Genomic DNA, 259,463 nt, shown 5'->3' on the forward strand with positions numbered 1-259,463 from the left:
CTCTCTCTCTCTCTTTTAAAGAGAAGGATTATTTTATTTATTTATTTATTTTTATTTATTTATTTTTTAAAGATTCTTATTGGGGAAGGGGAACAGGACTTTATTGGGGAACAGTGTGTACTTCCAGGCCTTTTTTTCCAAGTCAATTTGTTGTCCTTCAATCTTAGTTGTGGAAGGTGCTGTTCAGCTTCAAGTTGTTGTCCTTTCAGTCTTAGTTGTGGAGAGCACAGCTCAGCTCCAGGTCCAGATGCCGTTGTTAGTTGCAGGGGGCGCTGCCCACCATCCCTTGTGGGACTTGAGGAATTGAACTGGCAACCTTGTGGTTGAGAGCCCACTGGCCCATGTGGGAATCGAACTGGCAGCCTTCGGAGTTAGGAGCATGGAGCTCTAACCGCCTGAGCCACCAGGCTGGCCGAAAACCTCTCTGTTTTTGCTTAGGATTTTCTAAGGAAGGAGTCAGAGAGGGTAAGTGGAAATGTTTTCTTTCTTCCTTTTCTTTCCTTATTTCCCTCCTTCCCTTCCTCCCTTTCTCCTCCTCTCTTTCTTTGTTTCCCTTTCTCCCTTTCTTTCTTATCACATAGTTGAGATTAACTATTACTATTAACTATCCTTGGTTCTAAAATCAGATACATTTCTCTCTGGGATCCTAAAAAATGATTATTGTGAGATAGAAATGAACAATGTTCTCATACATCCTTAAAATAGATGCAACAAAAGTTGCTGTTTCTCACAACACTCAATATACATTGTTGACATCACACAAAAGTACAATTTAGTAAAAACTACACTTTGGGAAACTCTGGCACTGCCTAGCAAGGTACCAGCCATCCATTGATCTGGTTTAATCCACAGATATGTTTTAGACTAGACTGAAAAAGTGCATAAACTGATGTATATGCTTCAAATAATCCTCCCTGAAATTTGCTTCTCCTTACAGAGTTTTTGTTGTTGTTGTTTGTTTGTTTGTTTTTAAATAAATATTGGATGTCAGGATGACATTATACTCCCAGCTAAATCCTGGAATGCATTGTCTGAATTCAGACCCATATGCCTTAATAGACAATTCAATGGTAGAGTTTGAACCTCTTATGAAAGTAGAGGTACCTAAGGACAGCTGGCTGCATAAAAGGCTTTTGTCCCTCCAAGGGAAAACCAAAGTTAGGTGTAAGCTTTACCTGAGAAAATTTTTTGAATCTGTGTAGCATACACATGAGACCCTAAAAGGTCACATCCACAGAACATTGCCAGACTAGTTTTTCCAACTTTATATATATATATATATATATAAATTTATTGGGGTGACAGTTGTTAGCAAAATTACATAGATTTCAGGCGTATAATTCTGTATTACATCATCTATAAATCCCATTGTGTGTTCACCACTCAGAGTCAGTTCTCCTTCCATCACCATATATTTGATCCCCCTTACCCTCATCTCCCACCCTCCTCCCCCCTTACCCTCTGGTAACCACTAAACTATTGTCTGTGTCTATGAGTTTTTGTTTCTCATTTGTTTGTCTTGTTCTTTTGTTGTTTTTGGTTTATATACCACATATCAGTGAAATCATATGGTTCTCTGCTTTTTCTGTCTGACTTACTTCGCTGAGCGTTATACTCTAAAGATCCATCCATGTTGTCACAAATGTTCCTATATCATCTTTTCTTACCGCCGAATAGTATTCCATTGTGTATATATACCACAACTTCTTTATCCATTCATCTATCAAAAGACATTTTGGTTGTTTCCGTGTCTTGGCCCCAACTTTATATTTTTAATACAGAAAAGTTTAAAGGATAGTACAATTAATATTTAAATAATTTCAACTAGATTCAACATCAACCTAAACGTAACATAAAACATTTTAATATTAAGACCAAAATAAAATCTTAATGAAGCACCCCCAGAAGTCATAACTTTGAGTAGTGCCACTTCCTGTCATAATCTACATGATAAACAGAGGTAATTAAACAGTTACTTGTATAACATTGTTATAACATTACAAACCAATTGAAAGGTGAGAAATACCTACAAAATACTTACCAAATGTAAATTTGTTTTGCAAATACCAACCTTTCTGGCAGTTATTAGCCAAGAGGTTGGATATTTGCAAAATAAATTATCTCAGCTTGAAATAGTAAGAATCACGTTATATGCATATAGGACAGTGCTTGCCTTTCTGTTTCTTACAACACGAAGGAGTTATCTCACATCTACGAAAACTGTTTTACCGTTAGGTTCTTTAAGATTGAATATAAGCATTAATACGGGGCAGCAGGGTAGCAACACAAATATTTGTGTTGAACTTGTGTGGTTGGGCCATAACCAGTTCCTGCCGACAGACCTTAAGGTTGAGGAAGTTCAAAGCAATAAAAAGTATAATGTTGGCATATAATAGACAAGTCATGTCTTAAGTCTGCCTATCTCCTATGTACAATATTAGCTGAAAAACTCAGGCTTAAAATTTGTCAATCAAGCTAATAACTAATTGTTATTGGTTGTTGACAATGAGATTTGCCATGTTCTTTTCCCATATTATCTCATTGAGTACAATAATCCTATGAGATATGCAGTATTATTCTTATTAGTAGTAGTATTAGTATTTTATGGATGAGAAAACTGAGGCTTAGAGAGGTAACTTTGCCCAAAGTCACACAGTTTTTTAATGGGATTCAAACCTAAGTGAATTTGACATTAAAGCCCAGACTCCTAGTTCCTTGGTTATGCTGCCCCCCTGTAATAAGAAAACAAACTAGATGGTCCTTTATTCAGGCTGGCGTTTTAAAAGATGAGATAAATGCTGTTCTTTTGCTGGTCATGATCAGGACTGCAGAGAGAACATGTCAGCAATGCCTCTTGTTTATAAGAATCAGAGCTTGTAATTCATAGCAGTTCTTAAACAGCTCCAGAAATAAAGTGTTGGGTGCTTTTTTCTCTTTTATAAACTTTTATTGATGTATAATTTATATACACATAGTAAAAGTGCATAAATCTTAAGGCGTATAGCTTGATTATTTTTTTTTTCCATAGATACACACCCAAGTCAAGATCTAGAATATTTCCAAAACTCCAGGCACTTGATTGAATTTGTATTTTTCACTCAGTGCTTACCATGGGAGAAATTACTGAGCTCCGGTTAGAAACTGGCTTGGAAGCCACAAAAATCTAGGCCATAGACCATGATTTGTAGAGTTAAGAAAAGTGAGCCTCCCATGAGCCAACTTGTATCTGGGATGCCACCCCATCATCTTGCCTTGGAGACTGTTTAAATTGTCAGATCTAATGATCTGATTCAATTTCTCAGACAAGTTCACAGCAAAAGAAGTTTTACTATTTTTATTTTGTTTTGTTTTCCTGGAAAATGTCAAAACATATAGATAAAATATGGAACTGTACCCCTTGTATTGAAGGCCAGTTTCAACATTAAATGAATGGGTAAACTTGTTTCATTTACCTCTCTACTCATTGCTCTCCTCCTCCCCCTGACTATTTTGAAGTAAATCCCAAATATCATTTCTTTTGTAAATATTTTAGGATGTCCCTATAAAGATTAAGGACTCTTTTTAGCAACAGCTTTTAGGCAAAGAAAATGGATAGAAGATTTTTAATTTTATAAGCATTAGGTGGTCATTCCAAATTTTGGTATTTCATCATTAACCCTACTAAGGTTTTCTTGGCTACCCAGCAGTCCTTGACAAATCATGTATAGGAAGGCGATATCTTCATTTTCAGTGAAAACTAGTTATGAGTTTTCTATATCCAAAGCAGTTTGTTTTAGATTCAGCTAATGATAAATCACCAGGCGATTGAAAGCTTTCAGCACCTTAAATCTTCGCAGTGCCCTGACCACCCTACTCTAATTCCTAGGTATTACGCATATGACTCTAGGACAGGGATGCTCTTAGTTAAGCCAGAGAAAAGATAACTCTACATGTTATCCAGAGTGTTCATTCTACGGATGGTTAGAAGCATAATAGCAATATTATATGAATAATGTATATGCACATGATATTTGAGGCTATCTCTCAGATTGGAGAGGAAAATTTCCCCCAAATGTATTTAACACAACTTTCCATTTATAATGAATATACGTCCTCAGTTTAAATTAGCTTATCTGTTTCCAAAAGGATATTCTATAGGAAAATGAAAATTCATTTATATTACTAATGGGAATGTTGATTTGTGGAGGGTAAACTGGCAATATATATCAGAAAAAAGTATTCAAAATATACATATACTGTGATCTATGAATTCCACTTTCAGTAATATGTCATAAGGAAATAAAATGGTGTGTCACAACTTACTTTAAGTTGTTCATGGCAACAATAAGGAACACAGTAGAATACTGGTTGAATATATTAAAGAATGTTCACATGACAGCCATTAAAATATGCAGAGAAAGGTAAGTTTAAAAAAAAAATCAGGTCACATAACAACATGTACATATATTCCCAATTTTGATAAACTATATAAATAAACAAATAGTAAAAACAGGAGAGAAAGACAAAAAATTAGAGTAGCAATTTAGGGAATAATAAAATGAGAAAGGAAATTATTGTAGACATACAAAAAAATATTTCTAAATCTAAAGGACATAAGTCTCCCTGTTGAAAGGATCCAGTGAGGGCCCAAAACAATGAGTGAAAAAAGCCTCCATATCAAGGGATATTATTGTGAAATCTCAGAACCCAAAGATATTGGGGGACAACAAGCAGCCTCTGCCATACTGTCCAAACTATCAATAAAATAGAGTAGCAACATCTATTTTCAGACTAGCAACAGCTCACATTTAACTCCCATGTATCTTCCTTAGGAGGCAACTGGAGGATATAGTGTAATTTACCTAGAATTTGGGACTGATGATGAAGATGAGAAAAATTCCATCACTCAATAGTTATATGACCTTGGGCAAGTTACTTAAGATCTCCAGTGCCTTAATTTCCTAATCTGTAAAGATATTTATATTATTGTAAGGATTAAATGATTTAATACATAAAAAGTACTTAGCTAAATGCAATGTGGTATCCTGGATTAGATCTTGGACATTAGTGGAAAAACTGGTGGGATCTGAATAAAGTCTGTAGTTTAGTTAAAACTATAGTACCATTAATAATTTCTTATTTTGACAAGTGTACCACAGTTATGTTAGACATTAGGAAAGCTAGGTAAAGCGTATATGGAAACTCTCTGTACCATTTTTGCAACTTTTCTGTAAATCTAAAATTATTCCGAAATAAAAGATTTATTTAGGAAGTACTTAGTCCCTATCTCACACCATATGCAAAATGAATCATTAACCTAAATGTAAGACTTAAAACTATAAATCTCCTAGAAGGAAACATAGTGACCTTGAATTAGGCAATGATTTCTTAGGTGTAATATCAAATGCACAAGCAACCAAAGAAAAAAATAGATGAAGTGGACTTCATCAAAATTAAACACTTTTGTGCTTCAAAGGACACCATGAAGTGAAAAGATAACTCATGGAATAAGAAAAAATATTTGCAAATCATATATCTGATAAAGGATTTATAAGTATAAAGAATGTATGAAGAATTTTTATAATTCAGCAATAAAAAACAACCCAATTGATAAATGGGCAAGGATTTAAATAGACATTTCCAAAGAAGAATACAAAGGGTCAATAGGAATATTAAAAGATGCTCAGTATCATTAGTCATTATGGAAAGGCAATTCAAAACCACAATGAGATACCATTTCACACCCACTAGGGTGCCTAAAATTAAAAGGACAGATAACAGTAAGTGTTGATGAGGATGTGGCAAAATCTGAACCCTCATACATTGTTGGTGGGATGGTAAAATACAGCAGACACTTTAAACAATTTTGTAGCTCCTCAAAATGGTGCACAGAATTACCGTATGATCCAGAAGTTCTGCTTCTATATACCGTGTTTCCCTGAAAATAAGACATAGCCGGACAATCAGCTCTAATGCATCTTTTGGAGCAAAAATTAATATAAGATGTGGTCTTATTTTACTATAATATAGGACCGGGTATAATATAATATAGTATAATATAATATAATATAATATAATATAATATAATATAATATAATATGTATAATAAATATAATATAAAATATAATGTAATACTGGATCTTATATTAATTTTTGCTCCAAAAGACACATTACAGCTGATTGTCCAAGCTAGGTCTTATTTTTGGGGAAACAGGGTATATACCCAAGAGAAATGAAAACCTTTGTCCACATAGAAATGTGTACACATATGTTCATAACAATATCATTCATGATAGCAACGAACTAGTAACAACTCAAATGTTTATAAATTGATGAATGAACAAAATGTGGTATACCCATACATTGGGGTATAATTCAGAAAAGAAAAAAAAGAATAGAGTCCTAAAACATACCACAAGATGAATGCATCTCAAAAACATTATATTAAATGAAACACCCACAAAGGGTAACATATTATATAATTCTATTTATACAAGACATCCTGAATGGGCAAATCCACAGAAACAAGGTAGATTAGTAGTTGCCTACTAATAGTTAGGACTGACGGGAGGAGAGAATAGAGAGTGGCCACTAATGGATATAGGATTTCTTTTCTGGGGTGATGAAAATATTCTGATGTTGATGTATTCTGAAATTGGTGTGAACCATTACCACTAGTGGTGATAGTTGCACAATTCTGTACATATACTAAAAATGATGTCATTGTATACTTTAAAAGGCTGAGTTTTATGGTGTGTGAATTATACCACAATAAAGCTGTTATTTAAAAAATGTCCTTAGTATAGTTATTGGCACAGAGTACGATGTTTCCAAGTATTTGCTGCCTCTTCCTGGGGGAATCTTAGTCATATGACATACCTTAGTCAATGAAATGTGCCTGGAAGTATTGTATGTTAGTTCCTGGCAACAGCTTTGGGAGACAGCATGTCGTTCACCGTATCACTTTTCCATCTGCTGTAACAGTCAGCTATGCTCAGCAGTCTGGTTCCTAGAGTAAAAACAATGTAGAGCAGAGCGGCAGCCAGCTTTTGATGGACATGTAGCGTGAGTGAGAAATGATGTAATAGGCCACTGAGATTTTAGACTACGATGATAATAACAACAACTAGTATAATTGTTACCACTGGCAGAAACTAGGAAATAGATTCTGTCACGCCATCACAGCAAACAATCCATTTCTGTGGAAATGCCATGTAGACAGTGGAAAAAAGGAATTAGAGTGCAGATGAGAAGTCAAGGCGGAAGAAGGAACATTCAAATCAGTAAGTATTTACTGAGGGGCTTGTACTGGTTCCGGGGAGTCAGAGGTGCAGTGCACGATCTCTCTCTTAGCTAACACTGATGGAGCACTCGCTACGTGCCAAACCCTTTTGGGTTCTGGTACATGCATTGTCTCCAGTCTCGCCAAAGAGCGATTTGGTAATGGACACGAAGCCTCTCCAGTTTTGACCCACAAATAAACAATTCTATTTTAGAGAAATTAGTGAAGCAAATGAAAGGCTGTGGGATACATTTAAAATAGCTACAGTGTGTCAAGGGCTGTGAGCCAGACCAAACAACACACCTTCCCACACACCCCACTTGGGCCTGTGATTACTCAAATCCCAGCATTGGCTAGGGGAGCTGCCTGCCAGGAACGTCCCTCCAAAGAGCACAAATGCAAGGCAGTTTGCCAGAAAGGGGCAGAGCTGGATCTGGCCTTAGTCTTTGAATTGACTAAGACTTAAGTGGGGGAAATGCATGACATTTTCTTGTATATTTATAAATGTATGCTTCACACCACAAGTCCCCGTTGTTTGGTTTTCCACTTTCTCACCTGGCAGTTTGCTTTTGCAGTTCTGGTAGTGGCTTGGGCTGGCTCAGGAGGGTGGGGAGAGGGATATGGCTCAGAGACTTTCAAGTTGAGCCGCCTAAGCCTGACCAGACTCTTATCTGGTAGTTACGAGGCTGCAGAGATGAGCATTTATTCATGCACCAAAGGTTTTACAACTTCTTGTAAATGGAGCACAGTGGGCCCCGTCCTGAGCTCCAGTGAAGGGTCCAAGGACAGAGGCTGGACCCTGAGACACATAAAACAGAGGAGACGATGCAGGGCAGTGGGGAATAGAGGTCGTCTCTTTGACCCACGGGGAAGAGGCAGCTCGGTGGGGTGAGGCAGGTCCACACACAAGTGTGCCATCAAGGTAGAAGTACAGCAAACTCCAAGGAGGGACGCCTAGTCCAGTCCTGGGGTGGGAAGGCCAGAGGTGACAGCAGAGAGCAGGAAAAATCTCTGCCTGGAGAGGAAGAGGAGCCCGTGGTCGGGAGGGGAAGAGGTTGGAGGCACAGGGACCTGACTGGCGATGCTTGGCTGGCTCAGGTTGGCTGTGAAGGGCTGTGTGCAGTGGCTGCCGGTCCCGCCCCCTGAGCAGAGGCCGGGAACAGTTAGGAGCCCCCAGGTGCACCTCAACGGCCACAGCATCTCTCAGCCTTGGAGGCTCTCATGTGTACAGTATGCATTTCCTTTTTTCAAAAACAATCAGAGAAACAACACTTTAAAGTCAACTCGTTTTTTCCCACCGGGCCTGTCGCTGAGCGCAGCCGCAGAGAAGACCCTTTCCAAGTCTCTGATAAGGTGACCCGTCCTGGGTGACAAGGGCATGAGGACACAGCAGCTGCCCATCTGGCTGTGGACACAGTGGCAGCTACCTTCTAAGGGTCAGTTCAGGAGGACATAAGAACAAGGTTCTCTGGGCTTGAAAGCGTACACGCTGGTTTAAGGGGCTTCATTTCTAGAAGTCTTTGATAAAATCTGGAGGGAGAGATGTCGCCATACACCCAAGTCAGGAGCATTAGCATCTATGTAAGAGCAGGTCATTGGACAGGAGACCATGGAGCATTCAGAACAGTTGTGACGGGTCATGGGCCCTGCCCTGGTGCAGGGTGAAACTTTAGGATGGGCAGGGAGAGGGGAAAGGGGACGTTCCCCCAAGCTGGACGTACTCTGTGAATTCCCATGGGATTTGTGTATCTGTACTCTTGTATCGCTCGTTCCGTGTGTGAGGACAGGAGTTGGTCTGGTTCATCCTTGCCGCCTCAGCGGTGCACAGCTGACGCCTGGTGCTAAAGCAGTATTCAGGCAGCAGAGGACTCTGGAGCTAGACTGGCTGCATTGAGAGCCTGGGTTTTCCACTGACATTTGTATTTCACAGATGTTGTTTATCCCATTTTAATAGTGAACAAACTGAGGCACAGTGACTTATTTAACTATTCATTCACTCATGCAACAAATATTGTGAGTTGAGCACTGTTCTGAATACTGGGGATAGAGACAAAAGTAAAGCTGACATTCTGGTGTGGGTAGACAAACAAAAACAAACGAAGATGTAAAATGCATAGGATGTCAGTCGAGGATGCTATACAGAAGAATAAAGCTGGGAAGGGGCTTCTTATTTTATTTTTTTCAATCATAGTTGACCTTCAATATTAGTTTCAAGTGTACAACACAGTGGTGACCCCGATAAATCTAGTACCCACCTGACACCATACAGTTATTACAATGTATTGACTATATTCCCTATGCTGTACTTTACATCCCCATGACTATTTTGTAACTACCAATTTGTATTGCTTAATCCCTTCACCATTTTCACCCAGCCCCCCAACCCCTCTCCCATCTGGCAACCATCAGCTTGTTCTCTGTATCTATGAGTGTTTCTATTCTGTTTGTTCGTTTATTTTTGTTTAGATTCCACATATACGTGAAATCATATGGTAGTTGTCTTTCTTATTTCACTTAGCATAATACTCTCTAAGTCCATCCATGTTGTCCCAAATGATATCGTTCTTTTTTATGGCCAAGTAATATTAAATTGTATATATGTACCACATCTTCTTTATCCAGTCGTCTCTTGATAGGCACTTATGTTGCTTTCATATCTTGGCTGTTGTAAAGAATGCTGTACTTCAGTTTGGTGGAACATATCACCTACCTTTTTTGGAAAAAAACAAACAAAAAACAACAACATTCACGGGAGATAAACTGTGAAAAGATTTTATCTGATTTCAGTTCTTGTGACTGACCCAAAAGAGGGCTTTTTTGTTTTAATTCCTTGCAGCTTTTAACTCATATTTTAGCCTCACACTTAATTGACAGTTTGAGTATAGGTGTGCATGTATCTTCTCGAATTAGTGTTTGGATTTCTTCGGATAAATACCCACAAATAGAATTGCTGGGTCATAAGGTAGTTCTATTTTTGATTTTTAGAGGAACTGCCATACTGTTTTCAATAGTGGCTATCCCATTTTTAAAAGAAGGGTCAGAAAAGGCCTCCTATGCAGGAGATACTTGAGCAGAGACCAGGAGGGAATGAGGCAGAAGGCCATTCCAGGAAGGGCGAGGCCCTGGGTGGGAGTCTGGTAAACAAGGAGCAGCAAGGAGGCCATTAGGTTCTGTGATTTGTCCAGGTTTCATCAATATAGATCATTCCTCTGTGGATGATCATGTATTGTTTCCACCTTTTGGCCAGAGTAATTCTGTTATGAATATTGGTGTACAAATACCCGTTTGAGTCCCCGCTTTCTCTTGAGTATATATCTAGAAGTGGAATTGCTGGATCATATGGTAATTGTTTAGGTATTTTTAGGAACTGCCAAAACTTTTACATAATCGCTGCACCATTTTACATTCCCAGCACAAGTTTCCAATTTTTCTATATCCTTACTAACACTTGTTATTTTCTGTTTTTTTTTTGTTTTGTTTTGAAATAGCCATCCTAATAAGGATGAAGTAGCACCTCATTGTGGTTCAGGTTTTGACTACAAATTTGTGATTCATCTTTAGTAGGTATATATAGTTTTAGTTTTGGTCCTAGTGACTCTTTGTTTTTTGACCCACTTCTAAATTTATACCAGAGTCTCTACCAGCGGCGATTTTCATTCTCAGTCCCTCTTTACCAAGAACATTTGGTAATGACTGGAGGGAGACGTTTTGGGTTGTGCTCCTGGCATCGAGTGGCTAGAGGCCAGGGATGCTACGAACATCCTACAGTGCTCAGGACAGCCACCTGCAATACTTTGGCCCCAAATGTCAATAGTGCCACAGTAGAGAAACCTTGTCACATTTCATGTACCTTTATAAAGTGCCTTCGATCCTTTTGGGAATAAAGCAGAACATGTAGCGAACTACTCTGAACTAAATAATATGAACATTGTGACAAAGATGCAGAAGGCATAATTTTCTTTTTATAATAGCCTCTATATGTATATCCAGATTATATATATTCAAATATATTTATTGAATTAGTTACTAGTTAATTTAATAACCTAAAATACAATGTGAGATGAAAATATTGTCATTAGTATTTTCAAAAAATTAGCATATTCCTAAAGGGAATAACAAATCTAGATGTGTGGCTTTTCATTAAGTTGAAAAATATCACGTACCAGGCTCTCTGTCTGGCACTTATTATATGTGGGGGTGGATATGGTCTCTGTACCCACTAAACCTCACTAATGAATATCTGATGTTAGGCCAAGCAGTTTTTACAGTGTTTTGATACATCTCCCCTTTAAAGTTGAATATTTTAAGGAAACAAAAATTCTTATAAAATGGAAAATTTTAATTGTTTAAAGCAAAGGCACAAGTAAACATTTCAGATTATCATACAATGTTACAATAAGAAATTCCAACAGTAAAATGAAATACATTATAATTTCGCATCTCTATAGCATGTCTAATGTATTATTAGTCTATCATCTCTTCTTTGGAGTGAAAGGAAGGGATAGGTAGCTCAATGGATGTGATGTAAAAAACTTGGATTATAAATAGCATCCACTCCACTTTTAATCAGAAATTTTAATTTCAGTAAATGAATTAAAATTAACTAAAAAAACCTTACTGTTTTGTGAATGATAGAGCAGCAGTAACTTTCTCGCTAAAGTTCATTATTTTAATAAAGTAAACCATTGATTTCTGAAAGGTTAGCTGTCGACGTGTGGTACTACAATTAAGCTGGCCATGAAAGGGCTTTACCAAAACACAACTCCTATACTTAATTTTAAATCTGAAAATTATAGTGCATTATGTAAAAGATAAAAGAGAATGAGGGGCCAAATAATTTCTTATGATATCAGAAATAAAATACTTAAAAAGGTCTAGACTTTGTTTTCAATCAAAGGCACTATCTGGAGGGTATGTTCAGAGCCAAGAAAGAGTTGGATTTTTTTCTTCCAAAATAGCCAGCTAGTTAGTTGGGACTTGATGTTCAATTAGTCATCAAACATTGAGTGCCTAATATTTATCAATAAAAAGGGTAGAAATTATGTAAATTACATATTTGACTTCTTTTTTCAGGCAGATAAAAATTACCACTAACTTTTTAAAAGGCTGTGGAAATATTTTCTTGATTTAAAGGGCTCTGTTTCGTCACTACAACGCAATTTCCATTTTATTCAGGTCACTTGTAAGGCTCGACTCTTAGCATTTCAACCCATGATGGCAATAATGCCAGGAAGGTAACTATCCCAAGGGAGTAAGTTCTTTTATTTTTATTGTGAATTTTAAAAAATTATTTTATTCACTTCTGTCCCACTCCTCAGTATTCCTCAATTCTGTTTATTCCTCAACTTTGTATTTTGTGAATGACACAAAATACCAGAGACTAATTAAAATCTATCAAGAAAATATTGTCCAATGCCTAAGTCTTAATTTGAAGGTAATGGAGTCAAATCAGACCATAGTATCCAGGAAGGTTTTAAACCCTTCTAAGGAGTATTTGAATTAAAGATCTTGAATGAGAAGATTGTTTTTTGTTTTTCATTGTCCAAACAAATTACAAGAGTATCAACGAATTAAGTTTTACTTACCATGATTCTTTTAACACCTAAGTCCTAACCAGAAATAGTACTTAGGAAATTCTCTAAGAATACCTTTCCAAGTTTAGAATTCAAACACGATTTAGACAGATGTTCTGACTTGTAAAATCAAATTGTAACAATGACTCGACAAAGCATGCCCTAACAGTCAGCGATACATAAAGAACCTGCTAGGATTCTGGAATTCTTTCTCCATTTCCGAAGATACACCTATCCTTCCAAATTTGTCCATGGTGTGTCAAAGAATTCATGATATAAAGTAGCTTGCACACTTCCCATTTTAAATAGTTCTAAGATCCATTAGAAAATTTTAGGTTTATAAACCATTAGCTCAACAGCAAAAGCAAATAGTTCAATCTTCTATTGAGGCCAATTGAAATAAACCTAGTTTTTAGAGTATCTAAATCAAGGGTCAGCAAACTTTTGCCTTAAAGAGCCAGATAGTAGATATTTTAGGCTACTCAACTCTGCCACTGTAGCACAAAAGCAGCCACAGACACTATGTAAACGGATAAACCTGTATCCAATAAAATTTTACTTATCAACACTGACATTTGAATTTTATATGATTTTCATGGGACACCAAATATTATTATTTTGATTCTTTTCCCTCAAGTATCTGAAAACGTAAAAACCACTCTTATCTTGTGGGTCACATGAAGACGGCCAGCTGGCTGGAATTGGCTGACCCGTTGTCTAGATCACTCAGATTTCTTGATGCGGAGGTCGAAGCAATCACGTGGCCCTGCATGAATCATCTCATTTCACTTGGGCATCAACAGCCTCTAGGCTGACAGTAGAGGACCCCGGGGAAAAAAAGAGTGTCCGAAAAGCAGCAGTCAGACAATTCTAGGAGTATCTAATTCATAAACTGTGTAGAGTTTATGAGTGTTGATAGTTATATATCTATACACAGATATCTATATATATTCAGGAGACTCATTTAAATCAAATTTATTAAATCACATTCATTGTTCGCAAAGCAGGGAATTGAGAAATTCATCAGCTGAACCTTTTCAAATGCTTTGGTGTCAGAGAGATCTGAATTAAAATCTTGTTTCTGCTACTTACTAACTTGTGACCACAGGCTACTTAACCAGTAGAATTTAGCCTGGTGCTATGGACACAGCAGGCATGTTTTCAATTTTGTTTCTCAAGCAAATAACTACAAAGGGCTTTCTGGAAAAGCCTAGTCCATGGTTTAACTCCTGGTTTTAGACGGTAAACTGTTTTTATCTCTTACACTCCATTCATTCATATCATTTTTTTTCTGCATGCTATATATTGTGCAAAATTGTATCTCCATATATACTGAATTCTACTTTCCCCTCTTGTCCTTGAAGGCTATTTTTTTCCATATGCTGCTGATGAAAACGAGAGTGGGAAGCATCCAGTCAACGCATTCTTGCTGTTTTCCCATAGTGCAAGTGTAATTTGAGTGTTTCCTCCAATTCATCAATGATAGGCTTTCAGTTTTCTAGGAAAAATAGTCTAGATGATAAAAAAGGAAGAACTGGTAGGATAGAATTTTTATGGCTTTATCTATAGATTAGTTAATAGAGAATCTGAAGATAATGTTCATAGATTATTTGCAGATACAACTGTTGTATATCTTGGACTTCAGTCCACTGCTTAAATTATACTAAGTAGAATATTAGCACTAAGTAATGTGTGCTATAACCTCTTTAATTATGGAAAATTTATTAGTTACATACACACAAAGTAAAAGATTTCACCAATAGTGTTTCTGAACAAGTATCATTTAAGTTATGAACTCGCTAGTGTTGAATGCTAATCAAAATACTAAAGCTATTAAAATATTAGTGTTTGTTTTTATTTTCAATTTTAACCTATATTTACAGAAGTCCTGTTAGAACTGCCAAAGGCAGCCATTTTGCAACATGTACAGTCTCCATATAAAATGATGTTCAATGTCGGGTGATGAGGATTTATAAATTATGTACAAAAAGACAATATATTTGCAGTTAATCTACTGTTCTGACTGGTAAGCAATATATTGGAAGTGTCATATGCACATAAAAATTAGAAATTCAAACAAAACTTAAAACTCTCAAGCTAGATAACCATTAATTTGTATTTATAAAAGTAAATGGAAAAAAGATACTGTGTTTTGGAACTTTCAGTGGCCCACTAATAAAGCAGTTATTTTAATTGAAAAAAAAAAAAATCCCTAGTTCAAAAACACAACATAAATCAGATGTTGGACTTGGTCAAATGTCTGTAGACAGCTGCCCTGAAAACAAACTGATAAACATAAATATACAATTTGTTTACTGAGCATAAAATATTGCACAAGAGCAGTTTTGTCTGAAGACAATTCAATTTTCCATAGTTCCGAACTTCAAAATGGTTCCCATATATAGATATAATTGCATTTTCTAAACAAGAAACACTAATATTCAGTAATACTGTTAGAACCTTATTTTTCCCATTAACCATATTCCAGTATACTTTATGGCCATGGAAAGTCAGTGGTGAAGATTTGGCAAAGATAAAAAGGCAGATAAGATTGAAAAAAATATATATATGTACATATGAAACAGATATGTTCCAAAAACCCTTAATAATCATATGATAACTGATCCCTTAAAAAAATCCACAGTCTATTTCACAGTGATGGTCAGACAGTGGTTGAGTATGACTCTTTCCTCCTTGGGCGCCGCTCCTTTTGAGCCACTCGATCGGTCTCTCTGGTCTCCAGCACACTGTCTTCTGTTTCGCTTTCACTACCATCTGCCACAGTGGGGTCCAAAGACATCGGGCCGGATTTTCTGTGCAAAGGAAAACCAACGCCACTCTCCTGTAGGGAATTATCTAGAAAATCTTCATCAGAGGAATGGAATGATTCATCATCTCCTATTAAATGGTTGACGATGTGGATTCCATCAAAAGGGGGTTGGCCTGAGAAGCCCCTCTGGCCTTTTAGGCACCTGAGCTGTCAAAACAAAATCCAAGTTAATATACTCAACTGGGGAAACAATATTCCTCCTCGGTGCAAGAAAGCAAACATTTCATGTTTAAGGAAGACAACACCCTAATGTTTTTCCATTTATAGATATAATAGTAACTATCAGTTTTTGAGTGACTCCTGTGTATTATGTAATGGGCATATAACTTGTTATTTTAATTGAATCATCACAACAGTTTTATATGGTAGATTTTCTTATCTTCATTTCAGAGATTAGGAAATAGAAACTCAGGCAGAGCAACGTTGCTGAGGACACATAACTAATAGTAAAGTTTAGATTCAAATTGAACCTTCATTTTACTAGAGATAATATAATTAACCCCAGGTATACCCACCACCTAATTTCAACAACTAACACAGCAGGGATAATAATGTTACATTATATCTCTCCAGCTCCTGCATTATTTTGAGGTAAATCTCAGACATCCTGTCAGTTCACCGATAAATACGAGGTGTGATCAAACAATATGGTGAATGTTTAAATTAAAAAAAAAAAAAACTATTACAGTAAAAGATACATTGCTAATAATCCCCCTCAAAATACTCGCCCTTGCTTTGAACACACTTATCCCATCATTCTTGCCACTTTCTGAAGCAGTTCTGAAAGTCCTCTTTTGTGAGTGTCTTTAGTTACACTGTCGTGGCTGCCTTGGTGTCGTGAATTGATTCAAAACATTTACCTTTCATGGTCATTTTGACTTTGGGGAAGAGCTAAAAGTCTCACGGTGCCAGATCCGGTGAATAAGGTTGATGAGGACACACTGCGATGTTTTTATTTGACAGCAATTGCTGCACCAGAAGCGATATGTGACATGGAATGTTGTCATGATGTTAGATGAAATTGTTTGCCCATTTCATGTTAATGCATTGTTCGTGATCCATGATTTACAGCACATTTTAAAACACACCTTCTCTCAATTGTAGCTCACACCCAACTGAATGCACTGAAAAAGTTGAAACTTGTCACACACTGTTACTAAGGTTTGATGTGTCTCTTCCCATATTGAAGATCCCTGCCTTTCTGTTGGATGGCATTCAGTAGCAGAATTCACCGTATTTGTTGATCATTACAAAAAGGTTCTGTGTCACACATCGCTTCTGGTATGGCAATTTCTGTCAAATAAAAACATTACAGTGTGTCCTCATCCACCTTACTCACCACATCTGACACCAAGAGACCTCTGGCTCTTCCCCAAAGTCAAAATGACCAAGAAAGGTCAACATTTTGAATCGATTCAGGACACTGAGGCAGCCATGACAGCACAACTAAATTCACAAAAGAGGACTTCCAGAACCGCTTCAGAAAGTGGTGAGAATGATGGGATAAGTGTGTTTGAAGTGAGAGGAAGTATTTTGAGGAACATTAATGGTAATGTGTCTTTTACTATAATACATTTTTAAAATTTAAACATTCACCGTATTTTTTGATCACACCTCATATTTCAGTGTACATCTCTAGAAGATACAGACTTAAAGATGATGCTCTGAACTACCACACACACTGTCTTGAGAGCATGTCTCCATAATTCAGTGAATGATGAAAATGATTTACAAATCATTAAAATGTGCCGAGTCTGCATCCTTTTATAATACCCTAAAACCCACCACACCACTATAACTCAGGGAGGAATGCTTCCCACTAATGGTATTTCCTTCTGCGTGGGGGAATGCCAGTACTGTGTAACACTTTTGCCTTCTCTCTCCCCTATTGCTCCCCAGGGAGAAGGAGCGCCTTCTCTCACGATGGAGTAGGGGAGAGGAATGGCATGTATTGCTCAGCTCTTTCCCTTTCCCTTTAGGAACCAGGCTCTGTTTCTCTCTCCCAGGAGTTTTACAGGCCAGATCCTCATGTGGGAAGGGCTGTGGAGAGCAAATGCTCCTATTACTGGGTGGGCAAGTCTGACTAATTCTAGACTCCAATACTGAGAAACCCAGTGTTGTCACATATCTAAACCACATTCTCCAAAACCATTTTGATCAGAATTTAAGGTGATTTCTTTATTATCTGTCACTTCTTCACCTAAGTTCCTTCAAAATCCACCTGCACGGAGACAACTACTCCCACTACCATGTAATTAAAACACCAGCCGTCCTCAAGAGTTTATGTTTTAAATACAAAAATTGATTTTGATATTGTCACTTGTTTAATTTCTCCAATACACGATGACTTTTATCTTAGAATAAAGCAGGAGAGTTTTTTAAAAAATCCAAAACCACAATAAAAAACAATTAACTACGCAAATCTACCTTGACTATCAAGAATTTTGCTGAAATGTACTCCATATCTCCGAGTCTTATCGTTATTATCAACCTTCAATGTTGTGTCTTGGACAAATTCCTGGTCACTGACTATCTTTCAAATCTTGATAAAGGCAATGTGAAATATTCAGGAAATATTACATGCGCTTTCAAAACTAACGGTTCTGAGAGTAAAGACATTACAGCTTTGCCATATACCTCCTAGCTTTCCCTACAGACTTCCAGGAAGATGTGAAGAAACCTTAGGACTTCCCTGCTGGTATGTGACAACAGGAAATAAGAGGGATGCTGGGACCCAGGACAGCGATGTCTGCCTCAGGCAAACTTTCAACCATAAAGAAATTCCTGTGCCCCACGCCAAGAGAAGCAGATTATAGGGAGGTACAATGATTGAAATAACACCTTTCTCTTCAGCAGAGCAGAAGGGATATCAACTTGGAGTTGAACCTTTAGGGAAAGGGTGCCGAGCACCATACAGACCTCCCATGGTTGTGATACCCACTGCATTACAACTGCCACGTTCTGATGCAACATCCTAGCACCGCATTGCAACACATGATTTACAGCTCCGAGTGTTAAATTATGTCAGTTAATCTCTTCCTTTCTCTCTTTTCCCCAGACCCTTTTGAAGAAATAACATGGAACACGTGTCTTCCTCCTTCCTGGCTGTTATAAAGGAGGAGTACGGCAGAGGAACCACAACTTCCCAGTTTGGAAAGCTGTAGCTTTCCTCTGCTCTAACAACATTTATCGCAGTTAAAACATATCAGATGTTAATGAGTGACCTCAAATATTATATAAAACTAACTATATTTCCCCAATGTCAAAGGAGAAACAATTAACGCTTCTTTATTTGAGAACTGCTAATACATAAGAAACAGTGAAGGTAAGGGGCTGTTTGGTAAAACTGAAGCTATCCCTTAGTTCTCCCCTGGACCTAGGGGTGTGCACACTGGTCCTGAGAGGGAGGAGGCCTGTCCAGGCCCCAAAAGTGGACACCGGGCAAGGAATCCAGGGTACTGAGTACCCAGAGTGTGGTCCAAGAGGGGAGGGACTTCAGGTAGGGATGTCCTCTGGGCCTCCAAGTCCTGAGAAGAGGGGTTTGGCTGGAAGACCAGAGCTGGGCTCTCTAACGTGCAAAGTCTTGGTTGCCTGGATCTAAGAGCTATACTGCCTATCCCTGTGACTACACTTTTAGGAGCTAATATACTTAAAAAGTAACAAAAAGCAGAAAATCAACCTTCTCAACCCAACCCCCTCACAAAAACTTGCAAGGATATTATCAGTAGCAAACTTAGATTAGGGTATCTCAAAATATGGACCACTGATCACCTACAGCAGGATAACAGAAGATGCCTATTAAAAAGTATAGACTTGTTCCCCAGATCTAAGGAGTCAAAAAGAGTGAAACCCCAGAATCTACTTTTTTTTTTTTACAAGGATTTCAGGAAATTTTGACATACTCAGTTTGATAATCACTGTGGTATATCCTGTGTTCCAACCAAATGGGGCTGAGTCAGAAAGGAGTTGATTTGCCTGAAATGGAACTCTTTAATTATTCAGGACAAAAGTGCTCCTGAGCTATGAACATCTGCCTGTGTGTGTCTGGTACATACAAATGGACGCCATCTGTCAGCAGTACAGCCAAGCTGTCTGCGCCAACTCCACCATCCTGTAAGGAGCAGTCGGTTTCAGTATCTTCTCCTGAAATTTTCTCCAGCAGGGTCTAGGAATGTCTCTGTGTAACAAAGCTGAATCATTTTGATACACACCCCTGGGAAAGGACCACTGCTCTGGGAAATGTTTTGTTTGTTTTTGACATCTCTTTTGGGTCAAGCGCAGGATCAGGAATTTGACAAAAGCTCCTAACTCTCTGTCTTGCAAGTATACACACATACCTTAGCATACATACCCTTCTGAGGCCCACTGTCTTTTCTAATTTTTGGCTAAAGACTATAGGAATAATAGCGTCATGACACAACAAAAACTACTTGGTGAAATGACAGTTATACATGCAGATCATGGAAAAGGAAAAAAAATAAAGTACTGTTTTTCCAGGTGCAATCAGACATAGGTTTTAAAGTCACTGAATATGCCCGGAAGTATTTTTGAGATTCACCAAGGAAAAAAGAGGCACCAGGACTCTCTGGAATTGTAAGTAGAGGCATTCTTCTTTGGTGAATCTTGATGCCCCACAGAACGGTCTCAGTGAGGTCACCCTACAACGATGTCAGAGCAAACCTACCCAGCCAGTCAGAACAGTCAGCTTTTTAAGCTCTCCAGTCTTAAAGTCTGAGTAGAGTCAAATATTACCAGACATTTGAGGAAAGTTCTAAGAGAAGCCAGAAAAAGGGCAACTAGGAAGAACCAGACTATTTGGGGAGAAGAAAAAAAATTTATTCTCTCTGAAGATACTGCATCCATGTAAAAAGAACAGGATACTCTAAAGAAAGATTTTAGATATAAAATTTTTTGATCTGAAAGACATGAGGTTTGAGACTGAAAAAGCCTATGAAGTATCCAGGACAATGCATTAAAAGCAGACCTATACCATGGTATATCACAATGAAATTTTAGGACCCTGGGAACAAAGAAAAGAATAAAGCATCCAGCTCGAAACAAAAATGTGCTTTATATAAAACATCACGAATCAGAATGGTATCAGACTTCTCAACTTATAGAGCAGTGCCATCACAATTCTGAGAAAAAATAATTTCTAACCTACATTTTTAAAATTTGTAATTATCTTAAACTGTTTTTATACTCAAACAATCAATTCATTGTGAGGCTAAAATATGAGTTAAAAGCTTCAAAGACAAAACAAAACAAAAAAACCCTCTTTTGGGTCAATCACAAGAACTAAAATCAGATAAAACCTTATCACAGTTTATCTCCCCTGAATCATTTTTTCTTTTTCTTTTTTCTTTCAGAAAGGTAAGTGGTATGTTCCACAAAACTAAAGTACTTCAAGAAAGAAAAAGACATCTTTGTGTTTTGGATACAGGAAAAAGGAAGTCCAATGCAAAAGTGAGGCAAAGGAATCCCTGAAATGATAAAAACAGTTCCTGAGATAACAGCTGAGCTACAGACTTAGAGGCATCCAGTCCTCAATGAAGAAGTGGAGCAGGTCATAGGAAAGGTTTCTTCAAGAAGGTGAAATTAATAGGTGAATAAATTGTCTGAATAGAAGAGATTAACATGTAACAAGGGATTTACACGGAACTAGAGGAAAGTTACACAGAAGAAAACACACCTAAGAGAAAATGAAAAAACTAAGAAAATCATTTGAATAAGTGTATCAGGTAAAATAATCCTATTAAGACATTGTTTCCTTACAACTGAATGCTATTTGGCAACAGAAAGGAATGAAGTACTGACTGACACATGGACGAACCTCAGAAACATTAAGGTCAGTCACAGAGGCCAGATACAAAAGATGACAATGTTGCATGATTCCATTTACAGGAAATGTCCAGAACAGACCAGTCTATAGAGACAGAAAGTAGATTAGTGGCTGTATAGGACTGGGGGAGAAGGGGGGAAAAAAGGAGTGATTAAAAATGTACATGAGGTTTCTTGTTGGGGTGACAGAAATTAGAAATCTATTCCAAAAATTAGATTGTGGTTATGGTTGCACAACTCTGTAAATATACTAAAAGCCACGGAATTTTACACTTAAAATGGAAAAACTTTATGATATGTAAATTGTATCTCAATAAAGGTGTTTAAAATAAATGACTCAGGAAAATAAATTACCCTTCCCCCCAAAAAAAACCACTTCCCTGATGAGACCATCTTGGAAAGTTGTGAAAAACAAGACCTCGCAGGCCTGTCTTCGGTTTGCACTCCAGAGGAGAGGCCTGAGAAGTTGCATACTTAAGGACCTGTATGCGTGATGCTGCACTGTGAATTTATAGTGACCTCATGATGGAAATGTAAACTAAGGATGAGGATCCCCAATACTAATATACCCAAAATCATTACAAAGGCCTAACTCGTTTTATTGTGCTTTGCTTTGTTGCACTCCACAAATACTGCATGTTCTACAAATGGAAGCTTTGTGGCAACTGCACTGAGCAAGTCTATTGGCACCATTTTTCCAACAGCATTTGCTCACTTGTGTCTGTTTCACATTTTGGTAATTCTTGCAATATTTCAAACTTTTTCATTACAGTCCTGTACTGCAACGATAGACTGCATATGTTCCCGTAAGAGAATGGAGCTGAAAAATTCCTATCATCTAGTGATATTATAGCCATTGTAACATAGTAGCGCAATGCATTACTCATGTATTTGTGGTAATGCTGGTGTACAGTGTTTGTAAAGTCTACAACAGTGCAGTCATGTGCTAGCCTCCATATTCACTCACACCCACTCACTGACTCACTCAGAGCAACCTCCTGTCCTGTAAGCTCCATGCATGGTAAGTGCCCTATACAGGTGTACCAATTTTTAACTTTTATGTTGTATCTTTACTGTAACTTTTGTTTAGATATGTTTAGATACACAGATACTTACCATTGTGTTATAATTGCCTACAGTATTCAGTACAGTAACACACTGTACAGCTGTGTATACCCTAGGAGCAATACGTTACACAATATCGCCTAGGTGTGCAGTAGGCTGTACCATCTAGGTTTGTGTAAGCACGCTCTATGATGTTCTCACAACGACGAAACTGCCTAACGACACATTTCTCAGAAGGTTGTTAAGCAATGCATGACTATATTATTATATTCACTATGTGTGATCAGTGATCTTTGATGTTACTATTGTAATTGTTTTGGGGCGCCATGAATCATGCCCATATAAGTCAGTGAACTTAACTGATAAGTGTGTGTGTTCTGACGGCTCCACCGACTGGTTGTCACCCGCCCCCCTCCTCGGGCCTCCCTATTCTGAGATACAACAATATTGAACTCAGGCCAATTAATAACCCTATAATGGCCTCTAAGTATTCAAGTGAAAGGAAGAGCTGCACGGCTCTCACTTTAAATCAAAAGTTAGAAATGATTAAGCTTAGTGAGGAAGGTGTGTTGAAAGCTGACACAGGCCTAAAGCTAGGCCTCTTGCGCCAAAGAGTTAGCCAAGCTGGGAATGTAAAGCAAATGTTCTTGAAGGAAATTAAAAGTGCTATACTCCAGTGAACACATGGATAAGAGAGCGAAACAGCCTTATTCCTGATATAGAGAAAGTTTTAGTGGTCTGGATAGAAGATCAAACCAGCCACAACATTTCCTTAAGCCAAAGCCTAATCTAGAGCAAGGCCCTAACTCTCTTCAATTCTATGAAGGCTGAACGAGCTTAGGAAGCTACAGAAGAAAAGTTTGAAGCTATCAGAGGTTGGTTCCATCTCTATAACATAAAAGTGCAAGGTAAAGCTGCAAGTGCTGAAGCAGAAGCTGCAAGTTATCCAGAAGATCTAGCTAAGGTAATTAATGAAGGTGGCTACACTAAACAACGATTTTCCATGTAGACAATACAGCCTTATATTGGAAGAAGATGCCATGTAGGAAGGACTTTTATAGCCAGCGAGAGATGCCAAAGTCTGGATTCAAAGCTTCAAAGGACAGGCTGACTCTCTTGTTAGGGGCTAATGCAGCTGGGACTTTAAGTTGAAGCCATTGCTCATGTACCATTCTGAAAATCCTAGGGCATTTAAGTATTATGCTAAATCTACTCTGCCTGTGCTCAGGAAAAAAAATTCCTTTCAAAATATTACTGCTCATTGACAGTACACCTAGTCACCCAAGAGCTCTGATGGAGATGTAAATGAGGTTGCTGTTGTTTTCATGCCTGCTAACACAACATCCACCTGCAGCCCATGGATCAGGAAGGAATTTTGACTTTCAAGTCTTATTGAAGAAATACATTTCATAAGGCTATGGCTGCCACAAATAGTGATTCCTCTGATGGATCTGGGCAAAGTAAATTGAAAACCTTCTGGAAAGGATTCACCACTCTAGATGCCATTAAGAACATTCATGATTCATGGGAAGAGGTCAAAATATCAACATTAACAGGAGTTTGGAAGAAGTTGATTCCAAACCTCATGGATGACTTTGAGAGGTCTAAGACTTCAGTGGAGGAAGTAAATACAGATGTGGTGGAAACAGCAAGAGAACTAGAATTGAAAGTGGAGCCTGAAGATGTGCCTGAATTACTGCAATTTATGATAGAACTTCAGTGAACAAGGAGTTGCTTCTTATGGATGAGCAAAGAAAGTGGTTTGTTGAGCTAGAATCTACTCCTGAAGATGCTGTGAAGATTAATGAAATGACAACAAAGGATTTAGAATATTACATAAACTTACCGTGTTTCCCTGAAAATAAGATTTAGCTGGACAATCAGCTTTAATGTGTCTTTTGGAGCAAAAATTAATATAAGACCCGGTCTTATTTTACTATAAGACTGAGTATAATATAATATAAAATACTGGGTCTTATATTAATTTTTGCTCCAAAAGATGCATTAGAGCTGATTGTCTGGCTACTACGCCTTATTTTCGGGGAAACACAGCAGTTGATAAAGCAGTGGCAGGGTGAGAGGACTGACTCCAATTCTGCAAGAAGTTCTTATGTGGGTAAAATGCTATCAGTATCGCATGCTACAGAAAGATCATTCATGAAAGGAAGAGTTAATTGATGTGGCAAACTTGTTGTCTCATTTTAAGAAATTGTCACAGCCACTCCAACCTTTAGCAACCACCACCCTACCCTGCTCAGTCAGCAGCCATGAACATCAAGGGAAGACCCTCCACCAGCAAAGGATTATGACTTGCTGAAGGCTCAGATGATGGTTAGCAAGTTTTAGCAATCAAGCATTTTTAAATTAAGGTATGCACATTTTTTCAGACATAATGTTACTGCACACTCAGTAGACTACAGTATAGTGTAAACATAACTTTTATATACAGCGGGAAACAAAAAAGTCATGTGACACGCTATATTGTGGTGGCCTGGAATCGAAGCAGCAATATGTCCAAGGTATGCCTATATTATATTAGTAGGAAGGAGGGACAGAAAGTTTGTGTGTTCATGGTGAAGATGAGCAGAATGAAAAAGAGATAAATCATTCCCCATGTAAAAATGCCAATAGATTATGCCTAGAATGGAAAAATCAAGAATTAATAGTTAAAAGTTGAAAACAGATGCCTCCAAGAAACTGCAAAAGTCACGTCTAAGATAGGCTTTTTGCAAAACCCTTTTAACTACTCTTTGACTCTTCAAATTATGTGCATAACTAAAAACTTTTTAAAATTAAAAACACTTCAAAACAATGTTTCAACTAAAATTTAGTAATAAAAAAGGTATGAAGTTAAAAATGGGAAGTCCTTCCTTGCTTCCTCAGTTCCATTCCTTATAGGTAGCCAATACTAAGAATTTGGTATTACCAGCTCTAATTTTTAACTTAACTGAGTTAAGTCAAAGTTGTACGAACAAGCCAGTCTCCCAATTTTCTTTTTGTTTTAGAAGCAGCCTCTCCAACTATGGAACAATATCAAAGACTGATGCAAAATCATAAACAAATACTGTCACAAAATTGTCAATGATTTCTTGTACTTCTTTTTGTATGGGTATTTTCACAGAGAACTTAAAGGCATAAAAAGCTACTGTATGTCAAAAAATTCTCTTTAGTACAATTCTAGTTTTGTCATGTACTTGTTATATATGCACCATGTGAAATAAGGCAATCTTGAAAATAAATTCCACAATCCTGAGATAATCCAATTAATTTTAATATATCTTTCAAGATGATTTTTCTAATCTTTTATACTTTTCAAAAATGGGTTGGCCACTACACATATTGTTTTATATGCTGCTTTTTCACTTAACAACATCATACAGTCTGTGTTTCCCCGAAAATAACATCTAGCCGGACAATCAGCTCTAATGCACCTTTCGGAGCAAAAATTAATATAAGACCCGGTATTACATTATACTATACTATACTATACTATACTATATATAAGACCGGGTATAGTATAATATAATATATATAATATAAGACCGGGTCTTATATTAATCTTTGCTCTAAAAGGTGCATTAGAGCTGATTGTCCGGCTAGGTCTTATTTTCGGGGAAACACGGTTATTCTCGGTGTAATAATTCTTTAATGGCTACATGGTATCTCATTTAGAAATGTACTATAATCTGTTTAACCAATCCTCTTGTTGGGAAGTTTAGGTTTCCTTTGCCTCACTGTTAGAAATAGCACTGCCATGAACATTTTTGAACACACAGTTCTGCAGAGTGGCCTGATTATTTCTTATAGCTGGGAGTACAAAATATAGTGCAAAGTTTCAACATTCTTAAGAGCCTTGATGTCTATATTTAAGCTGTCCTCCAGAAAGGTGGTAGGAATTTACATCCTCAAAACACTGCCTGAAAAGTTTGGGTTTCTCTACACATTTTCCCCCCATTTTTGTTAATTGAAACTTTTTATTATGGAATACTTTTTAAAATACAGAGAATAGTTCAGTAGACGCCTATGTTGTCATCACTCAGCTGTAATAAAAATCAAATTATGGCCACTTTTGTTTCAACATAGCACCCTGTCCCTCCAACCCTGGAACATTTGGAAGCAAATTAAAAAAGGATTATATTAGGCTGGTGCAAAAGTAACTGCAGTTTTTGCAGTTATTTTGAACCTTTTAAACCACAATTACTTTTGCACCAACCTAATAAAATAACTTTGGCCTGTTGAACTAGAAGATCTTTTAGAAAAATATAATACATAATCTAATATTGTCCTTCAAATTATTTTATTCTCTGACAGGAATATGTAATGAAGTAACAAACCTGTTGTGTTATAAAATGTTTCATTCCAATGAATGTCTTCTAGTTTCTATAACATTTAAAAGTAACTTATTTTAAGTATTAATTAGATTTGGCACTTTCCAAACATCAGCTATAAGAGCTACAACTACCAGAGAGATGATCTCCCTGGCTATTCTACTAAGTAATTGCTCTGAAGTCTGTACTTCTTTGAGAATGTTGGTGAGGTTAAGAGCACCCTTCTGATTTCCTAATTCTCTAGATTAATAACTAATAAATATTGTTATGTGTTACAACCATGCTGGGGTTACTATTTTCAAAAAATATATATTCCTGAACTCTACTCTTAGACATTTGGATTCAGAAGGTGGGGCTCAGGAATCTGTATTTTAAACAAGCATCTTACGTGATTCTGAAGAGGGTAATCAACAGATATCATTTTGAGAAACACTCTCTAAATAGATCATATTTAGGATTCACTCCTTTAGGATCATGTTAAGAAAATCTGGCAAGGGTAAATAAATTTGGACTTAAGGATTTCTTGTTAATTAATCACTGCCATCATCACACTGGCCATTGTCACACTTTAAAAATACAATGGCCTAAATATGGACACACAAACCAACTAGGGAAAAAAAGAAAATCAAAGTATAAAGAACCACATGAGGTTAGTAAACATTTTTAAATATGACCTTTTCTTTGGGGTTTACAGACACCTTCACCATCTAGTTTAATGTCCAGGTGCCGTGCGGTAAGTGTTTTCAAGGGCTTCATCACTGAGGAATACCATCCAATTTTAGACATCTCAACATCTCAGTCTATATCCAAGTGAAAGAACGTGTGTGTATAAAACGGAGCCAGAACCCTCTTTCGTCTTCCTCCTATCAAATGTCAACCTTGAAGTTCAAACTTTATTCCAAGGATTAGCTTTATATCCAGGTGATAGACTAATAATCTTTTAAGAAATAACATGTCTACCCTTAGGGCTATAGTTCTGGCTTACCGGCCTTGATAGAAAAACTACTTAATACAACAACTCAACGTCATAAGAGAGAAACACACATGGATGAGTGTGTGTGTTTGTGGGGGAGCGTGAGGAGGTATTCTGTTACAGTAAGACATGATTCAATTTAGAATCAGTGCTGATGACAATGAGATGCTGATAAAATGCCTCTAATATGCCTTGATGTTTCTTGTCTAGATTAGTAATTTTAGGCTGAATATTTGCTATATAAAATAAAATAAAAACATTTAATATTAAATTTAAAAATTTTATGTTTGGAATTTCAAGTATTAAAAATGATTAGATACCACTGCTAATATTTCAAAAGACACTCTGCATAATTAGCTCATCAGACAGTGGTACTATTACAATCAGTCTACTGCCTCTGTCAGATTTAGGCTCTCTCAGTAGAAAAGTTTAAAACAGCAAAGTTTTACTGTAATTGTGCTCCAGTTTCAGACAGGGCTCAAAGACCATCTCTAGGGAATCTTAGGAGCTCTAAAACACACACACACACACACACACACACACACACACACACACACACACACACACACCCTAATATACCTTTACTATACCTTTCCTAAGAGTGGAGCCCTTTCCAGGTCTTTGAATAGGGTCCTGGTTTCTCTCCAAATGACTGAGTCTGTATCAATTATTCTTTCTGGTTAGAAAGTATCTCATGGTGTCACACATTTGAAAAGCCCCATTAGAGACGAAGTGTGTGCTCAAAGAGAGCATAGGAGGTATGGGGAATTGTTAAGCAGTTTAATATTAAGTTGCTAAGGGGATTGGGGGTGGGAGTGGGAATGATATGGAAGAATCTTAAATGCACATCACTAAGTCAAAGTAGTCAACCTGAAAAGGCTACATACTGCATGATTCCAACTACATGACATTTGGAAAAGGCAAAATTATGGAGACAATAAATATACCAGTGGTTGCCAGAGGTTCAAAAGGAGAGGAGGAATGAATAGATGGAACATGGGATTGTTAGGCAGTACAACTATTTTGTATGACACTGTAATGGTAGATACATGTCGCTATACATTTGTAAAAACCTACAGAATGTACAACACAAAGAGTGAAACCTAATGTCAATATGGGCTTGTTAATATCAATATTGGCTCACTAGTTGTAACTTATGTACGACACTAACAGAAGATGCTAGTAATGGGGAACTGGGGGAAGGCACTGAGAATACGTATGTATCTCTGCACTTTCTGTTCTATTTTTCTGTAAACCTAAGGCTATTCCTCAAAATGAAGTCTATCAGTTAAGAAAAATGAGATGTTCTATGGTTTTTTTCTATGACCATAATGATATAGTTAGTGTCAAAACTGCTTCAGACAATTTTGAGAGTATATCTGTTACAAGACAATGTACAGGCTCATGTTTTTTAAAAAGACAAAACAAAGTAAACCTCACAGATTAACAGGCTGATAAATGTTTACTAATGTGTCCTATTTTCATTCTCAAAAGTGTCCTGGTATGAACAATAAATTATAATAGTCACCCAGCAATGCACTAAAAGCATTTATAACAGGGTATATAGCAATTTCATTCATAATAACCTCAAATGGAAATAACCCAAATGTTTATGAACAGTAGAATGAATAAATAAATTAGTATATTTATGCAATGAGATATTATACAGTGACAAAAGTGAATGTCTAGAATACTGCTACATGGAACAACATGGACAAATCTCTCAGTGTTGAGCAAAAAAAGCCAAACAAAATAATTCATTCTGTATGATTTCATTAGTATAAAGTTAAAAACCAGGCAGATCTAATTTGTGATGTTAGAACTCAGGACAGTGATGAGATGAGAGGAGGTAGTAAGTGGGAGGAATGATGAAGAGACTTCTGAAAAGCTGGCAATTCTCTAGTTCTTGACCTGGGTGGTAGTTAAACACACATGTTCATTTTTGTGATAATTAATCAAGCTGGACACTCACGATTTGTCTATTAAATAAATAGCCTAAGAAATAATATCTACGGAAGTTGGCTGAAAAGACATGCAATTGCCATTCATTATTCCACTAGTATTTCTAAATTTTACTTTTGGATCTAACCAGACAATCACTAAGTTATATATTTGGACTCCACTGTTTTAGTCCATTATACAATTGCTCTTACAATTGCTATACAATGTTAGTCCATTAGCCTAACACTTTCCTGTTCAATATATTTTCCTGTTCCATATGTAGACCAATAAAATTAATTTATTTCAAAGTTAAGAAACAGGAAAAGAATAACTGGTTTGGTTTTGTCTTATTAGACATCATGAATCTTCAATATATTATGCTACCTGCTTTGCGCTAGCTGCCAAATATGTGGCCCACTTTGATACTATATACGTTTTTGTGATAAAACTAACTTTGATTTTACTAGATTTTGCCTTAGAACTAATTTTTTTAACTGTTAGATTGAATTGTATGATAGTGCCATTTTTGTAAGTCAAAGTCAAGGATTAGCAATTTCATTTGGTGTAATTAACCTAATATTAAGTTATTTTTGCACTATATGCATTCATGCAAAGTCCCTCGAAATATATGGGGAACAAGGCAGGGTATAAATGTAAAAATAAGCATTTTCCACTGTGCATATTCAGTTTCATAGTTTCAGTTATTTGTTTAGCTGAATTCCAAGAATAAAGTCATCAATGAAATCTCTCAAATGTGCTTCCAAATTTATTTGTAGCTTGGCCATTTTGATAATAAAGTAGTTATCACCAGAACAAAATCCTCAAATAATCCAGTAACAACATAAAAAAAACCTAAAACTGCTTCCTTTACTTTTAAAAGCATTTTTTATTTTCTAGTATTATTTTGATATTTATAGTTTAAAATATTAGCATTTTAATAAACCTTTTAAATAATTTTTATAATATTTCAATAAATCAACAGCCATATTTTCATAAATACTTTAATATATATATTTTATTGACTGACACACACATATTTATATTTGAGTGTCTTATTTATAGATACGTAAGTTTTTTCCAAATTATATGATTTAACACTGTAATTAAATATTTAAAATCAACCCTTTCTGGAAAAACATTGACTGACTGGTTGCTGTACATATATCCTACCTCTTCTGTTAGCCCCTGATGGGGGGGGACTGGTCCTTAATCATTTTTGTATCCTAGAACTTAGCATTCTGACTTGACAAGAGTTGGAACATAAGAAATGTTGATAAACTACACTGAAAAGATGGCAGGATTCTTGAAAAAAGCCCTTAGGTACTGATTATTCCATTCTTGTAAATACTGAATGAGAATATTAATAAGTAGACAGACGGGAGCACTAATAAATAAATAAATAAATAAATAAATATATATATATATATACACACACACACACACACACACACACACACACACACACACACACATACATACATATACACACACACACAAGATCCAAATAATGTACTGTTTCTTACCTGATGTGGACTGCTTCATCATGTTATGCATTAAGAGACAGAGTGAAAAAAGTAAAAACATGTAGAATGTATTTAAATAATACTTAAGACATTCTTACATACTCATTACAACTTAAAAAGTTAACAAAATCATAACCTCTCACTATCAACAGAGATGAGATTTTAGGATTTCTCTGCACATATTAAACAATGCTGACTTAAGAAAGCATTAAGTAATTAGAAAAGGAAAGTGATAAGCCAAGATATTATACAACTTTAAAGAATAAAGCACAAAATGCAGTATAGTTAATAAGAAAACAGGAAACTGTCATGTTCATAGTCTGATGAACGTAGGTTTTGACAGGAAACAGCAGAGTTTCTAACTGCATTATAGTAAAAATTCAAACACTAAGAGAGAGAATTAAAAACTATTACAGCTATTTCACATAAAATTATCATTAAAATTTTAAAGTAGGGAGAGCCTGCAGGGATGAATATTCTAAAGCTCCGAAAGACTTCATAATCATTAAGGATACGTAAGTATTTAAAATTTTTTTGTTAGTTTAGCCAAACCAGTAAAGGTTAAGATAGAATTTTCTTTTGTAAAACAAAGAAGTGTCATAGTTTTAGAGATTTATAGACTTTAAAATATGACTTCTTAATAAATGATAGAGAAATCTGTGCTAAGAAAAGTTGGTCACCTGAGCAGTGTTCATGTGGACAGAGCCCCTGTGTTTGCTTCCTTTCATCACATGAGAGAACAGTGCTGAAAAAGTTAGTGTGCTTGAAAAAGGGTTGATTTTTACAGCTGGTTTTAAAGAGACACAAGCTATTCTTCCCCACTTTTAACATGATGGGGTAACAGAATTAATAACAAACCCTTATATTTACGTGATGCTTTACAGTTAAAAGTACTTCCATGCATATTATATTAAGTGAAAAATTTTTACCCCGTGTGTGATTGAAGGTTGAATTGTGCAGGCAACTACCAGTTTCTGAGATTCAAAAGAGTAAGAAGACTGCATTGAGTATTTTGAAAGACAATCAATCCACAACAAAGTGGAAAAAAATCATCCACATACCAAAAAAACCCCCTAACCAAATGAACTTTGATCACTACTAGACAGGGTTTAAACCATTGAAGTGAGTCATGTGATACCAAGTGAAGTGCAAAACAGTTGCAGTAAGTTTCCAAGACTGAGTCATATCAGATTATAAAAGCTCCTATTTGTACATGGGGGTTTGTATAATCAATCTGTAAAATATAGAGCTATATAGCCTTTAAAGCTAAATGTAACATTTCTGTAAGTGATGTACAACATATAAAATTTTAAATAACTATACATTATACTTTATATGGGAAGATGGACATCAAGTCCAATAATCACACAGATTTGTATTTCTAAGTTCTAGAGGCTTTATTTCCGCCCCCTCCCTCGCCAAAGTTTAATCAGTAATATTATTGGCTTCCTTACGAACAGTTTTCTCAGTTTTCAAATTTTAAAATAAATGTAAATAGGAAATGCTATGGTAAATTTATTCTCACTCACAAGCTTCTTTAAAAACTGAATTGTGCACATGACAAAGATTAAAACTAACCCAACCCAAAAGATTTCCAGTGAATCAGAACAGGAAACCAATAAAAGTGATCAATTGGAGGTCATGACTTTTTGATCATTGCATTACATATACAAGGGCCAACATTTAGACCTACAGTACTTAAAAGACTATTTAAAAGTTTAAGAATTTTATTGAAAGACTATAAAATAGACAATGCTGAAAATGTTTCTAGCTTTAAGCTAAGTAAATCATTTTTTAAAAAAACCAGATAAAACACTTGAAATTTAAAAAAATATAGATTCTATGTTAAATTAAAACACATTTTTACAAGCAAAGAAAAAATATGTACCCATATTGAAAAGTGAAGAAGGGGAAAGGAAAGTTATACTATGAAGAAACTTATAGTATGCATTTGTTACCAGTGAAGGAGAGAGGGGGAAGAAATGAAAGTAATTTACAAAGAACTCTTAGTGTTTCTATAGTGAATACTTAGATTTATCCAGTATACTGGGTCAAACAAAATGAAACTGCCATTGTCTTCTTCCTGGCAGCTGACACATATCGATAACACTGAAACCATTAACATTATTTAGAAGGTACTGTAATGTCAATGGTGATGAGGTTAGGAATACAGGAGGTTCTATGTAAATTTCTGACCAATTACAGGAAATAAATCACTTCATACTTGTTTCACTCTGAACTTTTAAAGCTACATCAAAGTACCACATACATTTCATTTGATTTAACCTTTAGCTGAAGCCATGAAAAAATTCAAACTTTCAGCAAAATATCCTCATGAAAATGAAATACTTCTTTTCTATCTGGATTGAATTCTGTTAAGAGGAATTATTCCTCTCTAAAGCTAAAACATAGGTTTTATCAGTCCATCTAATCACTTAACCAAATTTTAAATCATTTACCTGATAAGGGACTTGTGTCTAAAATACATAAAGAACACTTACAACTCAATTATAAAAAGACAAATAACCCGATATGAAATGGGTAAAAGATTTGAATAGATATTTCTCTAAAGACCTAAGTAGCCAAAAAGCATGTGAAAAGATGCCCTATATCATTAGCCATCAGGAGAATACAAATCAAAAACCAAAATGAGATGACATTCACACTTCCTAGGATAGCTACAATCAAAATGAGAGATAACAACAAGTATTGGTTAGGATGTGGAGAAATTGGAACCCTCATTCACTGCTGGTAGGAATGTACAATGATACAGCTGCTTTGGAAAACAATCTGGCAGTTCCTCAAATGGTTAAACACAGAGTTACCATACGACACAGCAATTCCACTACTAAGTATATATTCAAAGACAAATGAAAACGTGCGCTCACAAAGAAACCTGTACACCAATGCTTCCAGCAGCATTATTTATAACAGCCAAAACACAGAAACAACTCAAAAGTCCATCAACTGATGCATGGATAAATAAAATGTAGTATATCCATTTGATGGGACATTATTAGGCAATAAAAAGGAATGAAGTACTGATGCCCTGGTACATACTACAGCATGGATGGGCTTTGAAAACATTATGCCAAGAAAGAAACCAATCACAGATGATGACATATCATATAATTCCATTTAAATGAAATGTCCAAACTAGGGAAATCTATAGAGAGAGAAAGTAGATTAGTTGCCTAGGGCTGGGGGAAAATGAGGAATGACTGCTAATGGAAACGGGATTAATTTTTATAGTGATAAAAACGTTCAAAAATTGATTGTAATGACGGTTGCACAACTCTGAATATACTAAAAACCACTGAATTGTACACTTTAAATGGGTGAACTGTGTCTGTCTATCTATCTATCTATCTATCTATCTATCTATCTATCTATCTATCTATCTATCTATCTATATCACATCGCTATTTTTGTGGGTATGTTTCCAACGGAGATCTTGTCAAATTGAAAATAAATAATTTTCTATTTAGGAAATGTAGAAAATTTAATTGAATTAAAAAAAAACCAAAAGCCACCAACAAAGTGCATTTTCAACATCTAGTTTTTTCCTCAACAGAAAAAGAAATGATGGCTACTGTCGACAGTTTCATTTTAAACAGGCAGAAAATACTTGCAATAAAAATTTTACTGCTTTAGATTGAAGTATTAACTAAAAGGAGATGAATACATTTGTAGTATTCACTTTTTTCAGACACTAACACTAACTCCTGATGAAAAAAATCATTTAAAAAATACATAATATGCACATATAACCACACACCCACACCCACACAAAATAAGCTTTCAAACAGACAGGGTTAGGATCCCTCTCTTCCTCATTCCGAATGTTCACAGGCTGCTACGTTAAGATCGGGCACTTGCAAACCACATGATCCAATGAATACTATCTTATCATATCACAGGTTCCTCAGACTGACCACAACAACTTAAATCAGACAGGCAGCAAAGTAGCACTAAGTCTTTGACACGCATTACTGGTATGACATTTCAGCTGTCTAGCTTGTGGGGAGTAAAAATCTGATTATCTTACGTCCAACTGCATTTGTGAGATATGGTCCATGAAAAGCACATGATTTACTGCACTCCAGACTTCCAACCAACTATGTAAAATTTTAGTATTTGTAAATCTGAGAGAGCTAGCTATTCGTCTTTTATCAATTCTCCTTTAATTCACACTTAGTAAATTTGTGGAGCACATTTTCAAATGTTCCTAGTTTGAATACTATGTTATTGTTTCTTAAAAAAAAAAACTGGCATTTAAAATTGAATTACTTGATAAAAAAATAAGTTTTTTTCAAATGATTGAGTATATTTCAAAGACCTGGCATAGTTGAAGAAACTGGATATCTATATTTAAGAATATATAGCACTGGGGCCAGCCCGGTGGCTCAGGCGGTTAGAGCTCCGTGCTCCTAACTCTGAAGGCTGCTGGTTGGATTCCTACATGGGCCAGTGGGCTCTCAACCAGGTTGCCAGTTCAATTCCTCGAGTCCCGCAAGGGATGGTGGGCGCTGCCCCCTGCAACTAAGATTGAACACGGCACCTTGAGCTGAGCTGCCTCCCGGATGGCTCAGTTGTTGGTTGGAGCGTGGGCTCTCAACCACAAGGTTGCCAGTTCAATTCCTCGACTCCCGCAAGGGATGGTGGGCAGCGCCCCCTGCAACTAAAATTGAACACGGCACCTTGAGCTGAGCTGCCGCTGAGCTCCCAGATGGCTCAGTTGGTTGGAGCCTGTCCTCTCAACCACAAGGTTGCTGGTTCAACTCCCGCAAGGGATGGTGGGCTGTGCCCCCTGCAACTAGCAACGGCAACTGGACCTGGAGCTGAGCTGCGCCCTCCACAACTAAGACTGAAAGAACAACAACTTGAAGCTGAACAGAACCCCCCCCCCCCCAACTAAGATTGAAAGGACAACAATTTGACCATTGTTCCCCAATAAAGTCCTGTTAAAAAAAAAAAAAAAAAGAATATATAGCACTAAAAAGTAAATGTGAAATATTGGATAGCTTGGTGGATAATAGCAAAAGAATACCTAAAATGAACTGAAAAGATTCAAATTGTCTCTGAGATGCATCATTTAGACCGAAGGCTTAAAAGGAATATAATTCAAAATATAATCAAGGAAGAAGATTGTATTTTATGTATTTCCTCTTGTTTAAGAAAGCTTTATTTTCAGCCATCAGATCAATCTCTATGAATGCTATTTTCAGTACCACACACCAAAAACAAACTGATCAGAGAAAGTCTCTCTCTCTGGTTTCTGAAATGCTCCTCTCTCCTGATTTCTCTCTTACTTTTATAGCTGCTCCTTCTCAGTCTCCTTTGTGAGCTCTATACTTGCCGCCAAACTTTTGCATATCATGGTCTCTCTGCCCAAAATACCCTTCTAATCTCCTTTTCCTGGAGTAGAATATCTTTTCTACTCTTCTGAAACACACTAAAAGACTTTTTGACACGTGTCTAGGCCATGGCACAATGTGGTTCTACCACAGCACTGCTCACACCGACTGACTATCCCTACCAGGCGGAATTCCTTAACAGCTGGGACTATGGATTTTATACACCTAGCATAGGACTGGGATGGAAAGGACTTGAAAGATCATTTAGCGTAACTGTTTTAAGACACAGAAACTGAGGCAAAGCCTGAGGACGCCTGGGAGCTAAAAGATGCTCAAATGTTCACTGACTGAATGAATATATGAAGTAAACTGGCATCCTAAGGTCACACAGTTAATCAGTGGCAGAATTAGACCTCGAATCCAGGTCTCCTGACTCTAAGTCTTACTGTTCTAAAGATGGTAGTTTCTCAATCACCTGTAGAAAGATGGAGAACAAAGACACAAAATCCAGAAGCAAAACTAATCAAATAAAAAATAATCATAACTGCTATTAAGAACCTGATAAGTTACATGGGTATCTATCTATTTTTTCCCCTCTTCTCCATTTTATGAATGTGTTTAGAAGTTCATACTGGCATGATAATGAAAGGAAAAAGTAAGAGTTAGATGCAGTAAGGGATAATCAGCTTTTGAGTAAATAAAATACATTTAAAAAATAAATACCCAAGTCTTGAAACCCGAGTATATGAGTAAGTTCAATGAATTTTAAAACTGTAGCTTATTTTGGTTGCCCATGTAAGGTTGAATGAAATCCTCAAGCACATGTTAGTACCATTCTAAATGTTGGCAAATATACCTATTTAGTACTGCAGTCAAGCTTATTGGTATTGTACATATTATTAAATGGTTTGAAGCACTGATAGCTTATTTTCCTCATATCTAAGATCTAAGACTATGCTATTGGATGGTTTATTCGCAGGAATGCTGAAAAGAAGAAAAAGCCTTTTCTACGCTTACTGAATTAAATCTGCTTAAGAACTTCTGTAAGTAACTATAAAACCTGTCGCTATAGGCTTCATGGTTAGCTCCATTGCCTTTTTAAAATGTTTATTATCATCTGCCTTTATTTCTCATAATCCAAGCGGTATATGACACCCAGTTTCCCTCGAAGTGGTTTCTTACGACTTACGTTTCCAATCCAACTGTCATAGAGTAATTACTGGGACAATTTATTTTTTATTTTTTAATTATATTAGTTTCAGGTATACGAAACAACATAATGATTAGACATTTACACCCCTCACAAAGTGATAACTCTCCCCTGCCAAGTCAATGGCATTGTAACAACTATATATGATGCCAGAGGGGTAGCAGTAAACTTGGGGGCGCCGTTTATTAGGTTGGTGCAAAAGTAACTGCGGTTTAAAAAAGGTTAAAAATAATAGCAAAAACTGCAATGACTTTTGCACCAACCTAATATTAAGCAATTTACAGATCAGTACTAAAATTGTTTCACTACTATACATGTAAAAATCTAGCTGTACTTATTTGATGTAAAGTACTATTTAAAAACTTGCCACCTATGTCAGAAAACACAAAAGTGCACAGACTAATGGCGTTATAGGAAAAAAGGTACTGGAGCTAGCTTGAAAGAGTTCCCACTGGTCAAATTCCGGACAATTTGAACATCAAGAGAACTGACTGACTCTGCGAGTTCACAGTACTGCATCAGGGCTTTCGAAAGACTCTAAGGAACATAAGACTGAATAAGAGACAAGTTAGCTTGTTTGTGAGCATCAAGGAGAGCATAACAACCATTAATCAAAATAAATGAAATTAAGTGCTATGTTATATCCCATTTCTGAATTATTAAGGATTCACTATCAGTACCAACTACATACTCTTTATCAAACTAACTGTACACTTTCCCCCATCAGATTGTAAATTTCTTCTCCAGATAGTAAGACTGTACTGTACTTCCAATAGTGTCTGGCACAATATTAGAAAAAAATTCCATCTGGTCCAGCTTACTATCCAAGTCTGACTTACAATTCTGATTAGTTCTGTTCCTTGGCCAGTGTGAAGATATTATCTCTTGATATTTATTTGTTCCTTTAATTCTGAGTACCAGATCCAAATCCCTAGTCTCAGATTGATTCTGTTTTTTCTAAGTTGGCTGCTCACTCAGATTTATCCTAGACATCCCTTAACAAACCTTCTCCTACCTCAGTCAATATTCCTAAGGGGCTTCTTTCCTTGGTATCTCATCTTTTCTAGGTTGTAATTCCTTTCCTCACTTTTTCTTTATTTTTAATTTTTCTTTTCTAAGTGACTTCATTATCTCACCTTAACCTTTCCTACCAGACCTATCTTTTTTTGTCACACTCTCATCATGGTTTAACTCCAGTTCTATAATAAAACTACCATCATTAATTAGAAACACATATTGTCATCAACAAATTTAAAAATCTTTTTTTTTTTAACCTATAGAATGAATAGGATACACAGATGCATATAATGGGTAGAACACCCTCTTTTTATGAATATAACATAAAACAGAAAAGTGGTGTAAAAGTCTTGAATAAAAATAATGTTATCCTGTGTGGGATTATTATGGTTTTTCTCTGAATGTGGTCTATTATATATGCCTTCTGAAGGGAAAGAATGAATAGAAAGATATACAGCCCTGGAGATTAAAAAAATTGATCTAGAAACAATTGCTGGAAGTTTGGTTACCAGTTAAATAACAAACTCTTGAAACAGAATGTATTGAATAGTTGAGCTTACTTATGTCATTGGGTAAAGTTGTATTTCTTAAATAACAGGTATATATGAAGCTGGGTTGACTATTTTTATCTAGTTTTATGTTTCTGGACATGTCAAATTTAGCTAGAAAATCTCAGTTGCTTCTCTTTTCTGAAAATCATCTAATATTTAAAAGCTAAGATTTTAGTAGCACCCACCGAAAACTGAAGCAGAATTTGAGGGACAAGTTAGAACAAATCCCCAGCCTCCAAGGGAACAGAAGTCTAGAACCTGCTGCTGAAAGAAAAGTAAAGAACACTAGGTGAGAGCAGATGTCTACTAACTAGATATTGGGTTCTCATCTGAGAGAAGTAATCAATCAATTTTAGTTCAATTAAACCCTTAATGGAACTCCTACTATATTTAATATGTGACATTTAACTGGGTTGGCAGGATTGTGGTAGGGCAGTGGGATGTAGCAGATCAGAAGTTAGAATGCCTGGGCGGTAGTTCCGTCTGCCACTAACTAGCTGCGTAACGCTGGCTAAGTTCCTTAACTCTTGGGCCCTCAGCTTCCTCATTTATTGAATGAAAAACTAGACAAACTTTAAGAACAGATCTGGCTTCAAAAACATATATGAATCTGAAATCTCAGCTTTAAGTCTTTTACATAGTGATACTATTCCAGACATAAAATATTATCCATTGTGTAAATGTTATCTTGCGACTTCAAATAAGATAACTGCTTATCCAAGATAAAATTAACATATAAGAGGAAGAGGAATAATAAAACTCATTTAAAAAAGTCATTAAGAATGAATTTTTTATCCATAAATGGAGGTTGTAAGATTAAAACATAGTGCTAAACATTTAATTCAGGGCCATAAAGCAATTTTCATAGTTGTACAAATCTGATTCTCATTATCTCCATGAGACCTTTTGGGCAGGAAAGCAAAACACTATTTTTGTACTGAGGCTTGTGTGAACTCCTGCAGAGTACTTCACATTTCTCTAACTAGAGAAAGAACAAATTTAAGGGATTAATTTCTTTTATTAAATAGAAACTGCCACACTGGGAAACCTAGTACTTTTTACTGTTGTAAAAACATACATGAAAATATAATTTTACATATTGAAATTTTTCTTAAATAATGATTCTAAAATTAAAATTCAATTAGCAGCCATCAATACAATTAGAAAACACTGTTTTTGATTCTTATTTCAACCTCCAGATATAGACTATAGACTGTTGCTATCAATTCAGTTTGTGTGTAAAAATGTCAATTCTATTCTAGGTTACCACTCTGTAAACTAGGTAACATACTTGGAGTGTTGCAAGATGTAAAGGGAAATAAAGATGAGCGTAAAAGGGATAAAATACATGGTGATGCAAATAGAACTGACTTTGGGTGGTGAACACACAATGTGATATACAGATGATGTATTATAGAATTGTACACCTGAAATCTATGTAACTTTACTAACAATTGTCACCCCAATAAACTTTAAAAAACAAAAGAAAAACAAGACTGGTAAAAACAGTCAGTATAGAATAAACATCCAGTTAAAAAACAAAAACAAAAGCAGTATCACTCAGTTTGGAAATAGAAAAAATTAGCTGTCAATAACTACAGAGCTTTCTTTTCTATCTTTAATATCCTGGTTTTAATGCCTAGATGAAGAACAGTGTTGAATGAGTCTTTAAAAAGTTTCCTTAAAAAAAAATTTCAAGTTCAAATAATTTTATTATTACTTTTACACTGAAGAATATAAGGGCAAGCAGTACAACAGGGTAGTCTGTCATTTGATAAAGTTCCTTGTTTCAAAAATTTTCGTTTAATAACAAAATGAGAAAAAGAGTATACATATTAAACATAATAATGTTTAGGACATTAAAAATACTTTTTTGGTAGATATTTAAATTCATAGCTCAGGTATAAACAGAGTTATCAGAATTTTAAAACTCAGAGTACATGTATAAACATTTTCTAAGCCAAAATTCAATATGGGCTTTGTTTAGATTTCCTTTTCTTTACTCAAACTCCTAATTTCATACTTGGCTGGTAGAAATAAAAGAAGATTCTTGTAACATATGATGACTTAACTTAAAAAAAAAAGTGCCTCCCCAACAAAGGAGAAAAGGATACAGAAGACCATCTGAGTACTGGAAACCAGACAACGGCTATCCTTAGAAAGAAAGTGGGTTTCACCGACCTGGGTTGTATGTTGTATACAGCATCTTATAAAAGGGTTTTTCGGTGTGTGTGTGTGTGTGTGTGTGTGTGTGTGTGTGTGTGTGTGTGTGTGTGTGTGTGTGTGTGTGTGTTTGCCAGCCTTGTCCTGAACTAGCTTACATTTCTGTAATTTCTTCAGGAAGGGGGTCTCAGTAATTGTTCAGCAACAGACCATACCTCCTCTCAAGTTCTTTCACAAATCAGCCATCATTCTATGATAAATGGTGAAAATGCTGAAGAAGTCTTTTTTAATAAATTCATTCTTCAGAAGGATCAGGGAAGTTTAAAGCCTAATTAAAATAACTATGTTGAACACTGTGACCAAAGAGTGAAGTTCTCCATAGGATGTAACAGTCATTCACTAGTGCTATGTTCTCCTGAGGAGATACATAAGATCAATGAATGGTGATATGGGAAAGTAAATAAATGTCTCCCAAGTTTAAAACAATAAAAAATAAAAATGACTGTGTTGAAATGTTCCCTTCTTGCAAGTCTCCCTTCTGGGTGCTCCTGTGTCTCTACACTCACCAGTTTCCCTCCTATCCCACTGATGGGTTTAATCTCCTTTGCTGGCTCTCTTGATCTTTAAGGTCAGAAGTGCCACAAATTTGTCCTGGACCCCCCTTCTCTTTATCTATGAATGCCATCTGTATGCCAAAGACGACTAAACTTGTTCTCAGCCCTGACCTCTTTTCAGGACCTTATACTCACATATCCATTGCCTGCCTGACTTTTTCATTTTACTGTTTAACTGGAATCTCAGCCTTAACATCAACAAAACACAGCTCTTGATCTTCTGCCCTTCCCCAACCTCAGTAAATGGCACCACCATTCACTCAATTGTCAAAGGCCCGAGTCTCTGGAGTCACCGAGTGCTTTGTCTTATGTCCCTCAGACAATCCATCAGCAAGTTCTCTACCTAATACAGACCTTTAATACATCCATGTTGCTTACATTTTCACTTCTCTGATCCTTCTAAGCCACCTTGGCTCTTACCTGGACTATTTTAACAGCCTCCTAATGAATTTGTTTCCATTCTTGCTCTCCTACAATCAATTCACCATACAGGAGTCAGGGCAAATCAGATCACATCACTCTTTGCTTAAAACCATCCAAAGGCTTCCTACTCAAGCAAGAGTAAAACCCAAACGATCTACCCTGGCTTAACAAAGCACTACAGAGAATTTGACCCCATCTTCCTCTCTGTTACCTCAGGCCATTTTTTCCCCACCCTGTACTATGCTCCAGCCACATTAGTACAGTTTCTTCACAAGTCCACTTCATTTTCTTTGAGGTCTTTGTGCTAGTTGTTTCTTCTGCCCGAAATGTTCTTTCCACAGATTTTCATACACCAGGAAGCTTCTCAGCATTTCTATCACAGCTTATATGCTACCTTATCAGGAAAGCCTTTCACAATTATTTACTCATTAAAAACACTTCCACGGAGTACCTACTACATGCCAACATTGTTCTAGATGCTGGGGGAAGGTACTCAATCCTGTTAGTAATTCAGGAAATATACATTAAGACCATAATGAAAAACTGCATCACAGCCAAGGAACGACCAAAATTAGATAAGGAATGCCATTCCCACATGTCGGTGAGTATGGAGTACGATAAGACCTGTCTACAGTGCTCACGGGAGTGTAAACTGGCATAATTACTGGCAGCAATGTTCTTAACAGACCAAACTGGAAATAATCCAAATATTCATCAACAGAATAAATAATAAATTGTGGTATATTTATACAAAGGAAAATTATACAGCAATGAGAATGAATAACCTACAGCTACATTTAAAAATAACATGGTTAAATCTCACAAAAAAATTTGAGCAAAAGCAGCAAGCCACAAAAGAATAGATACAACATAAAAAAGAACATATACTATAAGAAGCCATTTATATAAAATTCAAAAACTTAAATTACTGTATTAGAAGTCAAGACCACAGTTATCTTTGAGGAGGAAGGAGTGAGTAGAGGTTGGGAGAGAGGCTGAATGGGGTTCTGGGACCTATTTCATGGCTGTGATGATTTTGTGATAATTTACTGAGTTGTAAACTTATCACCTGGGCACTTTCCTGTATGTTATACTTCTATAGAAAAGTTTTTAAAAGCATTTCTGTTCTTTGGCTCCATATTATATTCCTATACTTTCCTTTTTCTCACAAAATAGTAGTTTGCTATTTTTATATCATTTGTAAACTTCCTTCATCCTATTTGGAACAAGGCAGGGTATTAAAGAATAAAAATGTTTTAAAAGTTTTTTTCTCTTTTTTTCTTTTTTAAAATATATGGTTTGCTTCTGTTTTACTTCATTCTAGTTTAATACATTGTAGTGTCACTGAAAGTCCTGATCCTGAATTCCAGCTTCTGCCACTTACGAGTTGTGTGACTTTGGACAAATTACTTAGCCTCTCTGAGCCTAAACTGAAAATAATATTTTTCACAGCATTAATTGTGAATATTAAAATAATTATCCAAAAGCTCTATACCTGGTTTACCACCTGCTGCATAAAAAGCTTAATAAAAGCTTAATAAAAACACACTGAGATATCACCTCACACCTGTTAGAATGGCTAGCATCAAAAAGACAAGAGACAACAGGTGCTGTGAGGCTATGTAGAAAAGAGAGCACTGTTGGTGGGAATGTAAATTGGTGCAGCCACTATAGAAAACAGTATGAAAGTTACTAAAAAAGTTAAAAATAGAACTTCCATATGATCCAGCAATTTCACTTCTGGGTATATACCTGAAGGAAATTAAATCATTATCTTGAAGAGATCTGCCCCCTCATATTCATTGCAGCATTATTTACAATGACCAATACAGGGCAAGAAACTAAGTGTCCATCGATGGATGAATGAATAAAGAAATAGTTGTTTCTTCATTTGTTTGTCTTGTTCTTTTGCTACGTACCAAGATGGCGCAGTAGGTAAATGCTGTGCTTACCTTTTCTCATAACCACTTCAAAATTACAACTAATTTACAAAAGAACCATTATGGAGAATCGCCTAAAATCAAGCTGAACTGAAGCCTTTCAAATAAGGACATGCAGAAGAAGCCACCTCCAGACTGGTAGGAAGGTCAGAGATGTGGTAAGGGCTGGGCCCACATCCGCATGTGACCATTAAAGATCGGGAGGGCTATTTTGGTGTGGAGCATCCCTCCACATCCCCTAGAAGGGTGAGAAATCCCAGCCCCACTCCAGCCCAGGGTTCAAGTGCGGGGCAGAGAAGTCCCCATAATTTCTGGTTGTGAAAACCAGCAGAGATTGTGACTGCATGAGATAGTGCAGCTGCACTCACAGGTGCTCCTCTTAAAGGGATGGCTTGCGGACTTACCCACCAGTGGAATCACTCGCTCTGAGCTCCAGCGCTGGGGCAGCAGCTGGAAAGGCGGCAGGGACATATGGTGGGGAACTGAGTTATCTGGCTTGGGATGGGGACTGGAGAGGTGGCTTCCTCCTGGACCGGGGGAGCTAGCTGAGGTCACTGTTTCTTTGTTGAGCCCTCCCCTTCCCAACGTCTGAACACAGGCAGCCGCTGTTTCTGAGTCTTCACTGTTCAGTCTCCCGGCCCTGGCGATTTGAAATCTGGCCCCGCCCTACTTTCAAGCATACCCAGGCTGCTTTCAGTGTTTTTTTTTTTTTTTTGTCTGTGTAGACTGCCTGCCTTGGCTCAAGGTGCAGACTTTCCTAGACTTTCAAAGATTCGTGGAAACCAGACAAGCAGTATCTGGCTTGAGCTTGTCCTGTGCCTCTGGCTGAGCAGCCGTAAGCCGGCACTAGCGACAGCCAGCCTTGGTTTGCAGCTTGGCCTCTCAAAGGTGCTTCCAAGCACAGCACGGGCAGCAGCCACTTGCAGATTTCTTTCTGGCTCCGGTTGGGTGGCCCCACGTGGGTAGCTGAACTTGACCTACAGGGGATCCCTATAAGGTGGAATCGGGGCTGGCACCCCTAGTGGCCAGGTTCTAAATGAGCTGGAGCATCACCTAGCCGTCTCCAAGTACAACACACCCAAGGGGAGGATTGGGCAGACACCAGAATCCTGCTGAGGTAGATCCTACTCTGTAGGGTCAGCCCCTACATAACAACTCTTCCACTGTAGTCAAGGCCAGTCCTCACAGCCAGTGAGCCCAAGGGTCAGTCTCTCCCATTGATGTGTAATTATCAACCAAGGCTCAACTACAAGAGGAGGGCACACACAACCCACACAAGGGACACACCTGGATTGCATGGCTCAGGTGACCAGGCAGACTGTGCCACTGAACCCCACAGCACACTTACTACATAAGGCCACTCTACTAAGACCAGAAGACATAGCAGCACTACCCAATACATAGAAACAAACACAGGGAAGCAGTCAAATTGGGGAGACAAAGACACATGTCCCAAATAACAGAACAGAACAAAGCTCCAAAAAAAGAACTAAGCAAAATGGGAGATAAACAATCTATCAGGCGCAGAATTTCAAACACTGATTATAAGAATGCTCAACGATCTCAGGGTGAACTTCAATAGAGATAGGAAGCATAAAAATGGAGACGAAAACCATAAAAAAGAACAAGTCAGAAATAAAGGCTACAATAACAGAAATGAAGACTATATTACAGGGAATCAACAGTAGATTAGATGAAGCAAAGGATCCAACCAGCGATGTAGAAGATAAGATAGTAGAAAATGCCCAACCAGAACAGCAAAATGAAAAAAGAATCCAAAAGTTTGAGGAGAGTTTAAGGGGACTCCAGGACAATATCAAGCATACCAACATTCGCATCATAGGGGTACCAGGAGGAGAAGAGACAGAGCAAGGAACTGAAAACCTATTTGAAGAAATAATGACAGAAAACTTCCCTAACCTGGTGAAGGAAATAGACATTCAAGCCCAGGAAGCACATAAGAGTCCCAAACAAGATGAACCCAAAGAGACCCACAACAAGGCACATCATAACTAAAATGCCAAAGGTTAAATACAAAGAGAGGATCTTAAAAGCAGCACGAGAAAAGCAGTTAGTTACCTACAAGGGAGCCCCCATAAGACTGTCAGCTGATTTCTCAACAGAAACTTTGCAGACAACAGGGAGTGGCAGGAAATATTCCAAGTGATGAAAAGCAATGACATACAACCAAGATTGCTCTACCCAGCAAGTCTGTCATTTAAAATTGAAGCATAGGTAAGGAGCTTCCCAGACAAGAAATAGCTGAATGAGTTCATCACCACCAAATCAGTATTACAAGGAATATTAGAGGGACCTCTTTAAGATAGGAGGGGGTTAAGGGTGGGTGAAAGGGAAAGAGATTAAGAAGAGGGGGTGGGTTATCACTTTATGAGGGGTTTAAATGTCTATTACATTGCTTTGTACACCTGAAACCAATTAAAAAAAAATCTTCATGGAAATAAAAAAAGCTGGAAAAAAATGTTCTATATAGAAAAGCTACTAAGCAAATAGAACTAGAATTACTTTTGTAAGATTTTAAGAACATAAAGCACATTAAACCTATTTTATTAAGACATCATAAAAATTCACCAAAGCTGCTCAATGGGAAAATATTTAATTTTTAATATACGTGAACTATCTTTTATCTGGAATAAATTTACCGATTCTTAGAATATCTAACAGAACATATCACCATCAAGCACAAGTGCAAACATATAATCTGTATTCCCCAAACATTTCCAAATCAGCTGATTAGTATGCATTTTCCCATGAAATAATACTGTAAGTGGTAGCAAGGCTTCAAAGGACCCAGAGAAGCCTAATCAACTGGTAATTTGGCTGAACTGTAGGATTATACTTCTCAATGTGCCTACACCTAACTGAATCCTGAGTACATTTCCTTTAGCTTATAAATGAAAACAGCCTCTTTCTGTCTCCCTTTCCTGGCATTTAGAAAATAGCTTTTGTCTTTAGTGGTCAGCAGCTGTAAGGAGACAGACCTGTGTTGCAAAAGTAGATGGCATATTCATTCCTGGTAACTATAATTTTGTTTTTTGTCTGTGACTTAAATGGTCCTGATGCCTAATCTGACTGAAAATTTTCTTTTCATTTTTCAAAACCCAGCCCCGATGCTGTTACCATCTTATCCCTGTATGTTTCAAAGGAGGCTATATAGCATATGGTGCTTAAGTGAATGGATGGGTTTGGAGTCACATAGTCTGAACTAGCATTCTACCTCTGTCACTGACTGGTGTATGACCATGGGGAGTTATTTAATACCCAAGAGCCTTAGTTTTATTATATGTAAAACATGAATAACAATGATGCTAACCCACTTCATAGGACTGTTGTGAAGATTAAAAGAAATAATGGAAGTATACCACTTAGTATAGTGTCTGATACAGAGTGACTGTTAAATGAATGGTAGCTACTATAACGCTGTATTTTTCATTATGTATTACAGTTTGTTTACTTGTATGCCTATCACCATTGTTAGACTGTGAGCCCCTTGAGGCTAAGGATTGTGCTTCAATCTTCTTTATCTTCAGTTCTAAACTCTGTGACTAGTATACAGTGGGTGCTGTGGTAACAGATGGGTGGGAGGGTAGGATGTGGAAGATAGCATAAGGAAAGCCCTTGAATTGCGATCCAGGTTCTTTTCTATGTGTTGCATGAGAACAGGAAGTAGGGACGGGGGAGGATTGAACCACAGCTCTTGCCCGGCCTGGGGCAGCAGGGGTTTCCACAGTGGCTTCTCTGAAGGTCTTGGCAAGATGTAAGAGGCTCCAAATTAAAAAATTTCTATGGAAAGTAAAATTAGGAGCAAAATTAGTTAGGTGGTGAGGATCGGAACTTCAGGGGTGGGGAGGCAGAGAAGGCACTTGGATGAATCATAGGAAACTGCAACAAGTGAAGATAAATCTCCACTTGCAATGCTAACAGGGAGAGATAGGGGCTTTTGTGGCTACTTCAACTGCAGAATTCACTTACTGGGTGTATGCAGATTGATGTGCCAGGGAGGAACAGCATGGTTGAAATATTGTCATTAATTGCCATTCTTAAGATTTTAAATATTGATGACATTTCCTAATCTAATGTCTCTGTAAGCAGCACAGAAAAGAATAGGCCAAATTGAATGCCATCCTGGTTCAGCCATTTACTACTTGTATAACCCTGGGCATGTTACGTGATCATTGTGAGTCTGTTTCCATATCCATTCAAATGAAAATACCACTATCATGTGGGATTATTATGAGGATTAGTAAAAATAAAAATCAAGTGTTTGACATAAGTTTGGCCGATAAGGGTACTCAATAATTAAACAGTAATTATTATTTTACAGATCAACATTATTGTCAGTCATAAAAAATAAGAAATAACCTGCTTAATCCTCTTTACTGTTTCATACAGCTGACTATGCTAAGTGGTCATAGTTATTGTAACATGTCCAACATTTCTGTATCTTCAGGAAGATGAATCTGTAAAGTTTGTCTCAACATTTCCTTCAAAATTTAGAGAAGAACAAAAATCAGCTAACAAAGTGACTATTAAGTCACATGCTCATTTTATTAATATTTGAAAGTTACATTTTATGTTGAAAGCCGAAGATTTCGGTAAATGGTAGCATACAGGCAAAATTAAGTTGGACATTTTAGGCTGATTTCGGTTATCTTTTTTTTCACTGTGAAGTTCTATTTCACAAGAATGGGGTGATCACTTTGTAAGTTATATAAATGTCTAATCACTATATTGTACACCTGAAACTAATATAATATTGCATGCCAACTGTAATTGAAAAGAGAATAAATGAAAAATCACTAGAGTAAAAAGTGACCTTATTTAATTAACCCTCTTAGGAAGCTGGTCCAACAAATAGTAATTTTCAAGTCTACTTCAACCAGTACCTTGGTTTAAACCATCACTTGTTTTCATCTATCCTTTTTTTGTTCTAAAACTTTAAAACAGGTAAATGTATTAAAATCTACTTGGAAAACAAAGAAAAGGAATCTCCAACTGAAAACCTATAATGGTTTCATATTATTTAATAAATTGAATCTCTTCTAACTTTGAAGATTCACAATAAACTGGTTCTACTCAATCTACCCTTATTTCCCACAACTTAGTCACTTAATTTCTTTTTGCATTCTAATCCTGTTTATTCAACACAATTCTTTTCCTCTACACAACAAAGTACAAACACAAATTATCTAAAATGCTACTAAGTTACAAAAAAACTCAAAACAGGAAATGTATAGTACTGACTGTACACTAAAAGCCAAAAAGCAATGTACACATTGTCACGGTAACCTGAAAGACCACCATGGATAACAGCCACAGGGCCGCCACATCATGATCCTGGAGAGCTGGAGGCACGTTAATTCTTAATCAAATCTGGCCTCCTCTAAACTCCAATCCTCTGCACTCTTGTGGTCTCCAACTATACTCTAATCACTCTCCTCTCTGCCATGTTTTCTGACTGGGACAAGTGTAAGCCCAGGACTCTGGCCTGCTCTGATCGCACTTAGTACAATGCTCTGATTGCACAATTAGCATCTCATCACAAACTGTTTTAACTTTTAATTTGCACAATCTAGCTCTTCATTTTAACAGTAGAAAATTCTACCTTGTTGATTAATTTTCTTTGCATAGATAAAAGATTGCTTTCACAAGCCATACATAAAAAATTGACATTAGTGTTGAACCTCATCTTAACTATTTTTTGCCAGTCTTGATGAGGAGAATATCATTATTTTTAGTTAAGGTATATAACAGGTAAAATTAATATTTGATGACTGATTTTTAGACTAGTCTTAGAAATAAAGTCAATCTACAAATGATTTTTTAAAATTCAGTAGCATTAAAGCTTCCTTATTACTAGACGTCAAAATTATAAATGGGAGACTGTTTTAATTTAGTCATAATTTTCTTGAGAAAAACCTTTTGAACGCGGGGAATAATTCCTAGGGTTCTCAAAACAATAAGAAATTCTAGGACATGCTTATTTGCAAGTTGTTCTTTCGTATACGGCTATTAGATCAGAAGAGATTACAATGCACACAAATAAGTAAAGATTATGTTATCATGGCTGAAAATCAGTATTTATAGGAATGACCCCCAAAATTTCAGGACAAATTAAATTAAATCACATCTAAGACTTATCATTTTCATTAATGTTTTGTTTCTTCATTCAGAATTTACTTACATTGATTATCTCCAGGAGGTATTACCCAAAACACTCAGGCTTTAACTGAAGAGTGTAATACCAGGAAAATGTAATGTCCAAACTTTTTCCTTTGAGGTTTAAATTAATTTAGTTGCCAGTTTTTTCCTTAACAAATGATGTTTATATTACCCATTCAAATCCTATCACTGTTAATAAACATTATTGTACAAATAATTCAAGATAAGAAACATGCTTTTCCATTCATGTCCAGCAAGATTAAGAAAATAATAAAGGACAAGGAAATTTACCTAGAGCCACATTAACAAAAAGTATCTCTCTAACAAAAACACATTAGTTTAAATAATTTAAATTACCTAATATAGTACCCTAGCAGTTATGAGTTGAATTTCACAGATTCAAGGCAGTATCAGTTTAAAAAGTGTTCAGATACTAAGAAATCTGTTAACTGATATTAGACAAATATCCTTTTTTTGCAATCTCAGTAATACCACCATGAAGGGAAAATGAAGACAAGAGTAAAAACACTTCCCTCTATCTACAACGGTAAATACCACAAATCTATTCTATAGGTATAAAGAAAATTTTAGTTTAACTGAAATAGCTTTGACACCTAAACCAACTAGCAAGGGGTTTTTACTGATCATTTTAGATCATGATTAAAGAGGTTTAAGGGAAACAAATCCTCAATATTGGAACAGAACAATTCTTATTAAAAAGAAGACAATCTTCTAAAATATAATTATAATCAAGGATTCACAGAAAACATTTATCAAGAAAGAGTCAGTCATAACGGGTAATAAAGTGTTGCTACAATACAGAGGAAGGAAAAAAGAAATATGTGAAGATCAAAATTTATCACTTACCTCATGATTCAGCTCTGCTATCTGATCTTTCAGTTCCCTAATATACTGGTTAGAATCAGACTTGTTAAGCTGTCCTTGAAGCTTTCCTTCTTCTTTCTGTTTTGTGACAATACAATAAAACAAAAACAAAAGAATTTTTATAGCATGTACTCAAATATTTGAAACTATAGGACAGCATAAGGACATATCCTTTAATTGGCTAAATTCTGAACAAATCTGTTCTCAAACTATCTCTGAAAAGTAATTCATAGTAGACTGTAGAGAATATTTCTAAATAATGCTTAATTGAACTTGTTTATAATAAATACAACTTACAAAATGTACCTTTTGAGAGTCTCTTAGAAATCAACAGTTAAATGGATCTACTAGTGAAAAAAATTAGAATTTCAAAGCCATTATCTAGTTATTTTAAGGGCAAATGATTTTTCTCTCCATAAGAGAGAGATGCAACGCTTAGATAAGAAGGTGGTGAACCTCCTACAGCTTCACTGTGAATCTATTTTTGCTTGGGTAACAGAGACAAGGAGATAAAGAAGGTTCTCCAAGTCACTCTAAAGAGGGGAGGACAGCTCTTAATCTCTTCTGTTTAATTAGCTCAGGAATGTGTATTGAGAGTCCTAGATGTAGCTGATTAAATGTGTTCCACTCCTAAGAGATAGATCCAGAACCATATAGGGACCATTTTCCAGGGATATAGATTGGAATAGGGGAGGAGCTGTCTATTTCTTATACCACCTGAAAACAAATGGGAACTTTTAAGATAAAGGGCTTACTAGAACGAGAAAACAGAATTGTTTTTGATATCTGCAGATTACATGTAATTAGGAAGCCACAGTGTGATGCTTAAAATGTTAAGAAGTCTTGATCCAGAGATATCTACTGAAACTACTAACTCCTGATACCAGAAAAGTACTGGGTTAATGTAATAGTCACCAGCCACTCAGTTTCCTTCCATAGAGAAAACCACTGTTAACAGTTTGTTAGTGTAGTCTTCCCATGAGATTTTGTACATATGTAATCAAACACAGATGTATACACACTTATTTTTACTTGTAATATAGATACTATACACACGCTTCTATATTTGCTATTATCTCTCAAGAATACAACTGGAAGATCATTCAGTATCAGTACCTGTAGAGCAGAAAGATAAACCTTTTGATCTGTGAGAGCTTTGAAGGTCCTATAAAAGTTATCTTACTGCTAGTTGAATAGTTATAGGTTTTTTAAAAGTAGGTTTTAAAATGTGCCTTAGGGGTGGCCAGTTAGTTCAGTTGGTTAGAGCATGGTGCTGGTAGCACCAAGGTTGCCGGTTCGATCCACACATGGGCCACTGTGAGCTGGGCCCTTCTTAAAAAAAAAAAAAAAGAAAAAATTGTGCCTTAGGCCCTATAAGAGCAATAGATTACAGCAAAGAACATTTTCCAGTGAGGAGAACCCTACTGCTATCTTTCCACTCACGGTAAGAATGGACTTAGGACATCACCTGGTTTTTTGGTCCTTTGACTGCAGCTAAGATAACCGTCTTCTTTCCTTCTCCACACTCTCCCCTAACATCCTTGGCAGAAAGAGGAACTAACTGGAACTGCCCCAGTCACAGAATGGGAGCTACTCTGCAGAGCCAGGGCACCGCTCCAATTAAATCACCTCTGAAGCCTTCACTACCTGTTTTTTAAATTTATATGAACCAATACATTCCCTTTATTATTTGAACCAGTTTGCATATGGGTTTCTGTCACTTGCAACCATAATAGCTAGAACACTTTGGGCATTTATCAGACCTTCTCCATGGAGGTTCCCCAAAGGAATTAAGCCCTAATTCCTACAGATCATTTTATGTAATGACTTAACTTACCTCCTAGGCATCTAAAATGGTACTATGTACCATCCTTAGGAGAAATGAGAAAAGAGTTACTCATCTTATTTTCTGTAGGACTTAATTCTCTTGTGGAGCCCTGGTGGAGAAAGACTGGGGCTTACAATGTACTAGGAATTGTTCTAAGCCCTTTAAATATCATCATCACAACAACCCTTTGTAATAGATAACTTTTATTTCTACCTCACAGAGAAGGAAAAACTTAAATGAAAGATTGAGTGACCTGGTTGCCTAAGAGTCACAGAAAGGTTGATACGGTTTTCTCCTTATAGCATTCTGAACATGAGAAACAATGAAGCAGACAAAAATATATGAAGATTTATGCAAAGGACCATGCAAATTAGCTTTCTTGGATTTGTTACAAAAATCTTATGTCTTTACTTGAATATTTATTTTAGTACTCTCTGATTTAAATGTGAATTGAAATATAAAAAGAATTAAAGATGAAATGCTACAGCTACTTGCATTTATGGCCCTAAACGAATAATCCATATTATCAATTTACAGTTGTCCAATACCACTTACATGTACTTATGCCTGCATCTTATTTTTAATCACTCCAGCTTTTTAAATATTTCAAAGGCACAGAACAAGAACAAAAGAGTAATACAATAAAGACTAATGAACCCACTACCCAATTCAGTCTGTTTCATGACTATCTGATCCTAAGATTTTCCTTGGTTATAGACTTACTTCATTTCAGTCCTGTAGATCCCAAAGTGGGAAAGGATGATGTCAAGTTGAAGGGAATAAGTAGTGAGAGTGAGTGAAGTGAGAAGAAGGTAGGAAAGAAAAAAATATATGGAGGGAGAATATTCATTGATGTAAAATAAAAGAAGCCATTATTCTTATAGAATATATTTTCCAAGTACTATATGTGATATGAGAAATTGCAGCAGCAACTGAGTAAGTAGATAATACTTGTATTTCCAAAGGGGACTAATTTGATGAGAATTATTCACTTGGCTAGATGTGTTCAGCTGTCCTTTTTGATGGCTTTTAATTTTAGTGTCACATTATATTGATTCCCTTGAAGTGGTTGATTAAATAGAAAGTGCAATACACTAGTAGGAAGAAATCCTTCAGGATGAGATGTAAAACCTAGATATTAATAGTTTGTAATCAGATGTGAAGAAAGGTACCTTTAAATCTGGTCCTCAGTGAAGGCAAAGTTCTTGAGGATTTTGGACATCCCATAGCAATAATATAGTGTGGGATACAATAAAAATTTCAGGGCAAATGACAAAGCCCAAGGTAAGATCTAACGTTGTTAAGAAAGTGCAAGAATGCAGAAATACTTTATTTGCGGGCTGCAGAATGACCAGTAACAATAATTAATACCAATTCTTTCCTATAGGGATATGTGCATGAAAAAAAAGTTTGTCAAGATAGGAATCACTAAATCTATTTTACAAAAAGTGACCAAGTATACTCCAAAGAGATGTTTCCTCCAAAGGTGGATCTTGGTAGAGTTTAGCTAAAAACTTTGTTATAGCACCTTTATTTCTTTGGAGGAAAGGCAGTATTTAATATTTAATAAACAATGGGGCAGTTAAGAAATTTTACAATAAAAAATGAAATGTTTTAACTTAAAAAAAAAATGACTCCTGAACGATACTTGTGGATTTCAAAGGAGCCCTCTTAGATTTTATGACTAAAAAAACCCCAGAAGTTCCTTGAATTTCCATTAATCGTAGAGAAAAGGCAGAATTTCAGAGAAAAACTTTATATATTTGATGAAATCCAACTGCATATAGAATTCTTTTCAGATTTAAATATAACTTTATAAAGCTTAATATTAGGTTACTTCTGCAAAAGTTTTACATACAAAAAGTCAGACAGACTATAATGCCCATTAAACCACTGTTTCCTTGGATACACACACACACACTAACAACTTGTAAGGCACACTGGCTAAACTGAGGCAAGAGGAAGAGCCCCAGGCTCTCTAGCAGTGATCCGATCCCAGGACAAGACAGTCGCCATCCCAGCACACTTGTCACACATTAGCAGCACACCCTTATGACAGACAGACACACCAGTTGAAAAGCTCTGCATGGGGTATTCGGATTCAACCGTCTGCTTTAAGGGAATACAGCTGATATTTCAAAAATAGAAGTGAAAAGTGTGAGATGTCCTAAATGCTATTTAATAAATTAAAATGTATAAATGATCTTTTATATAAAAGTCTGGCATTTTGTTTGACAAATGGGCTCTCATTTAAATATATTAATTCAAAGTTTTCAAAGGATCCTCTTTAAATGTAAAAACTGAATAACTATATATTTACAATACCCCCCAAAATCCAATTACCTATTATAGTCTAAGAAGTGGATATCAATTTAATTTCACTTGTGAGACAGTTCATTCAATTATCTAATATTTAAAATTGTTTTGAAAGGCTTTTTAAGCTTTCTATTTTCAACCAATGTCCACATGGTTCTTTCTGATAAGCAGGTGGGAAAATGTCAGCTACACTAATAAATTTAGCAGGAACCTGCATTTTCTTGAGGTTTTCTTTTGGTGTAGCTGATAACAACAGATTGCCAGCTAACTGGTTTCCTAAGCAAAACTAATTAGGTAAGCAGTAAACTTAAAGAGATCCAGCACATCAATAATTTTGGTATTCTATAATTTCACTGAACAAACCTTAGATACATACCCTTTTGTCACATAATAAAATAAACTGTATATTAAGAGGGCATAAAGTAACATTTGTAAAAGGTTTAAAAACTTTTGCTGGAAACTATGGGGTACATTTCACTCTTGGAACAATCTTTGAATAATTATTTTAGTAATTACCATTATATCTATAATAATCTAATTCATAGTTAAGGCCTTAAACCATAAAGCTTTGCATACGAGCCTCTTAATCAAAAGGTTATCAGTAACTCTAGTTATGCATGTTAAATGACATGCACGTTTAACAATCTGAGAACGGGGCTTAAAAATCAGTGTATTTTGAAAGCTACACAAGTGGTGATTCTGATATAGCCAGTGTGTAAAGTATAACAACTTTAACTTTGAAATACATCGAAAAATAAGGTAGCTAGAATGGTGGATAGGTGAGTACCTCATAAAGCAATAGAACAAATATATCAAAATATTAATTTTATAATGGAGGTGGTGGGTTTATAGTATTTACTGTACAATTATTTCAACTTCTGTTATGTTTGAAATTTTTCATAGTAAAATACTGGGAGGAAGAAGTCTTCAATAAAAACAATTCATTGTCTCTTCCTCTGTCTGTTAAAAAGTAAGCACTTGGTCCACACTATACTTCATTCACATATGTGAAAAGAGAGGTATCTTCCAAAGGTTACTTTAGTGATTCTTCGTTTAAAATCTACCTTTTGTTCTAGCAATGGATACTACTTTCTTCATATTTTACTGGAAACTTAAGAAACTAAAAAGTAGTATGATTAAATCATAAATTAGTACTTCATTGAAATAGAATACAATTTTAGAGAGGGTTGAGTTATAGTTCATCTCTGTAACATTTTGTAGTAGATTTTATGGTTCTTACATCAAGATCCATTCTCTCCCCCTCACTATGTAGAGGTGGGATTGGAATTATCCCCTTCTTTAACCTCACTTTAGGCCCTGATTAGTAGAGTTTAAACCAAATAGGATAATCACATCTGTGACACACGCAGTGATTGATTCAGGTTGTTCAAATAGTGAGATTCTCAAAAACTTTTGCTGGAAATTAAGGGTATAATTTCTTATTATGAACATTATAATGTGGGTATAAAGTTCACCTGTTAACCATTTTAACAATATGGAAAACCTGAAAATAAAAATGATAAGGGCAGAGCCTTGAGAATCATGGTTAAATGTAACAAGTCGGAGCCCAAATGAAACTTTTCCTGAAGCATGTCCTACTTCTGAACTTTTCAGGTAAGTGACCCAACAAATCCCCTTTATTTTCAGCCATGTTATTTAAGCCATAAATAAATTCAGAATTGGGTTTTCTGTTATCTGCGATAAAAACATCCTACCTAATAAATATTTTGAAAATATGGCTAAGTAAATAAATACAAAAGTATAAACAACATAATCTAGGAAATGCTTAAAACAGTGATTCCCAAAGATGATTATGAAGAAAAATCACGTTGGGAGTTTTGTAAACGTATAGATTAAGAGAACACATTTCTGACCTACTGAATCCTAAATATCTGAGAATGGGGCTTGAAAATCAGTATATTTTGAAAGCTACACAAGTGGTGATTCTGATATAGCCAGTGTGTAGACAAATTTACACTTCAAACGCCCTGGTTTGAACCACCTCTGAAAGGTACTATTTCTTAACACAAATTCAAAATTCTATTTATGTGCCAATTATAAAATACTTTTAATTCTACTTCCTAAGGATCTCAAATATTTTATGAGTTTACATTCATTATAGAATTTACTTAGTATAATTTTACATATATAAGTGAGAAATATTTCTTTCAACTACCACCACAATGGTAAATGTGGTAAATGACTAGGACTCATAAACATATTTACAAATAGGCTCTACATTCCAGAGAGAATATATTTAAAACAAAAATAGAGGAAAACTGTCAAGGGTTCTTTAATTAATTTCTTTCAATTCCGCTATCAGTTTCACTTCACATTATTTCTATGTGAGTTTCAGCTGGTCAGTTCCCTGTCTACAGAGGTTGGTTCAATTTTGAACTCAAATCCCTTTCTTGGTTAACCTAGCTCTCAAGCAGAAAATATTACTTTAAAGTTTAGTAATGTATGATGAGGAACTAAATAAAATGTTTAGGATCTGAGAAAATTCCACAAATATGACCCCTATGACTGAAAACTAAGATAACGGTTCTAAATAATAAAGAAAAACCAAATATTTGGAGACCAGCAAAATAATTCTTTAAAAACTAAAAAGCATTAGTATCTATGAGGAGATATGGCAATGAATAAAGGATAATTCAGGAAATTCTCTAAACTTTTCATTAGGTAACAGGTTGATATAGTCAAAAGTTATGTTCTTTAATACAACACATAAATGTATGGAGAGGAATATTTTCCTAAGAACTATGATTCTGGTGTTCAACTATCTAGACTGTTTATTGATGACTTCAAGCATACATGTTCACCTGTTCTATCCCTGCAACCATGGGAGCTGTAATCAGAGAAAGATGAGGTAGAGATGAAATGAGCCCAGTGTGTGCCACATATTGTCACGGTTGACTGAAAAATCAATAAATGCTATAGTCATCAGGAAAAAGAACTGAATAGGTATTTGTGCAGTGTATATATGGTCACAGCAGAAAGTGAACATTTTAATCTGAGCTGTCTTCAACTACATCTACTGTACTCCAACATACTATTTAAAAAAATGGAACAATTACATGTGGTGGTGTCCCAAGCTAGAAAATTAAAGAGAAAATGTGAAATGTTTCTCTATAGCTCTAAGCGGCATGTTTCTGCATGTTACATCGTAGCAACACTGAGAGGAATACCTACTAAGTTGCTTTGAACAAGTGTTTGGGAGAAAAGTGGGATGTAGTAGTGTATAATCTTAAAAAACATTGTGGAGGTGAGAGAAGAGGCAGAGGCCCAAGTTTGTCTACACTCACAAATTTAAGTCAGCCTCATTTTTTAAAAGAGAAATTGTAATAGGCATGCCCAAGAATCCATTCTTGTTTGTTTCTGTATCTATGTTTTTAATGGTGGTTATAACTTACCCCATCTTGTCACAGGAAGGACACTTCCTTAGACAGGAAAATAGCAGATTTTAAAAGCTGCATTACAAGCCATCATCTTTTTAATACTTTCCATGACCAGATAATTTGCTTAGAAGTTTTGGGTTCATTTTCAGAGAATTTAACCAGTTAACCCTTAGTCAATATAATAAGATTTGAGAATACAAAGCTCCCTAGATCATCAGGCAAATATCAAAGCATCTTGTCTATTATTTACGTCTTGCATAATTTTTCTCTAGCTTTTTACTTTTCAAAAATTTCAAACCTACAGAAGAGCTAAAATAATATAACAATACCCATATACCTGTCAGCTATACTCACCAATTACTATTTGCCACATTTGCTTTTGTTCTATTTATGTACATCTTCTGAACGATTTGAATGTAAATTAGATACGACATTTCACTACTCTATTATTTCAGCATATATCTCCTAAGAATAAGGAACTGTCTTACATAACCAAATGCCATTATAACACCTAAATGAATAATAAAGCCATAGTAACATTCATTGAACACATGGTTCCTATTCAAATGTCCTTAAAAGGGCCCAAAATGTTTATTACTGTCCAGAATCAACAGTTCATGGTTATATTTGGTTACATCTCTTTAGCCTCTTGTAATCTACAATAATATCTCTGCCTTGTTTTTCATGACATTGTTAATATTTTTGAAGAGTCGAAGTCTGTAATTGTGTATTATCCAAGTTGAAATAGAAAAATTTCCTATTCCAGCAAAACTCCAGGTAAAGCGTTATTTTTATTCCTTTTTTTCGAACTAAATAGGCAGTGGAGTAAAACTAATATAATATGTATTTAATGGTTGGTTGGATTAAGGGAGTAAGTATAGAACACAACGGCACAGAAATTTAAATATCTGAAGCCAAGACTCAGATAATTTATAGGAATAGCCTTAGAAGACAGCATTTTAAATATTATACTAGTAAATATTTATTTTGTTATTTAGATATTGTTGGTAAAAGATAAGCATCATAAACATCAGTTGTGTTTAACTTTTCAATCCTATGAGCTCCAAAGAACTCTCCCATGTTTGATATCACTTTAAACACACACAAGAAAGAGCCTTACAGCCTGTCATCTGTCTCTTTGCAAAAATATTCTATAAAGTAGGCACATGACTCTAAATTCTGGGAAAAGCACAGGGTTAGTCACAAAGAAATCTCTAAGAAAGAGAGGACGTGTCATAAAAGAAGGCATGAAACAGCCACGCATTAAGCTTCATCTTGCTCACTGAGGCAGTGCTCACAGAGGGAAACTGTAGCTGATAAAAATGTGATTCATCTTCTGGATAACTGGACTTGTGCTACTTTAATATCCTCATATTCCATGTTATGGGGGTTATCATCTCAGTGAAAGAGTCATCTGCACTTTCGCTTCTTGGCTTTGTTTTTTGTTTTTGATACCACAAAGTTAAAACTCCAAATAGGTGCCCTTGTGGAGCACCTATTTTTGCCTCACTTTTTCCCTACAAGGAAAGAATATATGGCAATATATCACGTTTACTAATAATAAACACTGTCATGCTAGGCTGAGTTAAGACCTTTCTGGAGTGGTGCCTTGGGATATGTAGATTTTTGAAGAATTAGTTTCTAAAAGCCCTTCTAGGTTTACATAAACATAGCTTCATCTTTTTGTCATTTTACTACCCATCACTGTTATTTACCGTGTTTCCCCGAAAATAAGACCTAACCGGACCCTCAGCTCTGATGTGTCTTTTGGAGCAAAAATTAATATAAGACCCGGTCTTATTTTAATATAAGACTTGGTAATAATATAATATAATAATATAATATAATATAATATAATATAATATAATATAATATAATATAATACCAGGTCTTATATAAGACTGGGTATAATATAATATAATACCAGGTATAATATAGTATAATACCAGGTATAATATAATATAATATAATATAATATAATATAATATAATATAATATAATTCCCAGTCTTATATAAGTCCAGGTCTTATATTAATTTTTGCTCCAAAAGACAAATTATAGATGATGGTCCAGCCAGGTCTTATTTTCGGGGAAACACGGTATCTAGATCTTCTCCCAGCTTGATGACAATTATGGTCTAGACCTATTATTCCCATACTCTGGATTCTTATCACTTCTTTCTCTTAGCAAGATTTTCTCTAGATTGATAAACTAATAATAAATCCTCTTTTTTGGCATGGCCTCTTTATCTGTGTATTGTCCTCATAGGTGGCTTGACCTAAGCACAGCCTGGCTCCAATAGCATTAGAAGATAAACAGACTCAGACGCTGGCTAACTTATCAGAGATCATCACATGGGCTAGCCAGGAAAAAGCCAGGGGTAGAAATCAGGTTTCACTCCTAGTCCCATATTTGTGAGATAAATCACAGCAGGATAATGTGCTAGCATTGTTTTTCTAAACACTGGTTGCTTATTTTATTTATGTATGTTTTTAACCACATATTTTCTTTAAATTTTTATTGGGGAATATTGGGGAACAGTGTGTTTTTCCAGGACCCATCAGCTCCAAGTCAAGTAGTTGTTTCAATCTAGTTGTGTGTGGAGGGCACAGCTCACAGTGGCCTATGTGGGGACTGAATCGACAACCTTGCTGTTAAGAGAACCCCGCTCTAACCAACTGAGCTAACCAGCCAGCCCTGGTTGGGATCTGTTTGAATGGTATTTCTTTCTCTTACTCTGCTCTAATAATATAAACCAAGCTGCTGTGCTATTTTTTCTGATCATCAGGCTTATGGTTAGGTGACTGTCCAGGTATTCCAAATGCTTTAATGATATGGGTTACTTATTATATTAACTCTCTTTCTACCATATTGAAAACTATTTTCTTTACCCTCCAAACTTAAGTTTGTTTTCACTTTTCTACAACCTGAGGAATAGTACAAGGAAAGGAAGAACCTATCTAAACCAGGGCTCCACTTATTCTTCTGCGATTTTGTTAAATATCTTGTATAACAATATTAGTGGGATGTATGTCAAAACCTAGGTTTTAGGATTTAGATCATTTCCCAAATTCAGTGTGTTGTCCTAGCACCGTCACTTTAGTTAAGATTCAGATGTTCATTTTCTAATCTCTTTCTCTGGGTTGTTCCTTCCAGAAGTTTCTACAGCTCCTCAGTCAGGAAATTAACATACTCATTTTCCTTTCCTCATATTTAGGATATGAATGAATCCTTGGGGGATTTTGCTGACTTACCTATACAGCCTTGTGAGTGGGACAGGAGAGGGAAGACAGTTGAGATTAGCAGCCAACCCCTGCTACGCCTCTCTACTGTAGAATAGTCTATTTCTTCCCTTAGCAGTCTCTTTTAAATTTTATTGCATTAGTTTATGATTTCTTTTCCTTCAGGCTGCTTTTAGTGGGAAAGCACTGCCTTAAAAAAACTATTATTTACTATTTTGTTAGATGGTCATGGTAGAAAATTAAGGGATCAGAGTCAGTCTATCTCTAGGGCAACATTTATCTAAATAAATGAATCTTTACATATAAAGTACTTAGAACCTGCTACCTGCTCTTATGGCAGAGAATAGCAAGCTCTCTTATACATGGCTGTTTTCTGCCCCCTAAAATTCATTCAGCAATTATTTTTTGAGCACCTGTTATATGCCAAGGTAAAAGGCATAATACAGCAGTAAATAAGACAAAGTTCTAATATAGTATATGTAGGCATGAATTAATTTTTAAAGTGAAGATAATTTCAGACACTGATCAGAGCCATTAATAATAAAAACATGATGATGAAATAGAGTGACAGTGTGAGGGGACTACTTTACAAAAGGGGTCAGGAAATAATATCTCTATGAGTTGGTGACTTTTAAGTTGAGATATAAATGATGAGAAGGAACCAGCCATAGGAAGACCAGAGAGCACAGTAGCCTAAATGCAGAAAAGAGCAAGAGCAAAAGCCTTAAGGTAGGAATGATCCTGATTCCAGAAACAAAAGGAGGCTGGTGTTGTAAAAGCATTCGCACGTCAGGGGGGTGTGGTCTATAACGCAGGCAGAGAAGGGGGCCGGAGCCAGACAACGGCGGGGGGGTGGGTGGGTAGGCGCCTCTAAGATCAGAGGAACGTGTGGCGTTTTTGCTGGGTTGACCACGTTTTCTTCGTTGCTATTTCTATATTTATTTGGAAGTTCTAGTTCTTATTTCCATTCCAGCAATAGTTACTTTAAAAAAATTAGAAAGGTAATCATGTAAAATCACATAGGATCAAAAGTGAAGTCCTACCCCTTAGTCTTTAGCACCAAACCCTTTACTCTTCCCAGAAGGTATACTGTAAACAGTCTTGACGGGAATCACAACAGACATTCCAATGTATTTAAATACATACATACATATATATATATATATATATATATATATATATATATATATATATATATGTATATGTATATGTATATGTATATGTATATATGTATATATATACACACATCTATATACACACACACACATCTGTAGACACATAATCCATACACATGCATACTTTTTAAACACACACAAATGGAGTTATGATATACATCCTGTCTATAATTTGTTTTTCTTATTTAATATGTCCTACAGATCTTTCCTTATTCTTTCTGAAAGATACAGACTATTCCTAGTATGGATTTACTATGATTTAAGCATTTTCCTACTGATGAGTAGTTACCAATGCTTTTAAATAATAAAAACAATGTGGGATTTATGCATCTATCTTCAGAAGTTACATAAAGAACACAAAATAAATCTAAAATAGAAAGAAGGAAATAATAAAAACAAGAACGGAAATAAAACAGAAAAAAATCTGTTCTGTTATTGTTTAAATTTGCATTGCTTACTAGCATTGTACTGGCCAGTAGTATTAGAAGTATGGGCTACTGGAAGTACCGTTACTTTCTTTCTTGAATGCTCTACAGATATCTAACATATCACCCAATTCTCAACTGAAACTTATAATTAGTTATTAAATTTTTATATAATAAGTTTAGAATAGGAAATCAGTACTGAATATACTTTGACATTTTTTAAGCCTGACAAATTAACTTAAAACATGGTTTACAAATAGACATCACACCCTTAAAGGAAATAACAGAAACAATTAGTAATCTCTCTGTGCTCTCTTCATAGAGATTTCAAAATAAATCTAAGGTTATACATAGGATGTGGGTTTTTCACTGGGAGTAGTATTACAGAAGGTTTGTGGTATTAGAAGGGTCATGACACAATGCAGGTTGCTTAGTCTCAAATGCAAGTGTAAAGCTTACTTTTAAAAACTATTTTAAATTATACCCAGAGATAAAAAATGTAACAAAAAGAGAGGTCATGCTACATAAAGAGACATCCAAGCTCTCTCTCCTTTAAAAGTTAAACTATTTGAGAGACCATAAAAAGGCAATACCTTGACTATTTTAAAGGTTGAAAAATAATACTTTTTTCAAGGCTATATTATGAAACTATGTTCAACGGTCACAGAGGCAACCATATTAACTTGCAGCAGGGGCCCAATTTCTAAATCCTAATTTGATATTTTCAATTCATATATTAATGCAAAATGTATTAGGAAAATTATAACTGCATATGAAATTATTTTAGAAGAAAACCCAATTATCTGAGTAAATCCGTGAAGTTTATAAGTAATCACTGTGATTAATCACCTTAACCTTACTGAAACATCAATAGCAACCTTCTAAGCTGTAGTAAGTAATTACTGATTTGTATTTTGCCCCAAGACAAATTAACTAGAATAGTAAATGTGGTAAATGATAGCCTCTCCATGACTTCAAGGTGACTCATTTGACACATCTAAAAACAAATCATACTCATATCATGTACTATTGGTAAGTTTCTGAAACAGTTTCCTGTAATTTAAAGTCATGGACAAAAAGGTTTGAATATACTTTATGTTTTAGTTAACTCGAAAAAATGAAAGCATATCTAAATATTTTTAAGAAAATAACAAAGTAAGTGAAAAAGTATGGAAAGGAGAAAATAAATCACATTGTTTTCTCAATGCTAAGACTGACTTAAATTCCTTTTCAGAAGATACACACACACACACACACACACACACACACACACACACACACACACTTAAAGTGATGTTTCTTATATGACCAGATAAATGCACACATGAAAAATGTGTAAAGATCCAAAAACTAGAAAATATTTTATAAATTATAGTTTAATTCCAAACAGATTAATTTTGTGACCAATACTTTAACTTCTATATAATTCCAGGGGTTCCTAAAAACCATGGAATTATATAAACTATTTTTTAAAATAGTTTTTTTTTAAAGAACAGTTTTAGATTTACGGAAAAATTGAGAAGCTAGAGAATTCCCTTTTACCCCTGAACTGTCTCCCTATTGTTAACATCTCCATTACTACCGTTTTCCCAGAAAATAAGACCTAGCTGGACAATCAGCTCTAATGCTGATTGCTGATTGGAGCAAACATTAATATAAGACCCGGTTTTATTTTACTATAATGTAAGACCAGGTCTTATATTAATGTTTGCTCCAAAAGATGTGTTAGAGCTGATTGTCCGGCTAGGTCTTATTTTCAGGGAAACACGGTATTAGCCACGTGTTACAGCTAAGCAACCAATACTGATACAGTTTTATCAACTGAATTCCACAGTTCATTCAGATTTCCTTAGTTTTTTAAAAAACTTAATGTTCTTTTTCTGTTCTAGGATCCAACGCAGGATACCACATTACATTTAATAGTTATGCTTCGTTAGGTTGCTCTTGGCTGTAATAATTTCTCAGACTGCAGTTTTTGATGACCTTGACAGCTTTGAGGAGTTCTTTGGCCAGGCAATTGGTGGGATGTCCCACTGTCAAAATTTGTCTGACATTTTCCTCACGGTAAGATTGGAGTTCTGCGTTACTGGAAGACCACAAAGGTCAAGTGCCAGTTTTATCACATCATATCATGGGTAGATACTCTTAATGTGATTTATTAACTGTTGATGTTGATCTTAATCACCTTAGTGAGGTAATGTCTGTCAGCTTTCTCCACTGTAAAGCTCCTCTTTTTCCTGCCTCTTCCTTACTGTACCCTTTGGAGGGAAGTCACTGTGCATAGCTCACACTTACAAAGTAGGATTTTATGCTTCCCCTCGTTGAGGGCAGAGTATTTGGACTATTACATAGAGATTTCTCTTTTCTCCCCCATTTATTAATTTATTCAATCATTGTTTATCAGTATGGACTCATGGATAGTATTTTAAACTTTGAGTTATAATCCACTACTACTTTAAAAATTGTTCCACCTTCGGCGATTGGGAGCTCTTTCAGATGGATCCTCTCTGTCCCTTTAACATACTTCTATTAAGGAAGAGTTTTGTTTTGTTTTTAGCACTTCTTTACTTCCTGGCATTACAAGATGCATCAGGCTCACCTTGTACGTTTCTTGTCCCAAGGAGACTTGGTTTCTCTTTTATTGGAAACGGTATTAGAAACCAATGTCTGCATGCTAGGTGTACAAAAACCAATTTTTAATAACACCAGGACAATCACTGATATTATGGTACTTCAGAGTCTAACCTTCCTTCACTAATTCTTGAGATGCTACAATGAGCTGTTTTGGGGTATCTGAATGATATCCTTCATTTCCAGATATAGCAATATCTTAAAAACCACTGGATACTTAATCCCTTTATATTTAAATGCATGCTAAAGTTGGATACCAAAGAATTATCTCTGAGCAGATTAGTTAAAAAAATTTTTTTACTGAATTTTATAATACCGAATGACTAGATAGCAAGCTGAGTAAAATATTCTACATACCTAATAACTTCCTTTGTTGAGAATTAGTGTTAAGACTAGATAAGATTACAGAGCAGCTATTTTTCTAATTTAAAAATGCTTAACATTTTGAGAAAATTCTTAAAGAAAAATGAAAAATATTTTAATATTTAAGTAAGTTGTTCAAAACAGAAATGATTGTGCTTCACGGGGGGGGGGGGGGGGGAATTTTCCAAAAAGAAGTTTGTTAGCCAAGAGTTGCATATAAACTACCCCCTGTTGTGAAAGTATTAACAAATTAGCTCAGGAAATTGGAAAGCACAAAATGATCACTGAGTTTTATGATAAACTTTATCTAATGTCATGGCAATGTAACATTATTAAAGTATATAATGTTTTAAAGTTCAATAGTAAAGATTTTATCACTTCCTCTCCATCTCTCTCAAAACTACATACTGATCTGGGCACACTGATTTAAACCTAACTCCCTCACTTTATGTCACAACAGAAGTTTGAGTGGGTGTTTTTAAGCCAAGAGTGGTTGGGGTATTGCCCATCTGAGGCATCCCTAGAGGTTATCGGCTGGGCAAACTAACAAAAGTGGGTAAAAGGGACTGGGTACCAGGAAAAGAAGAACACGTTGGATTTGAGTAGAACTAAACTGTTTTAAATGAAAAACTTTCCATTTATAACAAAGCAGAATTAATTTTATAGATGTGCTTAGCCCACAGCAGCTTTTACTATGGTTATGATAAACTAATATACTTATCTTTATAATAACCAAAATAGAAACTCAATCCCAGGTTAAATATCAGAAGGCTTAGTTTCAATTCCCATCTATTTTCTTCAACTAACTGAGCAAAATTAACTTTTCTGTGTTTTGTTCCATCACCTGGAAACTGGAGAGTTCTATTTAGTATTAATGTAAAAGTAAAGTCCTCAACTATCAAATAACATTTGGATCTCTATAATAAAGGTGGAAAATTCCACTTAGAGAAGGAGGAAACAATTTTTAACCACCATTTCCTTGCATGTAAATACTATGAATTCTTACAAGCACTGTTTTCTGAATCAAATTCAATTAAATATTTTTAATGGGTTAAATGTCATCTAACTGATCACTCGTATGCTCAAAACCCTCCAATGATTTTCCATCTTACTCAGAGAAAGGTTTAAATTCGTAGGCCCTATATAATCTGCCCTATTTACCTTTCAGACTTCCTCAACTTCCCCTCTTACTCCACTAAGGCTCCTGGCCTTAGGCCTTTTGCCCTAACTACTCCCTTACCAGGGAATTCTTCTCCCAAATCTGCATGCCTCACCTGCTTCAAATCTTTGTTTATATCCCCTTCTAATGAGCCCATCCTGAACACATTATTTAAAATAGCAATAGTACCCTATCCTCACCACCCCAAGCCTCTCCTTTTCCTACACTTTTTCCTCCATTGTATCCATCATCTTCTAAATTACACAGTACATAGGTCATTTATTTTGTTCATCTGACTTCTTCCTCTACCATTAAGCTTGATGAGGAAAGGGATTTTGTGTGTTTTGTTCACTAATTTTTCTAAAGTGTTTAGAATTGTAATTGGCACATAGTAGGTACTCCATAAATATCTGTTGAATTGAAACCAACACCCATTTAAATTCATAAGTTAATCTTCTTCGCATCTGGGCTTCTAAATGAGAATGATTAAAACAGTGTGAGAGGGTGTAAGAGAGGTCTATGCTAGAGGGTGTTAGAGGAGCAGAGACAACAAGGCCGGCTAAGGTGGCATCGTCAGGGAAGGCTAATACAGCAGATCAAACTTAAGATGACCTTGGAAATGATAAGGAAGATCCAAGTAGGAGAAAAGAAAACACAGAGTGAATCAGATGACAGATTTGAAGGATTCTTAGCTAGTTTATTGTTGCTCAAGTACAGGTGTATGCTGGGAAAAGTAGGAAATGAAGCTGGAAAGGGAGGCAAGAATCAGAGCAAGGAGGGTCTTGTGAGGAGAGTCAGAATTTGAATTTTGTCCTGAAAGCCACAGGAAGCTATTAAAAGATTTTAAGTGGTGAACAGGAACTAGTAGTAACTTTATGTAAAAAGCAGAGTTATAGGAGGCAGTTGATCTGCTATGAAAAAAAAAAATCCATAAAACTCCCATAACAGTATTTTTATTATTAAAGAAAAACCATTCCATTTTAATCCTGGAAAGAATTTAAGTTACACTGTGCGTTCTCATACAAACAACAAAATCCCGTTTTAAAATCTTCTCTATGCCTCAGTTTGCTGAACTATAATATGGGGATATTAACAATACTTATTATTATATGGTTGTTGAGAAGATTAAATAAGTGAATAGACTTAAGTGGCTAAGAATACTTCCTGGCATGTTTTAAGTAATCAATGATGCTAGCTATTAATGCTCTTAAATTTGTTATTAGTATCCTAGAAGAATTAAAGGTACAGTTAATTAATAAGGTCTTATATTCTCCCAAATTGGAAAATACATAAAAAATAAATAGGGCTTACAGTGGACAGAAATAAGCAAACTCAAATACACATTTTAGAAAAAACCAAAAAGCCAACACAATTCTTAATTTGATGCTATATAGGTATAATTCTGGCAAAGAGATAAACTCATTATCCAGGGTGAGTAAAAACTATCCTAAAAGAGTCAAAATACTTTCTGCACTTTCCAGTTTGGTTGTAACTTTTGGACTCCCCTACAACGTTGACTGTATATGAGCTGTTTTCTGGAGACTAGAATGCTTCACACATGCTCTCTCGTTTAATCCCGACAACTCTAAGGCTGATAACTGTAGGATTCTCAGTTTTAAATGAGTAAATAAAAAAATAAGTTAACTTGTCAAAGAAACAGTTTTAATAAGTGGTTTGACTTCAAAATCTATACTGTTAACCAATACAAAATCTCTAGCAATTGTAAGAAAACAAAAAGACAGAAAGCTGTGACCACAGAGTCATTCAGGATTCTAAAATCCTCTTGTTCCTCACAATAGTTGAATTTCTTAAAGCTTTTTATTCTGATCAGAGTATGTCATATTTATTTTTGCAAGCTACTTAAAGAAATTCCATTAGTCTGAGACATTCAACAAAATTAGCTTGTAAAGCATATGTGCAGATAGCAAGAAAAAATAAATTTCTCCTTTAAAAGATAACTGCCACTATCTTACATGTAATTAAAGCCATTAACACTGACAGCAAATGTATCTGAGATTACAGAGATTTAAATTCTATCCAGTGACATTTCAAAGAAGGGACCCAGGCTCAGTCACTCATTCTATATAATGATAAATGCAGTAAGGCTGAGTCTGAATTAATTTTATCCTTCCTAACCAGTAGGGACCTATTGATAAAAGAATGTATGTGAATTGATACATATGTGAATATAGTGATAATCTCTGAATTTTAAACATCTGAATACTCAAATTAAATACATTAAAAATCACTTATTGTAGAAATAACAGCAAATGAGTGAATTATTATATTAATTTAATTTCTTCAAATGAAAATATTTGAGTGATGGTTACATACCAGGCATTATATAACCAAACACTGAAGAATACAACAATTGAATAAGACAGGCAAAAATTCCTCTCTCGGGGTGGCCAGTTCACCCAGTGGTTAGAGCACCGTGCTCTTAACAACAAGGTTGCCAGTTTGATTGCCACATGGACCACTGTGAGCTGTGCCCTCCACAACTAGATTGAAACAACTACTTGACTTGAAACTAATAGGTCCTAGAAAAACACACTTAATAAAAAAAAAATTAAAATTCCTCTCTCATGGAGCTTTCATTCTGGTAGGGAATGTGAACAGCAACAAAAGAGATAATTTATGGCAAAAAATAATTGTTCTGAAGAAATATAAAGTGGCATAAGAGTATAATGATTAATAGGAATATTATTTTAGATAGAAATTTGGCCAAAGGAGCTTTATTTAAGAAAATAATAGAGACCTGAATGGAGAGGATTACATAGTATTTAAAATCATAACAGTAACTCTGAATTGTCAAAAAATATCAAAATGATACACATGGTATCATAATTTTTTATATTTAATGGAACCTTAGCATTCAACCCCTTAATTTTACAGGTGTATAATCTGCTCCAAACAAGCATTACAGAATGGTGACTAAAATCTATCAGTAAGTGTTCTGTTTGTGAAGGAAGAAACCTAGCTGATAACTTTTACAAACAGTTCTAGGAAAATGGCTAAAATTTGAAAGCTGCTACACTTAAAAAAGGTTAAATTCACTGTGAGACATTAATGTAAAATAGCTCCTCCACAGACAGGTGGAAAAAGCATTATTATAAGGAACGTTAAGTATACTACAGATACATATAGTTATCTCAGAAGAATAACATGGGGGAGATTATGAACTTTCAATCACAAAAGTGTCAAGCTGACTAAAGAATCTTTGAAAATTTAATAAACTTCAACCTCATAAGTCTATCTACCAGAGAATGCTGCAGTGTTATTAATGTGTTAAAAAATGGGTTATTTATTCATCTAATGTATTTCCACAACTAAATATGACATTTACAAAAGTATAATCTTCATAAGTACATTAGAAAAGAAGTCTTTCATTACATTACATAATAGTATAATTCATTAAATGAAGAGTTTGAAACATTTTATTCACAAGAGAGCAACAGCAATTGAAAGGGTTGGTCTGAAGAGATCTGAAGTATAAAAATGTTTAAGTTGAGCTCTCCCCCTAGTGGAACCTAAAAGTGATCTAAGATATTTCCTTGTCTAAGAATAACCTAAAATATATTATTCTTAGAATTGAAAAAACGAATTTCAGGTTTTAACAAAAGATCTATTTATGGATCTTAATCTGCATGCAACAAGTAAATAAATAAGTAAAAGTTGAATAATTAAAATGTTTACTGAAAACACATTTACTAAATGTATTGATAGCAAGCTAGCAAAGGAGAACTCAGTAAGCAGAAATACCTCAAAAGCAGAGTAGGGGACACACAAAAACACAGCAATTTATGAAGACATAGCAGTGTGCAGAATAGTACAGAACTTTGAAACAATGCAAAAATTTTGAAGAGAGTGTATGTGTGTGGAGGTGGGAAGTGAGGACGGGAAGTAATGGTGAAGGATAAAGCTAGAAATGCAGGTTTGAGCAGTAAGGTAAAGATAAACATTTTATACAAGGAGTGTTGATGTGATTTGGTAGGTAAAAGGCAGTCAATGAAAGTTTTTATATTTTAGAAAGATAACTTTGGTAGCTTTGCAGAAGAGCTGAGGCTGGAGAAAAGGAAATTGGATAGGAAATTACTCTGATAGTTGGGGGGTGGGTGAGATGAATTAAGGGAGTGGCAGGGGGAATAAAAAGGTTAGGAAAAATTCAATAAAAAGTTTCTGAAGTGATTAAAAGTACCTTTGATTTAGTTTTAGATGTATTGAGGACTTTTAACTTTTGAAGGAATTGCAGAGTTGGATAAGACTCTTTAATTTGAATTACTAAGAATTATCTGAAGGCAAATCTACAAGAGTAGGTGAGCAGGTAAAATGTTGGTAGAAATGTCAACTAGCACAAGCACTTTGTAAAATAATTTGGTATTATCTAGTAAAGTTGAAAATTTGCACACTCTTTGTAACAGCCTTGGTATATATGATATATAGTATAGGATAAGAAAAGTACAAGTGAAGTTCCTACTAGGTTGAAAAATTCAATAATAGATGATACCACTGATCAAGACTTGAGATACAAAAGAAGAAAAAAAATTTGGTTGGAATAGGAACACATTTGATTTTAAACATGTTAAACATGAAGTGTCTGTACAATTTCCAGGTGGAGCTGTCTACTACTGATTAAACCAATTCATCAAAAGACAATAAATTAAAAAAACAACAACCCAACAACAGAAGACAAGTTACAGAGTGAGAGAAGATATTTGCAAAACATAACATCAATATATAAAGAACTACACATCCATAAGAAAAAGACAACCCAACCCGATAGAAAAATACACACAAAAGATTTAACAGGCACTTTACAAAAGAGAAAATTCAAATGGCCAAATTCATTAGTAATCAGGTCAATGGAAATTAAAACCATGACGAAATATCATTACATACCGACCAGAATGGCACAATTAAAACCTCTGACACCACCAAGTGATGGGGGAGGATGTGGAACAAGAACTGTCATATGCTGCTGTTGGGAGTTTAATCTGATGCAAACGCTTTGGAAAATAAAGTTGAAGATTTACATGCTCTATGACCCAGCCATTCCACAGCTTGGTATATGTATTAGAGAAATCATGTATACGTGTAATCGGAATAGTGCACAAGATTGCTCATAATCACAGCACTGTTCATAGTAGTCCCAATCTGGAAATTCCCAAATGACAACTAATGTTAGAATGGACAAATACATTGTGATGTATTCATAAAATGGAACACGTACAATGATAAAAATGACGACTCTACTAAAATAATGTTGAATAAAGAAAGAAGAGACAAAAATGAAAATACTCAATATAACTACAAAATTCAGAAACAGGGAAAACCAAACTGTGTGGATCAGAGATGCATACAAAGATGACACAACAGTAAGGAGTTTTATGGTAATCACCATAAATTTTAGGACTACCATAAGAGTACCATAAAATTCAGGATAAGGAAGTAAGGTGTGATTGGGTAACTTCTGGGGTACAGGCAATATTCTCTATAGTGGTCATATATATTATAATTTTGCTTTGTTTACGAACTTCTCTGTATATTTTCTTAATTTTTTTAAAAAGGTTTGACAATTATTGGTTAGGGGAAACATGCTAGGGCTGGAGATACATATGTTAGGATTCATTGTTGTAAAGATGGTTCCTGAAGCCATGTAAGTGAGAACCTTCATTTGAATACTTTTTGAAAAACCAAAACTCTGTTTCTCAGAAGAATACAAACATTCAGAACTACATAATAGAAAAGACTGTAAACAACAGTTAAACAAGAAGAGAGTCAAAGTGAGTGGTGTTAGGAAAGGCACAGAAGGAGAGAATGCAAAGAGGATAAGTGGTCAATGACAAATGAGGTAAGCTCAAGCAGGACAAATACTGAAAAAATACCAATGAATTTGGCAATTAGGATTTCAGTGATCACTTATCCAAGTGCCATTTAATGCTAACATACTGCTATCGATAGTAAAAATTTCATGCTTTTTTCTATTTTTCAAAAAAGATGTTATTTTTTTGCAAACAAAACATGCATCTACCAAATGCTTCATTTTAATGAATATTTCAGAATCAACAAAAGATTTAAATCTTGCTAAGATATACAGAAATGTGGCAAAATTTTATAATTTTCTTGATGTTAGAAAAGTACAGAATAAACTAGAATTGCATATCATAGATAGCATGATTTAAATAGCTGATTACAAATATATTACATACGTCTGAAGTTTTTCTGAATTACGTGCTACTTTACAGGGAATATTATCAACAGAACATAAATACTTTTTTATAAACTTACACAAATCGTTAACATGTTGTAATTACTTTTGACTCAGATCAAAAGATGCAGTTATAATATAATATGTAAGTCTCATAAATTAACTGAATTTTGAATTGAAATTTAAGGACCATATGATTTTTCAGGTGGGAAAAAAAATTCTAGATGTTGCAGAGAAAACTATATTTATGGCTTGGAATAGAACACAATAAAAAACTGTGAAAGAAATAAGATTTTAAACACAATACTTTGCCCATATTGGAAATGTTATATTGTACAACAAGAAGTAGGACATAAGAAGTGATAAAACACATTTATTTTTAAAGCTTTGAAATTTCTTCAATAGCCTTGACAATATAGAAATATGATAAACTGTCATTCAAAAATGGACTTGGAGCACAGGCAACAAATGAAAAAATAGATAAGTTGGACTTCAAAAAAAATTAAAACTTTGGTGCACTGAAGGACCATAACAACAGAGCAAAAATGCAATCTATGGAGTAGGAAAAAATATTTGTAAACCATATATCTGATTAAGGTATTGACACTGAAAATACTATAAGGAACTTCTAAAACTCAAGAACAACCTGATAAAAAAAATGGGCAAAGGACTTGAATAGACATTTCTCTAAAGAAGATCACAAAAGGCAAATAAGCACATGGAAAAGATGCTCAACATCACTAATCATTAGGGAAACGCAAATCGAAACCACAATGAGATGCCACTTCACACCCATCAGGATGACTATTATAAAAAAAAGGAAACAGAAAATTAATAACTGTTGGTGAGGATGTGGAGAAATTGAGAAACTTGTGCACTGCTAGTGGGAAAATAATATGGTGCAGCTGCTGTGGAAAACAGTCTAACAACTCCTCAAAATTAAACATAGAATTACCACATGATCCCACTTATGGGTATATACCCCAAAGAAATAAATGAAAGCAGGGACTCAAGCAGACATTTGTACACCATAACCAAAAGGTGGGAACAACCCCAATGTTCATCAATGAATGAATGGATAAAAATAACATGGCATAAACAAACAATGGAATATTATTCAGCCTTAAAAAGGAAGGAAATTCTGACATATGGTACAACATGGATGAACCTTAATGACATTACGTTAAGTGAAGTAAGCCAGTCACAGAAAGACAAATACTGTACGATTTTAATTATATGAGGCACCTAATGTAGTCAGAGACAGAAAGTAGAATGGTAGTTTCCAGGGCCTGGCGGGGAGAGGGGAATGGGGAGTTGTTTAGTGGGTATTAGAGTTTCAGTTTTGCAAGATAAAAAGAGTTCTGCAGCCTGGCTGCACAACAATGTGAATGTACTTAACGTCATAGAACAGCACACTTTAAAATGGTGAATTTCATGTTATGTGTACTTTACCACAATAAAAAGAATGGAATTGGAAATGAATATGTTTTGAAAATAGAATCATAGTCGTTAGGATGACGATACAAGTCATTGTCCAGATGCAGAGGGAAGGGGAACCTACTGCATTATTTTCACATGTACTTTATTGTTTTCATATGGTACCTGGATTTCAAGCTCTGCAATGTGCTGTTGTAGTTCAGCCACAGCAGCTATGCTGTCGGCTTCCCGGAGTCTCACTGCCATCACTTCTTCCTTGTTCTAGGGAGGCAAACAGAACAAACCAATAATAAACCATATAACAAACCAAACAATAAATAAATAATAAAACATAAACACTTGTAACCTGTCTCAAAATTTAGAAAATAACAAATAAACGCATGATTAAATGAGAAAGCCATTATCTCCTGAATTTGATATGAAATGAAGAATATAAGAATAGCATTCCATTTTTAAATATTAAGAAATCCCACTTATATAAATAAATATTGCTCAAATTTTTAAAATTAAAAATTAAAATTATTAGTGATGGTGAAAGCTGTTAATTTTTTATGCAAGCACAATTATTGAGAACTTTCAAACACTTAAGTAACTGGGACAACAGACTAACAGAGAACATGGATACTAACAGAGTATGTTAGCTAGACAATATTTAAAAAATTATATTCTTTCTGAAGCAAAAATGTTAATGAATATATACATTATACTACAAAGAATAAAAATGAGATTATATCACAATTCTGCATAATATTTACCTCTACCACCACAAAATTTCACAAAGGAAAAACTCAAAAACCATATTCTACATCATCCATGCTAAATAATACTGATGCAGAAATAACAAAATATAAAGAAAATATGCTACAGAAAAATGGGGTATGCAAAAATATTTTGCTCCTCCACTTGTTTTTGCCAAATTGTTACATCCATAGCCACCTATGATTGAAACTGAGGAATAAGTGAAGTTTTGATGTGGACGCTGGTTAAGTAGTTTTGTTTGACACTGGTTAAGTATTTTTGTTTATGTTAGAAGATGAAAGTGAAATGAAGAAGACATGTTAGAATTTCACTCATTTGTCAATGATGTGAGCAAGTTTTTTGCTGATTCTGATAATAGTAATTAAATATGAGAGGAAAATTTCCTTAATATTTTGTGCTATTCACAATATAAAGGCTGAAGATACAACACACTTTTAAGCTTTAATCTGCATTATTAGTCTAGAGCAGGAGTCAAAAATTTTTCTTAAAGGGTTAGATAGTAAATGTTTTAGACTCAAGGGCCATACGGTCTATCAGAACTACTCTATCTGCCACTGGAGTGAAAGGGGCCGCAGACAGAATATAAATAAATAAACAAGGCTGTATTCCAATAAAGCTTTATTTACAAAAACAGGCAGCCAGGCAAGATTTGGGCAATAGGCTATAGTTTGCTAACTTCTGGTCTAGATAATTGATAAAACAATAAATCAAGCCCTGATAGTAGTTTGCTAATTTATGTGGTACAAATACTTCTACCATGGCTCCTTTTAAGCTGCCAACATAACATGACTGCAACACAGAGTTGGGAAGAAATGTCAGTAGCACACTGTTATATGGTATCCATCACACAGCTACAACAGGTATAAAGAACCTCAAAAATACAGGTATTGGTAAAATGCAAAGATAATTAGGAAATGGCAAAGTCTGAGTGTTTATTACCTTTGTTCTACCATAATTTGTTTTATTATGTTACATAACAGTTTTAATATGGCTGTTTAACAACCATGTCAATTCCTGAAAATTTAACAATTGGTTCTTGCAAGTCTTTACTAGTTGGCTCCAGCACACCAGTGTCTATGTTTAATAAAATTCAAATCTTGTCTTGTCCCTCCCTATTTTAAACACTTTAATAGCACTCCACAGATCTTGAGATAATGTTCCACGTCCTTATACTGGTGCCTGAGACTCTGTATTTGGCTCCTCATTTACTGCTCTAGCTTCATATCTTACCAGTATCCCTCACCTTGCTCCCCTCCAGCTAGAACGAACTTCTTTTAGTTTAAGCAACGTGTTTTTCTTTTTCACTTCTGCTCTTCACACATGCTATTCCGTTCGACTAGTGAAGTCTCTGTTGCCTTTCCTTGATTAACTTTTACATATCCTTAAGGTCTCAGCTGAATCATTCCTTAGTTGGCCTTCCTTGAACCATGACACTAACACTAAACTCCCATTAGTGTCCTATATGCCTCCTCAATCATAGTATTATTTAGACTGCATTGTAAGTGTGTGTTTACTTGTCTATAGTCTTTACTAAGAGAAAGCCCCTTGAGCACAGCTAGTGATCTCTCTAACAGCCAGCTTTGCAATCATGTGAGTGAGCCACCTAAAAAAAAAAACCTTACCTTCTAGCTTCAATTAAACCTTCGGATGGCTGCAGCCTCATGAGACTTAACCAGAATTACTTAGTTAAGCTGCTGCTAAATTTCTGACCCACAGAAACTCTGGGATATTCGTGCTTATTCCCATTTCAAGCCCCAAGGTTTTAGAGGTAATTTGTTAAATAGAAATAGCTACCTAATACATTTATACTCTACTAATTTTAGTTAACGTTGTATAAAAATTATATCAAGTACAAAAACAAAACTTTAGGTATTAAATTTCTCCCTAATCTTCCCCCCTCCAATCTAATCACCAAGTCTTATTTTTCTCTAGAAAAATAGATCTTGAACTCAAGTTTTTCTTTAGTTTCACTGCTAACTCCTGAGGCCATGCTAGCACCTCTGTCCTTTACTATTACTACCTAATGATCTCATATCAAATCTCTCCAACCCCACCTCAAGTGCATTTCCACACACAGAGGCATGTGGTTCTTTTAAGAAATAATTACAGTATTTGCTAGAGCAATATCCCCTAATAAATGCTAAAATTAGTTGCTGAAACTTGAAGGATATTTGCATAACCTGAAAATAGTCCCCACAAAATATTTAATTATTGTGGTGGTTTTAAGATATGTCCACCGATTCTTTGATACTCTTTCCTTCAGGATGTGTAGCTTAATGTTCCTGCCCCATCTTGGACCATGGTCTGAACTTAATACCTTGCTTGTAATGAACAGAGTCTGAAAGAGCTTTGAAAGCTGGCAGACACCAATTTAATCAAATGACCAAGATTAACAGCACTAGAAGTAATACATGTGAATACAGTATGCCCTCTGATATGATGTGCTGAGAACACACTTCATCTCTATATTCTTTCCTAAAATACTTCAGTATAAGCATGAGAAAACATCAGACAATTCCAAATTGAGAAATATTCTACAATATATCTGACCAGTAATTCTTCAATAGTCAATGTAATGAAAGACAAGAAAACACTGAGAAGAGAACAGACCAGAGAACACTGAGACATGATGGGAAAATCTTAATAAAGTCTGTAGTTCAGTAGTAACATTGTACCAACAATGTTAATTTCTTAGTATTGATAAATGTACTGTGGTTATATAAGGTGTTAACATTAGGAAGAGCTGATTAAAGGGTATGGTATATGGGAATTCTCTGTACTATCTTTGCCACTTTTCTTTAAATAGAAAATTATTTCAAAATCAAAAGCAAAAAATAAATCTGAAGCAAATACAGTAAAACACAAAAAAATCATATGTTGCCTTCCTACTTAAAACCTTTCATTGGCCTCCCACAGTACTTACAAGTAAAACCCGAACTCATTACCATGGGCTATAAAAATCTACATGGTAAGAGGTGGAGTCCCAGCCTACCTCCCTGGCTTTACTTCATTAAGCTTTTCATTATATGTGAGACTCAGCAACCAAGTTCTTTCCTGCTTTTGGGTCTTGAATTCTGTGACCCTTTTCATGCAGGGATCTTACCCTGGCTCTTCATAAGGCTGATTCTTACTCTTCAGGTCCCAGCTCTGATACCACCTTCTGCCACTCGATCTTAATTACCACTTCCCCTTAGCTCCCACTCTAAGTATATAATTAGTAATGATCTTATCTATTTTCTACTTATTGTCTCAGTAAACATTATGACCACCTTCTTCACTACTGTATCTCCAGTGCCTACAAGGGTAACTGACAAATAGAAGATGCTCAAATATCTGACAAATACGTAAGTAGATGCCATTATTCTTTGAAGCCTCATAATCTCACCTTCTCCCATCCCCATTTGAGAATCACCGTCCTAGAATTTATGAATTACATCTATTTAAAATGAAAAGATTTGCCTACACACTTTGTAAGTAACATGATGAAGAAACAGGCACTGTCATGGCCTGCTGGTTAAAGTACAAAATGCTATAACCCTAAGGAGAGTAATTTGACAAAACCTATTAAGAGTACAAATGTATTTACCCATTGACCAAACAATAAAATTTACAGGAATTTATCCTTTAGGGATGTGTAGATAGACTTCCATCAATCTGAAATTATTTATGTACAAGATTATTCACTATACTCTGTTTATAGCAGCAAAACACTGGGAACAACCCATGTGCCTAACAATAAAGGCCTAGTTAAGAGTTAAGTGTACTATCGTACATCCATGCAATGAAAAACAATGTACCTTAGAAACTAATGAGAAGGCTCTTCAAGCACTGATATGTACAGCTCTACAAAACATGACAAAAAAAGCAAAAAGCAGAACACAGAGCGTGCTAATTTTCATGTAAAAAAGTGAGAAGAAAAATTATGGACTTTTACTTGCTACTACCTGCCTAAAAGAAACTCTAAAATGACATTTCAGTAAATAATAAAAGCGTTACCTGGGGAAAAAATAAAAGAAGGGGTATGTGGTAGGGCCAGGAAGAGAATGAGATAGAAGGGAACAGATGTGTTATAATAGTACCGTGTTTCCCCAAAAATAAGATCTAGCTGGACAATCAGCTCTAATGCGTCTTTTGGAGCAAAAATCAATATAAGACCCAGGTCTTATTTTACTGTAATATAAGACCGGTCTTATGTAATATACGGTAATATAACATAATATAATATAACAATACAATATAATAAATATAATATAATACGGGTCTTACATTAATTTTTGCCCCAAAAGATGCATTAGCGCTGACTTGCCGGGTAGGTGTTATTTTGGGGAGACAGGGTAGTATTATAATCATAGTAAAATACCTTGACTGACTTTCCTTACTTAACATTATTTATTACATAATTTTACAGGTTTGTATATCAATTAGCATACTTTTCCTCATGAATATATATGTCTGTATGTAGAACTAGAGAATATAAAATCTTTCTTCAAATTTAGATTTATGTAGAAAAACCCACAATCGCATTACTGAAATCTTGGGGGTCAGGTGTGCTATGGAATTTCAGATTTTTTAGATTTTAGAAAAGTCATAAGGTGCATAAATCATGTATTAGTCTTATCCAGTGGGATGTGAGGCGGCATCCATAATGAAACAGTACGCTCAATGCTCAATACACTGAAGCAGTGAAGGATAAATACCCATACCAAGTGGGATAAATAAAAATGATAAATGGCCATATATCAATTCAAATCAGGTTTTGCTTCCAAATGAATTTGTGTAATATTTATGAAAAGAAACCTTTGGGTTTCTTATGTTTGGGGTTTTCATATTGGGAATCAAGACTTGTACTATTTCATTGTTAAGGGGGGCATTCGAATTCAGATACAGAGGGAAAATAACGTTAATATTAAAAAAGTATCATGACATTTTCCATAAATGAAAAATAAAATGAACTTTAATGATTACTTACCAACAAATCATAAACTATAATCATATAAAACTAAATAAAAATGAACCAGATTTATATAATTGAAGGACTGGCTTTCTTGAAAAAGTTAGGTTTGTTCTTGAATTATTCCAATATAACAAGGTAAAACACATACTCTTAACCAGAATACACTAGGTGCTACAGTGACAATTAACACATTGTTCATTCTTGAAATCTGCAAACAGCATTATAAAAGATTGAATGAATCAATATACAGCTTAAACACAGGGGAGATATCAGAGTCAACATCTGTAACGTACTTCACAGCAGTATTAATGAACAATTAAAAATTTTTTAAAATCTCAAAACAGTTCTTAAAATTCTCTAAAATTCTGAATCGGAGCCCATTGCTTAAATTAAAAAAAACATAATATTTTCATCAGCAAACTCCCCAAATATTTATTTCCAAAGAACATTTTTACTTTAATGAAAAGGTGCTAAGGCATTTGAGGAGCAATATTAAATCTAGTAACAGTGTTAAGTGAAAACTTACACCAATAATGAAAAAGACTAAATTTAGTTCTTTATTAAAAATAAGCCAGCACAGACAATACAGAACCATAAAAACCTAATCAGATATTAGTACAACAAATCAAATTGATATGACTTCATGCCACATCATTTTATTTCTAAATTGGTCTAGTCATATCCTTTAAGAGGGACTACTTGATATGACTTCATGCCACATCATTTTATTTCTAAATTGGTCTAGTCATATCCTTTAAGAGGGACTACTCTTAAGTTAGTACAAATTTCAGTACTGCCTACAGATTTCTGTCAGTGTAAATTGTAACAGCCATGCATATTTATTAGGATGTAATTTCATCTCTGGATTTCAGTGACACTGATAAACCACTCAAGCTTCACTCTTGGTTTTTAATGACACCAGAACAAGTTGATGGAATTACAGCTTTATATGTGCCATTGAAAGTCTTATTTCTTATCATAGAATAATAAGGCTGGAATCTTTAAAGGGCATCATTTCTACTATCTCACCATGGAAAGACGATGTCTAGTTTATTTTTTAAATCCCATAACTTGTCGTCAGCAATCCATTCTAATGCTCAGACCACAGTCATCTCTTTAGTTATTTCATACACACACACACACCCCTCCTTCCACCCCGCTTCCCATACCTTCTCTCTCACCACTGCTATACTGTACATTTCTTTCAGGACAAAATGTACTTGCATTCAAATACTTTTTCATGCTTTATGAATGCTAACGCTTCACACACAAAAATAGAAAAATTGATCAAAATAATGGGAAATGTACAAAAATATCCCAACCCACTGGTACATACACTTTTTTAGCTCTCTACTGTATCCCAAAAACATGTCCATATTGACTCCACTAATAACCAAAGCAGAGTTGCTCCAACCCTTCTAAATTACCTTTTTGGTTGAGATATTAAAAGCTTTGGTTTTAAGGGGCTACAGGTCAAAAGAACATTTGTAAACCGATACCAATATTTAACCACTAGATTAACTGAATTTCCTGCGCTGACGTTTAACCAACGTGGATGAAAATGAGGTTTCCTGCCTGAAATTCACCCCAGAGCAAGACCAGAGCTAACCTGGTCTGAAAGCAACCACCAAACCAAGTTCAAATAGGTGGGAAATAAAACTAGCCTCTTTTGGCTTTATTTGGTTTTAAGACAATGTAATCAATGATGAGACAAAACAAAACAAAAAAAAGACGTTTTTATATGGACAAACACAAACCAGCTAGTTGTTATGGTTACCTTGCATTCAATCTCTGCTTGTTTGCGCTTTGCTTCACTTAACTGAGTAAGTAGTCCTTTGTTCTGCGCTGAAAGATACTGCACCTTCTCCTGTAGACTGATCACCTCTTGTTCTGCTCTTCGAAGATGGTTACTATTGATCTGGTTCTAATAATTAAAGTATAAATACTCAGATTATAGAAATAAAAGGCCTGAAAAAAATATACATTTCTAATTTTACCTACCCATTTCATGCCTATACAACATTATAAAAAATGTTATTATTAGTTATAGGTTAATTTTATTCAACAAATAGTTAAAAACTAAATATCCATATACCAGGGGTGCCAAAAAAATGTATACAAGTGGACACTTTGGTCAACGTTGCTCAAGCAGTTATTTGCCATAATCAGAAGTGTCTGGAGGCTGATGGTAACCACTTTGAACACCTCTTGTAATTGCAGAAGTCAAACATGATTTGTATTCATCTTTTGTTATCAGTATATATTGAGTATTACAATCTTAATACAGTTTTCCTTTCTTAAAATGTGTATACATTTTTTGGCACCCTCTTTATATAAGGTCTATATTAGAAACTGTCATTATAGCTCAATTTACCATTTATACAACACACATCTATAAACTACAAGGATGCTTATACAGAACTTGAAGGTATTAATCTCTGAAATAGGCAATGTGGTACAAAGTAGGTACAGATACAGGCAGATGATGAATTTAGTTCCTCTTTTCAACTCCCAAAAGAAAGCACAGTCTGATTGAAAGTACCATCAACATTTACTAGCCTGTAAACTCCTTGATGTCACTAATTATGTCACGTGCATGTCTACATTCCTCCAATGCATAGCATAATCTATTTTTATGGAGCATGGAATGATTTTGAATTCTGGCTTGTTATTTTGGTGATGATGCAGACTAGCTAATATCACTGAGTCTCTATTTCTTCATTTGAAAAAAGTATATAAAATACTATTTCTCATTTGGTTATCTTCAGAATTAAATGAGATAATACATATAACAGACTCCATGCATAGTAAAACCTCAATAAACGTTAGCTTTATAGTTTAGTTTAATTATAGGACATGCTAAAAAAACCACATAGACCTTGAATTGACTGACTTGAGGTAGTTTTTTCATTCAGGCTTGACCCTGAATTTTCAGCCTGAATTTTCTCAACCCCAAATTATTCTATCAGAGGCCTGAAAGAAACCGTAGGGATTTTCATAAAGAAAGACAAGTAAAATCTGGCTCCTCATTTAATTGTTCCTTAACCTTGGTCAAGTTATCTAATCCCATCAAATTTCAGTACACTGGTGTTGTAAGCATAGTTATTACCACTTGTCTTGCAAGGCTGCATGTGAGAATTATATAATAAATGTTTATGAAAGGAGTCTCACACAATACCTGAAATTTAACAGACACTTAATAAATGCTTAGTAGTTGCTATTATATCTATTCTTCCTCACTCTCTGAATACAACCCTGACTCCAGTTTTAAAAAATCGGGATCCTCTTAAGCTCCAAAATGTTTTACCACTTCTAAATTTCTTTTTCTTCACTTTAACTCATGTTTCTGACTCACAGAAGAAATGCCTCGTTTTTAAGACCATCCCCTATAATACTCTCTTCTTTCTCATTTTCAATCAATGACTATTATCTACAAAATTAAGAGTGAACATCTTAGCACTGTATTCAAAATGTTCCACAACCTCTTTCTACTGTCTTGGCTCCTATCATTAAAAGAAATAACTGCACTTCAGAGGGACATACCTTCAACGTAAGCTGCAAAGAATTCCCACAGATAAAATTCCTCCCTGCACCCCTGAATACAATTCCATAATCCATATGTATAAAACACTCACACATAAACAAACCCAAGAAGTATGCGTGAGAAATAGTAGACAAAGAGAGCAAGAACAGATTTTTAAGAACTCTAGATAACAAAATCAGAGACTTTATATAAAATTTTATATTTAAAAGTATTAGATATAAAAAGAGGAAGCAAAAACATAAGTGAAGCACAAATCACTATCAAAAAAATCCAGCTAATTTAAAAAATAACCAAATACAATCTCTAAAATTAATATAGCCAGTGACATTAGAAATTTAAATAAAGGGTTAAATATAAGATTACATACATTGAAGAAACAATTAGTGTCCCAGAAAAAGTCAAGAGATGTAGAAGAGAGAATAAGAAGATACAAAAAATACCTAACAGGGGTTGTAGGATAAAATGGAAAAAAAAAAGGAGGTGAGATATGATGGTCTAAAAGGTGATAATAGTTGAGAATTTTTTACAACTAAAAAAACAAAAACCCATATATAAATCCACAGTTCAAGAAGCACAACTAGTCCCAATCAGGATAAATACAAATAAATCCTCACCAAGATACAATGTAACAAAACTCAGAATGCTAAAGAAAAGAAGAGGCAAATTAAAGGAAAATCTGAATATCTGTGAAGGGGGAAAGTGAAATATCTGGCAGACACCTCAACAGGAAAGATTTGTAGTACTTAAAAAAATAAATTTCATCCTATAATAGTACACTCAGGTAAACTATCATACAAGAGAAAAATACATCTAAGAGAGAGTTTACGACACGATTAAAACTGGAAATTGTTAAATAAAAGAGAGCAAAAAATTGGTAAATCCAAATGAGCACTGACTCCATAAAACAATAATGTCTAGTAATTTGGAGGTATAAAAAAAATGTACAGTAACAGTAAGATGTAAGACAGGAAGACGGAAGAAGAGCACATGAAATTCTTCTAAGGCCCTGAAAGTTTGGAAGAAAGATGGATAACTTTGTTCAGTCAGGTAAGCATTTTCAATTTTTTTTAAGGTAATAAACACTAACAGAAAAGGAATTATAAAAGTCAAACTAGTAGAAAGAAAGAGAAAGAAAAAAACACTAAGTCAACCCAATAAAAAGAAAGGAGGAAAAAAAGAAAAAGAAAAATAGAAATTACAAAATAAAACAATTTCAAACACATCATAAAAAGACTTTTTTTGATTTCTGATTGTGGATATAGAGAGTCAGGAAGAGCATTGCTCCTACCCTTTTAATTAAAAAAAAAAAAAAAAGCCAGCCAAACTCTAAGTTCATGACTTTTGATGAACCCACAGAGGTGAGGTCAGAGGGCAACCAACTAGCCCAAAATCTAAGGGGAGACAAGGCAGATACTAGTAAACATATTTCAGCTAGAATAAACACAAACTGGTAGAGGCCAAGTGTGGGCTGGCTAGAGAGTGTGGAGCCCAAGGGGGCAGCACAGTTCACAGACTCTTGCTCTTATTCCTCATGGACCCAACAGGTCCACACTAAGAAGACTGATGAGTTTTGAGAAAGAGGCCCATCGTACAGGCCTGCGGGAGGAGAACTGTGGTCAATATAGGAGGTGCACTAATCCTTGCTTGCCTCCTCTAGGGAATAAAAGATTGAATCCCCTTGGAGCAGGGCAACAAATGCTGTTGCCCTTGGGCACTAGGGAAACCACTGCATCTGAGGAAGGGGCAGGACTGTACTTTGGGCCTAGTAATATAGCTGGGGGTAGGGCAAGAGCATTAGGAAGGCCAGATACCCCAGTCCCTGGGACAAACACAGCCTAAAACTGAGACTTGATCAGAACAATAGGGGAAAGGTGTTCTCTGCCCCTCCAACTTCCTAACAGGTAATAACAATGGAATACTGCTGGAAACCAACCCTCTATGAAGTGCTATGCAAAGGGAAGACCTCAGACACTGAGAAAACTTTTTGGCAAACCAAACCCCAATCTAAAACTAAGATACTGCTAGAGGAATTTGAAGCCTGTGGTGTAATGAGGGTAACCACAGAAACAACAAACCTCAACCCCTACCCAACTCCTGAATATATTAACTCAAATCCCCCACATTAACGGCCTAGCAGAGAAAAGGTGTTCCCATTTCCAGGCATAAAAACTATTTGCCTTAGTCTATTGTCCTACACAAGATATCCAGTTTTCAACAAAAAAATTACAAAGCATAGGAAAAGGTAAGAACGAAACAAAACACTATACCAAGAGACAAAGCAATCAACAGAACCAGCCTCATATATGACACAGATATTGAAATTATCTAACGGAATTTTAAAAAGCTGTGATTAATATGCTAAATGCTCTAAGGGAGAGGTGAAAAACATGTAAGATCAGATAGGTAATACTATTACCAGAGAAATGAAAACTGTAAGAATCAAACAGAAGTGCTAGAAATGATACACAGTCATAGATGTGAAGAATGCCATTAATCAGACAACTCACAAAGTTGAGGAAAGAATCAATGAACTTAATGATAGGCTAGACAAAGAGACTGAAATACAAAGAGAAAAAATAATGGGGGGGGGCAGGGAAGAACAGAGCAGCTAATAGTTTGTTGGACATCAAACTATCTAACACATGTATAATTGAAATCCCAAAAGAAAACAGTATGAAACAGAAATTTTTGAAGAAATAATGACCAAGAATTTTCCAAAGTTCATGGCAGACATAAATCGACAGGTCCATGAAACTCAGAGAAAAAACTCTAGCCATATCTTATTTCCCTAAAAAGACTGCCCATTTCATCCAACTTTTCAAATTTCAATCTTATCATGTAAAGTTGTTCTGAGACTCTTTTCAAAAAGTATTTTCACTGGATTTATATTTATGTCCATTTTTTATTCCTGATAGTGTTGATTTGTGCCTTATTTTCTTGAAGTCTTGCAGAAGTTTACCTCATTTTACCAAACTAGACTCAAGATACAGAAAACCTGAAAAGATCTATAACTCTTCAACAACTAGGATCAACAGTTACTATCCCTACAAAACACGACTGTTTAAAGAAACAAATTCCAGCATAAAATCAAGTAATGGGTAATTCTAATCTTATATAAAATTTGAGACCAGAAAAAGATAAAATACAACCTAACTTATTCACCAAGCTTATTATAACCTTGGTTCCAAAACCAAGTAAGAGTCTCCCAAGAAGGAAAATTACATAGTACAATCTGACTTCGGCACAAAAACACTCAACTATTAAAAACCTGAATCCAGCAATGGGACTGCGTTGTACATGTCCTTGTGTATGTGTTCTGTATCACAAACTTATTTGCTTTTTAGTACTTTAATAACTGTACCGCAATATAATTGGTTTGCTTTGCAATCCTATGTATTTTATTTTATGCATAAAAAAACATTATTTTGAGGTGTCACACTTCAGACTGCCAAAGGGATTCTTGGCACAGAAAAAAAAACAAAAATCCTTGTACTGAAGAAACTCTTTAATATACAAACAAGGAAACATGTGCAAGAATGTTCAGAGCAGCACATTTGTAATAGCAAAAATTGGTACAAAGAGGAGTGTGGCTCAATAAACTTAGGTATACTCACTAAGTGGAGTTTTTTAGAGTCATTAAAAATGAAGCAACTGGAGCTCTGTACATCACTAAGTACACATCTCTTTACCTGGGTGCTCGATACATGGGTATTTGATATAAAATTCTTTAGACGACTAAGATAGCATTACCATTACATCACACTGTTTCTATTTACTTTTCTCATTTTAAATGAGAAAACTTCGTGAATCATCTCCAGTTTAAGCACTGGCACTTACGAACCATTCCTCTTCCAGCAAAATCCATCCAAAATCACATTCATTAGTCAGGCTTAATTCAAAATAGAAATGCCTTATGGTGCCATCCCTCAGACCCTCTAGTTGGAATTAATTTTCCCCTCCTATTCTCCATAGCAATTTCTATTTCTCTAATTACCACATTTCTAAATTATATATTTTTCTAGTTTTATTGAGGTATAGTTGACATGCAGCACTGTGTAAGTCTAAAGTGTACAGCATAATGATGTGACTTACATATATTATGAAATGATTACCACAATAAATTTTGTCAACATCCATCATCTCATACAACGATTACATTAAATATACTTTGTGAATGCCTCATTCCTCAAGTGTAAGTTCTTTGAAGGCTGGACAGTACTCTGTATTCACACGTTCTCAAACCGTGTTTGCTGAATTTGATTCATTTAGCTACACCCATTCTGAAATAAATCCTGAACATGGCTAAACACAAAAGCTGTGTTTTCATCGTTAACATCAACACTGAGATAAAATTTGATTATAAGAATAAAACTTCCCATTATAAAAGCTAGATTTCTATTTTTCATAATTTTACTGTTATTTTTAATTACAATGAAAAAAATAAGAAAATAACTTTGACCACAGTAAAATAAGATATATTTATTATAAAGGATTTACATATTCATCTTATCATGTTTAAGTTGGAATGATCATTTTTTGCACACAGGTATACAGAATAATACATGAGTGAACTATGCCCCCTACTGACTGAATAAGTACTTTGAAAACAAACTAACAGTACAGCGATTAGAGAGTATTACAGAATATGGTCCACAGAACTGTACCACATAAAAACCAAATGTACCAAATGTACTTTTATACTGCAAATGGATTTCATAAAAAGGACTTTTCAGACCTTAAGCCAAGTATGTTTAAGACAGAGTTTATTAGAGACATGGGGACTTGAGAAGTGTAATTTTGGAATTAACTGCTTAAGCCACCGCATTACACAACTTGAGAAAGCATCACTCACATTATATTCTACATCAGTGGTTCTCAACCAGGGGCAATATTGTCCCCCAGTCTCCCAGGAGCATATGGCAATGTGTGGAGACACCTTTGGTCATCACAGCGTGGGATGGGGGAAGCGGACACATGGGGCTACTGGCATCTAGAGGTTAGAGGCCAGGGAGGCTGCTAAACATCCTAAAATGCTCAGGGCAGTCCCCACAATAAAGATGCATCTGGTCCAAAATGTTAATAGTGTTGAGGTTGAGAAACTTTGCTCTACGAATATTTGCTCTATGAAGACTCCCTCTCAAGTTGTGCAACAAGGCAACAGAGTCAAATGGAGTTTCGTGACTTGATTCAACTTTGTTGAATGAGTCAGAGACATTAAATCCCTGATATCAAAGAACACAATTTTTGGCCCTTTTATCTGGGCTAGAAAATTCTAGACAGTCTAGACAGTTTCACGTGTCTACCTTTTAGCTCAATTCTAGGGAAGATACAATCTGCACATAAACTTTTGTTCTGCTCGATATTTTTTAAAGCGATTGGGCTTTCCATCATACCTGTGTCTCCATTTCCATCATCCTTTGTTTTATTTCTCTTATTTCTGCCTGCGTTTCAGCTTCTTTAAGTCGAATGGTCATCAGTTCATCTTGTAACTCATTCACAGCATTTTTCTTAGGTGGGTCTTTCCATCTCCCGGTAGTACGAGCTAAGTGGCGCTAAAACACAAAAAATTATATTGCAGCAAACATTCCCAGTATCAAAATAAGAGCTAACTTTATTGAGCAATCATTTCCGGCCTGGTATTACATTAAGCACTTTATATGCATTACTTTAATCCCTAGAAAATCTTAAAAGTTAGGCACTATTATCTTTATTATATAGGTATGAAAATGGAAATTGTGATTAAATAATTTCAGAAAGGCCACACTGCAAATCTTTACTGCCAGTAAGTTTCAGACCTGGGATACAAACTCAGATATAGTACAATTTTTTTATATTGTGGATTAATTATTGTAAAGAACACAATTTTTACCCTAATTTTTTTATGAGAGGGTTTCACATTTTTAATGAAGTTCCACAAAAAGGAAAAAATGAGGCTATTCATTTATTAAGGAAGCAATATTAGAAGTTAAGAGCAGTGTTCTCGAAATATCTGTGGTGAAGGTTCAGTTTTGTTGGTTTTTAATTTCTAGTTTATTGCAGCCTGATACTTTTGCAAAAAAAAAAAAAAAAAAAAAAGAAAGCTATGGCAATATCAAGGACTAATTTCAATTTTTGCTAGATGTATCACCCACCCCAAATTCAAATTAAGATCACTGTTCTAATGTTGTGCAGTTTTTGTTTTCTTCCCTCTCTCCCTTGTTTTATAGATTCTGTTTTTTTTTTCTCTGCCAACAGTTTCCCACATATGTGAACAAATTTGTGTGCATATAACTAGCTAAAGGTCTAACTTATTTTGTGTGGTAATCAATTATCAAAAAAAGTTAGAAATTTACAGATGAATTTATATTGGTGATAACTTTCTGATATTTCATACTGAAAAATGGATTTAATATTAACAGAAGAAATGTGTACTATATAAAGGATAATTTTTTTTATAGATTTTTAGAAAAAATTATATACATTACAATGGTATAACAACAAAAATATGACTTGATCTCTATTTTACCTTTTACTAAATTATAAGAGTTCAAAAAAGGGAGAACCAATTAAGGTACTTGCAATTTATAAACACTGTCAGTTTTGCATATTAAACAAAGTTTTTCTTACTTTTAAACTCATATCCTAGTGTTGGTCACCAGCTACTTCAAACTCAAACAAATTGTGGATATTCAGGTTTTACTCTCTTTAGAAAGCACACAAAATATACTGATATACCTGCCAGTGCTCCTCTAAATCTCTGACTTGTTGTCTAAGTTCTTTCAAACCCATAATAGCTTCTGCTTCTCTTAGTTTCACAGCAATGAGTTCTTCCTGAAGTCTTGCAATGTTATTCTCATCAGGAAAGGAGTTGTTTCTCTAAAGCAAGAGAAAATTTAATTTGGGATTTTAAAATTTAAACAATAAAATAAAATACAGCATATATAAGAGCTATTTTGTTCCATACGTAATTATACTTAATTTTATAGTTTTATTGAGCTGTAACTCACAAACCATAAAACTTACCTTTTTAATGTGAACTAGTCAGTGGTTTTTAAGAGCAATCAAAGGGTTGTGCAACCATTGTCACAATCTAATTTTAGGATATTTTAATCAGCCCAAAAAGAAACCCTGTACCCATTCATTACCAGTCACTCCACATTTCCCCTTCCCCCAGCACCTGGCAAACACTACTCTGTCTATATGGATTTGTCTATTCTAGACATTTCATATAAATGGAATCCTACAATACGTGGCCTTTTGTGGATAACTTCTTTCTCCTAGCATGTTTTCAAGGTTCACCCCTTTATATGGCCAAATAATATTCTGTTACATGGATACACCACATTTTATTTATCCATTCATCAGTTGACAGAAATTTGAGTTGTTTTCACTTTTTGGCTATTATGAATAATGCTATGGATGTTTGTGTAAAAGTTTTTGTGCGGACATATGTTTTTGTGCGGACATAATTCTCATGAGTATATAAATACCAAGAAGCAGAACTGCTAAATCAAATAGCAATTCTACATTTAACTTTTAAGAAACTGTCAAAGTTTTTCAATGCAGCTGCACTATTTTTCATTCCTACCAGAATGTGTGAGGGTAGTTGTACTTAATTTTGAGACTACAAAAAGTCGAACTCTGCTTTAATAAAATACAAATCGGTGTTACAGAGCAACAGGATTAAAAATGTTTTTCAACATAGCAATAAATTTACTAACCTCTGATTAGGACTCCAAATGAACCATAAACACCATTTATACTGTAAAGATTTATGGTAAAGAATAGTCTAAAATCTGTTTTGCTGTATTTTCTCAGCATGTTGCTTTGGAAAGGAGTGTAAAATCGCAGTACATTAGTCATATTTATATTAATAGTCACAAAATTAATACTAAGGTTATCTAAATATTTGTTTCAAGGGTACAAAATTTAGATTATTTTCCTACCATATTGAAAGAACCACTTTAGGATATAGGGTAGCCCTGTATTAAACTGCTCTGGGGAGTGACCAAGAGATCCTGAATTATGCCCCAGTAAAAGCTCCTTAGGTAAACTGAGGTATTACAGAGATTTTTAAGTCCTGAATCTATCAAATTTTCTATCTCTAAAATATTTCATGGTGGACATGAAGATTTTAGCCCCCAGAGATGATGGAATAGAGTTACTCTTGCCAACTGCACATTTTTATGATGGACTTTGAATGTTTTCTCAATTGAAAACTAGAAATTTACTGTAGAGGCCTAAAAAGAAAATCCTGCATTAAAAAATTAACCAAAGGGAGCATGAAACCTTCTAATTTCCTTTCTACCCTATACCATGAATACCAACAAAACTACTTAAGAAATCCAGTTTTAACTTGAACCCAAGGACATTTCTTTTTACCAAATATTCCAAATGGAGAGATCCAGATTCTTACCTAAATCATGGAGCCCAGAATACTCCTAAGTTAGAGACCAAATATTCTGTTAGGCATTTTTCACAGTATTCTTGTTGGATTTTTCACAGTATTCTTGTTGGTTTTTTTTCAACAAATAGGCAAACAAATTTTCCAAAACTATTATTCCAACTGATTATAGTTTTGCCCTGCTCTATTTCATTAAGAAATAGCTAAGGACAACTTGAGTGTGTCATGTCCATTATTTATGAGCTTTTGATTTTTTTTTTTTTTTAAATTAAATTTATTGGGGTGACAATTGTTAGTAAAATTACATAGATTTCAGGTGTACAATTCTGTATTACATCATCTATAAATCCCATTGTATGTTCATTACCCAGAGTCAGTTCTTCCATCACCATATATTCGATCCCCCTTACCCTCACCTCCCCCCCACCCCCCTTACCCTCTGGCAACCACTAAACTATTTTGATTTAATAGTTAGATACTACCCAGGGATGAAAGGAACAAACAACATACAGCCTAAGTCATCAACAATTTTATAGATGAGAAAACAGATTCAGAGTTTGCCATCTAGAATACAGACTCTCAAGTCTGAGGGTTATAAGAAACCTAAAAGCGTTTCTATTTCCACTACTTATCTAATCCTTAAAGTTCTTTAACGACCCTGAAAAAGAGGTAAGTTAGCTTCTGTAGCATACCTCAGGCTAAGAACTTCCTGTATATCCTGAGGTGGCTTATTGTAGCATGGAAAGTTGTAACAGTTACACTCAGATGAAATTTTCCCTGAAATGTTTATGTATTAGTTATATCTGATCTCTTACAGATGAAGATGTTACAATATTTGAGGACAACAGTTAATTTCTATCCCCTAAGTTTCTCTTTTCCAGCATTTAAATATTATTCATATCAAAATTATCCTGGTTGTTTTCCTCTGAAAGGGCTCTAACCTCCATTTTTACCCTTAAATATGGGGTTTTGAGTAATACAGCAACAACAACAAAATAATTGGGAATCTTATTTTTTTCTGTTTCCTCTCTTAATAACTAATATGTAAGGTTTCTAGTGTGTAAAAAACAAACAAACCACCAAGTCCAGTTTAATTGCTCAATAAGTACTTAACAAATATCTATCACACATCTCCTCTAACTTGGGAATAGTTCTCACCTTCTCTATATCCAGAACTTTATCCTGCATCTCCTTTAGCGCACACTGAGACTCGGCTTCACTCAAACGGGCTTGGACCAATTCCTTCTCTAGCTGTAGCACAAAATCTTCATTGTAGTTGGAACTGCATTTATGCTACAAAATTATAGACATATACTGAAATTTCAAGAAGTATGAACATGTATATACAATAAAAATAAATGCAATTATACAATGCAGTTAAGGGCAACCATATAGTGAAAGTTTTATTTACCCAATATTTTCAGCATCTCTCCTCCAATTAACTTTCCAATGAATAAAAAAGTCCAAGTTTCATATATATAAAGATGATCACCTTATTTATTAGGTGTTGGTAACTAGTTATTACACTACTCAAATCTAATTTATAGAAGATAAATATCTCTTTCTCTCTATCCATCAGATACTAAGAATTTGTCTGGCGCTATAGGCCTGCACTGTACAACAGTGGCTACCGAGCACTTGAAATGCAGCTAGGCCAAATTGAGAAAGGTTGTAAGTGCAAAATACAAACTGGATTTTGAAAATATGAAATGCAAAAGGCAAAATACCTCATTAACAATTTTTATATTGATCGCCTGTTCAAAGAACATTTTGAATACACCAAATTAAACAAAAAATATTGTTGATTTTCTCTGTAATAGTCTACTACTTTTAATATGGCATTTTAAAACGCATTTGTGGCTCACATTATATTGCTAGTAGACAGTACTACTGCAGACTACAGAAGACAAGTACACATTTACTGGAAATTCTATTTTAATCTAATAAAAATAAAAACAAGGGATCCACAATGATGTGAACCATCCAAAATCCTAGCAGAACAAAAATCTATTTTCTCTTAGAAATGTAGATCTCTTTAAAGATACGCATGAAAATGATTGCTGGAAGCAGAGGAAAATGCAGATGTTGCATGAAGAAATTAATCATGGAAGCATGAAACCTTTCCATTTCTTTTCCTATTCTATAATTTGAATACCAATGCAGCCACTTAAAAAATCCCCTTTTAAACCAGTTTCTATATAAAAATTGTTCTAAAAAAGCAAAAAATATATCTAATTCACCACTATAAAAGACTTCCTAAAATAAACTATCACTTCACATTTAATTCATGTAGTAAAGAAAAAAATACAACTCAAAATTCCAAAATAGTCACAGAGAACAATCCCCTACTGAACTAGCATTAGTAAAGAACGGTTCCTTTTACTCCTCAATACATTAGGAACAAAATAAATGTCAAACTAAAACTCTATTAAAAAACCATTAAGTACTTAGTTAAAACATATGGTACTCCCTTGCCCCAGGTATCCAAAAAGATGATGTGGGTTTTTAAACTAACAGTTCATTTATTAAGCAAATGAGGAATTTTTAATTCAGTGTATTATACATTATTTCTCATAGTAATTTTCTGATGCTATTAAAATAATATTTCAATACAAGAAGTGCATCTGCAACACATAGCAAATACTTACCTTACCCAATAGGGAAAAGGCACTCTTTTGTTATGACCACATCTAAACTGCAGGTACCGTAATTTTTTTAAATGAGATCACACTTATTTTATGAGTCATACTAGGGGTTTTTTTGTTTGTTTGTTTGTTACCCTTAATCTAAAGTCCTGATAAATGTAGTTCAGGTTTGTTTGCCAAGACTCTATATTGAGATCCCTAGGAATATATCAAAGCCTAATGGCCCATATGAGAATGGACTCTTTGATCTGGTATAAACCAACTGATCCAACCAAGCACAAAAAAAGTGTACTAATATTGGAAATTTTTTTTTCAATAAAATTTATAAAACTTCTAATTGTCCTGTTGTTTGAGGGATAAATTCTAAATTCCACAATTTACACGTTATTTCTCCTTTCGTACTTCCCATTTGTTGCTCAACCCACTGCAAACTAGCTTTAGTCCTCATCCCTTGATAAAACCTCTCTAATCAATAACAATATTATACCCAGTAGCAACATAAAAACTCAATAAAGTCCCTTTATTTGGCTCTTACCTTCACTAGACAGTCAACTGACTACTCTTACTTAAAACTTTCTCCTCCCTTAGATTTTGGAATACAGGCAATCCTTTAGGGTATCTCTTAGTATTATCATGCCCCATGATTCAGATCAATGAAAAATTACAACAACCCAATCCAGGAAGGATTACTAAGGGCCCAGACCCTTCAGGAATGAAGGTTTGGGTCACCCCACCAGGTAAAGAACCATGATCAGCTGAGTTACATGCTGAAGGCAAAATGAATACTGAGTGGGCAGTGGAAGAGAGTAGTCATAAATACTAGCTATGACCACGTGACCTGTTACAGAAATGAGGGTGGTAACTGTCATGAGTAGTTCCTTTTAATTTTGCTATGACTGTTTGTGTGTGTATCTATATCTATCTTCTTTCTTCTTTTAGTCCCTTATGTAATACAAGATGCATTAACTTTAGATCACAGTATATAATAAGCACTGTTAATGTTACATCATAGTATTTGAGTTACATGATATCAAGAAGAGAAAACACCACTCAAGGACTTTACCTCCTCTTTTAGGGAAGGTGTGTAGGATAATTGTAGGATAATCTGTCAGGCAGAATTATGACCTTGTTATTGCTCTTGTCTTTACGTGGAGATTAAGTATGGTTTAAAACGGACAAGGGTTGGACTTGTGATGGTTAATTTTATGGGTCAACCTATGCCATAGGATGCTCAGATTAAACATTACCTCAGGGTGTGTCTATGATGAAGTTTCCAGATGACTCAGTAGATTGCCCTTCCCGGTGTGAGTGGGTTGAGGGCCCAAACAGAACAAAAAGCGGAAAAAGAAAGGACTCATTCCCTTTTCTGCCTGCTTGATCTGGGACATTGGACTTCTCATAACCTTGGACTGGGATGTACACCATCAGCTTCCCTAGTTCTCAGGTCTTTGAGCTCAGACGGGAATTACACCACTGGCTTTCCTATGTCTTCAGATTGCAGATGGTGGATTATGGAATTTCTCAGCCTTTATAATGGTGTAAGCCAATTCCTCACAATAAATCTGTGTGTGTGTGTGTGTGTGTGTGTGTGTGTGTGTGTATGTATGTATGTATGTATGTATACTATTGGTTCTGTTTCTCTGGAGAACCCTGATTAATATAGGGTAAATTTTACAAATAAAATTAAATTTATTGATTAGAGGTTCTATTGTTGTTTGTTTTTGGTCCATTTCAAATTTGACCCATTAGAGCTTCTGCAATTTAATCTTTTCTGGTAATTATTTCTACCATTTTCAATTTCCCCTGTTGAAACTTTTGCAAATCTAAATTTTGTCAGGAAAGTGATACAAGACTTGTGATACTTCTGTCAATGTTTAGTCTATTAAAAACTTTACCATATCAATAAAGAGAACCCCAAAAATTCCAAAAAATAAAAAAACACACACAAAAAAACACATTAGAACTGATAAATGAATTTAGTAAAGTAGCAGGAGCAAAATTATTCAGACATCAGTTACATTTGTAAACACCAACAATGAACTAAGAAAGAGAAATTAAGAAAACAATTCTATTTACAAGTGCATTAAGAAAATATATATACTTAGGAATATATTTAACCAAGGAAGTAAAAGACTTGTACTCAGAAAAGTGTAAAACACTGAAGAGAGAAATTAAAGAAGATACAAATAGGGCAGCCAGATGGCTCAGTTGGTTAGAGCACGAGCTCTGAACAACAGGGTTGCCGGTTCTATTGCCGCATGGGATAGTAGGCTGTGCCCCATGCAACTAAAGATTGAAAACAGCAACTGGATTTGGAGCTGAGCTGTGCCCTCAACTAGATTAAAGGACGACTTGGAGCTAATGGGCCCTGGAGAAACACACTGTTCCCCAATATTCCCCAATAAAATAAAATAAAAAGAAGATACAAATAAATGGAAACATATACCATGCTCATGGACATAGTTAAAATGTCCATCTACAGATTCAACACAATCCCTATCAAAATACCAATGACAATTTTCACAGAACTAGAACAAATAATCCTAAAATTTATATGGAACCATAAAAGACCCAGAATTGCCATGGCAACCGTGAGAAATAAGAACAAATAGGAGGTATCACGCTACCTGACATCAAATCATACTACAAGGCTATAGCAACCCAAACAACATGGCCCTGGCATAAAAACAGACACATAGATCATGGTACAGAATAAAGAGCCCAGAAATAAATCCATGCCTATATGGTCATTTAATCTACGACAAAGAAAGAAAGAATTTACTTTGGGTTAAGACAGTCTATTTAATAAATGGTGCTGGGATACATGCAAAAATATGAAACTGGACCACCTTCTTACGCCATATACAAGAATAAACTCAAAATGGATTAAAGACTTAAATGTAAGACCTGAAACCATAAAACTCCTACAAGAGAATATAGGAAGTAAACTTGTACACATTACCCTTAGTAATATTTTTACTGACATACCCCTCGGGCAAGGGAAGCAAAAGAAAAAATAAACATATGGGACTATATCAAACTAAAAAGATTTTTTCATGGCAAAGGGAACCATCAAAACAGAAAGACATCCTACTGAATGGGAAAAGATATTTGCCAATGATACATCTGATAAGGAATTAATATCCAAAATCTATAAAAAAAACTCATACAAGTCAACACCAAAAAACTAACAACCCAATTGAAAAATGGGCAGAGGAGATGAAGAGACATTTCCCTAAAGAGGACATACAGATGGCCAATAGACATATGAAAAGATGCTCAACATCACTAATCATTAGAGAAATGCAAATAAAAACCACAATGAGATACCTCCTCACTCCAGTCAGAATGGTTATCATCAATAAATCAACAAACAAGTGCTGGCTTGGATGTGGAAAAAGGGAACCCTCATGCACTGTTGGTGGGATTGCAAATTGGTACAGTTACTATGGAAAACATTATGGAGTTTCCTCAAAAAATTTAAAATAGAACTACCTTATGACCTAGCAATTCCACTCCTGGGTATTTATACGAAGAAATCCAAAATACTAATTTGAAAAAATATATGTATCCCTATGTTTATTGCAACGCTATTCACAACAGCCAAGATATGGAAACAATTGAAATGTCCATCAGTAGACGACAGGATTAAGAAATTGTTGTGGTACATTTATACAATGGAGTATTATGCTGCTATAAAAAAGAATGAAATCTTTCCATCTGCAACAACAAGAATGGACCTAGAAAACATTATGCTAAGTGAAATGAGTCAGACTGAGGAAGATAAATACCATATAATCTCACTTATATGTGGAATCTATAAGAACAGAATAAATGAGCAAACAAAACAGAAACAGACTCAGAGATACAGAGAGGAAACTGATGGTTGCTAGATGGAAGGCGGAATTGGGGGCAGGGGAGGAAGGTGAAGGGATTAGAAAGTACAAATTTGTAGTCACAAAATAGTCACAGGGATGTGAGATACAGTATGGTGAATAGAATCGATCATGTTGTAAAGATCATGTAGGGTGCCAGACGGGTACTGGACTTATCAGGGGGTCACTTCATATTGTGTAGATGACTGGCCACTGTGCTGTACACCTGGAGCTCAAGTAGAAGAATACTGAATGCCAACTGTAGTTAAATACGTGTGTGTGTATATACATAAAGTCTGACAATTACGTTCACGAACTCATCCTACAAAAAGTGCCACATACCTCACTGCTGGATATCACTATGGTCACCTTCGAAGTACTCCCCTTGGGAAGCTATGCACCGATGCCAGAGCCTAGTCCACCCTTCAAAGCAATTTTGGACTCTTTTTCTGGAATGGCCATCAGAGCTGTCGTCGTATTACCCTTGATGTCTTGAATGTCACCAAAATATCTTACTTTCAATATTTCCTTTATCTTCAGGTAAATAAAGAAGTCATTGGGGGCCAGCTCAGGTGAGTAGGGAGGGTGTTCCAATACAGTTGTTTGTTTACTGGCTAAAAACTCCCTCACAGACAGTGCCGTGTGAGCTGGTGCATTGCTGTGATGCAAGAGCCATGAATTGTTGGCGAAAATTCAGGTCCTCTAACTTTTTCACGTAGCATTTTCAGCACTTCCAAATAGTAAACTTGGTTAACTGTTTGTCCAGTTGGTACAAATTCATAAAGAATAATCCTTCTGATATTAGAAAAGGTTAGCAACATTGTTGCAGCAAGTTTGCAAACTTAATTCACAGACTTTGTGTGTGTGTGTGTGTATCTATATCTATAGTCATGGATGTAAAGTGTAGCACAGGAAATACAGTCAATGATATTGTAACAGCTATATCAATGTCAGATGGGTAGTAGACTTGGGGACAGGGGTGGTTATCACTTTGTGAGGGGTGTAAATATCTAATCATTGTGTTATTTTGTACACCTGAAACTAATATAAAATAATAAAAAGACACTTTACTATATCAAGTTTAGCTCTTTGTTAAGTTTTGATTTTTATTACTAGCAGTCTATGCCATTGGCCGAGCAAGCTGGTAGAATCATAATAATGGAATAACGTTAATACTAATTCTTAATAATAGCTACCACTGATTGAGCATTCACTATGTGCCAGGCATTATTCTAGAGCACAACAACCCACTTAAGTCTTAACAACCCTCTCTTATACACTGTATAAACTGTAGCACAGAGAAGTTAAGAAACTTGCTCAAGGACACACAACCAGTGAGTGGCAGGATTGGCATCAAAGTGGTGATATTAGAAGATGCTGCTGTGGTTTGTAAACTACCTGCTCCTTTGTCTTTTTTCCTGCAGGGGTAAAAATTGTTATTTATAAAACAGGTTTTAAAGTTTATAATAATAATGACGGTTATGCTAGCAGCTAATATCTATTGAGGGCTTGTTATGTGCCAGACAAATGCTAAGTGCTTTGTATTCTCCTTTAACCTTTACCACCACTTCTTTTAACTTATTGTTTATTAAAGTATAGTTGGCATACAATATATATTAGTGTCAGATGTAGATCATAGTGATTTGACATTTATATATCTTACAATGTGATCACCATAATAACTCTAGTAACCACCTGTCACCATACAAAATTGTTACAATATTATTGACTATTTTCCCTATGTTGTACATTACATTCCTGTGACTTTACTAACAAAGTAACTAAAAAGACTCAGCAAGGTCAGACAGCAAGGAGTACTTCTGTTAACTGGGTGTATGAACTACGGAGCCCATGTTCTTAACCTGTAAGCCATATAAAGATTGAAATAATATTTTAAAGAGCCTAATACATTGTTTTTATATGTACTGTTCTAAGAATTAATGATTTAATATTAAAAATCTAAACATGAAAAATGCTAAACATTTCACATAATGTTCTTGTAATAAGAAATCCCTAGAAGAGTGTATTTCATATTCAAATTAGTAACCTGGGCATATATACAATTTGTTTTACCAAATGACAACTGCCACAATTATGATGGCTGGGTTATTTAAGTCTGTAAATAATGAATGACTTCCCCACACTTAAGCCAAGTTCACTTTGTCAATGAATCTCTTAATGTTCCTGTAACACTAGCAATCCCATTCCAATGAAACTGACAAAAAACCTTTTTAGTAAGTGTAGTCCTACTTTTTAATCCCACGTGCTTTTCTGGTGTTGCAAAAGTTATAAAGGCAAAGATAAGCCAGAAAGCGCTTAGTAATCCTTCTTGCTGTGTCTTGAGTAAAACAAAAGAATGACTTCTCACATTCAGTGTTTGAAGGATAAAGGATATATGAGTGATACAATGAAAAGCAAATATTCGTATTTATAAGTTTCATGTATTATTAACTAAAAAAACCAAATTGGAAAAAGAACTGTCTACACAAACGTATCAAAGTCTCTAAATTTAATTACACATTAAGCAACTATGTTTAAGTCCTGATAATTATATGTCCTTTTCAGGAACTCACACATTTCACAGAATCTGTATTCTTCTTTTCTGTAGCATTTATCACAAGTCTAATTAAATAATAACTGGGCAGTTAATTTTTAAAATATCTCAATATATACTGTGTAAGCAATGCCAGGGTTAGTTTGAATGATTTACCACTGTATTGTCAGAACTAAACTGTGCTTTTCATAGTAAGCAAGTAACAATTGCTGAATGAAATTAGTCAACTTTTGGTTTTAAAAACAATAAAACCCCTCTATTATATACTTTATATTAAACATGGGGAGTGGGAATTGACTGTTGCAAAAATAACCTATAAAACCTTTGTTTCAAAAATAAAATTTATAATAGTGTGGGAATATGGTATATTTCTACTGTCTCATCTAAAGCATTCGAAAAAAAAAACTACTATCATACAAGGCAAGTAGTCCAGGAGAGGTTTCTATACAAGACAAAACCACAGCAGAAAAAAATTAAATGAAAAATTATATTTTGCTTTCCCCCTCAACATATGACCCCCAACGATGTTTTTAATCCTCCTTACTACATGGTCCAAATAGTCTTAAAAATAAAAAATCCATACAATATGGATGCACTATTTAAAGATTTGCCATACTGAATTTTTTTGAAAAATTGGTATATCATCTTTAAAAGATTTCTTCCCAACACCTGAAAAATTACATTCATCCTTTAAGGTGTAAAGTTATCTCTGGTTACTTACATACTGTTAGCTGCAAGATTTTTTTTAGTGCTGAAAAAAATGTTCAAACAGTAAAGTTCCATTAAAGTAAACCCTCATTTATTATTTATGCTGAAAAGAAAAGATGATTACATAAAACATTTAATGAATATAAAACATTGAATCTTAGACTAAGGTCAAAATTAATTTTGGATTAAAAACTGTCCAGATTTATAGGCATGTTGATCAATAGCATAAGAGTTTCTCAAACTTTTAGATTGTAAAGCCATCACTTTATTTTGGATTTTTAGAAAGACTTATATCAACTTGCTAATAGTTAGAAATTAAATGGCTTTTTCTTGAAATGTCACTAAAGTACAGCTAAGCAGTGTTTATAACACAGGAAGAGATGTTAAACATTAGCTTCCATATTCAAAAAGAAAAACAAAACCACAAGGTAAATCAGGTGTAGGACAATTCCTAAATGTGCTAAACAAACACATTTCCTAAAATAAATTATCTAGATTTCACAACTTCCACTGACAAACAGGTAGTTTTTAATTTATTAAGGTTTATTTATGAGTTTAATCTAAGTAAGATTAGTTTTTATTTCTCGTATCAAATCCTTGGTTCTTAAAAGTATCACAAAATTCCTATTTTCTTCTAGAATTATAGGAAAGAGAAGGAAGGTCAGAAGAAATCTTGTCTGATCTCTCCTTAAGTACCTCCTGGTACAAAGGTCCCAAGAACTACAAAAGGCAGTTATTTCAGCATTCAGCAGCTTTAACTACTACAATCCTTGTTTATGCTGATCTAAACCAACAAACTGCTAGACAAAACTGCTTATTCAGGATACCTGGGTGATAAGCAGTCATGTGTAGGGCAAAAGCTTTTAAATAGATTAAGCAAGACTCATCAGGAGAAATCATCCAACATAAACATATTTGTGCCCCACCACACTTAAAAGGGACAGTCAGAACAGGCAACTGTATGAAATATTATTGGATCATTTACTGAATCATTTCTACTTCTACAGGCTTCCTGAAAAAACTGACATGGAACATGTAAAACAAATATTAAAGGGACAGTTTAATCATAATGCTTAGTTTAATATTTATTATTTAATTTAAAATTGAATATTTATTTAGCATTTAGTATATATACTGTGTACTAAATACTAGCACATGTATATTTAGTGTATGTATATATTTAGTGTATATATAATTTTCTAAACACTAAATTTAATAAGAAATTAACTCAATGATTTTTGAAAACCAACAATATCAGATTCACACTATCAAGGGCCAGCATGAAAGAAAATCGGTGTAACTGTGTACTGCAGAAATACTTTTTAAATGACATCATACTCAAAATTAATTAAAAATAAAATTTAAAGCAGTTTTAAAAACTGCTTTTCGAAAATTTGACACGTTATTGTAAAATAATTATGGCATATTGTGTCAACAGCATTAAAACTATTAAAAATGATATAAAACATTAAACAAAAAAAATAAAAAAAATAAAACATTAAACAAACAAAAAGTCCATGAATCTGGAGTGATACAAGAGTCCATAGTGAGTGAGTAAGAAATTAAAGGGGGAAAAAGAGAAAGGTCTCTTCACAGAGGAACATTACCTAATAAGTGTAGAAAAATGAGAAAAGATTTAAAAATCACCATTTTGGAAACTCAATTAGCTGTTAAAATCATTACGTAAAAGGTGAAGATAGGTAAAAGAATAAGACATTTATTTGGTACAAAAGTATTTCCCAACAGATTACTTATTCGTGCAAAAAAGAAACCATACCTTTACAAAGGAAAGAGTCTGTAGCAAACAACTTAGCATTTAATCAAACTCAGCATCACTGATAGTTGGAACAACTTATGTGCTTCCTGATTTAAAACAAAACTAAGTTCACAACATCATCTATCATCCAAATGTTTAAAATGTTGAACTGAATCTAAATTACAGGGAATACAACACCATGAGGAAGGAATTACATGAATTCAGTGTATGAGACAACTTGGCTACATCTATAAAAAGTCACTGTCAATCCTGACACTGGTTATTATTTCTTCAGGTTTATCCACTTTATTGATCATTTCAAAGAACCAGCTTTTCATGAATTTTCTCTCCTATTGTTCTGTTTCAATTTCATTGATTTGTACTCTTTTTATTACTTCTTTCTACTCGCTTTAGGTTGACTTTGCTCTTATATGTCTAGTTTCTTAAGCTTATTGATTTGAGACTTATTTTATTTCCTAATATAAGCACTCAATACCATAAATTTTCCACTAAACACTGCTTTAACTGGACCCCCACAAATATTGATAATGTTGTGTCTTCCTTTTCATTTAAAATGCATTCTAATTTCCTTTGAAATTTTGTCTTTAATAGTGGGTAAAAAAATGTGTTGTTTAATTTTCAAATATTTGGGGATTTTCCAGATATCTATTATTAATTTCTAACTGAATGCTGTTAGAATCCAAGAAGACACTCTGTATGATTTCAATTCCTTTAAATTTGTTAGAGTTTATTTTATGGCCCATAAGATGTTCTATCTTCGTAAACGTCCCATATGCACTTAAAATGAACATATTCTGCTGTTATTGGGTAAAGTGTTCCATAAATATCAATCAGGGCAAGTTGGTTGATAATGTCCTGCAAGTCTTCTACCGCCATACTGATTTTACACCTACTTCTTTCTTCAGTTACTGAGATGGGCATTGAAAACTCCAACTATAACTGAATTTGTTCACTTCACCTTTCAGCTCTATTAGTTCTGCTTCATGCTCCTCTGCTGGGAGGAGCATATACATGCTAGAAGACATACATCCCTAAAAACATACAATCCTAATAAGATTGTTATGTTTTCTTGGTGAACTGTCCCTATTACTATATAAAATGTCCCTCTTTATTCCTGGAACTATTCCTTGTTCTGAAGTCTATCTGACATTATAATACAGACACTCCAGCTTTCTACTGTTTAGTGTTTGAGTCATATATCTTTTTCCTTTTTTTACATTTTGCCTCCCAGTTGTAATTAGTATATTGTGTCCAACAGTTATAGGCAGACCATCTTGATCCTGCACTCCTGGAAAATGCACTGGGGGTGGAGTCACCTCATTAGCTATTATCCATGTAACAATCTACTTGGCCTCTCTTACTCCTAACCTTTGTAATCTGAGACCACCTCAGATTAACTGAGATTCTATGAACAATCTTATTCCTAGGTAGAGGAACATGAAAGTCCCATGTCTACTTTACTCTGGCACATTAATGGAGCTGGCCTATCCAAACATCACATCTTCCCAAATCATGTTGAATTGTAGGTATAATAGCCCCGTATTCAACACTTGCCCAAGCTGTTCTCCCATTGTCCACTAATACCAATATTTCCAATTCTTGTCTCTTTTACATCTAAATTCTCTTGCCTTTGGGTTATAGTTCCTATGGGCCACTGGTCTGACAACTTGTTTTAAGTCACTTCTCCAGTTGCCGTCACTGACCTATGCTTTATTTCACACTGCATTCTTCCTTCAGTTTCAATGCAAACCACAACTCTGGTTAAGACATGCCCAACCCCAGCCCTGAGGGATCTCCTCATCTTCTCAAGGTTCCTCATATAAGTTAGCTCAGTCTCTTCTGGTCCTACCCTGACCTTAACCAATGGGTTCTAGCACTGGGATGTTATGTGTTTTTTCCTTATTTCCTCCTTCTACTGCAATCATTCAAATTAAAGGTATTGTTTCCCTGAGCCTTAAACCTTTATTTCTTTAGTCTTTTTTTCTTTAAACAACTTATTGAGGCAAAATTCAAGTAAGCATTTTAAAGTGAACAACAATTTAGCATATGCAGGATGTTGGCAAGCACCAATTCTATCTAGTTCTAAAACATTTCCATCAGTCCAAAGTAAAATACCTTACCCATTAAGCAGTTTCTTGCCTTTTTCCCACCTACCTTCTGGTAAACACCAATCTGCCTCTGTGGATTTATCTATGCTGGGTATTTCCTATAAATGGAATCATACAATATGTGATCTTTTGTGTCTGGCTTCTTTCACTTAAGGTTTTGGAGATGCATCCATATTACAGCATATATCAGTACTTCATTCCTTTTTATGGCTGAAAGATGTTTCATTGTATATATAAACAATTTGTTTATCAATTCTTCTACTGATGGACTTTTGTTCTGTGTTCACGTTTTTTGTGACTAATATTACTACAAACATGTATACACACTGTTGTTTGAATACCAGTTTTCCATTCTTTTGGGTGCACATCCAGGAGTTGCATTATGGGTCATATGGTACTCTATGTGGATCGTATCATAACTCTATGTTTAACTTTTTGAGGAACCACCAAACTGTTTTCCACGGCAGCTGACCATTTTATATTTCAAACAATGTAGTACAAGGGTTCCAATTTCTCCATCAACTTGCCAACACTTGTTTCTTTTATTAGAGCCATCCCAGTGAATGTGAATTGGCACCTAATCATGGTTTTGATATGCATTTCCCTAAAGACTAAATATGTTTACTGTCTTTATATGCTTGTTGTCCATTTGTATATCTTCTTTGGAGAAAGGTCTATTCAAGTCCTTTGCTCATTTGAAAATTTGGTTGTTTGTCTTTCTGATGAGTTGTAAGAATTTTTGTATATCCTGGCTGCTAAATCCTTATCTAATACTTGATTTGCAAATAAATTTCTACCATTCTGCAGATTCTTTTCATTTTCCAGATAATGTCCTTTGATGTCCAAAAGGTTTTAATTTTGATGAAGTACAATTTGTTTTGTTTTTTTTCTTTTGTTGCTCAAGCTTTGGTTGTCAAAGAACCAACATCTAAGAATCTATTGCCAACTCCAAGGTAATGAAGATTTATCCCTATTTGTTCTTCTAAGGGTTTTAGGGTTTTAAAATCATAAAATCTCTGTTTAGATCATTGTTCCACTTTAATTTTCGTATATGGTGTGTGAGAGAAGTACAAGTTCATTCTTTTGCATGAGGATATCTATTCTTCCCAGCACAATTTGTTGAAGAAATTATTCTTTCCTCATCAAATTGTCTTGGCATCCTTGTTTAAAATCAATTGGCCACAGATGTATATTTCTGGACTCAATTTCTATTCTATACGTCTTTTCTACATGACATGTCTATTCTATTCTACATGTCTGAATAAATGGATCATATAGAAAATTAGCAAATTCTATATGTCTATCCTCATGCTAGTACCAGTTTTGATTGCTCTAGCTTTGTAGTAAGTTTTCAAATCAGGAAGTTTGAGTCCTCCAACTCTGGTTTTTTTTAAGACTTTCTGTTTCAGGGCTCCTTGAAATTCCATGTGTATTTCAGGATCAGCTTTCCCATTTCTGCAAAAGATCACTGGATTTTGATAGGGTTGACAGAACTGAATCTGTAGATCATATTGCATAGTGCTGACATGTTAACAATATTAAGTCTTCTTGAACATGGGATATCTTTCCATTTATTCATGTCTTCTTTAATTTCTTTCATCAATAGATGAATGGATAAACGATGATTCATAGTTTTCGGTGTACAAGTCTTTCATCTTCTTAGTTAAATGTATTCCTAGGAACTTTATTATTTTGGATGTTACTGGAGTAGAACTGTTTTCTTAATTGCCTTTTCCAATTGTTCATTGCAACTACATCCTTTGACTTTTTTAATCTACCAAGGTCTTTGCATATAAAATGAGTTTCTTAGCATAATAAACTCAAGATCCATCCATTTGTCACAAATGGCACTATTTTGTCTTTTCTTATGCTAAGTGAAACAACAAAAAGTCGAGAACCATGTGATTTCACTAATATGTGGGATATAAAACTGAAAGCAACAAAGGAACAAGACAAATAAAGAAACAAAAACTCATAGACACAGACAATAGTTTAGTGGTTACCAGAAGGCGACGGGGGAGGGCAGTGGTAGATGAGGGTAAATGGGGTCAAATATATGGTGATGGAAGGAGAACTGACTCTGGGTGGTGAACACACTATGTGACACATAGATGATGTATTACAAAATTGTACACTTGAAACCTATGTAACTTTACTAACCATTGTCACCCCAATAAATTTTAATAAAAAAACAAAGTGAGTTTCATGTAGCTAGGTCTTGATTTTATCCAACATTTTAATTGGTAGGTTTAGAACACCTGCATTTAATGTAATTAATTATTGATATGGTTGAATTAAAACCTACAATCTTGCTAGCTTTCTATTTCATCTGTTTATTCATTGTTCCTTTTTAAATTTTCTTTTTTTACCCCTTCTTCCAGCTCCCCCCACCCAATCCAGTTCAAGCCATTGTTTCTCAGTCTAGTTGTGTAGGACACAGCTCCCTGGCCCATGCTGGTATTATGAGCCTTGCGCTCCCCCTGGCTGGGACAGTTGGTTGACAGTTGTCAGTTGGTTGCTCACGGCAGTTCTCGCCGGCTGCCGGCCACTCACACTGGCCACCGCTGCTCCTGGCAGCACTCAGCAGCCCTAAGCAGCTTACAGGTCGCCGGTTCGATTCCCACATGGGCCAGTGAGCTGCGCCCTCTACAGCCAAGATTGTGAACAACAGCTCTCCCTGGAGCTGGGCTGCCGTGAGTAGCCCGAGGTTGGTGTAAGCTGCCATGAGCTGCCGAGTGCTGCCAGGAGTGGCTGGTGGCCGGCAACAGCTGCCGTGTGCTGCTGTGAGCAACCAGCTGACGACTGGCAACCAACTGCCCCAGCCAGGGGGAGCACAAAGCTCATAATACCAGCATGGGCCAGGGAGCTGTGTCCTACACAACTAGACTGAGAAACAATGGCTTGAACTGGAGTGGGTGGGGGGAGGTGGAAGAAGGGGGTAAAAAAAAGAAAATTTAAAAAGGAACAATGAATAAACGGATGAAATAGAAAGCTAGCAAGACTGTAGGTTTTAATTCAACCATATCAATAATTACATTAAATGCAGGTGTTCTAAACCTACCAATTAAAATGTTCGATAAAATCAAGACCTAGCTACATGAAACTCACTTTGTTTTTTTATTAAAATTTATTGGGGTGACAATGGTTAATAAAGTTACATAGGTTTCAAGTGTACAATTTTGTAATACATCATCTATGTGTCACATTGTGTGTTCACCACCCAGAGTTAGTTCTCCTTCCATCACCATATATTTGACCCCATTTACCCTCATCTACCACATCATCTAGAACAGGGCTCCAACCACCTGAACTACCGGCTGGGCGGCCCCCTTTTTTATTTTCTGTCGGATTAAATGGTTATTTTTAAATGACTCCATTTTACCTCCGATTTTTGCTATTTATTTATATATCTTTTCTTTTGAAAAAGTGTATTTACTTTCCCTAGGATTTATAAATATATATCTTATTGTTCCTTAAACACCTCAAAATTATTCCTTGATCAAAGCCTTTATATTAAGTGTATGTGTTGTCTGGAATGCTTCTCCGCAGATCTTCAAATGGTTTCCTTCTTCATATAATTCAGTCTTTGGTCAAACTTACTTACTTTCTTCAGGGAAGCTCTTCAGAACTATCTTACCTAAAATAGCACCACACCTACCACCTCACGCCTGCGTTATTTTCCCTTACAGCCCTTTAACATCACTTAAAATTAATTTGTTTAATATTTCTCCTCAACTATAACTCTAGTACACTTCTCTAGTAGCAAAGCTTATTTATTTTTTTGTTTACTATTATATTCTCAGAAAGTAGGACAATACTTGGCACATACTTTTCTAATGAATGAATGAGTACACGGCTCCATTATAAGTGTCACATCAGTCATATAGGACTCAGCAAAATACAAAGAGTTTACACAAACTGAAACTGATATTTTGACAATAAGTTATAGAATAATCAGATTGTTTTCTTTCTCATGACTAATTGGCTGCTACTTATATTTGGAGGAAAGGGGGAAAGTGAAGTGCTATAAGAAAAATCTGGCTCAAAAAATAACACTTTAATATCCATTCGATATGGTCTTTGCATTGAAAGAATTTTAACTTTAAAAAAAAAAGACTTGGGAGTCACAGCTCCCACTCAGGCATGATCATGAGGGAAAACAACTGATACTCTACAGTTTATTATGTTGCCAGGGTTTTTTAGATGTTGTATTCTGAGTATATTTAAGGTAGTCTAGACTAAGCTAGGATGTTCGGTAGGTTAGGTGCTTTTTTTTTTTTCCAAAGATTTTATTGGGAAAGCAGAACAGGACTTTATTGGGGAACAGTGTGTACTTTCAGGTCTTTTTTTTTCCAAGTCAAGTTGTTGTCCTTTCAGTCTTAGTTGTGGAGGGCGCAGCTCAGCTCCAGGTCCAGCTGCCGTTTTCTAGTTGCAGGGGACACAGCCCACCATCCCTTGCGGGAGTCGAGGAATCGAACTGGCAACCTTGTGGTTAAGAGTATGCGCTCCAACCAACTGAGCCATCCGGGAGCTCAGCGGCAACTCAGCTCAAGGTGCCATGTTCAATCTTAGTTGCAGGGGCGGAGCCCACCATCCCTTGCCGGACTTGAGGGATTGAACTGTCAATCTTGTGGTTGAGAGCCCACTGGCCCATGTGGGAATCAAACCGGCAGCCTTCGGAGTTAGGAGCATGGGGCTCTAACCGCCTGAGCCACCAGGCCAGCCAGGTTAGGTGTTTTAAACGCATTTTTGACCAACAATATTTTCAATGTATGATGGGTTTATGGGACGTAACCCCACTGTTAAGTCGAGGAGCATATGCATTGGCAGTAGAGGGTGATGGTGGTGAATAATTATATTCGTAATTGAATAATTCCTACGGGATTACAGATTTGAAACTCTTATTCTGAGAGTTTTGAAGAATTCATGAAGTTATACTGGAAGGCTATGATCAAAACTTTTAGCATTAGATGTTCATTTTCTACCAGTAGTATGCTCACTACTTGCAAAACAGCTACTTCATTTGTCAAAATTCCAACAAATAAGATTTTGTTTCCTTGAATCTTAAGCACAGTCTGCCCTCTGAAGCAGTATCAAAAAAGCTAACCAATTTTCCATAATATTAAATCTTAAATATTTGAAAATGACCATGTCTATGATGTTCTTACAAAACCTTCTTTAGTGCAGTCTAAAAATATACAGGCCTTCCAGTCTTCTCTAGACTGCCAGGATATGGCCTGTAAATATTTGACACGAGTTTTGGTATTCAAACTAGATACACTATAAATTTTCTGCAAGCTACTTAGAATTGAATTGGATCATTATACTTCTAGGAAGACTATACTTGAGACATTTTTGGCGTGGTGGGGGAGCAGCCATATTACATTATTGGCTAATTCCTGATTTCCTGCCAATTAAAATTTCTAGGTCTTCATCATATAAAGCATCACTAAGTTACATCTTATAATTTTAAACTTAAGGGCAAGGCTATAGATTTATTCCTGTGAAATAATCTTTTATTTTAGTTTCTTATTCTAATAGATTGTTTAAATATTTTGGAATCCTGATTCATCATCCAACATATTAGCTACATTTCTGAAATATTTCATTTATACAATTCTGACACCTCACATTTGAACATTTAAATAATATTAATAGATTAAATACTTGAAGCATAAGTGTAGGAGTAAAGACCTATGATGTCTCTTCACTTCAACATGAACAGCCTCTTGATACAGTTAATCACCTATAAAATCACTTAAGTTTACTACTTTCATCTCTATTTCTCTACCTTGACTAGAAATACATCATGAAAGCATACCAAATAACTTATAAAACTGCACTTATGGCATGGTTTTTGTCTATTACAGAAACAAAGTTACTTTGTTAGGATTTAGGATAAACAGTAAATTGGCTTTTAGTGAGTAAAAGTTATTTTTTTAATTGTTCACAAACCAGATGTTCTAGGAATTTTTAATGAAGCATCAATGTCATTGGTCCTCTTTTCAGGTATCTAGCTATTACTAAATGTAAGCACAGTATTTGCCTACCCCAAAGCCTTTAGTATCTCATTTTCTAAAATTCTTTCAAGACAATAATATTTCTATGAACATTCTGCAAATTACTTCAATATCTAGGAATATGCACTTTGCTTTGAAATTGGAAATTTAACCAAGGATCTGTGACTTTAATAAATTTTGTGCAGCTCTGCTTTATATATCTCTTTTATAATTTATTCTAGTTAAGGAGAACATTTGCTGAGTGAGAAAAAATTGGAAACAAAATTGAAGTAGGGATCTGCTTTCTCCTTGTTATATATCTTATCTCCATAACGTGGCTCTATCTTGTCCTTAGGAAAAAAGCACAAAGATTCTTTTTGTTACACTTAATTTTCAAAAGCTTCAGTTCATTCTGGCCATTTTTGCTTCCTCACTTAACTTTTTCATTATAAACTAACATTTTACATTTTTATACATATCTACCTAGGTCTCAATATTTTGAAAAGCCATGCAAAGAAACTAATAATTTATGATTCTAATGTATTATGACTATAGCTTATGCTAAATGTAAATATTAATATATTTATTATCTATACTTATAACAAAATCACATTGTACTGACAACTCAGTTCAGCTTAATTCCCACCATGATACCCCAATTCTCTTTTTCTATTTTTATGCTTTGATATTGACATTTCAGACAAAGGCAGAACAAAATATCTGAGTTCCTATCTTTTTAGTATTCATTACCATTCTCCTATTCATTTTTCTTAATCATCTTGAATACCATAATAGAAAAAAATTGATGTTATGTTTTTCAATTGCCAAATTTTCCTTTTTGCTTTTAGTTTTCTGATTTTTGAACCTAGATGATGATGCTGTTTCTTAATTTTACTGAATAAAAGTAATATCCAATTTAAAGTCATTCTATTTGCTTCCAGACCGTTACAGAGTTCTAGGTTTAACACAACTTTTTCTGCCTACCCTACTAAAATCCAACTCCTACTTGAAAACAGAAAACTGAAACAATAATATTCTCTCAAAAATAAACAGTTGAATTTTAACTCTCATATTCTTGACTGAGATCACAATAGTCTGAATCTCCCAATGGAAAATGAAGTCTAAGTTGCAAAAGTTATCTGAGGATAGCTGTACAATCAGCAGCTGTTTAGTATCCTAAATTTGTTAACATATTTTTATAAGTTCATTTTTTAATTTTGACAACTTCTCTCCTTCTGAAAAAATGTAAGCATATACCTTAACCCATAATTTAGTGTCTTGATGTAGGAAGCTAAGGCTATATAGTACAGCATAAGACATAAATCACCAAATTATCAAAGCTTTAAATGAATTAATTACATATATTCTACACTGGATAATATTTTGTTTGCACTATTAACAAAAATCAGCTGAAGTTAAAATTTAAAAATTACCGATGGCAAAATACCCATTATGAAACAGAGTTTTAAAACCTGGAAAGCAGGTCTGACATACATCACTTATTTACTATGACTCAGAACATAATATAAGGAAAAGAAAATATTCCCTATTTCTAACAAAACTATGGAGACAGAAAAAAAAAATTAGAACGAGGAGTCTTTAGGTCACTGTGAGACCATGAAGTATTACAGAAATAAAATTGGTTAATTTAAGAATTTAATTAAAGTAGAAAACCAAATTATTTATAGTAAGAGCACAGAGTGGTGCTTTGGGAAAAAAAAAAGGTCTAAAGGGAAGGGGATGAGAAAGGTGAGAAAAAGTACTACCAGACTCCTTACCCATTGTTGTTGGTGCTGGAGCTTCCTGATGGTATTTTCAGCCTGCTCCAGTTTAGCACTGGCCTCATCACTCTGCTGTTTGATGGTGGCCAGTTCCCGTTTTATGAGGTAGTTTTCCTCAGCCTCCTGGGCTCTTGTCACTTGTCCCTTAGGACATAATTTTTGTGTGTGTAAAGCAATTTAGGACAGAGTCAAGAAAGACTGCCTTTGTGAGGTTTTGTTATTTTGACATATTTTTTAAAAAATCACCTCAGAGAACAAACAGCCTAAGTAATTATTAGCCAGCAGCTCATTATTGCTCCACCAAATTTTGGGAAGCTAAATAAAAAATGCACCTGACAATCCTGAGAACAAATCTTTCAGTCAATGAAAATTCAGTTCATGCAATATTATTGACTTGTACATGCAGCATTAAAATTTCAATGAACAGTAGTTAATTTCACAGAAGTCACTGATTGCCATTTTGTAATTAATACTTTAAAATAATGTTAGCTTTAGAACGTGCAAAGGGTGTTTAATAAACCAAGACAACATACTGTTTTAAAATAAGTTTATACCCATACATACCACCCAAAAAATTACTTCTTAGAAAATGCATGTAAAATTGCATGCATTAAAATATCAGTTTAGAACTTGCCTTAGAAGTTAGGGGAAATGCTAAAAAACAAAAACAAAAAAAAACTATACCTGTATCAATCTATCTGCCAATGAAGCACTTTCCTACAAAAGGAAAAATTCAGATAGAAATATAAGAGAGAGGAATAAAATAAAGGTGATAAAATTAGGAATAAGAAGAAATAAAGCATACCCAAATTCCACCTACGTTTCATGTAATCAAAATGGACATGTGGATTTTAAAACTATTTTTACTGAATGTATTTTTACTCTTAAACCTTAAGAAAAATATATCAAATTAAGGAGAGACTGAAGAAAATCATGTGCTTCTAGAAGAGACGAAACACAAATTCCAAGAGGTTTTTAATTATTTGGGACAAGCAAGTATCTTCTTCTTACAACATACTTTTAAATCTTTATTTTTAGAGTCAGCCGCTTATATGAAAGGGAGAAGGAACTTGAGTAAGCAATTCCACTTGTAAAGTGTGACAGCAATTTGTGCAATCCCAACTTCGAAAGACACAAAGCAAGAAAAATATGTAAAATGAAAAGTATGACAAATGAAATTAACGAGCTCAACATAATAAACTCTAGCAATAACTGAATTTTTTGGTTGCAGAATTTAATTGATACATATATATTTACAGAATTCTAAGTGCTAAAGGGCACATGTAAGCCATCTAAGCCAGTAAAAAAGGTGCTTAGTTTCCTAGAAGCAAAATCCAAACTTAATACTTTCCTACAGCATCTGTATCAGCCTGAATGTTACATGAAATAAAAATGCTTTCTCTGTGAAAATGTCTCACTCCAAAGATAAAAGACTAACTAAGAAGATGTATATTGTACTGTAAACTAAGTATTTAGTGGGAAAAAGTATATAACTAAAACAACTTAAAAACAACTAAGGCTTTTTGCGAGTCAACAAAAAAAGTAGGATTATCATTAAAGGAACTCTAATAAGATGAAGGAAACACAGGAAAACTATTTTTGACTTAATATAATGTACCTGCAATTATTATACAACAAAAATAGACCTGTAATAAGCATTGTGTCCCTGTGCAGAGCTATTTAATACGAAACCATCAATACTTTCAAACAAAAGACAAATATGCGAACTATTTTTCATTTATTGCTTTCTTAAATATCGATCTACAGATTTTCAGGGAAAATTTTAAGATACTTGGCAATATCATGAGGAGTACTTTTAAACCTACTTTCTCTCATTTTTAGTAAAAACAAACAAAAAAACCACACGCAAAAATCATCAAAAGTTTGTAAATTCAGATATTGTTCTTATAATGTTTTCTTACACTATACTTTTATTACTCAATATACTCTTATACCATCAGAAACAAAAGAACAAAAGACATTATATCAAAAGCATAATATAAGAAAGAATGTGAAATTTCTACATTTGTCCAGTTATTTTATACGAAACAAAGAGGAAGAGGTGACAAGTGGTAACAAAATAATTCTACGAATCAAAAGTTTAATTCCCCTGTGCTGAAAATCATGGTGAATTTTATGTAAGAAATCATTTTGACTAAACTTAAAGCAATCCTAGACCTTAAAGAAATCATTGCCACATTTAATATGTGACCAGAAAGTCAAGCAATATTTGAAACTCATCTTTAAAACTACTACACAGAATAGATTTTCAAATAGGTTACCGCTAATGAAAATACATTTTACCTATTATATGTATTAGGTTACCTCTAAAGAAAATACATTTTAGATATTATATGTAATACATTTTAGATATCATATGTATTATGTTACTATAATAATACCCTTAGTTAAAACTTTAAGTTCAAGAACTTAGTAGTGATCAATTTTTATTAATGACAAGTTATATAGCTAAGTAGTAGGTTAGGCAAGTTAAGCAGTCAATACTACAACTTTGGAGACATCTGTGCTAGATTTCATCAGCTTTTATGTGAAATAGAAAAACAATATACTGTACATTCAACAGGAAATTGCACAAGTAGTAATTTACTTACTTTTTCTAATGTTTCGATGCGCTGTTTTAAAAGCCTATTTTCTGTGCGTAACCTCTGCAAAAAAAGAAAGAAAAAAGAAACATACAAACAAAATAAGGTTTGCAAGCATTCCTGAGACATAAAAATGATACCTAAATCATAGTACTTAAAAATGTACCATGTTTTATAAATAAGAAAAGAGTCTAAGGAATGAACAAATTTTCATTTGTCAAATTCTTAAAGGTTCAGAGTAAGAAATACATGACAAAGGAAATGACATTTATCATTCCAGCTGTGATTGAATTTTAAATATAAGCTACAGTACAAACAAAAATAACCCTTCTTTCTATACCTATCATAATGACTCATAATCAACACTACATTTTCTTATATTCCTACATGGTCTGACAATTAAGTTCGCAAACTTTTTGCAACGATGTTGCTAACCTTTTACGATATCAGAGGGATTATTCATTTTGAATTTGTACCAACTGGACAGTTAACCAAGTTTACTGTTTGGAAGTGCTGAAAAGGCTGCGTGAAAAAGTTAGACGACCTGAACTTTTCACCAACAATTCACAGCTCTTGCATCATGACAATGCACCAACTCACACGGCACTGTCTGTGAGGAAGTTTTTAGCCAGTAAACAAATAACTGTATTGGAACACCCTTCCTAATCACTTGATCTGGCCCCCAATGACTTCTTTCTTTACCTGAAGATGAAGGAATCACTGAAAGGAAGACATTTTGATGATATTCAGGACATCAAGAGTAATACGATGACAGCTCTGAGGGCCATTCCAGAAAAAGATGGCCATTCCAAAATTGCTTTGAAGGGTGAACTAGGCACTGGTGTCGGTGCATAGTTGCCTTAGTGGAGTACTTCGAAGGTGACCATAGTGATATTCAGCAATGAGGTATGTAGCACTTTTTCTAGTAGGATGAGTTCGCAAACTTAATTGCCTGACCTTGTATGTCTTAACATCTCCATTAAATAGAAAAGATTTTTAACTCATTTATCTCCTATAAAGCCTATCTACATAAATAGTATTCAAATATCTATCACATAAACAAGAAATCTGAAAAATGCCTGCTCATAGGATAAATATCCAATTGTCAGTTTAGAACTAAACCAGCTTCCATTTATAACGTGTTACATAATATGCCAAGTTGCAAAACTCCTTACATTCTGAAAATACAGTTTTCATCAAATGAATCGTTCATGAATTGTTCTAAACATAAGAAAATTAAAAGCTCCAATTTCTAGCATTTTTTCATAGTTCAGAAAGTAAAAACTAGATTAAAAAAAAAATCTTCACCTAATCGTTCAATGCCCAATTCCCAAAACCCTGTCAAATTACTGCTATTAAATATTAAAACTAAAGCACGCTACATTAAAAAAATCTTTTTGCATATTTCACCAATATAATTTCATATTAATCTCCTATATAAATTATCTTTTCATTTTAGAATCCACTAAAGTTTGTCCCTTCATTTTGGTATCACTCTAATTTCAAAACCACTACCTTTTTGTACCAGTTTTCTTCACAGCTCAGTTCAGCCTTATTCCAACCCTACCTTCCTATAAATTCCTACTAAAAAATGTCTTCCTCAGGAAATTCTATCTATTCAGTCTAATATCTTGCCAGTAAAGACTAAAATGTAGTTTATGTAACACATAAAGTCTCAGACAAAGGAAATAAAAGATTCTGAATTATTGTATCTTACTAAGTGGACCACAAATTAGAACAAATAAATCCTATAATTAGCAATTCTACTTTTTACAGAGTTATTACAAAGATATTCTGCAAATTAGATTTCCTTGTTTTATTCACTAAAACACATTTAGATGATTGGAAATGTATGATCTCAGACTATAAAATAGCATGGTGGTCTACACAAATAAGCAATTATTAAATGCTATTAAAGTCTAGAAAGCCAAAGAAACAAATGTGATTCTCAAATGTTCTTAACATACTTCCTCCAAAAAATTATAACATTTTATTTATCTTAAAAGATTTAGAAAGGTAAGTTCAACCAGACAATTAAAATTAAGTGAATAAAGTTAATGTTACAATAGAAATAATGCTAATAAAATTTAGAAAAACACTCACCTGGATCTCCTTTCCCATCCCCTTTAAATCTTCTGAAATTTTGTTATAAATAAAAATCTAAATTGATTTTTCCTCAAACATCTACTCAAGTGTCTTAATACTACTACTTTTTAAATAAGTCATCAATTCCTCATTTGTATGATAGCCACTTCATCATGAACTGATAACTATAAGACTTTTTCAGTTAGTAAGGACTATTTCAGGGTTGGTTACCTATTAAATTTCAAGTGTTTCTGTCTTTTTTTGGACTAGTATCATAGTATTTTGGTAAAACTTTGTAATGCCTTTTTATATTTGGTAGAACTAATTTCTCCCTTTGTTATATTGTTTTATTCTCCCCAAACTTTAACTACCAGTGTATTAAATTAGTTAAGAGACTGGGTTTTGAAGTTACGCAGGTTTAGGTTCAAATCCTCATTGTACAATTAACACCGGTGCATGTCATTCAATGTCTTAGAATCTCCATTTCCTCACCTGGAAAATTCGAGTAATAACACCTACAGTGATATCAGAAGAATTCAATGAGCTAGCACAGCATTTAATACATACCAAACACTTGGTTATAGATCAGCATTGCTTATATTTTTAAAGTTAGGCAATATTGTTTTATTATTTTTGTCTAGGTATTTAATTATTATTTAGATTTTTCATTTCTCTGGAATACTGCAGGGAATTAAATTTGCCTGGATTTGTTAATGTGCATTTTGTGGGGAAATTCATGTTTACACAACATGTGGTTATTTTGCCTTTACCTTTTATTCATCTTTTTAAAATGACTGTATGCAAAGTTTTTCAGTGTTTATTTCTTAGGTTCTATTCTACTTTTCATTTAGGTTATTCTTAGGTATGCTTTTATTTTTATTTTAAATGAAACCTCTTCAAAGATACTTTTGTAATGTTTATTGCTGATAAATAGGAAAGTTAATGACGAAAATCTATCACAACCAATTTCTCACTAACTTTTTAGTATCTTTCTCTTTAATCACATTGATCTGGAACTAATTAAAAGTGTTTTCTAAACTTTTAAGTGAAAGCCACAAAAAGAAACACCAATAGATATGCACACTTAAAAATAAATATAAGAGAATTTTTTTGACCTACCAAACTAGAAAAGAAAAAACGAAACAGAATGAGAGCAAGAAGGAAATACCTAATGTTGGCAAAGTATTAGTGAAATGGAATCTCACTGCTAAGAAGGATATACTCTGGAAATATTCTGTAGAAAATTTACTTAGTACATATAAACACCTTACAAATGCTGATATCCTATAATTCAGTAATTCTACTTTTTACAACTGGCTAAGGAAATTCAAGGTGCCAAAAAACTTTATATACAAGATGCTAACTATAAGCATATTTGTAATGAAAAAAGCAAGAAACAAATATCCTAAAATAGGGAAATCTTGGTTTTAAACAACCACTCTTCAACTCTCATCTCCTATTCTCTCCTACTTACTTATTTTATGACATAACCCAAGCTCAACAATCCTTCTCATAGGGAAAATCCAGGTTGCCCATCAACTTTTCATTGTTCCTCACTCCTTGCTTCTCTCCTTACTAAGTTTAATTTCTAATCATTATAGACTTTCCCTTGCTTTTATCCTCCCTCCCCCATCTGTTTCTAAGTAGTTAGTATATACTTCCTGGTGAAACTACTATTCTGAGCCAACATACTGACAACTCTGTGTCTGTACCTATGCAAATATGACCAAAGAGAAATACAACCATGATTCTTATTTAAATTAATAATCACTAAATTCATTTGGACTCAATGCATCCTAGCAACAAACAGTATTTGCTTAGTCCATTCCTTCTCCTCTCTTAGATCACTGTTTTATAATTAATTCCTCTTCAAACCAGCAACGCTCTAACCTGGTCTTGCTTACGATTTCACTGGAAAAAACTGAAGCAATCAGGAGAGAATTTCACAAACTCTCACAATCACATCTTATATTTTACCTCTTTTTGCTCATATATTTTGTTTTCTCTCCTGTTATTGTGCATTAACTCCTTGTTAAACCAAGTTAAGTCTCCTATTCATGCACTAAATCCCATACCCTCCTGACTCCAGCAATTATCTTGTCATTCATACATCATTAGTTTTTCCTACTTAATTATTACCATAAAAACATGTTTTTATGTACTTGTACTTCTTTCTACCTTAAAAAAAGAAAAACAAAACAACATAAATCACCTTTCACTCTTTTCTCTGGTATTCTCGTGCTCTGTTGCTTTATCCTCATCTTCTCAACCTTTATCTTTATTTTCACTTTTTTATCTTTATTAAATTTGTTGGGGTAACATTGGTTAGTAAAATCATACGGGTTTCAAGTGTACATTTCTGTAATATATCATCTACATATTGTATTGTCTGTTCACAACCAAGTCAGTTCTCCTTCCAGCATCATCTATTTGACCCCCTTTACCCCCTTGTAACCACTGAACTGTTGTGTTTACTGATTTTTTTGTTTGTCTTGTTCGTTTCTTGCTGTCAGTTTTATATGCCACAAATGAGTGAAGTCATATGGCTCTCAGTTTTTTCTGCCTGACTTATTAAATGTTGGTTTACACTCAGGCTCAATTCTTGAACTTTCTTCTCTATTTTATCTACACTCATTCTCCAGGTACTCTCATCCACTCTCATGGCTTTAATATTATCATTGTGTCAAGTGCTGCCAAATTTATATTTCTATTGAGCCTATCCTCTTTTAACTCCAATTCTAAATATTCAAGGGGCTACTTAAACATCTCCTAGGAATCTCAGATTTAAAATATGCAAAATTAGGCTCCTCGTATTCCTCCCCAAACCAGATGCTCCTGTGGTCTTCCCCATCTTGGAATGGGAACTCCGTTTTGCTCTGGCCAGAAGGCTTGATTCCTGTCTCCCTCGTACCGCCACATTCAGCCAGCTTTACTGTTAAAATCTCTACAGAATCCAATCACTTATTACTACCCCAGTCCAAGCCACCATCATCTCTTGCCTGTATTACTTCATTAGCCTTGTTCGTAGTCTCCCTGCTTCTCTAGTTTTTGCCTCCAGCAATCTACTCTCAACACAGGAGCCAGAAGGATCCACTAAAAACTTAGGTCAGATCTTGTGCTCCTATACTAAAATCTCCGATTGCTAATCAGAGTTAAAGCCAAAGTCTTCATTCACATGGTCAACAACACCCTAAATTATCTGCAATGTGCAATATCCTTTTTTTTCTTCCACTGAATTTTCACACACAAAGAATTTGTTCCACCATGATAAAAATTTGTCTCAAAACTAGTGTTGGACTTTGAGTTTCCAGAATCCTTCCATTCCATTCTCTGAACTTCCTCACTGCTGAAAAAAGTAGAACTGAGTTGTTCTACCCAGGAGACTATACAGAACAGAGCAGAGAACTTTGAGCATTATGCATTCAACAAACATATTTAAGTGCTGGAACATGAGACTCAGTTTCAAGAAACGAAAAGATAAGACACAGGTGCCACCTCAGGGCGCTCATAGTGTAGCCAGGCAGGATAGACTTGAAAACAAATAGGTATAATCAATTGAACTAAGCTGAGTGTAAAAGTAAAATGGTCAATTTTATTGGGATGGGGTAGCCAGCTTAGGCTTTACACAGAAGGTGAAGCTTCAGCTGATTCCTGAAAGATACTGGTTGAGATATGCAGAATAACAAGGAGAGGTTACGAAAGAGAATCCCAGGAAAGAAGGGCGGTAAGTAAGGGAGCATGGTGAGATTGGGAAACTGCAAATAATTTGGAGTGGAGAGTGTTCTTGAGGACAACATGGGCAACACCTTACCTCCTATCACTTTCCTGGTCACTCATGTTGTCCCATCCATAATGGCCTCCTAGCTATTTCTCATCAGGCACACTCCCAACCAGATTCTGCTCCCCTTCCAGATACCTGTATATCTAGCTCTCTTGCTTCCTTCAGGTCTTCATTCAAAAGTAACCTGGTCAACTTCCCTAAATTTTCAATCCAAACAACACCTTTTTGTTTTCCCTTCCTTAAGGTATTTTGTTCTCCTGTTTAACCCTTATCATCGCCTAAATACTCTACATTTTACTTTACTGTTTATTGTCTGACTTCTGTACTAGAATGTAAACTCCATGAAGGCAGGAATTAGTTTGTTTTCATAAACACATCTCAAATGCTTAGAATAGTACTTGGACATGTAAGTAGACACTATAAATATCTGTTAAATGAATGAATGACTTATGAAATAAATTATGCTACTGCATGCAACCCCTCTGGACATTATTATGCAGCCATTAGTTTTTTAATGAAAAGTTCAGAATGCCACAGTGAAATGGGCATCCAAATCCTTCTCACATTACCAATATATTAGTCTCTCTTAGAACGCTGCACAGCATATACACTGAACACATATGGCCTTAAAATAACACACACAAATCTGAGTTCAAATCCTTGACTTTCACTGTTTTCTAGCAATGCGACCATTAGCATATTATTTGAGCTCTCTGAAGCTTAGATTCTTCATGAAAAGATGATAAGAAACCTTTCATAATACTATTGCATGGATAAAAGGAGAAAATAATGTATGATGGTCCTTCATATATTAAGTGTTGAATAAATGTGAGTGTCAATACTAATACCTCACATTGATTGCTAAAGATAATTACTGGATGATTTAGATAATATTTGTCATGATTTCTTTTTTATAGGCCAGGCAGTGGATGTACAAGTACTTTTATATTCTCTGTTTTTTAGCATATCTGAAATATTTCGTAATTTTTGAAATAAAAAATATTTAATTCCTGACTAAAAACCAGTTAGAATTTCTAACACCTACCATTTTCAGGGCTTTAGATCTCTATGCCCCAAAGCATTAATTTATACATAAATACTAGATTATCAGTTCTTATGTTCGTCTTAAATAGAGTGGGGGATAAAGGTTTTTCTTTTTTAAAGATTTGTGGATTACCTTAACATAAGCTAAAATTTTAATATTTCTTACCTCCTCCCCCTCAGGTGTAATATCAATAGATTGGAAGAAGATACTGATAAAGATGTTTCGATTAACAAAAAATTTCATACAGTAAAATGTAAGATTCTCCATATGAAAGCACTATTATTAAAATCTTCCTATAACACTTTTAGAGAAGGGGTGGAAAATACTAAAAAGTCACGTCTTGGTCAGGGAGCTGACCAACAGATACAATTCTTACAATAAAAGGTCACCAAACCAAAGGTCTTAGAATTTTAATTAAAGTGACAACAATGGAAACCTTAAATACATTGTATAACATCAAAGGCTGATTTTTTTTTTCACTTCTGTATTAAAACGTCAAATAATTGATGATCATACTATGTGCGTATGTAAAGAACTGTACAACACTGTGCCTGAAAGCTTTTGAGAACTAAGGCAAGAAAGTACTAGTTTAAGAGAACTGACTCCATTGTAAAAGGGACCTTGGGGGGAAGGGAGGAGAGTGAATAAGGAAGTGGCATATCAAATAATACATGGTTAATTGCTTGTAAATAAGGTGGTCATTTGATCATGGCTGATCCTATAAACAAGGTAGTCATCTGATTATAACTGACATGAGTTGCTAGGTCCAAGTGAAAAACCAGACATACCTAAACTTAAAGAGAAAAAAAGTGCAGTCACACAAATTGTTTTGGCTTTGTGTTTGGAGCAGGAAGGAGGATTGAAGAAAGAGATAAAAAGGTACAAGCGTAAGACAGAACTATGTGGAAATAAGATGTTATAAAAGGAACACACTACCTTTGAGATCAGCATATTTATTTACCTGATATGTCCCACTAATATTTTTATCTTTCTGTTTTCCCCCCGATTCTTCTCTATAAATAACTTTATGCCATCTGTTTTTACCTACAACACATGGAGCTGGCACGCAAAAGTATTTTGTAAAGTAAGTGAACCATAACTTTCCACAAAAACCAAAATTTGGAAAAAACTGCAAATAAAGACTAAAATCTGCTAAAGATCTTTTTGAAAAGGCCTTTTGCTATTCCTACATTCATGTGACTTAATTTTAGCAGAAACTTCTTCAAGAGCAAGAATTGTTCATAGACTTGAGTTTTGTTTTGTTTTTTTTCCCCCCAATAACTTTGCATGGAGAATTGAACAGGATGGCTTCCCCATCCTCAGATTCTTGATTTGCAGTTCCGAATATTCCTGGTATGCGATAACCCATACTCTCTCCCCACTCATCAGGATGACGTACTTTTTACTTTCAGTAGGTTGAAGTGGAGGGTATGATTTAATATTACCCTTACTCATGGTACCTAAAAGAAAAGCAAATGGTAGAGCAGCAGTTGGGTGACAGAAATTTTAAAAAGGAAGGAAAAACATCCACAAGGATCTTTTCTTTCTGTCTGTCTGCCTCTCTCTCTTTCTCTCTCTGAAAAATGTAGAAGTATTTATTTCCAATTAATAGGAATAGGTGACAGATGGAAATAAACATCTAGAGAAGGGAGACAGAGTTGATGAGAGAGAGGTCAGTCACATAGAAAAATAGTCTCCCAGGAGGCTTCTGAGGAGGACCGCAGCAAGGAGTACGAACAGAACCCATTCCCTTGTAAAAAGGACCTGTAGGGTGTGAGTAATATAGTGGTATTTTGTAGCAAGGCTGAACTAATACAGGGCTAATTAATTGTGAATAAGGTGGTCATCTAATGTCTTGCCAGGTCCAAATCAAAATTCAGACAGATACACCCAAACAAAGAGTTAAAAAAAAAAATGGAGTCACTCAATAACAATTGTTTTATTTTTGTTTCCTTTTTTTTTTTGGGGGGGGGGGATGGGGGAATTAAGAAATAAGGAATTGGCTCAGCCAGAGTTCCCTCACTAACTCATGCTCCTACTCATCATCCCCGTCCTGAAACACCAGCATAAAGCCAATACAACTTTCCTTAACTCTAAGCTCAAACAATACCAAAAATCCCCAACTTAAGAATTTCTGGCCTTACAGGCAGAACGAATAAGAATTTTAAGGTACACATAGGAATTTATATGTCCTTTAAGTTTAAAATCTACCCATTTCTCTGGAGAGTAGTTCAAAAGTATAACCTTTACTGAGTGATGAAAAGTTGAATTAGCCCAAGCTTCCTGCATCCCCAAGACAGCCATAGTGAGTTCTAGTGCAATGATTTGCTGTTTGGTCTACCTTAGACTATACTGCTGTTAGTCTCAGCACACTGTAATTATCTTCTCTGCAACTTTTAAAAATATGCTTAAATGGAATGATAATTATGTTTCCCGTGGAAGTATTTTCTTCTGATAACCTACCAACATACCTAGAAAAAGGGAAAAGCTGCACTCTTTTACAGTAGAATGAAAACCACTCTAGTCACATTGTTCTGGTTTTTGAAATATCTGTTTTTAACTATAATTCGTGGGATGGCAAATAAATGTATCAATAAATAAATACAAACATCACTGCTAAATGTAATACAGGTAGGTAACAAATATATTAACATAACCTAACATCTATGGCCAAATAACTGACTTCAATCAATTTATGTTCAGCACTTTTAAAAGTCCTGAGAAGCTTACTTTAATTTCAACTTGCTCTTCCATTTCTTTAGTTTTTATTGTAGTGTATTCCTTTTCAAGCCTAAGAAGGAAAAAAAAAAAAAAGGTATGTTTTCATTCCAAAGTAGTTATTAAATTATAAAATTTAAAACTATATATTAACCCAAAATATACTTTCATTAGATTCCCCCAACTTATAACTTGAGATAATTGATATGAGAAAAAATCATCTAATCACATGAATTCTTACAAAAAATTACTTCACAAATAACAAAAATAAGACCCATACAAAAGTAAACCTTATAAAGTAAAATATATAAGGCACCAAACAGAGAATTGAGTTCACAGATTCTATTCAGTATTCGGCTTTAAATTTACCCATTGTCCCCCCTCAAATTAAAATACATCTGTAGAGTTCAACTGAATGTTAACCAAAAAAAAAAAAAAAAACTCAACAACAGGGATGCATTCTGAGAAATGCATTGTTAGGCAATTTCATCATTGTTCTAAAGCTTAGGGACCATGAAGAAAAAAATACAAGATTAAATCAAACACAAGAAAAATTGATGCAATTGAGAGATGCAGTAAACACAAGATACATGAGGCTGTTGCTGGGGTAACATGGCATACTGTTTTACAGGAAACTGTTTTTTTAATAAGTAGAAAGCATGCATTCTAAAATAATGATTAAAAGAATACTAACATAAACCAGTAACACAGTTGGTTATTATCATTACCAGTATTATGTACTGTACATACTTGTATGTGCCATACTTTATACAACTGGAAATGCAGTAGGTTGTTTATACCAGCATCACCATAAACATGTGAGTGATGCATTGCACTATGACGTTTCCATGGCTACAACATTACTAGGTGACAGGAATTTTTCAGCCCCATTATAATCTTATGGGACCACCTTTGCCTATTCCGTCCATTGTTGACCCAAAACATCCACATTACATGACGCATGACTGTACTAAAATTGACTAACAAATTTAAAATGGGGGAAAGGGGCAACTATTCCTACCAAAAGAAACACAATTAATAAATGTAGAAGAAATGAGGCAAATATAAAAATCACCATTAGAAATCCACAACAGCAACTGCCACAGGGAAGAAAAATCAATGGATGCTAAAAACAGTGGGTAAAAGTTTAATAAGCATAGTCTCAAAGTATTTCTCCTAAAATATTTAACAATTACAAAGGGAAAAATGGTAAATTTGTAGTACAAAATCCTAGCAGACAACATCTGAGCCAACTGATCATGGTTAACATCGCCAGTATTACATTCTGACATCATGTACCCCTGGTTAGTATGTACCGAGAAGGGCACCTTGCTTCTGCGGTATCCTTCCCAGTAATGCATACTCTCAACATAATCAAGAGAAATCATCAAACAAACCCAAATTGAAGGACATTGTACAAAATCACTAATTAGCTCACTTCAGAAGGTCATGAAAGACAAGAAAAGACTGAAGCACTGTCACGACTGTAGAAAATAAGAAATGAAAAACAAATATGATATACTATTAATGTTAATATCAAGTTTCACAACTCCAAATATTAACAAGGCCAGGCCCCAACTATGTCTTATAGCTGCTTTTAAAAATGAAATTCTGCCTCAAAAACCAAAAACCTATTATGTACTATAAATATAAAATCTCATTTAGCTCAGTGTAATTTTTTATTGGGGTAAAATACATACAACATAAAATTTACCATCTTAACTATTTTTTAATGTATAGGTTAGTAGTATTAAATACATTTAGAATGTGCAGCCATCACTACAGTATGTCCAGAGTGCTTTTCACCTTATAAAACTGAAAATCTACCCATGAAATAACACCCCATTCTCCTCTTTCCCTAGACCCTGACAACCATTTTGTGTTCTCTATAACAATACTAAGTGGCTCATATAAGTGAAATCATACAGTATTTGTCCTATTGTGCTTGGCTTATCTCTGTTAGCATACATGTTCCCAAGGTTCATCCATATTATACCCATGTCAGAACTACCTTTCTTTCTAAGGCTTAATTGTCTTGTATTATACATACAATGAATTTGATCGTATTTATACTACACATTTTGCTTATCCATTCATCCATGGATGGACACTTCAGTTGCTTCCCTGTTTCAGCTAAAATGAATAATGCTGCTATGAACATGTGTGTACAAATATCTTTTTGAAACTTTATTTTATTTTTTTGGAATATATACCCAGAAATGTAAATGCTAGATTATATGGTAATTCTGTTTTCAATTTTCTGAGGAATTGCCATACTGTTTTCCATAGCAGCTGCACCATTTCACAATCCCACCAACAGTGCACAACGATTCCTATTCCTCCATATTCTCACCAACACTTGTTATTTCCTGTTTTTTTGATAGAAGCCATCTTAATAGGTGTGGGGTGCTATCTCCCTGTGGTCTTAATTTACATTCCCATAATGATCAGTGATGTTGAGCATCTTTTTATTTGCTTATTTTATTGGCTATTTGTATATCTCCTTTGGAGAAATTTCTATTCAAGTCCTTTGCCCATTTTTTAATCCAGTTGTTTTTTGTTGCTATTGAGTTTTATTTCTCTATACATTCTAGATATTAATCTCTTATCAGACATGTGATTTGTAAATATCGATTATTTTCTCCCATTCTCTGGTTTGCCTTTTTATTCTGCACAAAATTTTAAAAATTTCATTAAGTCCAATTTGTCTATTTTTTCTTTTGTTGCCTGTGCTTTTGGTATTATACCCAAGAAGTCATTGCCAAATCCAAGGTGAGGAAGCCTTATGTTTTCATCTAAGAGTTCTATAGTTTTAATTCTTATATTTAGATCTTTGCTCCATTTTGACTTAAATTTTTACATATGGTGTTAGATAAGGGTTCAACTTCATTCTTTTGGATGTGAATATCCAGTTTTCCCAACACCATTTGTTGAAAAGACAACCCTTTCCCTATTAAATGGTCTAAGCACTCATCAAAAATCATTTGACCATGTATGTGAGGGCTTATTTCTGGACTCTCTACTCTATTCCATTGGTCTACATATCTGTCTTTATTCCAATACCACAATGTTTTGATTACTGTAGCTTTGTAGCAAGCTTTGAAATCAGTTAGAATGAGTCCTCCAGCTTTGGTGTTCTTTTTCAAGACTGTTTGGTTCTTTGGGGTTCTTTGAGATTCTGTACGAATTCTAGGATACAGTTTTTTATTTTAGCCAAAAAAAAAAATGTTATTGGGATTTTGATAGGGATTGTATTGCATCTGTGGTTCGCTTGGGCAATTTCATCATTGTTCAATATTAAGTCTTCCAATCAATGAACATAGAATGTGCTTCCATTTATTCATATCTTTTTAAATTTCTTTCAGAAATGTTTTATAGTTTTCATTATATAAGTATTTCGCCTCCTTAGTTAATTCCTAAGAATCTTATTCTTTTTCATGTTATTATAAATGGAATACCCTTCTTGGATTGATTGTTCATTGTTAGTGTACAGAAATGCAATTCATATTTGTGTGTTGACTTTGTATCCTGCTACTTTGCTGAATTCATTTATTAGCTATAACAGATTCTTGGTGTGTGTTTTTTGTTTTTTTTTACATCTTTGGGTTTTTCTACATGTCGTGTGCCAACAGAGATACTTTTCCTTTCCAATTAGGATGCCTTTATTTCTCTTCCTCGCCTAATTGACCTGGCTAGAAATTCCAGTACTATATTGACTAGAAGTGGCAAAAGTGGGCATTCTTGCATTTTTTCTAATCTTAAGATGAAAAGCTCTGTCTTTTTTACCACTGAGTATGATGTTAGCTGTGGTTTTTTCATATGGTTTTCATTATGTTCAGGTAGTTGCATTCTGTTCCGAGTTTGTTGAGTGTTTTTATCATGAAAGAGTACTGAATTTTGTCAAATACTTGTTCTGCATCAATTGAGAGGATTATGTGTTCTTTAGCTCCTTCATTCACTTAATGGGGTATATTGATCAATTTTCGTATGTTGAACTATCCTGGCATTCCAGAAATAAATCCTATCTGGTAGTGGTGTATAATCCTTTCAATATGCTGCTGAATTTGGTTTGCTAGTATTTTGTTGAGGATTTTTGCATCAACATTTATAAGGCATACTGATCTTTTAATTTTCTGTTCTTGTATTATCTTTATCTGACTTTGGTATCAGTGTAATGCGGGCCTCATAGAATGAGTTAGGAAGTATTCCCTCCTCTTTCGATTTTTGGAAAAGTTTGAGAAGTGGTATTAGTTCTTCTTTAAACGTTTGGTAGGATTCACCAGTGAAGTCAACAGGTAATGGGCTTTTCTTGTCAAAAGACATTTGATTACTGTTTCAATATTCTTATCAGTTATAGGTCTATTCAGATTTTATATTTTTTCGAGATTTAGTCTTGATCAGTTTTGTGTTTCTAAAATTTTTCCCATTTCATCTAGGTTATCCAAGTTGTTGGCACACAATTATTCATAGTACTCTTATACTCCTTTTTATTTGTGTTAAATTAGGAGTAATGTCCATTTTTATCTCTGATTTTATTAATTGGAGTCTTTTTTCCTCAGTCCATCTAGCTGAAGGTTTGTCAATTTTGATGATCTTTTCAAAGAATCAACTTTTAGTTGTATTTATTTTCTCTATTGTTTTTCTATTCTCTATTTTATCTCTGTTCTAATTGTTACTTCCTTCCTCTGTTAGCTTTGGGTTTAGTTTGTTCCTCTTTTTCTCGTTTCCTAAGTTATAAATTGTTGACTAGAGATCTTTCTTGTTTTTCACTGTAAACATTTATAGTTTTAAATTTCTCCCTTTGCACTGCTTTCACTACGTTGCATAGGTTTTCGAATGTTGTTTTTGCTTTCATTCATCCCTGTTTTCTAATTTCCCTAATGATTTCTTTTTTGATCCATTGATTATTTAAGAGTGTGTGTTTATTTCCAAAAAAATGGCAAAATTTCCTTTACTTTTGTTATTTATTTCTAAGTTCATCTTATTATAGCCGAAGAAGACACTTTGTATAATACATCTTTGTTAACCTATTGAGACTTAATTTGTGATCTAATGTATGGTCTCTTGGGAAATGTCCCATGTGCCCTTGAGAAGACAAACAAGTATCATATACCTAGCGTATGATGAACTGAGAAGATACAAAATCATTGGTATACCTGCCCAAAATGCCCACCGCAAATCATGAGGAACATTTTTATAAAACCCAAACTGTGGTAGTTTCTATAAAATAACTGTTCTGTACTCTTCAAACATATCAAGGTCAAGAAACACAAAGAAAGGTTCAGAGAGTGTTTCAGATTAAAGAAAACTGAACTGACATAACAACTAAACTCAATACATGATCCTGGGGTGCCTGGATTGTATCCAAGACTTGAGTGAAGGGGTGGGGAGTGTGTAAGGGTGGGAGTTGGGGGGTGGGTCAGAGGGAGAGACAGCTATAAAAAATATTGGAACAAGTGATAAAATTTGAACATGTACTGTGGATTATATAATAGAATTCTATCTATGATCACTTCCATAATTTTGATTAACTACAGGAACAAGTAAAAAAAAAAAAGTCCTTCTTAGGAAGTACACATTCATGTAAGGATAAAGGGCACAGTATCTCACTCTCAAATTGATCCCCAACCGCCCTCCCCAAAAAAGAAAATGTATGCACACACACAATTACTTTTATACATATGGGGGAAATGAGGATAATAAAGCAATGGGGCAAAACATAAACTGGTAAATTTGGATTAGTGGTATATGGGAGTTCCTAGTACCATACTTGTAACTTCTTAAAAAGTTTAAAAGGAGACCAAAATAAAAATTACCAAAAAAAAAAATAGGCTAAGACTGATCACTTACAACTTTCATATCTTAAAGGTACCCTTGAGCCTCTGTATGTATTACTTCTACCTAAAATGCCCACCCATCTCTTCACCTGGCCAACTTCCACTTATACTTCTAAACAGCAAAAAAGGTGACTTTTAAAACCAGATGATGTCACTGTTCTCAAAATTTCGAATGGTTTCCCTTCAGACTTAGAATATAAATCTGGCACCACAGGAGCCAAACAATGCCCAACAGAGCTTTTGAAAATGTTCCATATTTGTGCTGTCCAATACAGTAGATATTAGTCACATGTAAGTGACTAATGAGCATTTGAAATGTGGCTAACGTAACTTATGGAGTGAATCTGTGATTGTATTTAATTTAAATAGCCACATGTAGGCAGTGGCTACCATATAGGACAGCACAGCTTTAAAGAGCCCTGTAGCCCCACGTTTCAGACTTCATTGCCCACCACACTCCTATGCTACAGTCACACATTCTGGCCTCAGTCATGGTATTTACTGTTCCCCAGATAATCACTTGGCTTTCTCTCTTTCACTTCCCTCAGGTGTCTGCTCAAATGGCACCTTACCAATCTGTGTGCCCTATCCTTACGTGCTCTATCTAAAACAGTATCCAAACGCTCTATATCTTTCATCCTGCTTTATTTTCCCCTCATGGCACTTTCACTGATGGACATCATGTGGTATATTTGTTCTGTGTCAGTTTTTGCACTTCTGTAAGTTTCCCATGGAGGGAATTCCTGTTGTAGTCATCACTTAAACCCCAACAGTTAGAAACCTAAGTTCTTTAAAAGGTACTCTGGTGCCATCTCCTTCAGAAAAGAACCTGAATCTGTAGCCTCTGCCATCCCCTTATCTGATCATATCAGTGGTCTTCCAATATTTTTCCTCATGTACCCACTAAAAAAAGTTTCCCCTTAAACATTTTAAAGACTTCTAAAACTTTTTACTTGAAGTATACAGTTGCAAACAATGTAATTTGTATGTTTTAAAATTTTTCCACTAAAACTTTAAATGAGATTTAATCTCAGTTAATTTATGGATAATGTGTATTCTGTAAACTAAGTAGCAAAGGCAGTCATGTTATTGAACTAGTGAGTCAAATTATATTTATTTTGTCATTACAGTCTGCCTTCTTTTTTCAACTCAAATAAAAAACATGTTAATACTTTCCCCCATGATCACCATTCTACTTTCAATTCTAATTGTAAGAAAGATAAGGCAGCATTGCTACATATTTGTTAGACGGATGAAATAAAAAGCTGTTCCATTCCATTTTTCTTGCTTTGTTTTTTCAGAAAACACTCCTTCTGGAGCAAGGCATTCTAAAATTGTCCCTTTTATTTGATACCTCAGTGATTTGTACATCCCAAAGTAGCGTACCATCCTAAGATTTAGAATGTGACAGGTTTGCCTTTCTTTTACAAAGTGGTAGAAGACAAACTGCGAAAGGGGAGGTGAAGAGGAAAAACAAGATACGTCTACCATAGAAATGTTATCAGGCAGGTAAATGTGAGGAAAGAATATAGATGGAAATTGAAAATCTAGTTACCATGTTCAGAACATTTTACTGATCCCTCAACAAACTGTATGTTTAAACTGTATGCAGTTTAAAGAAATTTAGTTTAAGCATCTCTGACATGTTATATTAAGAGGGGCATCTCCTATAGTGGCATCTCTCAGACCATAATTGTTAACAGGCTATTTACTTTTCTATTCTGCCACTCTCCAACCTACCTGAAGTTAGAACCTTCTTCAGAGCTAGATCCAAATCTAACTTTGCTACATATTCAAGGGTGGAACTTACTAGAAATGGTTGAGACTCATCTTTTAATACCAATAAAGGATTACTAACCAGAATACATATAAACAACTAATCACTAAGAAGTAGTCAATGTAGTAAGAAGTAAACATTGCAATACAAAAGGGAAGGGAAAACAGAAGAAAAACATGAAGCCAATTAACCTATGAAAAGATACTGACTTTCATTAATATTAATTGTTAGGGAAATACAAATTTAGTCTAAAATGAGATAATAAATTTTATACTCAACAGTTTGGCAAAAATTAGGAACAACTGAGTGTTGTTGATGATGAAGTAGAACAATGAGAATTTTTATAAATTGCTGGATTAGATTACACTATAGTAGCACTTCAGCAAATTTTGTAATACCCTGCAGTATAGCAATCCAATTCCTAACTATCTACCATAAAAAAAATTTCACACAAATATTCATAGTATTTTAAAACATAACAGCAAACAAACACAGAAATCTAGAATATCTGAAATGTCCATCAGGAAAGTGGATAAATTATGGCAGATTTGCCCAATGGACTATTATACAGCAGTGAAAATAAGCCACAGCAACACAAAAAAATCTAATAAATTGAACCATCATAATGTTAATCAATGCACACAAATCATAGATGACTATATACAGCATGATACAATTTTCATAACACTCAAAAATAAGCATTGACTATTTATATATGAAGTGAGACTATTTTTCAAAAAGCAAGGACCTCAATGATGAATCCAAAATTCAGAACAGTGATTACCTCTTGTAGCAGGGCACTTAGGCTATGTGATGGGTTCATAAGCATTTGTTTTATCCTTGTTTCGCAAGTTAAAAACATATATATATATTCTTTTGTGTTTATCAAACATGCTATAAATATTCTTTTGTGTGTATATGATAAAAGTTTTTTTTAAAGGGGCCTTAAATGACACATTCAATCAATTGGACATAACATTTACAGACCTTTCTATCCCCAAATAACAGAATATACATTCTTCTCAAGTGCTCATGAACACTCTCAAGGATAGACCATATGTTGGGGGCACAACACTAGTCTCAATTAATTTAAAAAGACTGAAATCATACCAAGCATATTTTCTGACCACAACAATATCAAACTCGAAATTAACCATAAGAACAAAACTGGGAAAACCGTAAATATGTGGAGATTAAACAAAATACTGCTGAACAACTATTGAGTCAAAGAAGAAATAAAAGATCAAAAGATATATAGAGACAAATTAAAATGACAAATCAAAAAATTTTGGATGCAGCAAAAGCGGTACTAAGAGGGAAGATTATAGTATTACAGACCTATCTCAAGAAACAAGAAAAAATCAAATAAACAATCTAACACTTCACCTCAAAGAATTAGAAAAAGAAGAAATGAATCCTAAAGTAGAAGAAAATAAGAAAAATTAGAGCAGAATTAAACAAAATACAGAATAAAAAAGACAACAGAAAAATTCATGAAACAAAGAGCTGGTTCTTTGAAAATAAATAAAATTGACAAACCTCTAGCTAGACTCACTAAGGAAAAAAGACAAAAAGACTCAAATAAATAAAATCAGGAATGAAAGAGAAGTTACAAAAGCTACCATAGAAATACAAAGTATTATACAAGAATACTACAAAAGGTTACATACCACCAAATTTGGTAAACTAGAAGAAATGGAAAAGTTCTTAGAAATATATAACCTTCTTAGACTAAACCATGAAGAACTGGAAAACCAAAATAGACTAATCAACAGTTAAGGATTGAAAAAGTCACCCAAAACCACCCAAAAAAACAAAAGTTCAAGGCAGATGGCTTCATTTGTGAATTCTACCAAACATTCAAAGAAGATTTAATAATACTTATCCTTCTAAAACTGCTCTAAAAAAATTTGAAGAACAAGCAATACTTCCTAATTCATTTTACAAGGCTAACATTATTCTGATACCAAAACCAGGCAAGGACAACAGGAAAAGAAAATTATAGGCAAATACTTCTGATGAACACAGATGCAGAAGTCGTAAACAAAATACTAGCAAATCAAATAGAACAATACATTAAAAAGATAATACATCACGATCAAGTGGGGTTCATTTCAGGGATGCAAGAATCATTCAATATATGCAAATCAATCAATATGATACACCTTATTAACGAAAGATGAAAATCATATGATCATATCAATAGAGGCAAAAAAAGCATTTGACAAGACACAACGTCCATTTATCATTCAAACACTCAATAAAATGGGTATAGAAGTAAAGTACTGCAATATAATAAAGGCCATATATGACAAACCCTAAGCTAATATCATAATCGATGAAAAACTGAAAGCTTTTCCTCTATGATCAGGAACAAGCCAAGGATGCCCACTATTGCCACTGATATCCAACATAGAACTGGAAGTCCTAGCCAGAGCAATCAGGCAAAAAAAAAGAGAAATAAAATGCATCCAAATTGGGAATGAAGAAGTAACACTGTCACTATTTGCAAATGATGTGATTCCATAGATAGAAAACCCTAAAGACTCCACCAAAAGACTATTAAAAACAATTTAAAAATATAGAAAAACTGCAGGATTCAAAATCAATGTATAAAAATCTATTGCATTCCTGTCTCTTTGAGGAAGACACGGTCACAGCTGCAGCGGAGCTTCATTCCGCCGCCCACTCCTGCTCCTGACTCACACTGTTCCGTCTCTCTGAGGAACAATTCAGTCAGGAAGCTGCGCCCCAACCATGCCTTTGAAAGATACTGGAAAGACACCCGTGGAAGCACAGGTGGCGATTCACCGAATTAGATTCACTCTAACCAGCCACAATGTAAAATTCTTGGAGAAGGTGTGTGCTGACTTGATCACAGGCGCGAAGGAAGAAAATCTCAAAGTGAAAGGGACTAGTTTGGACGTCTACCGAGACTCTGAGAATCACTACAAGGAAAACTCCCTGTGGGGACGATTCTAAGACTTGGGATTGTTTTCAGATGAGGATCCATAAGCGACTCACTGACTTGCACAGTCCTTCTGAGATTGGTAAGCAGATTATTTATGTTCATCAGTATTGAGCCAGGAGTCAAAGTTGAAGTCACCATTGCAGATGCTTAAGTCAATCTTTTTAATAAAATTGACTATCAGTTGTTAAAAAAAAATCTATTGCATTCTTGTATACTAACAATGAAATATCAGAAAAAGAAATAAAGGAAACAATCCCATTTGCAATTGCAACAACAACAAAAAAATACCTAGGAATAAACTTAACAAAGGAAGTGAAGGGCATATACACTGAAAACTACAAGACATTGTTGAAAGAAACACAAAGAAATGAAAAGATATGTTCATCGATGTGTTCATCGACTGGAAGAATCCACATAGTTAAAATGGCCACATTACTAAAAGTAATATACTGATTTAATGCAATCCCCATCAAAATCCCAATAGCATTTTTCAAAGAAATAGAACAAAAATCATCGAATTCGTATGGAATCACAAAAGACTCTGAGTAGCCAAAGCAATCTGAGAAAAGAACAAAGCCAGAGCTATCACACTCCCTGACTTCAAATTATACTACAAAACTACAATAATCAAAAAAGTATGCTACTGGCAGAAAAAGACACACAGACCACTGGAATACAACTGAGAGACGAAAAAACCCATACATTTATGGGTAAATAATTTTAGACAAAGGAGCCAAAAACATACAATGGAGAAAGGAAATCCTCTTCAATAAATGGTGTTGGGAAAATCGGAAAGCCACATGTAAAAGAATGAAACTGTATTGCTATCTGACACCATGTACAAAAATTAACACAAAATGGATTAAAGACTGGAATAAAAGATCTGAAATAATAAAACACAGAAGAAAACATAGGTACTAAATGTATGGACTTTGGTCTCACAGGGGTTTTTGTGAACCCCAAAATCAAAGGAAATAGAAGCAAAATTAAATGAATGGGACTACATCAAACTAAAATGTTTCTGCACAGCAAAAGAAACCATCAGCAAAACAAAAAGGCAACCAACTGAATGGAAGAAGATATTTGCAAACAATACCTCTGATATGGAGCCAAGATTCAAAATATATGAAGAACCGCACACAATTCAACAAAATAACCAATTTATTTAAAAAATGGGCATCGGGCTTGAACAAACACTTTTCCCAAGAAGACATACAGATGGCCAACAGATGTACGAAAAGATACTCAACTTTACTAGCTATAAGGGAAATACAAATCAAAACTACAATGAGATACAACTTACACCTGTTAAAATGGCTATTATTAAAAAGACAAGAAATAACAAGTGTTGGACAGGATTTGGAGAAAATACTGATGGGAATATAAATTGGTGCAGCCTCTATGAAAAACAGTATGGAGGCTCCTCGAAAAATTAAGAATAGCACTACCATATGAGCCAGCAATTCCTCTTCCAGGTATCTACTTGTAAACTTTAAAAACACTTAATTCGTAAAGATGTTATATATCCTTACATTCATTGCAGCATTATTCACAATAGCCAAGACATGGAAAAACCTAGTGTCCTTCAACGAACAATTGGATAAAGAAGATATGGTACATTAATACAATGAAATACTACTGTGTTTCCCTGAAAATAAGACCTAGTCGGAAAATCAGCTCCAATGCGTCTTTCGGAGCAAAAATTAATTTAAGACCTGGTATTATATTATATTACATTATATTATATAAGACCCTATATTATATTATATTATATTATATTATATTATATTATATTATATTATATTATATTATACCTGGTCTTATACTAAAATAAGACTGGGTCTTATATTAATTTTTGCTCCAAAAAATGCATTAGAGCTGATTGTCCGGCTAGATCTTATTTTCGGGGAAACACAGTATTCAGCCATAAAAAAAGATGTAATATTGCCATTTGTGACAACATGGATGTATCTTGAGCATATCATGTTAAGTGAAATATGTCAGACAGAAAAGGTCAAGAATCATGTGATTTCACTCATATGTGGGATATAAAACAGAAAGCAACAAATGAACAAACAAAACAAACTCATAGACATACACAACAGTATGGTGGTTACCAGAGGGGAGTGGGGGGAGGATGAAGAGGGTAAAGGGGGTCAAATATATGGTGACAGAAGACTAGATTTTGGGTGGAGAACACACAATACAATATACAGATGATGTCTTATAAAACTGTACACCTGAAACTTATATAATGTTATTAACCAATGGTACCCCAATAAAATTAATTAAAAATAAAAAATTAAAAAAAAATAAAGAGGAAGTGATCACCCATATCCAAAGTTAGTATGTCAAATGTGATTAGGAATAAAAACCATCTGTTTGATTTGCAACTTGGAAACAATTATTTCTTAACATCTCAACTACTACCACCCTAATCAAAGTTTTAATCATTCTCTAGTCTGGATTATTTCAATAGGTTACTAACTCCTCTCCATGAGTCCACCATGACCCTACCTCCTCCAATGTCTACTCTCCACACAGCGGCCAATGTGGTTTTGTTAAAATGGAAGTCCTTACTCGGCTCTTACTCAAAATAAAAACAAAAGTCTATCTATCCCAAGCTCTACAAAACCCCATTACCTCTCCATCCCGTCTTCCTACCTCTCCTCTTGAGCCACTCTGCCCCCACCATCCTGGTCACAATGGTGTTTGTCAAATGTGCCAAGCACACTCCTGCTCCAGGCCTTTGCACTGCTTGGCCTCTATGTCTGAAAAGCTCTTTGAGTCATCTGCATGGCTTGCCTTTTACTCCTATTAGGTCTGTTTAAATGCCACCTTTTAAGAAAGGCCTATGCCCACCACCCTACTAAAAAAAATAGGTTACTCTCTGGTCTCCTTACACAGATTGTCTTTCTTCATAGCACTTATCACCACCTGACATATAATTTTGATTAATTTCTTCCTCCCCCTGCCCACACACGAGAATATAAGTTTCACGAGAGGAGTGATTTTTGTCTATTTGGTTCAGCATTTTATTTTCAGCATCTAGAACAATGTCAGCATATACAAAGTGTACACAAAATATTTACTGAATAAATGAATACAAAGAAAGATTTCAAAAGGAGTGGTTTTAGTGGAAGAGTAAGGGCAGGTATCCGATTACAAAAGGTTAAGAAATATGAAGTTATATTTGTTTCTCAATATATATTTTCTACCTCTGTCCATTGAAAGATTCTTAAAGCTATGACACCCTAACAATAGTGAGGACCCCTCACACCTGATTTTGGTCTCTAAATACTACTCCTCACTAAAATAACCAATATACATAATGAGCCTGGGACATCTTTTGTTCCTAAAACAAGAAAAGTGTTTAGAGACTAACAGAGTCATTCTTAAAAAGGTATAGGAGCCACCTTAAAAGGGCGTCTGAAGCCAAAATTGAGACTATATGAACAACAAAAATAACAACTATGTTAGGTGAAAGCATACTGACTATAATTCTGTAAGTCCTTAATAATGCCCCTGCTGAAAAAAGAAAAAGAGAATAATTTAAAAGAGGATCATTTCCATTAACTCCCTTCTCTAGATATTGGTAATTAAAGGGAAATGATGAAGTATTTATTTCTGTTTCCAGTAGGGTGAAGTTAGTTCCAGTCAATGAAGAATCTATTAATGAAGAAAGTCAACTAATAAATGTGTTAGAAAATCACAATTTTTTTTATCCCAAATAGAATATTTTTTAAAGAAATTTATTTTTAATTGGATTTATTTACCTTTCTATGTGTTTCATTTTAATTTATATGTTGGTTTTTTTTTTACTGAATCTCTTTGAAAGTTTTTGGAGGTTGCTTTTGGGGTTATAAAATACATACCTAACTTTTCACAGTCTACTTAGAGTTAGTATTTTACAACTTAAATGTGGGAACTTTACAACCATAGAGGTCCCTTTATCCTCCCCACTTTATGTTGTAGTCACATGTACAAGGTCTGGCAATTAAGTTTGAGAACTCATCTTAGAAAAAGTGCTGCATACCTCATTGCTGAATTATCACTATGGTCACCTTCAAAGTACTCCCCTTGGGAAGCCAAGCACCGACGCCAGTGCCTAGTCCACCCTTCAAAGCAATTTTGAAACTCTTTTTCTGCAATGGAGCTATCATTGTATTACACTTCATGTCCTGAATGTCATCAAAATGTCTTTCTTTCAATGTTTCCTTTATCTTCGGATAAAGAAAGAAGTCATTGGGGGGCCAGATCAGGTGAGTAGGGAGGGTGTTCCAATACAGCGATTTGTTTCCTGGCTAAAAACTCCCTCACAGACAGTGCTGTGTGAGCTGGTGCATTGTCGTGACAAAAGAGCCATGAATTGTTGGCAAAAAGTTCAGGTCATTTTCATCTAACTTTTCACGCAATCTTTTCAGCACCTCCAAATAGTAAACTTGGTTAACTGTTTGTCTAGTTGGTACAAATTCATAATGAATAATCCCGCTGATATCAAAAAGTTTTGTAACATCGTTTTGACTCTTGATTTGGATGGAACTTTTTTGGTCATGGAGAACTGGCTGACTTCCAATGTGCACTTTGACGCTTTGTTTTAGAGTCATGTTGGTACACCCATGTTTCATCACCAGTGATAACACAGCACCAAACAATGTCCTGCCTCTCCAAAAGGTCTTGGAAAACTTTGACTCTCCTTTGCTTTTGTTCATCAGTGAGCTCCTTCAGGACCAATTCTGCACACACCTTTCTCATGCCAAGATTTTCAGTTAAGATTTCCCTAACTGTTTCTCTATAGAAGTTTACTTGGTCTGCTATGCTTCTCACAGTCAGCCGATGATTTTGTCTCACAATTCGATGAATTTTTGCAATGTATTCACCAGTTCTGCCTGTTACTGGTCGCCCTGACCTCTCTCCGTCAGTGACACTTTCTCTCCCCTCAGAAAAACATTTAATCCACTTGTATACTGCCGTTTTCTTCATGGCATTATCCCCATAAACTTAGACTAACACGTCCCTGATTTCACTTCCATTCTTGCCAAGTTTAATAACAAATTTAACGTTTGTTCATTACTCTAATTCAAGCTATTCTCGTAACGGCACACAAAAACACGCAACAATAATGAATGCCACTCAGCAAGACACCACCACACGTTGACCGGAACACAGCTGTGAGACACTGATACACCAAGGTTATGAAACCTTACCAAGCTGTTTGTACAGTGCTGCCAATGTAAGTGCACGGTGGCAAGTTCGCAAACTATCAGAACTCGTATTATATATACATATATTAAAAGCCCTATCAGATAATATCACAATTTTTGCTTTTAACAGTCACTCCTATTTTTAAAAACCTAAGAGGATAAAAAATAGTCTATTATATTTACTCAGTATTTACCATCTCTTCTGCTCTTTCTTCATTCATGAAGTTCCCAATTTCCCTCTAACATAATTTTTGTTCAACCTAAAGAACTTGTTTTACCATTTCTTTTAAAGTAGATCTAGTGGTAAAGAATTCTCTTAGTTTCTTTTTTCATTTGAGAATGTCTTTATTTTATCTTCATCCCTGCAGGATACGTTTGCTGGGTACAGAATTCTAGTTGGACAGTTTTTTTGTTTCAGTATTTTTAAAATGTTACACTGTCTACTGAAAAGAGATCTAGAGTCATTTAAATTGTTCCCATTTGTTTAATATGTAGTTTTCTCTGGTATTTTCAAGATTTTATCTTTGGATTTCAGCAGTTTGATTATGACATATATGGGTATGGTTTTCTCTTAAGTTTATCTTGCTTGGTGGGGTTTATGGAGCTTCTCGAATCTATAAACTTATTTCTGTCACCAAATTTGGGAAGTTTTCAAGGATTATTTCTTCAAATATATTTTCTGCACCAATCTTTCTTTTTTTGGGACTCCAATGAAGTGAATGTTAGGCCTTTTGGTATCATTCCATAAGCTCCTGAGCGTCTGTCCATATTATTTTCCCCAATATTTCTATTTTCTGTTCATCAGATTAAATGATTTCTGTTGATCCATTTTCAAGTCCATTGACTCTCCTCTGTCATTGCCATTCAACTATTGAGCGCTTTCAATGAAATTTTTGTTACTGTATTATTTAGTTCTAAAATTTTCATTTGGTTAATTTTTATTTTTTTTAATTAATTTTCAATTACAGTTGATATTCAATATTATTTTATATTAGTTTCAGGTGTACAGCATAGTTGTTAGACATTTATATAATTTTTGAAGTGATCCCCACAATCAGTCTAGTACCCATGTGGTACTATATATAATCATTGCAATATTATTGATTATATTCCCTATGCTGTACTTTATGTTCTCTTGACTATTTCGTAACTATCAATTTATACCTATGCTAATCTTCCTGCATCGTTGCAATTTTAGTACATGTGCTGCCAAAGCAAGCACCCAAATGAAATAATTTCAACATGAAAAGTATCATTACCAAATGGATACTAAAGCTATTAGGAGGAAGGTCAAGATGAACTAGATACTCTCACGGTGCTCAAGTATCAAATATGGATTACTCAATGCTTGTAAAGGGGAACCCATTATAATAAAACAAAATCTGACTGTCATTACTTCAATCCAGTCATCAGTCATGGCATCACTAATAATAGTGGGACAGATAAATATTATGTATTTCTTTAGGTTAATACGAAGTACACAATATCACCTATTAAATATTCTTGCCAATATGGCTGTGCTTCATCAAATAAGCCTTTCAATTTGGTTCCTAGTTTACAGAAAACACAAGGGACACAAAAGTTAAATGACATCATGTGGATGACTGGACAAATCACTAAACTGGATATTCTCCATACAACTAACTTGCTCTTTTCTACATGTCAGCATATTAAAAAGAGGAATGGAATGGGCAGTACTGATCTAAATTAAAGAAATATAAGAGAATACCTGAATAAAATGCAATTAACGGTAAAAGACGTTTTTGGCAAACTGACAAAATGGGAACATAGACTGGGTATTAGACACTCTCACGGAATTATTGTTAAGTGGTAAAAGCAATGTGGTCTAAGGGAGGCAAATGCCTTTATATTATAAAGATGAATACTAAAGTATGAAAGAGTGAAATGTCATGATTTCTGTAATTTACTTTGAAATACCTAAAAAAGAAAATACAAGGAGGAAATAGAACAAATATTAACTGTTAAATCTAGACAAGCATATGGATATTTCTTTATTATTCTAATCTCTATTTTTCTGTATGTTTGAAAAACGTCACAATTGAAAAAAGGCAGATGAAATATGACCTGGAGCTAATGAGTATAAACTACTGTTTCCTTCACAATTAAGCTTCATAAAAGGAGAATGGAATGCTATATTGAGGAAGGTTTTGTTTTTGTTGCTTGTAAGTCAGAACTCCAAAATGCCTTTATATGTTGAATAAAATGAACAACAGAAAGAGGGGTTGAAGAAAAAATAAACAAACAAAAAGAACAGAAGGAACAATTAATGGAGCAAGGACCTGGAAGAGATGAGAATGAAAAACATCTAGTATTCTGATTTATCATTATAAAGAACATAAATACTGAAAAGGGAAGAAAAGAAATTATGGCTAAGTCTGTATAAGCTGGAAGTTACAGGAAAAATGTTCAGAAAGTTTAAAAATGATGGCTAATAAATTAAGAAGTAAGGTACTCTGCTGAAGAGTTAGATAACGGCAAAATGGGGATGGGATCTTGAGAAGAATGGTAAGGTTTGAAATAACCACTGTGGGGAATGAGAGAATTAATCAAGGTCAATAAAAATATACATAGGATGGCACTGGAGACACAATTTACCGCCAGCAACCTCACTAACTATGCAGTTTTCTCCAACACTCGGCTACGTGAATACAAAATATCAGAGGAGATACACTTTTTCAGATCGGAAGAAGGCTATTAGACATCAGGCTAGGGATCCTGATAAAGCAGAACAGAGCTAATATGAATAAGGGAGTGAAAGAACTAGGGAGTCAGAAGTTTGATAAGTAGCGTAACTGAAATTTCAGAAATAGGATTATACTGGTGATAAATAAGATCTAAAAGGAGAATCTTGTTCTCTATTAGTCTTTTCTCCCCCCTTTTTCCTCCCCCACCCCACTCTAGTTCAAGCGTTGTTTCTCAGTCTGGTTGTGTAGGACACAGCTCCCTGGCCCATGCTGGTATTATGAGCTTTGCGCTCCCCCTGGCCGAGGCAGTCAGTCGTGGTATTGGTCAGCTCAAGGCAGCTCTCACCAGCTGCCGGCCACTCAGGCTAGCCATTGGCTGCTCATGGTACACAGTGGCCCATGGCAGCACACAGCAGCCCACAGCAGCCCACAGCAGCTCAAAGTAACCTCTGACTGCTCACCGCAGCCCACCTCCAGGGAGAGCCGTTGTTCACAATCTTAACTGTAGAGGGTGCAGCTCACTGGCCCATGTGGGAATTGACCGGCAACATCAGCATTAGGAGCACGGCGCTCCAACCACCTGAGCCACTGGGCCGGCCCTCTCAATTAGTCTTTATAAAAGTAAAATAAATTCACTTTCTGGCTAATGTGATTTAAATACGGTTTTACCAACAATTGTCACCTCAATAAATTTAAAAAAAAAAAAAAGAAATGAACAGAAAAAAATAACATAAATTCAAAATAAATAAATTAATTAATAAATATGATTTTACCAACAGGCAGAAATTGAGATGGCTCTTTAAGGTTTTTATCAGTTACAGCAAAGATCAGCTTTTTAGTCTATAATGTCTCAACATGACGGTGTAATGTGCTTGGTTATTAGAAATTTCACAAGTAATTTTTTAACAATAATAGTTGAAGTTCATAAATTGACTTGCTTCTGCAACTAATTTTAATAACATAATTCTCACTCACATTCTAATGTACTTTCTGGAGTAGGAATGTCCATAGGAATATGTCCTATGTGTTAATGTAATTTCGTGTTGCAGCAGCAAAGATATTGAGAACTTCCAACCTATAGTACTGTTATCATTTTAAAGCATCTTATAACCATAGAAACTAGTGTCAGAAATGCTAACTATGATGACCTCAGGCTAATATTTATTTTAAGTACTAAAAGCTAGAAGAGTAAGAGCTGTCATTCTTAATTAACACTTTTACCATATTTCAAAAATTAATATTTATGAACCAAGACTGCTTATCTTGAACTTTAATGAAGTATACACCAAGAAAAGTTTCATTACAAAGTACTACACAATAAATAAAAACTTAAGTTCTTAATCCATACTGCAAGTCTTTCTTGCTGGTTATGCTAATCTTGAATTTAAATGACAGTCTGGGGTCAACTGAGAAGAAAAGAATGTCAGTGAATTGGACCACACCATAAAAGTAGTTTTTAAAATAATAGTACCCTCATATATAGAGGGTGCCACAAAAAACGTTTACACATTTTAAGAAAGGAAAACTGTATTCAAATTGTAATATTCAACATATACTGATAACAAAAGATGAATACAAGTCACATTTGACTTCTGCAATTACAAGAGGTGCTCAAAGTGGTTACCATCAGGTCCAGACACTTCTGATTATAGCAAACTACTGCTTGAGCAACGCTGACCAAAGTGTCCGCTAGTATACATTTTTTTGGCATCCCGGTTGTACTTACCAGGTTTCTAATCCTAATCAATGTGGAATGGGAAGGAAAAATAAAGGTAATCCACAATGGTCCCATGCACTGCTATTAAGAGCAGTATGAAATTCCAACATTAAATTTGTTATATTGAAACCATTACCACCAAATAAAATACTACTGTTATACAAACTGAGGAGGAAAACTGCACTTATTAGAATGTTTTACAACTCCTACTTAATTTCCTATATGCTTCAACAAACGTGTACAACTAAAAATCAAAATATAAAACACTTACTTTTTCATTTTTTTTGAGTTATACTTGACTTGGTAAGCTGCCTGGATTAATTTGTCTGGACCACCATCAAACTGATGTGGGATGACCTTCTGAAAGTGCTAAGAAACAATGAAAGAAAAATATAAGAACCACTTAGAGCTGTTTATTAACTAATTAATAGTAAAATCTAAAGACATTCTAAAAAATCATGGACTGACTTACCTGTAACATTCCTTCCATGTCAAGTTGCATCAGTTCTGCTTGATTCATTTGAAGAAGTGCTAATCCTACTCGAAACACTATTTCTAAACCCTGAGAAAACAAATTACATAAAGCCAAATTTGTCTTACTCTTCCATCAACAAAAACTAATCATTCAAAAGAACAAGGTAAACAGTTAGATATCTAAACTAGAGGTTGGCAGATATTTTCTGTAATGAGCTGGATAGAAAATACTTTAGGCTTTGTGAGCCATATGGTCACACTCACAAATAGTCAATTCCACCATGGTAGCCCCAAAACAGACAAAGGTAACACATAACTGAGCATGACCGTGCTTCAAGGAAGCTTTATTTAAAAAAACAAGAGGAAGGACAAATTTGGCGTGTGAACCAGTACTCAAATCATAGTTTGCTGGCTCTAGGCTAACCTAATTTAGCTAGGTAATACAAATTAATCTTCCCAAGATGTAATTAATAACAATTAACATTGGGTTTAATTAATATGTAATTAATAACAATTAATAATATTTTCAGGTCACCTATCCTGACCTTCCTACCTTCTCATCCAAAATACAGAAGACAAAGGATCACTATATGTCAATGACAATTAAAAGGACTACCTGCGATGTGTTCTTGGAATACAAGAAAATTATACTAATTACTTCTTGTTCTTTGGATAATATATGCATTACAACATATTAATTATAAGGCAAATTTTATCTCTCACTAATTCTCATTAAATCAATCAGGAGGTGATACAGAAGTTCAAGAGTGTAGGCTCCAGATTTTGACTGCCTAGATTTGAATCCTATACCACAATGTGCTGTATCCATAGACAAGCTAGCTATTTAACATTTCTCTAAATCACAGCTTCCTCATCTATCAAATGGGGAAACGAACAGTGCCTGCTAGGGTTGTTACAGGTTTAAATGAGATTATCCATGTAAGCAGTTCAGCATAGGTCATCGGTCTCCTTTATTGTTCTCATTGCCCTGCTCTAATTACAATGACTCCTTGTTCAGTCTGCCCATTAGCTTACCTCAGACATAAAGATATCAAATATCCTTGTTGCAATTGGTAGTGGAAAAGTCGTAAGAAAGATAGTCAGAAACCAGGATGATGCATACATTGAGGTATGAAAACTCTGAGACTGAAAATGTACAAAGAGCTCCGGAAGATGCTCCTAAAGAGAAGGAAAGAATCAATTAAAACATAGTAAAACTGATTATTTTAAACCAGATCATTGTATGTACACTAACTTAGCCTATACCAAATACAAAGATAAGATCAGGCACCCAATGGAAAAGTTAAGATGTAGAAATTGATACATCCAGGATAGTGGTTACTATGTAGGAAGGGAAGAAGAGGGAAAGAATGTGGAGTTAAGACTTTCGCTGTATGTATAACATTTGATTTATTAATAAAAAAATAAAGTAAAACTTTTAAATTTGTTTCATCCTACTAGTGGGTAGATGGATGTCTGATATTTTTTAAACTATAATATTTCAAAAACATTTTTTTTAAAGGAAAGAAATGCTATGTTGAAATACCTTCAGGTGTTATCTACCATTGACCACCTATCCTTACCTTCCTACCATCTCACTGTAAATACAGATACTTCAGCAACTCTAGTAATTCAAAACATAAATGACACATTAACCAAAAATAAACCAAGAGAGTTTAAAGGCTGATAAAAACAAACAATATTTCAGAAAAAAAAAAATTTAAGAATCATCTCAAGACCTTTGCATTTTTCTTTAAAATGTAAAAACATTTTACAAATTGCCTTCCTCCCACCACATACAAAAGACAGAGGATTTAAAAATCCCTGTGGGTAAGGCTGCCAGGAAAAAGGAGACTAGTAAAAATGGATCTCAAGCCACCTGAATCATTAACCTATATTCTTAAATTTTGCTTATCTCATTGACATTTAAGTAAATAAGAATATTTACACCATTATTTTACAGGACAATATAGTAAATTTATTTATACATAAAATATAAAAATTAAATCGAGAAAGGTAAAATATTTCAAAGGTATTTTTCACTTAATTTTGATTCTTCTCTTCACCCTCATGCAGTCACTAGACTCTGAGTCTTAAACGAGCAACATAAAAGGATTGAAACATTTTTGTAAAAAAAAAAGATTACAGGCTAGCAAAACATGAGATAAAAAGAAAAAGGAAAGGAAGAGGATTAAAAGAGAAGAGACAATCTCAAAGGAAATGAACTTAATGTCAGTGTCATAATATCATGGGCTCCTGAAAGACAGTCTACATAACAATAGTCTATATAACTTTATGTAGTCTACATGAAGAGAGTCTACATAACAATAATAGGCTATAACAGGGCATAATAAAAACTCATGCATTTAGGCAATGGGGTTATGATACATTTGGCACATATGCTTAAGGTTTCAATATACCTGTGGTTTCAACCGCAGTCAAGTTGCAGACTGTGATAGTGCAGATATCTGCAGACAATGCCTAAATGGAAATTAGGTCTAAATTGTGTATTAATTTACCAAAAAATAATCAGGTGTTTAAAACACTAATTTTTTCAATTGCTTTAACGCCTTTAACATTAAATTTGCTTAGCCGTCACTCAAACCGATGACAAAAACGCAATATGCCGTTTTGTTAACACTACACTTTTACCTGTATCATGCATTCAAACTGGTACATACAAAGGCCCAATTCTGCCATACTTGGTTTAAAAAGTTCACGAAGTCTATAATCTTGCATTAATTTAACAAATACACAGAAAGCTTCTTCTTCTGGCATCTACATTAGCAGAAAAAAAGCAAAGTATGATTAATGTTCTGTGATATAGAAATAAGATAAAGTACATTTAAACAAAGTACCCATCCAACTATAAACATTGTTTTGAATGGCCGTGTAATACAATGTTAAGAGCAAGGACTAGAAATCGGAAGGTTCTAACCTCCCATTCTATCACTGAGAAAGAGAAATTAGATAAATTTAACAGTCTCTGAGACTAACTGCCTCACTTGCCTAATTCATTAATTCAACCAACAACGACTCTTTAGAGCTAGGGACTTCTCTCTCTCTCTGAGTCTATACCAGTGAACAAAATAAACACAATCTCTACCTTCAAGGAATCTGAACTTTCTAGTGGGTGGAGATAGACAATACATGGAATAAATCAATTAATATATGTCAGGTAGTGATGAGTGCTATGGAAAGAAAACCAAGTAGGAATGCTGGGGAGATGCACTGCTATTTACATAGGTAGGTCAGGGAAAGTCCCTTGATAAGGAAACATTTGAGCAGAATATTGAAGAAAGTAAGGGAGCAACTGAGGAAAGAGTCCTGGGAGAATAATACAAAGGCCTTGAAATGGAATCAAGATTGGCATGCTCAAGAAACAGCAAATAAGGGACTATTAAATTAGGAGTAATGTTAGGTTATGGAGAAGAAATAACAGGGAACCAAATTATACAGGGCTTTAGAGGCGACTATAAGGATTTGAACTTTTACCTTAAGTGACATGGGAAGCCTTTAGAAAGTTCTGAGCAAAAGTGACATGGTGTAAGTGTTAAAAAAAAAAAGTTGTAAAATAAGTTTTCAAAAGAATTTGTAATTGGGGCTTAAAGGTACTAATTTCACATTTTATATGTAACTTACTAGCAAATTATACCAAATAAGATAATGAACGTAAAAGCTCTATAAAGAGATTCACAGATATTCATATTTAAGCAAATAACATTCATCTAAATTATTAATTCATCTTTCTCAAAATGATAAAATTTTCTAATGCTCATTCATATTATACCAGTATGTTTCAAAAGAGAAAACGTCAAAGGATCTCTGTGCATTCCTGGAGTTTTTTTTATTAAAATTTATTGGGGTGACGATAGTAAAATAACACAGGTTTCAGGTACACAATTCTGTAATATATCATCTATATCTCACATTGTGTGTTCACCACCCAGAGTCAGTTCTCCTTCCAATGCCATATATTTGATCCCTTTTACCCTCATCTACTATCCACCTCCCCCCTTACCCTCTTGGTAACTACTAAACTATTGTCTGTGTCTGAGTTTTTGTTTCTTTATTTGTCTTTTTCCTTTGTTGTTTTCAGTTTTAAAGGCCACATATCAATGAAATCATATGGTTCTCGACTTTTTCTGTGACTTATTTTGCTTAACAAAATAATCTCAAGATCCATCCATGTTGCAAATGGCACTATTTCATCTTTTCTTATGGCAGAGTAGTATTCCATTGTGTATAATATGTTTCCCTGAAAATAAGACCTAGCCGGACAATTAGCTCTAATGAGTCTTTTGGAGCAAAAATTAATATAAAACCCGGTCTTATTTTACTATAAGACCAGGTGTGATGTGATGTGATATAATATCATGTCTTATATTAATTTTTGCTCCAAAAGACACATTAGAACTGATTGTCTGGCTAGGTCTTATTTTCGGGGAAACACAGTATGTACATTCTTCTTACTGAAGACTGCTTCTAATAAAAATACATTTTTCCTATCCCTGACACAGTCATGACAGGAGCCAAGAGTTACTCTTGTGTAATGACGAGCGGAAAAAAGAAGGAGGAGGGACACACGCTGGAATGGGGCTACTTTATTTATTTAGTAGCTAATCAATTTATTTAGCAATATGCAATAGCAAAAAATAAAGGCAATTAATAGAATATGCTAATGTCAGAAGGTAAAGGTGGTTAAGACTAAACTATATACATTGATAACAATGTCATGTCAAAGGAACACACATACTAATAAGTTTAAGAGATCCCAACATATGTTTATTATTGATCAAAAATCACTTGGCTAAATACACAAATAATATCAGTAAGGAGTATTCAAAAGCCGTAATAAGCTCTACAGGATAGTAACTATTACAGTACATGTCAAAAGCTCACCATACTGGGGGAGAACAACACTGGAAAAGTCATAAATCAAGACCTTGTTGAGTCTGTAGCTGAGAGAAACTCAGGCGTCTCCCACACTGCTGCTTGTTAGTTCCCTAGAATGCTGCTCCTGTTGTCTTTGTTGTTGTTAGAAGTCAAGGTGTCTTCTGATGCTATAAGCTACAAGCTGCATATAAGTTTTCAAGGTGTTAACAATCTGAAGAATGTGGCTGCTGTTGTTGTTGTTGCTGTTAGAAGTTAAGACGTCTTCTGATGTTGTAAGCTGCAAGCCGCATAGAAGTTTTTTAGATGCTAACAAGTTCTCAAGAAGACTAACCCTGGGGAACAACACTGGAGAGGCCGGAACCAGCCAGACCTCACCAGGTTCACAGCTGGAAGTCAGGACATCCCCTGGTGTTGTAAGATGCATGTTGTTGGAAGTCTTCAAAATGTTAGAATGATGAAAAATCACCAATGACAAATGACCAAATGACGAAATAATAATAATTATACTGCCAAATGAGATCGGTCTTATATGTTTCCTCAGATGTACCTCAGAGCCAAGTTTCTTGTTCCTGCCAACCCCTCCGGCAATGGCCAGTTCCGGGAGGGTCCGGCAGTTACTGATATGAATGGGGCCCATCCAGCCGAAGAGGCAATTCATCTGGATAAGCAACAAGGCCTGGCAATGTGCCTGTAACGTCATCCTGACATAACTTAGCTACTTCTTTACTTCATCTGCTGATGTGGGCGAAACAGACAGAACAAAGAGGAAATTCTCTCAAACCCTGATCAAGAATTTCTTTAACCTTAAGCTATCACCTCACAGTACAGACAGAATAGCTTCATCTCACATATCCCCTACTCAAGAGAATGAGACCAAACAGAAAACCAACCTCAGCTCATCTCCCCTGCTCGGGAGAATGAGACCAAAGGCAGAATTTACTCAACCCCTGATCACAGCACAGAAATCACCTCATGTACAGGAACAGATAAAAGCTAATAGACAGGGCCAGCCCGGTGGCTCAGGCGGTTAGAGCTCCGTGCTCCTAACTCCGAAGGCTGCCGGTTCGATTCCCACATGGGCCAGTGGGCTCTCAACCACAAGGTTGCCAGTTCAATTCCTTGAGTCCCACAAGGGATGGTGGGCTCTGCCCGCTGCAACTAAGATTGAACATGGCACCTTGAGATGAGCTGCCTCCCAGATGGTTGGAGCGCAGGCTCTCAACCACAAGGTTGCCAGTTCAATTCCTCGACTCCCACAAGGGATGGTGGGCAGCGCCCCCATGCAACTAAAATTGAACATGGCACCTTGAGCTGAGCTGCCGCTGAGCCATCCGCTCAGTTGGTTGGAGCGCGTCCTCTCAACCACAAGGCTGCCTGTTCGACTCCCGCAAGAGATGGTGGGCTGTGCCCCCTGCAACTAGCAACGGCAACTGGACCTGGAGCTGAGCTGCACCCTCCACAGCTAAGACTGAAAGAACAACAACTTGAAGCTGAACAGAACCCTCCACAACTAAGATTGAAAGCACAACAACTTGACTTGGAGAAAAGTCCTGAAAGTGCACACTGTTCCCCAATAAAGTCCTATTCCCCTTCCCCAATAAAATCTTTAAAAAAAAAAAAAAGCTAATAGACAAAAGCTCACATCAACCAAAGAAGGCAAATTTTCCTCAACATCTACTCTACATCTCAGCAAAACGTGCACTTCCTTCCTTCCTCCATACACAGCCATAATTCTTCTTAATCCTATCACGCCCTACGGCCCCATTGACTTAAATCAGTGACTACAAGCAGCCCAACATCCCGTAACTCTCACCCTATGTGGTTCTATTGTTCCCCTAATCTAGCCCCACTTCCAACCTTCCCAACACCTTTTTCACAGCACTTTCTGGAACTCATAATCTGCCATCAGCAAAATATCCTAACTATATCCTCAATCTTTTTATTGAACGTTCTTTCTTCTTCCTTCCTCTAACTGAAATCTGACTTTCCCCTAAAAATAGTTCAATACCAAAACCTTGCTGTTCCCTGAGGTTGACTGTTTCTCTCCCACAGCACTGGAAGAAGCCAGAGGGTAGAGAGGTGTATGTCCCTCCTTGAACCTCACTGCCACTTCCACAGCATTAACTTCTAGTTTTCTCTGAACCACATGGCAGCAGGCATTACCCATTACTCGGCTTTTTTTGCAGTATCTACCAACCTCTGGGTCACCCCCACAATCTCCACTCATTTTCACGTGGATTAATTCCTTGGCCTACCACATCTCTGGCTTGCTTTGCTTCACTGATCCTGGCAGGCAGTTAGTAGTTCAGGCTCTAGAGCCATACCACCCAAGGTTGCAACGCCAGTAATAGCTAGTATGTGACCTTCAGCAAATTATTCAACCTCTCTGTTGCTCAGTTTTACCATCTATCAAATGGGTAAAATAACTACTTATTTCACAGGGATGCGATGAAAATTAATACACATAAAGTATTTACAATTATCTGATCTTGCAGTCCTATCATATACAAACACTACCTTTTCTCTGTTCTCAACTCTCCTGTGCTCACTTTGCTGTTATATGTACCCACTCGCTGAAATCCACAATTACTTCTCGCTCTCTCTCTCTCTCTCTCTCACTCTCTCTCTCTGTCTGTTATAATTTCAACTGTGGATTATTCACCCGTGGATAAATCTAACTCTACAACTACATTAGGCAGCAGTAAATGGCTGTGTAAAAACAAAAACACTTAACCATGCTGGCTGGTCTCATGTTGAATTCAACACCACTAATCTCAGCGGATCTTTAATGCTAGCTATTAATACTTTATTACCCTAATTCAGTCACCCCCATTCTCCTAGACAATTTCAAACTTTCTCATCTGTCCTCAAGCTTCCAGCACCTCCTCCCCACCTTGCTTGCTATTTCAATCTTTTTAAAAGAAGCAATTAAAGAAGATTCTTCCCCCTCTCACACTACCACATCTACCATGCTACCTGCATCTGTACCCATTTTTATGGCCTCTAGTCTCTCTCTTCTACCTACCAGCCTGGACTTTTCCCTCAATTCCTATCTCATATTTCCAACTGCCCACTTAACATCTCCACCTGCATGTCCAACAGACATCTCAAACAACACTCCTAATGTCCTACCCTGCCATTCCTTGCCTCAAACTTCTGCACAAAAACCTATGACTCAATACTGACTTCTTTCTCTTTTACTCTATATCCAATCTATCAGTACATCCTATTGGCTCTATATTCAAAATATTTCAAGAATCAACCACTTCTCACCCCAATACCTTGTCCATAGCATCATCAAGAAAGTAGTCCATTGTCTGGACAACTGCAAGAGCTTCCTCTCTGGTAATTCACTCTGCTGCCTCCCTTGTACTCCTTTCCCAACAGTCTATTCTCCATACTGCATGGAGCTGCCAGAGTGATGCTTTCAAATGATTTAGAGCATTTCACTCCACTGCTCAAAACAAAAAGCCACTCTAGTGGCGTCCCATATCCTCAATAAAAGCCAAAATCCTTACGAGATCCTACATGATGTCACCCCTTACTACTTTTCCAACCTCATCTCCCACCGCTACCTTCCCCTTTCCACATCTTCCCTCCACCCCTCACTCCAGTTAACAGGGGTAATGAATCAATGAATCTCCCCCCTTTTTTTTTTGTCTTACAAGGACTTCTTCTCTTCTGATGGTATCAAAAAAGTTTCATCCATTTCTGAGACATGCAGTATGACATCAGGCAGTCAGGAATTCCCTGGTGGACTGAGCAAAAATGAAACGCTGACCAAAAACAAAATACTGGCTTTTTTTTTTTAAAGACAGACAGGCTTTTCTTTTTCTTTCTTTCTTTTTTTTTTTTTTTTTAAAGATTTTATTGGGGAAGGGAAACAGGACTTTATTGGGGAACACTGTGTACTTCCAAAATTTTTTCCAAGTCAAGTTGTTGTACCCCCAATCGTGTAGCCGTGGAAGCCGCAGCCCAGCTCCAGGTCCAGTTGCCCTTGTTAGTTGCAGGGTGCCGTTGTTAATATCAGGGTGCACAGCCCACCATACCTTGCGGGAGTCAAGGAGTCCATCCGGCAACCCTGTGGTCGAGACACAGAGCTCCAACCAACTGAGTCATCCAGCCACCCAGGAGCTGAGCGGCAGCTCATCGACCTTACTCCAGCTGTGGAGGGCGCAGCCCGCTGGCCCATGCGGAAACTGAACCAGCAGCCCCACTGCCCAGAGCCCGCGCCCCAACCAACAGAGCCACTCATCCGCCCCATGGCCATTTTTTTTTTAGTTTTCAAAATAACACACTCTTCACAAAACAGAAACATCAATCATGCCCCAAGGCAGCAAAGACATTTCTTTCGAAAAGCCTTCCCCAGGCTAAACAACAGAACGAATTTAATAAACACCTTACCAATAAGCACCAACACACCAGCATTCCAATATTCCCCTCCCGGGTAGAAGAGAAATATAAAAGTAGAAGCCTTTTGCTTTAGCTAGTGGGCTTCCCAGTTTCGGGTACCCCCTCCCGCTCGGGAGCTGTAACCTTGCTCCTGCTTTTAATAAACTACCTTCCTTTACAACCCTTTGTCTCTCCCTGGTCCATGTGTCCATTCTTCAGTTTCATGAGACATGACCCCGTATCACACCCAGATATTGCCGGCAAATCCTACATTGCTTCCTCTCTGCAATAGCATTGATATGGGAACTGGAGGAGGTTTAAAACATGGTGCTATTTTTAAAAATAAATTGAAATGACTGAATATAAGGACCAAAAGGAGATATAAAAAACATTATCACTGGGTCCTTCTCAATAAAATTCAAACAATGGTCACAAAGTGCAAAAGTATAACACCAAGTAAAATATAAATATGAAGAACAATCAATCATCCAGTTGTTTCATAGTCATTCCTTTTTATTAGAAAGAGATCTGAATACTTGAGTCTTAAGAGTACCTGCCCGGTGGCTCAGGTGGTTGGAGCGCCTTGCTCCTAACGCCGAGGTCGCAGATTTGATTCCCACATGGGCCAGTGAGCTGCGCCCTCTACAGCTAAGATTGTGAGCAAACAGCTCTCCCTGGAGCTGGGCTGCCATGAGCAGCCGGTTGGTGTGAGCTGCTGTGGACTGCCGTGTGTTGCACGGGCTGCTGTGGGCTATCGTGTGCCGCCGTGAGCGGCAGCCAGCATGAGTGGCTGGCAACCAGTGTGAGCTACCATGGGCTGCTGTGTGCTGCCATGGGCTACCTACCGTGTGCTGCCGTGAGTGGCCAGCAGCCAACCATGACCAAATGATTGCTCATAATGTCAGCATGGGCCAGGGAGCTGTGTCCTACACAACTAGACTGAGAAACAACAGCTTGAACCGGAGTGGGTGGGGGGGGGGGGAGGAGAAAAAGGGGGAAAAAGAGTTCAGTGCTGGTACATATTTTCTCTGACACTGAGTTAGTAAGAATTCATGTCTTTTGCAAAGGTCGAAAGGGGACAATATCACCTATTTTTATAGGACTACTAAGATATACACAAAACATATATACCCAGCACTTTTAACTACTTTAACACAACATGTACTAAATAAGCTAATGTTGTAAAAATGTTTCTAAACTAGTCGTGGGAGGCAATATAGCATAGGTTGTAAGAAAATAAGCTTTAGAAACAAAGAGAGGGGCTTTTGAATCTGGTTGCACAGCACTTCCTAGTTTGTGGCCCCGGGATATTAAATGATTATTATTATGGTAGTGTATCAGCTGCCAGTGACAACAACAGTTAAGTAAATCAATTATGAATGAGAGTATCACTACCAGCACTGCCTGCAGTGTCTTAAAGGAAAAAGTGTGATGGCCCCTTATGCTTCCTAGAGAGTTACATCAGCTGCTATAAGATTCATACCTCAAGTAAGGAAAAACTACTCTCTAGATGCTCAACAGAAATAACTACTGAACAGTAATTTTGGAGCTAATATGAAAGTAAAAGGAATAGAATTGTGACAAAAATCACTGGATTGATAATAGGGATGTTTGAGTTCAACAGTGAAAGGCCTACCAATCTAACCAATTATAAATTAGGAAAAATCACAATTTAGCAAAAGAGCTATACCTCAACATTAACGTATCTAGGATTTTTAAAAATTATAACCTAATATCACCTAGAAATGGACAACTATTCTGCAACAACTAGAAACAGTTCTTAGGTTATAAGACAAAGCAAAAATCAGTCATTTTTATTATAAAACCCTCTTTGACATGAGGGTTTTGCCACTCAGAAAAGAAGTGTGTATATATTCCTGACAGTTACAGAGCTTTAAAACTTGGTGGAACTGTTGGGAAATTGAAGCAAAGCATCGGAGAAACAGTTTGCTTTTATCTACCATGATATGTGATCTTGGGCAAGTCACTGAACTTTTACTGCAGTCTACTTTATTGCCAAAAACCATGTTAGGCTTTTATATATATTATCTCATATAACCCTCACCACGAAGCTGAAAGTATTACCTAATTAAGGCCCATAGAGAGAAGTTAAATGATCTAACCCAAGTTCATAGAACTCAGTGCAGAGCTAAGATGCAAAAACCAGCCCGTATGATTCAAATCAAGTTATCTTCAAGGTTTCTTTTCAGATCATATTTTAGCTTGAGACTGAATATACAGGATGAGGACTTCGAAAACAAATTTTAACAAGGCTGAAGAGATAACACTATATGCCATTTCCCTTCAAAGCTACGACTGTCCTGTCTCTGACATCTGAAAACATCCCATCCAAACCCATTAAAAAATAAGTTACTGCGAATGGACGTATATATTATATCCCTGGGACAGTAAAAGTGACTGAGTACCACTATTTTAGAGCCCAAAACAAGCCCCCAGTTTGTCACCATGACAAACAAAATTCCTGTATAAATTCCAAAGACATTATACAACATGAAAAACATTTAATATCAATACTAATCATGTCCTCCTTGGTTGGGAAACAATAACTCTTCATTAAATATTGGCATATAAGTTAAGGTTTAAAAGTAGATACAGGCTTTAGAAAATATTATGGTCCAAATGTAGACACCAAGAAGTTGAAATTTCATTTAGCAGTAGGATATTATTACATGTTATTTTCAACAGTTTTAATGTTTTAAAGTGCAAACTAAATATTTCTATTTAAATTTTGCCTAGACAAAAATATCTAATATCTACTTATACTTAATAAAAACAAGGACGCTTTTTAAATTCTCCAGTCCAACTTTAATAGAGAAGTTAATTGGATATTTAATACTAACTTACCTGCATAAGCAACAGTCCAACTATGAAAGCACTTCCTTGACAGTAACCAACCTCACGATCCACTAAAGAATATGCCTAAAAAGTAAAAAAATATTGTTCAAAATACTTTAACACAATATATTATACCTTCTCTAAAAATCTGAAAATAGTGAATCAGGTAAATTATAAAGACCATTTATTTTTTATAAAAGTTCTTCCTTGTTTGTTGTAGATTTTATCTTACAAATATTTAAAAAGCAAATGATTACATAAAATATTCTTTTTGCAATTTCCCAATTAGAAACTGATGTCTCCTAAGGACAAGAAAATAAAGGAATTTGTACTCAGGAATGTAACAGCTTAAAAATCATTTAAAATGTATACCTGATAAAGACAAAAGCAGAGTTAAGGCAAAGCACTGGTTAAGGTAAAGCACCGGCAAAAATGAAATAGTTTAACAAGAAATCAATATTTCACAGAGGTAGCTGGAAGGGAAAGGAATTATGGGAAGGGAAAAGAAAATTTTACAATGGTACACACTTCCAAGGACTAAGAGCTCTTAACAACACTGACCATACATAGCAAGTAGAAAAATTTGCTCCCAGAATGTGAAACTCACAGCAGGTGAATTATTCATTTTCACAGAGGATCTCTCAATGTATAGTGATTTACAGGTTATTTGATTTTGGCCAACTAATACCAAACAATATGATGAATCTTCTAATAAGTTCTCCAAACTAGACAGTAATGTAGCATCAGAATTAAAGCAAAAATTATGCTAAAGCCCAATTTATTGCCAAAGCAACTGATTATTGGGCTGAGAGTTCATGCTTCATTGTGGAAAATATAATTTCAACCTTCTGAGAATTCATTTCATTTCAAAAAATGAGTAAATAGAACTTACCTTCATTACATTAAATAAAACCTCCTGTCCAAGGCTATCTTTTTCCTTAAAAAAATTATGTTCAGGGTAAGTTCTAGCAATGTCCCTTCGGATCAATTTTTCACAAGGCGAAGTCATTTTCAGGAGTTCTGAATACTGATCCTTAATTGGCATACTTTGTGCACTGCATAAAAGTTGCCAAACTATTGCTCTAAAGTGGTGGGGTATCCCTTTACGAACAAGTTCCTAAAAATAAAAATAAAAGTAAAATTTAAAAAATGATTATTTAAGTCTCCTACTTTGGAAGCCAAGAAGATTTATTGAGGGTTGGAGTGAAGTGGAAGACTTTATCAAATTTATGATTCCCAAAGGTACTTTTATAATAAGACTAGGGAACCTTATCATTAAAGGACTAAGATTTGGCCCTTGGGTGTATCCTGTTCTGGTGAAGCTACAATGTTACGTATAAATTCTTGTCATCTCACTCAGAATATGGCCTCCAAAGATACTAAGGACTTGATAATCTGCAGAGCTGTCAATGGTAGTAACCATCATCTTACAAAGGGCTGTTATAGGCAAAAAGAAAGTAAAATATTGGTAATTCAAGGATGTAGGATGTCACTTCATTTCTGAATCTATAAAATGACAGAATTTAATTTCTAAAATAATTTCCAGCTATATTTCCAATTAGGAAACCTCTATAATAACTAATATCTACAAACAAAACAATGGGTAAAAATAAATGAAAATACATAAGGGAGACCTCTTTATTCTATTACCTGGAAAGTAACAGAATCTGATTTTTTTTCAATCCTGTTAATCCATGCTGAATTCCCTTTGGGATAACAGGAAGAACTCCAACAAAGAATATGAATACCTTAACTTGCTTTTCCTTTTTTTTGCGCACATCTTCCCATTCGTTAACGATTCTTCCCCAAAGTATCCAAGAGTCTTCTTCAAGGTGGCTGAGATTGCTCGAGGCTGATGAACTTGATACAAGGGAGGAACCACTGTTTCTTCTTGACCCATTTACAGATCTTAAAGACTTACTGTCCGTCTCTAACAATCTAAAACATAATTAAAAATTGCTCAAGACCTAATGTCACAGTGATACTAGATGAAGTAATGATACTTACCAGAGCTTCACTACAGCAAATTAGCCATAGCTATACAATATGCATTTCAATAATACTTGGTTGACATCTAAAAAATTACTGCTGCATTTTTTTCATCTAAGCATAACAATTTCAAAATTTGAAACAGTAAATTATGTTGAATGTTTTAGTGCTATTAGTCCTGTCATAATTTTCCTTCACCTTCACTAAAAATTCAAATTAGGAGAAATCTGGTGAGAAAAGTGGTTAGGAAGGCTTCAGGAAAAAGGAAGCTGTACTTGGAAGAAGTATAACAAATTCTACGGAAGAACAAATCCTATCATGTTTACAATGTGTCCAGGACTAAAAAAAGTAAGTCAGAGCCACTCAGATTAACCAAATCCCTTCTCTTTTTTCATTTTGCTTCACTCATGCATATCTAATTTGTCCCAAACAAAAAGTGTTTTGTTTGGTCCATGCAGTATTTGTGTAAAAAAACTGAACAATTACTAATATTAAAATTGGAAGATTTAATTTATTTGTTTATATACGCTTACATTTATATTTATTTACAATTCTGGATTCTCTTGAAAAATAAAAAGATAAGGCAAAACCAGGCCCATATTCCTGCACAGGACCAACGGGATGTAGCTACAGTAGTTACTTAACCCATTCAATCTCCATAATCTCTACTATCTCCCCAAAACTCAGGCCAACTACCGTGTTTCCCTAAAAATAAGACCTAGCCAGACAATCAGCTCTAATGTGTCTTTTGGAGCAAAAATTGACATAAGACCCGGTCTTATATCATATTATGTTAGATAAGACCGGGTCTTATAGTAAAATAAGACCAGGCCTTATATCAATTTTTGCTCCAAAAGACGCCTTAGAGCTGATTGTCTGGCTAGGTCTTATTTTCGGGGAAACATGGTAACAGCTGTTAGTCATTAGTGGGCTTACACTGTTAAATGGAGACCTCTGCACTCATAAGGTCCTGTTGGCCTTGAGTTTGCAACCCTATTTTAGGCCTCTACCTTATCTGCAGGAAAGATGGGTTAAGATAATTTTAGAGACCCGTTTTGAGACTCACCATGACATCAAATCTATTATTTATTTCCTATACACAAGGCTAGAAAGATTGGAAAATGTGATTCTATCATTATAAAGATGCAAATTATATCATTCAAGTCAAGGTCCTAAAACATCTATTTGTGTATTTAACATGGCTACTACTTATTCCAGTAACTCCTTCAAAAAGTGATGTGTTTAGGGTACAAGAAATGCTCCCAACACTAATTTATGATATAGTAAACACTAACAAAGAAAAAAAAATACTTGGGTCAAACCCTACTTAGCAGATTACAGAAATACCCTTTGTGAGCCAGATTTTTAACCCTAAAAGCATTTAGCTCAGAGCAAAGAAAACTAAATATTGACTGAATTGAAATAAAATCAGAACTCCCATAATAAAAAACCTTCAAATCCCAAACATGTTATATTCAATAACACAATAATAGATATTAAACAATTGCTATCCTTATTCATGGGATAATTTAATACATTTTCATGGCAGAAATCATTTAAATAAAATGTCCCAAATATTGCTAGAAACAAAAATTCACAAAGCAGCCAAATTAAGCGTGAATTATTGCCATAAATATTCTTTATTAGAAAAGTATAATTAATGATCATGTTTTACTTTAAGTACTTTTTCCATAGATATATTTCAGTAAATCCATGATGTATCTCACAGAAAAATTAGTGTACATATGTAAGTAATTTTATGTATGATTCTAAACCCTAAGAATTCTAAATGGAATAGAGAAACAAACTTTACTAAAACATTTGAACCTAAGTTCTTCATTTCACTTTATTATTCATTGAATGCTTGCTATATGCCAAATAATTAAATTGCATCATTACCATCAACAGAGAGACATGTAGTTTAATAGAATATGATGATATTTCCTAAGCTAAACATAGTATGAGATACAATGGATGTACAGACGAAAAAGTGCCTAAACAGAAGGCTTTTAGAGCATCAGAAAGGTCTCAGATTGTCAAATTGTAACTTTCAAAATAATCATGAAATGCCAAGTGAATTCATGGATGGGTTAGAGAAAAAGATTCACCTTCAGAGGAAATTGAAATAACATATACAAATATACAAAACTGTGAGAAAGTTACAAATGAAACAGTCCAAGTAAACACATCACATTATTTAAAGATATAGTCCCTGTAGCAAGAAAGCAAAAACCAACAACAAAAAAGTTATTGTCCCTGCCTTAACTCATATAGTATATAAAAATGACTCAAAACTGGTAAAGATATATGTACTCCAATGTTCATTGCAGCTTTATTTACAGCAGCCAAGACATGGAAACAACCAAAGTGACCCTTAATAGATGATTGGATAAAGAAGGTGTGGTATATATACACAATAGAATATTACTCAGCCATAAGAAAAGATGAAATACCCGCTTTTGCGAACATGGATGGATCTTGAGATTAAGCTAAGCAAAATAAGTCAGACAGAAAAAGCTGAGAACCATATGACTTCACTCATATGTGGGATAAAAACTGAAAGCAACAAAGGAACAAGCCAAACAAAGAAACAAAAACTCATAGACACAGACAACAGTTTAGTGTTCCCAACCAGAGGGTAAGGGAAGAGGCGGGTAGTAGAAGAGGGTAAAGGGGGTCAAACATATGGTGATGCAAGGAGAACCGACTCTGGATAGTGAGCACAGAATGCAATATACACATGATGTATTATAAAATTGTACACTTGAAAGCTATGTAATTTTACTAACCATTGTCACCCCAATAAATTTAATTTAAAGAATGACTCAACATGGACAATAGGGCTGAATATAAAAGCTAAAACTATAAAAGCTCTTGAAGAAAATAGGAAAAACTCTTCACAATCATGGAGTAGGCAAGATTTGCTAATGGGACAAAAAGAAATACTAACCATAAAAGAAAAAATGTATTAAAAAATTGGACTTTAAACTTAAAATGTTCTGTTCTTCAAAAAATACCATTAAGAGAATAAAAAAGTAAGCCACAGACAGAAAAAAAAATATTGTCAACATATATATCTGACAAAAGATTAGTATCCAGAATGTATGAAGTCTTAAAATCAGTAAGAAGGCAAACTACACACTTTTTAAATGAATACGAGACCAACTGACAATTTCGAAAACAAGATAATCAAGTGGCCAATAAGCCATTGAGTGTTCAACATCTTTAGTCATCAAGAAATGCAAGTTAAAACCACACTATGGACACATTAGAATGGCTGCCATTCTAAAGGCTGATCACACCAAGCACTGCCCAGGATGGGAGCAACTGTAACTCAGGTATTGATGGCAGGATAATGTTTCAACTACTTTGAATAATTGTTTGGCAATTCTTTATAAAGTAAAATAAATTTTCTATGACTCAGCAAGAGAAATGAAAATATGCCACAAAAAGACGTACAGCTCAAAGTCATATAAGTTTTCGTTTTTTTTTTAAGATTTTATTGGGGAAGGGGAACAGGACTTTATTGGGCAACAGTGTGTACTTCCAGGACTTTTTTTTTTTCCCCAAGTCAAGCTGTTGTCCTTTCAATCTTAGTTGTGGAGGGTGCCGTTCATCTTCAAGTTGTCCTTTCAGTCTTAGTTGTGGAGGGTGCAGCTCAGCTCCAGGTCCAGTTGCCGTTGCTAGTTGCAGGGGGCACAGCCCACCATCCCTTGCGGGAGTCAAACCGGCAACCCTGTGGTTGAGAGGACGCCCTCCAACCAACTGAGCCATCCGGGAGCTCAGTAGCAGCTCAGCTCAAGGTGCATGTTCAATCTTAGTTGCAGGGGGCGTTGCCCACCATCCCTTGCAGGAGTCGAGGAATCGAACTGGCAACCTTGTGATTGAGAGCCCACACTCCAACCAACTGAGCCATCCGGGAGCTCAGTGGCAGCTCAGCTCAAGGTGCCATGTTCAATTTTAGTTGCAGGGGGCGGAGCCCACCATCCCTTGCGGGACTCGAGGAGTTGAACAGGCAACCTTGTGGTTGAGAGCCCACTGGCCCATGTGGGAATCCAAGTGGCAGCCTTCGGAGTTAGGAGCATGGAGCTCTAACCGCCTGAGCCACCAGGCCGGCCCCGAAAGTCATATAAGTTTTATTCATAATAGCCAAACACAGAAACAACCCAAATATTAAAAAAAAAATGATTAAATTGTGATATATTAATTCATTGCAATACTACTCAGCAAGAAAAAGAAACTGCTAATACCTATGTACATTAACATGGATGAATCCTACAAACATTAGACTGAGTGAAAGAAGCCAGATGCAAAGAATACATACTATATGATTCCGCTTACATGAAGTTCAAGAACAAATATATTACAGCAGAAAATATAGGGGTTAATCCTCATGACTTTGGGTTAAGCCTTCTTATGACACCAAAAGCACACATGACAAAATTAAAAGATACATAAACTAGACCTCAGAACTAAAAATGTTTTGTACCTCTCTGGATGCCATCAAGAAAGTGAAAAGGAAACCCACAAAACAGGAAAAAATATTTGCAACCCGAGACTTGTATGAAGAACTCTTACAACTCAATAATAAAAAGACAACAACCTAATAATTAAAAAATGAGCAAAGAATCAGAATAGACATGTCTCCAAAGAAGATATACAAATGGCAATAATCACATAAGATGTTCAACACCATCAGTCATTAAGGAAATGCAAATCAAAATTATAATAAGACAACTTTTCACAACCACTAGGATGGCTATAATCAAAAAGACCAATAATAACATGTACTGGTGAAGATATGAAGAAGGAACCCTCAGACACTGCTGATGGAAATGTTAAATGGTAAAACCACTTCAGAAACAGTCTGGCAACTCCTCAATTGATTAAATATAGAATTACCATATGAACCAGCAATTCCATTCCTAAGTATACCATGTTTCCCCGAAAATAAGACCTAGCAAGACAATCAGCTCTAATGCGTCTTTTGGAGCAAAAATTAATGTAAGATCGTGTATTATATAATATGATATGATATGATTATATAATATGATGTCATATTATATAATATGACATAAGACCTGGTCTTATAGTAAAATAAGACCGGGCCTTAAATTAATTTTTGCTCCAAAAGGTGCATTAGAGCTGATTGTCCGGCTAGGTCTTATTTTCAGGGAAAATGGTATATCCAAGAGAAATGAAAACCTATGTACACAAAAAACTTATACAACAAATGTTTATGGCAGCATTATTTATAATAGCCAAAAAAGTGGAAACTACTCAAATGTCCATCAACTATTGAATGGACTAAAAAACACTGGTACATCCATAAAATGGAATAGTATTCAGTCATGAAAAGGAATTAAATACTGATACACGCTACAGCATGGCTGAACCTTGAAAACATTATGGTAAGTGAAAGAAGCCAGTCACAAAAGGAAACATAGTATATGATTCTATTTATATAACATATCTAGAATACAGAAAACAGATTAGTTGTTGCTGAGGACTGCAGTGGGAGTGACGGGAGAAGGATGTATGGGAAACACTGCTAATAGATACGCAGTTTCTCTTAGAGGTGACGAAAATGTTCTAAAATTAACTGTGATGATGGTTGCACAACTCTGTGAATACACGAAGAACTACTGAATTGTACATTTTAAATGGGTGAATTGTATGGCATATGAATTATAACTCAATAAAGGTGTTACATAAAAAGAGCAAGCAAAATACGTCTATGGCAATAAAAATCAAAAAAGAGGTTTCGGGGGGTAAGATTACTAGAAAGGGCATAAGAATTTTCTGGGATAATGGAAATGTTCTAAGATGATAGAAATGTTAATTGGCATGTGGGTTCTATACAGGCGTATATATTTATCAAAACTCAAACTGTACACTTAAGAACTGTACATTGATCAAAAATTATACATCAACTTTATAAAAATTTATGATATTGTTTCTGGCTAATGACACTAAGGGTAGTAAGAATTAGGTGAGAAACTACTGCTTTTTATTAGTGGAAGCCCTCCAGAACTTTTTTAAAACCACGACTATTACTATTTAAAGGACTATTTTTTATATATTAAGTGTATCTATTTTGTAAAGAAAGGAAGGTATGAAAATTACTTCCTTTTCAAATCTGTTGGTCATTCTAGCAAATTTTAGAATTTTCCAAAGAAAAACTTCGGATTTTTTTTTTAATTAAATTTATTGGGGTAACATTGGTTAGTAAAATTCTACAGGTTTCAAGTGTGCAATTCTATAACACATCATCTATATATTACACTGTGTGTTCACCATCCAGAGTCACTTCTCCTTCCATTACCATATATTTGACCCCTTTTATCCTCCTCTACTGTCCCCCCCTTACCCTCTAGAAACCACTAAACTGTTCTGTGTGTCTGAGTTTTTGTTTATATTGTTCCTTTGTTGCTTTCATTTCCCCCATACGAGTGAAGTCGTATGGTTTTCGATTTTTTCTGTGACTTATTTCGCTTAGGCATAATAATCTCAAGATCCATCTATGTTGTCACAAATGGTCCTTTTCATCTTTTCTTATGGCAGAATAGTATTCATTGCGTATATATACCACATTTTCTTTACCCAATCTATCGAAGGACACTTTGGTTGTTTCCATGTCTTAGCCAGCGTGAATAAAGCTGCTGATGGGAATGAAAATTGATACAGCCACTATGGAAAACAGTATGAAGGTTCCTCAAAAAATTAAGAATAGAACTACGACCTAGCAATTCTTTTTCTGGGTACCTACTCCCAAAATCTGAAAACATTTATCCATAAAGTTTATGTACCCCTATGTTCATCGGAATTTTTTTCAATGCCGTAAGTATAATGAAGTCTTGTATGAAAGAGCTAGAACATTTTCCAGAAAACATAATACTTGAATTGATACAACAAATCTCTCCCCACTGAACTACTTAGTCATGGTATGCAGGAAAAGAATTGACATATTCATTAAAAATATGTAGAGTTTATAGAATGCATAGTTAGAATCATATAGTTTTATTCCTTATTGCTAAAAGTTGTGGTGAAACAACTTAGGAATACTCCTAAACATATTGCCACCTAGTTTCAATATAATTAAAATACTCTCATTGGTAATGGAAGGAGCACACTGCCTGGAAATGTCAACAATATCCAAAGACTTGAGCCTGGCAACCGGGAAAATGGTTAATACAGCATTACTCATAGGTCCACAGGCTACTGAGAAGTCTATTCAAGATTTGCTCACTTATTTTCCTCCTCCCCAGAGCATGTGGATTCACTGACTTGCATGGATTTAATGCAAAAGAAAAGCAACTACCTTCCCGTCCTACCATAATTTCCTTATAACTAATACAAGAAAAACTTTATCAGATTAAAGGGAAAAAGTACTGGCCTAACAGGAATATTGTATTCTGTAATCAAAGGCATTTCCTATAGGTTTGTGTGGCCTCCTGGCCATTTCTTATCTGCCACTACTATACAGTAATTCATAAACCCAAATTTATTAATCCTCTCAGAATACTGCCAGACAAAGACATCAGTGGTTGGGTCTCCATTAACTGGGGAATACACAATGTTCAGTCTCCTGACTACTCAGTAACTCCAAGTTTCTGTTAATCCCTCCAGCTCCAAGGGCAGCATCCAAATGGCTACAGCCCCACATTATCTGAGGTGAGGGTGCTAAAGCCAATTATCACTTGGGCTTCAAATACTATGAAGGCCGGAAAAAGTCTAGGATTGGTTGCTTCCAGAAGCTTACAAGATTTGGCAAAGAGAAAGCATTTCCAGTTCCCTAATGAATAGGACTAGGGACTAAATTGACAACAGGGAATATGCTAACACAGACAGTAACTTGGGTTACCTTCACCATATTTTTTTTCTCTTTTTTTTTGGTTGAGGAAAGTCGGCTGATGCTTTATTGCTTTGGGGGGTGCTCAGGAGCTCTGGGAGGGGCAAGCCCACTTCCTCTTCAGCGTCAGGGGCTCCGGGCTGCGCAGGATGGTGCTGGCTCTGCAGGAGGCAGCCATGCGCAGGTCCACGTGGTACTTGTTCTTGCGTGTCATGTTCAGGAAGCTGCTGACAGGTGCCGGGCGTTCGTGTCGATGGTGGTCCGCACGTAGGAGGTGGACGGCTTTGGCTGGCCAGATTTCCACATCATGACGACCACCACACCTTTGCGGTTGGCCTCTGGCGCCACGCCCACCGTCTTGCGGAGAATCAGCCCGTTGTAGCAGGAGTTGTGGGCCTTCAGATTATTGGGTTCGGTGCTGTACGTCTGCTTGTTCCTTTTGATCAGAACGCTGGAGCAGTTGCACACAGCCATCCATTGCAGATGCGGGACATGGCAATAGCGCCTCACGCTGAGGTGGCTGGAGACGGAAAGAGGACCTTCACCATATCTTTGCTACTGAGAATTGAACCGTGTCCTCACCAAGGGGATGCCTAGCTAAGAAAAATAGCAGTGTGCAATTCGTGATGGGCATAAAGCCTGTGGCAACACATATTTGATAAACATCAAAGAAAAAGCCTCTCTTTTGACAATACTATGATTGAAAAAAATACAAAGGAGAAGGGAAAAAAGAATGAGTTCTCTATTGGGAATTTGAACTGTTTGGGGGACATCCATGTAGATAAGAAGCACAGCAGTTGAAAAGCCAAGTCTGAAGCTCAGAAGAGAAGTGAAGTCTACAAACAGAAATTTGACAATTATTTGTGAACAGTTGTAGTAAACTTTGTAAATATCCTATCCTACTAAGCATAATGCTTTCCTATGGACACCAGAACTAAGATAAGGATAAACAGTAACAGGTCAACATGCCATTTGGTAACATGTAAACTGCTAACATAATTTATAAAGAGCTAAGGAAGAATCTAAGAAAGCCAAGGAAGAAAACTGTTATGTGAGAAAAACACTTGGAAAGCTAAACACACTGGCACTTAGTACAGAGGGAGTAACTTTTCAAACATGAAACATCTCTTGTAATGTTACACCAAAGAAACAGGATATGAATGTGCTGGCCCAGAAAGCAGCTTGCTAGCTAAAAGAAAGGCCAATCAGTAGCAACAAAATGTATGCCTGACTCACACAGTCACACCCTTTCACATCAACATGATCAAGCACAAATTCATGTCTCAGAGCAACAGAAAACAAGGAAAGGAGAATTAAGAAAAAGCACAAAGAATTAGCACTGGAAACAATTTAGAGAAAACTCAGAAGAGAGGTGCTTAAATGACAGGGAGCTCTCCAGTCCTGAACACACAGGGTTTTGCTTTTGCTTTTGTTTCTTTATGATGAGATATTAGAGAAGGCAAATACATGAGTCTCACAACCCCTCCCAAGAATTCTGATCAGAAACTGATGGTTTGAAGATTACTTTATACAGACATTCCAGACAGACAAGTATAGCAGACTTAACTTCTTGGACTCCTTAATTTAAAACGAGATGATCCAAAGCTAAGCTGGTTGTAACAGAAAGAGTAGTATAATAAATTTTTATTAATTATATCATCAAATCCCTCAGGCAATCAGTAAATTGATGAAAATTTTAAATCCTCAATGAAAAGAAAAAGAATAAAGGTTTCAAGTGAAGATCTAACGGTCTCTCCTATGAGTAAAAATACATGAGTTTTTAACAAAGAGGCTTGAAAACATTTTTTATTTCCTTAATGTTCATGGCTGTGTTATGAGAGCATACCCTCAGGAAAAATGAGGTAATGCTGTGATGGTAAAATTGTAAACATAATATGAAAGTTACATCATCTAAATCAGCATTGTCCAACAGAAATATAATACAAGCCCCTTAGATAATTTTAAATGTTCTAGTAGCCACATTTAAAGTAAAAAGAGGTGAAATTAATTTTAATTTATTTTATCAAATATAGTCCAAATATCATTTTAATATGTAATCAATTTTTTTATATTAATGAGATATTCTTTTTTTTTTAAATCAAATCTTCAAAATCTGGTGTACATTTTACTCTTAGAGCATATCACAATTTAGATCAGCCAAATTTCAGGTTTCATTTGCCACATATGGCTAGTGGCTATCACAATGGATAGTGCAGATTTAAATGTTGGTAAGATTCAATGACATATAAAGTTTCAAACATTCCTGATTACCATATTTAAAAAATACGTTTAGAGTTTAAAAGAACCCGTTATGTTTCATTTTCATCTCATCTCCAAAATCTGCTAAAAAGCAAAATCGGATTCCAAATAATAGAATGTGAAAGGAAACAAACATGGCTCCAATACCAATTTTTAAACCACGCAAATAATGGCCCACTCAAAATTTAAATTAGCAACATTCACCTCCTTAATTAAAATGCATTGCTATTACGCTTGAACCATACTTTCTTAAATTTATCTCTGCCAAAGCTGAGAATACAAATTCCTTGTATTTTTTAAATGAAAAAGAAAAGTACATTTAACACACAAAAAAAGCTGTCCCATTTCAACTTTAAGGCTATGAATTATTAACTTTCATCAAACAGATCTTTGATACTGTATTGAACCATTTCTTCACATCTTTCTGACATTGCCAGGTGTACTTATTTCATTTCAGATGTACTTATTTTTAAAAATCGGTAACTGCAATAAAATTATGGGAAAGAAAAAAGTTCAGAGAATTTGATATTTTCATGTTTATTAAATTTAAATTTTCTAAAATACTGCTATTTTTATACTTTCTGAATCAAAGAGAGTTAAGTAACATAACCAGAGACTCATCACTCTTGGGGAGGAGAAGATAAAAACGAAATAAAAGCATCTCTGCTCTTACAAGTAATAGTTGTACCTCATAATTTTTACTTTACATATATAACTTGCATAGCTACCTTACAAACCATAGAAGTGGCTAGAGAAAACTTACATTATTATTTCTACAATTTTCCCTTGGATTTAATATGTTTGTGGAGTAGCAGGGCAGAACAGGGGGAGGACAGCTAGACCCTAGTGTTTGTCATTTTATTTTTTACTAGAGTCAGAGAGATGTGTTTTTCCCACAGGATTATTTTCCTAAGGCAAAACAAGATGTGCCTACATTCACCCGTTCTCTACACAAAAGTCCTTCCCATGGATTCTGGGTTTCAATAATTGAGAGAAAAGAAAAGGGGAAGGGGTAAAGCAAGAGGGGAAGAGGAAGAATGTGAACTCAAAAGAGTACAAATTTTTGACTAATTCCATACAAGAACAAAGGGTGACAACTTTCTGCTCCTTTTATGTCTTTAAAGTCTTACTTGTCAAAAATCTCCTTTAGGAACATCTTTAAATAACTCTAGTAATTATTATTTGTTAACATATACACCAAGCACATCTGATATTATGGAGTAAATTGTGAATTACTTGGAAAAAAAGTTCATCCATACCTCACTTAGAACAGTTTTCAATACAACGCTTTGTGTATTTTAGTTGTATAGTAATTATTGATCATACCGTGAAAATAAATTCAATGTTAATCACTTACAAGTTCAGCATGAAAAGTTATCTTTTATGCAAAATATTTTCCATGTAAGCAGCAATTCAAAACTTAGTTCTGCCCTAGCTTCATGTCCCACTAAGTTTTCCAGGTAATATCTCCTTTTCTTCTTAATGGTCCCTGTCACTTTCTTTTCTCTGAGGATCTATTTGTAACTACCTTCACACAACCTAACACTGTACTTTGCTCTTTCACAATCCTCTTCCAAATTCATCTTATCCAAGAAACTTTGCCAATATACATATTATATTTGAAGACTGTCTCCTCCCAAAACCTCAACCAGAAGATCGTGCTCAAAATTTTTCAAATGTAGTAAGCAAAGGGGCAAAAACTTAAAACCAATAAATACCTACATACATACATTAAACCCTAACCCTAACAACAAGGACATCTGCTCACCACTTACATTCAAATTTGTGCTAGAGGTACTAGCCAGTTGCAATAAGGAAAAGAAAAAAAGATAAAAGTCATCCAAATTGGAAAGGAAAAAGACAAGTGCTTTTACTCACAGACAACATATTCATTTATATAGAAAATCTAATGGAATCTAAAAAACTAAAAAACAGCAAAATCTACCAAAACAAGTGAATTTAACAAGATTGCAGGCTACATAATCAATAAAATTAAAGCAATTTTATCTCTATATGCCAGCAATGAACAATCAAAAATTAAATTTATAAAAACTATACCAGACACAAGTAATAAGTAAATGAGAACATATTGTGTTCATAGGTGGAAGGCAATATTGTTAGGGATTCAATGCAATTCCAATCAAAACCTCAGAAAGTGTTTTTGTAGAAATTAACAACTTTATATACAATTCATATGGGAATGCTAAGAACCAAAACCAGTCAAACAAAAGAATAAAGATGGAGGATTAACACTATCAGATTTCAAGCTTTACTATAAAGTTACAATAATCAAGATAGTATCATATTGGCATTAAGATAGACAAACAGATCAATGGAACAGAAGAGAGTCGAGAAATACGCCTGTACATATATGAGGTGTGATCAAAATACACGGTGAATGTTTAAATAAAAAAAAATTATTACAGTAAAAGACACATTGCCATTAATCTTCCTCAAAATACTCCCCCTCACTTCAAACATACTTATCCCATAATTCCTGCCACATTCTGAAGCAGTTCTGGAAGTCCTCTTTTGTGAGTGTCATTAGTTGCACTGCTGTGGATGCCTCAATGTCCTGAATCGATTCAAAATGTTTTCCTGTCATGGTCATGTTGACTTTGGGAAAGAGCCAGAGGTCGCACAGTGCCAGATACAGTGAATAAGATGAATGAGGACACACCGTAATGTTTTTATTTGACAGAAATTGTCGTACCAGAAGTGATGTGTGACACGGAGGAAGCCTTTCCATGTGATCACAAAATACAGTGAATGCTGCTGCTGAGTGCCATCCAACGGAAAGGCAGGGATCTTCAATACGGAGGCAGCATGCCGAACCTTAGTAACAATGTGTGACAAGTTTCAACTTGTTCCGTGCAGTCAGTCGGGTGTGAGCTACGGTTGAGAGAAGGTGTGTTTTAAAGTGTATCATAAATTATCCTCCATCGCAACAACGCTCCGTGTCACATATCACTTCTGATATATGGCAATTTCTGTCAAATAAAAACATTATGATGTGTCCTCATCCACTTTATTCACCAGATCCGGGACCGTGTTACTTCTGGCTCTTCCCCAGAGTCAAAATGATTCAGGATATCGAGGCAACCACCACAGTGCAACTAAAGAAACACAAAAAAGAACTTCCAGAACTGTTTCAGAAAGTGGCAAGAATTACGGGATAAGTGTGTTCAAAGTGAGGGGGAGTATTTTGAGGGGGATTAATGGCAATGTATCTTTTACTGTAATACTTTTTTTTTTATTTAAACATTCACCATATTGTTTAATCACACTTCGTATGGACAACTGATTATTGACAAAAGTACAAAAGTAATAAGGGAAGAAAGGATAGCTTTTCCCAAATGGTACAGAAACAATTAAATATGCACATTCAAAAAATGTACTTTGATCTATACTTTGCTCCACATACAAAATTAACTCAAATTGGATCATAGACCTAAATGTAAAACTTAAAACTATTAAATTTCTAAGTATAATATAGGAGTCAATCTGTGTAACTTTGAGTCATCAAAAGTACAATCCATAAAAGAACAATTTCAAACTGGACTTCAAATCTAAAACTTTTGCTCTTCAAAAGATGATGTTAAGAGAACGAAAATTCAGAGTTGGGAAAAAAATGCTTGAAAAGCATACATCTGATAAAAGACTTGTATCTGAAATATATAAAGAACTCTAAAAACAAAGTAAGAAAGCAAAAAAATAAAATAAATAAAACGAAAAAAGCAAACAACTTAATTATTTTAAATGGGCAAAAATTTCAAACAGACATTTTGTGAAAGAATGGCAAATAAGCACATAAAAAGACGCTCAATACTATTAGAAAATGCAAGTTAAAACCACAAGATACCACCCCAGCCTATATGGTCAACTAATATCTGACAAAGGAGGCAAGAATATACAATGGAGTAAAGACAGTCTTCAATAAATGGTGTTGGGAAAACTGGACAGATACATGCATATAAATGAAATTGGACCTCTTTTTTATACTCTATACAAAATAAATTCAAAATGGATTAAATACTTAAAATGTAACACCTGAAGCAAAAAAAAAAAAAAAAAAAAAAAAAAATCCTACAAGAAAATATGGGCAGTAAACTCTTTGACATCACTCTTAGCAATATCTTTTGGGGTATGTCTCCCCAGACAAGGGAAACAAAGGAAAAAATAAACAAACAGAATTACATCAAACTAAAAAGTTTTGCACAGCAAAAGAAACCATTAACAAGACAAAAAGACAACCTACTGAATGGGAGAAGATATTCACCAATAATACATAAAATAAGGGGTCAATATCCAAAACATATTAGGAACTCGTACAAGTTAACACCAAAAAAACAAACAATCCAATTAAAAAATGGGCAGAGGACCTGACTGACATTTCTCCAAAGAGGACACTCAGATGGCCAATAGACAGGAAAAGATGCTCAATGTCACTAATCATCAGAGAAATGCAAATTAAAATCAAAATAAGATATCACCTCACACCTGTCAGAATGGATATCATCAATAAATCAACAAACAAGTGTTGGCAAAGATGTAGAGAAAAGGGAACCCTCACGCACTGTTGATGGGATTGCAAACTGATGCAGCTACTATGGAAAACAGTATGGTTTCTTCAAAAACAAAAATAAAAAAATAGAACTACCATATGACCCAGCAATCCCAATTCTGGGTATTTATCCGGAGAAATCCAAAACACAAACTTTAAAACATAGATGCACCCCTATGTTCATTGCAGCATTATTTACAATAGCCAAGATGGAAGCAACCTAAGTGTCCAAAGATAGACAACTGGATAAAGAAGATGTGGTACATCTATACAATGGAATGTTACTCAGACATAAGAAAAAGAATGAAATCTTACCATTTGCAACAACAATGGATGGACCTAGAGGGTATTACAATGTTAAGTGAAATAAGTCAGACAGAGAAAGACAAATATCAAATGATTTTACTTACATCTGGAATCTAAAACACAAAATAAACAAACAAAACAGAAACAAACTCCTAGATATAGAGAACAAATTTATGGTGGCCAGATGGGAGTGGGGTTGGGAGATGAGTAAAAAAGGTGAAAGGAATTAAGAAGTACAAATTGCCAGTTATAAAAATAGTCATGGGGAAGTAAAGTACAGTATAGGGAATTTAGTCAACAATATTATAATAATTATGTATGGGGTCAGATGAGTATTACTTATTGGGGTGATTACTTCGTGAAATCTATAAATGTCTAATCACTATGTTGTACACCTGAAATTAATGTAATAGTGTATGTCAAGTATAATTGAAAATTTTTTAAAAACCCAAAAGATACCAAGACCTATTAGAATAGCTAAAATTAAAAAATATTGACCATACCAAGGGTTGGTAGGGATATACAGGAAATGTTATTTTTCGTTTTTTGTTTTTAGGAAATGTTTATACACTGATGGTGGGAATGTGAAAAGTATAGAATCTTAGTAAACCATTTGACAGTTAAATGTACACCTACCATATAAACCAGCCATCGAATCCCTAGGTATTTGCCCAGGAGAAATGAAAGCATACATAGATACAAAGGTTTATATACAAATGTGTATAGCATTTCCTAACAACAGGTGAGCAGGTAAACTGTGGTACACCCATACAATGGAAAGCTACTAAACAATAAAAGAAACGAATTATTCATATAGTTCAACATGCTACAACATGGATGAATCTCAAAATAATTATGCTGAGCGAAACAATCCATTAAATGAGTACATACTGTATGACGCCAGTTCTATAAAATTCTAGAAAATGCAAACTAATTTACTGTCATGTCCAGCACAACAAGAGCAGTGTGAAGCGAGACGGGAGGCGCAGGGTTAAGAAAGACAGTAGCTACGAGTAGAGTACAAGCGGGGCCAAGGGACTCAAGCCTCAAGGACTGAGCCCCAAATCGGGCCAACGCATGGCTTCTGTTAGTAATCATACAAGAAAGCAAAGTTTGATTTTTCCATGGTCCACGAGTCACATGCCTGACTGGCTGTTCTTCCCGAAAGTCCCACGAGTCACATGCCTGACTGGCTGTTCTTCCCGAAAGTCCCCATTGTGCTCCAATACGTCCTGTGCCTTCACACACAGGCACAACCCCAGGGGATGGATCACTGTACTGAAACCATCAGATAAGAGAGCCTGACCGATATTATTCCATCGGTTCCCAGCTTTCCGGGACACTCCCCCAAGGAAGCTTTATCGACATTATTCCATCCGGTCTCGGCTTTCCGAGACACTTCCTTGTGATGTCACGGGGAAGGCGCAGGGAACAGACGGTTAGCAGCTACGAGGCAACAATCTACAGTAACTGAAAGCAGATCAATGGCTGCCTGGGAATAAGAAGGGGAATACGGATATGTTCATTTTCTTGATTTTGGTGATAATTTAACAGAAGTCAAATTTATCAAATTATTAAGTATGTGTACTTTTCTATTATGTCAATTATATGTCAAAAAGGCTGTTAGAAATTATCTGTTATTACCGTTAAAGCCAGCGGTGATATAGATCTTGACAGACTACAAAAGGTTGCTCCTCAATAATTCTTTTGTAGCTGATGCCCTAGAGAGCTTCTGATAATAATATAGTAAAGGGGCACACAGAGTCCAGAGTACACATTCCTGGCAGAGTAAACAACTATTCTATTTCATACCCATTGTCAGAAAAGGATACTTTGCCATCCATGAATAAATTTATGAAGAGATTTCCCACTCTAAATTACAAACCAGATATCCGTCCAAAATTAAATTATTTTACATTAACCAATGGGGACTATTTAGAGAGTTTAAAACAAAAATGGTACTTCTATTCACATTTTTAAATTTTTTCTAAAATTCAGGAAGAATTTAGGGAATACTCTATATTAAGAAAATAAATATCTAAAGCTATCTGAGTCAGCAGACAATTTTAGCCCAACTCCTCCAAAAAAGACTTGAATACTTTTGTTAAGCAATGTTGATGAACAAGGAGCCAAAACTAGAAAACAAACATTCTTAATAAGAGTAAATATTTAAAATTTTGATTATGGAAGATATATAGAAATAGTTGAGTCTACATAACCAGAGAGAGAAAAGCCAAGCAACTTCACTCACCTATTCTGTTCCTCCAGTTTAGCCAGGAGTTCTACCTCGTCTGGACTCAACTGTGACGGGGAAGAGGGTGAGAGGGCTGGCGTTGATAGCGTCGGAGATGACGATGTAGTATGTAATGAAGCAGATGGACTTGCCACCTGACTGGCCATCTGACTGACTGTGTGTGATACCGTGTTCTTCACCCATGAGAGAGTAGAACTCAGCTTTTCTGCAACCTTGTCTGTCGCCACCTAAGGAGAAAAAGAAGAGTTCCATGTGTTGTAGTTTTACGGTATTCATTACCAAGAACTTGATAATCCTGTTAAGTTTTACTTAAAAACCATCAGAATATTCTCTTTGAGGTGATCAAGGTAAAATCTGTTTTAGCAATAATTATCCTAACATCCAGCTTTTGGAAACTGTTTCAATTCTGCCTCATGATTAAAAACTAGATCAGTGTTTTACAAATTATTGGTTGAAATCCATCAGGGAGTGATAAAATCAATTTAATAGGTAACACTAGCATTTTTTAATAATGAAAAAGAATGGAAAATGTCAGTGTAAAGATATATTGTCTTATGAAATTTTTGTTTCAGTTACATATATGTATTAAAGCTATGTACTTACATGTATGTATATATATGGGTGTAGTAAGTTGAGATATAAAATGTATTTTTTATTGGGGTTATAGTCAAAAACATTTGAAAACCAAGGAATTCAAACATGTCCATTAGGTGATGAGCATAAGGAAATTCTATAACATGACTAATAACAATTCAACAAAAACTGGGTTTACTTGACATTAACAAGATGTACTTAGATCCATAATATCTGTCTTCAAATCACTGAAGGGTATTTTTATAGAAGAGGTGCTAGTTCTAGAGGAACAAAATAATGATAAACGAATGAGGAACAAAATTATGATAAACGGGTGAGTTAACACAGTGAGACAGATTGAAGGTACAATTTTCAAATAGAACTGTTCAGAGGTAGAATGGGATGCTTAAAAAAGGTAGGCAATTTCCTACCAATAGCTACAATAAAGCAGCTATTAGAGCCGTATGTCAAGAATTGGATGAAGGTGTGTTTCTGTTTTAAGTTGGCAACCAGAACTAGAAAAACCTTTAAGATCGCTCCTATCTCTAAGATTCAATGAATTGTACATAAGTCTATATATTTGCATAAATCATACCAACCTTCTAAACAGATATGTATACAATAAATTAAGCTGAAATACTATATATAAATAATATTCAAACAAGGTATTATCACTTTGGGAATGAAAAACAATGTAAACAATAACCATATTTGATTATATAAAACTAAACATTCCTAATGATGAGTTAACAAAGAAGGTATAATAGATTTTTAACAGAATGTACTTTTAAAAACTATCATAGAACAGCTTCTTGATTATGAAGTCAGACATATAAAAGCTGAAAACTACGAAGTACTTTTATGTGCTTTAAGAACTTAAATTTTATGCAATAGGTAAATAATTAAAGCATGATAAATTATTTTCCGAATCAGCATATTCTCAGCCAACCTTGGTTATAAAAAGCAATTCATACACACACAAATTAAAGCCCAACATATACATAAATTAAAATCCCACCCAGGCTATTTTAGCAGATAATATTCTCCTCATGGGTTGCCCAAGGCTTTCCTCCTCACCTGAACACACACACATGACCCTCTTTCTCTCTCTATCCCTCTCCCTGCCCCCTTCCTCCACCTAAACCCAGCAGAAGATTCAATATAGGTAAAGGATAACATGCAAAAGGGATTCTACGGCATTAGTTAAGCTACTCAACATGAGGCTGGAACTTCTAAGACAAACATTTGATTACAAGTGCTGAATAGTAGCAAGAATTATATTAACCTAAAGATACCTCTTATTTTCATTTTTAATAACTTTTCCATTTTAGAACTCATTTCCCTTGGGAATGTTATAGAAAGGATGGAGGCTCTTACTGTTGAGGGAAAAGCCCCCAAGAAAAACAAACAGGATGAAGTATGGGAACCAAAGAAAAGAAGCATAGGGCAGATCATTTTGGTTTCTGGGTAAAAGAAGTCCTCACCAATGCATAGACCAAGAGCACAGTTCATAAGGGCAAAAGGCCAGATAGGAACCCAGGAATAATTTAGCCAAAACTTCCTTTATGCCAGGGAAAAGGCAGGAGCCAGAGTGGACAACAAAATAGCCTACTGTGATTTGTTACCCTATTGAGCTTCTCTACATAGTTACAACTACAAATTCAATTGTGAACATGGCACTAATTTGCATCTCAAAAGCACACTACATTTTAAAAGAGAAAACCTAAAGTGTTACATTTACTAATACCATTAGTGTTGAATATACTTACAACTTTCAAGAATTAATGCTTTATATTTCCATTATATAAAAGTTCTCTGTTCAAGTTAATTGCAGCAAAGGCAAAAGACACCTATTATTTGCTTTAATTATTAAAACAAATACATTTATCATACCCTTTCTGCATACTGTAGCAACAGGTTTCCATTTAAAGAGTTAGAATAACCAAGAGCACAATCCTGACATCTTTTCAACCTTGCTGAAATGAGATTTAGTCTATAACTGTTGAAGGTTCAACAACCCATGTTCACATTTTATATTTTTAAATATAACTGAAGTATTTCATTCCAGGTACACTTTAATAGTTTAATACTCATGGTTCTAGAAATCCCACAGGACTGAATTATTTTTCATATATCAATAATTCCTATTTTTCCTTTACTTTTCCAAATCTCTACTCTGCCACCTCTAAACCTCTTTCCCTTATCCCATGGTAAACTGAGGTCATGAACACATAATAAATCTGACAATGCAATTACGTCACAAAGTTCCTCTCTACCTCATAGAGGTGTTATGTATTTATTTTTGAGCATGAACATACTTTGAAAAGATTAAAAATATCATTAAAAAGCTTTAGTAATCAGACATAAAAGGCTGCATATTGTATAATTCCATTTATATAAAATGTCCAGAATAGGCAAATCTAGACACAGAAAGTAAATTAGTGGCTTAAAGGGGCTGGGGGAGGGGAAGTTGGGGCATGACTGCTAAAGGGTACAGGTTTCTTTCTGGAGTGATGAAAATGTTCTGGGATTAGACTGTGGTGATGGTTATACAACCTTGTGAATATAAAAAGTTCCATTGAGCTATATACTTTAAAGGAGTGAATTTTATGGTATGTGAATTATTTCTCAATTTTAAAATGGCTTAGTCAATCTGGAAAAGGTACATAACATATGATTCCAACTATATGACATTCTGGAAAAGTCAAAACTATAGAGACAGTAAAAAGATCAGTGGTTATCAGGGGCTGAGAGAAGGGAGGAATGAACAGGCAGAGCCCAGAGGATTTTTAGGGCAGTGGAAAACTACTCTGTATGATATTATAATGGTGGCTACATGTCATTGTACACTTGTACAAACCTATGGAATGTACACCACCAAGAGTAAACTATGAGCTTTCGATGATTATGATGTGTCAGTGTAGGTTCAATTGTAACGTGTAGCAACCTGGTGGATAATGTGGGTAATGGGGAAGTACATGTCTGGGGCAAAGAGTATATGGGAAATCTCTGTACTTGCCAATCAATTTGGCTCTAAACATAAAACTGCTCTAGAAAAGTAAAATCTTAATAAATAATAAAAATAAATATAAAGTTTACTAAAAGCCTTAGATATTACTACAATATTTGAATAGGAGCTCCATGAGAAATAATCATGGTTCCTTTATTTATATTTTATTAGAAGTTATAAGGATGCTTTCAACTCCCAGAGGACTATTTTTATTTATAAAATTTACTGGGGTGACACTGGTTAGCAAAATTATATAGGTTTCAAATGTACATTTCTATAATACATCACCATATATTTGATCCCCTTTTCCCTCTTCTACCACTTTTTTTTCTGACAACCACTAAACTGTTGTCTGTGTCTATGACTTTTTGTTTCTTTGTTTGTCTTGTTCTTTGCTGCTTTCCATTTTATATCCCACATATGTGTGAAGTCATATGCTTCTTGACTTTTTCTGTCTGACTTATTTCACTTAGCATGAAAATCACGAGATCCATCTATGTCGTCGCAAATGGCAGTATTTCATCTTTTCTTATGGCCGAGTAGTATTCCAATGTGTATATATACGAGGTGTGAACAAACAATATGGTGAATGTTTACATAAAAAAAATTATTACAGTAAAAGACATTGCCATTAATTCCCCTCAAAATACTTCCCCTCGCTTGGAACACACTTATCCCATCTTTTTTGCCTCTTTCTGAAGCAATTCTGGAAGTCCTCTTTCGTGAGTGTCTTTAGTTGTGCTGTCGTGGCTGCCTTGATGTCCTGAATCATTTTGACTTTGTAAAAGAGCCAGAAGTTGCCTGGCGCCGATCCAGTGAATAAGGTGGACAAGGACACACTGTAATGTTTTTATTTGACAGAAATTGCCATATACCAGAAGCGATGTGTGACACGGAGGGTTGTCATGACGGAGAATGATTTACGGCACACTTTAAAACACACCTTCTCTCAACCATAGCTCACACCCAACTGACTGCACCGAACAAGCTGAAACTTGTCACACACCATTACTAACGTTTGAAGTACATTTCCCCTATTGAAGATCCCTGCCTTTCCATTGAATGGCACTGGGCAGCAGCATTCAAAGTCAAAATGATTCAGGACATTGAGGCAGCCACAACAGTGCAACTAAAGACACTCACAAAAGAGGACTTCCAGAACTGCTTCAGAAAGTGGCAAGAATGGTGTATTTGAAGTGAGGGGGAGTATTTTGAGGGGGATTAATGGGACTGTGTATTTTACTATAATAATATTTTAAAACATTCACCATATGTTTTGATCACACCTTATATGTTGAATAACAATGGTGATGGGGGCATCCCTGTCTTGATCCTGATTTTAAAGGAAAAGCTTTCACTTTTCTACCATTAAGTATATTAACTGAGGGTATGTCATATATGGCTTTTATTATGTTGAGGTACTTTCCTTCTATACCCACTTTATTAAGTGTTTTAATCATAAATAAATGTATGTTTTATCTTGTCAAATGCTTTTTCTGCATCTATTGACATAATCATATGATTTTTATCTTTTATTTTATGTGAGGCATCACAGTGATCAATTGGCATACGTTGAACCATCTTTGTGCCCCTGGAATGAACCCCACTTGATCTTTTTAACGTATTGTTGTATTTGATTTGCTAGGAGTATCTTGTTTAGGATTTTTGCATCTGTTCATCAGAGATATTGGTCTGTAGTTTTTTTGTATTATGCTTATCAGGTTTTGGTATCAGGGTAATAATGTTGGCCTCATAAAATGAGTTAGGAAGTATTGCCTCTTCTTCAATTTTTTTGGAAGAGTTTGAGGAGGTATTAAATCCTCTTTGAATGTTTGGTAAAATTCACTAGTGAAGTTATCTGGTCTTGGACTTTTACTTCTGGGAGGTTTTGGATGATTGTTTCAATTTCCTTACTGTTGATTAGTCTACTTAGATTTTCCAGTTCTCCATGATTCAGTCTAGGAAGGATATTACGTTTCTAAAAATTTGTCCATTTCACCATAAAAAAAAACACCAAAATCAGATTACAGTAGACTGAGGAGCATCTGAGAGATGAAGAATTAGGAGCTGCAAAACATTCTCATTCCCATCACTATCACGTTTACTTTTGAAACTTCTTGATTCAGAATGATTCCTGAAGGCTGGAGGTTCTAGACAGTTGATCAGGATTTTACTATACAACAAACTTTACGTTCCAAAAATGCCTTCAAATGAGACACTAACTTCATTTGATTTTATTAAACAAAGAAAAAAAAATGACACAATTCAGATAACTAAGCTGTTATAGTCATTTTTAATCATTGTTGGGGTAGCTTGTTTTATAATATCAAGGCTGACTGAACAATTTAGCTTTTTTATGATTTTTCATATTACTTAACTCACTTAATGCTCCTAATTCTGTAGGACAGGTAATGTCTTCATTTTAGAAATAAAAAATCCAAGATTAAGACTCCTTAAAAGACCTAGCTCTTAACTCAAAATGGATCAAACACCTAAACCTACGCGCTAAAACTATAAAATTCTTAGACGAAAACACAGGGAAACAGCTTCATGATAATCATTTCTTAAATAGGACACCAAAAGCATAGACAAAAATGAAAAAATTAGATAAACTGGACTCCACTGAACTATACACTTAAAAATAGTAAATCTTATGTTATACGTATTTTACCACAATCACATTTTTTAAAAAACTTACCTCTTTCAATCCTTACACAATTGACCCTTGAACAACACACACTATTTGAACGGCACGGGTCCACTTCAACATGAATTTTTTTCAATAAATATACAGTCAGCCCTCTGTATCCCCAGGTTTTGCATCCACAGATTCAACCATCCAAGGATCAAAAACAGTATTTCCAATCCTTGGATGTAGAGGGCAACTGTATGCATTCACTTATGCCATTTTATATACGGGACTTGAGCACCCAAAAATTTGGTATCTGTGGTATCCTGGAACCAATCCCCCCCGAGATACCAAGGGACTATAGTTAAGATTTTAAGGAGTCAAAAGTTATACATGTATTTTCAGCTGCATGGCAGGTCAGCGCCCCCAACCTGCTGCATTGTTCAAGGGTCAAACTGCATCAGCAATCTGTGTCTTCTCTCTTTTGGTCCTCGTTACCCTGGCTGGAGGCTTGTCAATTTTGTTGATCTTTTCAAAGACTCAGCTTTGAGCTTCATTGATTTTCTCTATTGTCCTCCTGTTTTCAATTTTATTTATTTCTGCTCTAAATTTTATTATGTCTTTTACATGCTTAAAGGTTTGTGTTGTTATTTTTCTCTAGTTCCTTAAGGTAGAAATTTAGATTACTGATTTTATATCTAGCTTCTTTTCTAATATATACATTCTGTGCTATAAATTAACCTCTAAGCACTACTTTTGCTGCTCTTCGTTTCTTTTAACTCAAAGTATTTTAAATTTTCTTGAGACCTTTTTTTACCTATGTGTTATTTATAAGTGTGTTGTTTAATATCCAAGTATTTTAATATTTCCCAACTATCTTCCTGTTATTCTAACTTAATTTCATTGTGGTCTGAGAGCACACATTAAGGTGTGTTTTATGGCCCAGCATGTAGTCCATCTTGGTAACTGTTACACCTGAGCCCGTGAAGAATGTGTGTTCTGCTGGTGTTGGATAAAAAAAATTCTAAAAATGTCAATTAAAGCTAGTTGATTGGTAGTGCTGCTCAACTATATCCTTACCAGTTTTCTTACATCTGTATCTATAAATTACTGAAAGAGAAGTGCTACAGTCTCCAACTATAATGGTAATTTGTCTATTTCTCCTTGAAATTCTATTAGTTTTTGCCTCACTAACTATTATATCTTCTTGGAGAACTGACCCCTTTGTCATTATGTAATGCTTAAATATTTTCCTTCTTTTCAAGTTGGCTTTGTCTGAAATTAACATAGCTACTTCAGTCTTTGATTATTCAAAAAACTCCAAAAAGTAAATAATTCACACAAAACACAGGTGGGTTTCAAGGCAATCTGGTTTCCAGTTTCTGGCTGTTTTTGGCCCAGGGGCAATTCCCTTACTTTTTTGGAAATACAACTTTGCATTTAAAAGGACAACTGCATTTCACAATGTTTTATATAAGAAGAGTTTTTCCAAGCTATGTAATGAACCATATTACTGAAAGCTGAAGTCCTGTACATTAAGAGAAATATTTTTTTATTATAGGACTTCTCAGGGACATAACTATATATTGTATACTGTCAGGATAGAAGATAGAGGAATGCACTTTCCAAACTTGAACAACTAGAAATCCTTTTTTCACCATTACCTGCAAGACATATTCTGAGAAATGCGGCAGTTTCCAAACAGTACTCATTCTTTAAAGTGTAAGTAACTGCATGTTCTATCTCACTTTTCTCTCCATTTCTTTGGTAATTTTCATCTATATTAAATAATTTTACATTCATTAATAAAGATAACAGTTAATATTTACTGAGCACTCACACTCAAATACTTGATGTCATCACCTAATGTAACCTCTACAACCCTATGGTGTATGTCATAATTATCCTTATATTGTTACAGCACTAACTACTTAGAGGTACTACCTCTTAGTTACTTAAAAATATGATTTCATATATATTCATATTGTAACCCAAAATAGTATAATAGGTCAAAGATACTACTCTTTTCTTAAATCTTGCTGGTTTAAGAACAACGCTATGTAAATAGTAGGCACTCGACTAATATTCCCTTAAAACTTTTGATTAATTTTGATTGTTAAACAGCATATTTCGATGAATGTAACTCCTATTCCAACTTTCTTTCGCAGCTATATACACTAATAATTTTTAATGTTTTGTATTCATTCACCAAAAAATGTTAACATATATATTAGTCTGATGGCTATTAAAAAAGCCCCTCCTGGTAAGTTTCTGTTGGCTATAAAAAAGTACAGATGAGAAAAATAAGTAGATATCAATACCAGATACAAATGGAGAAGAGAAAAAGCTATAGAATAATTTTTACAACACATCTGTAGCAGAGTGTATTTTCCAAAGATGGCCTATATTAGCTTCCTAGAACTTCCGTAACAAAGCATCACATATTGGGTGGCTTAACACAGCAGAAACGTATTGTCTCACAGTTCTGAACGCTAGAAGTCCAAAATCAAAGCATCAGCATGATCGTTCTCCCTCTAAAATCTGTAGGAAGCATCCTTCCCCGCCTCTTCCTAGCTTCTGGTGGCCTGCCAGCAATCCTATGGTTTCTTGGCTCGTAGCTGCAGCACTTCAAGCACTTCTCTCCACCTCCATTGTCACATGGCATTCATACCTCAGGTGTCTGTGTCTTCTCCTCTAATTACCTTTGCAACAATCCTATTTCCTAATAAAGTCACATTCTGAGGTACTGGGGGTTAAGATTTCAACATACCTTTTGGGGACGGACACAATTCAACCCATACATGGCCGCACTGCCTATCCCGCATCTTCCCATTGAGTAGTGGACTCTGTGTCCCCTCCTCTTGAACCTGAGCAGAGCTTTTTGACTGTCTCAACCAACAGTGTACATCACAAGTGGTTACCGTGGCTCATTCTTGGAACCCAGCTACCATGCTGTTAAGAAGCTTCAACTAGCCCACACAGAAACCACATGGAGAGGCCAAATCGAGGTGTTCTGGCTAAGAATCTAGCTGAAGTCCCAGCGTCAACACCAGACATGAATGTGAATACACCACCAAATGATTCCAGGTGCCAGATAAAGTCAGTGGCAGCCGCCGAGCCCTCCCAGGCATTACGAAGCACAGACCAGCCCTCCTCACAACGCTCTGCCCAAATGCCTGACCCCCAGAATCCACGCACGTGCTAAAATGATTGTTTTAAGCTACTAAGTTTTATGGTGGTTTGTGACACAGCTATAATAAATGGAACAGTATATTACTTCACAAAACAAAATTAAAATATTTAACAATGCTTAAAATAAAGCCAGGAAATTAGAAGCATAGAATATCAGTAAAGACATCATACTGAACTTGTTTTGTTTTTTTAAGGAGATGGAGGACTCATGGAGTTGAAAAAATACTTTTTATATACCTTTAGTGTGCTATGGGTAGGTACAAGGACATATACCAAGAAAATGTAAGTAAATATTAGAACCAGAAAATTACATTAATGCCCCGGAGGCCTGAGAGACAGCATTTAATTAAGCTAGGAAAATGTATCATTGATTTGTGGCTCAGAGTCAAATACATTTAAATCATGTCATAACTTTTTCACTGCTATTAAAATGGCATTTTGATTAATATGCTAAAGTAATGCCAAAAAATAAAATATTCATGGAAGCCTTTTGTTTAACAACTAGGCTATTTTCTTGAAATAATAATCCTGTTTTATGAGTAATACAGGATATCAAGTTGACAACTTTATGAAAAATATTTATATTTTCACTAAGACAAGTGACTAAAATAAAGTAGGAACATTTCAATAAAGATATCCAAAAGAGCTTAGTTCAATGGTATAAGCAGTTTGCAATTAAATTTATATTTAAAAAAATTAAGTCACAGCTCTAAAAAGGAATGAAGTACTGCTACATTCTATAACATGGGTTCACTTTGAAAAATTATGCTAAATGAAGGAAGCCAGTCACAAAATACCACATATATTCCACTTACATGAAATGTCCAGAATAGGCACTATCTATAGACAGAAAGTTGATCATTGATTTCTTAGGGCTGGGAAGAATGGAGGGGCAGGAAGCGATAGCTAAAGGGTACAAGGTTTCTTTTTGAAGTGATGAAAATGTTCTAAAATTGACAATGATGATGGTTGCACATATCTGTGAAAATACTCAAAACCATTGAGTTATACACTTCAAATGGGTGAATTGTATAGTATGTAAATTATGTGTCAAAAAAACTGTAAAAATGTAGGTCAGAACAAATTTCTCCATGAAATAAAAAGAGCAGATTATGCTACATGCGATGCTTGACAACCTTCTTCATCTCCAATCACGTCTCTAATAATATTCCTCTATTCATGCCTTTCTTCAACTTTCTTCACCATGCAGTTCTTTGCAGTCCCAATCAAACAGCCTAACCTTTATGAAGCACGAAGGATCTAAATTTAAATTCGTTGTTTACATCTCCATTCACTTCGAAACCTTGTCTTTTACCTCAGAATAAGGTACCACCCCCTTTTACTTGTCAATATACCCTATAATTTTTAACTTTTTAGAAGGCAACCATCATATAATGAGAATAACAATGAAGGCTGAGCAATCATAAGTTCTCACTAAGGCTTTTCTCAGTTTTGTCTATTACTTGTCTTCCCCACAAGAAGAGCCTGTGTCTTAAACATTTCTATATCCCTAGTGTCAAAGCAGATAATAAATGTCAGTGGGATAAAAGAAGAGAAAGATCTACATTTGAAATAAGCAGGAGATTACTAACTAGTAAATACAATAAATATTAATTTTAATTAGCCAAATCATGCTGACTTCAGACTCCTAGGGGAAAACTCCCTCCCTATTCAGAGCACATGAAAGCATTTGTAAATAGTTTGCCAAGCATTCAAATGGTCACTAATATGTAGATTCAAACTTTTCATACACAGTCTACATCTTGCTAAAATTGGGCTCACAACCTCAGATTTCCAAATATCCATACTAATTCAGGTTCACATAGCCGTTCTTGAAGCCCTTTTACTTAAAATGCACAATCAAGTCACCAATTTTGACACAGATGGAAATGAGCTCACAATTCAAAAATTTAATGCACACATGGAAACAAAACTCAAAAAATGACAACTGAAACAAACACAGAATTAATACCGACAGGCACTTCGACTATTGAAATTATCAAATACAGAATATAAACTAAGAGCTCCTAAAATGCTTAAAGATATAAGAGAAATTTTTTTAAATGAGCAAGGAATAGGAGACTGACACAGATCACATAAATTCTTAAAGTATGGGACTTCTGGTAATAAAAAATGTCATAAAAGATATGGGGGGAAAAACATTAGGAGAAGAGAGGATGGAAAGGCTGGGGATTAAACAGGTTATCAGCAACACATAAAGAGAAAATTGGTAAACTAAAAGAGCTGAAGACATTAACTCAAAAAGCAGCACAAAGATAAAAAGCAATACTTTGGAAATTTATTTTGATAAATGACCAAAAATAAAATAGTATGTAGTTTCCCAGACAAAGTCATTTTTCATATAAGATGGTGAAATAATAAATGAAGAAAAAAATGAATCAAGACTCAACACCAAAACAACCACATCTTAAGAGCATGTTGAAAACACCACCGTCACCATACCCTTTTACACCCTCTCCTATGAAGGCAGAAATCTGGGCATTTTAGGGATCACAAATCCCTATGAAAACTTCGTACACATGTAAACAAAATTTTATAAATAGTTTTTGAAAGGTTCACATCATCCACAGACCCCGTACTAATAATACCTGCCTTCCTTTAGCTAATATCTATTTCACCACCTTTTTCCCCCTTAGTTATAAACTTTTATCAGTTACATGAGGCCTAAGACCAAAAAGAATTAAGTACTTACTTTATCTGTTCACCTCCCACAATGAAAAAGGACAATTCAGTTCTCTTTTCCCTTCACCCACGTCATCTGCCCCTCGCCCACCATGACATATATATATTTCTTACGTATATTATCCCTATATAATTAAAACGTGCTTTTGATTGCATCAAGATTCAGTGTATACATTAATAGAGCTATGTAACTTTAGTAATAGCTATTCTATGAAGTGTGCTGTGATTACTTTTATTTTCTTGGCCCAACTTTTTACATTCCCTTGAGTTAATGTTTTAATTTTGTTTGCTTAGCTGCATATGTACTTGCTAATTTATGCCCAAATGTTCCCCAATTCATCCAATTTTATAAATCTCCTCAACTCATTTATCACATTTGCCATCAATTTTACATCTTTGAACACGTCCATTCTGAAACCTCCTGACTTGTTCCATTCTGGACTGGCTGTTCTCACACCTGGTGCACAACTGTCATCCAGGCATCTCCCTTCTCTGTTATCCAGGCAGTTCTTTCACCTCTCTCCTGGGCTGAATAATTTGTCCTAACATCAAGTTTTCCTTTTTCTTGGTATATTCTTTCATTTTGGTGGGGTATCTCCTCGAATAGCTTCATGAGAGGGGTTGCATGAGAGGTAAATTTGAGACACTGCATATGTGAAAAAAATCTTTAGTCTACTGTCACACTTGAAAATTTGGCTGCATTATAAACTAGATTAGAAATAATTTTCCCTCACATTTTTTAATATATTGCCTTCAGTTGTCTTTTACCTCCCAGTATTCTTGAAGAATCTGAAACCACTCTAATAATTTTATTAATTGGCCCTTTCTCCCTTCCCCTCTAGGAACTTCTTCCCTTAGTTGTGAAAGTTTGCAATAAAATGCCTCGACATTTTTTTTTTTAAATCCATTGTGCTTAGCACTCTGTTGGGTCCTATTACTTTAGAAACTCGTGTCCTTCAGATCTGGGAAGTTTTCCTGATTTATTTCTCTGACGATATCTTTCTTAAATGCTTATTATTAGGCTATTATACTTCTTGAGCTGCCTTTCTAATTTTACCTTCCCTCCCAATTTAATCACTATTTTCCATAATTCCTCATCTCACATAACTTCACTTGATATTGTTGCAAAGCAGGATCACTTAGAGGTTGAGTACCTCGGCTTTGAAATTAAAGACCTGGGTTCAATCCCAGCTCCTCTACTCACTACTGACATCAAGTCTCAGCTTCCAACTTATAAAATAGGGATAATAAATAAAATGTACACAAAGCACTCAGAATATGCTTAGCACTCAATAAATGCAACTATTTTCATACTAACAACCCTTTTTTCTTCTCTTACTCTCCTCCCATAGCTTTTACAACAACATATCCTTGGTGTTTTCCTTCTACTTCTCAGGAATCTTATTTGTTGACTCCTTTCTGTGCTTTATCAGATGCCACCCTCCACATGTCCATCTTAAAATATACTGTTACAGCTATAGCATGGTATACATAAACCTTAGGTAACCACAAACCAAAAACCTATAAAAGATATACAAAGAATAGAGAAAGGAATCCAAACAAAACACCGAAGAAAATGAGCAAACCACAAGGGAAGAGATCAAGAGAAGAAAAGAAGAGATCTACCGTGTTTCCCCAAAAACCAGACCTAACCGGAAAATAAGCCCTAGCATGATTTTTCAGGATGCTCATAATATAAAATAAGCGCTACCGTATTTCCCCGAAAATAAGACCTGGTCTTTTATTAATTTTTGCTCTAAAAAATGCATTAGGGCTTATTTTATATTATAAGCATCCTGAAAAATCATGCTAGTGCTTATTTTCTGTTTAGGTCTTACTTTTGGGGAAACACGATATAAAAATAACCCAAAAAAATCAACAAAATGGCAATAAATGCATACTTATCAATAATTAATTTAAATGTAAATGCATTAAAAGCTCCAATAAAAAGACAGAGTGGCTGAATGGATTTAAAAACGTGACTCATCTATATGCTGCTCACAAGAGACAAACTTCAAACAGAAAGACACATACAGACTGAAAGTGAAGGGATGGAAAAAGATATTCCATGCAAATAGAAAAAAGAAAATTGGAGTAGCAATACTCATATCAGACAAAATAGACTTTAAAACAAAACAAAACAAAAAAAGAAAACAAGAAAAAGAAGAACATTACATAATGATAAAGGGTTCAATCCATGAAGAGGATACAACAATTGAAAATATCTATGCACCCAATATAGGAACATCTAAATATAAAAAGCAAATATTAATGGACATAAAGGGAGAAATCCAAACACATAATAATAGGGAATTTTAAAACCCCATTAACATCAATGAATAGATGACCAAGACAGAAAATTAATAAGGAAATAATGGCATTAAAGGTCACATTAGACCAGATTGATTTAATAGGCACTTATAGAATATTTTGTCCAAACACTGCAGAATATACATTCTTTTTCACATACACGTAGAACATTCTCCAGGATAGATCACATATTAAGCTACAAAACAAACCTCATTAAATTCAAGAAGGTTGAAATCATATAAAGCTTCTTTTCTAACCACAATGGCATGAACTAGGAATCAACTACAGGAAGAAAACTGGAAAAGACACAAATATGTAGCAACTAAACAACATGCTACTAAACAACCAAAGGATCAAAGAGGAAATCAAACAGGAAATAAAAACGTATCTAAAAACAAATGAAAATGAAAACACAACTCTTCAAAATTTATGGGATGCAGCAAAAGCAGTTCTAAGAGGGCAGTTCATAGCTATATAGCCTTACCTCAAAAAACAAGAAAAATAAGCAAGTAATTGTATAAATAAACAATCTAACTCTACGTCAGTGGGAACTAGCAAAAGAAAAACAAACCCAAAAGTAAACAGAGGGAAGGAAATCGTTAAGATCAGAGCAAAATAATTGTACACCTGAAATCTATGAAACTTTACTAACAATCGTCATCGCGATAAACTTTAATTAAAATAAAATCATAAGAAAAATTTTGTATATTAAAAAAAATCAGAGCAAAAATAAATGAAATAGAAATTTAAAAAATATAAAAGATCAATAAAACTAAGAGCTAGTTCTTTGAGAACATAAACGAAAGTAACAAACTGTAACCAAATTCATTAAGAAAATAAGAGAGCCCAAATTAACAAAATCATACATGAAAGGGAAGTTACAACCTACACCACAAAAATACAAAGATCATTAAAGAATACTATAAACAATTCTATGCCAACAAATTCAACAATCTAGAAGAAACGGATACATTTCTAAAAGTACATAACCTTCTAAAAATGAACCAGGAAGAAATGTGAAATCTAAACAGATCAATTACTAGTAATGAAATTGAAGCAGTAATCAAAAAAATCCCAACAAATGAAAGTCCAGGACTAGACGGCTTCACAGGTGAATTCTACCAAACATTTCAAGAAGAACTAATACCGATCCTTCTGAAACTATTACAAAAAACTGAAGAGGAAGGAATGTTTCCAAACTCATTCTATGACACCAGCATTACCTTGATACCAAAACCAAATAAAGACGTTAGTAAAAAAGAAAATTACAGGCCAATATCCTTGATGAACATAGACGCAAAAATTCTTAACAGAGTATCAGCAAACCATATTCAACAATAGATTAAAAAGATTATACACCATAACCAAGTGAGATTCATCCCAGGGATGCAAGGATGGTTCAACATCTGTAAAACAATCAATGTGATACATCACATAACCAAGTAAATGAAAAAAATTATATGATTATCTCAAATGCAGAAAACCATTTGACAAAATTCAAAATCCTTTTATGATAAAAACTCTCAACAAAGTGGGCATAGAAGGAACATTTCTCAACATAAAGGCTATATATCACAAAACCATAGTTAATACCATATTCAACGGTGGAAAGCTGAAACTTTTCCTTTAAGATCAGGAACAAAACAACAATGGCCACTAATACCACTTCCATTTGACATAGTATCAAACCTAGCCTCAGCAATCAGACAAGAAAAAGAAATAAAAGGCATCTGAATCAGAAAAGAAGTAAAACTCTCATTGTTTGCTAATGATACATATATAGAAAACCTTAAAGCCTCCACTAAAAAACTATTAGAACTAATAAATGAATTGAGTCAAGTTGCAGGATACAGAATCAATATACAGAAATCTGTTGCATTTCTATACACCAATAACAAAAATCAGAAGGAGAACTTAAGAAAACAATCCTATTTACAATTGCATCAAAAAGCATACAATATACATTTAACCAAAGCAGTAAAAGACCTGTACTCTGAAAACTATATATTAAAGAAATTGAAGAAGATACAAATAAATGGAAGGATATACCTTGTTCATGGATTAAAAGGATTAATATTAAAATGTCCTTACTAACTAAAGCAATACACAGATTCTATGCAATCCCTATTAAAATACCAATGGCATTCTTCTCAGAATTAGAACTAATCTTAAAATTTATATGAAACCACAAAAGATCCTAAACAGCCAAAGAAATACTGAAAAAGAACAAAGTGGGAGGTATCATGCCACCTCATAATCAAACTATACGATAAAGCTACGATAATCAGAACAGCAGGGTACTGGATATATAGATCAAAGGACTAAAATAGAGAGCCCAGAAATAAATCTTTGCTTATACAAAAAACAAACAAACAAAAAATCTGATTAAAAACTGGGCAGAGGACCTGAATAGAAATTTCTCCAAAGAGGACATACAGATGGCCAAACAGACATATGAAATGATGGGTATCACTAATCATCAGGGAAATGCAAATTAAAACCACAATGAGATATTACTTCACACCTGTCAGAATGGCTATTATCAATACATGAACAAATAACAAGAGCTGGTAAAAATGTGGAGAAAAGGGAACTCTTATACATTGTTGGTGGGGTTGTAAATTATTGTAACCACTATGGAAAACAGTATGGAGTTCCCCCCAAAAATTAAAAAATACAGCTGTTATACAATTCAGCAATTCCACTTTTGGGTATTTATCTAAAGAAACAAAACACTAATTTGAAAAGATATACACATATACACCCGTATGTTCACTGCAGTGTTAGTAATAGCCAAGATATGGGAGCAACCTAGATGCCCACCAATAGATGAGTGAATAATGAAGATGTAGGATATGTGAACACAATGGAATGTTACACAATGAAATCTTACCATTTGTGAAAACATGGATGGACCTACAGGGTATTAGGCTAAGTGAAATAAGTCAGATAAAGACAAATACTGTATGATTTCACTTATATGTGGAATCTAAAAACAAACAAAAAAATGAATAAACAAAACAACATAGAAACAGATCCATAAATGTAGAGAACAACCTGATGGTTGCCAAAGGAGAAAGAGATTAGGGGAAAGGAATTTAAAAGAAAGCTTCCATTCCATTACAAATTATGGGATTTCACAAGATGGAATTAGTGTTAACTCTTCTCTGTGTTATAAGGAATAGAAGTTAGAGCTAGATTCTAATCTTGGGTCTTCCATAAAATAATTTTGTGACCGTGGGCAAATCCTTCATCGGATCTGCTTTATTTTTTCTCTTTTTACAATGGACTACATACATATTACTTTTTCAGGATTAATGGAGCCAGTCAATTTGGAAGAGACTTGAACACTAGTGAGGCATTTTAATACTAAAAATCCACATTCCATGGTTAGGTTCATAAATAATATATATTCTTTAATCAGAAAAATAAATAGCTCCTGGAGGAAATAGACGTAACGCTTTTAAAAAATTATTTGCAAAACATGAAAGCTGCCAAAAGCTCTAGATCACACAACACATGTAATATTATGTCAAACTATCTGATGCAAAGTTTGAAGAACACACTAAAATACAGGCTAAATTCACAGAATATGCTTCATCCAATTGAATCTTTATTTCCCAGGAGGCACATGACCAATTTCTTCAGTTTCGTTACATATAAATAACATTGGTACCTTCAGTTTCGTTACATATAATTTCTTCAGTTTCATTACATATAAATAACATTGGTACCTTCAGTTTCGTTACATATAAATAACATTGGTACGTTACATATAAATAACATTGGCCCTTTATAGTTTATAAAATATTTTCACATATTTGATCCTTACCACAGACCTGAGAAGTCGGTGTTTCAGTATTATTCATTTGACAACCATTTTAGAACCTACTGTGTAAGAGCATTTTAATGGGTGCTGAATATTTATGAATACATAGCCATAAACTATGTACGAAGCGTATGTTCTTTCCCCTCACGGATCTAGTTAAGAAGTCCGACAAACAGTGAACAAACAAATGCAGCGAAGGACATATGACATGAGATCAACAAATAAGAACTTAATTTTACAGGATAGTTACAGGAATGTTGCCTTCCTAAGGAGGCACCATTCAAGTTAAGATTCTAGAAGATGAGCAAGAAGAAGCCAGCTGTGCAAAGAGCAAGGCAAAAAAGGGAACAGCATGCACAAAGGCCCTGAAGAATTTCAAAACTTGATGGATTAGAAAAGAGCTGTATAACAGAAATACAGGGTAACCTGCAAATGCAAGCCATATTAATCATCTTTAAATTTCTACTAGCTGTACTTTAAAAAGTAAAAGCAAGTGAAATTACAACTTTTATTTAACCTGATATATCCAAAACATTATTTTACATCCTTTAATTCTAAATCTGAAAGTCAGTGTGTGTTGCATACTTACACACATCTCAGTTCCCACTAGCCACACGGCACAAGTCTCAGAAGCTGGTGTGGCAAGTGGCCTCCACATGGAACAGCACAGGTTGAAAAAACCAAGACCATTATGACTAAAGCATGGTAGTTTAAGGTGAAGAACAGAAAGATAAAACTAGAAAAGGGACCCAAACATTAAAAATCTTAACCGGTGGCTCAGGCGGTTAGAGCTCCATGTTCCTAACTCCGAAGGCTGCCGGTTCGATTCCCACATGGGCCAGTGGGCTCTGAACCACAAGGTTGCCGGTTCAACTCCTTGAGTCCCACAAGGGACGGTGGGCTCTGCCCCCTGCAACTAGAAACGGCAACTGGACCTGGAGCTGAGCTGTGCCCTCCACAACTAAGACTGAAAGGACAACAACTTGAAGCTGAACGGCACCCTCCACAACTAAGATTGAAAGGACAACAACTTGACATGGAAAAAAGGCCTGGAAGTACACACTGTTCCCCAATAAAGTCCTGTTCCCCTCCCCCAATAAAATCTTTAAAAAAGAAAAAAAGAATCTTATCAGAAAGGAATTTGCAATCTATTTGGAATAAAATTGGGAGTCACTTAGGGTTTTAAACATGTGAATAATAATATGATGTGTTTTATAAAGAGTACTCTCCTATAGAAACAACAGATTATAGTGGAAGAAGAACAGAATCAGGGAAACTAGGTAGGAGACTGTTACAGAAATCTAGGCGATTTGTAAATAATTAAGGTTAAGGCTACTGTGGATGGGAGCAGCAGAGACAAAGAAATTAGATGTATGCATGACAACATTATGGAGGTGGAAACAAAATGACTTTCTCATGAAGTAGACGTAGAGAATGAGGGAGAAAGAAGAATCAAGAGTGCAGTGTTATCCTGACTTGAAAAACCGGCTGGTGCCATTTACTGAGACTGGAAAAACTAGTATTTTGTTGTTATTTGGCAGGGGGTGCTGGAGTTCATGGAAATGAATCAAGAATTTTTCTAAATAAGAAAACAGGTTCAGAAAGGCTCACACTTACAAATAAATACCAAAAGTGAGACTCAAACCCAGAATTCTAAAATCAGGTATACTACCTTCTGCAGTAACACATTGTCTCTCCATAATCTAGAAATAAAAATAATCCATTAGGATGTAGCTAAGTACTGCCTCCTGCAACATACAGCAGCGAAATCCTCACTTGAAAGGCCTTTAGGACTTTTATTATTCTTCCATATTTTGAAAAAATGAAGAGAAAAAAACTAGCTTCAGTTAATATGCCCAGAAGGAGTATGAAATTAAAATCTACTGAAAACATTTTTTCCTAACCCAAGTCCCAGAGAACAATAGCAAAGTAGAAGCCAAATGCTATGACTTCAAAATCAGTGCCAAACTCCCACAGCCAAGTAGCATTAGTAGTTCAGAAGCTTATGATATTATTCAGAAGAAACAGGGTGATTCAAAAATCTCGGCTTCAGAAATTTAATATTTCTTCCACGTTCATCACCTCCCTGAGAGCCTTATCAATTTCACTCAACAAATACTAAGCACAGGGATAAAGCTAGGCAGGCACTGAGTGGGAAGATAAGACATATGGTTCCTGTCTTGTCCTTTCCTCAAGTAGAACCACTAACAAAGTATGAGGAGACAAATGGACACAATCACAATGTGACAAGTGCCACAGAAAAGTACATACAAGCTAATATGGCAACACATAAGAGGGACAACTAATTCTGCATCTTTGGGTGAAGGGTTTAAAGGTAATTGTGAAATAGCTCTGGTCACACTGACGAAAGATTGTAGCTGATCCGTGTTCCTCCCACTCCATCATTCCCATTCTTGTCATTCCATTGTTGACCTTATCAGCTAATATTTTCCATACTTACAAATATCTAATTGTGTAATAACTTTAATCAATTATCTTAATTCTTCCATTTATTAATCCCCTTTTATTTTTACACATTCAAGTAAAGGGCAGGATAACCCTCCAAAAAATTGAGGGAAGAAGGGTTTAAGGATATAGCATTATACACACTTCGCAATGCAGGCACTGCTACTGTCATTCATCCTGGACACCCAACACCTAAATCCCCTCTAGTGTTTTGGGATTTCCCCATCTGATAATCTGAAAAATACCAGTGACTCACTTTCCTGGTCTCCCTTGAAAATAATTCATAAGCATAGGGTGAACAGTACACAACCAAGGCTCCCATATCTACCTATTTATTATAAATATCGACCTCTTTCATCTATGACCTTCAAATCTAGTAGCTTAATGTATCAAACATTTATTATCTCACAGTTTCAGGGAGTCAGGGACTAAAGTACACTTTCACTGAGTGATTCTGGCTCAGGATCTTTAAAAAAGTCGCAGACAAGATCTTGGCCAGTGTTACTGTCATATGAAAGTGTGGGGCTGGAAGATGTGCTTCAAGATGGCTCCTTGACGTGGTATTAGCAGAAGGCTTCAGTCATTACCACGAGGACCTTTCCATAAGAGTGCTGAGTAGCATCACAACGCGGCAGCTGGCTTCCCACAGAACTGAACAAAACAGAAAATGCAATACCTCATATGACCTAGCATTTTAAGTCACATTCTTCAATCTGCAATATCCTATTGGTTGCACAAGTCAGCCCTATTCAATACGGGAAGAAAGTAGGGTGTACATATCAGGAGGTGGGGGCCTTTGGGAATGATGTCGGAGGCTAACTACCTTATGAAACATATATGGCTGCATGTTATATTGTGTATGAATACATACACATTCATAACTGTAATGTTATGTTTGGAAGGAGAGGGAGCAGAGCACTATGACTACAAGAGAATTAGCGATGTTTTATGTTACGGTGAATGACAGGCATATAGGCACTTACTGTACTTTTCTTTTTACCTTTTGAATGTGAAGTGTTGCATTTATAAAAAATTGATACTTTGCATAAAGTAAGAGAGTATTTTCAAATACATAATTATAGCTGTTTTGAAGGACTATTTTGGAATTACATATAAAAATTTCACATGTGTACAGGCTGACTCAGGAATCTGTCCAAAAGAACTATTTACCCAAGTAAGCATGGATATATGTACTAAACTTAATCACAGGATTACTTATAATAGGAAAAAATTGGTGTTAACCACAATACCCATCAATCAAACTATGAGCAAATAAATTATGACACCACCGTACAACAGGATGCAATGCAGCCATTAAAAAGAATGTAATTCCCCACTATGACAGAAAACAGTTTTAGTATAGAATAGGATGTGCAGTGTATTTTCATTTTTTGACAAGCTATATATAAAACTATTAACAACTACCTCTACCTCAAGACACTGAGAATTCAGCAAGGAAAATAAAGGCTGAAAACTTCCCTTCCTACTTTAGAGACTTCCATACTTTCAAATGTTTCATTATCCTCTACTTTTGTAATTTTTGTGATTGTTTTGGTTTTATGTTAAGTAGACTTTATTTTTTAGAACAGTTTTAGGTTCACAGCAAAATTGAGAAGGAACAGGGGTTTCCCATATACTCCTTGCACTCACACCTACATAGCCTCCATCATCAACATCCCCCATGAGACAGAATATTTGCTACAATTGGTGAACCTACTGGCACATCATTATCACTAAGAGTCCATAGTTTACATTAGAGTTCACTCTTGGTGCTGTACACCCTGTGGGTTTGGACAAATGTATAATGACCATTATTCACCATCATCTTACTATATGAAGTAGATGCACTGCCCTAAAAATCCTCTATTGCGCTGCCTCATCAGCCCTCCCCTACCAGGCACCCTTGGGAACCACTGATTGTTTTACTGTCTCCATAGTTTTGCCTTTTCCAGAATGTCATACAATTGGAATCACACTGTGTGCAGCCTTTTCAGAGTGACTTCTTTCACTTAGTAATAAGCACTTAAGGTTTCTCCATGTCTTTTCAAGGCATGCTAGCTCATTTCTTTTAAGCACTGAAATTAATGTGCTAATATTCCATTGTCTTGATGTACCACAGTTTATACATTAACTATTGAAGAACATCTTGGTTGCTTCCCAGTTTTAGCAATTATGAATAATGCTGCTATAAACATCCATGTGAAGATTTTTGTGTGGACATAATTTTTCAAATACTTTGAGTAAACACCAAGGAGCATGACTTCTGGATTGGTAAAAATGGTAAAAATATGTTTAGTTTTGTAAGAAACAGCCAAATTGTATTCCAAAGTGGCTGTATCACTTTGCATTCCCACAAACAATGAATGAGCGTTTCTGTTACTCCACATCCTTGTCAGCACTTGGTACTGTCTGTGTTCTAGATTTTGGCCATTCCAATAAGAGTATATTGGTATCTCATTATTTTAACTTGCACTTCCCCAATGACATATGATGTAGAGCATCTTTTCATATACTTACTTGCCATCTTTATATTTTCTTCGATGAGGTGTCTGTTAAGGTCTTTGGTCCATTTTTTAAATAGTGTTGTGTTCTTATTGTTGAGTTTTAAGAATTCTCTGAATATTTTGGATAAAATACATTATCAGACATGTCTTTTGAAAATATTTTCTCCCAGTCTGTGGCTTGCCTCTTCATTCTCTTTACACTGTCTTTCACATCGCAGAAATTTTTAATTTTAATGAAGTCCAGGTATCAATTATTTCTCTTATGGATCGTGCCTTTGGTGTTGCATCTAAAAAGTCATCATCAAACTCAAGGTTACCGAGGGCTACTACGTAATCTTCTAGGAGTTTTACAGTTTTGCCTTTTACATTTAGGTCTGTGATCCATTCTGAATTAATTTTTGAGAAGGGTGTAAGTTCTGTACCTAGATTCATTTTTTTGGATATGGATGACTAGTTGCTCCAGCACCATTTGTTTAAAAGACTATCATTTCTCCAGTGTATTGCCTTTGCTCCTTTGTGAAAAATCCATTTACTATATTTATGTTGGTCTCCTTCTGGGCTCTCTATCCTGTCCCATTCATCTCTCTGTTCTTTCACCAGTATTATACTGTCTTGATTACTGTCACTTTAGAGTGTATCTTGAAGTCAAGTCATATCAATCTTCCAACTTTCTTCTACTTCAATACTGTGTTGGCTATTTTGGGTCTTTTGCCTTTCCATATAACCTTTAAAATCAGTCTGTTGATATCCACAAAATAATTTGCTGGAATTTTGATTGGGATTGCATTAAATCAAGGTGGAAAGAACTGACAATTTTACAATATTAAGTGTTACAATTTATGAACATGGAATATCTCTCCATTTAATAGTTTGATTTCATTCACCAGTTTTGTAGTTTTCCTCATATAGACCTTGTATATATTTTGTTAGATTTATATCTAAGTGTTTCATCTTTTGAGGCCTTACTATATGTATTATGTTTTCAATTTCAAATTCCACTTGTTCATTACTGGTATACAGGAAATCGATTGACTTTATGTATTAACCTTTTTTCCTGTAACCCTGCTATAATTGCTTATTAGCTCCAGAAGGGTTTTAATCTTTTGTATTTTATTCTTTTTTCAGTTAAAATTTATTGGGGTGACAATGGTAAGTTACACAGGTTTCAAGTGTACAATTCTGTAATACATTATCTATAAATCATATTGTGTGTTTACCACCCAGAGTCAGTTCTCCTTCCGTCACCATATATTTGATCCCCTTTAGCCTCATCTACCATCCTCCTCCCCCTTTACCCTCTGGTAACCACTAAACTATCACCACTGCTTTTCAAAATATCCCCCATGGATAAGGGAGGGCTCCTGTACATGTTTTTTTACTTTTCTTAATAGTTGCCTTAGAGTTTGCAATATACAATTACAGCTAACCCAATTCCGCTTTCTTTTTCTTTTTTTAAGTTTTATTGGGGAATATTGGGGAACAGTGTGTTTCTCCAGGGCCCATCAGCTCCAAGTCGTTGTCCTTCAATCTAGTTGTGGATGGTGCAGCTCAGCTCCAAGTCCAGTTGCCGTTTTCAATCTTAGTTGCACAGGGCACAGCCCACCACCCCATGCGGGAATTGAACTGGCAACCTTGTTGAGAGCTCAGGCTCTAACCAACTGAGCCATCCAGCTGCCCCTCCGGGAGCTCAGCAGCAGCTCGTTGTCTTCAATCTAGTTGTGGAGGGTGCAGCTCACTGGCCCATGTGGGAATTGAACTGGCAACCCTGTTGTTCAGAGCTTGTGCTCTAACCAACTGAGCCATCTGGCCGCCCCTCCACTTTCAAATAACACTACCACTTCATGGGTAGTGTGAGTAACTTATAACAAAATAATCATAAATCCTCACCCTAATCATCCATTGTATCATTGCTGTCATTCACTTCACTTATACATAAGTACCCTGTTTATTAGATTATATTGTTATATTATATTACACCAAGTCTTATATTAATATAATATATAATACATTTATATAATATATAATACCGGGTCTTATATTAATTTTTGCTCCAAAAGACGCATTACAGCTGATGGTCCAGGGGAAATGATTTTGGGGGAAACACGGTATACATAATAATCATCAAATATACTACTGATATTATTTTGAACAAACTGTTATCTGTTACATCAATTAAGAAAAATAAAAGGTTTTATTTACCTTCACTTATTCCTTTTTCATCACTCTTACTTTATATAAATCTGAGTTTCTGACCTATATTAGAGTGGTACCTCGGTTTTTGAACATCTCCATTGACAAACATTTTGGTTTACAAATGCCGTAAATTTTATGGATCTATGGTATCATTAGATAGTAAAATTCATGCTAAATTTGCAGCTCTAGGGGTTGATTTTAAAGGTCTGGAACAGATTAATCCGTTTTGTATTACTTTCTATGGGGAAACTGTGCCTTGGTTTTCAAATGTTTCAGAACTCAAACGGTCTTCCGGAACAGATTATGTTCGAAAACCGAGGTACCACTGTATTTTCTCTCACTAAAAAACTTTTTTAAACGTTTCTTGCAAGGCAGGTATACTGGCAACAAATTCCTTCAATTCTTGTTTGTCTGAGAAAGTCTATTTCTCCTTCACTTTTAAGGACAATATTGCAAGGCACAGAATTCTAGGGTAGTGGGTTTTTCTTCTCTTAACACTTTAAATATTTTATTCCACTCTCTTCTTGCTCACGTGGTTTCTGAGAAATTGAATGTAATTCTTATTGTTGTTTCTCTATAAGTATGGTGGCTTTTTCCTCCCGCTTCTTTCAGGATTTTTTTAAGTTTATCTTTGATTTTGTGTAGTTTGAGAATGATATGCCTAGGTGTAGTTTTTTGGTACTTATCCTGCTTGTTCTCTGAGCTTCCTGGATCTGTGATTTGGTATGCGACATTAATTTAGACAATTCTCAGTCATTTATTGTTTCAAATATTTCTGTTTTTCTTTTCTCTTTTCTTATAGAAGTCCAATCATGCATAGGTTACACCTATCGTAGTTGTTCAATAGTTTTGGATATTCTGTTCTGGGTTGGTGGTTGTTTTTTTTTCAGTATCTTTCTCTTTGCTATTCAATTTTGGAAGTTTTTACTAACATATCCTCAAGCTCAGCCATATTTCCTCAACCATGTCCAGTCTACTAATAAGCATACTAAAAGCATCCTTCATTTTTGTTACAATGTTTTTGATCTCTAGCATTTCTTCTTGATTCTTTCCTAGAATTTCTATCTTCTACTAACATTGCTCATCTGTTCTTGCACGCTATCTACTTTATCCCTGAGAGCCCTAAGCATCTTAATCATACTTGTTTTAAATTCTTTCTTTGTGTGATATCTGAGTCTGGTTTTGATGCTTGCTCTATCTCTTCTGTAACAGAATCATCTATCTGTAAATGAAATCAACAATGTCAAGGATCCCTAAATTAGAGTCAGGAGGCCATTAGGGAAGTCAGCCTTACACACATCTGCACCTGGATTAGGTTTGGACTTTTGTACTTTCATGCTTGCCACAGAAGCAAATCCTGGAACCTGCCTCCATTTCCATGCCACCACTTACCTCAGAGTCTCACTGCCTGGACATTACCAATCCTTTGTGAACTACTGTGTTTCTTCAAAAATAAGACCTAGCCAGACAATCAACTCTAATGCGTCTTTTGGAGCAAAAATTAATATAAGACCCGGTATTATATTATATTATGTATTATATAGCTGGGTCTTATATAAGACCTGGTCTTTATATTATATTATATTATATTATATTACCCGGTCATACCATATCATATCATATTATAAAGACCCAGTCTTATATTATAGTAAAATAAGACCAGGTCTCTTATTAATTTTTGCTCCAAAAGATGAATTAGAGCTGATTGTCCGGCTATGTCTTATTTTCGGGGACACACAGTAGTCATCTCACCATGTTAGACAGCAGAATGGAAAAGTTTCTTTTGTTACAATTTGTAGATTTTTCCTTTATAAGCTTTGGCTTTCTTTGTCTTTCCTGGAACACGTTTCAGGTCTTCCCCTGAATCTGGCTCTCCCAGATTCGAATCCTTTAAGGCCCCAAATAAACTTCTGCTTTACTTTGTAGCCTCAGTTCTTCCTTTTTCATCATTACATGGTGCCAGAAATGAAATCCAAAGTGACTTGCCTCTTCGTCCCACACCACCACGGATTTGAGTAAGGTAACTGCAAGGGTACCCAGTGCTCTGTCGTCTCCTTGGTGATCCCAGATCATCTTGGTAAATCTTCTCAGACTGAACCTCCTGCCTCAGTCTAGGCTCAGATTTATTTTGAGTGTTCTCTATTGCCAGCTTTTGTCTGTGGGATTCAATGTGTCCATCTGGTGAGTAATTACTCTTTTGTCCCTCTGTCAAATACTCTTTTGTAAAATGGGGAGTTCATGTTTTAAGGGAACGACCACTGAGAGCCATCTTCTAGAATTCCCGCTGGGCTTATGTTTAAAAATTATGGGCCCACAAGCTACAAATTTCTTTCTTACTGGACTATGTTTACCCAGGATGAAGTACAGCTAAATTGGCTGTACTTCAAGACTCTTCAAGATTCCCATGTGCAGTCAATTAGAAAACCATGGCCCTAAAATAAAACAAACTGAACTGTATGCCTATTTTAATTGGTATCGTGAGGTTTTCAAACATATTCAAGACTCTAAATTAGTCGAGAACAAATAATCAAAAGAAGAATGGCTTCGGAGGCCTCTTTTTTCCCTCCCCCCATCTTCTTTGCCTCCAAACATGTGGTAGCTATCTTGTGCTCAAGCCCCACCTCTAGTACCATCTTTCTGCACCCTCCTCTGAAAAACCTGCCCCTTTAAATTCAGACCTTCTGAGGATTCAAATGCTAAATCCTAATTTTTATTGCTAAGCTAACTGAAGCAAATAAACAACTAGATGGAAAAATTTTAATAGCAATTGGCCTAGACTTAAGGTAAAAGATAAATATACTCCAAAACTCCCAGGAGAAAACTTGCTTTCTGTTCCTGTCTTCCTGTTTGCTGAAGCTTCTTGGTAAATCACCAATCCTGGTCAAAAGGGGAGGAAACTCGTGATTCCCAGTGTGTTGTAACAGCTGTTGGAATATAGGGCGCCTCATAATTACGACATTTTAGAGAATCCAAAGATAAGGTAGGTTGCACCTGGCTTATGGGATAGGATCTTGCGCCTTTTTGGAAATGGGTGAACTTTTGGATAATTTGGAATTGTAATAGACATTCTGGGGAATTTTGCTTGAGATAGGTCCACCTTAAGGTATACCCACAAAGGAGAGGATCTCAAACCTCTCAGTGTCATTGTAATGCATTCTTTGATCGAAACTTCTAAAAAACAAAATGATTTTTAAAATAGATTTGAAAGGATCCTTACAGCATGCAAATTAAAAAAAAAAAAAAAAAAACAATCTTTAATAAAAAAGCTCTGGCCAGATGGCCTGCAAATAACCTTACCATAGTCTGCCAGAAATATAATTTGGATTCAGTTATTTTTTTACTTTCATATTGTTGTACCTGAGACACAGCTAAATTTTAAAATGAAAACTATGAGATCTCTGTCTGTGGCTGTCTGTATATTTATGTCTGTGTACATATGTACACTATAGATACGATATTTTTCTACCTCTGGACAGTACTGTCAAAATTAATTTGTAAACTGAAAAGTAATTTGTAAAAGAGCTCTATTTAATTGGATTAAAAACAAACAAGCACTTATATGAATTACAGAAATGTAAAAGAATTATAAAAGAAACTAACTCAAATGCTTTTCAAGTTCACATGATCTAAGATTAATCTTTAGTAAACAAAAGCTTAAGGTCTTTGGTTTAATTAAAACAGGCATGTCTTTAAAGTTACCAACACTGAAAAATAATGCAACATACAACTTTCATTTTACCTGGGTTTATTAGTCAAATAAGCTCATTTTATCTCTGTTACAAAATTTGTCAGCAAGAAAAATAACTGAAGGTGATGGCTAACCACTCTAAAGTCTCATGAAATCTTTAGGAGATTGTTTGGGGAAAAAAGACACAAAAGCATTGATTGTTAAAAACAAATGGTTTAACTAAATATAAACAGGATAAGTTTCTACATGAACTTTTCATCAAACAGTTTTCCAAAATCCTTTGGTTCCTCAAATCCTTAAAGTTTGCTAAGTGATGAATTAAATCACACTTTAAAGAAAAGCTGAGATTAGAAAAGGACATGTGGTTGTCCGCTACTCTGCAAGGTGGGCAAGCAGGACAATACAACTAGAGACCTTAGTGTGCCTTTCTGCAAAACTGGGAAGGCACGAGATGCTGCAGATTAAGACCCAGGAACATGTAACAAAGTTTGATTAGGACACTAAGAGCTAGAATCTCTAGGAAATTCATGAGAATGAGGAGGAGACTATTGGTGATTGAAAATGACTGTATATGGAAAGTAAGATGTGTGTATTCTGTAAGAAAAGGTATGAGGAATAGAAAAATATTTTGTTGAAGGAAAAGAAAAGTCAGTTTGTCCTAAAGTGAGGCTGATTTTCAGAAGAGAAATGAGGAAAAACAGGACAAAATTTGAGTGTGTAAAAAGAAAGTTGTAGAAGGTTAAGGAAAAGTAATCTTGAAAAGGAAATTTTATGCGTGGTCAAGTTAAATAAGATGGGAACAGATTTATTTAACTTTCTTTTAGTATCAAAAGTACACTGATACAGAATTAGAATTTGATGTTCTCTCTCTGTTAAAAGGACAAAGTTTTCCTGTATCACTGGTAGGTTCTTAATAAGAGATTGTAAAGGGAGAGTGAAAATTTTGTTTTATTAAAATTTTTTCTTGTGTTCTACATCATCAGGTCTTTGATGACTTAGGTACATCGAATCTTAATATTAAAAAAGCTAAATTTTGCTTTCAACCATTTAACTTTCTGCATTTGCCTTGATGATTAAATAAATAAGTATTGTTTCATAATAACCTATGATCTTATTTAACCACATATTTTAAGGCATTTGATGTTTGACAAACTTCCTGAAATTCAAAAATTAGTTTTTGACTTTTCGATAGGAATGGTGGCAGCGAGGTGGTCTTCTTGAGTTCTCCTCCGGAACTTACCACAAATTGAACATCTATAACCCATCAAAGGACTCTCTGCTCATCACAAGGAACAGCTAAGAGACTCGTACTAGGATTTCTCTTAAAGGTGGGCAAACCGGGCGAGCAGGGGAAGAGGGAAGGGAGCAGTGTGAAGACGCAGGGGGCCCCAGGACAGAACAGAGATCACAAGAGCCAGGAGGTGGGCTCTTTCCCTGTGTCCCACAGCTGATGTCTCCTGCTGAGAAATCAGTTTATCAAGCGTATCCAGCATTTGAGTCAGTAACCTCAGCTGAGATCTCCAGCTGGGCCCTAGGTGAGACAAAGAAGTAAACACCATACCTGGGCCCCTCCCCCCATTCTCCCACAGCAATCCTAACCCTACCCTTCCAGAGACTCAAACTGGCCCCTGAATTGAGGAGTAGTGTCAGATTACAGAGGAGCCATAGGGCTCAGGATCTGGGAAGACCCGGTTTGCAGCTGTGACAGGGGAGAGGCTGGGAAGAGTGTGACACTGCTGGGCTTGGAGGGAGAAGACCCCTCCATCCCTAGCCCCCACCTTTTCTGGCCTGCCTAGGGCAGGGCAATTACAAGTGCAGAGACACACCCAGAGGTCAGCAGCAGGTGGCAGAGGCAGCTCTGGGCTTTCAGCAGCTCAGAAATGTTGCGCCTTCCACACATACACCATCCCCCCCACCGCCCATGGAAAAAGTGTCCTAAGACTCAGGAGACCTGGGCACAGGGCTGGCTGTGTTACTCTCAGTGCCCGTATGTGCAGGCAAAAGCAGAAACTGACTTTGCAAAAACTACCATCCACACCCCATAGCCCCACTCATCTAGAACTGCAGTCCCAGGGTCACTCTGGGTGCCAGGTGGCCATCTGCCTGCACAAGACGCAGAGGATTCTTTGTACAGCAGAGGGCAACCTGGAGATTACTTGGTGGGCTTAAGCCAAGACTGGGGCTGCTTCTTTTTTTATATATATATATTTTTGATATTTTTGCCTGTGTTGAGTGTGGGTTATCGGTTGTTTTTATATGTGAGTGTATTTGTTTTTTACTTTGTTGTTGTTGTTGCTGTTGTGCTTGGTGATTTGCTTTGTTCTGAAATTGCCCTACACCAGGGCCCAGCCCAAGAGGCACAAGATTCAATACACCCAAAGGCCAACTCCTGACCAAACCAGAGTAATACCAGGTTTAACCTACAAGTGACACACCCAGAGGGAATTCTCTACAGGCACAAGAGCCCATAGGGGCCAAGCCTCATTTAAGAGGTCAACCTTCACATAGCAGAACATCCACTGTGGACAGAGCCAAGTCTCACGGCTAGTCAGCCTAGGAGTCAATCCCACTTACTAACAAGCCAAAAGCAATTAAAGCTCAACTTTAACAGGACAATATACACAACACAAGGGTCACCTTTGGAGCACACGCACAGGAGAATAGGGAAGTGGTACAAGTCAAATATCAAGGGCACCTACTACATAAGATAACCCAGCAAAGACCAAGAACCTTAGAGGATCTACCTAATACATGGAAGCAAACACAGAGAGTCAGCCAGAATGGGGAAACAAAGAAACATGTCCCAAATAAAAGAACTGAAGAAACTTCCAGAATTGGAACAAAATGAAACAGAGGTAACCAACCTATCAGAGTTCAGAACACTGATGATAAGAATATTTAAGGAGCTTAGTGACGACATAAAGAAGAATAGAGAAATCATAAGGAACCAGTTAGAACTAAAGAATACAATAACTGAAATAAAGAACACACTTGAAGGAATTACCCATAGATTAAATGAGGCAGAGGATCGAATCAGCGACTTAGAATACAAGTTAGCAGAGATCATCCAAGCGGAACAACATAAAGAAAAAAGAATGAAAATGGTTTAAGAGACCTCTGGGATAACATCAAACGCAACACCATGCACATCATAGGAATACCGGAAGGTGAAGAGAGGAAGCAAGGGATTGCGAACATATTTGAAGTAAAAATGATTGAAAACTTCCCTAACCTAGTGAAGGAAACTGACATACAAACCCAGGAAGTGCAAAGAGTTCAAACCAGATGAACCCAAACATGTCCACACCAAGACACATTATAATTAAAATGGCAAAGAATAAAGACAAAGAGAGAATCATAAAGGCAGCAAGAAAAAGACGGCAGGTTACATACAAGGGAACTCCTATAAGACTATCAAATGACTTTTCTACAGAAATTTTGCAGGCCAGAAGGGAGTTGCAGGAGATATTCAAAGTGATGGAAAACAAAGGCCTACAACCTGGATTGTTTTAACCAGCAAGGCTATCATTTAAAATTGAAGGAGAGATAAAGAGCTTCACAGAAAAGAATAAGCTAAAGGAATTCATTACCACCAAGCCAGCACTGCAGGAAATATTAAAAGGGCTTCTGTAAGCAGAAGAAAGATGAAAATAATCTAACTACAAATAACAAAATGGCAATAACTATGTTCCTATCAATAATCACTTTACACATAAATGGATTAAATGCTCCAATCAAAAGACATAGGGTGGGCCAGCCTGGTGGCTCAGGCGGTTAGAGCTCCATGCTCCTAACTCCGAAGGCTGCCGGTTCAATTCCCACATGGGCCAGTGGGCTTTCAACCACAAGGTTGCCAGTTCAATTCCTCGAGTCCCACAAGGGACAGTAGGCAGCGCCCCCTGCAACTAAGATTGAAAAAGGCACCTTGAGCTGAGCTGCAGCGGAGCTCCCAAATGGCTCAGTTGGTTGGAGCGCATCCTCTCAACCACAAGGTTCCCGGTTCGACTCCCGCAAGGGACAGTGGGCTGCACCCCCTGCAACTAGCAACGGCAACTGGACCTGGAGCTGAGTTGCACCCTCCACAACTAAGACTGAAAGGACAACAACTTGAAGCTGGACGGCACCCTCCACAACTAAGATTGAAAGGACAACAACTTGACTTGGAAAAAAAGGCCTGGAAGTACACACTGTTTCCCAATAAAGTCCTGTTCCCCTTCCCCAATAAAATCTTAAAAAAAAAAAAAAATGACATAGGGTGGCTGAGTGGATAAGAAAACAAGACTCTTGCATATGCTGTATCCAAGAGATTCACCTCAGATCAAAAGACACACTCTGGCTGAAAGTGAAGGATTGGAGTAAGATATTTCATGTAAATGGAAATGAGAAAAAATCTGGAGTAGCAATACTTATATCTGACAAAATAGACTTTAAAATGAAGAATATATTAAAAGACAAAGATGGGCACTACATAATAATAAAGGGATCGATCCAACAAGAGGACATAACCCTAGTAAACATCTATGCACCCAACATAGGAGCACCTAAATATATAAAACAGATATTGACTGACATAAAGACAGAGATCAACAGTAACATTATCATAGTAGGGGACTTCAACACACCTCTGACAACAAGGGCTAGGACTTCCAGATGGAAAATAAATATGGAAACAGCGGCCTTAAATGATACATTGGACCAGTTAGATTTAATCATTATTTTCAGAGCATGTCACCCCAAAGCTGCAGAATACACATTCTTCTCAAGCGCACATGGAAAATTTTTCAAGACAGACCACATGTTAGGCCACAAAACAAGTCTCGATAAATTTAAGAAAACTGAAATCATACCAACTGTATTCTTTGACCACACTGCTATGAAATTAGAAATGAACTACAAGGAAAAAAAACTGGAAGACACACAAATACATTGAGGCTGAATAACATGTTATTAAATAATGAATGGGTCAACCATGAGATCAAGGAAAAAATCAAAAGATATCTCAAGACAAACAAAAATGAAAACACAATGACCCAAAAGCTATGGGATGCCGCGAAAGCAGTCCTGTCCTGAGAGGGAAACTGATAGCAATGCAGGCTTACCTAAAAAAAAACAAGAAAAATCACAAATCAACAGTTTATCCTTATACTTAAGGGACCTGGAAAAAGAATAGCAAAATAAGCCCAAAGGTTGTACAAGGATGGAGATCATAAAGATCAGAGCGGAAATAAATGAAATAGAAACCAAAAAACAATACAAAAGATCAATGACTCCAAGAGCTGGTTTTTCGAGAAGATAAACAAAATCGGCAAACCTTCAGCCAGACCTAGCAAGAAAAAAGAGACAGAGGACCCAAATTAATAAAATCAGAAGTGAAAGAGGTGAAGTGACAACAGACACCACAGAAATATAAAAAATTTTAAGAAATTACTATGAGCAACTACATGCCAACAAATTAGACAATCTGGAAGAAATGGACAATTTTCTAGAAGCATACAACCTTCCAAGGCTAACTCAAGAAGAAACGGAAACCTGAATAGACTGATTACTACCAGAGAAATTGAATCAGTAATCAACAAGAACCCAACAAATAAAAGCCCTGGACCAAATGGCTTTACAGATGAATTTTATAAAACATTCAAAAAAGAATTATCAGCTATTCTCTTCAAACTAGTCCAAAAAACCCAGAAGGAGGAAAGGCTCCCAAGCACTTTCTACAAGGCCACTATGACCCTGATCCCAAAATCAGACAAAGACATTACAAAAAAAGAAAACTACAGGCCAATATCCCTAATGAACACAGATGCAAAAATCCTCAACAAAATATTAGTGAACAGAATTCAACAATATATTAAAAAGATCATACACCATGATCAAATGGGATTCATTCCTGGTATGCAAGGTTGGGTCAACATCCGCATATCAATTAATGTGATACATCACATTAACAAAATGAAAAATAAAAATCATATGATCATATCAATAGATGCAGAAAAAGCATTTGACAAAATTCAGCAGCCATTTATGATAAAAAAAACTCTTAAGTGGGAACAGAGGGACGATATCTCAACATAATAAAGGCAATATATGATACACCCACAGCTAACATCATACTCAATGGGGAAAAGCTAAAACCATTCCCCTTAAGATCAGGACCAAGGCAAGGTTGCCCACTTTCTCCACTTCTATAAAACATAGTTCTGGAAGTTCTAGCCACAGCAAATAGACAAGAAAAAGAAATAAAAGGCATCCAAATTGGTAAGGAGGAAGTAAAATTGTCATTATATGCAGATAACATGATACTATATAGAGAGAACCCTAAAGCCTCCACCAAAAACTATTAGAACTGGTAAATGAATTTAGTAAAGCAGCAGGATACAAAATTAATATTCAGAAATCAGTTGCATTTGTATACACCAATAATAAAATATCAGAAGGAGAAATTAACAAAACAGTCCCATTTAAATCGTTTCAAAGACTATAAAATACCTAGGAATAAATTTAACCAAAAAAGTAAAATACCTGTACTCAAAAAATTATAAGACACTGGAGAGAGAAATTAACGAAGATACAAATAGATGGAAACACATACCATTGTTCATGGATAAGAAGAACTAATATCGTTAAAATGTCCATACTGCCTAAGGCAATATACAGATTCAACACAATTCCTATCAAACTACCAAGTACATTTTTCACAGAAATAGAACATATAATCCTAAAATTTATATGGAACCATAAAAGACTCCAGAGAGCCTCGGCAATCTTGAGAAATAAGAACAAAGTGGGAGGTATCACGGTACATGACATCAAATTATGCTACAAGGCTAGTAATCAAAACAGCATGGTACTGGCATAAAAACAGACACATAGATCAATGGAACAGACTAGAGAGCCCAGAAATAAATCCATGCCTATATGGTCATTTAATCTACGACAATAGAAGCAAGAATTTACGGTGGGGTAAAGACAGTCTATTCAATAAATGGTGCTGGGAAATCTGGACAGACACATGCAAAAAATGAAGCAAGACCACCTCCTTAAAGACTTAAATGTAAGCTCTGAAACCATAAAACTCCTAGAAGAAAATACAAGAAGAAAGTTTACAGACATTACCCCGGAGTAAGACTTTTACTGATATATCCCCTTGGGCAAGGGAAGTAAGAGAAAAAATAAACATATGGGATTATGTCAAACTAAAAAGTTTTTTCACAGCAAAGGAAACCAATCAATAAAACAAAAAGGGATCCTACTGAATGGGAAAAGATATTTGTCACTGATATATCCAATAAGGGTTTAATATCCAAAATTTATTAAAAACTCACTCAACTCCAAAAAAACAAACAACCCAATTAAAAAATGGACAGAGGACATGAAGAGGCATTTTTCTAAAGAGGACATACAGATGGCAAACAGACATGAAAAAATGCTCAACCTCACTAATATGAGAGATATGCAAATAAAAACCACAATGAGATACCACGTCACCCAGTCAAAATGGCTATCACCACAAATCAACAAACAAGTGCTGGCGAGGATGTGGAGAAAAGGGAACCCTTATGCACTGTTGGTGGGATCGCAGATTGGTGCAGCCACTATGGAAATCAGTATGGAGGTATCTCAAAAAACTGAAAATGGAACTACTTTATGACCCAGCAATTCCACTCCTAGGTATCTATCCAGAGAAATCCAAAACTCTAATTTGAAAATATTTATGCACCCCTATGTTTATTGCAGCACTCTACATAATACCCAAGACATGGAAACAACCGAAATGCCCATCGGTAGACAACTGGATTAAGAAACTGTGATGCATTTATACAATAGAGTATTACGCAGCCATAAAGAAGAATGAAATCTTACCATTTGCAAAGATATGGATGGACCTAGAGAACATTATGCTATGTGAAATAAGTCAGACAAAGACAAATACCATATGATCTCACTTATATGTGAAATCTAAAGAAAACAAACAAACGAACTAATTAGAAACAGTCTCAGAGATACAGAGGAAAAACTGAGGGTTGCCAGATGGGGGGGGGGGGGTAAGGTGGGGATGAGGGAGAAGTTGAGGGGATTAGAAAGCACATACGGTAACCACAAGATTGCCATGGGGATACAAAAGTCAGTTTGGGGAATATAATCAATAATGTTGTAAAGATTTTTTTAGGGTATCTGATGGACACTTGCCTTATTAGGAAGACCACTTCAGGGACAGTGTAGATACCTGATCACTGCACTGTACACCTGAAGCTGAAGCTGAATAATAATGAATGTCAACTATAACTTAATATATGTATATATAGTTACAAGAAGTTGAGTACAGCATTAGGAATAGAGACAGTGGAAATATAATGGCTGTATGCGATGTCAGAGGGGTAGTAGATTGGGGGAGGTGGGTTATCACTTTGTGAAGGGTATAAATGATAAATGTCTAACTATTACATTGTTTTGTACACCTGAAACTAATAAAAATAAAATTAGGTCTTTTTTAATAAGAAAATAACTTTGGAATTTTTCAGAAGGATACCTGACATTTCAAAGGGAATCGCTCTCTTTAAAAAGAGGGGGTTGGGGGTAGAATTAAACTAATTAGGCTTATTTGATATGCTAAAATTTTGAGGTTTGGCAAATGGATTTTATCCAACTGCCCCCTTCTGAAGGATATAAATATGTAATAATGATCCTTTCCCTGTATTCTCATTGGGTAGAAGCATTCCCATGTCGAAGGTACAGCCACAGCAGTCACTGAAGTACTTCTAGAAAGGATTTTCCAACTTGGGGAATCCCCACTAACCTCCACAGCAACTATGGAACCTACAAACTTGACTAAACAATTCTACAACAGAAATGTGAGATTTGGCCAATATTACACAATTTTCATTGCCAGGCCTTCTGGCCTGGTGGACCGAATAAATGGGGTCATTAAAACTCCAGTGGCAAAACTCACTGAATCTTTTAATCTGCCTTGGCCTAAAGCCCTTCCCTTTGTATTGCTTAACCTAAGATCTACTGCCTTTGGCGAACATCAATTGTCTCCTTTTGAAATCAGTACTGGATGAAATGGCCTTATTAAAAGGAGACCTTCCAACCTATTTTAAAGAACTTGTCACAGCCCCTGAAAATAATTCGCAGCAACTCCTGGGAGATGATTTTCAACATCAAAATCTCCAGCGTGGAGATTTTATCTACTGGAACCTCACCTTCACAAGGATGCCCTCCAACCTTGTTGGAAAAGACCATACGAGGTATTATCGACTAACCCTTGTGCTGCTGAACTCAAAGGTATTGACTCTTGAATTCACGTCTCTCATTTTAAAAAGACACTCTCACCTACACCTGATTTATCCAACTGAATATCCCAGCATCTTGGAAATCTCAAATGAAAAATATCCAGATCAACCCCAAACCAACATGGATGAGAAGCAGACAATATCCAGCACAGACAGCTTTCCCAAAATTTAGGACCAGGCCAGTAAAAGCAACTCCTGCTATGCATATGTTTATTTCATGCTATGTTTATTTCATAATTGTTATAGTGCCGTTTCCCCGAAAATAAGATCTAGCTGGACAATCAGCTCTAACGCGTCTTTTGGAGCAAAAATCAATATAAAACCCGGTCTTAAAAAAAATGCATCAAAATTAACAAAGGTTATGTTATAGTTGTGAATTTGGGGATCCCTTGTTTTTTCAATTATCTCAAATTTGGTTATATAAAATGTATATAATTAAGGAATGAGATACATATACTAAAAAAATGAAAGATAATCAAGAAGAGATAAAGGATAAGAGAAAGAAAATAATACTAAAGAGTAGGCTAAAAAAGAAATACATTCCGATTTGAGTTTGTTTTTTAAAGAATTCTTATTTATGGATTTTTTTCATACGTGATTCATACGTATGGCAAAAAAGACGAAAGAAAATCAAGAAGAAAAATTAATTATCCATAAACTCATTACTCAATCAGACTGTTTTTCAAAAGTGACATATCATGAACAGGGGAAGCATGAATGAACAAGAAAGACGTCAGCCTCACTTAGAAGTAAAACTATGAACCAGACACAAACCCTTAAGCATTCCAAACATACTTTGTTTACTAATTGTGGTAAAATAAATATAACGTAAATTTTGCCACTGTGACCATTTTTAAATTTGCAACTCATTAGAATTAACTACGTTCACAATCTCATACAACTATCACAACTGTCTATTTCCAGAACTTTTCCATCACCCAAAGCAGAAACTCTGTATCTATTCTTCCTTCTCCTCAGCCTCAAGTAATCTCTAACTACTACTTTCTGACTCTGAATTTACCTATTCTAGATGTATGCGTAGACTCACACACACAATATTTGTCCTTTGTATCTGGCATATTTCATTCAGCACGTTTTCAAGATTCGTCCACAATGTGGCATGTATCTGAACTTCAATCCTTTTTATGGCTGAAAAATATTCCATTTTATATATATGTGTGTGTGTGTGTGTGTGTGTGTGTGTGTGTGTGTGTATATATATATATATATACTTCTCTCATTCTTCAAGGTGTTAGAAACTGAGCTCATGAAGAACTTGATATAGTTAAGGTTGGAATATATATATATATGTGTATATATATATATATATATATATACACACACATACATATGTGTGTGTGTATATATGTGTGTATACACACACACACACACACACACACATATTTCCACTCATCTGTTGTTTATCCATTTATCTGTTGATGGACATTTAGGTTGTTTCCAAACTTTTGGCTATTGTGAATAATGCTGCTATAAATACTGGCATATAAGTGCCAAACAGACTTTTAATAGTTTGCTCTGGCTGGAAAGCCAGCAGGACTATAAAGGAAAACACCAATAGAAGCTGCCAATAGCAATTACCACAGACTGAATAGAATGTAAAACATTAACTTTATGGTTTTAATATTATTTATATTCTTATTTTTCCAAATTTTCTTGAACAAATATGTATTATTTGCATAAGTGAGGGGAAATCATCTTTGTAGAGTCCTTTGTCATGAGAGGAGATATATATATATATATATATATATATATATATTTATATATATAATTTTTTTCAGGTTAGAACACATATATGTGTATATATATATTATATATGTATATATGTGTGTATATATGTGTGTGCATGTGTATATATACAGGCGGTGCCCAAAAAAATGTATACACATTTTAAGAAAAGAAAAAACTACTAAAATCATAATATTCAATATATACTGATAACAAAAGATGAATACAAGGCACGTTTGACTTCTGTAATTACAAGAGATGCTCAAAGTGGTTACCATCAGCGTCCAGACACTTCTGATGATGGTGAACTAGTGCTTGAGCTACGCTGACCAAAGTGTCCACTTGTATACATTTTTTTTGACACCCCGGGTATGTATATATATATGTAGTGTGTGTGTGTGTGTGTGTGTGTGTGTGTGTGTGTGTGTATTCTAATCTGAAAAACACACAACAAGGAACTAAAAGGGAGAAGGCAACACAATGCTGATACAAGATATTAAGAGATCGTTATTTAGGTCAGGATTGTAGGTTAGGAGCACTGCTGGGAAAGGAACAGAGCTGGAGCCTGAAAGCATCCTGCTTTTCTGTTCTGACGAAAGAGAAGGTAGTACTTTGCCCTCAATAACAACTAACATAGTACATACCTGGTATGTATCAGAATTCAACAACAAAAGCTGGCTGAAAGAATAGAGGGATAATTCTATAAATATCTAAACTCTTCCACCTGTATCATATTTTGTAAATTATTTATACTCTTAGTCTGAAACAGACTATTATAAGCATCTCAAGTTTCCAAGTAAGTTTTATAGGAACCATAAATTTAGGGAGAAATTGGCAGGTAGGTGAATGACAGGAAATAGCATTTTGGAGATCATTATTTAAACTACAACCCTGACTTCTTACACAAAAGTACAAACCTCAGAGCTCACCAACTTATACACCATACATTTTTAGTGGGTATCTAAGTGTTTGCAATGCCAAATGAATCCAGAGGTTTTTCCTATTTGCTTCCAAAATAAACAGCAGTGTATCAAATTTAGCAGCATATTCTAAAATGTTTGCTCATGTTACAAAATGTCCAAAATTTCAAAATGTAAATATATTTAAAAAATCACTAACTTATACCTGTTAACACCATTACTTCTCTTCATTCTTCAAGGTGTTAAAAATGCTGAGCCCATTAAAAAACTTGATATACAACGAAAAAAACATGTGAAAAGCAAAAAAAAATTTATTTATACTTAATCTTGTTCCAGTAGGATTTAAGGTTGGTACAAATGTAATATCTATCTTCAATCTTGTAAGTACGTTGTAAGAAAATATTGCTCCGACTCTGTAAACACAGCAATAAACAACATTATTATATCAATAGCAATTTCCTGAATATTTTAAGGATTATCAATAAATATGGAATGTAGCTTTTAACACAAGCTGGTAAATATCCACAAAGAAGAATCAGTTATAAACTGTGTCTCTCACTGAAGTTAATAACTGTCAGAGATGGAAGAAGGGAAGATAAAGAGCACTGGCAACAGGAATTTAAAAAACAGAAGCACAGGAACTGCAGTGAAAGGGAAAAAAACAGGAAATAAGCACAACACTGCTGAGAAGTCTCCTTCCTTTAGATGTCCATATGACGAATTTCTCTGAATTAATTTATTTTCTGTAGGCATACAGCATATTTCCATCTCTCTCTGATCCTTCCCACCTCTAAAGCTAAATTTCAGAAAGTCAAAACTTGTATACAATGATTGATATGCTATTGTTGTTGCTACAACCATCATCTACTAAATGTTTTACTATGTACCAGGCATTGTGAAAAGATTTACATTCATTCTTATTTAATTCGCACAATAATCCTGAGATATATTTTACTGAAGTTTAGAGAGGTTAAACAACTTGCCCAAGATCCATTAGCTAATAAATGAGGCAGCCAGGATATTAAACATTCGGTCCTAAAACAAAAACGTCCTGACAAGTGTAAATCACTGAAAGAAAGGTGAGCTAAAACTAACTGTATAACATAAAAGCAAAAACACAGCAAGCACATCAGAACATGTCATGACTCTGAAGATTTGATTTGACAGACCAACAGGGCCTGCCCATAACCAATCTGATTACCTATTTAAGAAATTCAATTAACTAAAATATTGAGATGGAAATTATATTTGTAAATAAAACTGTCAACATATCATATGGAAATTCCTACCTCCTTTGAAAACAGCCTATTATAGACTGTACTTAATCTTTTCTTAATCCGTTTATAATAGTAATATTAAAAAAAGTCTCAAGAATATCAACAAAAATCTCATAATTTTTATGTAAAATGTAAACAGATCTGTATAACAGTTCTGGAGAAACATTTCACATTTCCCTGACTTTATATATAAATACATATTTAAATATAAAATACCAGTTTTGTTGCTAATTTTTTATATTAATGCTCCAATAGTATGAGTTTAGGGTTTAACAGTTGTAAATCTGTCTTTATATTTACTTCAAGAACTTTATTAAAGGGTATCACATGCATTGCTAACTAAATTCCCTTAATTCTACTGGACTGCCACAGTTCAGAAATACCTCAAACTACATACAAAGTTATCACACATACACACGTACATATTTTTCCAACCTATTCAAAACATCTGAGTATTACTGATATTTACATGATATCTGACTGAAACATTTCATGTAAATGCGGTACTGTTCAGCTTTATCATTTTACATGTTTGAGATCTCCAAAACTGTACTAGATACAGCACGCAATTACCTAGAGGAATTAGCATTCATTTTGCCTTTGAACCCTAAGAGCTGTACAAGTTCAATTTTATTGAAAAATTTAATGAAATATTTCAACTGGCCATTTCATTTACTACCCAGTATTGAAAGATTTTTCATGTTAATACATTCAGTATATTCATTGCTAAGTTACACTTATTTCTTAAGAAGAAATAGTGACCCTTTAAACCACCTTGATCAAGTAACAAAAATTACCATGAACTATGGATCTGAATTAAGTTTTGTTCATGCTAAAAAGTGATGTCTTATTAATACTATACACTTCACTAAACACAATGCATAAAAAAAATTATACAAACCTACAATCTCTCCTGCTACTTGGCCAACCTAAACCATCCAAAGAATGTAATCAGTATCTTTAAGCACATACAATGCATCAAACAACAACTTTATGAGGTAGACCATATAATTCCTCATATCAACATTTGAGAAAGCTGTCTTATAAATAGTTTTGCTAATGCACTTAGCCATTCTGGTCATTCAAAGCTGAATACAAAAACTAAAACCAATCTTGCTATCAGATAGATCTTATACATTATCTTCAATTCCATCTGCGCTTTTCTCCATTTCTTCAGTCTTCCTTTAATAATATCATAAATATAAAATCATAATAGCTGCTATTTATATTGAGCACCAAAACATATGCACTGTTCTAGGTACCTGAGATTATTTCCATTCCTCATGACCAACTTTACATAGTGGATACGAAAATATACATTTTTCTGATAAAGAAACAGACCCAGGAAAGTTAAATGACAAGGAAAAGGACCAAGCGAAATGCCAGTTTTTTTTCTGGCCATCAGTTCTTACCATAATCAAATTATTTGCAATATAGAATTTTACTAGATTCTCAACAAAAACTAAAGTTGCTTTCCTTTATAAAAGGGGCAATTGTTATCATGTGAAATATTTTATTATATTACCAAGTTATTGATGTGATTTCCCCACAAATACCTTTGTATTAAAACTGAGAGGAGAAAATATTATCTAAAATACAATAAATAAGAGCACTCAATAACTAAAATTTCATCATTTGAGCTGTACCTGAAATTGCTATAGCTAAGGTATTCAAGTTCATGGGTAAGGAGCTAAGCCTGTTCCCTGACCTCAACCTTCCATTATTACAAACAAACACAAAATTGTTTTTTTAAAAAAAGGCATATCTGCACTCACAATGTTTTAGCACTCACAAAGTGTACTAAAATACCAGCAGCAAGTGTACTAAAATACCTGTTTCCCTAAGTCTCAATCTAAGCTGGAAAAAAGCACAAATTCAGAACAAGTACCTCTGAAAATATATCACATATTACATGAATTTTTTATTTAGTATGCACAATATATCAAGCACTGTGTCAAGAAGCGTAAAGGACTTTCACTCCATACACAATGTGCAATAAAAATGAATTACCACTGTTTTGTAAAATTCTAAAATGGCAATAAGAATCTTCAACATAATTCTCCAAATGAGTAAATAGTGCACAGATCATGCAAAAGCCTAAAAATTCTATTTTAATGCTAGTCATTTCAATTAACTTAATTACACTGACACTGGCAAAGAAGAATGATGAAATTATGAGGGGGAAATATACGTTAATCAAAACTGGATAGAAGGATATATATGAAAAATCAGGAAATACTGGCAAATATAGCATCAATGAAATAATAATTTTTAAAAAGGTCCTCAGCATCTCTGCAAGGTAAAAGTACCATGTTCTATTAAGATGTGTAGGGCTTTCACAAGTTATTTAAATTATTTAAACCTTGGTTTCCTTGTCAGAAACTTGAAAAAAGCCTGGAGTAAATGACATCTCTAATGCTTTCCTGTTCTAATATTCTAGAGTAAAAAGAAAATTAATATAAACTTATATCAGCAGATTTTTTTTTAAATAAACAGTTTCAATGACAGGGAAAAAAATCCCCTAAATGTTGTACTGGAAAACTTAATTCCCTGAATCTCATATACTAGGCTACAGAAATAATCAGAAGTTTCTGGGACAAATCAACACAATGAGAATATATTAGCATGACTAAATTTACAAAATTATACAATAACTTTAGACTTTCAGGAAATGCCAAAGAAGCATTTAGGATTACAAGAGGTATTTTTTAATCCAATAATATCAAAGAAAACTTAAATGTTATAAGCTTAACTACTACCCATATCCACACCCTCTCTTGTTCTCACCTGCCACAGGCAAATGGGTCTTCTGTCTAATGTCAGAAAATCCCAAGCCCCATACTCTTTAAATTAAACCTGGAACTCAGGCTATTTCTCTCTTCCCAGTGTCTGCTCTCAAACATGCTGCTCTACCATATTGATAAATTTCACTTGATCTTACACCCCCCCCAACCTCCCATCCCCCGCATCCCCGTCTCACAGCATCCTGCCACCCCATAGCTAAGCAACTGGAAAGATGTTTCGCGTCCACTCTTCCCTTCCTCACTTCCCTCTTTTCCACTGCAATCAATCATACCATTTTACTGCAACTACCCAAAGCCGTTCACTAAGATTCTCTTCCTTGCTAAATCCAGGGAACACCTTACAGTCCCTTATCTTACTTGATCTCTCTGCAACGTGTGACCCAGAACAATACTCTATTTATTTTGTTTTTCTGATTAGAAATACATTTTCAGAATTGAAATATCTCAGAAAAAAGTGTAAAGTACTCTGTAATCCCACTCTCAGACAGCCACTGTTAGCACAGTATGTATATAGTCAACAAGATTTCTTTGCTATACATATACTAACATATGGGTATATATACACATTTTTTAACAAAAATTAGATCATATATACATATTTCTTTGAGAATTTTTTAACTTAATGAACCTTGATCTTCTGTCCTTGTTAGGATTATGTGGAAGCCTGATTAATGGCCTCACAGAGCTTCTCCTCATTGTACCAGGAACCTGGGAATGTTACCTTAAATGACAAAAGGGATTTGGCAGGTGCGATTAAGTTAAGGCTCTTGTAATGAGGAGCTTATCCTGAATTACCTGGGTTGGGCCCATCTGAAGATGCTATGCAGTTGGCCTTGAAGATCGGGGAAGGCGCCAAGGAATGCAATAGGAGGAATACAATGCAAGGAGCACAAGAAATGCAACTCTAACAGCTGGAAAAGGCAAGGAAACAGATTCTATCCTAGGAACCAGCCCTGCCAATGCCTTGACTTTAGTCCAACGAAAACATTTTGGACTTCTGGCCTCCGTGACTATAAGAGACTAAATTTGTGTTTTAAGCCACAAAGTACGTGTTAATTTGTTATAGCAGCTGTGGGAAACTAATACTCTGTGTATGTGTGTGTGTGTGTGTGTGTGTGTGTGTGTGAGAGAGAGAGAGAGAGAGAGAGAGAGAGAGAGAGAGAGAGAGAGAGAGAGAGATATTCCATTAGCTGCCTAGCTTTCTATCACGAGTGCACCATTTTACCCAGACGATCCTTTACTGATGTATACTTGGGTTGTTTTCCATTTTTTACTATTATGTACTACAAACACCTCTAAACACATCTTTCCACATGTGCTTCTCTAGGAGTTATTCCATAAAGTGCAACTGCTGGGTCAAATAAGATAATATTTTAAGTTTTAACAGATATTTTTAAAAATTAACCTCCAAAAATGCTGTACTTATTTTTACTCACATTAACATTGAAGCCCATCCCTCCTTCTTCAAAGTTCTCTTCTTTCAGCTTCTGTTAAATCACCTGGTTTTCCTTCTGTAGAGGCTACTTGTTCTGTTTCTTTGCAGACTACTCTTCAACAGCTCATTCCTTAAATGTCAATGGCCCCTAAAGTTCTAATTCCAGCTTGGGCTCTCTCCTCACTACACACACTCCCAGAGTTATCTCATTTACTTCCTTGTACCCCAATTACTACTTACAAACAAAACAGAATTATTACTTTCTTCCCCTCTAAAATTTACCTTTCCACTGTGTTCCCTCTATTAATGATTGACACACCAATATCCAGCAGCCCATGGCAGATACACCGGGGTCAACTGACGCCCTCCCTTATCCTCGCCCCACATACCACAGCTCTAGAATCCAAAAGCTTCTCTCCCTCCCTATCAATTCCCATCAATTAGAACAGGAATCTATCAATTTTCAACTGTGTTACTTTACTGTGTTGTGTGCTTTCCCCATTTCAAGTCTTGTGTCCACTGCACAGGAATAATCTTTCTGAAAGTCAATTCTGATTTGTCAATCAAGTAGACCTTTCATATATTGCTAGTTGGAAGGTAAAATGATATAACTACTTGGCAAAATTGTTTTGCAGTGTTTCCTGAAGTTACATACACATCTGTCCTATGACACAGTAATTCCACCCCTAGTGATTTATCCAAGAGAAAACAAAAATGTCTGTCTATGTAAAGACTAGTAGCCAAGTGTTCCTAATAGCTTTTTCACAGTAACCAAGCAGAATGGATAGTGTAATTTATACAATGCATTACTACTCACCAATTTAAAAAACTACTGATATGAGCGACAAAGATGAATTTCAAAAATGTTACGTTAAACAAAAGAAGCCAGACAGAAAAGAATACGCACTGTATTATTCTATTTATGTGAAGTGCAAGAGCAAGAAAAACTAATCTGTGGTAAAAGATATCAGAACAATAGGGAATGACTAAAGGTACCATGAGGGATTATTGGGAGAAAAAGGGAGAAATTCACACAGCTTTATACATGTATCAGAATTCTTTCAGGGGGTGGCCGGTTAGCTCAGTTAGTTAGAACACGGTGCTAATAACACCAAAGTTGGCGGTTCAATCCCAGCATGGGCCACTGTGAGTGGCGCCCTCCTTTTTTAAAAACCTCAATTGTACAGTTAAGTTCTGTGCATTTCACTATGTGTAAATTTCACGTCAAAAAATTTTAGGGCAAATATTAAGATTTAAAACTTTTACTTCACTCAGCATTTTTCCTTAGTTGTTATAAAAAGCCTCAAATGTTAAGATAAATTCATCACTAAATTACTTTTTTTTTAAATTATCACCTCACTCAGAAACAAGAATATATCAATTGTGTCTTCCCCTGGTTTTTATTTTGTGAGAGCAAGGATTTGGTCTACGTAGAATAGATCACCATTACCTTCCCAACACCTATCATTATGCTTGACACACAGAAGATGCTAAACATGTTACCTTTTATGGTTTTCAATGACTTATTGACAATGTGTATAACTTCATTAAATTTCTAGATCATTTATTGACTCATTTTTCTGATCTGTATGTTAAATGTAAATACAGATCATGCTTGATCACCTTTGTAACTCTGTTCATCCGGCAGTAGAAAAGAAGCTTCTCCACATTTTCAAAAATGCAGTCAAGGCTTTAACTTTGTGCTCATCTCTTATATGTATTTCAAATAGACATTCAAAGGCATTACATTTTTCATGGGCTTATTCCCTAAAATTCATTCTCAATTTACTTCACAGTCTATCTTCTCACCATCAAATTCTGACTCAGTCTTCTCAACTATCCTGATTTCTGGAATACCAAAAGACATTAAATTTTTCTTCTATCTTTCTCTTATGTATCTCATTAAAATATGATATTATACAATTGTTTATTAAAACTACACTTTTGGACCAGCCTGGTGGCTCAGGCGGTTAAAGCTCCATGCTCCTAACACCGAAGGCTGCCGGTTCGATTCCCACATGGGACAGTGGGCTCTCAACCACAAGGTTGCCAGTTCAATTCCTCGAGTCCCTCAACGGGTGGTGGGTTCTGCCCCCTGCAACTAAGATTGAACACGGCACCTTGAGCTGAGCTGCCGCTGAGCTCCCAATGGCTCAGTTGGTTGGAGCACATCCTCTCAACCACAAGGTTGCAGGTTCGACTCCCGCAAGGGATGGTGGGCAGCGCCCCCTGAAACTAGCAACGGCAACTGGACCTGGAGCTGAGCTGCGCCCTCCACAACTAAGATTGAAGGGACGACAGCTTGACTTGGAAAGGGATCCTGGAGATACAAACTGTTCCCCAATAAAGTCCTGTCCCCCTTCCCCAATAAAAATCTTTTTTAAAAAAATAAAACTACACTTTTATCCAGTATCTGCTAACCCTGTTCTAACAAATTTAATTACATAATTTATAAGAATACGAGATTCATTTTTGGCATAGCAAAAGAGCTGTGCCAGGCCAAAGAAGACAGCACCTAACCATTTGAGCACCAACTCAAAGGTAAGATAATATGCCCATCTTCACTTCTGTGTCAGTGCTTACACTTTCCTGTAAAAAACAAAAAGAGCAATGATCCATAATAAAGCCAGGAGTTAGCAGTTCCCTAAAGAGAGAGCCCTAAACATGAACTGAAGACACTGAATAGCGAAACCAACAATGAAGACGCAGATAATAATAGTCGTTTAACCAGCTTTAGGGAACACTTTTCAGAGCACAACTGTGAGGAGCGGATCAATACAAAGAGCAATTAACAAGCACTAAACCCACTTAAATGATAAACTGCAAATAGCACCGGCAGGGACAGCTCTTTTGAAGAACAGGATACAGTAATAAACAGCTAGAAATATAGAGATACACTCACCAAGCAACCTGCAATAATGAGAAATGGGATGACCCTTTCTAAACAAGCATATGGGGCCACAGTCAACATGTTCTAGACACAAAACACAATTAACTCCATGTTTCATGAGGAAGGACTATCCTACCACCAAGATAGATAGTAATAAATGCCAGCTATCGTTGATTGGTATTTTGAATTTTATCTGCAAACATAAAAGTAAAATAATTAATTGGTGGAGGAGCAATAAGGCTAGTGAGAATAGTGAGCGGTGATAAGTTTGTATTTTAGAAAACTTGTCAAAAATTAATTTGAAGAGCAACAGAGGGCTATAACAGTTTCCTATTTTGCCAAATAAGGACATTATAGAAAATAAACAAAGAAAACACACCTAGCATTACACATTTCATATGAAAAAGGAAATTTTTAAGCCAGAAAAGGAAGGACATAGTTTAATGGTAAATACATTAAATTTTATAAATTTAGCCTAAGAGAAAACAGATTATATTGAGAATATTTCATTTCATTATGAACTTTATGGTAAAAATTATCTCAAAGAGCATTTGGAAACCTAGTGTTTTAAAGAAAATAAAGAGTGAAAAGCAGTTAACAAACCAATTATAGGAGCTTAACATAGATGCTTTAGTGGGTGGTTCTAACTAATCGTTTTATGGTAACTACACACTAAGAGCTCTACAACTTTACCTTTAACAATAGTTTTCAATTTTTCCTGGTACAGAATCTTTTTTCAAAATAAAAAATTCTGAGTATTATCTCCTCCTATGACCATAGTTGGATTTAAGTATTATTGATTGAAATGACAAAACCCCATGACCTTTTAATAATTTTTATGTTACAAATATGCAAATCTATTCTTTATTCATTCAATATTAAATGTTTAATGCACATGGGGATTTCCAGCCCCCTGTAGTGATCCACAGCCCAATCAGTTTCTCTCGTCACGCATCTCTTTACCATGAGTTTCCCACTACAGAAAGTATCAAATAGCTCAATAGGCTGGTTTATCTTTAAAATAATGTCCAATTCTGAGATCGTAAGATTCTGAGACAATGAGTACTTCTCAAAAGAATTTTGAGACTTCTAGAGAAATGACAGTTTGATCCAATATTTAGTGCTCTCCCTCCTAACACTCTATTTAGATAACAGTAAAGAAATTTAAAAGCTATAACCCACCAAGGAGGAGACAACAGTGGAGGTCAAATGGCAACACATTTTTGAACAATGGAAAGCAGATGATGGACTTCCAGGCTAAGAGAGCAGATTGACACACACATCTAACTGTGCTCCCTCCTAAAACTCTAAAACAAGCATAAAAACGTTTTGTGTTGTTTTGTTCTGTTTTTAGAACAAACCATAAGTACAGAGAGAATGGAAAAAGAGACAATAGCAACACAACTTTGGAAGCTGGAAGGAAGATGGGTGAGTGGTAACTGACTTAGTGAAAGACAGGCAATTTACAAGTCCGCAGTGCTGACAACTAAGAACAAACCCAGTTTACACTGCAGAATCCTCAAAAGGCTCAGGAACTGCCAGAACAAACAGGAGGGGGTGGGAGGGAACTAAAGTAAGAAAGGATCAGGTAAAAACTGAACACTTAAAAACCTAGGCCCCATTTTTCCTCCAAGTTGCTGGGTGGCCCAGCAATCCTCAATGCAGCAGCTGATTGGGGATTTATTCTCTCAAGAGGGTAAATTATAAATGATGGAACAGACACGGGTATCCTAACAAAAAGAGGAACATTATGTGATCCTATATACAAATGCTCTATGGCTCATTACACAACCCTCTATTCCTAAGTTCCCAGATCACTGGTAACCAGAACCCTGCTCTCTAAGCAAAAAACTGGAAGATACGCTCTGAGAAATCTGACCAGGACAAAAGGAAAGACCTTGAAATAACCTCAAACAGTCCATCCAAACCAATGGTTTCAATCTTAGCCACGCACTCGAATCAACCTGGGCAGCTTTAGAAATTACTGATGCTAATATGTATGGCGATAGAAATCAGAATATAGTAGTTGCCTCTGGGCTGGGAGTGGGAATATAGAAGAGATACAAAGGAATTTTCTAGGGTTTTCACAATGTTTTGTATCTAGTGTTCCTTACACTGGTGTATACATGGCAAAATCAAACTATATACTTAAAATCTGTATTTTACTGTATGCAATTCCACCTAATTTTTTTTTAAATTATTGCTATCTAGGTCCTACCCACAGAGATTTTAATGTATTTGGTCTAGCAGTAGTGTGTGTGTGTGCGTGTGTGTGTGTGTGTGTGTGCGCGCATTTTAAAGCTCTATGTAATTTTAATGTGCAGCCAAAGTTGAGAACCACTGCTTTAGATTCTAGATTATAGAGTAAAACTGTAAGTCAATAAGCCCCACCTATAAACTCAAGGCTTCCAATCAGCTTTCAGTCACCCACTCTCAATCATGAGGGAACAACCAAGAATTACCAGATGTTGAGGAAGGCTTCTGCTGAGACTATGCCAAACAGGAGGGAAAAAAAAGTAGCTTGGAGGAAACAAGCTATACAAGGAAAAGAAAGCTTAAAGAAACTACCTTTAACATTCTCAGACAGATAAGAAGATATGGCCTCCATGAAACAAGAAAAGAAATGGAGGAATATGTAACTAAATAGAGGAGGGAAGCTAAACCTACAGGCCTGCAGAAGGAAATATGGGAAGGGATTTGCCTCACTAACAGAACCCCAGCAAAACAGCACTTGGGAGTCTCCAGGTATATGGTCAGTGGGGGAGCGGTAGGGGGCTGACAAACAGGTTAGTGGATTCAAGTCTGTATACAGACCCTCCAGTTTCTCCACCATTCACATTCTCCCATAAATTTAATTTCTGGAAACGCTGACTTGGAGAGACTCCAGACTCAAGAAGAGAAGAGTGGTGTAATGCTTAAGGCTGAAAGCCAAGGGATTAAGCAGAAATACAGTAGTCCCTCCTTATCCACTTTCAGTCACCTGCAATCAACTGCGGTCTGAAAATATTAAATGGAAAATTCCAGAAATATATAATTCATAAGTTTTAAATTGCACACCATTCGGAGTAGCATGATGAAATACTGCACCGTCCATCCTGCCTGGGATACGCATCACCCCTTTCTCTGGCATATCCAAGCTGCATGTATATGTGTATATATATGTGCTCCCCGACCATTAGTCACTTAGGAGCCATCTCACTTATCAGATCAACTGAGGACGTATCACAGTGCTAGTGTTCAAGTAACCCTTGTTGTATTTACTAGTGACCTCAAAGTGCAAGAGTAGTGATGCTGGCGATTCAGATATGCCAAACAGAAGCTGTAAAGTGTTTCCTTTAAGTGAAAAGGTATGTGTATATAGGAAAAAACATGGCATGTACTATACAGGATTTGGTACTATCTGTAGTTTCAGGCATCCACTGGGGGGTCTTGGAAGGTATCCAATGGGGGGACTATTCACTATACATACAGTAGTCCCCCCATTTATTTAGGTCTTTTATCTATTTCAAAGACCTAAATAAATGGGGGGACTACTGTATGTATAGTGAATAGTTGCCTCCACCCACAGACCACTTCCTTTGCCCAGAACACTGGGAGTCGGGTATATTACCTACCGCCGGTTTGATTTAAATGCCCCCTTTGCATGCAGCCATACCAATTTTCATCATAGAATTCTTCTTAGTGGAGGAAAAAGGTCTTTTCTTGAATTTCTACCACCCCTCCTGGACTCTTAAGTTCCTTAAGGGGCAGCATCTTAATCACCATTGTATCCCTAGGGCCTCACACAGTAACTGTCAATATACTAAACACTCTCTAAATCTTGAATTGGTCCTAGACACTGGCGATACCATAAAAAATTAATAATAAAAATAAAATTTTAAAAAACCACCTTGGAAGACTAGAACATACAAGGTGTATTTGGACTAGGCCCTAAATAAAGATTAAAGATTTAAGATTTATTGATGAAATTACTGGGATTTGTTTTAAAATAATCCCAGAGCCCTCACCCCCCCCCAAAATTAGTTGTATCTCTCAACATACTGGTCATAAATGTTTTAAAATATCATTTATAATAACATCAAACAATATCAAACACCTAACAAATAACAAAAAGTGTGCAAGACTTTTACACAGAAAACTACAAAACACTACTGAGAAAATTTTTCAAAGACTTAAATAAATGGAGGAATATACCATGTTCACAATTGGAAAACTCAACATTGTTGTCAACTCTTTCCAAATTGATATATGGATTCAATTCCATTTCCAAAATTTGTGGAAATGAACAAGGAGATTCTGAAATTTACACAGAAATGGTAAGAGCCAAACACTGCCCAATCTTAAGAACAAAGTTAAAGGCCTTATATTACCACGTAATCAAGGTTTATTTTAAAGTTACATTGATTAATATAGTGATATTGGTGCAAGAATAACAAATAGACAAATGAAACAGAATGGAGTATCCAGAAACAGATCCACAGGTATACAGTCACCTGAAAAAGTGCCACACGCTGCAGAGGGGCAAGGATGGTATTTTCAATAAATGGTGCTGGGTCAAATAGATATTCATTTGGTAAACAGTACATCTTGACCCCTACAATCCATCAGGAATTTACCATAAATTGTACCCCTTAAATGTGAAAAGTGAAACAGAATAAAACTTCTGTAAGGTAACACAGGAAAATAGCTTCATATTCTTAGGTAAGGCATAAATTTCTTAAATAGGGCACAAAAAGCAGTAATCATACAGAAAAAGATTAAGTATATTTCATTAAAATTAAAATTTTCCACTCATCAAAAAGCTATGTTTAGTGCCAGGTGGGTACTAGACTAATTGGGGGATCACTTCGTAAATCATATAAACGTCTAACCACTATGCTGTTCACCTGAAACAAATGTAAAATAATACTGAATGTCAGTTGTAATTGATAAATAAATTTTTAAAGGTCATTAAAAGAGTAGAGGCAAGATGCAGAGTGGAAAAGATTGTATACATATATGTATACACACACACATATATCTATATCAGAAAATACTCATATCCAGAATAAAGAATTACAATTAAAAAAAGACTTAACAGGCACTTCACACACACACAAAAAAAGACATAAATGGCCAATAAAAGATACTCAACCGCAATCCGCAGGAAAATGCAAAATAAAACCACAATGATCTATTACTGCACCTCTATTAGAAGAGTAAAAGTTTTAAATACTGACAAGCGTCAGCAAGCATGTGGGCTACAACCACTTTCGGAAAATAGTCAACAGTACCTACTACTAAAGTTTCATCATTCACATGCCCCACAAACCAACAATTCCACCCCTAGGTATAAACCCCAACTTAGTAACGTTCAGTTTCTTGATCTGTGATGCTACACTTAGTAAAAACTTATTACCTGCACACTGAGGATGGTGTGCTTTTTCTGTCTATCATACTTCAGTAAGTTTTCTAAAATTCCTTTGACACAAAGTTCTCAGAGACCTTAAGGCTAGTATTTTAGAATAGAAAAGGAGTGTCTGGTAAACTGCAGAAAGTTTACTAATAAAGTAAAAACACAGAAATAGCGACTAACACGTATCCGCCCAGAACAGAGGTAAAAATTACCGATAGATAATTGTTTTTGATCTTCATAAAGCACTGGATTTCTTCCTTTCAGCAAAGAAAGGAGTTTATTTTTCAACACTGTAACCCAAAGAAAAGGTATCTTTGCAAGAAAACACTGCTTTTCAAAACCACATCTAACAGCAATAGATGAGAGCAAAGCGAGGGAACCATCCAAAAAGTTTTGGTTAACTCTTCGATGCAAGGATGTCAGCTGAGTTGATCTAAGACGCCCAAAAGACAGACAAACACGAAGAAATCACAGCAACTCTAAAGCGAACACCAACACCACAATCTAACCTATCGGAAATGTGCGGTTAATTTGAGGCTTGCCCCACTAGTCATAAGGTGATTCAGTGACGGGTACAACCGCTCCCCAAATTCATCCCCGGGAGTCATGTAGCACACCTGGCTTGCCCATCACCTGCCTGGAGACGCGATCTGACGCAGAATCCCGGAGGCCAAATAAAGACACTAACTTTGCAAGGAGGGCAGGCGGTCTCGCCCGGTCGGGTCACCCGGCGGGAATAGACTTCTGGCCTCGAGGGCAGGGGTGAAAGGCCAGGATGCCCCCACAGGATTTACGAGGAAGGCTCCCCGAAGCTACCTGGTCCCTCCACCTCCCTGGGACTCCACTGGAAGATCGGCTCGCGAGTTTCTTCCCCAGCGCCCCAGACAGGAGGGTCCCGGGCCGCGGCGGCTGCAGGGAACTTAGGCCCCAGCGGGGCCGGACGCGCCCGCCCAGCCCGCGCCTCAAGTTTGGTGGCAGACCCCACTCGCAGCGACTCGGCTCCGCGTGCACCCCGCGGAACCCGGGCTCGCGGCCTGCCCGGCCTGGCGCAGCGCCTCTCACCTTGGAAACGTTGGGTGGACTCCGCTGTAAACATTAACTTCCCATCCAGCCGGCAGCCGCGCCGCCGCGTCTCAACGCCTCGGCCCCGCTCCAGGCTCCGCGGGCCGCCCTCCCGTCCTCTCTCCAGCGCCACGCTCACTCAGAAGCCCAGGGCAACCTCCGATCCGCACCCACTCCTCCCGGCGCCGCCACTGTCTCAACCACTACGCGACCCCGAGTGTGCCCGCCCGCGGGTTCCTCCGGGGTCCGGCCCGGCCGCGTCAGGAATGCCCAAAGCGCAGGCGCGTCAGGGCCTTAAAGCGACCGGGCCGCCTCTGCAGCATAATGGGTTCGAGCAGAGTAGGGGCCGGACTGGCCGGCCAAGAAAAGGAGAAGCTGAAGCGATTGGACCGTGCGGAACGGAGGCGGGGAAATCCCGCTCCCTCCTCCGCCACTTTCAAAGCTCCAGCCCTCGGCCCTACAAATTGCTGACTTCCTCAGTCTCTTGAACCGCCCCATGCATGTCAAAGCTGCACAACACACACGCCCTCAGGGGCCCGAAGCGACCCCGAGCTTAGGGATGCGGGCCTCGGGCTGCCGCGCCGCCCACGCGCTTGTCTCCCAGGCCGCCGGCGTGCGATGCAGACGCCCAGGCTTCAAAAGGCTGCCTGAGCTCCCCGAGAGGTGACCTAGGTCTCGCTCAAAAACAATAATCAATGCGTAAATGGCACTTGTGATTGCAAAATATTCTCAGTCCTCTCGACATACTGGGTTTGTGCAGAGTCCGGCTGGGGATAGAACATGGATAGAAATATGTGAGGTCCAGCCGGGCAGCCATCCAATATCAACGAAGAAAATCTTAGAAGGAAAGTACTTAGTTTGATACAGAAGCAACCTAATTCCGGTCTAATCCCAGGAAAAACAGACAAGAAAAATAATGAAGGCAATATAAATTACTTTCATTGTACATTTAGAAGTGACAAAATGATAGTAATTATCAGCACAGAAACACCAAAATTACTTGCCTAGAAATTATTTAGCCCTGGTTATTTTCTAATTTAAACTTGTAATCTCCAGAAGGGGTTTCACTGTAATAAGCATTTAAGAAAAAGAAAAACTCTCCATTTTTTCTAACATGATTGGGAAATACCAAAAAATAGGAAGTAGAGCCATGCCCTCTCTCCAGCTAAAAACTTTGAAACCTTGACATTTTATCTGAGGCAAAATTTTGCATAACTTTAAGTCATGCCATTATTTGAAGTCGATTTCAATTAACAACTTCATTGCAACTGAATCCATCTTGATAATCTAAGAGACGTCTTGATAATCTACCTTTTCCTCCTATGTTTCAACTATCAGCAAATCCTGTTGATTTTACCCCCCAAATTTTCCTTGAATCTGTCCTCTTTTTATCTCTTCCATCACCACCCTAACCTCTGTCAGGAGTGAGGGGTGACTAGCCTAGTCTTCTAATTGGTGTATCCATGTGTGCTCCAGTCCTTCTCTAATCTCTTCTCCACACAAAAGGCTACGTAAGCCTACGTGACCCTGTCACTTCCCAACATAAACCACGTCAATAGCTTCCCAGTCTCTAACACAAAACCCTTTAACAAACCAACCCCTGCATAGTCAGGCGCCTTGTCCACCTCTCCACCTCTTCCCACTGTTCAGACCACATTCCATCCTGCTCTCTCTGTTCCAGCCACATGGCCTCTTCCCATCCCTCAAAGCTTCCTCCCTCCACAGAGCTTTTGCATGTGCTTTGCTGTGCACCTAGAGAGGTGTTCAACCCTCAACCTTCTGACCTCAGCTCCAGTCTCTACCTCTGAGAAGCACCTTCAGACCTCCCAACATTGGTCCTTTCCTATCACACTGCACTGAAACTGTAATTGTATGATTATTTTGGTGAATTTTTGTTTCCCCCACTGGACTATTTTTTACCTCCACAAAGCCAGAAGCTTAGTTTTCTTTAGTTCATGGCTGTATTTTCATATTGTTCAATACATATTTGTTTCATCAATGAGTGAGACTCATAGAATGGCTAGAATTTGAACTAGATGTGGCTTAAAGGTTACCATGCCATAGAAGGGTAAAATGTCACAATTTGACATTTAGAATCAGAGTCTAAAAAGAACTCCAGTTATTTTAAAACTGATTTTATATTGTTTTAGCTGGGCTGTCATAAGATTCTTTGGGTAACCTTTAAAACTGAGTTCTCAAAGCACCTTGTATAAACCCCTGAATTAATATTAATGATAGCTATGGAATGGGCCCACATGAAACTAATTACATTGGTTGCTTTAAGGGAGGAAGGCTGGGTGACTAGAGAACAGGACTGGGAAGGCGACTTTTGACTTTTGCACCTTTTCAATTTCAAACCATGTGAATATATTACCTATTCGAAAATAAGTAATAGAACAAAGAGTGTATGCTGTATGATTCTACTTACTTGAAATTCGAAGGCAAAAGTAATCTGTGATTTAAAAAAGGCATAACTGGTTGCTTCTGGTTGGGAATTGACTGGGAAAGAGCATGAGAGAACTTTCTGGGTGATAAAAACAGTCTATATCTTGACGGGTGTGAGTGACATAGGTGTATTCATTTTGTTAAAAAATGTACCGTTAACATTTCAATTAATGTAAATTTTATCTAAAAACTATATAAATATAAATGAAATTTATTATTTTAAAATAATAAATGGTTGAGTACCAGAGAGTACGTGGTTGAGTACTCTCTGTATGAGTATTGGCTAAGGGCTGCACATACAGTATTTCTTTTCATCTTCATACTATCCTCATGAGGCAGGTATTATTATAACCCTCTTACATATGAGAAAACTAAGACTTAGTGAATACCAAGTAACTTATCCCTCTTTATACAACTGGAAAATGGTGGAGCAGGGCTTTGAATCCAGGCAATCTAATGCCAGAGCGGTTTAATGTATATTAATTACCCACTAGATCAAGAGCTTCACAATGATTGAAATAATATTTTATCAGGCTTCTCAGTAGCCCCAGCACTTTGCATAGTAGCTGTTCAGTGTATTTTCAATGAATAATAAAGAACAAGCTTGGTGTTGATGTTATTGGTGCAAATTATATATTTTTAATTGGTTGCGTGTGTATGTGCATGTGTATGTGTGTACGTATTCTGAATAATCTAAATAATCAGCATCGCTATGCTAAGTGCCTACATGTACTGTCTCAAATAATGGCATTGGCCTGAGGAGATAAGCTTGTACCATTAGCTCTGAGCTTCCAGCACTTTCCCTCATCTATTCCTTTCCTTCATTCACTCTGAGCTCATCAGTTTATTTGATGAAACAGCTTACACTTCACCTTTTCACTGAAATAGCTAACTCTAACCAGACAAATAGCTAATTCTAATCTCTCACGAGTCCTTGAGCACTTGCGTAAGTGAAATTCCACTGTGTGAATTCCACACCAACACCACCTCTGCTTCAGCTCTCTGCCACTCTGCTGTTCACACTCTGGAACTTTGAACCAGAGTAGAAGATAGAGGAAGGATGGGTGTAGTGGGCAGTTTCACCCTCTGCAAACAAGTTCATTTAAGGTAAATTCAGTTAGCAATTCAAAGTTTTCTGTTCTAATGCACACAGCAATGATTTATGTCACTGTCATAAACGGAAGGTCTGAGCTCTATCCTGTCTAAACCTGGCAAAGGTTGAATCTCAGAACACCACACTCTCAATTGCCAAAGGTTTTTTATCAGTCAGCCATCTGAGCATCATTGCTCACAGAAAGGAAAAGCCAGCGAGGCATTCCCCTGAGCAGCAAAAACCGCCAGGGCACAGAAGAGGAACTCACCCATGGAGTCAGACTCACAGATGAGCAACACCCACCCACACCCTGAGCAGCTAGCATTTGAGGCTCCCATGGAGAACCAGGACATCTCAGTTACATTCTAGGATTGCGCTGTCCAGTACAGCAGCCACTAAGCCAGCCAATGTGACTATTTACACTTCAATTTAAACTAACTTAAATTAAAATTTCAGTTTCTCAGTTGTACATACACATTTCAAATCAAGTGCTCGATAATAGCCACATGTGGCTACTGGGTACTATCTTGTACAGCCCCAGTATAGAACACTTCCATCCATTGGAAGGTTCTCTTGGTAGTGCTATTCTAGAAAAAAGGAGAAACAACACTCCATTGCGACGCCCAGCTAATGTTCAAATTTTTTGCTTTGGAAAAATGAAGGCTCACTGTAAAACAGTGACAACCTATTTCACGAGGCTCGTTGCTTTCCACAACACAAATTCAAAAGGTAGTCAAGCACAAACACAAAAGCTGTGGCCTCTCCATGTGTTGAGATTATAAGAACAGCTTTAATCTCACTACTTTACCTCCACCACATTCCATTGTTTGCAAGACCCAGTATTTTAGGAAAGAACATTGTTAAGAGGCACACAACTCTGTTGCCATCTCTTGGCACTAGTGGACAGCTAGAGACTAGACTTGCCACAGTTGTGGAAAAGAACCAGCTCTCTGGCGCTAGAGTATGGACATGATTTCTGTATTAAGACATTCACACTACCAACCCATCAACAGCTTTTAAAATTGCCTCACCAAAATGAGACACCCCACCCACCACACACACACACACACACACACACACACACACACACCAAAAAAAACCTCCCAATTCCCACCCCACCCACCAAAAGGAGAAGTCCACTCTTTTTTTGACTTTGTGAAATGTCTGTTTTAAAGCAAGATAAAATTTAGTGCAACTAGAGTAGTAGTAATTCTATTTAAACTATCCAATTATCAGGGAGCTAATAACCTCTATATTAAGGCAAGATTAATATAGATTAGGTGACTAGATTATGACCTAAAATTTCAAGTGTGCTTGCCAAAAATGTGCTTAACCTCTTTGAGCTCCAATCTTCTCATCCATAAACTAGAGATAGTACTAATAATATCTATGTAAGCACTAAAGTAACAATAAAATAGAATAACATATGCAAGGTGCATGATAAGCATTCAACAAACGGTAGCTATAGTACTTGCTATTATCCAAAGCCACAAGCACTAAGATGCAAAAACAAAAAGATAGATTGGAAAAAAAGACTCTGAAGTACAAAAATACTGACTCTACCACCTGCTAATTATCTGGCCTTTAACCTCTATAAGTTTCAGTTTCTTAATCAGGCAAAGAAGGACAACAGTTGCCAATAATAGATGTGTGATGAGATGTGTTATTTCATGTGAAAATGGTCTAATAATAGTAAAGTCAAGCATAAACTTTGGCTGATTTTAATTAGCACTCTGTCCCACTTCCATCAAAAAAGATGAGGATACTAAGTTAGGAAGGTGTTGCTTTACAGTAAAATTAATTTAGCGTTTATTATAAACTGCTCTCCTAAAACCAACTGGGAAGTAACCACTGCGGAAGGCATCACTGAAAGGCCACAAAACCATTAACATTCTTACCAAACGCAATTTGAGAACAAGTACAATGGTAACCAGTCATTTTTCCTCAGCTAATCTTTTTCTCTGCATGAGAAATTTGAAGCCCATACAGAGACATTAGGTCTCCTCTGAAAATGTACATTCAGAAAAGATAGCCAGCAACCAATTAGAGCAAAGAGAGAAATGGTATTGAATTACAAAAACATCAGTTACTGAAATACCTTCCTGACAGGTGTGGAATTAAACCTAACACTTCATAAATTCTTGTTCATCACTTGAATGGCTGCAACACAATGAGACAATATTCTTAAAATAAAACTGAAGAAATGTTAACAAGCTGTTTCTGTTTTGAAGAGTGAGCAAAGTATACTAAAACCCTAACTCAATAACAAAATATTTCCTGTTGCAGTAATTACATTTTTATAAGTTTTAATATAAAATCAAACGTTGTTTTAGACATTTACCTGTTTCCTTTTAGAGTTTGTAAAGGCAGCAGTCATTATGGTGGTAACCATGATAGGCAGAGAAGACAGGGAGACTGGGAATTTGCATTGAATTTATAGCTGACTCATAGGGAGTGTTTACAACGACACTGCCGCTGGGATCCACCCATTGAACACCCTTTCATTTCCATCCTATATGTTTGTTAGGTAGTACCTTTAGGGGAATGTGGGGGACCAGGAATCCAGGACCCAAAGCTGCTTGGTCCTATAAGTGCTAATTAACTTTGTTTTTCTTCCACCTTTCCTTCCTTTCTCCTTCCCTCCCTTCCTTTCTGTCTGTCTTTTTCCTTCAATAACCTAATTTGTTTCAGAATGACAACTGTATATTAACTGTATATTAACAGTTGTGTTCGAGGTGCTGACTCTAAGGCATTGGCTAGAGGTTTCTGCTGATCAGCTCTTGGAATTTGACACTAGACAAAATTATTAATTTGGTAGGACTTGCCATTTGTGTTGTTTTTTTTCTCTCTGTAGCTGAGGTTTTGGAATACTATAGGTATTTTGTTCTAGGAATAGATATTGCATCTGTGTTACTCAGGGCTATTAATTGAGAGTTTCCCATGAAATACAGAAGCAAGTGATATACCTTGTGAGAAATATCTAAATAAAGATATTCCATTATTCTTTCATTCTCTTGAAAGAGATCGGATATAATATGTTAGTGTTAAAAGAATGCCACTCTAATAATGATAGCTTAATTTTTAGAGGTTTTACCATGAGTTGGGCTATGGAAGCACTTTTCACCTATCATCTCACTTAATCTTCACCATAACCCTATTATTATTGTATCTTCATTTACAAGTGAACCCCAAGCAAGTCACTAAGAATGTTTCAGTTACTTAGATATTCATTCATTCAGTTACAAACATACTAAGGACATACAATTGTGTCAGGCACTTTCCTAAGAGGAAGGACAGTTGACATTTTCAACACCTGCAACATGTAAGCAATGATGTTAGGTGCTTCCACACGAGGCAGCTATCATTAGGCCCTTTTAAAAGATGAGGAAGCTAAGGCTGGTCCAAAATCACAATGATAAGAAAAGAAAAAGCAAAAATGCCAGCATAATTCTCTCTTCATTACAAAGCCTGTGTTATTTGGAGTTAACAAAAATGTAGCACCTGTGATCAGACTCTAGGGTAAGAATGTATAGTCTGGTGTAAAAGATAGACATGTGAACAAATAAATAATAATGATATGTACTATTATATGGAGATATAATATGGTGGGAATATACAGAATGGGGAGTACCGAACCTGGCTCCGGGAGTTGTACTATTTTTATCTGTCCATACCCCCTTCCATCTTATTTTATTAACAGGTGTAGGCACCTGACTCAAGTTAAGCCAATCGCATTGCCTTAACCCCCTGTCCACACTGACTGAGTCAAGGGGATAAGCCTGGGAGAATCCTGCTCCAGGATTTTTCAAACCAGAGCTGGAAAAGTAAAGGGCCTTTGTCCTCTCATTAAGAAGCTCTAAGGATGTGAACCCAGAGGTCCTGGCTGACTCAGAGAAGCAAAAATGGGATGGAGGACATCCTTAAGATGTTGGAATCCCTGATTCCAGTCAATCCTGCCTTTCCTAAGCTTTTGTTGTTCTAATCTTTCTTAAATGCTGTGACTCACCAATAATTTTCAAGTGACTTTTTCATTCATCAAATTTTTTTGAATATATACATATATATCGTGCCTACATGTGATACTGACTATACCAGGTTATTATACCAGGCACTGTTCTAGGCACTGGGGTTAGATACATGCTGTTGCCATCCTCTAATTTGGCCCCCAGTGATCCTTGCTGCCTGCTTTTCATGCCCTTGTATAGTCCCTCTCCCACTGAATAAGGGCTGGTCTGTGTGACCAATAAAATATGGCAAAAATGACAGAGTCTCACCTCTGAGACTGGGTCATTCGGAAACTGTCGTTTTTGCCTTGTTCTCTTATATTGCATGCTTTGAGGGAAGCCAGCCACCATGTGTGAGGAGCTCTACGAGTAAAACAAATTCTAAGGCCTCCCATCAGGATCCAGAACCAACTTGACAGCCATGTCAATGAGCACCTTGAAGTGGATCCTTCAGCCCCAGTAAAGTCTTCAAATGACTTCCGTCCTGACCTACATCGGACTGAATCTCATGAGAAATCCCAGGCGAGTTAGCAAGCTGCTCCCAAATGCCTGACGCATAGAAACTGTAAGAGTTTATAAAAGTTTTTGTTGTTTCGAGGCACTAAATCTGTTTTTTTTAAACCAGAAACAGCAATAGATAATTAATACAATATATCAGTAACAAAAACAGACATAAATCCTGCCTTGATGGAGTTCAAATTCTAGTGGGAGAAAACAGAAAGTAAACAGATATGTACAAGTAAAAAATATAATAGGACAACTGAATATCCACATGCAAAAGAATGAAGTTGGACCCTTACCTTACACCACATACAGAAACTAATTCAAAATGGATCAAAGACTTAAACTTAAGAGCAGAAATTATAAAACTCATTTTAAAAATGGGGGAAAATATTTTTCTTTTATGTATTTGTTGTGTGTGTGGCTTAAAATAACATTTATTTTCTCACAGTGCCTTGTAGCTCCGGAACCTGGTTGTGGTTTAGCTGGGTTCTCTAACTCTGGGGTTCTCATGTGACTACGGGTGTCTCAGGGCTCATCTGTGAAGGATCCTTCTCTCCTGCTCACTCTAGTGGTTGTTGGCAAAATCCATTTTCTTGCAGGTTGTTGGACTGAGGCTTTATTTCCTCATGAACCCTTAGCCATCGGCATCAAAAAATAGGGGGAAATATTTATGACATTGACTTAAATATGACACCAAAAACACAGGCAACAAACAAAAAATACATAAATTGGACTTCATGAAAATTAAAAATGTTTGTGTACCAAAGGACACTACAAAAGACTTAAAAAATAACTCATGAAATGGGAGAAAATACTTTCAAATCATATATCTGATAAGATATCTATATAAAGGATTGCTACAACTCAACAACAAAAAAACAAATAAACCAATTAAAAAATGGGCAAAGGACTTGATCAGACATTTCTCCAAAGAAGATATACAATAGCATATGAAAGGATGCAGAATATTATAAGTCATTAGGAAAATGCAAATCAAAACCACAATGAAATACCACTTCACACCCACTATGATGGCTATTATAAAAAAAGAAAAAGAAAATTACAAATGTTGGTAGGCGGAGAAATTGGAACCCTTGTACATTCTGAGAATATAAACTGATGTAGCCACTGTGGAAAATAGTTGGCAGTTCCTCAAGAAGTTAAAAACAGAATTACCATATCACCCTGCATTTAATACCCAAGCCACTTAAAGGAATTCCAACAGATACACCAATGTTCATAGAAACACTATTTACAATAGCCAAAAGGAGAAACAACCCAAGCGTCTATCAATAAATGAATGGATAAACAAAATATGGTAAATCCATACAATGAAATATTATTCAATCATAGAAGGGAATAAAGTTCTGATAATGCTGCAACATGGATGAACCTTGGAAATATAATGCTAAGTGATATAAGCCAGACACAAAAGAACAAATATTGTATGATTCTGCTTATATAAGGTGTTTAGAGTAGTCATATTCTAAAGATAAAAGCAGAATAGAGGTTACTAGGGCCCATGGGTGGGGGTACAGAGTTTCTATTTGGAGTGATGAAAAGGTTTGGAACTAGATAGTGGTGATGGTTATGCAATATTGTGAATGTACGTAATGCCATTAAATTATACACCTAAAAGTGGTTAAAATGGTAAACTTGTTATGTATATGTTTCCACAATTAAAAAAAAAAGCCTCCTGGGAATTTAGATCATCTTGGAAGAGAAAAATAGAGAATGAGGAGAGAGAAAATCTTGATCTGACTTAGTCGAAATAATAAATTGGACACATAAATCACTATATATATATGAGATGGTGTAACTGTATGGATAAAACTGAAACAGGAAAGGGGAAAGGAAGTAGGGAGAAGGATTATTACAATTTTAAACAGGATAGTCAGGGAAGACCTCACAAACAAGGTGGTAAGAGAGCAGGCCATCTTGCAAAGAGCATTCCAGGCAGAGAAAAAAAACAAGTACAAAGGCTTCAAGGTAGGAATGCTCCTGATCTATCCAAGGAACAGCAAGGAGGCTAGTGGCGTGGTTAGAATGGCAGCAACAAGATGGAAAATGCTAGGATATGAAATTGGAGAAAAAAAACAGAACCAGATGACAGAGAGAGCCCCACAGGCCATCTTTAGGATGTTAACTTTTACTGTAAGTGGGATGGATAAGCAGAGTGACATGATCTGACTCTGTTTAAAAGCATCAGCTGGCTGCTGTGCAGTAAATTGACTATAAAGAAGCGTAGAAAGGCGGAGATCAGTCAGAAGCTCTTGAGAGGAGATGATGGCTGCTTGGACTAGAGTGGGAAGTGACCATGTATTTTTCAGCCAAGTGATTTGTCTTCAATTGGCTATGGGATAAAAGAGGGAGAAATCAAAGATGACTCTGAGATTTGGGGGTTAGGCAGCTAGGAAATGGAGTTGCCATTTACTAAGACAGGACAGACTGAGGGTGGAGCAGCTTGAGAGGCGGTGGGGAACCAGTCCAGTTTCTGTCATATGCCATTAAGACTGATATTGGGGTAGGCAGAGAAGATTTCACAAAGTAAGTGATACTTAAGGCATATCTTAGTGAATAAGAATTTCATTCCTTCTGTTAGGGAATGAAGACTGTGTAGGTGTACTTGATCACTGCTTATTGAACTCACTTTCTTTGGAATCTCATCTGTTGGGCTATCTCTTGTACGTGTATATCATTGTATTGCATGTTATTTTATATGCTGTATCATTGGGCTTCTGCTAGGTTATGCTGCAGTAGCAAAAGACCCAAAATCTTGACAGCTTACACCAACGAATATTTATTTTTCACTTACATTTCCTTCCAAGGCAGGTTGATTGTGGCTCTGCTCTACACCAGCTTCATTTTATCTTTTAGATGGTGATGTGTAATACTTGGAGAATTGTTGAGTATGGTATCATTATGTTCATTCATTCATTCAACAAATATTTATTCAACACCTGTTTCATGCCAGGCAAGGTTAAGTACTGGGAATACGATAGTGAACAAAATTGATAAAATCCTTGATTTCCTGGAGCATAGGTATATTTAAAATGAAAGAATAGCAATTAGATGGACAGCAAATTTAAAAGTAACTAAAGCAACTTAGAAGGCAGTGAAATAAGGTTGTTAAAAATGCTAAGAGAAAATAATTATTAATATAGAATGGAAGGGTGCACCCATTCGAGAAGAATGGTGAAATGGAGATCTTTTTAGATAAATAGGAACTGAGAGTGTTGACCACAAGATTCCTGCGCGAAAGGAATTTCTACAGGGAATACTTTGGGGCAGTGCTTCTCAAACTTTAATATGTATACAAATCACCCAGAGATTTTATTAAAATGCAAATACTGATTCAGTAGAACTAGAGGGGAAACAGAAGGTCTACATTTCTCATAATTGCCCAGGTGATGCAAATTCTGCTGTTCTCAGATCAGAAGTAGGAAAAGAGAAGAAAAATAATCCTAGCTGGAAGGTGAGGGATGAGCTCATGAGCAAAGATCTAAGTAAGCATGTAGTTAAATCTAAACAAATATCTGCATAACAATAAATATTGCTAATTTGGATAATTAAGAAAAGGCTAAAATTAAAAAACTGGAAATAATAGCATTTAGATTGGGATGACCATTGTCAAAGAGGTCAAAGGTCCTTACATTGTTTGGGAGGGAAAAGATTAAATGTGGGTGTTAAGAATGCTTCAAGACACCTATCTGCATCCTAGATGTAAATTGCCTAGAAGCAAATGAGACAGACCCTTGATCTCCAGTAGTTTACAGTTGAATACTCAAGACAGGCAGACAGACAAACATGGGTGGGTGTCCTTGGCATAGTGCCAACCTGGAATTGATCCATGTTCATCACAGAATACAGAGAATCATAGAAAGAACATGTTTGTTTGTTTGTTTTTTAATTTGGCTAACCTTGGTTTGAATCCTGGCTACTTCCCAATTTTGTGAGCTGGTACAAATTATTTAACATCTCTGAGCCTCTATTCCCTCATCTGTCAGATGGAAGAGCACTGTCCAAAGTCACAGGATAGTTACAAGTATTAAATGATAAACTCTAGCATGCTACCTGGAACTTTCTGGGAGCCTAATAAATAACTGCCGAGACTCTTAAAAAGGCAGGGGAGGGGGAATTACTAAAAGAACAAAAATAGAATATGCAATTTCTAAGCTAGTAAAGAGGAAAAGATGGAATATGGAACATATTAATTATGGAACATACAAGATAATGACAAAACTTTAATATGTATACAAATAAAATAAAATAAAAGTCAATAAAGAAGAAAACAGAAAAAAAGAAAAAAACAGAAAGTAGAAACAAATAGAAATGAGAATAATTTAATAAATGTAAATGGTTTGAACTAACCTGTTAAAAATAGATTGGATTAAAAGAAACAAATAAAATCCAAGTAGAAACTATTTATGAGACATACCTAAAACATAAAACATAAAAGGTTTAAAGTAAAGTGATCGGAAAAAACACAAAACATCAATGTCAAAAACCTGGTTGCAGTGTAGTATAGTTTTGCAAAATGTTAACATTGGGAGAAACTGGGTAAAATATACAAGAGATTTCTCTGTATTATTTCTTACAACTGTATATGAATGTACAATTAATAAAATTTCAACTAGAAAGAGATAAATCAGGCAAATATCAACTGAAAAATAATTGCATTTAAAGCCTTAAACTTTACTATGCAGCAGAATCACCTGGAAAGTGTGTTAAATCACAAATTGCTGGGTCCCAACTCCCAGAGTTTCTGGTTCAGTAGGTGACAAGGGTGGGTCCCAAGGATTTGCATTTCTAGCAAGTTCCTAGGTAATGTTGATGTTGCTGATTGTAAGACCACACTTTGAGACACCCTGGTATGATGTTATGGACCTCTTAGTATTATCACTCATTTTGGCAATCTCGGTTAAGACATCTCCATTTTTTTCTGAGGAAGTAAGAGGCACTGGAGTATTTTAAAGCAAATTCTGACAGGAAATCATTTTACCTGTAAATATGTTTTTTAAAAGATTTAAACAAAGTAATTAATAACCTTGATTTATTACATAAAGATAGAAACTTGTATCCCATAATTTAAGAATACTCATTCGTCACAAGCACATGTGAAACATTTATAAAAATTGACATGGAACATTTCTAAATATTGACCACTTTCAGACAATAAAGCATGTCTTAACAAACTTCAAACAATTGTTATTAAATAGAATATTTTCAATGACCAAAACGCAATTTATTTAGAAACCAAGAACAAAAATTTTATCTATTTATGTTTCTATCTTAAACATAAGTAGATAGAAAAATCACGTTTAGTCCCCAGAGTTCTCAATATTTACAAATAAACTACAGAATAACTTCCCATTTCCAGCAATAACTTTACACTGTGAAAGTGTATGAACAGTTGGCCATCTATGCCATATAGGTGTACTGAATTGCAGAATTAAATGCACTTATTACTTGAATCATATTGAAAAAAGCATGAAAACATTGGCCTAGAACAACTCTTACATGTGTGTATTGATAGACAGCTTCAAGAAAGTTCATAGCAGCGTTGTTAGTAATAGAAAAAATCGAAAACAAACCAAATATCCAGAAACAGTTGAATGTATATGGTATATTATATGGTATATTATATAGCAATGAAAATGATGAACTACAACTCCGCACAACAACATGGATGAACCTTAGAAACATAATATTGAGTTGCAGAAGCAACTTGCAGAAGACATCATAAGATATGATACTAATTTTTGGAAGTTCTAAAAAGAACTAAATGATACATTGTTTAAGAAAAAATATGTATCAAACAAAATTATTAAAATAGATATGAAAATGATAATATTCAGGTTAGTGGGTTGTTTTCCCCTCTGGGGAGGGAAGCTGGGAAATAGGGCAGAAAAGGACTGGCCCAGATCTGTGCAAAGGTATTAGTAATGATTAGTGACCCGGTAAAGTTCTGGGTTCAAGGCTGTCTATTTTAATTGTTGCATTTCATTACACACAGATGTTCTTTTTTTTTTTGAGCAAATATTATTTTAAAACTTGAAAAAGAAAAATTCTGATTTACTAAACATGAAATAATACTATTAAAATTCCAATTTTAGGGAACAAAAATATTCAGTGAATTTTCATTCTACTTCAAAGAAGATCCAAGAGCATAAAGACTCAAGGACCAGGATCCTCGAGCCTTTGGACTTTGCCATTGTACTTCCCAGAAGAGTATCTCGGACTCTCAGTCACCCAGAGCCTGGGAAATATAAATCGGTCCCATATCGGGTAATGCAAACAAGTTAGCATAGTTTTTTTGATTAAGGCTCCTTCTCTCCCACCCCTAAAGAGCTGCTTCAAATCTGCATGCCTCTCATTTCCAAAGTGTTCTGATGTCTAGGATGGGATACGAATGTTTTAAAGTTTATTGGGTAAGGATGCCTCCCTCCAGCCGTGCATCTTTCTTTCTTTTTTTTAATCTGATTACAGAAACATTGCACATTGATTGTATAAAATGTGATTACAGAAAAGAACAGAAATTAAAATCACTTGTAATGCCATCACCAAATAATTGCCATTAATTTTTGGGGGGTTTATTTCCTTTCTGTTTCATTTCTGAGTATATGAATACATACCGATGGTTTGTTTATTTATAAAAATGGGGTCAGGCTTACTGATATATTTAAAACCATGAAATGGAACTAATGGAGTAAGTATAGATGAAAAAGAGAAGAGGCTCAAAGACTGAGTCTTAACTAGGGCACAGAGAATGCGGAGAAGAACTAACAAAAGAGACAGAGAGGAACAGCCAATGAAGTGGAAGGGAAACCAGGAGAGTGTAGTATCTGGGAAGCCAAGAGGAAAAAAAGTATTTCAAGAATACTGAGTCAATTGCTATTGATGGGTCAAGAGAAATGACCCCTAGAAATTTAGCAACATGAAAATCATTGGTAACCATGTGCTGTTTCCATGGAACAGTGTAGTCAAAAGCCTGACTGGAGTGGGTCCGAAAAAAAATAGGAGAAAAGAAAGTGGAATCAGAGAAACACACAAATCTTTGAAAGGCTTTTGATGTAAAGGAAAGGTAAAAAATGGAGGACTAGTTGAAGAAAATTTTTTTGTTTTCAAAGTGAGATTAATAACATCATATTTGTATTTGGATGTTGTTGGAAAAGATCTATCAGAGAGGGGAAATTGAGGGTGCAGTAGAGAAGGGGGAGGAACATCACAGAATAGGGAGGAAGGGACCTCATGCCGGAGTGGAACAGTTAGCTTCAGATGGCAACATGGATGATTTATCCATTGTTACAAGAGAGAAGGCAAGGTATGTGTACACAAAAGCATGTAGCTGGGTAGATATGCTGGGAATGTGTGGACATTCTTTTCAGAATGTGCTTGTATTTTCTTAGTGAAATAAGAATAACTGTTATCATCTGAGAGTGAGGGTGGAGAAAATACTGGCGGTTTAAGGAGCCAAGAGAAGGTATGAAATAGTTGTCTAGGAGAGTGAAACAATAAATTCACTAGAGAAATCTAGTATGATTACCAGGCATCATCAATGACCCACTTGAAGTTCACTGTCACAAATTTAAAATGAGAACCATCAGCATGGTTATGTGTTTTACTCCAGACACACTGAGCCACTTGGGTGTAGACACAGAGTAGGTAGAGATATAAATGAGATCAAAACTCAGTTTTTGGTCAAATGAACAACATTTTTCTTATGATTTTACAGCTGCATTCTTCCTCAGATTATTTCTTTCATGGCCAATCAGATGAAACATATTTCTACCAATAGAAAATTTTACCAATATCTGCTCAGGATTTGCCTCCTTGCTCTAGTCTTTCAGTTTCATGGTCATCAGTTTCACTGGATACCCAATTCATCCTGACCCCTCAATTTGATTCCTGAATCAATCCTCCAAGCTTTTATCAACAGTTTTCACTCATTGCTGCATTTCTCCTTCCTTATCACCATCTTTTTGGCTTATTTTGGCTTGGTAAAATTCTTGGGCACCCTAAGGACCACACCTTTCCCTACTTAATCCTGTCCAAAGACCTTTTCTCCCTACTCTTGAGTAGGATCTGGGAGACATATGAACCCCTGATGGGATGTAATTAGTTCCTTACGCAGATCAAACTCTTTCAGAAGTAATTTGTCCAAATAATGACATAATTTTCAATAAATATCTACTGAAATTATAATGATCTAAGCTTCATCTTTAAAAACACTTTTTACATGGGAAGAAAAATTTGACTGAATTTTAATTAGAAATATAGATACTACTGTTTTATGCACTTGGATTTAAATCAGGGTAAGCTCATTATTAATCATAATCTGATAAAACTGGAGTTTCAGGAAAGTGAATCTTAGTGTAAATATATGGAGAAAAGATGATGGAGGGAGAAAATTCTGATGATAGTTTAGAAAGTTACCCAAGGTGCAAGAAATTTAAGTGTGATAAAAGAACATGTTTAATTGGCTCTACTTAATCAGCTAGGCATTTGATGTTTACAATAGTAAAGAAAAAAAAATGTTTCTCACTGGGACACTCCACACTGGTACTACAGCCTGTTAGGTTTTCCTAGGTTTGTTCAGATGGTCTTCAAAGCATAGCAATGCCTTGATTTTTAAGAAATTTTAAGCAGAGTGTGAAGTGAGTGGTGTTTGAGTCATTTGACAAGTTGAATTTTTAATTTCTGAATTATTAATATGAGTAATGTTTAAACAAATTTTGCTCCCAATCATATCTATACCTATAGCATTATATATTATATCTATAGTAGTTTTGGAAACACACATGTAACAGCCAGGACATGACATAAACCAGGGAAGAGTTCATCCTTGAAATCCTTAGGTATTGAAGATTTCTGTTCCCATGCATTTTATTTCCATTTATGTTTTGCCCAGAGCCAGTAACGAAAAGGAGGCTGGGAAGGCCAATCCTCCTGCAGTGGTTCTGGTACAGCACCATTCTGTCTTCAGTCTGTCAAGTCCCCAAGCCCTGAGGAAAGGCCCCTCTGACAGCTCCTCCCAGTGAGTCCCAGATGGCCACAGAGGAAGGGGGCGTGGAGAGCAAGCGACTCACAGTGGAAGATCCTCAGCAACAGTGAAGTGAAAGTTCTGCGGAGGGACCAGGCCCACCCAGCTTTGTGTAGACGCGGGTGGGACACTAGTTGAAGGACTCCCACTTCCTGTGGAAATTCTAATTGGGTCTAGTCAGCTGTTTAGAGGACCTATTTTTCACAGAACCTCTCTTGCCCTGTTTCCCCCCCCCCCCCTTCGACTGTTTCTATTGGATTTTCTAAAACGCTCATGTTGATCTATGCCAAAAGTATACCCATGTACCAGTCAGGGTTCTCCAGAGAAACAGAACCAATAGGACACACACACACACACACACACACACACACACACACACACTCATTTATTTTAAGGAATTGGCTCATGTGATTTGGGGGATTGACTAGTCATTCATCTGTAGGGCAGACTGTCAGGATGGAAACTCAGGTAGGAGATGAGGTTGCAGTCTTAAGCCCAAAATTTGTAGGGCAGGTTGGCAGACTAAAAACTCAAGCAGGATTTTATGCTGCATGCTTGAGGCAGAATTTCTTCACCAGGAAAACTCTGTTTTTGCTCTTATTAAGGCCTTCAACTGATTACATGAGGCCTACTCACATTCTCAAGGGTTATCTCCTTTACTTAAAGCGAACTGATTGTAGATGTGAACACTTCTACAAAATACCTTCACAGCAACACCTACATTAGTGTTTGATTAAATAATTGGATATCATAGCCTCACCAAGTTGACACATAAGACAAACCATCATACCCCAACATAAAAATAATTACAAAAATAGCCGTACTTTATTAGGCATTTACTATATGCCAAGTATAATGCTAGGCACTTCCCACGAACTGTATTATTTAATACTCACAACCACCCCAGGAGGTATTACTAATCCTATTATGCAGATGAAGAAACTGAGGTTTAGAGCAGTGAAGCAATTTGTTTAAAGTCACACAATGAGTAAGCCACGTGGGGCCTCAAACCTAAGCCTATCTAACTCCTGACAAGTCTATGCTCTAGGAAATCCCTTTGGTCTCTAATAGATCTCCTGTGCTTGCTTAGCTCCGGAGTCTCTAGCCATCACAGAAACTACCTCAAAGCTGCGAGCCACAGGTCTGATATGGCCAGCACACTCGCTGTGATCCTCAGTTCTAGCTCCCAGTTTCCAAGAACACGCAAATTTCCCAAGAATTCCAGCAGCGAGGTTAAGCAACTTAAGAGTGAGAGACAGGTCGGCAAGCCTAACCACTCATTCTGGTTTCGAAGGCAACACCCACACCTGAAGTTTGCTCTTTCTATGTTGGTTCGTCTCACCTTGCCCAGATTCAGAGTCTGCTACAATATCAGGATTTTGCGGATGAACTCTCTTCACTACTATTTCAATCACTAACTCCTTCAAGTTGGGGACCCCCCTTCTCTCAATTTTCTAACCTTTTTCTCTTTTTTTGATTATCAGAAGTCCATTACTCCCATATTTTATCCTTCACAATCTCATTCAAAATCCTTCTTCTTAGGAGAAGAATGTTTAAAATTACTCACTTTCTAAGGTTATCTTTCCCAGCAGTATTGATATTTACATTTGAGTAAATCCTTTATATAAATAATTAGATTTCTAATCATGGAATATTGGCCAACAGCTGAAGAGGCATTTACGGTAGTAGCTACGGGGCCTCCCACTTGTGGTTGTTCTGAATAATCGCTTGTTATCGCTTGCCTGCCTTGTCTAAGTCTAGCCCTATTCAGAAGAAACTCCCTTTGTGTTCAGGTCCTAACCTTTCCCCATATCCATTTCAAGAGATCAACCTGAAAACCAAGAAGATTATAAAACATTAATGTAAGAATTAGGCTTATGTGTATTTCCACCAATACTGCTAATAAGAATGAACATCGAGTATTTCTTTAGTTCTCACAGTAACTACTGTTATTATTGCCATTTCACAGATAAAGAATTTGGGGCTCGGAGAGGTAGTGAGTGGTGGAGCTATGTTGAAATCTAGAACTTATTCACTATAAAATCCAGGACTTCACAAGTACAGCTAAACATCCATCCCAGAGAAACAGGGTACAAAGGAATAGAGCATGAAAGCAACATAAATTAGCTATGGAGAGATTTATCAAAGTTGACTATGAGGTACGTCAAAATTCCAGCCTTACACAGTCTTTCTAACAGTTACCCACTTTAAAAATGAGATATGTTTCTGCAAAATTCTGGGGACAGGAGAGGGAGTTAAAAAACAAAACAAAAAACCCAACCAGTAGATTCTTTAAGGTAATACAAAAATGCCAATTCTTATCATATGGGTCTTAAATTTCCAAATTACAAAGTTAGGCAGTAGTTACTCTTCCTTTTAAGGCTTGAAAATTTGTGTCAGGCAGTGCTTTACGCTCCCCAAAGAACTCTCATTGAGGACTATTTCAGATATCCACTGGGGAGCTGCCTTTCCCCTCAGAGAACTCAATCCCCAATTTCTAAGATCTGTAAAATCCAATGTTCTGTCCAGGACTTCTGTTAATTCCCAGGGGCTTATGATATCGTGGTCATCTCTGCCTTTGGTTTCTATTTTTGAGCTGTTTTTGTTCCTCTTTCATTAATGCCTTCCCAGAACTTAGCCCTTCATTAGTTTTCACAAGCAATTCACTTCCACCAACATTTTGTGAATTTGAGTAGACCTCACTGAAGATACCATTGTCATGGAGAGGCCACTTCAATGGCTTCACTCTCCTCTCTCTCCTTTCCCCTTTCTCTCAAGCACCCTACTCCTTTTCAGAAGCAAAAAAAAATTCTTCGCTTGCTTTTCTGAATAACAATTTAGCAAGCTTGATGCTTGAATCCTTCACACCAGCACCTTATCTAATTATTCCCTCAGGTGTAAAGAAAAGAGTTAGAATTCTGTCCTGGTTCTAATCCCTTTTGAAGAGTGGTTATAGAAGCTGGAGAAGAATTGCAGGAGGCAGTACCAGAGATAAAGTCCAGAAAAAAATTGAGTTGTTTTTCCAAGACCCTCTAAGCATAACTTTTTAACATGAGCCCCAAAAAAGTGGTTATCATGTAGCACAGTTTAATACTCACCAATGTTATAATTATTTTACAGTTTCTCAAAGATTGGTTTAATTACTATAGCAGGTTATAGTCTTAAAAGATGGCTACAACAGTCTGTCCCATTCTACATGTGCTTCTAGAACCACGCCACTCTCCTATTAAGAGGTGAGATCCATGTCTCTTCTGCTCTTGAGTGAGCCATTGTGACTTCCTTGAACAGTAGAAATCACACTATGCCATGCACGTCCACCTTGTTCTCTTGGAACACTCAGTCTTGGAACCTCGCCACCACACTGTGAAGAAGCCCAAGATGTCACAGAGTCTCACATGGAGAAGAACCAAGCTCCTAACCAATAGCAAGCTCCAATTTACCAGCCATGTGAATGAGCCGTCTCGAATATGGATCCTTGCAGCCCCAGGTGAGATGGTTTAGTTGATGCCGAATGGAGCAGAGATGAGCTGTCCAAATTGAGCCCTGCTCAAATTGCACATTCGTGAGCAAAACAAGTGAGTGTTATTATTTTAAGACACTGTTTGGAGGTAGATTGTTATATACTAATTGATAAATGAAATGATTAGAATAAATGACCAGAGACTACAGTGTGCATGCCATATCATACTCATTTCATTTACTCATTCAATTTATTTCATACCAAGCGCTGTTCTTCATGCAGGGGATACGACATTATACAACATAATGTCCCTTTTCCTGCTTGAAGTAGGGAGGGCAGACTATAAAGAAATTAACAAATAAATTTATAATTGTTAGGTGGTAGAAAAGGCAGGATATGGGGAATATAGAGTGACAGCATGTTCTATTTCAGATAGAGTGGTTAGAAAAGGCATTTCTGAAAAGAATATCATTGAATAGAGACTTGAAAGAAGGCAGGCAGCACACCAAATGAGTATCTAGGGCAGGGGTGTCCAAACTTTTTTCAACAGTTGTGGGGACAGAGCCCCAGAAAGCAGTTTCCAGGCTCTCGGTCTCACATAGAAAGGTGTTGGCTCAGGTAGTAAATGGCCATCAACTGTGATTGGATGGCCATCAGCTGTGGCTAGTTGGCCGTCAGCTGTAACCAGTGAGCCATTGGCCACTAATATAACTGCTGTGGCTACGCTAACAGAAAATGAGGACTACCAAGAAGATGGCGGCTGAGCTAGCAAGAGCCGATTGCAGAGAGGCGGATGCCGCCAGTGAGAATATAGTGATATGACTCCCCTACTTATGGCTCCGTGGGTGTTCCTTTTTGGCCTCACCGTATCCTGTGTTCTTATGTGGGGAGTGGGAGCAGAGACCCCGGGGTGCATGACACCCCGCGTGACAACAGTTTTCACCAAGGGCCATATGCAATAAAATACACAAACAGCCAGGCCACTCACTCGAGGTGAAGTACATATTGCCTCACCTGGTTTATTTAAGTAAACTAAATATGTTTTTGGTATTTGCTGCGGGCCAATTAACAATGGATCACGGGCCGCAGTTGGCCCGCGGGCCAGAGTTTGAACACCCCTGGTCTAGGGGATGAGCAGTCATGGCAGAGGGAATCCTCAGTGCAAAAGCTCTGAGACAGAAGTGGCTTAGAGGCCAGTACATTGGAGTAGAACGAGGAAGAGATAGAATGAGAAGAGATGAAGTCAGAGAAGCATGGGAGGGGGCAGAACAAGTGGAGAATAGATAGGAGTCAAGGTTCAAAGCACAGAGACCTGTTAAGAGGTTAATGCAATGATCCAGGTAACAGATGGTGGTAGCTTGGACTAGGGCATGGGGAATGATCAGATACCATAGATAGTTAGACAGACAGACAGACAGACAGATTGTGGCCACCAGGATTTGGATGTGGAACTTGATTAAAAGACAGGCATCAAGTATATCAAGCATGACTCTAATGTTTTCTTGTTATTTGCTCTATAGCAAGCACATTTTATGTTTGTCCTCTTTTCCCCATTAGAAGTCCCGGAATTACTCTGTGTATTCCAACATTCATCTAATGCCTATGATGTCAGTACCAAGTGCCATTTACGACACTGTATCTTTAAGCACAGCCTCTCCGAGGTGCTGACCCCACACAGAAATGCGGAATGACTCAGAAGATTATGACCATCACTTTGAAGTTATCTTTAACAGATATAATTACACCTCTTTTGTTTGCAATAAATCATTGAGGAAGTTGACCCAGGACACAGGGAGAATCTAGTTTTTTGCTTGCTTTCAATAATGTTAGTAAATTGTTCAAGATCCAAACAGCTTTGCTGTTATGTGCTAGGGGGAGAATCAGCCACAATACTTTATGGGGTTTTCCCCCCCAGATACCTTGGTGGGCTTTCATGTATCTTGGATCCTCCCTTTATACCCAAAGTAACTGAAGACAGAGACAGATGTTATTAGTGTCATTTAACAAGTGGACTCTCAAAAGGATTTATGGAGTTTGTCATTAGTCATTTATTTTAAGCCTTAAAGAACTGGCAAAATAAGACTGGTCACTTTTGATGATTCCAGGAAAGATGTAGACACATAATTTAAATTCCAGGATAGGTTTCTTACCACCTGAAATACTCCTAGCCTGCTACTCGTTTCCCCTCATTTCATACCCCCTTAATCTTGTGGCAATAAGAGATTTTTTTTTTTTTTTTTAGGAAAGCAGGATGGATGATAATTGCCCTTAAAGCAGCTCTGATCTCTAAAGTTTAGCAATCCCTGGACTTTTCTACCTTTGTCTTACTATGAACCTAGTCTCCAGGAAACCACCTAAATATTATTGAATCATTTAAGTATTTTCACTTTCATATATTAACTAACCATCTGATAAAGCGGTGCTTAACTTCCCACATTTGTCCCGAGACTGCCTTCTTTAGGCTTCAAGGGCTTCCCTCCTATTTCTAGTAGTATGGGCTTCATCTGGTGAGCAAACTATGTGCCTTAGTTCATACTGATCAGAGTATCGTTAAGTCTTTATTTTCTGGACGTTTGTAATGCTTCAGGTTCAGCCTGACGGTTTAGAAGATGACAATCAGTTTACTAGCAGCAATTTCACCTTTATTTTTAAATACAGTTTGTTGTAGTTAGTTTAAGCCAAAGAATGTTTACACCCCAAACAAAAATACATCATGGAATATTCCAAAGTCAAATACACACACTTATAAATTTTTAGAGTCTGAGGTCCATCTTTTAACACAATTTTAAGGCAGGCTCAGATCTGAAAAATAACACTGATGATGGCCGCCTGTTCCACTGTGATCAGCTGTGGTATCCATCTTTTCATCTGTAAAATGAAGATAATAATCCTATCTACTAGAGTAGCTTTGAGATAATGTAATAAATGCTTAGCGTAGACTCTGGTATATAGTAAATTCTAGACAGGTATTTGCTATTTCTAATATATAGAAATCCTGACACTCCCTCTCTTTCTCCCATTCACTACCTCTCTGGTCAAGTCTAAGTCATCGAGAGGAGTCCAGCAGAGCAGCCCAACTGCGAGGGGCTCAGACATTATGGGTCCTGTGATTTTGGGTGGGTATGAAGTTTCCAGGAAGTACTTCCCTTTGACCCAGGCAAGAGGGGTCCTTGCTCTGGCCCTGCACTATATAATACCCTGCATATCACAAACACACAGAAAAGTAAATTTATTAAAGAATGCATGGCTATGGCTGCCTTTGTCACTTAGGAGTTGGCAGCTCTGACAAGAAAGCCTAAGCATCTGCCCTGGTAATCAACACCTTCTATGCCCCAGGGAAATACTATTCCACATTTTTTGTGTTGCGTCCTGGAAAAAAAGAGGCAATTGTGTCTCAGTGTCATGAAGGTTGTGGGTTTGTGCTGTTGTTGGCATTTGAAATGGACACTGCTTAGAAGTGCAGGAGGCTTTGAGCAATAGAAACTTTTTAGGTAGGAGGCAAAACCAAATTGACTTGTCAAATACTTTCTTTCTGATAATGTGAATGCAAAATATTTTTGAATAATAAAGTTTCATGTCTGAGAAGAGCCAAGTCTCCATTTTCTTGCTTATTTTTACATTCCAGGTCCTGGTTCCAGAGGTATTCGTCATGTTAAAACAGATTTGATTCAGACATGAGATGCTGTAGAAGAGTAAAGTAAAACGACAGAAGGTATTCAAAGAGTAAATCAAAGTCTGGAAGGAAAATGAGTTTGAATCTGTGCTAGCT

At 35.7% G+C, this 259,463-nt stretch overlaps 1 protein-coding gene and 1 pseudogene across 6 annotated transcripts; one reads left to right on the plus strand and one right to left on the minus strand.

Annotated features, from left to right (window-relative positions):
- Positions 1–11,579: 11,579 nt before the first annotated feature.
- On the minus strand, positions 11,580–235,533 carry EVI5 (ecotropic viral integration site 5). Of its 6 annotated transcripts, XM_088791325.1 has the most exons (21): positions 235,146–235,513; positions 179,227–179,456; positions 161,754–161,943; positions 160,898–161,122; positions 160,015–160,089; positions 150,514–150,639; positions 148,897–149,040; positions 147,860–147,949; positions 147,659–147,756; positions 127,189–127,249; positions 117,557–117,610; positions 115,629–115,661; positions 114,942–115,088; positions 94,656–94,790; positions 91,829–91,969; positions 90,508–90,666; positions 83,348–83,494; positions 76,023–76,118; positions 51,658–51,753; positions 31,336–31,348; positions 15,624–15,811 (listed from the first exon to the last, which is right to left on the minus strand). In XM_088791325.1, exons 2-21 carry the CDS (start codon positions 179,373–179,375, stop codon positions 15,762–15,764), a joined length of 2,229 nt encoding a protein of 742 aa, XP_088647451.1. In that variant the 5' UTR covers positions 179,376–179,456; positions 235,146–235,513; the 3' UTR covers positions 15,624–15,761. The 6 variants fall into 6 exon arrangements, with proteins under 6 accessions (XP_019608397.3, XP_088647448.1, XP_019608412.3 ...); XM_019752838.3 differs by lacking the exon at positions 31,336–31,348 and having other exon boundaries at positions 11,580–15,811; positions 235,146–235,511; XM_088791324.1 differs by lacking the exons at positions 15,624–15,811; positions 31,336–31,348 and adding an exon at positions 31,986–32,309 and having other exon boundaries at positions 235,146–235,514.
- On the plus strand, positions 137,548–137,912 carry LOC109458889 (small ribosomal subunit protein uS10 pseudogene; annotated as a pseudogene).
- Positions 235,534–259,463: the final 23,930 nt, after the last annotated feature.

This window comes from Rhinolophus sinicus, chromosome 14, assembly GCF_057876585.1.
Source record: "Rhinolophus sinicus isolate RSI-liver-muscle chromosome 14, RSI-T2T, whole genome shotgun sequence".
Classification (NCBI taxonomy): Eukaryota; Metazoa; Chordata; class Mammalia; order Chiroptera; family Rhinolophidae; genus Rhinolophus; species Rhinolophus sinicus.

What these genes read in the sequence shown, in the direction of transcription:
- EVI5 (XM_019752838.3), bottom strand. Translation starts at nt 179,375, where the DNA reads ATGGCCAGTCAGGTGGCAAGTCCATCTGCTTCATTACATACTACATCG. An exon ending in GCATCGAAACATTAGAAAAA is followed by an intron (nt 115,662 to 117,556) that starts GTAAGTAAATTA and finishes TTCCTTTTGTAG; the next exon opens with GAAAGTGCTTCATTGGCAGA. An exon ending in TGATGGAAATGGAGACACAG is followed by an intron (nt 83,495 to 90,507) that starts GTATGATGGAAA and finishes TTTAATTATTAG; the next exon opens with AACCAGATCAATAGTAACCA.